The 288,358-nt window shown below is 43.9% G+C and overlaps 3 protein-coding genes across 12 annotated transcripts; 2 read left to right on the top strand and 1 right to left on the bottom strand.

The window, feature by feature from the left end:
* Window positions 1-23,839: 23,839 nt before the first annotated feature.
* On the top strand, window positions 23,840-102,015 carry RSBN1L (round spermatid basic protein 1 like). Of its 3 annotated transcripts, XM_006137518.3 has the most exons (8): window positions 23,848-24,470; window positions 46,307-46,423; window positions 70,129-70,772; window positions 81,794-81,931; window positions 85,418-85,560; window positions 86,745-86,912; window positions 100,705-100,813; window positions 100,901-102,015. In XM_006137518.3, exons 1-8 carry the CDS (start codon window positions 23,921-23,923, stop codon window positions 101,552-101,554), a joined length of 2,523 nt encoding a protein of 840 aa, XP_006137580.3. In that variant the 5' UTR covers window positions 23,848-23,920; the 3' UTR covers window positions 101,555-102,015. The 3 variants fall into 3 exon arrangements, with proteins under 3 accessions (XP_075782796.2, XP_075782793.2, XP_006137580.3); XM_075926681.2 differs by lacking the exon at window positions 81,794-81,931 and having other exon boundaries at window positions 23,840-24,470; XM_075926678.2 differs by lacking the exon at window positions 46,307-46,423 and having other exon boundaries at window positions 23,845-24,470.
* Window positions 102,016-127,553: 25,538 nt separating this feature from the next.
* On the bottom strand, window positions 127,554-135,889 carry TMEM60 (transmembrane protein 60). 4 transcript variants are annotated; one of them, XM_075926666.2, is made up of 4 exons: window positions 135,744-135,889; window positions 132,580-132,695; window positions 129,207-129,337; window positions 127,554-128,208 (listed from the first exon to the last, which is right to left on the bottom strand). In XM_075926666.2, exon 4 carries the CDS (start codon window positions 128,160-128,162, stop codon window positions 127,758-127,760), a length of 405 nt encoding a protein of 134 aa, XP_075782781.1. In that variant the 5' UTR covers window positions 128,163-128,208; window positions 129,207-129,337; window positions 132,580-132,695; window positions 135,744-135,889; the 3' UTR covers window positions 127,554-127,757. The 4 variants fall into 4 exon arrangements, with proteins under 4 accessions (XP_075782781.1, XP_075782775.1, XP_075782770.1 ...); XM_075926660.2 differs by having other exon boundaries at window positions 132,580-132,638; window positions 135,744-135,888; XM_075926655.2 differs by lacking the exon at window positions 129,207-129,337.
* Window positions 135,890-135,918: 29 nt separating this feature from the next.
* On the top strand, window positions 135,919-268,253 carry PHTF2 (putative homeodomain transcription factor 2). 5 transcript variants are annotated; one of them, XM_006117154.5, is made up of 18 exons: window positions 135,919-136,057; window positions 163,320-163,399; window positions 177,255-177,311; window positions 192,150-192,219; window positions 200,140-200,298; window positions 210,726-210,891; window positions 211,553-211,717; window positions 222,943-223,144; window positions 224,707-224,865; window positions 231,419-231,637; window positions 238,533-238,661; window positions 240,098-240,370; window positions 243,760-243,891; window positions 248,382-248,468; window positions 250,743-250,898; window positions 255,204-255,299; window positions 262,678-262,803; window positions 265,980-268,253. In XM_006117154.5, the coding sequence occupies exons 2-18, from the start codon at window positions 163,355-163,357 to the stop codon at window positions 265,998-266,000; spliced, it is 2,262 nt and encodes a 753-aa protein (XP_006117216.2). In that variant the 5' UTR covers window positions 135,919-136,057; window positions 163,320-163,354; the 3' UTR covers window positions 266,001-268,253. The 5 variants fall into 5 exon arrangements, with proteins under 5 accessions (XP_006117216.2, XP_075782734.1, XP_075782761.1 ...); XM_075926619.2 differs by lacking the exon at window positions 135,919-136,057 and adding an exon at window positions 136,112-136,595; XM_075926631.2 differs by lacking the exon at window positions 135,919-136,057 and adding an exon at window positions 136,625-136,749.
* The last annotated feature ends 20,105 nt before the right edge of the window (window positions 268,254-288,358 follow it).

Raw genomic sequence — 288,358 nt, 5'->3', positions numbered from 1 at the left:
AGAGCAGAGTTAGAGTATTGTGTGGTATTTCACTTTGCACTGTTATAATTAGGATTAGTTGCTCTGGTTGATGCTCCTACCAGTGTTTAAATATTGTCTGTTGTACTGAGTAGCCATCCCCAGGAGCAAGCTCTTCACATGGTTTTTGTTGCAAGAGGGGCACATTTAGAAAAGGTGCTCTATCTCAAGTCATTTAAGAAGAGGATGAAGGTGGTGAGAGAGACCTTGTGTCTGAAACAGCACCTCTTAGAGCAGGCTGTGAAGCCTGCTTAATAAGTAGGGATCTCTTACTCATATAGCCCTGCGGGCTCTTTGGGAGTCAACACTGTGTAGTTACTGGCTTGAGATGGAGTGCTTCTCCTTAACAAAAAAAAGAGGTCATTCTCCTTCCTTAGGTTCTCTGGCCTTCTGGGACCACTTCCTCAATCAGGACCATACCAGGACTTGAAGAGACTCCTCTGTCTTCTAAGAGGAGTGCTGACCAGGAGTGAGAGTCCTTCAGTACACATGATAAAGCTAGCCCATCTAACTGCTCACAATGAGATCAGCTGGACTCTGTATTATCAATTCTAGTATTGGCCACTGGGCACCTCTTGAGTCCAGTGACAACAGCACTGGTACCAGTCATCTCCATGCTATTGGGACAGTGTCAGATCATCTTTGTCTTTATATTCCTGATTCCCCTATGTCCAGGGGTTGTCAGATGACATGGCTTCTACATCTGTCAGCGTCAGGTTGGGTCATGTAGCTCTCTCACTTGTGAGCATTGCATTTCACACCATCTGGGGCTTAGACTTCAGAATCAAAGCCAAAGTCTTTTGTGGTATTGAGAGGTTAACCAATATGGATGCTGTCTTTGGTAGTGATGAAGTCCTTACTACAGACACTTTCATCAGGTTCAGTGGACTTTAATCTTGGTTCTGTCATTTGCTCCAGTATTGATGGCATTGAATACTCATTCGTCCTCTGCACCTATGAGTTTTTCATATTGGGTTCTGGATGAGGCTTACACTTATTTCCTTCCCTGGGTGGTTCCTTAGTTTCCACCAGATGACTTCCAGGCTCCTCAAGATCTGGTTTGAGGACTACTACTACTTTCCCCTTGACTTCAAAGCACTGTTCTCAATCTGTGGATCAGCACTGGAATGAGGACCAGCACAAACCCCTCAGGGACAGGCTCCCTTGTCTAGTACCTACTAGCCTGTGTTGTTCCCTCCTTCTTCCTTTTCAGATGATTCTGCAATATTCTTCCTTGCCAATATCTGAAATCTTTGAGTACTGTATATGGCTTCCATCTTGGGAATCCAGTCTGAGTATCTGCAGGAGATCACACAAGTTTGTATGTCATCTCCAGTCCTTAGCTTTAGGAATGGTTGCTCTCTCAATAAATGAAACCCTTGTGGGCACCTGCCAAGTCACTTTGGAATACCCCAGTTTAATTACCGCCTTTAAGTGATCTGAAAAGTGATTCTTCCTCGTGCAGAGCTCTTGGTGTTTTTATTCACAAATAAGCTCTCACCGTGGCAGCAGCAAATGACTGGATGAAAATCATCCCTATGAACAAAGTCAGAGACTAGAGTTGATGGGAAGGTAAATTTCTGACTTCATCATGGCAGATGTGCATTGCAAATCAGCAAATGTTATTCCAATAAAAATAATTGGGACTGTGTGCCCAAAATCAGAGAAGTTGCCAGATGTCTCTAGGGACAAGTTTAAGGCTTACGTTGCAGTACCAGACAGCCTTTTTCCAGGTTATAACTGGAATGCTATCTTGCTTTTACAGATGACTAGGATATAGCTATCACGGACAAATGTCACAAGCACTGAGATTTGGCTCTGCCATACAATTCCTGCATATCCTTTGTCTGGCCTCTTCAAGGACTTTTATGACACATTGTTCTTTCAGCAAGTCGAGACTACTTGTGCAGGGAGCTAGAGAGAAGGTTCCCCATGGCTGTCAGGGGAAGGGGTTCTATTGCCAGTATTTCCTAGACCCCAGAATGAAAGAAGGGAGAAGATCGATCATCGATCTCCACAACTTGTTGTCCTGGCCTTCAGGATGCTTATTTCATAGAATCATAGGACTGGAAGAGACTTCGAGAGGTCAAGTCCAGTCCCCTGGACCACCCTGACTAGGGAACATAATAGGTTAATCAGTTATCTAGTAAGCATTAGCCTTAGCAGTATGCTTATGATAACCAGTTAACTGAAGTGCTGGTTGTGGGCACAGCCCTCTTCCCACTGTGGTCTGGCTGGTGGGAGCCCAGCTGGCCATGGAGGGCTGGGCTGGAGGTGTCCCCCACTGGCTGCGGGCTGTCCAGACCCCAGTTAACCAGTTAGTTAAATGATATAACTGATTAACTTCTTAAAGGGGTATTTACATCCCAATTTCTGACAGTTAAGATATTTCTAATGTCCAACCTAAACCTCCCTTGCTTCAGTTTAAGCCCATTGCTTCTTGTCCTATCATCGGAGTTAGAGAGGAACTTTTCTTCCTCCTTGTAATGACCTTTTAGGTCCATCGTCCCCCACGCGATGCCATTTATGTACACCCGCCAAGTCTGCATTAGGCACACCCTAATGCAGTGGCAGACTGGCCCAACTTAACAGAGCCACTGGGCTCTGCACTCCTGCACCGGAGCCGGTAGGGGCGCTGCTGGCACTTACAGCCCTGCCAGAAGACACCACCAGGCCGAGGGACTCAGACAAGGAGGCTGGCAAGCTGACCCCAGCCAGGGAAAGTACTGGGCCGGGGGAAGGGAAAACGGTCATGGCTGAGAGAGGCGCGAGCATGTGCTGTTAACCCGGGTGGAGCCAGGGCTGCACCGGAGATGAAGTGACTTGCAGCGCACCGGAGGGGTTGGTGTGTCGAGTGGGGCATGGGGGAGCAGAGCCTGGCTAGAGGCAGGACAGCAGTGAGTGCAACTGGCGGGGTGGTAGTGCTGTGATGGGCCGGGGCTGTGAATGCTGAGCGGCTCAGCTCCAGCACCTGGTCTGGAGCCCAGGCTGCAGGGACTTCTGGGGCCCGATCACAGCAGACTCCAGCCCTGCAAACTGGAAGGCAGAAGGAAGGGGAGGGGAAGAATAGGGAGAAAGGGTGGGAGAGGAAAGGGCTTGTGCTGATGGGAGGCAGGGCAGGTCAGGAGAAGAAAGGGGAAGGCACCAAGGGACAGGGTGGAGGAGATACAAATGCCAGGGGAGGGAGGCAAGTGGAGACAATGAGAAAAAGGGCAGGAGGGGAGGTATCAGTGGGAGGGGGGACAGGGTGATACTGGGAGAGGAGAGGATAAGGGCATTGGGGCTAGAGTGGAGAGGTGCTGGGAGAAGGCTTGAAAGAAGGGATGGGCATGAGGAAGGCAGGGATGGAGCAAGTCGTGTGAGGGCACAGGAATGAGGAGAACGGGGGCAGAGGGTGGTGAGGGGGTGGACATCAGGGAAAAAGGGGGCAGAGGCAGTAAGGGAAGGGGGGAGGCACCAGGAGGGTGCAGGGGTAAGGAAATGTGCAGGTGCCAGGGGATTCTGGGGGTGAAACAAGGGCAGGGGAGAGACCAGCACCAGAGGAGAGAAGCAGAGCAGGTGTGTAGAGGGAGGTGTTAGGAGAGGGGATGAGGAGGGGTAGCTCACATGATCAGAGTGAGGCTACTGGAGGAGTGGGCACGGGGGGAAGAAAAGGGCTGGTGGAGGGGGGCAGGTCTCAGGAAGGCTGAAGGCAGTGAGAAAGGCAGAAGTCAGGACAGCAGAGGAGGGTGAGAGGTTAGGGGGCAGCAGGCACCAGGGGAGCTGATGGAGCAAGGGGAGGAGACATGGTGGGGATGGGGAGTGTGAGATTTAAAGGTGCCATGATTTTTTGGGGAGGGGAGGGTGCTTTTTTTGCTCAACAACATTTGGACATCCCCCCTTTTAATGCAGAATTTTGTTTAAAAATTACATAATTAACATAAAAATTATCCAACTAAATTAAGTTTCTATCATATGTACCCAATTCACATTTAATATGAAAATAGCAAATTCACATGGTAAGGTGAAAGAGTAATTGCTGAATAATTTAATACCTTTAACATGTAAAATTACCTTTATCTTAGGTTTCATATATTAAATATGATTTTCGTATTCTTTAATGTACAAATACAAAATAAGCCTTGAAAAATTGTTGGCGCCCGCCACACTCTTCTGAAAACATGAATGTGCTATTGGCCACAAAAAGGTTGGGGACCACTGTTTTAGGTTCTTGAAAGCTGTTCCATGTCCCCTCTCATTTTTCTCTTTTCCAGATTAAACAAACCCAAATACAGTAGACTTCTGATAATCTGGCACCTTTTGGACCTAAGTGGTGCTGTATTATCAGATTTGCCAGAGAATCAGGAGGTCCGGTACAGCTTAACAGCTGGCCAGGACACAATCTCCTTCCCTCTCTCCTCCCCTTTCCTCTTCCCATCAACTCCATGCTGTAACCTGATCCTCCTCCCCAGCCCCTCTCCTTTCCCCTTCACTGAAGCAAAATGCTCTTCTCTGTACTGTAACATGATCCCACTCCCTTTCTCCCTCCCCTAACCTTATGCTCCCTCTGGTTACAGCCAGCACCTGTGCTTGAGCGGCAGGCTTTTTAATCAGCTGGTCAGAAGTGCTTAGCATTTTGATGCCGGAGTATTGGGAGTGCTGAACAGTTGGATGCCGGACTATCGGAGTTTTACTGTATTTCAATCCGTCATGTTTTAATATTTTTTCTTGCACTTCTCTGGACTTTGTGATTTGTCCACATCTTTTCTGAAATGAGGAGCCCAGAACTGGACACAATACTCCAGCTGAGGTTTAATCAGAGCAGAATACAGCAGAATTATTATTTCTTATGTCTTGCTTACAACACTCTTGTTAATACATCCCAGAATGTTTGCTTTTTTTGCAACAGTGGCACATTGACTTTTATTTAGCTTGCGGTTCATAGTGACCCCTGAATCCCTTTCTACTATTATCCTTTCTAGATAGTCATTTCCCATTTTAATGCATATAACTGCTTTGAGTACTTTGCATTTGTCCTTACTGAATTTCATCCTGTTTACCTCGGACCATTTCTCCAGTTTGTCCAGTTCATTTTAAATTCTAATCCTATCCTCCAAAACACTTGATCTGTACAAACTTTGTACAGTAAGTGTATTCTCTATGCCATTGTCTAAATCATTGATGAAGATATTGAACAGAACTGGATCTAGAAATACTTGCAGAACCCCACCCTTCCAGCATGACTGAACCACTGATGATCCTCAGAGAGGTTATCCTACTAATTATGCACCCACATTATAGTATCTCCATCTAGGTTGTAATTCCCAGTGTTGTTCATGAGAAGGTCATGTGAAACTATCATATAACTCAGTAAAATCTAGATATACAACATCTACCAATTCCCACTTATCCACAAGGCTTGTTATCCTGTGAAAGAAAGCTATCAGGTTGGTTTTGACACACATTCTTTATAAATCCATGCTGACTGCTACTTATCTTCTAGATGTTTGCTATTGAATTCTTTAATTTGCTACATTTTCTGTCCTAGTATGGCAGCTAAGCTTAACTGGTTGGTAGTGCCCTGGAATGTCCTTTATTACGTGGTTAAGCAGTGTAACACACATTGCACTCATTGTGAGGTGTTCACTCACTTTTCCTTTTTGCCCGGCTCTTCCTTCCCAGGTGGCCTCCTGGGGGGGAAGTAGCAGGCTGCTCCGACACGCCCGCTTTGAGTGTGGTGGTATTCTTCAGGTCACTGCCCTCTGGCAGTGACCACTCCATAGTTTGTCCGCACCCCCCTTCTGGGGGAAAGTCCATGTTATAATTCAGGGTCCTCCTTACTCCTGGGGACCCCCAGTTCTTCCTCTCGGGGACTCCTAGCTCCCCTTGTGCCAGCCCCTTAACAGCCACTCTGGGCAGACTGCAGGATCTCTAGGCCCCTACTCCCTGGCAACAGGCATGCCTCTGCCTGCCTGGTTGCCTCCTGGACTTATGGCCTGAGGCTTCCCTGGCTCAGCCTCCCCCAGCCTACCGCAGCTGCCTCCTATGCAGCTGTGGCTGCCTCCTATGCAGCCCGACCCTTTAGGGTTGCCTCCTATGCTTGCCCCAGCCCTTCATGACTGCCTCCTATGCAGCACTGGGCCTCAGGCCATGTAGTCTGGGTTCCTCCTTCAGGGAGCCTCCTTCTTCCCTGGCTGTCAGGTCTTAACTGCTTTCTCCTCCAGAGCAGCAGGCAGGTCACACACTCTCCCCCCAGGAGCTGATCTTATAGCCCTCAGCTGGGCTCTCCTCCCTCCAGTGCCTTAGCCCCTTAAAGGGCCAGGCAGGGCAACACCATGCCACAGAGGTTTTAAGTCTAAGGAATATAGATAATATAAAGTATACTGTCCTGAATTGGAATCTTTAATTTTAGCCAATAGAACATAAGGAGAGGATAACTTATTTCATAGCAGAAAAAGCTTCTGACAGGAGCTGGTAAGGAGACATTAGGTAACTGCTGAAAGAAATAAATTACTTCCTACAACCTGAGGCAGAAATGTTATAATCTTAAAATCACCAATTCTATACATTACTGGTGCCATATAATAAAGGACCAAGATATTGACTGCATTTCATGCAGGTTGTTCCCAATAGAGGTTTTCACCTATGGCTAATATGAATTAGTACTAGAAGCAACGGCAGCTCTACAGATGGAAAGGACTACACTAGCAGTCACAGGAGAAATAAGTGGATTTTGGGGGCAAAGGGAGGGGTTAAACTCAGGTGCCAAAATGAGGAAGGCAGTCGCAGCTAGGAACTGATAGCTAATCAAATACACTAAAAACCCAAATGTTTTGTTTTTCCCAAATTAATATGGGATCTAGGTTAGGGAAATGAGCAGCTCAGATTTTTCCAAGCCACCGGGCTCTGCACGGCATGGAGTGACAGCGGCACTGGCACTATCTTCCCCCTTTTAGAGGAAAGGGACTCTGATAGATTATTAAAGTAAATTCCTTGGACCCTTGTGGACTTACTGAAGACAGAATTTTGTAGTAGATATAATTGTTAGTTTCTGGCATTATTTTCAGATTCAAGAGTTAGACATCGAGTGAATAAGCCATGTGGAATCTTAAAGAAAAAGGGAACTGAAAAAGAGATGTCTCTATTTCAAGAATTTATTTTAGTAGGTGATTTTTCAAATAAATTCTTGTAGGGAGAAAACTGTAAACTTACTAGAGGAACAAGTTGGTTTGTGTTTCCTTGCAATATCAGCAGTACTGATTCTAAGTCCCAGATCATAAAGAAACATATACATATACTGCTGAAACAGGACAGTATCCACGATCCCATATATGTAGAGAAAATATATATCGAACAGGAGGGTAATGAATGAAGCATTATTTTTGCTTTGTGCAATAGACAGAAGGAATTTTGAAAGCAGTTCAGACTGGTTCTGTTCAATATCTTCAACTATTTAGATATTGGCATAGTGAGTATGCTTATTAAGTTTGCAGATGATACCAAGCTGGGAGGAGTTGCAAGTGCTTTGGAGGATAGGGTCATAATTCAAAATGATCTAAACAAACTGGAGAAATAGTCTGAGGTAAGTAGGAAAGTTTAATAAGGACAAATGTAAAGTACTCCTCTTCGGGGAAGGAACAATCAGTTTCATGCATACAGAATGGGAAGTGACTGTCTAGGAAGGAGTACTGCAGAAAGGGATCTAGGGGTCATAATGGAACACAAGCTAAATGAGTCACCACTGTGACACTGTTGCAAAAAAAGCAAACATAATTCTGAGATGTTTTAACAGGAATGTTGTGAGCAAGACATGAGAAGTCATTTTTCCACTCTATTCTGAACTGATTAGGCCTCAGTTGGAGTATTGTGTCCAGTTCTGGGCACCAAATTTCAAGAAAGATGTGGAGAAATTGGAGCAGGTCCAGAGATGAGAAATAAAAATGATTAAAGATCTAGAAAAAATGACCTATGAGGAAAGACTGAAATAACAGTGTTTGTTTAGTTTAGTTTAGAAAATAGGAGGAGAGGGGACATAATGGTTTTCAAGTATCTAAAAGAGTTTTACAAGGAGGAGGGAGAAAAAAATGTTCTCCTTGGCCTCTGAGGATAGAACAAGAAGCAATAAGCTTAAATTGCTGCAAAGGAGACTTAGGTTAGACATTAGGAAAAACTTCCAAACTGTCAGGGTAGTTAAGCACTGGAATAAATTGCCTAGGGAGATTGTGGAATCTCTATCACTGGAGCTATTTAAGAGCGGTTAGATAGACATCTATCAGGGATGATCTAGCTGGTGCTTCGTCCTGCTATGAGGGCAGGCTACTGGACTCAATGACCTCTCAAGGTCCTAAGTTCTAGTACTCTATTATAAGTGTTACTTAGCCTCTTCATAACGAGCATATCATAAAAAGTTTTTGCCTTTTAAATAGATATACAAAAAGGCGGGAGTGCATGTAGTGCACTTCAGGCAGTGCTGGGGGTCACCACAGTCTGGGTAGTACTGAGGGCCAACTGGCCCTTCTCCATCTGCCTCGTGTCCCACCTCTTCCGGGAGTATGGCTGTTGGCTCCCCTAGATCAGTGGTTCTCAAAGTTTTTGGCCTGTGGACCACCTGGCTCAATGTAAACCTTTCTACTAAAGGCAACTCTGTTACATAATTACACCCGAGATGTTTTACAAGTGCTGCTAAGAGAGAAAGGTTAAATTTAAATTATTAAACTGATTGGCTGTGTCTACACTGGGCACTTATTCCGGAAAATCAGCCGCTTTTCCGGAATAAACTGCGAGCTGTCTACACTGGCCTTGAATTTCCGGAAAAGCAACGATGCTCTACTGTACAAAATCAGCCACTATTCCGGAAAAACTATTCTGCTCCCGCTCGGGCATAAGTCCTTATTCAGGAACAGTGTTCCGGAAAAGGGCAGTGTAGACAGCTCAGTAGTCTTTTCCGGAAAAAAGCCCTGATCGTGAAAATGACCATCGGGGCTCTTTTCCGGAAAAGCGTGTCTACATTGGCCACGGACGCTTTTCCGGAAAAAGGGTTTTCCGGAAAAGCAGCCTGCCAATGTAGACGCTCCTTTACCGGAAAAACTGAAAATGGAATAGTATTCTGTTTTAAGCATTTCGGAAATTCATGCCAGTGTAGACACAGCCATTATGTTTTAACTTTCTTATGTTATTTTATCAAGCTTCATTTAATTTATGTCCAACACAAAAGGTTCCCATATTTTCTTTATGGCAGGAGTGGGTAGACTTTTTTTGGGTCAGAGGACACTGACCCACAGAAAAATCAGTTGGGGACCACACAAGAAGCAAAAAAAACTCCCCAAAATCCTCTCTGATGTGGCCCCCAACTGAGTCACTTCATACTTCTGGCACTCCAGTCCCACGGTGTGAAGGGAAGGGACTGGGAGGACTGAGGTTCATGGCATCCCATAGGCTAGATTTACTTTTCTGGGTTCCAGAGTTAGTTGATTTTGCACACCCCCTTTAGGCTCTGGGATGCGGATAAAAATGTGGAGTTAAGTGTGCAAGACAAAGCTGCCAGCAAGTGCGATAGGGATGTAAGATCTGGGAGGGAGGTGGGGTGAAGAAGGGGGGTGAGGAGGGCAGGGTCTAGAAGGGAGCATGGCAGCAGGAGAGTTGGTGGGGTTGGAATACAAGCAGGAGTTTGGGGAGTGGGAAGGGATTGGGGGAGTAACGCAAAAAAGGTGAGAGGTGAGAATGCAGCCAAATATCTGCACATCAAATCCTTGTGGCTGGTTGATTATTGTGCTCCCATGTGTAGAAGGGGGATGAATATTGGTGTCTTTCTGGGTTATGATGGAGATTTATGGTTCCTATGGCAACACTATGGCTCTGAAATGAAGAGTACCAGAAGAACATTGCTTCATTTTTATATGTAGATGTTGAAGCAGCTATTTATCTTAAAAACCTAAGCCAGTAAGTATTCAATATCATGGAGGAGAGAGGTTTTCCTTGGTCTGGCCTGTTTCCTGGCAATTCCAATAAGGTGCTGTCAGTAACTGAGGACTCAGAACAGGCTGCAGAAGATGATTCATGGAAAAGCAATGAGCCCTAAACAGGCACAGCTCAGAGCTCTGGGGGAAATAATGAATGAGGGTCTGAGCTGCCAGCAGGAATATGCACTGGCATTAAAAGCAGCTACTCCGATGGAGATCCTGAGGGGAGCAAATGTCTCCCGTCTAATGCCACGTGAGCTGCAGATTATTGAAAAATGTGCAGATCTGCCACCTTTCCTGCAGTGTGCAAAGAGGCTGAAATTCTCATTCACATAGAATGATAAAGTGCAAAGAGGATTATGCTGTGATGGGAGAGATGGAGGCAAAGAAGTGGGAGCCAAGAAAAGTGCAGCTTCTGCAAAGGAAAATGGTATCCCCCCCCCCATCTTCCCTCTGCTCCAACCTTGCTCTCCTCAGCCCCAAGATCCCCATCCTCTCAGTACAACCCTTGCCCCTTCCAATCTTTCCCCTGCATCCTCCTGCCCCCACATCCCAGCAGGGCAGCAGCGCTGGAACTCGCAACCCCCTGGGAACAGTGCATGGGAAGGGGAAAGAGTCATTTCCCTGCCCAGCCCAGCCCTTTGCCCAGGGCTCGCCCCTCACCTGCAAGCTGAGTGAGGGCACTGAGGAATGGGCTTCCCAACCCAGTGTCCCATGGAGGCAGCAAGTGTGTGACCATCCGCCTAGCTCTGGATCTGCAGAATAACCCCAGCCCTGCCCCATCCCAGAGCAGGTGGCAGAGCCTGGTGGAGGTGTTAATCCCTTAACTCCTGGGAGCTGCATGCCCAGGCCAGGCAGAGGCAGCCCCAGGGACACAGAGCCCAGTGCAGAGTCATGCCACCCGCTCCACTTGCTGGGCCACCCCCGTCGCACACCCTCCCAGTAGGAAGCCAGAGCTAGTGCTCCAGCCTGCAGCTGCGGAGTGACCATGAGGCTCTAGCTGCAGCGCAGGCTCCCCACTAAGGGGGAAGGGGGACTGACTCGAGCTGCAGACCACCTCGAAGGCAGTGACCACATGTTGAAAAATACTGCTCTTACATTGTATATTCCTGGCTGAGTCTAGAAGACAGTTTCTAGAAAAGGCCATTCTAACATTTTCCTGTGGTTGCAAGACATCCAACAACTTGTGATCTTTTTAAAAAAAAATTCTTTGGATAGTAGAAAAAGGAACTGAATGATCTTATGAAAACCTTGATATAATTCTGGGCATTGAGTTAATACACAAGATTCAGTTCAATTCCCCAGAAGATGCCATCTCAGTATCCGTCTGTTGCTGCTGCTGCTGCTGTTTATATAATGTCAGGCAGTCTTGAGAGAGTAACTGAACTTTTAGAATTATCTCTACTTTTCATACTTTGTTCTATTGCAGCAGTGTAAAACGTAAATATTTTAATGGATTTGCTCCATAGCTGACTGGTGTAGCAGGAGAACTGGGCTCACTGTAGTACATAAGCAGAAGGTAACTGTGGATATACAAGTAGTAATCACAGATAAGAAAATATATGTAACAAATGCAAAACTCAGTATACTATACAAAAATGGGAAAATTAACAAAATGAAAATTGCAGAAGTCACTTATTTCAAATTCACAAGGAACAAGAATAAACCAAATAAAAGAGTACAACATGTAAGAGGAATTTAGGTAACTTAATTACAAGATAAGACAATATTGCAGAATTGAAGAATTCCTCATTTTAAGAGTTCACAAAAGAACATAAGTTGAGAAAAACATTTTCCCTAAAAGAAAAATTAAATACTGTAAGAACTTGGTTAAAATAAAACAAGTAAAAAATTACAGAAGCTGGGTGTAATGCACCAGAACCAAACAGGCTTCATTCCAATATTCTGAAGGAAGAATTAAAAGAAAGAAGTAAAACTCAAGTTATTTAAAACTATCTATCTTTGACCTCTCTCTTTTTGCTGGAACATTTTCACCTCCTCCATGCCTCAAGCATATACATTTTTTTAATTTGGGGAGGGAAGGACTTCAATCAATTCTCCCATATAGCTCCCTCTTCCATTTTGGCTATGAAATTATGGAGCTCTCACAGCAGTTAAATCAAATTAATGACTTCCTCCTCAACTCATTCCTCTACTCTGGATTCAACCTTCTGCCTAATGGGCACTTAAAAGCATAACTTGTACCTTTTACCTAGTGGACACTTAAAAGCATAAATTTGGCTTTATACATAACACGTGCCTGTTGTGTTGGACAAACATTCTTTTATGCTAAGAGATTAGCTTCTGCATTCTACCATGTATCGCCTCTAAATTCTGCCCTTCACTTGTTTTGTTACAGCGGGTGCAACAGTGACTCTGTTGCCCACTTCCCCTGGCTCCTCCAACTGTTTGGCTAGCACAGATCCAAAGGCGAAAACATAATGGCTACGTCTACACTGGCCCCTCTTCCGGAAGGGGCATGTAAATTTCACTAGTCGTCGTAGGGAAATCCGCGGGGGATTTAAATATCCCCCGCGGCATTTAAATAAAAATGTCCGCCGCTTTTTTCCGGCTTTTAAAAAAGCCGGAAAAGAGCGTCTAGACTGGCCCCGATCCTCCGGAAAAAGTGCCCTTTTCCGGAGGCTCTTATTCTTATTCAAAGTAAGAATAAGAGCCTCCGGAAAAGGGCACTTTTTCCGGAGGATCGGGGCCAGTCTAGACGCTCTTTTCCGGCTTTTTTAAAAGCCGGAAAAAAGCGGCGGACATTTTTATTTAAATGCCGCGGGGGATATTTAAATCCCCCGCGGATTTCCCTACGACGACTAGTGAAATTTACATGCCCCTTCCGGAAGAGGGGCCAGTGTAGACGTAGCCACTCAGTATGACATGTTCAATGAGCAAATGCAGTCTTCTCACATGGACAGGGGACAATTAAATCTATAGAGGAGAAAGATGCTGCAGGAGATGCTAATGAAGCATGATGAAAGGAGATCATGTGGGAAACACAAAGCCAAGACCCAGGAGGAGATCTTGAGGCTCGTGGAGCACCAAACAGAGTTGTGGAGTTGCAGCCTTCCACTCAACTCACAGGGATGTCTCCCGGAACATAAGGCTGTCCCACATCTGTGATTGCTGAACAGAGGGATTGTAATAATCTACTTGCTCTTGCTCCCCGCCCTGGCCCCAAAGCTCCTGCTCTGAACTCCTTTTCTGTCTCTGCTTCCTTGTGTTCCCTAAATAAAAATGCATGATTTCTGAACAATGACATCTTTATTGCTTGTGTTGCAATGGCATATGGGAGAGGCTTTACAAGGTTTATAGAACAGCACACTTAATGCGGTGGGCATCATATTAAGAGCAACATACATGATTTTCATATTGCTGTCTGGTCATTCACAAAACTGTTTTTCAAAGTCCCTCTGATTTGCAGTGCCCCTCAATGTGCTTTCCCTATTGCCCTGGCATCTGGCTGTTCATAATTAGTAGCAAGGTGATCTGCCTTGATCCCACCACGCTGGCATAAAGTTTTCCCTCTTACTTTCACAGATATTATGGAGCACCCGGCAGCTTGCCACAACAATCAGAGTGTTGCTTTTGCTGAGGTATAATGAGTCAATAAACTGCAATACATTCCCTTTAAATGTCCAAAACCACATTCTACCACTATTCTGCACTTGCTCAGCCTATAGCTGAACTGTTCCCAGCTACAGTCCAGACTGCCTTATGTAGGGCTTCATGAGTCACGGGTGTAAGGGGTAGGTTGGGTCTCCAAGGATAACTATTGGCATTTCAATGCCTCTAATGGTAATTTTCTGGTCTGGGAAGAAAGTTCCATCTTTGAGCTTTCTGAAGAGATGGGAGTTCCTAAAGATACATGTGTCATGCACCTTCCCCAACCATCCCACATTGATGTGGGTAAAACGGCCCTTGTCATCCACCAGCACTTGCAACACCATCAAGAACGGTTTATGTATTCTTTAGCTAGGTACTCAGGTGGCAAGATAGGAATATGTGTTCCATCTATCACGCCACCATAGTTAGGGAACCCTAATGAGGCAAAAACCTCCACTTGATCCTGCTCGTTTTCCAGAATCACTGTCCTTTGTAGCAGAGGAGTATGATTGCCTTGGCTACTTGAATCACAGCAGCCTCCACTGTAGATTTACCCACTCTGAATTGACTCTCAACTGACTGGTAGCTGTCCAGCATTGCAAGCTTTTCCACAGGGCTATTGCCAGTCAGTTGTCAGAGAGGGAATCATTTTGTTACTGCTGAGCTTTAGGGCAGGGGAAAGCCATTTGCATAGTTTTATGAAAGTGGCCTTATGCATGCAAAAGCTTTGCAGCCACTGTTGATCATCTTATAGCTGCATAACTATGTGGTTCTACTTGTCTCTGCTTGTTCATGGCAACAGAATCAACATTCCACTGTGTCAACAGGATCGACTGCTGCCAGCATCTGCCAATTGCTCCCTTGAAGTGTTTCATACATGTCTGTGCCTGTGGCCTCTTAACATTCTTCCTTGCACCAGTGGCTCCTGGCTAGTGTCTGGATATACTACAGCATAAGGTGCAAGGTGTTCGCAATGATTACCATAGCACTTTGCAGCTGAATGGGGTCCATGCTTGCCCTGTTATGGCATCTGCATGGATAACCAGGGAGAAAAGGGCACAAAAACATTGTTTGCCATTGCTTTCAAACAATGTGGGAGGGAGGAGATGAGTGTATTATGGGACATTGACATGTACCCAGAACCAATCGCTGCATTTTCCCCATCAGGTCTTAGGAATAAAATGCAAAGGGGTGGCAAGAACTGTGGGATAACTACCCAAAATGCATCACTGTCGAAGTTGATGGTAACCACCCTACTGGGCTCCGATTACTACATCAAACTCTTGTGCATAGAGGGGAAAAAAACTTCACCTTATTAAATTCGACAATCTCATAGTGTAGACATGGCTTTAGACTGCCAATTGCTTTACTGCTAGCTCAATCTCTCTTCCATAATATTGTTGATCACACTTCTACTCTGCTTCATATATTTCCTTGACTCTTCAACTGTGATTTCTTTCTTCCTTGCTAATATCCCTTAATGCCTTCTCAATTTCCATACTTCACTCCTCTACTGGTGTTCACCTCTCACTCCATTATTATTCCTGTCTCCCAAGAGTCAAAGTTCAATTTAATCTTTGGACCAGTTCCCAGATGTGGCTGAGACACAATTAGCGCACTTTAAAAGAGGGAATGCAAAAAATGCCTTTTACACCGTCTCCCTTGATCCTGAAGCCACTGTGCCCAAAGGCTGTTTTAACATACATAAGCTGGTAAGGGTCTGTTATACCCAGAAACTGCCAGGATATAAATGAACTTTGCCTAATCCCTGTATGCCAGTAGCTGGAGGCTATTATGCTATAGTGATGCTATGACGGGTGGGTAATAATTTTTGAAGGGGGCCACTTCACATATTTCTGAAGAGGCCCCGAGCCGCCCTGGAGGGGGCAGGGCCTCGAGCAGAAGGGGTAGAGGCTGGACACTTCCCGTGCTCCCCTACCCACAGACCCTGACTGGCCTGGGGCTGGTGGAGCACATGAAGTCTTTGCCCATCCCCTACAGAGAACTGCCAGCTGTTTTGAACAGCTGGCAGTTAACTCTAGGCACTGCGGACTGTGATGGCAGGAGGAGACTTTGTATGCTGCCCCCACCCCAGGCCAATCAGGGTCTGGGGTCAGAGGAGCACGTGAAGTCTTTTCCTCCATTTCCCCACCCTGCCAGGCGCACGTGGCAATTCCATGTGCTCCCTCTGTCCCCAGGCGAATTGGCCTGGGGGCACAGGAGTACGCAAAGTCTCTCAATCCCTGTTTCCGCCCCTGCAAAGGGCACATGGTGCTTAGAGTGAACCGTTAGCTGTTAAAAATAGCTGGTGGTCTCCTCTGGCAGGGGGAGGAGACTTCACCCATTCCCCTGTTCCCAGGTCTCAATTGTCCTGGGAGGGGGGGAGCAGCAGGGCAGCCATGGGCCAGATCAACTGCCTTGGTGGGCCAGATCCAGCCCATGGAGGCTCTCTTGCCCACCCCTGTGCTATGCTGTCTGGGTTTTTCCTATATAGGGGAGATTCTCTGTGGGCTACCTGTGCTGGGTTTAGGTATGCCAGAGTGCAGACCAGGATCTGGGGCCATAAGCACTTTTCTCCTTTCCTCCCCACTGTCCAGATTTCTCCAATTCATGTAACTTTTTTCTCTTTAGAATCATAGATATAAAAGACAGAAGGAACCATTATTGTCTGACTATGCATAACACAGCCCAAAGAACCTCACCCGGTAACTTCGGCATCAAGCTCCACTTCTAAATGATGTGCTATAGACTAGTTCACACAGAAAGATATTCAGAATAGATGTCAAGACTTCAGTTGATGGAGAATCCACTATGTCCCTACATAAGTGATCCAATCATTAATTTTCCTTATTGTTTAATAATTGATGCCTTATTTTTAGTCTGAATGTATCTAGCATCAACTTCCAACTATTGATATTCCTCATTCTGCTTCATGAAAGAGCCATTTACTACCAGAAATTTCTTCTCCAAGTCAATGCTTGTAGACTCTGATCACCTTTTGGTTAAAATACATAGAATGAGTTAAATCTCTCAATATAACCAGAAATAATAATACACAGGCTGAACCTCCCAAATCTGGGAGACTCTGGTCTGGCAACATGTATGGTCTGGAAGGAAGGCACTCCGGAGGCAAGGAGCACAAGCCAGCTGGGAGCCCCTGCAGGGACTGAGAGGAATCTCCAGCCGTGGCTGAGAACCCCAGAAGAGGTGGGGCCAGCAGTCCCCGGCCCAGGCTGGGAACCCAGGCGGCAGCTGATCTGGTGGCAGATGCGGCGAATCCTCAGCCAGGAACCCAGGTGGAAGCTGAGCCAGTGGTGGCTGGGGGGAATCCCTGGTGGGATGGGACCAGCAGGTAATTAGGTAACCATGTAACCACTGAAAAGCTCAGCAATTACACCAGGCATATCTAAAGTCCGGCCCGCGGGCCAATTGCGGCCCGTGTTCCGGTTTAATACGGCCCCCCAGGTAATTTGGCAATATCTATCTTTTATGGCCCCCAACGAATCCATATGTATTGAGATGAATACATTGTAAAATCTCAGTTAATGTCAGTTGGTCTAAATCAGTTATAAATATATTTGGACACAACATGTATACTTGGTGTTATGTTCCTGTTCATATTTTTTGAACTTAAAAGTTGACAGACAACCTTTATTACCAATAATATGTAATGTACTTTACAATGTTCCTGACATATATTTCAGCTTCTTGGATTTTTTTTTTCATCTGGCCTTCAGATATGAAAGGCAGAGTAATTTAACACCTGTTTAGATTTGTCATCCATGTGACAAAATGAAAAGTATGCCATTTGCAATAAACTTTGCATAAAATAGTTAATTTGCATTTAATTTTAATGGTTCAAAGAATGTCAGGCAAAATGGTCGGCCCTCACGCATGTTCACTTCATCAAATCTGGCCCTCTTTGAAAAAAGTTTGGACACCCCTGAATTACACGGTCCCTCGTACCGGCAGCATGAGGTGGCATTGGCTCCCCGGGGCTTATTTTCAGTTAGTACAATAATTTTTTTTAAACTTAGATGTCAATATTATAGTTGTTAAAGTTAGATTCAGAAATCTGGAGACCTCAAGCAAACGATCAACTTTCCTAATGTACATATTTGCTTATCTATTCGCTTGTTTATATGAATCCTAATTACCAAAGGTCAAATCTGAGAAAGCAACAGTTTGGATTGAACTTTAGGAAAATATGTAATGTTATGCTCTTATCTGGTTCTGGTATCTTACCTGGGCTGGTGTCCAAATAAATGGATTTTCCTTATGGCTCTGCCCCTCAATGCTTTCCTAGATTAGATAGAGGACTCCAGTCAGGTTTCTAATTTCTGCTACTAGCTGGTGCCTGCCCTGGTCTGGAAGCAGGATTTGGCTACTTCCTGACATAAAATGAGGTAAGTTCTAGCTGGGCTGCAAACCTCTTACTGCATGCCAAGCTCATGCTATTCCTTACCCTTGCAGGCAGGCTTTGGCTGCTGTTCCCAAGTCTCTGTGACCAAGTCTCTGGGGCTCTGCAGGGATCTGTTTTGGGACTGATTCTGTTCAATATCTTCAACCATTTAGATATTGACATAGAGGGTATGCTTATTAAGTTTGCAGATGATACCAAGCTGGGAGAGGCTGCAAGTGCTTTGGAGGATAGGGTCATAATTCAAAATGATCTGGACAAACTGGAGAAATAGTCTGAGGTAAACAGGATGAAATTTAAGAAGGACAAATGCAAAGTACTCCACTTAGGATTGAACAATCAATTGCACACATATAGAATGGGAAGTGATTGTCTGGAAAGGAGTACTGCTGAAAGGGATTTAGAGGTTATAGAGGACAAGTTAAACATGAGTCAACAGTGTGACACTGTTGCAAAAAAAAAAAGCAAACATGATTGTAGGATGCACTGACAGGACTGTTGTGAGCAAGACATGAAAAAGTCATTCTTCCACTCTACTCTGATTAAGCCTCAACTGAAGTCTTGTGTCCCGGTCTGGGCACCAAATTTCAAGAAAGATGTGGAGAAACTAGAGAAGTTTCAGAGAAGAGCAACAAAAATGATTAAAGGTCTAGAAAACATAACCTATGAGGGAAGACTGAAAAAATTGGGCTTAGTGATATGCAGCCTATAGTGCATCTAAGCACTGCAGAATATGAGGCCCTTTGACATCAGATAGCAAGTGGGTGATGAGTTACGAGGAGGGTGTGTGAGTGAGAGCGAGAGAGATATTTTGGTTTCTGAGATTTTTTTAAACAGCCCTAGCAGTCACTTGGGAACCCAGTTGTGAACCTTCAGAGGCCACTGTCAAGTGGCTAAGAGCAGGGAACAGTGCTGCAATATGCTGGGAATATGTAGGCTGATGTACAGGGAAGCATGTTTCAGGATTTGGGATCCTGGTGGTAGTTGGCAGTGAGTGAAACGATTATGAGAAATTTGTAAGAAGACTAAATAAACAAGGAACAAAATGATTGATTTCTGTTCCTTTAGGAGATGAAACCGTGAGAAGACAAAAATCCTGAACCATGGGTCATGCAGATCCATATTGAGTTAGTGGGAAATTAGCCATCTATGATTTATTAAAAGATTAAACTCTGACTTTCCACGAATTACAATAATGAATGGTGGATGATGATGCTGTGCAGTGCCAGTGTTGGAGTAGTTGTCACCAGCTTCATATTTTATCCCTCATGAACCAAGGGAGGATCAGCAGAGAGGTGTGACCTACTGATTGTGTCTAGTCTACAGTGCTAGGTCTTCCTGTTCCAAATTGGACCTGATAGTATGTCCATTAAGAATGTGAGTCCCAGAATGGATTTAAGGTGGTACTGCTTTAGTGTGATGCTTGTATTGCTGAACTCCCAGTTTGTTTCATGAATTGACTAAACTTCTCACTACTGTGGCATTGAAAACGCAGACATTTTGTTGTCAGATACATTCAGATTGATTTAGAAGTTGCATCTTCTGAGGAAGCTCAGGATTTCCTGGCCATCAGGATGACTATGGGCATATCTCAGGTAATTATTACTTAGCTCATACAGCTCGTAATACTTGGGATCTAGTGATAGACTGTCATAAACCAATCATTGTCTTCTATGCTTTGAGTCTGGGGATCATCTCAAGTAAAGGGACGTTTTTGATGATCCATCCTTAAAGACTAATAGACCATAAGGGTTCCAGAGAAATGAGTTAAAATCTTTTTACATTGATTCAACCACTCTATGGGGTACATTAGACATTATACCACTATTTTGTCATTTGCCATTGATGATGTGGCCCCTAGGTGCCCTTTATACTAACTTCATTCTCAACGTCTCCCCGGTTCATAGATAATCTGCAACCAATGAAAGGAGAGGGAAAATGGCTAGAACACCACTAGCAGAAGTTTCTTGCTAAAGCTGTTTGGTTGTAGCATAAAAAATTGTTTTAAACAAGGGGGTGGGCAATAATTTTTGATGGGGGACCACTCCAAGAATTTTGTAGGTGGTCAAGAGCTGCACTCTCTTCCATTATATAAATGTAGGAGGTGTGGGGTCTGGGATGAAGGTTTGGTGCAGAAGGGAGCTTGGAGTAAGGGACTGGGGTACAGGAGGGGGTGTGGAATCTGGGAAGGAGTTTGGGTGAAGGAGGGGTTATGGACTGGGGCACAGGGGTTTGGGTTTTGACCTAAGGCAGGAGGAGGTTGTGATGTGGGCTGCGGATTGGATTGTAACATCTGGAAAGGGGTATGGGTACAGGAGTAGGAGTGCAGAGTATAGGGGCTAGGGGGAAGAGAGTTGGGGGGAAGAAGGGGCTGGAGTACAAGAGGCACACTCTGACCAGGAGATGCTGACCTGGGTGGCTCCTGGCTAGCAACCCAGCAGGTTCCTCAGCCAGGATACCTGCCTTCCATGCCCCTACGGTCCACTAACAAAAGCTATCTGCAGGGGTAGGGGCCATGTGTTCACCTCTGAATGCTAAAATTCCGGGGGGAGGAGGTGGGATACTTCATGTGCTGCCCGTTCTTCAAACAGGCAGCTCCCATTGGCCAAGAACTGGCCAATGGGAGCTGTGAGATTGTGCTGTGGGCAGTGTGCAAAGCCTCAGAGTTCGGATGAACATGGCCATCACAGCTGGCTTTTCTGAGTGCCATGTGGGGGTGGTACAGACAGGAAACCTGGCTGAGGCTCCCACTTGGCTATGGGTTGGATCAGGTGGTTTGGTGGGTTGTATCCAGCCCACAAACCACATTTTATCCACTCCTGTTTTAAACTGTAGTTGTGAGGATGACTGGGAAATTAAAGCTCCTTTCCAGTATTTTAGCACCCACAAAATCTTGGGAACAGATTTGTTTCAGGTAGCAGTCTGGACTAGTAAATCCAGATTGTTACAGGTCAGCAGCTAGCATGAATTCCTTCTGCTGCAAAGTAATTGGTATTGTTGATTAATTCTCTCCGGCAGTTAGCCACAACTCAGGCTACGTCTACACTACAAGCACATTTTTGTGCAAGTAAATGTTCAGTAAATCAAAAGAACAGAATGGTTTTTGCAGTGTAGGTATTCCTCTTCCTACAAGGAATAACTCCTTTTAGCATGAGAGTTCTTCTGCAAAAAGGTGTGAGTGGACGGGCAACATGGGTTTTTTGTGCAAAAAGAGCCAATGGACAAAAAACACAGGTGCTCTGGAGGCTATTCTGTGAATAGCAATCAGAACTTTTTTTGAGAGAGCGTCCATACAGTCTGGATGCTTTCTTGCACAAAAGCGCATCGCTTTTGAGATGCACTTTTGTAGCGTGGATGCACTCTTGCACAAAAAGTTTTTGTGGAAGATCTCTTCTGCAAAAAGCTTCTTGCACAAGAAGCCTGCAGTGTAGATGTAGCCTCAGGGTTGTTATAGGGATGTTAAAGTAAGATAAAAATAGAGGGAAATTCTATAGGCACTGACAGTAAAGAAAAGGCCCATTGCAAGTCATTGCTTTGTCTTGCCATTTATAAAATAGATTATTATCCTGTGAATTGTTCTACCTTACTTATACCTATCTCTGAAAGGGATAAATAGTCTTGATCTATAATTGAGGGTGCAATATTGCCTTGTACTATGCAAGTTTGAGAAGAGAATCACCTGCCCACATATCTATACTGGCAAATTCATCACTGGAGCCAACAACATAAGCCACCAAATCAAAAGGACATTTGACTGCACCTCCAGTAATTTGATCTATGCTATCAAATGCCAGCAGTGCCTCACTGCTCTATACAGGGCTCGCCGAACCGTGGCGAGCCCAGTTCGCCAGCCACGCTGTCCGTTGATCTGCGCATGCACAAATCGTTCTGCGCATGCACAGATTGCAACCCAGAAGAGTCGGGTTCAGGCAATCTACTCACCACGGGCGAGTAGATTGTATTATTTGTGGAGCCCTGGCTATATGTATTGGACAAACTGGACAGCCTCTGCGGGAAAGAATCAATGGACACATCAGATATATGTAAAGGAAACATACAGAAACCTATTGGTGAGCATTTCAATCTTCACATCACACTTTGAAAGATCTCCAAGAAGCTGTCTTGTCACAAACCAGTTCTACAAGCCAGATCCACAGGGAAACATTTGAATTACAGTTCATCCACAAATTCAATTCACATGCTAAAGGACTCAATCCTGATGAAAGTTGGTTGGGACATTATCAGTTTAACAGCCATTGAAGGTGCAAACAGCTCTCTAAGTTGTATCCTTCCTTACATGGGAGTCTATCTATTGACTTTGATTCTTATCTGCTTCAGTTTAACTACCCAATCGTCAGATACTTACTGATGCTCTCTGTCTCCCACTCTCCTCCCTTTTTCTTCCCTCCCCACTCACCTTCCCCTCTCTTATTTATTTTGCATGTACACATACTAAACTCATAACTCCGGTCATCTGAAGAAGTGGTCTGTACCTATGAAAGCTCATGATACCATCTACATGTTTTGTTAGTCTATAAAGTGCTACCAGGCCATTTGTTGTTTTTTTTCCTGTAACAGACTAACTTGGCTACCCCCTGAAACTTCTTGTGTTTTGTTAGTAAAGGAATAAATAACAACTATTTTTCCACACTACTCATTATTTTCTAGACCTCAACCATATTCCTCCAACTTTAGTCATTTCTTTTCCAAGCTTAAAAGAATGCTCATTGTCAACTTATTTTTTAAAAACAAACTTTGGCTTCTGAGACCAGCTGCAGTCATGTCCCTTTCACTAGAATGTGGTAAAATACTTCCTTGAAGGGTGAGCTTACCTGCACCAAGGGTTTTCCCCTTGCTGAAAGGTTACAGGTACTCTACTTCAAACGTAACTGTTTGGAAGTAATGCATTTTACAGTCTAATTAACAACCCCATCTTTTGATGCTGCAATGAAGGGCCTGTAGGGTTGCCAGGTGTCTGGTATTGAACTGGATAGTCCAGTATTTGAGCTTTGTTCAGGAAACAAATTGAGAAAATATAAATATGGGCCACAGACGCTTTTCTACAAAAACTGCTTTTGCGGAAAAGCATCCATGCCAATCTAGACACTCTTTTCCGAAAATGCTTTTAACGGAAAACTTTTCCATTAAAAGCATTCTGGAAAATCATGCCAGTCTAGACGTAGCCCATGTGTACTTGGCAGTTTGTTCCCCCTCAGTTGGGAGAGACGCTCGCTGGGGCCTGTTTCCACGAGGTTTCCTCCGCTCTCTGAATAGCACTAGCGGTGCAGAGGAGTGCACGGGGATCTAGGTTACCATGTGCACGCTTAGTTAAGTGGCATAATCTGCGCCGCAAAGAGCCTCTTCCTCGCCCCCCCCCCCGCCGGCCCCCACGAGATACAAACCGCCCACGCTGCGCTCTGACTGTATCGGCAGAGGGACGCTGCTACCAGCCTCCCGTAATTCAAATAGTGGCTGGACCGAGGCAGGCCTGTGGGGCGCTGTAGGGGCTCCAGCCCTGCCGACTCGGGGAAGAGGCGCGGCGCTCCACCTCCCAGCCTCGCCGCGGTAAAACGACAAGCACGGCCCTACCACCTCCCGCGCTCCGCCCTCCCCTCAGGGTGCCGCGCGCTCCCCTCAGCCAGCACCTTCCTGCCTACTGTCTCCCGCTTCAAGTGTCCCCGCCCCCGAGCAGCTGAGCTGCCCATGACAGCAGCTCGGCCACCCCTCACCCACCAATTGCGCACTCCGCTCAGCCCGCCTCCCCTATCTCCCTTAGAGCTCACCCCTCTCCCCTGCGATTGGTTGGGCGCGTTGTCTGTCCAGCGCCTCCGCTTCCCATTGGGCGAGGCCATGGCGCCGCGACTCTGGTGCCCGCCCCTGCCGGTGCTAGCGTTTGATCCGAGCGGAGAGTAAATAGAAGCAGGAACCCAAAATGGCGGAGTCTCCTAGTCCCGTTCGCGGCGCGGCGCCGCTGGAACAGGAGTCGTTCGGCGCTAGGCCACCCCCGGACGCCAAGGCGGCCCGGGGGCCCCAGCCGGCCGCCAAGAGGCTGAAGGGAGCTGACGAGAAGGGTCCGAAGGGCCCCAAGCGCGTCAACGGCGAAGGGGGCGGTGGTGGCGGGAGTACTAGGCAGCCGCCGCCACCAGAGTCGGGCTACAGCAGCCCCGCCGCCTGGAGCTTCGCGGCGCTTCCCGCTGGCCCGCCCGGGGGCGGAGGAGGTTTCGTTTTATCCTCTCAACTGCCCCGCAAGCTGCTGCCGCCTACCGTGCTGCTGCCGGCGCCTTCCCACCCACAGCACCAGCACCGCCACCACAGGCACCGCCTCGACCCGGCCGCCGATGGGGGTGGCAGTAGCAAACCCAAGAGGCCCAAGGAGAAGCGGGACAAGGAGAAGAGGAAGCACGGGGCCCTGGCGGCCGGAGGCGGCTTAAGCGCGGCCGGGCGGGAGGAGAACGGCGAGGTGACGCTGCTGTTGCAGAAAGGTGGGTGCTCGGCGCTCCGCGGCGCAGGGAGACTGAACCCTGAACCTCTCCTCCCTCTCCCCTCCCCCCCAAGCCGCCGGGGCACCTGAGCAGCCGCCGGTTTCAATGGAGGCCTTGGAGGGGGGTAAGCAGCAGGTGATGGGAGGGGTTGGGGGGAGCGACAAAAAGGGCTGGGGGAGGGCAGGAAGGGGGTTGCCATGTGGGGCGGGGTTGGCAGGTGGGGGTGTGTCTCCCGGGCGTAGGGCTTTGGGTCTCCCTAAAGCTGATGAGCTGGGAGCAGGAAATGGTTGTAATGTGGAGTTGGGCTTTGATCGGAATGGCTGCCTTCCGTCCTCTTCAAACCTCCCCTCCCCCCGGTGAACACGGTGGCTTGTTAACCGTGTCTGTAAGGAAGTGTGCCACGTCCAGCCCCGACAACGCCTGGGGTTGGGGATACGAGGCGCGGAGTGCACATTGGCCGCGGGGACGGGCAGTTGCTGGTGTGTCGGTTTCGTAGAGAAGGCGGCAGTAACAGCTTAGTCTGGCGGATCCTGTCAAAAAAGGGGGTGTGGAATTAGCGATGGCGTCAGCTGGGAGCTGCCAGAGTCCTTAGGTTTTCATACCTATTAGGGAAATATGGGTGGTTAGTGGTTTGATATCGTTCATCAAATAAACATCTTCTTGCCATTGCTGTGGAAATAATGACTTCCAAGAAGGTATAAGTTGTAAGCACTTTCCCATAACTGAGACCCTGTTTTTTTGTCTTTTTTGTTTTTGTTTTTTGTATGGGCTGTGCCATGCAGTGGCACAGAACAACATTCATCTAAACTCTTGAAAGGTGAGCATTGAACACCCTATTTGAATGCCTCTTCCAAATCCTTTCCAGAGAATCATGGGAATAAAATTTTTAAGTACTTCAGAGGTCTCAGGTGTTTTGGCCTGACTTAAGTGGAGGAACATAACTATAGTAAGCTTGAATTTTCCTCTCCCCTAACGTTTCCATTAGAGGAATGGTAGATAATGTTTGTTTTTGATATTTTATCAAAAGAATTGCACAAACTTTAGGGTCTACAAGTCCCTGCAGGCTACATAGAATGAAAAGAACTTAGTCCTAAGCATCAGGAATTATTCTGGCTTTGGCCAATGGTCATTTTAGTTAACTTTTAACAGCTTTTGTTATAATAATTAGGTTCTTTGTGTTATCTTTAGCCATTAATATTAAGCCTTGATAATGTAAAGAATTTAAGGAGTAGTTCTGTATATTATTCACAAGCTTAAAGATAAGCATGTACATAGGTTGTTGGAGGATTGGGGTCTTAATTGCTAGAAATCTCTGGTGTTTAAATTGATGAACCAGAAACACAAGTGTTAAGTAAAATACTTGAGACTAATTATGAAGATATTTTTAAAGGTAATTCTCCATATACCTGTCTAATAGGGATGACGGTCTACCTGCCTGCTAGAAAAATGAGTACTAACTGATACCCAACAGTATGTTTGCTGCAGAGCTTTGGGGGGGAAAATCTGTTCTTTTGGAGTGTTCCCATGGATGCATGTACGTGTTTGGGACAAAATAAAACCAATGTCACCAGAGCAAAATAAAATGTCTCTGAGATACTGTGTGATAAATATGATTGTGTGTCATGAAGCTGGGTCCTCTTGAAGATAGTGGTTGGCCCTTTTTGTTAGAGGAGGTGCCACAACAACAGGCTTTTCCCTGGGAAATAACTAATATATAAACAGACAAAAGTACTTGACACATGAGCTCTAAAGCCTTGTGAACGTTTTTCCTGACATTTCAGTTGTTGCTTGAAAAAGCTATGCACCCTGTTGGATAGCAATTTTCAAAGCAAATGTGGGCCACAATGGATCAGTTTTGCCAGAGCATTATGTGTGTTGGTAGTGGCATTAACAACAAAAGACGAGAATGATTTGCAAAAATAACTTTTCTTGACAGAAGTCTGATTAGTCTTGTGTATCCCAGGTTTCATCTCATTTAAAGTACTTGCCTATACAATGAAACACACAAATACAGAAGCATCATTGTGCACTAGTACTGAAAAATTGGTTGCCTTTTCATTTTAGCATATAATAAAATCAGTTGGAATATAAATATTGTACTTACATTTTAGTGTATAGGATATAAGAGCAGTGTAAACAATAATACTTTTTATATAGCCTGTTATGAAACCAGGTAGCTATCTAGATGAGTTGGAAGACCTCTGTGTATCTTTGGTGGAGAACTGCTACTGTGTATATAATAAATGTTTGATGTGCATAATAGGCTGTGGAAATACAAACACATTGTGATCCTGTTTTTAGAGGCTAAAAATGAAGTTAGAAAAGGCAGTGACTAGTAAATGTACCCTAGGGAATAATCCTGAACTGTCAGGGAAATAGGAGATAGAAGTCTCTTCCCATTTCCAGGATTTTGAAAATAGGTCTGTGGATCTAGCTTTTCTTTCTTTTTGGTAATGGTACTGAATTCCGCTTTCATCTATTGTGTTGAAATGAAAAGTTTCAGTTGGCTGAGAAACAGATAAATAGAGTTCTGGGGCTTTGTTTTTATAAAAAAGTACTAGAAGGTTTACCCATTGTTGCTTGAGTCCTTAACTTGTAAGTTTTTGTTTTTCTTTGTTGCGCTAGAGTGGGGTTGAGGATGTGGGGTTCGTTATAGAGACTGCCCAGGGAAAGAGGACAACCCCAGCCCTCCCCTCACAGCAGTTTGAGGCCAGATGAAAAGCACCTGTCCATCTGCTGCAGCGTCAGTAGGAGGGATGCATGTCCCACGGCTGAGGAACAGGCGCACACAGACAAACTCTGAAATATATAGTAGATGTCCCTTTCTCTAGCTCTACCCCCTGTTGTCCCAGTGGGGTTATAGCTGTCCTGGTCCCTATCTCTAGGCCCTCTGATGCACCCTGTGGTAATTCTGCAATGTAATGGTCCCTCCTGCTAGACCTCCCCCTCTTCGTTTTACGAGAAACTATCAAATTCTACCCACAGCCCATTAGCCTGGCACAACCAAACTTGATCTTGCTTCCTTATGACAAAAGGAAGCTGCATATAAAATTTGATCATTTTAGCTCTGTTTAGGAGACGTTCGTGAACAAATGGATTCACAGGCAGATTCTTATTTCTAAAATATATATATAACAAAAAATAAGGTAATTTAGTGTAATATTAAAGGTCTATAGGTCTAAATACACTTTAGAAGCAAGTCTTCCAATCTTTATAATTGACGTGCATTTAGGAGCATGTGAAGAAACTCTTCATCTTGTCTCAGTTGTCAAGAAAAGTTCTTTTTGCAAATCATTCTCCTAGTCTGTTGGCAGTGGCCTTCCCATAGTCTTTATTTGTTTTGTAATGGCTACTGTTCAATGACTTGGGAGAGAAAACATGTGGCATTTTCTCCTTTCATTTAAAATTATTGTATTTGGGTCTTTGATTAGTCAGGGCTGATGATTTTTGGTCACTTACTCCATGCCCTCCTTTTGGTGAGTGAGCTCATTACTGAGGAGTGCAAAGAAATTAAATCTTGTAGACCAAGGATGTGATGCTCATTTGCAGGAGAGGGACAGATAACCATGTTTAATTGTGATCTGAGAGCCCAGGTATAAATTAAAAATAGCATACCTCTCTTCTTCCCCAGTGACACTAATGATAGTAAGCAGTTCCCACAGAGATCAAGGGACAATAGAGTATTTATGTAGTATCTAAACTCGTCTATATTGTCTTTTCTGCAGCAATTCCCAGTTCCTGCTCCTTGAGGGATTTTCTCCCTTCTCCTAACCAATTCCATCTAATAGAATGATTGGTTAATGTTGATTTGGCAATGCCATCACTATGGTGGTTTTTAGTACTGACACTTGAATTTTAGAACTTTGATTTAAACTCTGTAGGTTCTCTGCAGGCCACCCCTTCTTCCTTACCTCCAAAAAATCCTTGGGTTCAAAACAATCCACGTATGTACTCCTGGGGGAATTCTGTATCACTGCATGATACAGTATTTGTGCAGAACTTCCATTTTCTACAGTGAATTAGTGCTGCAGACCTGCTGGCTGCTACTAGGTCACAAATAGAAGAGACTGCCTGTAACTGGGCTCTAGCAGCGAGGGAGCATAGGTGTTTGGCCTGGGAGGGGCACTCTACATCTGGGTTTGGTGGGGGGAGAGGGCAGAGAAACAGTGATGGGGGTTTATTTAGCGCTCTGGGAGAATTTTTGTTACGTATTTTCTGTTATCAAAATAATTGACATTGATATGATGATGATGTTTTGATAAATAAAATATGCAGACTTTTAAAATACTGTGCAAAATGTTTTTGGCACAGAATTCCCCCAGGTTTACAGTTATGTCATGCCCCTTGTGCTGAGTAATCCCTTCCTATGTGAAAGCATAAGAATGACCATTCCCAGTTTCTTCTGAACAAAACTGAAAGCTTTCTATCCTTGTGAAGCAGTATAGCACTGATATAAAGGTAAAATGTACATGACCCAACTCTATGACTGAGCATGACCCCATCTTTAGTATGACTTTAGCAAGGCTTTTGATATGGTCTCCCACAATATTCTTGCCAGCAAGTTAAGGGAATGTGGATTGGATAAATGGACGGTAAGATGGATAGAAAGATGGCTAGAAGGCCGGGCCCAGCGGCTAGTGATCAACGGCTCGATGTCAGGATGGCGGTCGGTTTCTAGCGGAGTGCGCCACTGTTGGGTTCTAGGACCGGTTTTGTTCAATATCTTTATTAATGACCTGGATGAGGGGATGGATTGCACCCTCAGCAAGTTTGCAGATGACACTAAGCTGGGGGAGAGGTCGATACGCTTGAGGGCAAAGATAGGGTCCAGCGTGACTTAGAGAAATTGGAGGATTGGGCCACAAGAAATCTGAGGAGGTTCAACAAGGACAAGTACAGAGTCCTGCACTTGGGACGGAAGAATCCCAAGCATAGTTACAAGCTGGGGACCAACCGGTTAAATAGTAGTTCTGCAGAAAAGGACCTGGGGGTTACAGTGGATGAGAAGCTGGATATGAGTCAACAGTGTGCCCTTGTAGCCAAGAAGGCTAATGGCATATTAGGCTGCATGAAGAGGAGCATTGCCAGCAGATCCAGAGATGTCATTATTCCCCTTTATTTGGCTCTGGTGAGGCCACATCTGGAGTATTGTGTCCGGTTCTGGGCCCCTACAAAAAGGATGTGGATGCATTGGAGAGGGTCCAGCGGAGGGCAACCAAAATGATTAGGGGGCTGGAGCATATGACCTATGAGGAGAGGCTGAGGGAGTTGGGTCTGTTTAGTCTGCAGAAGCGAAGACTGAGGGGGGATTTGATAGCAGCCTTCAACTTCCTGAAGGGAGGTTCCAAAGAGGATGGAGAGAGGCTGTTCTCAGTAGTGACAGATGGCAGAACAAGGAGCAATGGTCTCAAGTTGTGATGTGAGAGGTCCAGGTTGGATATTAGGAAAAACTATTTCACTAGGAGGGTAGTGAAGCACTGGAATGGGTTTCCTAGGGAAGTAGGTGGTGTTTAAACCCTGGTGGTGTTTAAGTCTCAGCTTGACAAAGCCCTGGCCTGGTTGATTTAGTTGAGATTGGTCCTGCCTAGAGCAGGGGGCTGGACTTGGTGACCTTCTGAGGTCTCTTCCAGCTCTATGGTTCTGTGATCTTGGTTTGGAAAATTTTGTAGTAGCTAAAGAGGCACAGGGTTCTACTTCAAAATTTTATAAGAACATAGGAACGGCCATACCGTGTCAGACCAACTGTCCGTCCAGCCCAGTATCCTTTCTGCCTACAGTGGCCAATACCAGCTGCCCCAGAGGGAGGGAACACATCAGGTAATCCTCACATGATCCCTCCCCTCTCACCCACCTCAAGAGAAATAATAGTAATATACTGGAAGAAATAAACATGTCAAAATGATGCAACTGCCTTTCATTAAAAAAAAAAAAAGTGTGTAGCAGAAAAGGTTACCTTAAAAAGCGCATGTGGTTTTTTCCTGCAGTTTGTAAGATTTACAGTAGATTTCCTTCTACAGTTAAGAAAAGCAGCCTACCTTTTCATTTGAATGTTGTGTATTAGAGAAGACAACTTTCTTCTGCTTTCTATTTCCCAGTGACCCTGACTGCTATCGGTGGATTTCTTTATTTTGTAACCTAGTATATTAATTTTGTCTACTCTTCTAATAACATAATTAATTCTCAATTTATATCCCTTTACACTCTTTCAATTCCATCCTTAGGAGGTAGGTAGAGTAGTCACAAAGTGATAGTGAGTTGTGTTAAATGTCTCATAGTGATAGTTGTGTTAATCTGTTTCTGCAAAAATGAGGGGTTCTGTGGCACCTTACAGACTAATAAATGTATTTGGTTTCTACTCACAAAAACGTATGTCCACTTTGCCAGATGCATGGGATATGTAATATGTTTTGCAACTTGGATATTTCTTCATTTAAGGCAGCTGAGGGCTTTGGCATATCCTTACAATGATACTAATTATAGCTGTTAAACATTTTAAAATGCTTTACCTATTTAAGATAATGTAGGGTAAGTATATCTAAAGTATATTAATTTAGACACACAGGTCAATATTAACAAGTTTTGGTCAATAATAAACTTTGCAGGGTCTTAGAGTCTGGGCTCTAGCCTGAGCCTGAAGTCTACCTTGGAATGAAATAGCCCTGCAACTTAGGTCAGCTATGAGTGTTTCACTGCAGTGTAGGCATACTCTGAGGGAGCAGCTTCTGGCTGGAGATTTGTGTTGACTGATGAACCTAGTGTGTGTGGGGATTGGTTCTTAAATCCACATAAGAAAAATTATTTCTTTACCCTCCCACGGGCCTCTTGTTTTCCTTTCCTTCTAGAGATCTCGTAATGTTATTGAGAGGAGATCCCTGCTTGTGAGTCTTTCAGTGGTAGGTAAAGTGAAAACAAGATGGTGAGGGAAGGAAGTGGATGGGCACTGTTACCTCCTTTGAGACTGGTGCACATAAGGTAGTTGCACTTTTCTTTTTCCATCACAAACTACCTTGTGTCTACACACAGATGAACTTCCATCTGCTCACCTTGCTAACTAAATTAAAATAATTATGCCACTCCAGAATTGACTTAATTCAGTGCAAGATCCAAGTGGATACCTGGCCTGTCTGATAGAACTACTTCAATTCCGTTACTTTTTCTGCTGCTGGCCCATCCTGTAATGGCCGACTTCTGAACTGATCTTTATGATTAATTATGTGCACCCCACAGCTGCAGAATGGGGGTGCCCTGGATCCGCTATTCTGTGTCTATCCCTCCTCTCCCGACCCCTCAGGTCTGTTCTGCTGGTGTATATTCATGTTGTGTTTTGGTGACTCAGACTTATTGCAAGGCGCGCGAGGCAGTTGTAGTCTCATATGCTTCCACATAATCTTGTGAAGAGATTCTTGGACTTAATTTTACCATAGGGGAAAGAGCACATCCAGTCTCATCATTCCAGTGACCTCTGGAGTGCTGAGGTTTACCAGGTGAAGGAAATGGGTTACTTTTAGGACAAATGTCCTGTGCCACAGTAAAGCCAAGGAGCAGCAGGAGCACAACTATAAAATACATGGGATGATAAGGCCTCTTGCACTACGTGTGAGGGTTTGGATTTTTAAGGATTGTTTTACTTTTACAGGAGGGAAGAAGTGCTAATTTTTAGGTGGCCTCTTGATTCACAACATTGCAAAGCTTTGAAGTCTCTGTGGGTACGTCTAAACTACATCGCTCCATCGACGGAGCCATGTAGATTTGTTGTTTTGGCAAAGGCAAATGAAGCCGCGATTTCAATGATCGCGGCTTCATTTAAATTTACATGGCTGCCGCGCTGAGCCGACAAACAGCTAATCAGCTGTTTGTCCGCTCAGCGCGCTAGTCTGGACGCTCCCCTGCCGACATCAAAGCCCTTTGTCGGCAGCCCCAGTAAACCTCATCCCACGAGGAATAACGGGGCTGCCGACAAAGGGCTTTGATGTCGGCAGGGGGGCGTCCAGACTAGCACGCTGAGCGGACAAACAGCTGATTAGCTGTTTGTCGGCTCAGCGCGGCAGCCATGTAAATTTAAATGAAGCCGCGATCATTTAAATTGTGGCTTCATTTGCCTTTGCCTATGTGTCTAATCTACATGCCTCTGACGACAGAGGCATGTAGTCTAGATACAGCCTGTTAGAGAGAGAGAGAATTCAAGGGGTGAGCATCTCTAATAGACTGAGTTATATTTTGAGCAGTCTGAGGAAAAGGGCTAGAGATTAATTTTTAAATTAAAGTTTAGGGTACTAGCAGTCTTCTGACTTAGTTAAAAAAGATAGGACTGATGTTACCTGACAATTCTAAAAAGAGAAGTGTAATAACTTTTGATGGGCAAGATTACTGTTGAGAATTATAGCAAAGGTACCAGATCACTCTGTGTGCCCAGTTAAGCAGTTTTTGCCATTTTGTAGCAAAAAGGAATATGTTATAAGGAAAGTATTTACCTGCTGTATTCTAATGAAACCTAATTCAAAAACCCACTCTTTTGTGCTGTGTGTATATGTGGTTTTTTGGTAGTGGAAAGACTGTATTCTTTATTGTATTGATAGGCTAGATGGAGTCTTTCCTCAGCATTTCTTTAGTCATGGGACAAAAATTAATTTTTCTTCTGCTGTTCCAGCTCTCAGAATTTCTGATAGGCTTAACATTTTTAGTGGGCTTCCCCCAACAGAAATATGGAAATTGCCTGAGTTGCATTATTTCACTGTACTTGTCATTCGGATTTCCACACAGACTTGGGAAAAATTATATTTTTATCCTTTTCACATTGTGGAATTGAGAGCATGCCTCTCTTCTGTTTTTTGATATTTAATGTAACTAGGGTGTAAATTATTTAAATCATGATTTAAATCGCTAGTCAGGAACACTAGATTTAATCATGGTTTTCTACATAAGTGCATTCTTGTTGGTTGTTATAACCTTAATACCTATTCTTGACAACTCAGATAAATGTAGATGTCATTTTTAGAAGGTACACACTATACATTTTTAAACAGACTTTTTTTGAGAACTTTTCAGATTAGTTTTACAACTATATCAGAAAATGAACAATTAGTTATTTCATTTACCAAAGGTAATTGAGGCAGATATTTATGAACTCATTTGGGAGATGAACTATCTCCAGTTCAACGGGTTAATCCATTAATATTTGGAGGATTTTCTTGTCATGATGTATTAGGAGGAGAATATCACCAGATATTTAAATTAACTAAAATAACAGCATTATATATTCTGGATATAATCTTCAATATCAAACATAATATTTTAACAAAACAAGCATTTGAATTTAAACAATCAAGTTTTTAAAGTCAGGTTTGTTTTTGTTAAAATTAACTAAAATAGTTAAGTGAATTAAGAAAATAATTAAATAGTGAGGCTGGTTAATATGAGAAACTTAAAATATTGGCTTTTGCAGTAACTGTCATCTTTGTCGTCTTAACCTGGAAAACAAAAGAAGCGTTTGGGGTTTTTTTGTTTTGTTTTTTCCAGGTCCCAAACAATTTCTCAGTTTGGAATGAATTAGTCTAGAAAAAATATTCTTTCTACACCAGTAGAAGTAGCTACTGCTGCTAAAAAATGAGATTATCCCGTCAACAGTCTCGGAATCCATGTGCTTAAGTGACTTCCACCAGTTCAATGGTGTGACTTTATTTAAAAAATCATTATGGAAGCACGATTGCTGGATGCCCATGTCATAGTCAACTCCTCTTCAGCAGTTGAGGTTTGACCCTGATATGGAGTATTGAGAATGTTTGCAAGAAAATGAGCAAGAAATAGTGCTTGTCCCATTTGTCTTTTTAGTGCTTGCAATTTAACTCTGTCATTGCATATTTCTCTTTAAGTTCTCATTTCCTTCCAAATTTCAACAGCATCAGCAATAAAACAGCTATTTCCCTGCATTTTGTTCAAGGCTACAGAAATAGGCTTCAGGGTACATAGCATGTATTCAACATTTCTCTTGAGTCCAGTGTTGAGAACTTTGGCTGTGACTACCATTTATTTTTTTTACAATTTTATTCACAAACAGTCATCAGATTAAGTCAGTTCTTGATACAGTGCTCAAAACAGTCCACTACTGAGTTCCATTGCATGTCTTGTAGGAGAGTTAGCATGGTTCCTCCCACTTTTTTTCAGAAGCAGCTGCTGCAGAGTGGTTGTTACGGAACTATTTTGCAATTTCAACATTAGCTTTTATTTCTGGAACACTGAAGTCTTGGCTAGGAGGTGTATCTCATGAGAACTTCAACCGTATGTTATTAGCTTGGGACTCTCTTTGCTCTCTCTTCGACATTTCTTCTAATCTTGAATACATTCGTAGCATTGTCTGTGACCAAGCTGCGTATTAGACATTTGAATTTTTTTCAATTTTATAGTTTTTACTGCTGCTACTTGTAAGAATTCTGTGTGTGCGTTTACTGATGCATCATTTTTTGTGAGGAAGATATTTCCTTCTGTTGTCACAAAAGCACATACAACAAAATCATTGTTGACATTGCTCCACCCATCAAGACTCAGGTTAATTTGACCTTCTAGATTTTTTTTGCGCATTGTTCAGTTTCTCTTTCATATATTTTATCCAGTAGTTTTCCTGTGACATCTTCTTTGAGTGGACTGTGTCCTGGTTTTAATGATTGAACCATGTTGTTGAAGTGTGAGTTCTCAATCATATGGAAAGGAGAATTTGTTGCATAAGCAAACTGGATAACTTTTTCATCAATTACTTCTCTTTGCAATCTCCCCCTCCCCCCTGCTTTCCTGATTTGAGTTGGAGAAGGATGAAGGCATTCAATCAGTCTCTTCTATATTGATACCAGAGTTCCCATACCCATCTTTACAAGAACTGGTATTTTGACATACTGTCCGACAGAGATGATGGGATCAGCTGAGAGTGCCACTCTGTCTCCGTGAGACTCCCTAAGCCAGTGGTCTCCAACCTTTTTACACCCAAGATCACTTTTTAAATCTCAGAACAGGCAAAGATCTACTGCCCCGCCCCTTCCTTGAAGCCCTGCCTACATTACATGAGGAAATCTAATGTAAACGTACTGCGCAGATGCGCAGTTCAGAGAGGACTCGAGAGCTACTCTTAGAGCCCCTGAGATCTACCGGTAGCTCGCGATCTACTGGTTGGTTGACCATGGCCCTAAGCAATTTTCTAGACCTCAAGTTCTGCCTCACCAAGAGGCTAGGATTATGCAGTCCCCTCTACCAAATTCCTACCACAAAGATCTTTGAAGATCTGGAAACTAGGTAAAGAAACCACTCCTCAGGCCCCTATTTAATCCTCTTCTGTGGATGAGACATTTGTGCCTCTGCCACCATCTGTCGCTCATTTTTCACAAATTCCAGGATTTGGCAAAGAAGATGGCTGATATTCAAGAAGTATCTGAAGGGTAAGTTAGTCACAATGCAAGCTGTTGGTTGTTCTACACTCAGACGTTTCCCACCCCCTCAGCTGCACTAAAGAGTTAATGAGACACTGTTCTATTGTTGGTTTTCTTGGGTCTGTCTTGAAGTAGATGGTTTCTAGGTATTCATCTGGCTCTTTCAATTTGCTTTTTTATTTCTCCGGGTGGGTAGTTGAGGTTTATAAATGCTTGGTAGAGATCCTGAAGCTTCTGGTCTCTGTCAGTGGGATTAGAGCAGATGCGGTTGTATTGAAGGGCTTGGCTATAGACGATGGATCGTGTGGTGTGTTCCGGATGGGAGCTGGAAGCATGTAGGTAACTGTATGAGTCGGTGGGTTTTCTGTAGAGAGTGGTGTCTAATTTTCCATTGTTGATTTGTACTGTGGTGTCCAGGAAGTGGGTCTCTCATGTAGAATGGTCCAGGTTGAGGTTGATGGTGGGGTGTAGGTTGTTGAAATCTCTGTGGAACTGTCATTCATGTTAAAGTTCGACACTATCCGGGTAGGAATGAACAAATACTCAAACTATCTTACCCATTACCAAGATAGCTTCCCCAGTTATCACCTCTAATACCATTAGCTCACAGACATCCCACTCTCCCCACCTCTAATATAATCAATTCACAGACACTTACCTTCCTTCCCCCCCCCCCATCCCCCTCCTATTCTGAAATGTGATTTGTCCTTTTCATGTGTGTTCAGTTTTTTTAATTGTATCCTTTGGTATATATGGTTGTGACTATTTTCTTCCATTATTTGATCTGAGGAAGTGGGTCTGGCCCACGAAAGCTCATCATTTAATAAACCATCTTGTTAGTCTTTAAAGTGCTACATTGTCCTGCATTTTGCTTCAGCTACCCCAGACTAACACGGCTACATTTCTATCACAGTTCTCTGAGCCATTCTCATGGTTGGCAAAAATAAAGGATTGGGGTTAAACTCCTCCATAAGCCTGGTATCTCTTTCTAGGAACAGACTTCTTAATGGTGTGTGGAGGGTTGGGGGAACCTGGGCCCACCCATTATTCCAGGTTTTGGCCCAGGGATCCTAGGCAGTGTCAACTGATGGCGTTTTTCCTCCAGCCCCAGTACATCCTTTTCCCTGGGCCACTTCCCCAAACGCTCCCCATGTACCTTCTGCCTAGTACATGAGCAAATCTTTCCTGCTTCAGCACATATTTTTTCTGTTCTTAGCTCTTCAGCAATGTACTTCCTTTTCTCAGTCCTTCACTCTTCTCCTTCCCACTTCCTTACCTGAGGGGGAAAACCTTTTAAAGTAATGCAGTGGGCCTTAATTGGCTGCAGGTAACTGATCAGCCTGCTGCTTCAGGCAAGCTCTTAATTAGCCCTGCCTGCCTTTATTATGTGGCAGCAGTCTCTGGCAGTTCACTCAGGAAACAGAAAACATTCACTAGGCATGTTTGCCCTCCACCTTACTATTGTAGCTAGCTGTCCTGGGTCTGTCACACGATCCTTAGGCAAGTCTATGCTGGCAAGTTACAGCACCATAAATCAGCTTCCAGTGCTTTTGATGTCATTTGAGTGTTGAATAGAACAGCCCATTGAGGAAATGTCTTCAGTCCCTGGGTAAATGTGTCAAATTTGCATATGAAGACCAGTTCTGCAGTCTCTCTCTCTCTCTCTCTCTCTCTCGTGTTCAAGGTAGGAATGTTAAAGACTAGTTAACTGTCCAATAAGCATTTGCTTATCAGATAGTCTTTTGACTAGTCGATTAGTTAATATCCCCTCCACCCCTTGCTGCCTGTATGAGATTGCAGTACCCCTTCCCTCCCACTTTGCTGACACTTTGAAATGCCAAGATGGCTGCTGCACAGCCTCTGCACCATTCAAAGGAGCAGTCCTGGAGCCCAGGATCAGCTGGGGAATCCCCAGCTGACCCCAGGTTGCATGGGGCACTTCCCCAGAACCCAGAGACAGCTGGAGACTCCCCAGCTGATTCCCGGTTCTGGGGAAATGCTGCAAGGAGCCCAGGATCAGCTGGGGAGTCCCCAGCTGACCCTAAGCTCCAGGGCTGCCCCTTTGAATTACGCAGAAGTGGCATTTTAAGGGGGCAGCTCACTGCACAGCTGATCCACGAATAAGGTGTGTGGCAGCTGCCCCTTTAAAACACTGCCTTCATGCATTTCAAAGGGGAAGCTGCCCTGGAGCCTGGGTTCAGCTGGGACTCCTCAGCTGACCTCAGGCTCCCAACGGCATTTCCCCAGAACCTGGGGTCATCTGGGGAGTCTGGGGAAGTGTTATGTAGAACCTGAGGCAGCTGGGGACTCCCCAGCTTACCCCAGGATTCCTGGCAGCATGCAGTGTAGCATGGAGCCAGGGGTCAGTGGTGGACTGGGAGTCTCCTGCTTGAAATGCACAAGAGCTTGGCTTTGAAATGCACAAGAGTTCCCGCTGGGGATTCTTGTGCCTTTCAGAGTTGGCACCCATGTGCAGCCATGAGTCAGCGGGACTTCCCACCAACTGGGGTTCCGCAGTCCTCCTTTTAAATGCACAAGTGCCTGTTGACTAGTCGATAGAAATTCCATCAACTAGTCAGTTAACCGCATCTTAACATCCTTAATTCAGGGGTTGGCAACTTTTGGCCCCCCGGCCAGACATCCTACCTCCAGCGAGCTTTTGGCCTTCCTCTCTGGCCAGACACTAGGATCATCTGGTGAGTTGCTGCCAGCTTCCCCAGAATGAGAGCAGCCAGGCAGCTACCATGTGTCCTGCCCTGGCTGTGTGGTGGAGCTGGGCCATGGTGCAGCCCCGGATCAAGCCTTCTCCACCCTCCCTTGCTACTGCACTCCTCCCCCCAGTCAGACATCCAGTCTGCTCCTGCACCCTACATCCCACCCAGACCTTGCACCCTCATCCCCTCCTGCCCAGATCCTGCAATCCCATTCCTATTCCACTCACTGGCAGTCCTGTTCTGCACACTTAACCCCTGATTTTTTTCCCACCCAAGAGCCTGGGGGATGGGCACAAAATCCACTAACCCTGGAACCTCAGAAGAGTAGATCTGGCCTGAGGTCTTGAACCTCAGTCCTCCTTCCACCATGGAACTGTACCACCAGAGGAGTCAGTTGTTTCAGTTGGGGGCCACATCAGTGAGGGTTGGGAGTTTTTGGATGGGTTTTTCTATTGATCAGTGGCCCCGACCCAAATAAGGTTCCTCACCCCTGCCATAAATAAAGGCAATGTTGAAATCTTTTGTGTTGGATGTTGTAATTTACTTTATTTAAAATGAATCCTGGCCAACAAGTCCCCAGTGGGGGCTCAGCCTCCATCGGGCCACAGTGACCTGTCCCTAGCCCCATGGTCCAGCCCCCGTGGAAGGGCTGGTGGCAGCCCCCATTCTGCTGTTGCATGGGTAGGAGGGGAGGCCACAATCCAGCTGCGGTGATCCTGGCTGGGCCCCTTGTCCAGCCACTGCTGCCTGGGTGTGGCAATCCAGCCCCAGCCAAGTAAGATATCTGGCACCAGAGCATGCTCTCCCCCCCACTCTTTCCCAGCACTGTACTTCCCACACACTCCAACCCCTGCCCAGAGCCCCTCATGCACCCCAGTCCTGACTCTTGCACCCCCACATCCATAAATTGCACCCCCAACAGCAGCAGAAGTCCCATTAAATGAAGGGGGATCTAGTATACTTAGATTTTTAGAAAGCCTTTGACAGAGTCCCTCACCAAAGGCTCTTGTGTAAATTACATTGTCATGGGATAAAAGGGAAGGTCTTTGCATGGATTGAGAATTAGTTAAGACAGGAAACACAGGGTAGGAATAAATGGTAAATTTTCAGAATGGAGAGGCGTAACCAGTGGTTTTTCCCAAGGGTCAGCCCTAGGACCAATCCTATGCAACTTATTCATAAATGATCTAGAGAAAGGGGCAAGCAGTGAGGTAGTAAAGTTTGCAGGTGATACTAAACTGGTCAAGATAGTCAAGACAGAAGCAGACTGTGAAGAACTTCAAAAAGATCTCACAAAACTGAATGATTGGGCAACAAAATGGCAAATGAAGTTTATTGTGGATAAGTGAAAAGTAATGCACGTTGGAAAAAATAACCCCAACTATACATATAGTATGATGGGGGCTAATTGGCTCGACAAATCAGGAAAGAGATCTTGGAGTTATCGTGGATAGTTCTCTGAAAATGTCCACACAGTGTGCAGGGGTGGTCAAAAAGGAAAATAGAACGTTAGGAATTATTAAGAAAGGGATAGAAAATAAGACACAGAATATCTTACTACCCCTGTGTAAAAATATGGTACACCCACATCTTGAGTACTGTGTACAAATGTGGTCTCTTCACGTCAAAAAAGATATTTTGGCCTTGGAAAGGGTTCAGAAAAGGGCAACTGAAATAATTAGGGGTTTGGAACAGGTCCCATATGAAGAGAGGCTAAAGCGTATGTGACTTTTCAGTTTGGAAAATAGGAGACTGAGGGGGGATATGACAGAGGTATATAAAATCATGAGTGGTATGGAGAGGGTGAATAAAGAAAAGTTATTCTTTAGTTCCCATAATATAAGGACTAGAGGACACGAAATGAAATTAATGGGTAGCAGGTTTAAAACTAATAAGCAAAAGTTCTTCACACAGCACATAGTCAACCTGTGGAACTCCTTGCCAGAGGCGACTGTGAAGGCTAGAACTATTACAGAGTTGAAAGAGAATCTAGATAAATTCATGGAGGTTAGGTCCATAAAAGGCTATTAGCCAGGGGGTAGGAATGGTGTCCCTGGCCTGTTTGTCAGAGGCTGGAGATGGATGGCACGAGACAAATCGCTTGATCATTGTCTTCGGTCCACTCCCTCCAGGGCACTGGAGCTGGCCACTGTTGGCAGACAGGCTACTGGGCTAGGTGGACCTTTGGTCTGACCCAGTACGGCCATTCTTATGTTCTTAAGTCTGTGAGTACAATGTTTCACTTATACTATTATTATTAATGTTAATTATCAATAATAAGTTGTATATTGTCAGTCATACAAATGGGCATTTTTATATGGCTCTTTGTTGACTACTTCTGAATTTTGATGTAGTTTGGCTCTTTGGTTGGAAAAGATTGATGACCCCTCTCCTAGTTGGTTCTTGAAATTACTCTGTAATATGTAGGTCACTTTTAAATCCATGAATGAGTGTCCTGGCAAGTTACAATATTTCTCTGTTACGATTTTTAATATCTGATGTGTCCATTGATCCTTTGTCTTAGAGACGGTACAGTTTGGCCAATATACATGGCAGAGGGGCATTGCTGGCACTTCATGGCATATACCATATTAGTGGATGTGCATTTGTATGAGCCTCTGTTGTGGTGGTGGCCTATGTGGTCGGGTCCTGCAATAATGTTAGTCTGTGACCATGATGTTCCAAAATAAGGGGCATGTATAATGTAATAGAAAATAAGAAAATGACACTCAGTGGCAACTGGCAACTATTTCTCTTACTGTAGCTTTCTGTACTATATATTTGATAAGCAGTTTTAGAATCTTAACTAATTAAACAAGCCATAAGCTAAACTTTTTTCCTAGCAACATCCAATATAACAAGTAAATTCCCAATCTGTTCCCTAAATCACACTTCTACTAAAATGCACAGAGAATCTTGATGCATTGAAAGCCCAGAACTTTCAAGAAGCTGGAGCTGTCTGTTAGGCTGGACACACATGAAATCTTATCACAAACATGTTACAACATTTTTACGAGGCTGTAAATGTAGTTGTAACATGTTTGTGATAAGATTTCATTGCGACTATTTTAAATGAGAAACTAGTATTTCGTTGATTTTAAAAAAAAAAAAATTGTAATTCACTGTGGTGGTCCTTTAACACCAAGAATATCAGTTCTCAAATAGGTGTCCTGGTACTCCAAGGGGGTCTTTAGAGATTGTATGGGGGGGATGCTCAAAATGCCAACAGTAACATCAAGGAAAGACTCTGCACAATAAGAAGCAGTAATGCTCATCTTACTGTCATTTCTAAATACTCTGATGCACTTTTTCTGAAGCGTTACTAACAGTATATGTTGATTTGAAATACACCTTTATCCATCAGTTTGTCAGCTCGCAGACCATGATTAACATTGTATTTGAAAAGGGATACATGGACCAAATAGCTTGAGAACCTCTGTCCTAGAAGATTCTTATGATTAGTTTATATTTCTTTATAATTTGGAAGAATAAGAAAGAACCTTTAATATTTTTCTTTTTCGGAATGGAACCTAGTAATTTCAGCAGTACTGTAGTGCTCTGCTTTTCAAAAGGGTAAAAATACATAGTTAAAGGAGGGAACCTACTAAATATAATCTTAGATTGAATGCCACTACTATCTTTTAAAACATCATTTGATATTTATTGGCTCTTCTCACTTGGTAAGAGTTATTCATGTTTTGATTCATAAAAAACACTGCTTATGCAGAACAGTTAAAGTTGTTCTCCAAAAGTTTTAAATCAACTTAAATACAGTAAAACTCCATTGGTCTGGCACCATCAGGAACCCTGAAGTGCTCAGGGCAGCCAGACCACTGGAGCTACTCCGCCCCCAGCTTCCCCGATTCAGTTGCTGCTGAAACTGACCAGCGGCTGAATCGGGGAAGCTGGGGTGCTGCCTGGTAGGTCCTGTAGCGCTGCCCCTGGGGGCTGCGGGACCAACCCGGCAGCACCCCAGCTGACCCCGATTCAGCCACCGCTGAAATTGACCAGCGGCTTACTCTGGGAAGCTTGGGGCAGAGCAGCTCTGCCTCGGGCTTCCCGGAATCAGCCGCTGGTCAGTTTCAGAAGCAGCTGACTTGGGGACACCTGGAGCAGAGCACCTGGGGTGCTGCCGGGTTGGTCCCGCAGCGCCGAGGGGCGGCGCTACCGGACCAACCCAGCAGCACCCCAGCTGCTCTGCTCCAGCTGTCCTCAATTCAGCCGCTGCTGAAATTGACCAGCAGCTGACTCCGGGAAGCCCGAGGCAGAGCTGCTCTGCCCCAAGCTTCCCAGAGTAAGCCGCTGGTCAATTTCAGCGGTGGCTGAATCGGGGACAGCTGGGGTGCTGCCGGGTGTCTGAGACATTTGTCCAATGTACATAGCAGACAGACACTTTTGGCACATGATAGCATAAACTATATTTCTGGATGAGCAGGAATGTCATGTGCCGAAAGTGTCTGTCTGCTATGTACATTGGACAAACGTCTCAGACACTTCACCAAAGAATCAATGCCCACAAAACAGATATTAGACAGGATCACAAAGAAAAAACAGTTTCTTCTTCGAGTGGTTGCTCATGTCCATTCGAAGTAGGTGTGCGCACCGCGTGCACCGTGTCTTCCGGAGCGTTTTCCCTAGCGGTACCCATAGCGCCGGCAGGGCGCCCCCTGGAGTGGCGCCACCATGGCAGGGCATAAGTACCCCTGCCAATACTGCCCCACCTCAGTTCCTTCTTACCGCCCATGACGGTCGTTGGAGCGTCTCTATCTCTCTTAGTCAGTCAGTTAGTTAATGGTTCCCGTTCTTCTACCTTGATTGTAAATAGTTCTCTTAGTTAGATAGTTAGGTTCTTTGTTTGTCTCTTCCCCCCTCGGAGGTGAGGAATGCCTGGGCTGTAGGGCTTTAAGGCGTGTGCTGCCTGCAGGAAGTTTATGCCCAGAGGCGACCCACATGACAGTTGTCTGAAGTGCGCACACGTACTTCGAATGGACGTGAGCAACACATCTCGAAGAACAACAGTTACAGGTAAGTAACCGTTCTTTTCTTGCCATTTCAACCAGAAAGGGCATTGTCTCAACAACTTGATTACCTGCATCCTGCTTCAAAGACCTTTTAAGACCACACTTGAAGGAGAATCCTCTGAACTGACATTCATGCTTAAAGTCGACACTTTATGCCTAAGTTTAAACAAAGACATTAATTATCTTACCCATTACAAAGATAGCTCCCCAATTATCACCTCCTAATATCGTTAGCTCAGACATTTACCTTCCTCCCCCTCCATCCCCCTTCTGTTTTGAAATTTGATTTGTCCTTTTCATACGTGTTCATTTTTTTAAATTGTATCCTTTGGTATATATGGTTGTGACAATTTTTTCTTCCACTATTTGATCTGAGGAAGTGGGTCTGGCCCACGAAAGCTCATCACCTAATAAACCATCTTGTTAGTCTTTAAAGTGCTACGTAGTCCTGTATTTTGTTTCAGCTACACCAGACTAACACAGCTACATTTCTATCAATTTTCTTTACCTTGATTATTCCTGAAGGACTATAACATTATAAAAAGACTTAATATAAAGTTATATGAAAATGCTTAATACAAAGTTTCTACAATATGAAACAGACTTAAGAGACATTATAAAATGACTAATACAAATATTTACATACATAATGGCTAAACCTCTGGCTTTGAAATGCATGGTTGTGTAAGTGCATGGTCACCAGCTTCAGCACTGGTCTCTGAGGAGATGAAAAAGCCTGATCTCATGTCTGTCGCAATGAATCCAAAAAGATGTATTCCTGGGGGAATTGTGCACAGAACTGTTCTGTTGCAGAATGTTTTAAGTTCGCATTTTGTATTTGTAAAAAATAACCCAATATAAGCGTGCCAGTTTCAATTATTTTGGTAACTTAATTCAAAATTCCTGTTACCATTTATGTTTGTAACAATAGAGACAAGTGCTGGTGGTTTTTTGACAAATGGATTCCTTATTAGGCATATTCAAATAGAACTTTGTGTACATCTTCTAAATTACAATACAGACTGTATTTCTTGCACTTGTCAGAAGCAGTGCAAAGGCTTGGGAGATAGGGTTAACAGAGAAACTGAGAGGGCGGGAAGGAGCCTGGTGTGAATGTGGAGAGTTTATTTAAATATTTTTACCCTGCCTCTCTAAAATATTTGAGGTGGCTTACAACATTTTTTTAACACAGTACAAATATGTATAAACATTGCTGGATGTGGGTGGGAGAAATATGGATCAGGATTTTTTTGGGGGAGAGGGGGATTTAGGGAGTTGGGAAGCCTCCCCCTTGCAGACTCTGAACCCAAACCTCTCCCATTCTGTCAGGCATTATCTGCCCCTGTCCCTGCACCCTTTTCTCCCCCTTTGTCTCTAGGGATCTGTGTAGCCGCCATCCCAATGTGGTTTTGCACCACTAACCCTTTCAGCCCTTTGGCTCAGTGCTGCCATCCCACTAGCTCCTGAGCCTGTGCCCCAACTTGTGCACTCTCCGCACCCTCAAAGCTATTCTGAACTCCTGCATTCATGCTGCTGGCTGTTCTGGTGCTACAGCAGACTCTGGTGGGTAAAAATAATAACTGTAGCGCTATTTGAGCAGAATATATTTCCAGGAGAAGGGATGAATTCTGCACACATGTAGTGGTGCAGAGTTCTCCCAGGAGTAAAAGATTGCATTTGACTGAACATAAATGTTTGGTCCCAAAAGTTGGTCTCTGCTAAGAGTCAGTTTAGTCCTCAAGAGCATTTCCCTCAGACTCTACTATGTGCTATTTCATGTAATGAAGTGCAAAAACGTCTGGCTCAGTCTTTCAGAAGTCAGAGCCATGGCAAATGGTGATAAAACCCCAGGCTGAATTTAAGAGGGGAAATAAAAACTGGGTATTGAGAATCTTCCAGGTAAGCTCTATTAGGTTGTGGGATAGTGGTGGGCAGTCTTAATGCTTCTTCTAATGAAGAAGATTTCTTGTTGTGCTAATATAATATTTCAGAAGAAGAGGCCCAGATTGAATATTTCTCTTCCATTTCCATCCGAGAGTCTTAACATCTAAATGCTGTTTATGCTATCGTGCAACCAGGACATGTCACATAAATGATCTTTCAACTCCAAATTTGTCTGGAGGATTGGTTTCAAACTGGACAGCAGTAGTGACAAATATAAAATCACATACCTTTCAGATATCCTTTGAAGCTCCATTTGCAATGTGTAATACTCAGATTTTAGATGTTAAGAGGATGTTTGCTGTTGTGGATATGCCTGTAAGAAAATGCAAATTCCACTTTTTTCTTTAGAAGATAAGAAAAACACAAAATATTTAATGAAACTCTGAACTTCAAGAAATAAAAATTATTTGCAAATGGAATGTAAACATAACCAAAAGTACTGACTTGTAATGAATATGCATAACTATTTTAATCACTGATCCAGTACCAGATAGTATAAAAAGTTGTATACAGTTAGTGTAACAGAACCATAAAATAGAGGTTCAGTATAGTTAGACACTGTCACTATTGTATAACAGATATGAGAGCACTTGTAAATGTCATTGTCCAAATCCTGATTGAAAGAACTCTTCCTTTCCCACTCCCTCCCCAAACTGATTAGTCTTTGAGAAATATGAAACATGTGTTTCATGTGACACTGTCCCACGCTTCTGTTCCTGCTCAATCTTAAAATGTTTCCCTTTCAGATCAAATGAAAGACAAAATTAAAGAAAGAGATAGAGAGAAGCAGAAAGAAAAGAAGAAATATAAAATAATGAATGAGATCAAGAAAGAGAATGGAGAGGTCAAATTATTGCAGAAAGGTAGGTTCAAACAATATGTTAATGTCTAAAACTTCATATTTCTACTAACTGCTGAATTTTAGTAACACCTCTCTTGTCTTAATTAAAAGCCCATTTTCCAGAGGATTGCAGTGAGGCAATGTAAATGTTGCAGATTAAAAAATAAAATGCACTTTTGTCATATGCTCTATTTAACAGATAAAAGCATTTTCTCCTTGTTCTCATAGTTTGAATGCCCCGTATATCATACTAGTGTTACAAAATGTAAGGTGGCTGCATCTTTTGTACACATTTTGAAGGGATGGGTTTTAGTTTTATGTATCTGCCTGAAATGCTTTTTGATGTGGTATTTTTAATTCCTTATGATCTTCTGGTTTCTGTGTATAAATATTACAGAAATTAACACTATTAAGGTGGCAAAATCAAGAACTCAAGTTAGGAAATGCCAGAATTGAGGTGGTCTCTGCAACCTTAATTTGGCCACCTTTTTCATATGCATTATGATGTAGTTTTCTCAGTCATTGCTGTATGATTATTCATTAGCCCGTATTGAGGGGAGGACACGTCCTTTCTCATGTCACTCTGAAATAATCTAAGATTATTTGACCTTTAGGACATAGTGCTATGTGCGCACACATTATAATTTACTATATATTTTTAGAGTTTGTCCTTTTTGTTTAAGAACTCCTTCTAAAAGGTAAGAGCTAGGACCACCAAATTCGGAATATAGCTTCCTCCTAACTTAAAGCAATGTAAAAGTTTGGATGTGCCTGGAAAAGGATTGCTTCTCATGAACCAAAAACAAGAGACAATCACCAAATCAAGTACAGTCCCCAAAATTTACACAACTGAGTGAATATTGAAACAGAATGAGACTGAACCAGAAAAAATAGGATTAACTTGGATTGCTTCTCAAACTTTATAGAAAAGAGATAGAACAGAAATATTTGGAGTAGTGCACTGTTTTGGCAATGCTAAATGAATGCTTAAGGTTTGAAAACTAGAAGACAATGCTATTAGAAACCAAATTGACCCTTGTCCTTTTTGTAAGACATAGCAAATTATAAGAATTTATAGGGATGGAGGAAAAAAATACTTGATGGAATTCCCATTTTAAAATTATTAAAATTAACTTAATAAAAGTAATGCTATTTTTGAGAAATACAATCATTTAAATAAAGCATATCTTTCCTTAAAAAAATTAAGGACCTGCACAATGCCAAGTAAATCTGCTAGTAGTCTTTTATAATGTGATCCCACTTTTTTCTAAGACCCCTGTCTCAAATTGATGGACAGTGCTCAGTTAATGAGCAACTATTCAATATTTTGTTTTGTCTTCATTGTTCAGTGTGCATGGCTGTGATGGGGTGGACAAGGCCCCAATATCCCTGTGGAGGCCTTTCCGCATCCTGCCCAGCAACAGGCACAGAAAAGAGGTCCTCCAAGCAGAATAGTGTGGTAGACTCCGCTGCAGCCAAGCAGGGTGCAGCAGGCTGATATAAAAGAAGGTGGTAGGCCTGGGCTTGGCAGTTCCTTCCTTGAGCTTGACCCAGGCAGACCTAAGGGCTGACTGGGAGAACAGCAGCATTCCGGGCAGCTCCAAGTGGAAGCTGGACTTCATACCTGGTCAGAACCAGGTCCTGTAGCCGGTAAGCCAGCAGCAACCCTTGCAGAACCCTGGTCAGGGAGGACTTGACCACAAGGCCCAAAAGAAAGGGCTGGACAGAAAAGCTTCCCTGGGAAGTGGCCAGGGACGTGACAGCAAGTAACTGCTACTTACAGGGTCCGGGACCCAGAAGAGTGGGCTGGCCTGGGTCCTCCCCCATCTCCCCCCTACCTCCCCAGCACCTACAACTGGGTAAGAAGAAGCTTGGTCCCAGGCCACACATTGGACACTTCCTCTCCCGCAGACAGCCGGGTAGAGAGACTACAAAACTCGTCTGATACCGAGGGCACTCACAAGAAGAACAGAGCCCTTTATAGTGGCCCTATGCCTTATTTACTGTGGACTATTGAAACCTGCTTTGAAAGCAGAATTAATTTCTTCATGAGCTTTTCTATGGCAATCCTCATGATAGTATCTATTCCTCACACACATTAACTTATCTTCACAGAATCCCTGTGAGATGAGGAGCATTATTCATGTTTTGCTCCTGCCCCATGGTGGGATAGTCTGGAATGCCAATGCAGGCTCCACAATACTGGGGGGGGGCAAGCCTCAGGGGCTGGATCTAGGCAAGCTGAAGACCGCATTTGGGCCTTGGGTTCCCCACCCCTGCTTTAAGGTGCTATTTAACTAGTTCAGGAAGCTGAGTAATGCTCAGAGATAATTGATGCTTTGCAGGCATGAAGTTCCCAAATAGTATTGGGCACATGAGTTCCATCAATTGTCCCATCATTTTCCTCCAATCCCTTTCCTTCCCCTGTCATGAGGTAGCATTTATGAACAGAGGGGTTCTTCAAGATTCCGTAGGGACTGTCGGACCACCATGTTTGGTTTATAGACTTAGACGACACTGCATTTATAAGGGCCAATGATGCCTGGACCTTCAGAACTCAGTCCCATTTAAATTAATGGAGAAGGAACTCTTTGCGCCCCCAGAAGTAATATGGACATTAACTGGAAAAACCTCCACACCATTACTCTGGAAAACCTGATTTTTATTGCTGAAGAATATAAAAATGGCATACTGGGTCAGACCAATAGTGGCCAATGCCAAGTATCCCAGAGGGAGTGAACAGAACAGGTAATCAAGTGATCCCTCTCCTGTCCTCCATTTCCAGCCTCTTGACAAACCAAGGCTAGGGATGCCATTCCTACCAATCCTAGCTAATAGCCACTGATGGACTTAATCTCCATGAATTTATCTAGTTTTTTAAACTCTTTTTAATGTCCTGGTCGTCAACATCCTCTAGCAAGGAGTTTCACAGGCTAACTGCACTGCATGAAGAAAAGCTTCCTTTTTGTTTGTTTTAAGCCAGCTTCCTATTAATTTCATTTGGTGACCCTTAGTTCTTAGATTGTAGGAATAAGTAAATATTTTTTCCTTATTCACTTTCTTCATGCCTGTCTAAAAATCGTGACCTTTATCATATCCCCTCCTTAGTCTCCTCTTTTCTAATCTGAAAAGTTCCAGTCTTTTTAATCTCTCTTCATATGGGACCCGTTCCAAACCCCTATACATTTTTGTTGCCCTTTTCTGAACCTTTTCCAATATCAATACATCTTTTTTTGAGATGAGGCAACTCCATCTGTACACAGTATTCAAAATGTGGGTGTACCATGGGTTTATATAGAGGCAATAAGATATTTTCTGTCTTGTTCTCTATCCCTTTTTTTTTAATGATTCTTAACATTCTGTTTGGGTTTTTTTGACTGCTGCTGCACATTTAGTAGCTGTTTTCAGAAAACTATCCACATTGATGCCAAGATCTCTCGGTGGTTATAACTAAATTAGTACCCATCATTTCTTTTTTATTATTTATAGCTGGGATTATTTTTTCCTGTGTGCATTACTTTGCAGTTATCCTTATTAAAATTCATTTGCCATTTTGTTGTCCAGTCATCTAGTTTTGTGAGATCTTTTTAAAGCTCTTCTCAGTCGGCTTTGGTCTTAAGTATCTAGAGCAGTTTAGTATCATCTGCAAATTTTACCACCTCGCTGTTTATCTCTTTCTCCAGGTCATTTATAAATATGTTGAATAGGGTTGGTCTCAGTACAGACCCTTGGGGAAAGCCACTAGTTACCTTTCTCCATTCTGAAAATTGTCCATTTATTCTTACCCCTTTGTTTCCTGTCTTTTAATCAGTTATCAATCCATGAGAAGACCTTCTCTCTTATCCCATGACAACTTACTTTTCTTAAGAGCATTTGGCGAGGGACCCAGTGAAAGGCTTTCTGGAAATCTAAGTACACTATATTCATTGAATCCCCCTTGTCCACATGCTTGATGACGCCCCTCAGGGAACTCTGGTAGATTAATAAGACACGATTTCCCTTTACAGAAACCATGTTGACTTTCCCCAGCAATCTGTGTCTGACATTTCTATTCTTAACTATAGTTTCAACTAATTTCCCTGGTACTGACGTTAGACTTACCAGTCTGTAATAGCAAGGACCAGCTTTAGAGGCCTTTTTAAATATTGGTGGCACATTAGCTATCTTCCAGTCATTAAGTGCAAAAACTGATTTTAGACTAGGTTACAAACAACAGTTTTGCAATTTCACATTTGAGTTCTTTCAGAACTCTTGGATGAATGCCATCTGGTCCTAGTGACATGTTAATATTAAGTTTATCAATTTGTTCCAAAACCATCTCTAATCACACCTCGCTCCATCTAGGACAATTCCTCGGATTTGTTACCCAAAAAGAATGGCTCAGCCCCACTGGTTGTTTAGCAGGCTTCCTGCCCCGATATTCTTAAAAACATTTTGCTATTACTTTTTTTAAGTACTTGACTAGCTGTTCTTCAGACTCCTTTTTTACTTTCCTTGTTATATTTTTACACTTAATTTGACAGAGTTTATGCTCCTTTCTATTTTCTTCACTAGGATTTAACTTCCACTTTTTAAACAATGCCTTTTTATCTCACTGCTTCTTTTACTTGGTTGTTAAGCCATGGTGGCACTTGGCAAAGAAGTCATTCACAAGCTGCTTGAACTGCAGGAAGGAACAATTTTATCTCCTTAGTAGTTACTACTTAGTAGTCAAATGTGCATTTGTACATTTGAAAGGAAGGTGGTGCTGTTTACGGAAAAGGTTGAAAGCAGCAGAAAAATATTCCAACCCACTATAACTGCATATTTTGGTTTTGGACAGTATTTGAGAGCTCTGGGAAAGCCATACTTATGGATGGGAGACAGAGGCATGGAGATCTGACTTTTGAGTAGCAGACAGTAGGGGTTCCACAGAGAACATAAATACCCATAGGAATTCTGTCAGAAATGTCTACTCTGTATTGACTCACATGCCTGAAAATGTTAGCCTTGGGTTGATGGGGTGGAGTGGTGAAATGCAGATGGGAACATTGGGGAATATTGTGTGTTTGGAGTTCAACGTTCCTCATGCTATTATAAATGCTTGTGAAATATTTCACCTGTATTTCAAAGATTCTTAGTTGTAAATGCAGTGATGACTTGGGCAGTATTGTGTAAAGTTTTATTATGAAAGTATCAAATATTAATGAAACAATGAAAAAATAATCTTTGGTTAGTTAAATGTTTCCATATACAGTGTTAAGTAACCAACTGCATGTGATAGCCTTATGTCTCTTGTCGATTTGGATTCTGGGGTTGAGTACCTTGGCGCAAAATTCTCAAGTGTGCTGCAGGGCTCAAAAGATCTGGACTGCCCCATGCAAATGTTCCTTGTGCCCAGAGTCGGATCTGTGGTGATGGTCTCAGTAGCTGGGAACACTGTTGTGGGGATGAAGAGGGTAGGAGTTGCTAATCCTAATGGACAGCAATGTCGAATCTTACTATATCTATAAATTGTTTCCTGTGGGATGACAGTGATGTCCTTGCATCACTCTGGCATCCTGCAGCCCCTTCCTCTGCTTTTCCCAGTGCTGGCTACCATGCCATGCCTCCCTCCTCCCTTGTGCTTATCAGCCAGGAAGAGCACATGGGTGTGCGAAGCCTCGGAGCACTCCTTCTGTGGCTGAGAGGAGACAAGGGCTTGAGATGGCCTCAGCCAGAGGGGTTAAGGTTAGTCCATAGAATCATAGGACTGGAAGGGACCTCGGGAGGTCATCGAGTCCAGCCCCCCGCCCTCAAGGCAGGACCAAGCTCCACCTACACCATCCCTGACAGATGTCTATCTAACCTGTTCTTAAATATCTCCAGAGAGGGAGATTCCACCACCTCCCTTGGCAATTTATTCCAATATTTGACCACCCTGACAGTTAGGAATTTTTTCCTAATGTCCAATCTAAACCTCCCCTGCTGCACTTTAAGCCCATTACTCCTTGTCCTGTCCTCAGAAACCAAGAGGAACAAATTTTCTCCTTCCTCCTTGTGACATTCTTTTAGATATTTGAAAACCGCTATCATGTCCCCCCTTAATCTTCTTTTTTCCAAACTAAACAAGCCCAGTTCATGAAGCCTGGCTTCATAGGTCATGTTCTCTAAACCTTTAATCATTCTTGTCGCTCTTCTCTCTACCCTTTCCATGGCAGGGTGTGGGGCAGAGAAGGGGCCTGGATTGGCGTGGGTGGGGGGAAGAAGGGGGAGCCCAGGCTGGTGCAGTGGCAGGGGTGGGAGGGGAGAAGGGGCCTGGGCTGGTGTGGCTGCAGTCCAGCCCTTCCTGGTGGTGGTGGTGAGAGAGAATAGGTCTGGGTGAGGCCTCCGAATGACCCTCTCCTGCCTGCCTGACCGATCCCCCTCCCCCCTTCCCCGGAGACCAGGGAAAAGAAAACAAGGGTGGTGTCTCCCAGGCAGCTTTGGGAGGGGGGGAAGCTGGGGCTAGCTGCCCTGGGGATAGAGGAGAGCCTAGTGTTGGCGTGGCCTGGAAGGGGCAGGCACTGCTGCTGGCAGTTCCCTGGTGGCCAGAGGAGAGCGCTGGGCCTGCCTGTCCCTACAGATGCAGGGTTGGTGACCATAGCAACCAGGGGGCACTGCTCCCTAGTAGGGATATAAAATCCTGTTTAACCAGTTAAACTTTGGAGTGCCCCCTACCTATGGGTGGGCCCCATGGGGCTGGAGCAGCCCCCTATCTGTGGTGGTCAAGGGGCTACTGCAGCCCCCACCAATTAACCGTAATTGGTAAACCTCTCTATTAAGGGTAAGGCTTAGCTCTTAATCATTTAACGTTCACATTCCTAGTGTCAGAAGGCTGAAGGACAAGGAAAACCTTTTTTGGACCGCTGACTCTCAGAAACATCAGTTGGGGGCTGCACACAAGTGAGAAGCCAAAAAAAACCAACCATTCACTGACATGATCCCTGACTGAAAAGAAGAAAGCACTCCCCACATTGCCCTCACACACCAGAGCCTGGGGGGTGGGGGGAGAGCAGGCTAGTAGACACTTTGTGCTCCAGCCCCGCAAGAGGGTAGGAAGGGGAAGGGGGCTGGAGCACCAGTGCAGGTTCCCCAATTCTGGAGAGAGGGAGCCCCAAGTTTTTGGGACTGGATTCAGGCAAGCTGGGGCCACATCCGGCCTCTGGACCTTAGGTTCCCCACCCCTGGTGTAAAGCCTCAGTCTCTCAGCCAGCCTGACTTTTTTCTGTGACTCTGGAACGGATTCTGCAAATGTGTGCCCAGTCTTCCTTTTTCTCCCCCTCAGGTTGGCCAGCCTGTAAGTAGTATATTCAGACCTTGTCTTGGATGGTCTGACTGTTTCAGGTGCCATGGCTGGAAGGCAGGAAACTTGCTTGTTCATATCCCAAACAAACAAAAGCTGTCATGATTTAAGCATGTCTGTTCTTATCTCTCTGAGAAATTCAGAGATCTGAGTGGTCAGCATGTATGCTGGATGGACCTTGATTTCAGTTTACTGCATCTGCTTCCATTCTGTTAGTTGTGAGGTGGTTCCAGGTTTTTTCAGTTGTGTGTACAGGAGCTTTTATGTCATAGGTTTAAAGATGAGGGGCCATGGAGGCAGTGTTCTCTCCAATATTATATGTCCACCTTTAGAATCAAAATGCAGGACAATGTAGCACTTTAAAGACTAACAAGATGGTTTATTAGATGATGAGCTTTCGTGGGCCAGACCCACTTCCTCAGATCAAATAGTGGAAGAAAATAGTCTTCCACTATTGGATCTGAGGAAGTGGGTCTGGCCCACGAAAGCTCATCATCTAATAAACCATCTTGTTAGTCTTTAAAGTGCTACATTGTCCTGCATTTTGCTTCAGCTACCCCAGACTAACACGGCTACATTTCTATCACCTTTAGAATGACTTTCATTATGTGCAGCAATATGGAGACTATGTATCTTATAACAAGTCATTCCACACATGGACAATGTGGGGCAGAGGTTGGGGGTGGGAGCTTTAAATGGGTTCTCTAGGTATGGGAGGGAGCTCCATGCTGGGACAGGAGGGCTGCAGCTGGGAGTTGGAGTTGAGGGATTTGAAATAAAAAGAGGGCTGAGGGTTGGGGTAAAGAAGGGGGAAAGGATATGGAGTGGGGATTGGAGTACAGGCTTTGGATTGAGGGTGTAGGCTCTGGGGTGGAGATACAGATGAGGAGCTTGGGATGCAGGAGGTAGTTCAGGATGGCAGGGGAAGCTTAGGGTGGGATTGATGGTTTAGGTCTTGGTCTTACCTGGGCAGAAGTGCTAAGGCAAGATACTTGGTGCCTGCCTGTCTTGGGCACTGTGCTATGCCTTGGAAGTGGCCAGCAGGTCTGGCTTAGGGAGGGAGGGCATGAGGCTCTGCACTGTATTGCATGTGCTGTCCTCACCTGCAAGCATTGCTTGCCAGCTCCCAGTGCTCAGGGCAGGAGCAGTGCACGAAGCCCTCTGGCCCCCCTCTCCTCCCCCACCTAGAAGCCAAACATGCTTACCGCTTCCCTAGCAGCTCCATGCTGGGGCTGGTGGGAAGGGGCGCTTCTCGCACTTTTGGAAGAGGCATCGCTTCCTGCTTCAGTCTTGAGCCACAAGGTGGGGCTTAATAGGAATTTAATTATAATTATTTTGGGATGTGGACTGGGTAGTAATGCTCTCTATCCTTTCTTGGCTGTCGTCATTCTTGATGACATGCTGAATTAGTGATGAGAAGGTAGAAAATGGCTTATTTCCAAAAAAGTAAAAGTCAAATCAGCAAGATATGCTGTGAAGTTATTTATCAGGATGATTCCTTCCCCACCTCGAACCTCACAAATGTTGTAGGAGTGTAAGGGGCTTGCAAGATGTACTGGGTGGCATGAGCATGTAGGCAGTCTTAATGTGTAAAACAAAAAAATAGTTATCTATCTGTCTGGAAGAGGAGATATAGTGGAACTTAAGAGTTAGAGTGCAGAGAAGAAGAGATAGGGTCTGAGGGGGAAATCTCGCTCCCCTGGGGTACAGAGCCCCCAGAAGGGTCCGAGGCCGGAGGTCAAATCAGTGAGGCAGGAGAGAAATCTAGAAGGAAAAACTTTATGATGCATGCATGCAGGCTGTCACACCAAGAGTGAAAGCAGCCCTGAGATACAGGTTTAGGTATCCTATATACAGAATGCTTAGACAGTTCAGTTGTTGATTGTTATTCTTTAACATATCAAAGTCTCAGCAGAAGTACTCTGAGACTTCTGTTCACCCCAGGAGTGCTAGAAGTAAGTTTTACAGTACAAAGCCACATCAGAACTTGAGTGGAGAAGTCTACAAGGCAAACTGTGACAAAGATAAGGGTTTACATGACAAATTGTGACAGACTAGGAGTATCCATGAACTTGAGATAGACCCTTACAATGCCTTGATTAGAGCTAATTTGATTTCTCTCTGTTACAGGGGGAAAGGCCTGGAAAACTTTTTAACTCTTACAGCAGTTTTCTTTTAGAGAGTTTTTATTTCCTGCACAGTCCCCCCTTTAGACACAATTGGAGTTATTTGATTTTTCTCCCACAGATCCCACAGTGTATGATACAGGGCATTAAACTTCAGTGGAGAGCATTATTGTTTGTGCCTTTACCAGCCATGCAACATGTGCTTATACCTCAGGTGAACTAAGAAAGTGAAACAGAGTTTTCCCTTTAAATACTGTCAATAAATTGTTTAATTTTGTACAGATTCTTTCATTATTTAAATCTGTTGGAGGTGGCGAGGGGAAGGAGAGAGGGGCTGTGACTGCCACACTAGCAGGTGCCATTTTGAAACCTCCTGAGTGGGAGGTAGGGGAAGGAAGAGGCACTTAGCTCACATCTGCCAATAATAATAATGAGTCCTAAAGATAGGTACAGGGATGTAAGTGACTAGTCAACTACCCGATAAGCAAATACTGGAGTTCCCTCCAGAGCAGTGGTTACCAACCAGTAGATCAGGATCTACTGGTAGATCTTGGAGCCTCTGACAGGAGATCCTGACTGGTTTGGTCAGGAAGCTATCAAGCACTGGAACTTCAGTTGCCCTTCTATCCACTGTTATGCTACTCCTGCCCTCTGCCTTAGAGCTGCCCCCCTGGAAGCCTCCTGCTTGCTGTGCAGGATGTGGGAGGGAGAAAAGGCATGGTGCTGATGTCAGGGTGTCCCTCCTGCCCCCACTCCTGTATCCTATCTCACCACACAGAGAAGGGGATGGAGGGAGCCTGGCGTGCAAATCTGTCACTCACACACTGTGTGTCTGTCATTCTCACAAAAACATGTTGTCCTTCCCTCTCATCTCCCTACCCAACACATAATGTGGGAGGTTGTTGTTACTGATTGCACATTGTGTTATGTTTAGTGTTTGACTGGTCTGTCCATTTCATAATTTTCATTTATCTTATGCTTAAATTTAATTATTTGAGTAGTGAGTTCTAAAATGCCTAACTTGTTGTGGCTGGAGTTATTCCTATGGTAATTGCTACTCCTGGATGTAGCTGGCATGTGCCCTGCAGCCCCTTGAAATGCAGAGCAGGAGGTCTCCACATGCTATCCATGCCTATAGATGCCACTCCTGCAGCTCCCATTGGTCAGTAACGGGGAACCGTGGCCAGTAGAAACTTTGGGCTTAGTGCCTTTAAATGAAGGGCAGCACATGGTGCCATGGAGCCATTGCTGTACATGCCATCTGTTTTCAGGAGTGGTGCAGAGTAGGGCAGGAATAAGCCTACCTTAACCCCACTGGTTGACCACCCAGAAGCCATCTCAGTTAAATGGTGCCCAACCTGAAGCCTGTATCCTGAACCCTTGTCCCAGTCCTGAACCTCTTCCTACACCTAATCTCCTGCCCCAGGCATGAGTCCCCCTGCACCCAAACTCCTTCCCAGAAACCCCTCCTGGACCCCAAACCCCCACCCTAGGCTAAGCCCAGAGCCCCTCCCACATGCCAAACCTCTTGGACCGAGACCAGAGCCTGCACCCCAACCCTCTACTCCAGCTTGGTGAAAGTGAGTGAGGGTGGGAAGGATGGAGTGAGCGGGGGGGGGGGGGCCTCAAAGAAGGGTCAGGAAGGAAGTGGGCCAAGAGTATTTGGGGTTGTGGTTGATTTTACATTGAACTTAAATTGAAAAAGTGATAGTTAAAAAGGTTGGAGACCACTGCTTCAGAGGATGTGACATTCCCTAGCTGGGGTTTCTGGCTGCAACTAAGTATCAGGGATTGTTGCAGTGCAGGACTAGGACTCTCTTTCCTGATATCTGAGTCCCAAAAGATCCTAGTTGTTGAGGGAGGGGAGAGCAGTTCCCCTCCAGCATGGTTCTGCTCATCATCCTCTGACTGGGTGGATTGATTTAAATCACCAAGAGAAAAATCATTAATTTAAATAAGTTTCTCACTGATACTATATGTCTTAAACAATGGTGCAACTCTGATCACTAAAACATGTTAACTTACTACTACTACAGCATTTTACAACATCTAAGAGGGCATACTTTGTGTAATTTTTTTAGATAACTTTATTATTAATTTAGGAAATAACATGATAATTATGTACTGAGCTGAAGCAGCAGTACATTAGGAATGGTAAGCACTAAATCACACACACACAATAGCACTATGTTTTATTAAACTAAATCTTAAATGTTACATAACTTTCACATTTTGCCGTTGCAGCAATCTCTTGAGTTGCTGGCTGATGGCTGTCCTTAAACTTCGATTTTTTTTTTTAAATTTAACTCTAACGTACAAGTCCTCAGAACACTAACTGTATGGTGTCCTTAACTTCTACGACCAACTCTCATCTTCCCCCACCCCACTGTCATTTTTATTCATAGATGGAAATAGGGATGTTAAATATTGATTAATTGAATTGTCGAGTAACCTCATAAATTCATATTGGTTAGTCGACTATTCTGAAGTCCCCAGGGGCAGGGCCGGCAGCCAGTGTGCTCTGGTCCTACTCCCAGGGAGTCCCCTGACACTCTGCAGGAGCTGGTCCGTGAGGGGAGCCATTTAAAACCCAGCTCCCCTTACAGATCGGCTGCCTGTCGCCCTGCTCTGCTGCCTCTGATAAAGAGGCAGCAGCATGAGGTCGCAGCAGCCCCTGTCTAGGGAGGGTCTGAGCTCCCGGACCTGGCACGAGCCAGAAATGAACTGCGCTGTCTACCCGCCTGGCTCCAATACAGCTTAAAGGCAGAGCTGCAGCGGGGGTAGGTCCTGGACCTGGTGTGAACCAGTACTGAGCTGGGCTGCTGGCCAGCCTGCTAAGCATTAACCGATAAGCTTTTGCTTATCAGTTAATTGACTACACTATTACATTCCTACATTGAAACAAAAATGAGTTGTTTTGCCTTTTCAAATCCCAGTAGATTTTTTATTTTTTTTAGCTTTGAGAGAATATTTTCATAGTTTGGTATTCAGCTACCACTGTAAAAAATTGGCTTAGGAACTGAAGGAATTCTGTTTCAAGGTGCCTGGCTGATAATTCCCACCAGTTCAGGAGAGTGATTTTGTTCAAAACATCAGTAAATGTACTGATTAAATGGTTTCTCTCCTGCCCTGGTAGAGTGTGTGTTTGTGTGTGGGGATGTCTTACTGGGTCCGTGGCAGCAAGAGTGGCATTGTTCCAGCAGCAGCTCCTTGCAGGGGGCCATGGCAGTGTTCCCCAGAGGGTGGCTTTACCCAGAGGGGTGAGATTTGGGTCTACATGCTTGTCTGGTTGGGGATCTGCATGCCTATCCCCCCACCTGCAACTGCTCAAGGAGGGCCTTGTTTTGGTCATTGCCCCCTATCCACAACACTCTGTGGGCTGGCCTTGGCCTCCAGCTGTCCCCTACCCTGTAATTGGTCTTGGGGGGTGGAGGCAGTGTGTCAGGGGCTACTCCTGGCCTACAGCAGCTTCCTGCAGCCTGCTTGGGCTGGTCAAGCTCTGGGGGCTGGCCTGCCCCTCAATGAGTCCCCCCCCCCCCGACATTTTTCAGGCTGGTGGGAGGGATGAGGCTCATGGGGGTGCCCCCTCTTCCAACAAAGGCCCCCGCCACCGGCTCTCTGGGATGTAGGCTCTGGGATTGGGACGGGGGCTACTCACATGGTCTGGTGGCAGGCAACATGGTGGAGCCCCAGCCCTGCTAGTCCCTCTCTCCTTGTGCTGCAGCTGCCCCTAGTGGCCACTCTCAATATCACATCCCTCCCTTCTCTGCCTCCACCTGTTCCATGTTATGGAAAACAATCCCATTCTTGGCACTTCCTGTTTTCTAGGTATAACCAGTGCTTTTTTTGAAAAGAAAGAAAAAAGTGCCAGTACTCCAGGGGAAAAGTTGTTGAGCTGGAGGTGCCGGTACTGCATACTGGGCAGTACGGTCACAAAAAAGCACCGGGTATAACAAACGCTGACTGTGCCTTAGGGTCTGATAAGAGGAAGTTGCATACTGAATTTGGTGGTTTTAACTCTTACTGTTTAGGAGGAGTTCTTGAATGAACAGACAGATGTACACCCATGCTTTCTCATATATAGAAGATAGTGACCTCTGAGTGTGGTAGGGTGAAAGGATCTTCCATACGGAACTTGGTCTGTTAAGTAAAGTGCAAGATTTGCTTTCAGAGTAAAAGTGAAGAACAATGCTTGGTTAAAACTAACATCAATCCTGTGTAAAGATGTTCAGTTGTGTTTAATCAGCTAATCAAGTAGTCAATGGAAATTCCATCGACTACTCGATTAGTTGATAAGGGGGAAACAAAAGAGCCACAGTAGGGTTAGTTCCTGGCCCTGGGAGCTAACCCTGCTGGGGCTCTGCTTATTAAATGTAGTAAGAGCCTCCAAGCTCTTATTACACTTAAAAAGCAGAGGCACAGCATCTGGGGCCAGGCATGAGCTGGGACTTGGCTAACCTGGCTCACACCTGGTCTCCTCCTGTGCCCCTCCCCCGCCCCCCTCCCCCAGAGATGGTGCTGGGGAAGAGCTGGCTTTTAAGCCAGCTCTCCCCAGTACTGGCTCCAACTCCAACCCCTTGCTGCCTCTGGTTAAGTTCTCTGATAGAGGCAGCAGGGGTGGGGGAGAAGTGACCAGTCAAGTAGTGACTCGACTAACCAATGAGCCTAGGCTTATCGAGTAGTCAACTGCTTGACTAGCTGCTTACATACCTAGTCCTGTGTATATAGTTTTTTTTAAACTCTGCATTGTTCAGCTGTTTCTAATAGTAACTTCAGTGAAGAATAAGGTCAATGTAGAATGTAGGGAGCTTAACTTTTTAAAGGGATGCTATTGGTTTGAAAGATTAAAGACTAATTACCAGTTTTCTAACAGTGCAGCCTCTCAGTAGCATGCCCAGAAATTTTAATTCCTTTTAAATACAGTAACAAAACTACTACTGCACTCTAGTTGGTATACTTTGAGGGTCTGTCATCAGGGGAATATGGGCTGTTCATTGCCCTCTTTTTGTTCTCCTCCTTTCCTGTCTATGTTCCTTCCTGTTTGCTCAGCTCACATTCTCAGTCAGTGATTCCCAACCTTTTTTACACCGTGGACTGGCAAACTCATTCAAAAACTTTTGTTGGACTGGCATAGAAACATTTGCATATTCATTATGGTAATTAATCACGTGTTGTTTTACATTGCATCTGTACACACACAATACACATCAACATTTTTATCTTAAACAGTGGCTGGCCTGAATTGTTCCTTGAATTTTAAATAAAAAATACCTGAGTTTCCATGTGAAAAAATGAAAAATGCTGGGTTGATATTATCTACATCTGCTTTTTTTTCTTGGGTTGGTGGAAGCAAAGAATACCTTCTTTGAAGCCAGGCCATTTTTTTTCAATGTGGAAAGTATTTCTGGGAAAATTTGCACTGGCTCTGCTTCTGTGCAGAACTGAGTCCAGATCTGATGGCTTTTTTTGCAGCTAGGGTCCTGTGTCTGGATGGCTCTCAAATCCCCAGCTCTGGAATATGCAGCTTGTGTCCCGTCCCACAGAAAGAGCCTTTTGTGCACCCAAATGGCCAGACACTTTCCCCAGCAGGCAGCAACCTCTTAGTAGTTGTCTGTGCTGGAGGTCCTTCTGCCATAGAGCTTCTCATTGTAGCACACACAAGCAGGGAGGGAGGGTGAAATCCCCCGGCCACAGCTCTTGCCTCCCACAGAGCTTGACTCATAGGCTGGGCACTAGTGAGCGCCCTCCACGAGGCACTGGCATGGACTCCCTCGAGGACCCATGGGAAGCTGATCCCGAGTAGTGGCCAAAATGCAGCCCCTACACAATTAAGGTGATGCAAGAGTTACAATTTCATATCTTGGGAACCTGGGGCATCCTGAGCAGCTCCCGCAGCAGCCATGGAGGCAGGATGGAGGTTTGTCTTTTGCAGCTGCAGGAGACAGAGTGCTCCAGCAGGGCAGTAGAAGCAATGCAGAGGCAGTATCTCTGTACACCTTCTCCCCTTGTCCAGGGAAGGAGCACGCATGCTGCGGGCTTGAGAGAGTTATCTGGTTGCCTCCTGTCTGGGCTGTGCCCAGCAAGGCGGATGGTGAGGCTGCTGCTCTTGCCTAGCTTTGGGCTGATGCCCTTTGTGCATTGATTGACTAGAATCCTCTGCCTAGTAGAGATAGGGGATTCAGAGATTTTGTTTGTTTGTTAACATCGCACAGATGCACTGGATTCCTGGGGTACAGTGTCAGTCAGCTGGCATGATTAAGGTACTACAGAATTACAAGAGAGCTTCAAATTCAATGAGTTCAGAACTGTAGTGGCAACAACCCAATAAGCATTAAGAAGCCATGCACACAAGAGAATATTCCAAATACAAGGGGCGGTGGGGCATTTTTATACATAATTCACAATTTTCTTTTAAATCACAAAATTTGTGTTTACTCAAAGTGAATAGTGGTTTCCTCACACATTGAAGATTCCATAGAGCCCACCCATCCGCCTCCAGATCCCCCACCCTGGGAAACCTGACAGTAGCAAGTCAAATTCACAGGGAGGAGATGGTCGGGGGAAAATTTCAGCCCAGCTGCTGATGGCACGGAGATGCATGGGGGACTGTTGCAGGGAGGATGTGTATGTTCCCTGCCAGCACTCTGGTTGTTTGGACTCTGAGCAGGGACCTTCTGCTGCTAAGGGAGTCCCCCTCCCCGGCCAGGAAGCTCTCTGCATAGCAGCCCTAAACCTCTGAACAGGGCTCAGTTAGCAGCTGTGCAGGCATGCTGCTGCACTGCTTACCGGGATTTTAGATTCCATCAAGCTGTGGGCATGGCCTGGTAGCATGCAGTTCATAACCCAGCACTGGTCCACGGCTGGCAGCTCTGTCTTCACTCCTCCTGCCCTGGGGTGTGGAGGTTGTAGAAAATTGACTTTTTTGATATTTTATTTGAATCTCTTTTAAGATGGGAGAACCTCTTTCTCTTGTCCTCTTGCTGGATGTGTTGCCAACAGATACTTTCCTTGACCCCAAACCTCACATAGCAATAATAGCTTTATGCCTTCTTGCAGGGCCTGCATGTAGGGGGTGGGGGTGTGTGTGTGCGCCTCTGAAACGGAACAGGACTGTTCTTTCTTGTGATTGGTAAAGGATTGACTAATCTGGGTCTGGGGTGGAGAACAGTGTATCTTAATTAGGGATGTTTAAAAGTGTTTAATACGGTAACCATGTAGCTGCTAAAAATCTTAGTGGTTACATGCCCTGTGGGCTCTGAAGTAAAAACCTGCAGCAAAGCCTCCCTGAGAGTGGTGGGACAGCTTTTGCCCACTCTGCTCCCCAGAGGAAACTTTGTTGTGACTATGGAACTGGCTGCTGGCTCGGCTCCTGGGAGGTGGCTTCACTGTTCTGACGCAGTGAAGCTGCCTCCCGGGGAGCTGGCTGGTATAACTGATACTTATCGGTTAATGGTATCAGTTTATTGGTTAACAGTTAGTTAGAATATAACCAATGTCCCTTATTTTAATACTTATTAGCCAATGTGTTAAATATACCATTTTTTCCCCTAGTGAAGATCGTAAATTTTAACAGGACTGGCGAAAAGTTATGCAACATGTCCTTGACTTTTCAGGAGGCTTGAATATAATAATGCTCTTGCATAGAGTTGGCCTACATACACTTTTATTTCACCAGTTTAATTAAAATCTCTTTAACTAAATGTTAACAAATGAGGCCAGTTACATTGATTAGCTCAATTTGGTGATTAAGACTAGTGTGAATAAACTGATTTAAGCAGGTTCACACATGCGTATGCACTGGTTTAACTTAACTGATTTGGGAAGACCTTAGACCGTGTGTGTGAATGAAAATACATGTTTTTTTTATTTGACACCAGGAAGAGGGGTTAGGGAGGGGTAAGTGGAAGGACGTGAGGGAAGAATGAGGCACAAGCCCCCAGTGGGGCAGACCAGGGTGGCTCTTAGTGCTCCTCAGGGTAGAAGCTCTCCCACAGGGCCTCTTGGATACTGACAGCCCCCCGATGGACCTCCTGGATGGCAGCCTGCAAAAAGTGCAGCCAGGCTCGCAGCAACGTGTCCATGAGAAGCACCAGAGTGCCCAGGGGCAGCTCTGGCTCCATGTTGCAGAGTCCTGTTGTGTCCCAAGTGAGGGCAACCAGAGCATGCAGAGACAAAATGCTTTGCTGTCCCTCATCGAGGTAGGCAAGCAAGCAGGGAAAGCTGAGAACCGGCTGTCCGGGGAGGTCCCTTTAAGCACAGGCCTCAGCCTCAGGCAGCAGCCACACACAGACATTCCTGACCTGATGCCCTGCCCGACCTGGTTCCGGCCGGCCTTAAATGCAATTCAGCGTCCACTCAGTGTGGACATGCTATTTCGAAAAAAGCTATTTTGAAATAATACTGTAGTGTAGACACATCCTAACTGAAAAAACTTAACTAATAGTCCTGCAGCACCTTAGACTAACAAAAATGTAGATGGTATAATGAGTTTTTGTGGGTAGAACCCACTTCTTCAGATAAATTGGAGTTAAGGAGTCCAGGGTACAAATAAATAGCAGAGAAAGAAGTTAATGGACACAAATAAGGTACTGTACTCAAAATGGTAACTAAATATAAAACCAGTACCCTTCATGTTGCTACATTTCACATTTGGGTGTAAAAAACCTGTACCTATTGCCTTATGTCTCTGAGAGGTTCTCTCTACCTCCTCTCCCCTCCCGCCCCGGCTGCCGCAACAGGGATAGGTACAAGACTTGGTGCAAGCAGAGACTGAGCAGTCCCAGCTCATGCTGGATCCCGAACCAGTTTTTAAGCTGGCTCCCCCTAGCACCAGCTACTGCTTCCTCCCACCCTCCTTTCTGCTTCTCAGACAGAGGCAGGGGGGAGAGGGGTCAGAAAAGTGTGTAGTTGTTTAAGTGACTTGACTGCCCAATAAGCCTAGGCTTATCAGGTAGTGAAATGTTTAAGTAGTTGCTTACATTCCCCTACTTCCAACACCACCTTAATACCCCTTTTAGCAGCTTTTTTTAAAATAAATTTCCCTAGTTTTTTAAGAAACCGGTGACGGGGACGGCTTGTAATCAGGAGGGACTTATAAGGAGGAGGGCTTGTCCTTAGGGGTGCATGATGGGGGTGCTGCTTTTTTTGAGGGGAAATGAGTGGGAAAGGAGTTCAGCGTTCCCTTTTCCCACACAAAAGCAGGGGAAATAGTCCTCCCCCCGCCCACTTTAGAAATATTAAGAACATTGCAGTGGCTGCTACATACCTCAGTAGACTAGCAGAGGTGTGACCTACCTCGTTAACAAACTTGTGTTTACACCTCCCTGCATCATATGCCTGTTATACCCAAAACTGGATCGTTCTCAGCTTGATGAATAGCACTGTTCATGTGAAGCCATCGTTTTAAAAAATGTCACTTTTGGAGAAATGTCTTAACTTTTTGGCTCAAGGGCCACAAATTTGTACTACACTGTCTACACCCAACCCTTGCTGTGGTATGCCAGTTTTCAGAATGAGTATTTTTAGGGCAGTTATATACTGCACGTCTCTTACTGTGTCTTACTTGCTCCAAGTCTCTGACTGTGTCAAAGGGAGACTGTAGCATGCAACTATTTTTAGCTCAAATCAGTTATATGCACCATTGTATAAACTCAATAGGAAAGCCTAATAACTTGAGTTATTAAATTCTGAAGCTGGATTGTTTGTTTGTACCATTTATAGATGGTGCCCTCTGACTACCATTCAAAGGGGGGAAAAACTGGAGCAGTGCTGTGAGTAACAGCAGATTTTAAAATAAGATTATCTGAGGAGAATTATTATTGGGAGCACCTTCACCAGATGATTCCATATCTGCACCACTAACTCTACTTTGGACTCTTTATTGATTTAGCATTTTTCAGGCCAACTTCAGTCTGCATGTGTATTTTAAGGCACTTGAAAAAACTAGCTCTCTATGAAAAGCACTTACCAACTTTGTGGTGATGGAAGGACCACTTCATAATTTACAGGACAAGAAAGGAGAGGACTCTAGCAGCTCCATGAGCACAGACAGTTAGTTGTTTGGATGCGCAGTAGCATTTGTGGATCTTTTGTGCAGTGGCCTCACTGACAGTCAGCATTTAAAGAGGGAAGGTGGGTGAGGTAATATTTTTTTAAATGGAAGCATTTTTGTTTGTGAAAGAGATGAGCTGTTGAATAGTGATAGAAATGTAGCCGTGTTAGTCTGGGGTAGTTGAAGCAAAATGCAGGACAATGTAGCACTTTAAAGACTAACAAGATGGTTTATTAGATGACGAGCTTTCGTGGGCCAGACCCACTTCCTCAGATCAAATAGTGGAAGAAAGTAGTCTTCCACTATTTGATCTGAGGAAGTGGGTCTGGCCCACGAAAGCTCATCATCTAATAAACCATCTTGTTAGTCTTTAAAGTGCTACATTGTCCTGCATTTTGCATGAGCTGTTGAGAGATGGCTGGCCTGCACCAAAGGTTTATAATGGCATACCTGTACTATTTGGGGGGGAGGCCTTGTTTACAGAACACAGTTGAGTCATAGGCATTGCAGCAATTGCTCCTGTTTTTCATCTCCACCTATCTTCATTCTGCTGGTGATGTGCATTCTCACAATGAGCACTTGAACCAACTCAAATAGGTCAGTGTGGCAGGCTGACAGCTCGGGCTATTGGCTCTTTGCCAAAACATCACAGCTGGGTACAGGGCTCCTAGTTGTAGGTGTGGTGCAATGGGGCTCCCAGCTGAGAGCAGTGTAAGTAATAGTTCCTACACAGACACTGTCACTCTAGCTACATTGACCTAAGTGCCATGCCTCTTGTGGAGGTGGAGTTATTAGGTCAGTGTGATTAGGCACTTATATGAACAGGAACAGCATTGTAGTGTTGACACTTAGGTAGACATACGTCAACATAAAGCAGCTTAAGAGTAGTGTAGACCTGGATGTAGCTATATTGGTCTAACTGCCTGCAGCAGAGAGTATTACTTGGCTACTGCTTCTCAAGCAGGTGGATTAACTTCAGTGACAGGAGAGCGCTTCCCATCAGTGTACTGGGGTGTCTATGCTGGTGCGCTACAGTAGCAGTGCTGCAGCTATGTTGTTGTAGCATTTTAAGTGTAGACATAGCACTAAGTGAACTCTTCTTCAGATCTAGGAAAGGTACTTAAAAGTGGAATAGATGGATTAACATAAGTAGTAAATACACATAACTGCCACCCATATGGAGTATCATTAAACAATTACAATCCATACTTAGTAGGGCCCACACATTGAAAGAAGCCTTTCATGGACCCCCTTTCCTGGCCTACAAACAATAGTGTTGCCAAGCTCATATCCAGAAGCAAGCTCCCCACAGACCAAGACACATCAATGCGCAGAATCTGCCATAATCACAGGTGCAAAACCTGAAGACTTTTATCTCAGTAATTCTCTCTCCTCTCCCTCTTCTCCTCTTCCCCCCCCCCCCCCAAATCTTTCAAGATTCGTGGCTCCTACACCTAGTATTGTTATAATGCAAATTCATAAAGAGGACACTGCTGGAAGTGAGGCATTGGCAGACTCAGAAGGGGAAAGGGGTTCCCCTGTCAGGGGTACTCAATGGAGATGATGGGTAGCGTCACTCCCTGTCAGAATGGGAGGAAGGCTGATGCAAGCCCAAGACACAGCAACAGCTGTCAGTCAACACCGCCTTGTGAGACTTGGGAGGTGGATGGGATCTGCCAGCTGTGGAATGGACCAATCAGCTGTTAATGCAGGGGAGGGACCACTGAGGGAGTGGCCCAGTCAGCACCCTGAGGTATAGTGTCCGCTCTGCAAAAATCATGGACTTCTCCTGTTTGAAAAATTTACTTGGCCAGGGAGGGAGCCTCAAAAGAAAGGCAATACTGGGGAAAACCTGGACATATTGTAATCTTAACTATACATGTCTATTGCACCATTTGCTGGATGTCATTCAGAGCACTACATGCCCCCAAAAACTCTGGATGAAACTAGACAATCACAACTTTCTTGAATGGACTCTGTCATGGCTCCTTCCCCACTCTGGCATGATAAATGCAGAAGTGGGCGTCAGCAATTACCCTAAAATCTGATCTCCCCGGCTTTGGCATAAAAATCTTAAAAACCTAGATTTTGGGAATAAAACTTCTGCTGCCACAACCCAAATGTTGTTAAAGAAATCAGGGGAAAGATCATTTGGGAAATTATACCCCTAAAGTAAAAATCAGGGCACACTATTAACCAATCCCAGGTTAATAAAGAAAAGAGAACTTTTATTATTACAGCAATATTCCTGTTGCAAGCATAATGACTAGATGGAAAGGTAACCAAATATACTCATGGAGGAACTCCATGGGCTTAGAACTTAGTTACAAAGAAAAGCCAAAACATCTTTTTAAAAGTGCATGGACATCAGATCCCATACCCAAACCATAAAACAAGAAAACCTAACGGATTTATCTAAACTTTACCCTACCTACAGAAAGTAAAGAATTGTTTCTTGGAGAGAGACATGTTTGTGTCTCTCTGTAGCTGCAGAGAAACTCACAGAGACCAAGGAGGGAAAAACCCAAATTTCTTTGTCCCAGTTTAAAATTCCTACATACCTTCCTAGTGGTGTAACAGTTAACTCGAACTAAGGACTTAGTTCGAGGTAACGTTTGACTGCCGCTTGTAGCCGCGGGCAGTTAGTTCGGACTAAGGGGATTTAAAAATGGCGCCCGGACGGGAAGATGCAAAGAAAGCCCTGAATATTTAAATCCCCCATACCAGAGTGTAGGGGGTCCAGCCTAGTAGATTGTGTTCCAGCCCTGTGGAGGGTGCAGCAGCATGGGCTCCCCAATGCTGGAGGGGGGGCATGAACCTCAGGGGGCCAGATCCAGGCAAGTTGGGGGCTGCATTTGGCTCCTTAGCCTGAGGTTCCCCACCCCTGCTCTAGAACCTAGCAGCAGGGTGTCCTCCAGCCCAAATACCTGCACCAGTTTGCCATCAGAGCCTACTTGCAGGGTGTCCTCAGCTAGACACCTACAAGCCCTTCCCCTCCAGAGCCCAGCCTAGAGGTGTCTGCCCATGCATGGTCCCGGTCCCTAGTCCAGAGACCCACTTTCCTATAGAGCCCCCACTTCAGGGTTCTCGCCAGAGTCCAGGGATCTAGAGAGAAACAGCCTGATGCTGGGGGCCTGGCTTGTATGAAGTTTTCCTACACATTGTTCCTTTTCTTTGGGGTGTGCCAGTAACTGTCCAACTTGTCATTCTCCTTCCCCTGGCTGTCTTCTGTCTTTGAGATGGAGAGCTGAGTTCTTTGGGGGCCAATGGTCCCTCGGGCCAGGCAGCAGCTGTACAGTACCAATTCTGTGGGGAAGAAGGAAATTCTGTGCAGAATTCCCCCATGGTCAAATAAAAGATACTACTTCACTCACCTTATCTCTCAGACCCTGAGACCAACATGGCTACAGCAACATTGCAGTCTACATTTAAATCATTTAACCTACTGGCATAATTGCTGATGAGGTTGCACCACTGATTAAACAGAAGAGGTAAGATTGTGATTATTACAATACTTTTCAAGGTCAACCTGTTTTTGTGTGCGCGCCTTTCTTTGCTGTCTCCCACACCCATGTACATCTTATTCAATAGTATGAGTGGAGGAAAAACAACATTTAAAGTAGGGTTTTTACCTTTTTCAGAGTGCATGTGTAACCCGCACCCCTGGGTGTGGTACACTGTCCCTTTTAGTGGTATTGAGACCACTTATAGAGAGTGTGAGCCTGCTGTACAACCTTAGTTAATATCCACCTGGCTTTTAGCTCATGCAGTAGAGGCTCAAGCAATAAGCTCTAGAGATCCCAGGTTCAATTCTGCCTGTCAGCCTTATGCACATATCTAATTAAAAATATTTTAAAAGTGAAAAATCCTGTGTTTTAACAATTGGGCCATGTTTCTAATTATAAATACACTTCTGTGTAAAGTTCTTGTTTCATAATGCATAATATGAAAGTAAAATATGTCTTACAGAATTATAGCTAATGTTAAATTTTGAGGTTCTGGTGATGATGGGTGGTATGGTCAGTAACCTGTTAGAATAAATGATCAGACCTAATATGACTGTATAACATTGCTTTAATTGGTATTTGGCTTAAATAAATATCTCTAAAGTTGTTTGATACTTAATTTATAGTGTTAAGTCCCATTCAGCATGCTCTGTATGGGTAACTTTTAATTCTGTTACTTAAATTGGGGCTTTCATATAGCAGGAAATATAGGTGTTTTAGAAATCTCTTTCCTCTCTACAGGTGGGAAGGAAAAGCCAAAAACTAATGCAGAAGAATTACAAATTAAAAAGGTAAAGAAGAAAAAGAAAAAGAAACATAAAGAATGTGAGAAAAGGAAGCGTCCAAAAATGTACAGCAAATCTATTCAGACCATCTGCTCAGGATTGGTTTCTGATGTTGAGGATCAAGAAGCCAAAGGCATAATTGATGATCATTTTAAGGATTTCAGTGGGAAGAATATGGATTCTAAGAAGGACTGTGGGTCCAAGATATCAGAGAACAGCGAGTTTCCATTTCTCTCGTTAAAGGAACCACGGGTTCAGAATAAACTCAAAAGGTTGGACACGTTGGAGTTCAAACAGCTCATTCACATTGAGCACCAGCCGAATGGAGGTGCATCAGTTATCCATGCCTACAGTAATGAACTCTCTCACTTGTCTCCTGTGGAGATGGAGAGATTTGCGGAAGAGTTTGTGGGTCTGGTTTTTAGTGAAAATGAAAACTCTGCAGCTTATTATGTAATGGGTATTGTTCATGGGGCAGCTACTTATTTACCTGACTTTTTAGACTACTTTTCATTTAATTTTCCCAATTCACCAGTGAAAATGGAGATTTTGGGAAAGAAAGATATAGAGACAACGACTATGTCAAATTTCCATGCTCAGGTAAGAGGTTGCATATTTATTTTTTAAAAATATCTAATGGTTTCAAATAAACTGTAAAAGTTAATACATTTGCTATCAGCTAGGATGTACAGGCAGTCCCCGGGTTACATGGATCCAACTTACATCGGATCCCTACTTACAAACGGGATGAAGCAACCCCGCACTAGCTGCTTCCCCCAAGCAGACCAGGGAGACGCGAAGCTAGCGCCCCCCCGAGCAGACCAGGGAGACGCGGAGCGGCTTTTCTCAGCAGACACCTCAGCTTGAGAATAAAGGACTGAGGGAAGTGAGGTGTGGGAGAATAAAACTGAGCTCTGGAGAAATGTTTGGCTAGAGTTTCCCCTACAATATGTACCAGTTCCGACTTACATACAAATTCAACTTAAGAACAAACCTACAGTCCCTATCTTGTACGTAACCCGGGGACTGACTGTATAGATAAAACTGAAGATTAGGAATAGGAAAATATTTGAATAATCAACTGTTTGTTAAAATATAGAAGATAGGAAAGCTTTGTTTGCATTCAAACATTACATTGTATTGTTTGATTAGTTGAAGTGTGCATATGTTTCTGCTTCTGGAGATTTGTTGTTCTTGATTGAAAAATACCCATCATGTTTAGAGCATGAAAATGAGTTTTCTACCTGGTCTTGGCTGCATTTACATATTTGAACATGAACCACAAGGCTACAATTTGTATGTTACATAATAGTAACATTTTATATGTAAAGCCCATTTATTGTATATTAGGGTATATATTGAGGCTTCTAAATGAATCTTTTCAATTAACTGTGTTCCCTTGAAAGTTATTAAATCATGTGGCAAAAAAAAGGGGGAGGGGGGGTCAACTTCCTGAATTTCTAACAATAGCTGCTGTTTGCTAGATATGTCTTAACTTTAAGAGCTATAAAAACAGTACTTCTCAGTGGAACAAAAATCATTTCAGCTTGTGTAACTTCAGGAGACTATTTTTAGTTTAATGAGATTACCACCAGTGCAATATAATCACCTGTGTAGATGTTCATGAAAGAATTAAAGAAGTTGAATAATACTGTTTTTTACATCAGATTTGGATAAGTCATGTAACTGTTTACCAGAAAAAAACAAGTTACTACATAGTTTTAAAGAATTTTCATACACTGTTTTACAAACATCACATATAACTTTCATCTATATAAATGTAATGATAAAAATGTGTGTTCAAATGTGAATAGTGTACCACACATCTTATTTGTATGTAAAGCTTTGCAAAATAACTTTTCTAAAATGTGCGGAGTGTACCAAAAAAACTATTCATAACACCCACAATTAAGACATGTTGCTATGAAAACTCAAAGCATCCTGTTATGCTACAGAACACCTATATTCAACACTGCTACAAACATCTGTTAGTCTTACTTCCCTTCTTAAATGTCAACAGAAATACAAAGATTAAAAGTAAAGGCTTCTAGAATTATAGAATAACCACCAAAACCCGTGGTCCCCAACACGGTGCCCGCGGGCGCCATGGCGCCCGCGGGGGCACTTGCATGCGCCCGCCAGGTGCTCGGGGCTGGCCTGGCCCCGGGCACGCGGCGCTTGAGTGCCAGGCGTGCGGGGCACGCGGGGGGAGTGCCGACCCCGGGCGCGCGGCGCTTGCAGGGGGGAGGGGGAAGCGCCGGGCGCGCGGCGCTTGCGGGGGGGGCGGGGTCCCCCCCGGGCGCGTGGCTATGGGGGGCCCCGGCCCTGGGCAAGCGGCTATGGGGGGGGGCCGCCCCCGGACCCGCAAGTGTCCCCGCCCCCTGGTGCCCGGCGGGCGAACGGCCATGCCCCCTGGCGCCCGACAACCTCAAAAGGTTGGGGACCACTGACCAAAACTGTTTCACTTAAGACAACTTAAGATGGATCCAACTTTGCATGTAATTGTGATCTCTTATTCCATACTGTACTAAAATGAACTTCACTTATTTGCATCCTCTCTTATCAAGCAATCCAGATGATACTGTATGTGGCATGTCTCATTATTTACTCTCACACCAATCTGTTTTTTGCAAAGTTTAACTCAAAATAATGATTGTTTCCCAGATTCATACAAATATTGAATAGCAATAGGCAGAGAATTGGTATCCATGAAACTATATGAGAAGTAACAATGTGCAGACTCCTGTTCATTTCCTTGAGATCTTTGGAACTATTTTTAATCTGTTTAATGTATACTATGTTGATTTTTATATAATGCTAATTTTTAGTAATATCAATTCAAATGCATTCCAGAAATCTAAATATGTCAACACAGCTGTCTGCTTTTCTCCATCAGACTCCATAAACTTGTCATGTTGATTTGACTATATATATTTTCCATAAAAGCATGTGGACTGGCATTAAAGTAAGGAAATATATTTTTATTGCTTAGTCCCTTACTAGTAATTAACTATTAAGTCCATCCCAGGTAAGATGGGGCCTATAATTACCTGAATCATCTTGTTCATCCATTGGCTTTCTTTCCCCTTCTTTTTCTTTCTTTCCCTTCCCCTTACTACTGCCAGAACAGGGCCATTACAGCAGCTAGTTGTAAGCTTTAGGTGAGGAGGCAGGAAGTCCAGAGGATAGTTAGTGACACATGTACGTTTGTGGCTTATGCAGTTATGCACTGAAGTTAAAAGCTACTATTCCTGCATATTTGGTCTCCTAAGACATTTTACGCAAGTGAAACTGGAGTTCAAACAGTGGCCTGGGATTTTCTAGAAGTACTTAATTCCAGTTCAACTTTTGCATTAAATTGTGCATGCAACTTAAAGCAGTCTGTACCACTTTCCTTCTCCTTTTGTATTTTGACTTCCTGGTTTTAAAGTTAAATCTTGAAATAGAAAATCAAGGAGCTCAAAGTATAAATTCTCACTGCAACATACTGGGGTTGGGTATGATTTGTAAAGTGCAGCAACATGTGCTGTTCTGATTGTCTTGTGTAGACTCAGCTGGCATGTCCTAAAAGGTACCTAGTTTGTATTAACATAGTCTTGTTTCACACATGCTGTTAGTGTAAAGTTGTTTCTCACTTACTTTTAAAACCACCAGCAGGGTGATAGTCTGGGCACCTTACAAATCACACCCTTCTAGTGCTCTTTGCTGTCATCCTGTAGATAAGTTCACTGTAATTTAGGGCTTGAAAAATGTATCAAATGATTGCTAGAAGACTGAACCTGCTAAGGGGCCCTTGAAGAATTCCGCAGGGATTTCAACAATTTCCACCCCACCATCAATCTCAGCCTGGACAAGTCCACACAAGAGATCCACTTCTTGGACACTACAGTACAAATAAATGATGGTCACACAAACACCACCCTATACCAGAAACCTACTGATGAGTATTCTTTCTTAGATGCCTTTAGCTTTCATCCAGCAAACATCACATTATCCATTGCCTACAGCCAAGCCTTAAGATGCAACCACATCTGCTCCAATCCCTCAGAAAGAGATGCATGCCTCTAAGATCTTTCTCAAGCATTATTAAAACTGAAATACGCACTTGGGGAAGTGAAGAAACAGATGGACAGTACCAGAAGAGGACCCATAATTCATCTACTACAGGACGGGTCCAACAAGGAAAATAACAGAACACCACTGTCTGTCACCTACAGTCTCAGCTAAAACCCCTTTTGGGCATCTTTGATAATCTAACCCTATCCTGGGAAATGATCCCTCACTCCCAAAGACATTAGGAAGCAGGGCCAGTCCTTGCCTACAGACAGCCCCCCCACCCTGAAACAAGTACCATCAGCCACACATCACACCACAGAAACACTAACCCAGGAACCTATTTGTGCAACAAACCCTTGCTGCCATTTCTGTTCAATATCTAAACAAGAAACACTATCACAGGACTTAACCACATTAACCACACCATCGGGGCTCATCCACCTGCAAATCTACTAACATGATCAAATGCCAAATCAGATGCAATAGGCAATCAAATGCCAGCAATGCTTCTCTGCCATGTTTATTGGCCAAATCAGATATCAAGAATTGTAACATACACAAAAGTAGAACACTTTTAACCTCCCTGGACACTCAGTAATGAATTTAACTAGGTCAGTTCAGTCAGCATGGGTGGCGCACATTTTAAAGTAGCCATCCTTTTTGCAGAAAAACTTCAAAATCAGACTACAAAGAGAAACAGCAGAGAATCATAGAACACTAGAACTGGAAGGGACCTCCAGAGGTCATTGAGTATAATTCCCTGCCCTCATTGAAGGACCAGGCACCATAATTCATTTGCAAATTTAATACAAATTAGGACTGAATGGGGACTTAAAATGGTTACAAAGTCAATTTTTTCTCTTGGTATTCATACTTCCCCATCAAGTGCTGGCAGTGACTCATATCCCCCTGACTGAATTGACCTCGTTAACACTGGACCTGCACTTTCATAAGTAACTCCCTTTTTTTGATATGCTATTACATTCCTACTTCTGATTTCCACTCCATGTATCTCAAAAAAAAAAAATCATGTTTTTTATCCATAGAACTTTATGCCCATATAAATCTGTTATTCTTTAATGTGTCACAGGACTCCTCATTTCTGCAAATACACACTAGCACTGCTGTTCTGACTTAAACTCATTGTTAGGACAAATCACAATCACAATCATAATCCAAAATAAGCTTTTATCATCCACCCATCCCAGTTTAGAATTGGAAAACACAACTATTTAGTTTATTAAAATGCATATTATGTGTCTCACTTTAAAAATGCTTACAAATAGGCAGTATGCACATTGTCCAGAATGTACCTTGTAAGTCTGTATTGAGTACTCAGGATAATGTTTTAGTGCAAGGGTGGGGATCCTAAGACCCGGGAGGCTGCATTCAGCCTCCCGCTTTGCCTGGTTCTGGCTCCTGAGGCTTGAGTTCTCCCCCGTAGCACTGGGCAGCCTGCTTTGGCTATCCAGCTCCCCCAGCCACCCACCATGGAGTTGGAGCACACAAAATCTATGAGCATCTAGGCTCTGGTGTGGGAGGAGAATGTGGGGAGTATCTGTTTCCTCAGTTGGGGGCCGCCTTAATGAGGGTATTTTTTTTTCTTTTTTGCTTCTCACTTGTGAGTAGCCCTTTGCTGATTTTTTTTTTTTTTCCTGTGGTTCAGTGGCTCCAACCCAAAAAAGATTTCCCACCCATTTTAGTGTCTGCCTTTTATATACTAATATACTTTTACCAATAATTTGCTTTTTAAAGCCTTCGGCTGTTCTGAAGTCTTAATTAAACTAATTGGATTGTGCTAAAAACACATCTGATTGATGCTATGCTGACCATAGAAATGTATGTTAATGAAAATATTACAATTTTGATTTCATCGATCCCATCTGACTTTCTTTGACAATTTTATGCCACTTCCATGTAATAAATGCTGATGTAACCCCTTTACAGACAGGTTTGGCATAGACAGTTGTATTTTCAGTTAGTAGATACATCTGTTACTACTTCCTCTGCTGGAATCAGCCTATGTCTTTGAATTTGGATTCAGTCATGCAGCCTATATAATAGGAATATTATCTAGCTGCTTTGAATATTTTTTTTTTCTTTTTTTTTGGTGCATGCATGCTTAATATGGTCCCAATTTTCTGTTTAATTGTAATATTCACTTCAAGATCTTCACTGCCACGGTGACAGTGGTGCTATTAGCCTGTGATCTGTCCAGTCTCTCAGAAACCTACCGTTGTTTTTGTAATCGTATTACCTTTGGGTATAGTATCTTGATCAAAATCTAGCCTGCTGTTCAGTTACTGTATTTGTACTCAGTGCATATTTGAAATCTAGGGTACGGTAATTTTAAAGCAATTGGAGAGAGAGAATTCTGCTTAGGTTCTTCATTGCATTCATCTTTGTGGTATATAATGAAATTGTGAACTCTCAGAAAGTTAGGGTTTAATTCTTTTTTCAATAAACCAAATTTGAATGGAGATGGTGGAAATAATTTTTCAAAGTTGTGCTGTTTTGAGACTATTTCATTCACTTAATTTTGTTATCTGAACAAATGACAAAGATCTTGTCATACTTTTATCTGTATTTCTTGAATGGCATCTTCAGCTACTTTGATCAGGGCAAAATATTTTGCTGTTTTCAGACTATAATAAATTGAAATTAGGCAAGAATTAATTCTTCCCTTAGATCAGTGCTGGTAGCTATTAATTATCCAGTCATTTAAACTTGTTTGACAAACTATCCTGTATTAATGTTGTTAATTCTTTTTAGTTTTAAGTTTTTCTGGACTACCTTACTTATAATAATTTATAAAGAACTACACATTTTTAATCTGTCTGGAAGAGTATTTTCATATTTAAGTGGTTTCTTTTACTACAGTGAAAGTGTACAAATTCATTATTTTCTTAGGTTTTTTTTTTTTTTTTTCATTTGGCTTTTATGGCATAATTGCCGACTGATTAGTGCACTTTGGTCATTGTAAGCTAACAAATTTGTGAACGAGGTTGGTTGAAAATTTTTTTTGAAAGATGTGGAACAGGGTGTCCAGTTATCAGTTTCATTTTGATGCCATACTGTGATATAAAATGTCTCACCTATGTTCTCTTCCATTTCACTAGGCAGTGCTTTACTCCAGTGGCAAACATGATCTTAAAATCCAAATAAACTGATTTCTTTCATCTCACAATGAAGATGAATCCTGTATCTTGCTGCTTAATAACTGACATTGTTTGTTTGTGTGTATTTCTTTGAATAGCTATTGGTTTTCATTTCCTACGTCCAGTCACTTGTGTTTTTGTGCTTTTTTTTTTTTTCAACTTTTGGGGATGTTAAATTGGAAAGTAATTTATGCTGATATTCGGTAATCCTTATTCACTCATTTTCAGTATTGATCAGTGTTGATGGAAGAAGTCTTGGGGGCTGCACCCATTTCCATCAAAACTTAGTTCAGGTGTAGTCTCATCCCTCAGGTTCTAGTATTTGGCACACAGTAAAGCAACACCAATTTGACCAGACTCAAATGTAGGGGGTGACACAGGCATATAACACATCCAAAGTTACATAGGAAACCTCTTCCTTTAAATACATTTGGATTCGTTTATTTTTTGTTAAATGCCTTGCATCCATAAATGGTAACTGTTGTTGCAAACCATCTGGAATTTTAATGCATACTGCTAAATCCCCTTTGCAGGTGGTTTCACTGAGATGCAAGAGAAATTTGCTTAAAGTAAAATAGGTGTTGGTGCATCTTCATCCGAAAACAATGGATGCATATCTGCAAACTAGTATTCCATGCTTTGCTGGCTATTTGTTTTTCCTGTCTGTTTACTTATATACTCTCCACTGCTCAAGAAACATCCTGACCAGATGTTACTTTCCTGTTTTTAAATGAGGGCACACAATCAGGTTCTGTCTTGCATAATTCCAGTGGCTGTGGAGTTCACAAACCTGTTGTGCTCCTGATTATTGATCAGTCACCCTCATTCTTTAATGTGGTCCTGTGGACTTCATTGCTTTCTAGGGACAGGAGTATGATCAGGCACATCAGAACAGCAGTTGTTCAGCACAGGTGTAAAGTGATATCCTAACCAAGTGCAGGATGGGGGCACAACTGTGACAGTCTCCAGGGTTGCAGTAAGGCACACGTTCATCTATAAGGCTTGACTCTTCATTTGTCATCACTGATGTGAGGCTCCATCATCAAGGCAAAGGCACGACAGCTAAAGTATAGGACTACTATCTATAAGACCTCTGAGAGCTAGCACAGTCTACTGGTACTATGAGGAATAAGGATTTGACTGTATAACTGGTTACCTGGTAAACATCACCCTTACTGAGCTATGCTTACTAGGTGCCAGCAGGCGTAGCTTCCCACCTGCGGCAAGCGGAGGGCTGCTCCAGCCCCACTGGGGTTGGGAGCTGGCCACTCAGTGTATGGGGTGGGAGTGGGGGCTGTCTGCTATAATGGGGTGCAAGCGGTAGCCCCCTGAATCCCAAATTGGCAGAATAGACACCATCCCTGGCTATGCCCTCATGCCACAGGCCCAGAGAACCTAAACAAAGTGGGAAGATGGCAAATGTCTTACCAGCTCCAAGCTCACTGAAGACCGGGAAATGCCTAAAGGAATGGAATTTCAAAATTGGTGAAAAAAGCACCATTTTATCCTGGAGACTACACTTTGGACAACAATTTATTCGTTGTCCTTTTTCCCCAGAGCACTCACAGGAAAGAGAGAGAGTGGGGACTAGGTCAGAGAAATGAGAGCACATTAGACACAGAATAAATTACTTTTACTGCTCGCAGCATTCAATTTGTTGTAGTTCCTTTGTGTTGCAATACTGAAAATGTGTTTACATTAATGAATCCGAATTTTGCATCATTCATTCAAATATGCAGCACACAGTCACAATATCTGTGCATGCACAATAAGTGTCTAAAATCCTATCTACATTTCAAGCATTATATCTTGAAAACAAGAAGAAATGTGATTATGTACACATGAAGTATGATTAAATCCTTGCACCAGTGCACATACACAAGACACATTCAGTATTGTTCATCAAAGCATTATGCAAAAGGACATGTATTCTTTATAAAGGGCACATAAACTTGCAGTATGAATACACTGTATCTCTTGCTCTGTGTCAGAGTAGTTGCATCTTTTTGTAGAGGCATTCAGTGTGGTTGTTCTAAACATTTGCCAAGTTTGGCCACCTCTTGCTTACATCCATTTACAAGCTATCTCCCTTTTTATCACAAACATTGTCCAAAACACAGCAAGCAGCTATTGTAACAAGATGATGTTTCTTAGCGTCCAGGCTTGACATCAAGTTCCTGTATCCATCTTTCAGTTTTCCAAATGCACATTACACTTGTCATTCAGCTGTTTCTCAGGGTATAATTAAACTGTTCCTTTCTCTTATGCAAGTACCAGTAAATGGCTTCTTAAGCCAGGCAAGCAAAGGGTAAGCTCCGTCTACCAGAATGAGCGGTAGAATGGTATTGCCTCCAAAGTCCATTGATACAATTGATGCAGAATTTCCACTGGTCATAGAAGAAAGCATTCTAGATCAGGAGTTCTCAAACTTCACTGTACCATGACCCCCTTCTGCCATTCCTGACTTCTCTGAAGTGAGGAGAGGGATCCAAAGCTGAAGTCCCAAGTAGAGGGCTTGTTATCTGAGTCCTGATATATTTTGGCCTCGGGTCCCAGCTATTCCAACACCAGCCTTGGTAACTCCATTGAAATGGGATTGTGACCCAGTTTGGGATTCCTAAACTGGGATTCCTAAACATTTTTAGAGACATTCTAAACTTTCCGAAGATTCTGGTGTCCTGGAGCTTTCTAGACCACCTTACATAAATCCTGGTGAACTTTCCACGGTGATGAAACAGGCCTTGCAACATCATAGGAGGGGATTTTCTGTTCATGGACTCTAAGTCCTAATGTGAAGGGTTAAGAGTAGATATGTAGGACTCGTTGTGGCTTTAGTCAGGAACCCATGATGCAAACTAATTAATTGCCTGTGCATTTCCCACTTTAAGATTCAGTGGGTTAGAACTTTATTGATAACATTCCATTTTTCTCTTTAAACAACCCAGATAGTTGATCTACCATCACCAAACTGTCTGATTACTGACTTTTGGCAAATTCTCAGCTGGTAATGACCACACTCCTTTCTACACTGAGGGCAGCACTTACATAGATATTCTGCTGCAGCCTGTGTGTGAGTTCTGCACAGATTTCTGAGAGAGTGGCTTGTGACATCCTGAAATTCTGTTGCCACTCCTGCTCCTCCCTGATTTGGGACACTGTGCTCTCCTTTCAGACAGTACTTGTTGACCACACTTTAAAGCTCCTTCAGGAAAAGGTGTGGATGTGACTGCTTGATTTCAGTTGCCTTCTTTGGTTGCTTTATCCCAGTTTTGAAGTCTCTTCCCAACTGTAGATGTTAGCAGCTGCTTGTTTGTTACAATCCACACTGTGATTAACATAATCATAACCTGTCCTGCATATTGCATGATAATGCTTTGAAAATGGCACTTAATGTCTTTGAAAACATTGTGTGATAGGGCGAAATGAGGCATCATAGCAATTTAATTTGACAGTAAACTCCAGAATTCCTTTGCCTTCCAATAAGTGTAAGTTTTCAACAAGAAAAAAAATCCCAGAGTGTGTAAGAACGCTGTAGCAGAGCAGCATACCCTGGGATGTCTGCCCACTCAGAATGCTGGCTGCAATTTCAAAATATTATTGTACTGTGGGGCTGCAATTAAGGTGCTATTGCTCCGTAAAATCACAGAATAACAATGTAATGTTTATGCATTGCTTATGCAGTGTTTATTGCAGATCACATGACACGTACACAAAATCTATGGTATCTGCATTAAGTGTAGATGTGCCATAGGTCACTTTACTCCTGAATGAGAAAATCCACCAAGGGTTTAATGTGCTTTAACGTCTATATATTTAGCTTATTTGCCTTAACTTTCTTGACCGTCTCCATTTAGACATGGCCTTGGTGTCGCTTCTTTGCCCTTCTTCAGGTTTTTAAGATTTGTTTCATCTTTATACTTTTGAGAGGTTCACCTCCTTTATGCTGTTACACTCTCTAGCTTTCTCCTGCTTCACAAAACCATAACTTTAACATTCCATCCACTTTTTGTAAAATCAAAATTACTTTTGGTACTTGTTTGGATACACATAGTAATGAATCCTGTTATTTCAAGTTAAGACAGAATTTAACCGAATCTTGCAACTTGCCGGAAGTATCTTCTGTCTATAATCCTTTGTATTTTAAAAACCATGTTGTCATATACAGTAAGAGTTCAATTTTCAAGCTGCGTGCTATTTCAGCCAGTTGGTTATTTCAAAAGAATGGTTTGTCTTTTTATAATTGATAGTATGTAGTACAGTTAATACTATTTAATAAGCTTTGTATACAATATTAATGTTTTTAACACGTTTCAGAGAAGACAAAGACAGTATGTGCACTTGGCATTGATTTATAAACTGGTATTGAGTCCTCAGTGTAATTTATAATTGACTTTCATATTCTTTTAGGTAAAAAGAACATACTCCCATGGTACATATAGAGCTGGCCCAATGAGACAGATCAGCTTGGTTGGAGCAGTGGATGAGGAAGTGGGGGATTACTTTCCAGAGTTCCTTGATATGTTGGAAGATTCACCTTTCTTAAAAGTAAGGGGAGGAAGGGAAGGGGAGAGATACTTCCAAATGCTCTTATCAGTGGTTTTCAAGCTATGGTCCGTAGAGCCCTGGGCGGGGAGCTGACTGCCACACTGGGCCTCTGGGAAAGGTGGTGGTGGTTAGGGTTGCCAGGTGTCCGGTTTTGAACTGGACAGTTCAGTATTTTAGCTGTCTATTCAGGAAACAAATTGAGAATATAAATGTCTGGTATTTACTAAATTAGATGTAATGTAGATTGTGATGTAATGTCAAGTGTGTCTGGTATTTTTGTTGAAACCATCTGGCAACTCTAGCACTGGTGGTGGTGACAACTCTGCACTTCTAGAGGCCTTTGGGGGAAGGGGCAGACTGGAGCAGCCAGCCCTCGGTGCTGCCCAGAGCATGCTGTGTGTACCTACCCTCACACCCGCCCCGCCCCCAAGCACTTAGAGCTGCCCAGAGGATGTTGTACATTGCTTCAGCAGTGATTTAAAGGGCCTGAGGCTCCAGCTACTGCTGTAGCCCCTTTAGAACTGCTGGTCCTCAGGCAGTTGCCCCTTTCTTCCCCCTCATCTGTTGGTGGGTCTGCCCCTTGGAATCTACAGACTTTGTCTAACATTTTCAAAGGAGTCTGCATCTCCATTGGACATTTTTTAGGGGTCCACAAATTTAAAAAAGGTGAAAGCCACTGCTCTGTGAAAGAATGGAAATACTTATTGTCGCAGGTCTGGCTGAGCACCTATGCTGGCTAATCAACAGGCTCCTGTGAAGGCATACAACCATTGACTCCTCAGGGTTTTTAAGCCTCAGATGTGAATAGAATGTAGTTCAGTTGTCACCAACCAGTCAGTCGTGAGGTAGTGTTCCCAGCCCCCTTCGTATCCCTTAACCCCAAAGAGGAGCCCGTGATGGCGCTACAGCCCTCCTGCAAAAATGGAGCTAGATCCAGCTTCCTGCAGAAAGGGTGGGAAGTCCCGCTGCTACGCCCCAGATATGGCTTTTCAGGAACCTCACACAGTTCCTCCCTTTCCCACAGCAGCATGCACACTTCCTTAGAAGCCGCATCTGGCACTGAGCCTCAGGACTTCCTCCTCCCCTCCCACCCCCCGTGCCACAGGCAGGAAGGAAGGCAGCACGGGGAAGAAAGGGAAGGCAAGAAAGCGTGCGCACTGCTCTCCCCACAACAGCACGCACACTTCCTTGTTTTCCCTTCCTTCCCCGTGTTTGGCGCAGGCCAGAGGTGGGGGGTTTAAGATGGCAGCAGAGGATCCAGAGCAGCTGGATTTCTTAAAGGAGCAGTACATGCACTTCTTCCAGTGCTGCCTGCAGATCCTGCCCCAGAGATTCTCATCCCTGGAGACCCCCAGGAACCAGCTGAGCTGCCCCTGCCTCCTCCCCCTGGCCAGACCTCCCACCAGCACCCTGGCCCCTCTCCTACCAGCACTCTGCTCCTGTCCCCTGGCCAGACCCCCACCAGCACCCTGCTCGCTCCTGTATCCACTCTTTACCCAGATTCTGCACCCCCCCCAGCCCCAGTCCCTATCCCAGTCACTGGTAGCTTTGTCCTGCTGGATCCCTCATTTTTGGCCCCACCCTAGGACCTAAGGGTGCCCACAAAATCCACTAACCCTGGAACCCAAGAAGAGTTAATCTGGCCTGAGGCCTTGAATCTCAGTCCTACCTATCCTGCCCCCCCATGGGGCTGGAGTGCCCAGAGAGTGTAGTGTCTCAGTTGAGGGCCACATCAGTGAGTCTTGGTGGGAGGGGCTTGGAGGGGTTATTTTCTGCATCTCACGTGTGTGGTCCCCGACTGTTTTTTTTTTTTTTTTTTCAGTGGGTCACTGGCCCCTGACCCAAAACAGGTTCCCTGCCCCTCCTATAAATAAAGACAACGCTGAAATGTTTTGTGTTGGACATTAATATTTTATTTAAAAAATGAAGCCTGGCCAGCAGACCCCCAGTTAGGGCCAAGCCTCCATCTGACTGCAGCATCATAACACCCCTGCACACCCCAACCCTTAGCCTGTCATATACCTAAGCCCCCTGCCCTGAGCTCCCCACATCCCCCAAACTCCTGTAACACCCCCCACACACATTTCCAGTCTTGTTCCACAAAACTCCTGCACCACCCATACACTGCAAACCTGTGCCCATTCTGCACAAACTCCCTGCCTTGAGTCCCTCATATACCGCAACCCAGACTCCCGCACCCCCACATCCACAAGCCTGTGGCTTGCTCAGCACCCCCACTCTCCACCTGACCCCAACATTCTCCAGCCTGGAGCCCCCTCCATGAGCCAGCATCCCCTTCTCCAGCTCCTCCTGCACCCAAATTTCCTCCCAGAGTTTGCACCTCTCACTCCTTCCCATACCTAAATCCCTCATTCCTACTCCAGAGCTTGCACCTCCTGTCTCAACCCAGTGAGAGTGAGTAAGGGCTGTGGCCAGCAAGTGATGGAGAGGATGGGACCTCAAGGAAGGGGTGAGGTCTTGGGGAAGGGAGGGAGCAGATCTTGGCTTATCCTGATATTTAAAAAGTGATCTTGGGTATAAAAAGCTTTGAGACCACTGGTCTAGTTGCTTGCTCACCTTGGCAAATACTCGGAGTGCAGATCTCTCTAGCAGCCACTCCTGAGAAATTTGACCATGTGGTCCACAAACCAGTCCCTGGAAGCAGCGCTGGCTCCTAGGCTTCCTCAAAGCTTAAACATACCCTTTCTGTGAACTCTACCTAAAAGCTCATCTCTTCAAGGAGGCACATGCTTAATACACACAAAAGTTTGAACAAGAGTCTGAATTCTTTCTTTAACACCAAGAAATATATACATCTGTAGAAAAATATCAAACGTGTTCCTTGCATCAGTTGCCTGCCCCATCCAGAGCATTCATAGGGCAAGGGTCAGGGTTGTCTGGGGCCATTCAGAGTCCTTCTCTTTGCAGTGCATAGCCTGGGTACTGTGGGTCTCACTTAGTCTTCCCCTTGTGAATTCTTTTTTAATCTTTCAGTCCCTTAATCAGATGACTTCTGGATCAGCCTCAGTAGGGGATCACGGACCTCTCTGCCAAGTGGTTTCATTGCCATGCATTCTGTTTGCTGAGAAACCAGTTCATTTAAGTGGAAGCCAGTTCTTTAGCTAGCATTTTTATTTTCTAATAAAGGGCCATTTTGAGTTAATGACCCTCTATTGTGAATCCTGTGCCGCTACCCACTGGAATTTCAGTCTAACGCGGAGGTAGAGTGGCAACAGAGAAGAAGGTTAGCCCCTGTATTCAGAGTGGAGTTTTCCTCTTGACAAAATAGATACGGGGAGTTTGTAATCCCCTGAATTGTTCAGAAATCATAAATTGTAGATTGTTTCCTCAAATCATCACACTTGCCTATATTCACTTATTTACCAGATCTGTTAATTTAAGCTTTTTTCATTTTTCCAAATAACTATTTTTAATGTATTTGAAAATAACTAAAATAAATATGTGGATTGTTATATTTCCCATTAGTGTACATTGCCATGGGGGACGCTTTCTAGTCTAAAATTAGAAAGTCGTAAAGATAGTGATGATGGTCCCATCATGTGGGTACGTCCAGGAGAACAGATGATCCCTGTGGCTGACATGCCAAAGTCACCTTTCAAAAGGAAAAGGTATGTTGAAATTCTTAGCTTGGTGAGTTATCTGATTATTTGTTTTAACATTTCCCTTATTCCACTCATCCCAATGGCTGCATAAAATTTATGCTATATATAGATGTTTATGTAACTTTTTACCTCAAAAGAAGAAATAAAATCACTACTTAGTTTTTAAGTTCTTCAAGGAAGATAATGTATTTTTTGGAAATATTGGTATGTCACATAGCATAATGATGTACCAATCTTGATTGGAGCCTCTGGGCTTCTGTAATGAAATACTAAAATAGTAATTTTATAAACCAGACCATCTTTTCTTCACTCTCCCTAAAATATCTCTACTTGGAGATGAGAGAGCAGCATAAAACAAATAGAAATGTGTTTGGGGAAAAAAGTGAAGACTGCTATATCCATATGAATACTATAAGGGAAATTTTAAGTGTGCACACATGGTTACTCAATACAAGTATCCTGGCTTAATTCAAATTTTAACTCCCTATCTTAAGTGCCTTTGGAACTTGAAGTGCCACTGAACTTATAAAAATTACAAGTGACAAAGATTTCTGTCCCGCCTGAAAGGTGGGACTTCTAACCGTACAAAATCTCCATAACATCATACTAGGGTACTGGCTTAGGTAATGACTCAGAACGACGCCATTCTCAGAATCAAACATTAACTTATTTTAGCATATAGATTTTCCTTGTGGATTTCCTATCCAAATACTTTCCAGGAAAGATCCCTTGTTTGGTATATTTCAGATATCCAACTGATGTGATATGGTCTCTCACTATCAGCATTAAATTAGCCATTTAACCAATAAGAATGATCACAGAGGATCTTTCATCTAAGTGGTATTTTCTCCTTTTTACTTCTAACATCTCTGACAAGTAGTCTTGAAAATCTTTTCCTACCCAGTGTTGAAATGTGGAACAGAACGGTAATACACAACACTCAGATTGTTCAGTAGAAATGTAAGCAAATTAGTTTGAATGCATACATGATTACTTTCAGCATTTCATAAATGTTGCCTACATTTTTTTGTGCTGCTAATTATCCTGTAATCTGGGCGAGATAGTATTCTGATGTATGTGCAGTGCATGCTGTTGGAAGAAATGGATCGTGTTGAATGTAGAAAACTATAAACTTGAGAAGGGGAGTTCTAGATTTTTAGTTTTGTTTGTTTTGTTTTGTTTTTAAACAGAACTACCAATGAAATAAAAAACCTACAATACCTACCTCGAACTAGTGAGCCCCGTGAAATGCTATTTGAAGACAGGACACGAGCCCATGCAGATCACATAGGACAAGGTTTTGAACGACAGACCACAGCTGCTGTAGGAGTGTTAAAGGCTGTGCACTGTGGAGATTGGTATGTGTCAACTGTTTTAGTTTTGTTAGACCGTTGAAAAATACTTGTTTGAATTTCCATTTATAGCTGCTAGAAGGATCATCAGCTAATAAATAAATCCAATTACTAGTATGTTTTGGAAATAAGCCATAACTAATGAATAAACTATATATTTTCTTGATGAACTAGGTATGCTGGGTAAATTCTAAATACAACTTTGCAGGCTGGTAGAAACTAGAAAGAGCCCTTCCTTGTCTCAGTAGCAGCTTCCTAAAAACAGTTGTGTAAATTATTACACTCAAACTTGTCTGTACTTTTTTTCTTTGTGTGTGAACCAGTACTGATATGGCTTGCCTATGGCTTTTATCTGAGCTGCATATGGTTTTTATCTGAGCTGCATATAGAGTCTTTCTGGGAACCTTTGGCTCTTTCTTTTTATATAAACAAATACCATAATTCTGGTCCAAGAAATGGTGTTTTGTTTTAAGCATGGTGGAATTTGCATGGCATTTCTTTAGTGTCCTAATCAGTCTGAAACTCTCATGTGATATACAGGGGGATCAGCCGTGGTCAGCAGAAGCCATTTTTTGCTTGTTTACTGGGAAAACCAGAGTGCATTTTAGCTGGGTACTCTCATTGAGCTGGAAAATTGATAATTTGGGGAATTTTTTGTCCTCTTAACTTCTGTCCCTAAAGCTATGTCTACACTGCACGCTTATTTCGAAATAACTCATGTTACTTGGAAATAACAGAGTGCACATCTATGCAGCAAGCAAGTATAACTTCAAAATAAGCAAGTATAATTTTGAGATAACGGGCTTCTTACTCTGACTTCTGTAACCCACATTTTGAGGAGTAAGGGAAGTCAAAGGAAAAGTGTTCTTCCTTCAACTTCCTGCCTCGGGCTTATTGGTAAACAGTGCATAAAGTAGAATAAAAGTACTTAGACTTCAGCTACACAATTAATGTAGCTGAAGTTGTGTGTCTTAACTCAACTTTAGCCCACAGTGTAGGCATACCCTAGGACTGGCATGTGGTGCTGTAGGACGTTGCCTTCCGTAAGTGTTGGAACTAGGGATTCAGGGGGACGTCAAGTGGTTTCCAAAGGCTCTTAGCATCCCAACTATAAAAATTGTTCCAGCACTCCTGCTTAGTTATTGAGAACACCCACACTTTTTATAGTTTGACTGGCATAGTTACTAAGACCAGAATTCTGATACTGCATTAGAGGTTTATTTCCTCTTCGGGTGAAATAGTGAAAATTTGTGTAACTGTACATGAAACAGAACTTGGCTGTAGGATTGTAATAAAGAAATTCCCCATGGGAGAGAACTGGGCCATTCAAATGTGAATTTTTTTTTAAGCGTCAAGGCATGTAGTTAAGACTGCATGCAAATTCAGGACAGTTTTAACATTTGACTTGGAAATGTTGGCACAGTTCTATTAAATCAGTCATGGTTGTGGTGGTAGAAACTGGCATTTAATGAACTTGGATTTCTGTTTTCACTTATAGCAAACTCTTTTACATCAGGTAGAATATGGATATTTTCATATTCAAAGTTAAATGCAGAAATTTTTCATTCTTAGTTGCACAAACAGTTATTGATCACTTCATAAACTCTGAATATTGTTCTGTACATATTGCCAAAGACAAACAGATCAAGAATTACATTGATCCATTATTTATTCTATGGTCAGTCCTGGACCAGTTCCAAAAGAGCACTGTTTGCATCAGGGACCTGTGATGATTGTTAGATGAAATAGTTTCTGCACAATGAGGACTGATCATACACTGTTGAAGAGATTGGACTCTCTACTTTGTTAGTATAAATCTTAGATTTATAATCTTAGGAAGGCATGAGATTAGACCATGAAATGTCTAACCATTTTAATGGTAGATAGTTATCTGCCAGAGCTGGAAACCAATTTTTATACTGTTCGAACATTTTTAATATCAATGTTAGTTTCCTGATATATGCAGTAGCCAACTTTGAGGTGGTTGTTGATGATCAGGTGTCACAGCTGAAGTGAAACGCCTAGAAATAAGTGATTTTTATAGTATGGCATCTCGTAGGCTGTGAAGTCTTAGGAACACTTTAGAATGACAGTAATTTTTAATAAGAGTTGTTGGCCAGCTTCAATCATTCAAAAACTGCAATTGATGCAGAATTCAGCAGTTCCCTTTATATTAAGCATTGTTTCTTTCCTTGAGTACAGGCAGTCCCCGGGTTATGCGGATCCGACTTAAGTCGGATCCATACTTACGAAAGGGGCTTTTCTCGCCCCGGAGGACGCGGATGGCGGGACTGCCAAGACGCGCCGCGGTCCTGCCGCCCGTGTCCTCCGGGGCGAGAAAAGCTGCTCCGTGTCTCCCTGATCTGCTGGGGGGGGGGACCCCAGCAGACCAGGGAGACGTGGAGCAAAGCCGTGGAGGACGCGGGCAGTGGGACCGCCCAGACACGCCGCGGTCCCGCCGCCCGTGTCCTCCGGGGTGAGAAAAGCTGCTTCGCGTCTCGCTGGTCTGCTGGGGGGAGGGGACCCCCAGCAGACCAGGGAGACGCGGAGCAGCTTTTCTCACCCCGGAGGACATGGGCGGCAGGACCGCCCAGACGCGCCCCGGTCCCGCCGCCCGCGTCCTCCGGGGGCGAGAAAAGCTGCTCCGCCTCTCCCTGGTCTGCTGCGGAGGGCACCCCAGCAGACCAGGGAGACGTGGAGCAAAGCTGTGGAGGATGCAGGCGGCGGGACCGCGGCGCGTCTCGGCGGTCCCGCCGCCCGCGTCTCCCTGGTCTTCTGGGCGGGGGGGGAGCGCAGCTAGTGCGCCCCCCCCCCCCCAAGCAGACCAGGCTTTTCTCGCTGACGCCTGTGGTAGAGCAGCTGGGGCGCTGCCGGGTTGGTCCAGTAGTGCCAAGGAGCGGCGCTACTGGACCAACCCAGCAGCACCCCAGCTGCTCTGTGTCAGGCGTCCCCAAGTCAGCCGCTGCTGAAACTGACCAGTGGCTGACTACAGGAAGCCCGAGGCAGGGTTGCTCTGCCCCGGGCTTCCTGGAATCAGACGCTGATCAGTTTCAGCAGCAGCTGACTTGGGGACACCTGGGGTAGAGCAGCTGGGGTGCTGCCAGGTTGGTCCTCGCAACGCCGAGGTGCGGCACTGCGGGGACCTACCCGGCAGCGCCCCAGCTGCTCTGTCCCAGGCGTCCAGATTCAGCCACTGTTGAAACTGATCAGCGGCTGATTCCAGGAACCCCGGGGCAGAGAAACCCTGCCTCGGGCTTCCTGTAGTCAGCCGCTGGTCAGTTTCAGCAGCGGCTGAATCTGGACGCCAGTTCCAACTTACGTACAAATTCAACTTAAGAACAAACCTACAGTCCCTATCTTGTACGTAACCCGGGGACTGCCTGTATATTAAACCTGTGTTCTGAACTGTGCATTTGGTTTCTGGACTGATTTTAAAATATTGATTTTTTTTTTTTAAACCTATTAGTCCTAAAAGGCTTTGGATCTATTTATGTAAGACATTGCCTCCTTTCCCTGTAAAATAGTGACTCGGCGGGAAGATTATTGGAGATACCTGAGTTGTAGCCCTTTGGGTTGGTATATTTTTGGAATGAGTCTCCCAGATCAGGTCAATAGACTTGGGCTGGCAGCATTTGCTGGGTAGACAGTACAGTAAAACTCCAATAGTCTGGCATCCAATAGTTCGGCACTCCTGATAGTCCGGCATCAAAATGGCAAGAGCCTAGTGAGTGAGCTTTGGCAAAATATGAGTCACAAGGTAACAGCGGCAGCAGCTGAACTGAGCAAAAAGGATAAAAAAAGCTTAAAAAAACTAAAACATTACAGTATACTGTATACAGTATATACAATAAAAAGGGTTAAGAACACTTTATATACAGTATATAATGTATACAGTATATATATAACCATCTTATAGTACCTTCTGATACTCTGGCATATCTAATAATCTGGCACCACCTAGGTCCCATAGGTTCCAGATTATCGCAAGTCTACTGTACTTTGAGGTTGCAGTTCTCTCTAACTTGGGCTCTGAAGCCCTCTTCCCCTCTCTACTTCAGAGCCCAAGTTGGAACTTTAAGCATTATCTGTACAGCTATTTTTAGATAGTGTGATTCCTGCTATCCCAAATCTACCTGGGCAGTAGGCTTTCTCCTGCAGTGGGTGCAGACAGTACCCTTAGCTCCAGAGGGTAGCTCTTCCTAGAAATAAAGCACTTTGACATACCCCAGTTTTCTTCCAGCCTCCAACAAAGTGCACTGATAAATGCTATTATGTCCCTATGCAGGCTTTTGAGTGCTTTTGCTCAATACCAGACCTTAACTCTCTGGTTGTAACATCTGTAAATTACAGTGAAAAGACATTGAAGTTGGTCCGAGTCTAAAAGATTAGATTTAATGGCAAGGTTTTTTTTTTTTTTTTTTTTTTTTTTTTTTCCCAAACCAATCTTTATAAATGTGTGTCAGTAATTGGCCAGCACTGTCAAAGTTTGGTTTGAGACTATGTACAAATTTACAGATAAATTACCAGGAACCTCAAGGGAAGAGCTTAAGGTTTTCATCAAGGAAGGCCACCAAATTATTGAGACATCTTTACAGTCAGCAATAGATGTGATGGATCCATCTAGTATTACAGCCTCAACTATAATAATGAAAAGAGCTCTGCGGTTATGGAACTCTGGCATAGGCCTGGAAGCTCAACAGAGCGGAGAGGATTTTCCATATAATGCTTTCATTTTTGCTTTCAGGGAAAACTGGAGAGATTTTACACTTTTTTTTTTTTTTTAAAGTGGCACTCAAATGACTTCAGGATCATTGGGAGTATATACATCAGAAGTGTCACTTGGGGAGGGCAACAATAGTAGCAACATTACCAACTATGTTCCTAGTAGGGATGTAAAAGGTCAACTGATGTCTCGCCCTGCTTCCACAGGGGTTCCCAACTGAGGATTCCCCACCCCTGCCACCAGCTCAGCTGCTACCAGGGTTGCCGGAGGAAACTGAAAATTCCTTTCAGCTGCCCCAGTGGTTCCCTAGCTTAGGTGTTTAGTTTTTGTTTTTCTAAGCAAAAAAGCATTCTGTAATTATGGAGCAACAGTTATTTCACATTTTGATTACTTCTGTTGTAAATCAGTTGCTTCAATTCCATGTTGACTTGTATGTTGCCCAGTGATTATTCAGCAGAAGTCCATACAGGCAGTCCCCGGGTTACATGGATCCGACTTACATCAGATCCCTACTTACAAACGGGGTGAGGCAACCCCGCACTAGCTGCTTCCCCCCAGCAGACCAGGGAGACGCGAAGCTAGCGTCCCCCCCCCTCCCCCAGCAGACCAGGGAGATGTGGAGCGGCTTTTCTCAGCAGACACCTCAGCTTGAGAATAAAGGACTGAGGGAAGTGAGGTGTGGGAGAATAAAACTGAGCTCTGGAGAAATGTTTGGCTAGAGTTTCCCCTACAATATGTACCAGTTCCGACTTACATACAAATTCAACTTAAGAACAAACCTACGGTCCCTATCTTGTATGTAACCCGGGGACTGCCTGTATTTTATCTTCCTATTATTTCTAATGTTTAAACAACAAAAAATGCAGAAACATACCCTTTAGGCTACCTGTAATGAAACAAAACAGTCAACAGATCAGGAATAGTCAACTTGGATTCACCAAGGGCAAGTCATGCTTAACCAACCTGATTACCTTCTATAGTGAGATAATTGGCTCTGTGGAAATGGGGAAGTTGATGGACACGATATACCTGGACTTTAGCAAAGTTTTTGATATGGTCTCCCACTGTAATCTTGCCAGCAAGTTAAAGTAGATAAATGGATTATAAGGTAGATAAAAAGCTGGCTAGATTTTTGGGCTGCATAGGTAGTGATCAATGGCTCGATGTCTGGTTGTCAGTCAGTATCAAGAGGAGTGCCCCAAGGATCGGTTTGGGGGCCAGTTTTGTTCAGCATCTTTATTAATGACCTGGATGGGGGGATGGTTTACACCCTCAGCAAATTCACAGATATCGCTAAGGTAGGAGGAGAGGTAGATATGCTGGAAGGTAGTGATGGGGTCCAGAGTGACCTAGACAAATTTGGAGGATTGGGCCAAAAGAAATCTGAGGTTCAGCAAGGTCAAGTGCAGAGTCCTGCATGTAGGACAGAAGAATCCCAAGCCTATACTACAGGTTGGAGACCGACTGGCTAACAGCAGTTCTGTAGAAAAGGACTTGGGGATTAAAGTAGATGAGACTCTGGATATGAGTCAACAGTGTGTCCTTGTAACCAGGAAGGCTAACATCATATTGGGGTGCATTAGTAGAAGCATTGCTAGCAGAGCTAGGGAAGTGATCGTTCCCCTTTATTTGGTGCTGGTGAGACCACATATGGAGTATTGAATCCAGTTCTGGGCCCCCCGTTACAGAAAGGATGTGGACACACAGTGTCCAGCAGAGGTTAAAAAAAATGATTAGGGGGCTGGAGCACATGACTTATGAGGAGAGGCTAGGGATTTGGGCTTATCTTGTCGATAGACGAGAAGTGAGGGGGGATTTGATAGTAGCTGTGAGTTACCTGAATGGGGGTTCCAAAGAGGATGGAGAGAGGCTGTTCTCAGTGGTGACACGTGACAGAACAAGAAGCAATGGTTTCAAATTGCAGTGCAGGAAGCCTAGGTTGAATATTGGGGGGGGGGGAAACTATTTTTTAGTAGGAGGGCAGTGAAGCATTGGAATGTTGAGCTCCCAGGGCTATGCCAGATGGTTCCTAGGGAAGTAGTGGAGTCTACCCCCACTATCCATTCCTGTAAGTTTTGTAAGTCCTAACTTAACAAAACTCTGGTTGGGATGATTTAGTAGGGATTGGTTCTGCTTCTAGCAGGGAGTTGACTCAATGATCTCCTGAGGTCTTTTCCAACCCCATGATTCTATGAAAAGAAGAAACTTAAATTCCAATGTGTTAATCTTTTTACAGGCTCTCTTTAAGCTTTCTTCTAGGAAAGAAAGCAAGTATATATGCAGCTTTGTCAGAGGGGATAAAACTTACCTTTGATCAGAGTGTTTTGCCCCACAGAAGCTCATGATATATTTGTTAGTCTCTAAGGTGCCACAGGTCTACTCATTGTTTTTAAAGTTACAGACTAACACAGCTACTCCTCTGAGACTAGATATCCTAGGTAATCCTGCTGTGTTGGGATTCCAATGTCTGCACAGCAATTCTTTTCTGAAATAGAATGTTAAAAAGAATAATCCTTCGACTGTTGTCTTTGATGCCTTTCTGCTTTCTGCACAATACACCTCAAGCTATGCAGTGGGGCTTAGGCATTAGCTGTATTGACTTATTTTTAAATTATCATCATTCAACAGTTGGTAGTTTTAAGGTTGCAATGGAGTTAGCTCACTGAGTAAAATAATAAAATAATATTAATTCATGGATTAAGGCCAGAGATGGGTATTATGATTCTAACCTGCCTTCTTGTTTTACATGATACAATATGCATATAATTCAAAATTGACTTTCAGAGGAGTTTGAGAATTGAGTGTTTCTGTTTATAAGCCTTTTTTATTTAAAAAAATCAGTTTTTGTCTTACTTTAAAAAAAATCAGGAAAATTATGTTATGCCGTGTCTTTCCTAGTTTTGTGAAAGCTTTCTTAGAATTTGTAAGCTCTCGTATTTAACTAAAATGGTGAGAGTATTTGAATCTTTAATAAAGATATCCTTTCTCCCAGGTGTTCATTAGATATTGGAATTATAAACATTAATATATAAATTAAAGCCACCCAATACATTAAACTTCTATGCCTTCATTATATATCAAGAACAAAAAAGTAAAAAGTCCTTTATTTTTTTCTTTTGGAAGTAATTATAGCATGTTTAGATTTATTCCCTTGTTTGGTTTGTTTACTTAGATATATACAAATTATATTTAAAAAAGCACCAAACCAATTCTGTGGACAACCTTGCCAATCTTTTCAAAACTCATAAACAAACAGACTTGTCACATCTCCCAAATGCATTAACCCAGCAAGAACAAATAATCACATACTCAGAAATCTGCATTAAAGAATATTAATATTGCAAAGTCAAGCACTCAAGGATTGGGAAATACAGGAATTGAGGTTGCCTATGGGATATTGAAAGCTTGTAACTTGGTGGCCTTAGGTGGAATTTTCACAAGAATGGTAAAGATATCTCTACGCTGCTATAAAAACCCAGGATTAATGGGACTCAGGTTAACTGATCTGTGTTAAGGAACTCTGAATCAGGTCTGTGCACTGCAGAGTGGACTCTAGATCCCTAGATTCAAGCAAGGGTTAGAAAACTCGTAAGAGTTTAAAATACAATGTAGAAATGTATAATGTTCAAAGTAACTATATCTGAATCCCTAATGTATTCTTCCCCTGAAATGTCGCTTCTCTAGCCCGAGGACTATGGTGCTTTGTGGGAAGACTTTACTGCCCACCCTGCTGGTTACCAGGAAATAGCTCACTTTGCAAAAGACTTCATCAGTTTGCTCTCAGATGGAAATCCAGGATGCTTTGTGATGTGCTTGCAGATCAGTAAGAAGAGAACAGATTAATGCTAACATGAGATGCTGCCATTTGGAAAGGGGGAGGGGAGAGGTTAACTTCCATATAGTGCCCACTTTTAAAAAGGGAAATAAGAACAACCCAGGAAACTACAGACCAGTTAGTTTAACTTCTGTACCAGGGAAGATAATAGAGCAAGTAATTAAGGAAATCATCTGTAAACACTTGGAAGGTGGCAAGGTGATAGGGAACAGCCAGCATGGATTTGTAAAGAACAAATCATGTCAAACCAATCTGATAGCTTTCTTTGATAGGATAATGAGTCTTGTGGATAGGGGAGAAGCGGTAGATGTGGTATACCTAGACTTTAGTAAGGCGTTTGATACGGTCTTGCATGATATTCTTATCAATAAACTAGGCAAATACAACTTAGACGGGGCTACTATAAGGTGGGTGCATAACTGGCTGGATAACCGTACTCAGAGAGTCGTTATTAATGGTTCACAATCCTGCTGGAAAGGTATAACAAGTGGGGTTCCGCAGGGGTCTGTTTTGGGACAGGCTCTGTTCAATATCTTCATCAACCATTTAGATATTGGCATAGAAAGTACGCTTATTAAGTTTGCAGATGATACGAAGCTGTGAGGAGTTGCAAGTGCTTTGGAGGATAGGGTCAAAATGATCTAGGCAAATTGGAGAAATGGTCTGAGGTAAACAAGATGAAGTTTAATAAAGACAAATGCAAAGTGCTCCACGTAGAAAGGAACAATCAGTTTCACACATACAGAATGGGAAGCAACTGTCTAGGAAGGAGTACAGAAAGGGATGTAGGGATTATAGTGGACCACAAGCTGAATATGAGTCAGCAGTGTGATGCTGTTGCAAAAAAAGCAAACATGATTCTGGGATGCATTAACAGGTGTGTTGTGAGCAAGACACGAGAAGTCATTCTTCTGCTCCACTCTGCGCTGGTTAGGCCTCAGTTGCAGTATTGTGTCCAGTTCTGGGCACCGCATTTCAAAAAGGAAGTGGAGAAATTGGAGAGGGTCCAGAGAAGAGCAACAAGAATGATTAAAGGTCTAGAGAACACGACCTATGAAGGAAGGCTGAAAGAATTGGGCTTGTTTAGTTTAGAAAAGAGAAGATTGAGGGGGAAAACGATAGCAGTTTTCAGGTACCTAAAAGGGTGTCATAAGGAGGAGGGAGAAAACTTGTTCATCTTGGACTCAGAGGATAGAACAAGAAGCACTGGGCTTAAACTGCAGCAAGGGAGGTTTAGGTTGGACATTAGGAAAAAGTTCCTAACTGTCAGGGTAATCAAACACTGGAATAAGTTGCCCAGGGAGGTTGTGGAATCCCCATTTCTGGAGATATTTAAGAGTAGGTTAGATAAATGTCTATCAGGGATGGTCTAGACCAGAATTTCCCAAACTATGGACTGCAGCACGGTAGCGAGCCATGGGAAAAAAAATACCAAGCCTCAGCATGCCTGGTGGCCGCCAGCAGGGCCCGCGCCACTGAACCTGGAAGTGCTGGCGTATTACAGAGCCTGGGGCCCTGCTCCACCGATATGTGGAGCTGGGTCTCTCCCCTGGCTCTGCCGGGTGCGGGTAACCTCTCCTCCCCACCTCCCCCCTGCTCCTCACCGCCTGCTGCTGCCCATGTGCGGCGTTGCGTGTGGGTGGGGAGGTCGCCCGGGCGTGACGTCACGTCACGTCCCAGGATTTTAAAAGTCTTCGGAGGCACGTGGTGGGGCCACGCTGGCTCTGGCGGCCTTCAGCCCCACAATGTGGAATGCAGAAGGTAGGGAATGGGCTCGGGCGGAGGGGGGAGGGGAAGGCACCAAGGGACAGGGTGCAGGAGAGAGACAAATGCCAGGGGCCAAGTGCAGACAATGAGGGAAAGGGCAGGAGGGGAGGTGTCAGTGGGAGGGGGGACAGGGTGATGCTGGGAGAGGAGAGGGGAAGGGCATTGGGGGCTGGAGGAGGAGGTGCTGGGAGAAGGCTTAAAAGAAGGGGTGGGCATGAGAGAGGTGGGGATGGAGCAAGTCATGTGTGAGGGCACAGAGGGGCAGGAGGGGATGGGGAACAGAGTGCTGAGGGGGTTGGTATCAGGGAAAGAGAGGGCAAAGGGGACAGGAGCAGTGAGGGAAGGGGGAGGCACCAGGAGGGTGCAGGGCTAAGGGAAGGTGCAGGTGCCAGGGGATTCTGGGGTGAGGAGGAGGGGAGAGTTGGCCACCGGAAGCAGCACTGGACGGGGGAATCGGGGCAGGCTGGGGAGATTGGGGGGCTGGTGGAAGCAGGGTTGCCAGGGAGAAGATGGCGGGGGGAGGGGAGAAGAAGCAGCTGCCAGGAGGAGGGCTGGATGCGGGCAGCAGGGCTGGCCAAGGGAGATTGGGAGGAGAAGCGGGAAGGACCTGGCTGCCTGGGAGGGGGTTGGGGGAAGTGGGGCTGGACAGAGGCGCAGCGGGGGGAGCAGGCGGGGAGGAATGAATCGGCCTGCAGGGAGTGGGACTAACCCGGCCATATGTAGATCTTGGGATGCTGCCCCTGTTCCGCCCTCTTCTCCCCCCCCTCCTCCCCCCCGCAAAGCACAAAGCATGAGTTAGTCCGGCCCGGGAATTCTATTGTCCCCTCACACACACATCCCCTCGAGTAGCTGTGAACTGTCTGTCTGGTAGACACACTCACGCAGCCTGAGCACATTTACCAGCCAGGCAGTTTGAAACTACAAACTGATGCATCTAGTAATAATGCAACTTAATGAGAAAATACCAGACCTGTTATATGTCTGGTATTTTGTCAGTTTGTTTTTTATGTGTTTATATTTTTGGGCTGCAAAAAGCAGTATTGGAAAAAAAAGGGTTCCAACTAAAGTAAAAACTTTGGGAAACCCTGGTCTAACCAGCTTTCTGTCTGTCTTACAGTCCATTTACCCAATCCATATTCCTTAACTTGCTGGCAAGAATATTGTGGGTGACCATATCAAAAGCTTTGCTAAAGCTGGCACTGGGGGTTTTGGGAGGACCAGAAACAACTTATTTGAATATTCATCATTTGATTAATGAATATGCAAATGAACATTACTGGTCCTCCAAAAGTTCGTGAATGGATTTTACTGGTCCCCGTGTCAAAAAGTTTGGGAACCCCTGGTCTACACAGCATTTGGTCCTGCCATGAGGGCAGGGTACTGGACTCGATGACCTCTCAAGGTCCCTTACAGTCCTAGTATTCTATGATTCTATGATTTTCAGTGGAGTCATTTTATATGGAGAGGACTAAGGAAATTGTTCCAAGAAATTGTGGGATACTTCCAACTGATTCCTGGGACACCAGTCAAGTGGCACTGCATCTGTACTGCAGAGTCTGTTAGAGGAAAGTGGGTTAGGCTTGAGACTGAGCTGAAGCACTGGCTTACGTTGCAGTGTAGAGGGACATATACCAAAAAACCACCTGTCTGACTCTCGAACAGTGGTTTCCACTTTTATCATTTGCAAACCCCAAAACATTTCAAATAGAGGTGTAGGCCCCCTTTGGAAATTCAGCTAACCTAGTTTGCTTATCACTGTTCTAGTACATCAGCCCATGTTCTCTCCAGTTTTCCCAGATGCTGAACAATATAGAGAAGATTATTGAATTTTGTAAAATTCCATTGGGGATGGATTTTGAGATGCGGAATAGTTGCCTATAAATAAGAATCCGGGGTTGGCTAGGGACATGTCAGAATATTTTTCTCCATCCCTGGGGCAGCTTTAAAGTTGGGACACAAGTATTTGATGATCTTCCCTTATCATTGTACCAAAGAAAGTAATTTATCAGAGCATAAAGTGCTCTGTCTTTACCATACTCTGGCCTGAAGTCTGACTCATGAATCCAGGATACTGGTACCTGATGTATCATTGAAGATTACTTTTTGTTAAAACTCTTCACAAATTTGCATAGAAAAGGGTGATTAGATACTAAAATGGACTATATGAATCCTTTGAGCAAAGATTTCTTTAATACTAATTAGATTATTGTACATTTAAGTGTGATAGTTTCACCTCAAAGGAGTTAAGTCTGTTAGTAGAACATATTGGAACAGCGAATGCAGAGGTGGGGAACCTGAGGCCTGGGGGCCAGATGCAGCCCTCAGCTTGCCTGGATCTGGCCTCGAGGCTTAAGGCCCCCCAGCATTGGGGAGCCCACAGTAGAGTTCCAACCACCCTGCTGCCTCCCAGGGGCTAGAGTGCACAAACTCTACTAGGCACAAAATCCACCATAGGCTCTGGTGTGCAAGGGAAATGTGGGGAGTCTTTCTCATTCTCAGTTGGGGGCCACAGTGTGAGGGGTTTGTTCTAAGGATGTTAAGTAATGGTTAATTGACTAGTCAAGGAGTCAATTTCCATTGACTACTCAACTAGTCAGTAAGCACTTCCGCATTCCTTTGAAATTTCAAAGGAGGAATGCAGAATGCTGCATGCAGCCCAGGGCCTGCAGGAAGTCCCACTGATTGCGGGCTGCACACAGTGTGCCAGCTTTAGAATGTACAAGAGTTCCCAGCGGAGGCTCTTGTGCATTCAAAGCGGCAGTGCAGTGTGGAGCCTGGGATCAGCTGGGGACTCGCCAGCTGATCCTGGGCTCCCTGTGGCATTTCCTCAGAACCCAGGGTCAGCTGGGGATGCTCCCAGCTGATTTCGTGTTCTGCGGAAATGCCACGGTGGAGTCTGGGATCAGCTGTGCAGTGCTGCTGCTCTGAAATGCTGAGGCAGCGCTGCCCCTTTGAACGCTGCCTCAGCATTTCAAAGGAGCAGCGCCACAAAGCTGAGCCCCTGCAGGATCAGCTGTGCGGGGCTGCCGCTTTGAAGTACCCTGTTTTTGCCCCCGTTTGCTGCTTCTATCTGATAAGCATTTGCTTATCAGATAGTCGACTAGTCCTTAACATCCCTAGTTTGTTCCCACTTCTCTCTTGTGTGCGGTCTCCGACTGATTTTTTTCTGTGTCAACGGCTCCCCCACACAAAAGGTTCCCCACCCCTGATCGAACATCTGCCTTTCTTCATGATGAGACAGTCACTGTTGCTGACACTGGTTGTCATTAGCCTTCTGCCGCCCCTGTAGAAACTGGTTAACTCAATAACGTTCCTGAGTGTGATTATTGTGTTGTAGCTAAAGTCACTTTAATAGGCTTTTTCAAACTTTTTTTCAAACTTGAGTTGTAAAATGTAGCTTTAGATTTAGTCCTTGTAGCAAGAACAAAGCAAAGTCTCTAGCATTTAAATTCTGTCCCTGATTGTTTTTGTAGGCCTGAGCAACCTCGTATAACCAAAGATGTAATTTGTTTTCATGCTGAAGATTTCTTAGAGGTAGTTCAGCGGATGCAGTTAGATTTGCATGAGCCTCCACTCTCACAGGTAAGCATATTGTGAATTATTAATCAGAAATATTTCTCATTTTTTAGAATAGATTTTTCATCTTTATTCTCATTTTTCCTCCTCCAGTGTGTCCAGTGGGTTGATGATGCAAAACTTAACCAACTGCGAAGGGAAGGCATTCGATATGCTAGGATTCAATTATATGATAATGACATTTATTTTATTCCAAGGAATGTTGTGCACCAGTTCAAGACGGTTTCAGCTGTATGCAGTTTGGCTTGGCACGTCCGGCTCAAGCTATATCACTCAGAGGGAGAAGTTTCACAAAATGCAAGCACCTATGAAGCAGGCATATCTGCAGACCCCATGTCTTCGGTTATTGGACTTCAGACTGACAAAATAATTTGTACAATAAGCAAAAATACCTCCGAAGACACCACATTTTCAGATACTCTGCAAACTAAGTATGTAAAACAGGAATTCACACAGATAAAACATGAACTTATTGCATCTCGCAGAATTAAAGAGGAATCCATGAATGTTGATCTTCTTGAGAAAACAATGGCACCTAATGATACGGAGCGTCAGAATGTTAAAGGAAAATTGGATAATGTTGAATTGACAGCTTTTAAATATGAAGTGGACTCTAAATTTGAACCTGGCAATGACTTACAGAATAAGTTGTGCTCTGGAAGTCACATAAGTCTATATGATACAAGACAACAGGGTTCAACATATCCAAATCAGCATGGACAAAGAGAAGATGACTTTTTGTGCTAATTTTGTACATATCGTTTTAAATTCCTTTTTAAACTGAATGACGTAATAATGTAAAGATTCATAAATTCTGTGAGGCAAGCTTGTGATTTGCTCTCACAACTGTTACAGAAGATAGTTTATGTAGCTTTGTAACATTCCTCAGTGCCTGTCCATAACTGTGAAGTATCAAAGCACTTAGGGCCAGATGCACTGTAAACACTGCAGGTTTAACATAAAGAAGTCTTTAAATAATTTGAGTTGTAGGTTTTAGAGTAGAGCTGACATTTAACATATATATTTTTTGTAAGATGAGCCAGAATTCTTTTTGACAATTCCAGGCTTTTCCATAGAGCTTATTTATACCAATTTTTTTCATTTTAAATGTGTCAGCACTGTAGTGTAAATAGCTTTTTTAAAAAAATCTTTTTAGTGTGATTTATACTGAAATATGAGCCGCTTAATAAAGGTTCAGAACAAACAAATGGTTTTATTTTTTGGTCTGCAAAAAACAACTAGGTTAAGCTACCTCTTTAAACTGTTTTGTTTCTATTTGTGCTGTACTTCCTGAAAGACCCAGCTGTGACCTTGTTTCTGGAGTGAGGAGCTGCAGCAGTCAAACAGCGTGGGGTATTATGTGTTTGTAAAGAAAGATCAGTCTGAATGCCCTGTACAAGACTGCTTTCAGCTGCTTGTGTTTAAAAAAAAAAGTGTACCATGCATTCTTTAGTGCCTGCTGTCAGATGAACTAATGAGGTATAGTCTTATACACTCTCCCTTAGTTTCTGGAGTACAACTGGATATCCTGTGTGCTTCAGGAGCACCGTCAGCAGTATTCTATATCACTACTGGTGTGTTGGGAATAGGGAGTTTGCAAGCTCCTTTCTGCTCTTGTTTTCTCTCATGCACACGTCACATGATTAGCTGGAACTTAGCCTTAACACTGAACATTTTTCTAAATCTAGTTTGACTAAATTAGAGCAGAAATATTTTAAAAATATTTGTTATTTTTACATCATTTAAGACCATTTCTAATTGGGTTAAGACCTGGGAATCTTTGGCACAGATATACAAGTTTTGGATTTGAAGTGGTTTTTTTAATTGATACAAGCAGATACTCCATGCACTAGGGCAGTGGTGGCCAATCTGCGGCTTGCGAGCCGCATGCGGCTTCCAAAGAGGAAAAAGTTGCGGCTCCTAATGGAACATGGAACTGCTCGCCTCAGCTGCTCTCACGGCTGGGCCGCTCTGAGCCTCATATGTGCTCAAGGCCTGTGCCATTCCACTCGTGGTCCCCAGCGCATTAGGTCATATCCTGCACATGCAGGCCAGGTCGTACTCAGCGTCCCAGCCTGCACATGCTAGCAGGCAGCGGCAGCTCCAACTCCATCTCTGGGACCTGCGCATAAGGTTAGAGAGGTGGGGGGAGATACCTGGCTCTCGAAGGGAGGGGAGGGGGATCGAGTGGGGGTGTGTGTGCATGGCATCCTGGCAGGCACATGCTTAAAGCCGGTCGCTCAGCTCATGTGCCCAGCGCCTGTAGAAGGATGTGCAGTGGCTCTAGCTCTGGGATCTCGGCATAAGGGGTGTGGGGGGGGGGCAGCGGGGTTGAATTAGAGCTGGGGGGTGCCTGGCTCTGGGGAAGGGGGGGGTGGGGATTGGGTTACAGTGCAAGGGGGGGGCTGGCTCTGAGGGAGGGGATGGAGATTGGGTTAGAACGGGGGGGGGAAGGAGTAGGAATCCTGGTACTGCACACCAGCTTCAACTTCTCAGGAAGTACGCGGATGTCATGGGAAGCAGAGGAAGAGCACATGCTTCTTGACAAGTTGCAGCTGGCATCCAGTCCCGGGATTCCTACACACGCACACCCTGCACAGGCAGGCAGCAGGAGGAAGGAAGTCCTCGGTGGAGTGACAGACCGGGTGTTTCAGAAAGAGTGCCAGCTGTTTTTGGGAGAGGAAGGCAGGAGGGTAGGGGAAGAGCAACCCGCATGCTACCTGGGATCTCGAGCTGGGCAAATCGACCACCCCCGCCCCGAGCAGCACCATGTCCTCTGCTCCCACCAGCACAATTGGGACCACATTAGTGAGGCTTGCAGTTTTTTGGAGGGGTTGTTTTTTGCATCTCATTTGTGTGGCCCTGACTGATTTTTTTTTTTTTTCTGTGGGTCCATGACTCCTGACTCAAAGCAGGTTCCCCACCCCTCTCATAAAATATAGACAATGCTGAAACATGTTGTTTGACAATTTTTTTCCCTCAACTTTTCTCTCTCCCCTCTCTACCTTCCCCGCTATGTGATTCTTTGCAATCTGTCCACCACTATTTTGTCTTTGTCTCTAACAGGTTGGCCACCCCTGTACTAGGGTAAAGTAGGAAAAAAGTACATGCCAATCAGTCCTGAGGATAATTCCTTACCAACACCAATTTGGATATGAACAAGAATTGTTTACAAGTTAATAATGTCCAAGTTAAGTATCCACTTTTTTCCTTCAAATATTGAATTGCTTGGTAGTTGTAAGGTGCATTGGGTCAATACTTCTGAGAAGAGAATTCCAAACACTAATTACTATGTGATGGGAAAATGGTAAATTCTGTAACTTAAATACATTTTAAAAACATTGTGGGTATCTGTTGCTGTTTAGTTCTAACATATCCAAAACCTACACTCTCCTTTCAGCTACTTACATAATTTCTCAGCTTCCTATTCTACCACGTGCATACAATTTAAGGTCTCAATTCTGTCATGATTTCTAAGACTCTTCGATATCTTTTGATCAATTTAAGTGTCTTTCTCCCCTGGCCTTTTCAAAATTTGTACATCCCTACAGACACCCCCAAAACTGTGCAGTACATCAGGAAGTTACACCAGGTAGCCTCACTCCAAGGCCTTGGAGAACAGCATGATTTCACATCTGACTTGTAGGCTTCTTTGAAATATTTGTAGGATCACATTGGCCACCTTCGTTGCAATAGAACAATGTCTCCCACCTGCTCCCCCGTTCCCAGATTACTACTAATTCTACTTACTAATTCTACTTATGGCCTTTTTATTGTCATTAAATTTCCATTTCTTTACTCAACTTCAGTTTGCTTTTATACTTATCTGAAATATATCTGACACTTGTATACACTAAGTCATTAGCCATTTCATAGACCAGTAGTTTAAATAGTTATGAAATAGGTTTGTCAAAGTTAATAATTCAAATCTCAGTGTTATCTCATAATTCTGTATTGGGTCATTAAATATGACCTTAAAAAAAGCAACAGCCTGACATGAATTTCTCATGTAGTCATTAGTGATTTCTGTAGGACCCATTGCTATTTCTATTAAACCTGGTTCAGATGGTGCTGCCAAACAAGCAGCCTCAGGCTATACACCTTACCAGAAGAGGATTCAAGCTATAGTGTGCTATTAATTTTCCAAATGGTTTGTGTTAATTTGAGTCAGGAATTCTTGACTGAAATACACTCCAACGTTTTGTCCCTGTTTTGGCATTTACCAGTTAACCACCATCTATTTTCACTTTAGCAACACATCCCATTATGGTCCCCTAGTATACACCTATTGAAAAGGAATCTGAATTTGGAGCAGGCTGAAGAAAGTTACACATGGTATTTTAGGCCAAGCTACCAATAAGCTTAACAAGAAGGCTCTAGATTTACTTAAACCAAACTTGACTTTCACTGCCCTTTTTGTTAATGCTATTTAACTATATTTTTATCTCCTTTCTATGCCTATGAACCATATGTGATCAGTCAAGTATTTTCGGTTTAAGTTTTACTAAAATGAGTCCCATAAGATTAACACATTCCCTTTCACAATAAAATAACATGCTAGGCCCTGTCTAAACTAGGAGAATGTGATCTTTGAAAATGATTTAGTGAATATGATTTTAAACATGATTTTGCAACTATCGTAGACATAGTTCTTGGAGTGATGTCCCCATGGGGTGCTGGGCTCATCCCAGCACTGTAGATCAGAGATTTTTCCTGCAGTGTGTGTGTGTATGTGGGGGCGGGGGGCATGTGCTGTTGGTGCCTTTGGAGTTTGTGCACATAGCTCAGCTCCTCTCAGTTCCTTTGTACTTCCCTCTATCTCAGATCTCAATCCTTCTCCGCTTTCCTTTCATGCAAATGAGAACAGTTATTCAGTTATAATTCCTGTTTTTATCTAATGTTCTTAGGTTTAGTTGTAAAAAAAAAAAAAAAAAAAAAAAAGATTTTCCTCGTGTAAATAGTTTTCCCTCAACCGGTTGAGAAACACTGCGCTAAAACTACCTGCAATGGCACTTCACAGTAAGAAAAAGAAAAACTCCAGGTTTGATTTAAGATGGAAAAAAAAAAACACTCCATGCAACACATCGCATGGAGGAGCAAAAAAAAAAAAACCCAGACAATGTCTGGTTGACCTGGATGGCCATGGGTCTTGCATTTGATGCTTGGGTGAGGTGCATATCCCTCAAAAATGCATGCACTCAGGGCCGGCTCTAGGTTTTTTACCGCCCCAAGCTAAAAGATGTTTAGCCACCTCCCCCCTTTTTTTGATGGCCTTAATCAGACCCTTGCCGCACATTTTCTAAAGGTATTCCATAGTGTTCCAATCTCTGTAGAATTACATCTGTGAGGGCTTTCCCAGTAGTTTCATTCACTGGTATAAATTCTATAAAGCAGGGGTGTCCAAACTTTTTTCAAAGAGGGCCAGATTTGATGAAGTGAACATGCGTGAGGGCCGACCATTTTGCCTGACATTCTTTGAACCATTAAAATTAAATGCAAATTAACTATTTTATGCAAAGTTTATTGCAAACGGCATACTTTTCATTTCGTCACATGGATGACAAATCTAAACAGGTGTTAAATTACTCTGCCTTTCATATCTGAAGGCCAGATGAAAAAAAAAATCCAAGAAGCTGAAATATATGTCAGGAACATTGTAAAGTACATTACATATTATTGGTAATAAAGGTTGTCTGTCAACTTTTAAGTTAAAAAAATATGAACAAGAACATAACACCAAGTATACATGTTGTGTCCAAATATATTTATAACTGATTTAGACCAACTGACATTAACTGAGATTTTACAATGTATTCATCTCAATACATATGGATTCGTTGGGGGCCATAAAAGATAGATATTGCCAAATTACCTGGGGGGCCATATTAAACCGGAATACAGGCCACAATTGGCCCGTGGGCCGGACTTTGGACATGCCTGCTAAAAAGTGTTCACAAATTTTGCATTTTCATCAATTTTCACAAATCGTAAAACTATTGACAGTTGCTTGGTTTTGCTCAGATCTTAAGTACAATCAAGTATAATTGAGAAATATTTGGTCTTTAAGTTAAAGACTAACAATTTTATTGTGGCATAAGCTCTCCTGAGTTGCGACTCACTTGTCAGATGCAGGAAGTGAAAGAAAAGGAAACAGATAGTAGGGATACAGAGATGGAGTGTTCAAAAAGAGCTAGTTCAACCAGGGTGAAGGTGGATACAAAGAATACTCTCACTTTCTTATCCACATCCACTCTGACACAGTTACCGCTGAATCTTAGCAAACTATATCTAGAGTAGAGACATGACAAGGGGATGAGGTAACCTGTTGATTAAAGAGAAAACTACCCCAGTTGCCTACACGGATATATTTCACCTACTTTCTCAGGCAGAGGATACTTTGCAAGGCTGGGAGCAGAGGATTTCCTGTTGAGTGCACCCCTTTTCCTGATGTATTGGATTGGAATAAATTCATCTCACTTGATGACTTTACACGGGGGATGTGAATTTGACCCACTGCTGAGAGAAGATCTAATTTGTCTTAGTTCATGAGGAAAACTTCTTGAAGAAGAGGTAGCAAGCGATGGTGCAATTCTGGGCCGGGAGGAAATAGCGAGATAGATACAATGAAGAACCTGCTACAGTCAGGACATGAGCACGTGCGGTTCATTCATTTCAGGGCTTGTAGAGAGGGAAGAGATGTTGCTTCCCCCCACTTAACTGACCCACCTACCTCTAAGGAACGGTCACCCCTCGAGAAGCATCTCTGAGGTAACTGCTAAGGGTGTCTTGGACACAGAAGCCTAAGCATCACCGAGAGCCTGACTGGATTTCCTAGGGTTTCTGGTCAAGGTAACATTTGTAAGCTGTCAGAGCAGAGACCTGGGCAGGGCAGGGAGCTAAGCTGGTTTAGCCACAGAGAAGGGGCTTCCCCGGTATTGGCCGGTGTCATTCCAGTCCCCTGGCAAGGAGCACAAAGAGCCACGATAGGGCAGAGGCAGCACGGGCACAGCCTGAGTTGGGCACCTGGTGTCAGGTCAGAGCCTCTGTCCCTAGTGGCCGGAGGTTTGGAGCAGCCCGTGGGGGTTCCAGCCAGGGCTTCATGGCCCCACCCACACATCAAGGCTCCTTCTCTTCACAGCCCATCATCCCCCTCCCCCAGCCAGTGGTGGCTCCAACTCCTCATTGGCCACCCCTGCTGCAGGCAGGATGACACCAGGGCAAACAATAGGCGCTTTAGGTATAAAGGCACCTCAAGCAGGTGGTGCTGCGACACTCGGCGCTGCTGGGGGGCTGCTGCCCAGTGCCTGCTCCATGTCTCCACCCCTCACGCAGCAAGATGCCCTGTGGGTTCCTGGTGAAGCGGAGCAGGCCAGGCGGCTCCTACCAGGTGTGCCGCCAGGAGTGGACCCACCGCCTCCTCTGCAGGGGCCCCCCAGCCAGGAATGCTGCCCCTGGAAATTTGCTGCCCCAAACACACGCTTGCTTTGCTGGTGCCTAGAGCCAGCCCTGCATGCACTGTTGCCTCATAGCCTCACAGCCAGGGCATGAAAAGACAGGAAGCTCAGATTGAGACTGTTCCTTTTTAATAAGGCCCTTAAGTCCAAGCATCCGAAAAGGGGAATACTCAGCAAGAAACCCCTAGTAAACTGAAGGAACAGGCAAGTTCCTCTTTGTCTAAGTCCCACACAAAGAAGAAGGTGTCTCCAGCCTGTTCCCAGCCTCCTAGAGTCATCACGGGAAACAAACCGGGCACATCCAGCACTGGCCACCCCTGTGCTGCATTGATTGTGGAAGTAAAACAGAGACCAACACAGACAACCGCACCAACCCCAATGGCACCGAAATTGCAGGGGGTCCCAGAACCAGATAAAACTCTGGCACCGCAAGTGCCGAGCCAGGCCCTGACACAGATGAAAGCTAAGACAAAATCCACTAGACCACTGCCTCCCTCGCCAAGTCTGGAACTGGTGCGCTGTCTGCCGGCACCAATGCCTCCTTGTCAGGGAGCAAGCCCCCCCCCGTGCCTCAGTGCCCCCTGACTGTCCTCATCTAGCCCCTCTCAGGGCAAGTTACAGTCTGTATGGGTTGCTCATCATCGGCATTGTCTGTCTCAACTACCTTGTTTACCAAGCCGGCATCATGATCTGGCTACAAATCCGGGGTCTTGTCTTTGGCCCCTCTCCAGGGGAAGCCTTGGCTGGCCCTCTCCAGCCCTTGTTGGCTATCCCCCCGTCTCTCCCTCCTAGGAGCTCCGGCTTCTTCAGCATCCAGCCCTCCACTGGCTCTCCCTCAAGCAAACTGTGCTCCTCCCTTTCTAGCTGACAGCTGGGCTCTCCTAGCCACCCCGGGCTTCTCTGAATATCTGACAGCTGGGCTCTCATTATCCTAACAGCCTCAGCTGGGTTCTTCAAGCCACCCTAAGGTTCAGGGCATGAGCCCTGGGCTTAAAGGCCCAGTGCAGGGCAGGCACCCTGTCACACACCTTCCCCTTTGGCTCGCGCTTCCCTTCTTCCACCAGCCCCAGCTGGGCCTCTCCTATCCCTTCCCTGGGGGTCTGGTTTCCCCTGGAGGCCTTAACTGCCTCCGGGCTTGCCCTCGCTGCCTCTGAGCATGCGCCGCAACGTCGGCGGGTCGGCAGGCGTGCTTCCCAGAGGGTCACCCCGCCAATGTCGGTGTGGGACGCCACTGCCCCATCGCTCACCCCTCTTCCCAGGGTTCCATCCCCTTCCGCCGCCTTGCTATTGGCTAGGGACCTAAAAAAAAAGTATGCGTTGTTATGGGTTCTCCCCGGCCTGTGTCAGACCTCAATTTTATAAGGCTGTAAGGCCAAGTACCATCTCAGGATCCGAGGATTGGTTTCCTTCATCGTCTGGATCCATCGTAATGGTGCATGGTCTGTTATCAAGGTGAAGGTCCCTCCTAGCAGATAATAGCGGAGTGCCTCTATTGCCCACTTAGCTGCCAGGGCCCCCTTCTCGATCGTGGCATATTGTTGCTCCCGCGGTAGTAATTTCCTGCTTAAATACAGGATTGGGTGTTCCTCCCCTTCCTGCTCCTGCGAGAGGACGGCTCCTAGCCCTCTGTCTGACACGTCTGTCTGTACTATAAATGGTTTAGTAAAGTCAGGTTGATAGAGAACTGGTGTCTGCGTCAATCGGTGCTTTACCGCTTGGAACGCTTTCTCGCACTGCGCGGTCCACTGGACCCTTTGGGGTCGTGTATTTTGGGTCAAGTCTGTCAAGGGCGCCGCGATCGTGGCAAAATCAGGGATGAATCACCAATAGTAATCCCAGGAACTGGCGGACTTGCCTTTTTGTGGTGGGGGCTTTATAGCTTCTTAGGGCCTCTACCTTGTCCACCTGAGGTTTTATCCTTCCCCGTCCCACCACATAACCTAAATAGGATACTTCCCTTTGTCCAAAGTGGCACTTACCAGGGTTAGCCATGAGCTTGGCGTCGGCTAGGGCTCCGAGGACCGCCTTTAGATGTTGCAGATGTTCCGGCCAGGTTTCACTATAAATGACAATGTCATCAATATATGCAGCAGCATACTCCCGATGTTTGCATAATACCTTGTCCATCAGCCTCTGGAACGTCGCAGCCGCCCCGTTCAATCCAAATGGCATTGTGATGAACTGGAACAGGCCAAATGGTGTGGCAAATGTGGTCTTGTCCTCAGAGGCTGGCGTCAGTGGGACCTGCCAATACCCTTTAGTGAGGTCGAGCGTAGATCTGTAGTGTGCTTTACCCAACTGTTCCAACAGTTCATTTACTCTGGGCATAGGATACGCATCAAATCGCGAAATTGCGTTGACTTTCCGGAAGTCTATGCAGAACCGTATTGGGCCGTCGGGCTTAGGCACCAAAACGATGGGACTGCGCCACTCGCTTCTCGATTCCCTGATCACCCCCATTTGCAACATCCGTTGCAGCTCTTCCTGAACAGGCTCCCACATTTTCCTTGGGAGGGGTCGTATGTGGTCCTGGATCTTTTTACCTGGGGTTGTCGCGATATGGTGGCTCATCAAAGGGGTCTTACCCAGTTGTGTAGTTAGGACCTGTTCTTATTCCCGAAGAAGGGAGTTCATCTCTCGGTGTTGTTCCTCCATCAACTCTGCCCCGATATGCGTTGCCCCTTCTGCCTTCAAGTCGCCTCCCCAGGGTCCAAGCTCTGGTTCGGGTGGCTGTAAGGTGATAAGCATACCCTCCCGTGCGTTCCACTTCTTTAGTAAATTGACATGATAGATCTGCTTGTCTTTCCGTTTTCCTGATAATTTGATTTCGTAATCAACTAGTCCTACCTGTCGTATGACCTTGAAGGGCCCTTGCCATTTGGCCAGTAATTTTGAGTCTGGCGCCGGTAATAGCAAGAGTACCCTGTCTCCAGGTTGGAATATCCTGGACTTGCCCCCTCTGTTATAATATTGGGCTTGCTTATTTTGGGCCTGGAGGAGGTTCTCTCTAGCCAGCTCCCCTACTGTCCGGAGTCGCTGTTGCAAGTCCAAGATATACGGTACTGTACCTTCACCCTGGAGTCCTGCTCCTCCCATGTCTCCCGCAATAAGTCCAGTATCCCCCAGGGTTGTCGGCCGTAAAGTAATTCAAATAGGGAAAATCCCGTTGAGGCTCGGGGCACCTCTCGCACCGCAAACAACAGTGCCGGTAGTAATAGGTCCCAGTCCTTTGGGTCAAGCTCAACAAACCGCCGCAACATGCCTTTTAATGTCTTATTGAAGCGTTCAACAAGTCCATCGGTTTGCGGGTGGTAAACTGAGGTACGCATGGTCTTAATGTTTAAGAGGCGGCAAAGTTCCATCACATTGGTCCCTTGGTCAGTTAGTATCTCCCTCAGGATTCCCACCCGGGAGAATACTTGCACTAATTCACGTGCCAGCGTTGCCGCTGTCGTGTTCTTAAGTGGGACGGCCTCGGGGTATCGGGTGGCATAGTCAATTATGACCATTATATACTGGTGTCTTCTTCGGGACCTCTCCAGGGGTCCTACCAGATCTAAAGCCACCTGGTCAAATGGCACCTCTACCACAGGGAGAGGGACTAGGGGGCCTTTTGGCATCCCTCCCTGAGCCATCCTCTGGCACTCAGGGCAGGACTCACAGAAGTCTCTGACCTTCTTATAAATCCCTGGCCAAAAGAAAAGAACGGTTACTTACCTGTAACTGTTGTTCTTTGAGATGTGTTGCTCATGTCCATTCGAAGTAGGTGTGTGCGCCACGTGCACCACGTCTTCCGGAGCGTTTTCCCTAGCGGTACCCGTAATGCCGGCAGGGCGCCCCCTGGAGTGGCGCCGCCATGGCGGGGCATAAGTACCCCTGCCGGCGCTGCCCCACCTCAGTTCCTTCTTGACGGATACTCCGACGAAGGGGAGGCAGGGTGGGAGTCGAATGGACATGAGCAACACATCTCGAAGAACAACAGTTACAGGTAAGTAACCGTTCTTTTCTTCTTCGAGTGGCTGCTCATGTCCATTCGAAGCAGGTGACTACCAAGCTAACCCCAAGGAGGAGGGGTCGGAACAGTCATAGCACCAGAGTCATAAAGGAAGGTGAACAATAAACAGATTTATTTGAACAAATAAACAGTGACAATTCACCAACCCAGAACAAAGACAACGAGATCTGTATATTTACATATTTACATCACAGATTCGAGGACTGCAGAGCCCACCCTTGCATCCTCCCTGGCCTGTTGAGGTAGCGCATAATGCGTTGTAAACGTGTGGAGGGGAGACCAGGTGGCTGCCCTGCAGATTTCTGTGATAGGTACTTGGGCGCCGAAGGCTACCGAGAACGCCTGCGCCCTGGTGGAGTGTGCCTTTACCCTGGGCGGGGTTTTACCCGCCAGTTGGTAACACTCTGCTATACATTGCACCACCCATCTTGATAATCTTTGGGTAGAAACAGGTGAACCTTTTCCCTTTCCCCCAAATGTGAAAAACAACTGTTGGGATTTACGGAAGGGCTTGGTTCGGTCGATATAAAAAGCCAGCGCTCGCTTGGCATCCAGGGAGTGTAGAACACGCTCCTTAGGGGATGCGTGAGGTTCAGGAAAGAACACTGGTAGATAAATCTCCTGGGATAGGTGAAAAGGAGAAGCCACCTTCGGGAGGAAGGTTGGATGAGGTCGTAGCCTCACATTATCGCGAGAAAAAACAAGGTAGGGCGGCTCTATGGTCAGCGCCCTTAACTCTGATACCCTTCTAGCAGACGTAATGGCTACTATGAAAACAACCTTCAATGAAAGGTGCTTCAGCGAACAGGTAGCCAAGGGTTCGAAGGGATGGGACATAAGCCTGTGGAGAACCAGGTTGAGGTTCCATTCGGGGTATGGAGCCCTCACCGAGGGATACAATTTCTCCAGCCCCGTAAGAAACCTTTTAACCACCTGGTTAGAAAAAAAGAGAGGCTCCTGCTGTACCCACATGGAAGGCGGAGAGAGATGCCACATGGACTTTAATAGACGAAAAGGACAAGCCAGAGGAACGAAGTTGAAAGAGATAGTCGAGAATAGCTGAGATAGGAGCCGAAGATGGCTCTACTCCTCTCCGGGACGCCCAAGACGAGAAGCGCCGCCACTTGGCAGCGTACGACCATCTCGTAGAGGGTTTCCTGCTGCTAAGGAGCACCATCTGTACCTGTCGGGAACATTCCCTTTCCGGTTGGTTCAACCACGGATAAACCAGGCTGTCAGGTGGAGAGACCGGAGATCCGGGTGAACCATTATTCTTCCGTCCCAAGATTGGGTTAGTAGGTCCCGAACTGGAGGAAGTACTATGGTGGCCCGGGCCAACATGTCCACCAGAATGGGGAACCAGAACTGTCTGGGCCACCTGGGGGCTATGAGGATGATCGAGGACCTGAAAGTTCTCGCTCTGGTCAACACACTGGAGATTAGTGGGAATGGGGGAAAAGCGTAGAGAATGCCCTTTGGCCACGTGGTCGTTAGGGCGTCTCCCTTGGAAAATTTCCCCAGCCCCAGCAGGGAACAGTAGTTCCTGCATTTTGTATTGTGTGCCGAGGCAAACAGGTCCAGGTGGGGATAGCCCCACCTGTGGAAAACCTGGCGGAGTACAGAATCCTTGAGCGACCATTCGTGGGCTCCAAAGGATCTGCTCAGTGTGTCTGCAAGCAGGTTCTTGCACCCGGGGAGGTATTCCGCCTGGGGCGAGATGTTGTGCGTGACGCATAGATGCCATAACAGCAGGGCTTCCTTGCACAGAGGTGGGGAACGTGCCCCACCCTGCTTGTTGAGGTAGAAAACCGCTGCAGTGTTGTCCATACGTACCAGGATGGAGCGGTGGGAGAGCCTTGGCAGAAATGCTTCCCAGGCTTTCCTCACCAGTCGTAGTTCCCGGATGTTGATGTGCAGGGACCGTTCGGACGGGGACCAGAGGCCCTGAGTTCTGTGGCCCCCGAGGTGTGTACCCCACCCTAGGTTGGATGCATCAGTGACCAGGGTCAGCGAGGGGGGAGGGGCATTGAAGGGAACTCCGCTGCGCGCTACAGATTCCTGGGTCCACCAGTGTAGGGAGTCCAGAATGTCTGGGGGCACTGTGATTATGGAGTCCCATAGGCTCTTGGACTGGCAGAAGGCCTTCGCCAGCCAAGCCTGCAGGGGTCTCATCCTCATCCTGGCATGTCGCACCGTGTAAGTGCATGCCGCCATATGTCCCAGGAGCCTGGAGCAGACCCGGGGAGTCGTGATGGGGGACCGGGTTAACTGTGCAATCAGCCCCCCTATTGCAAGGAACCTGCTGTGGGGCAGGAACGCTCTGGCCACCTTCGCATCGAGTAGAGCTCCCACGAACCCTATGCTTTGGGAGGGGGTCAGGGATGACTTCAACATTCACCAAGAGTCCCAGCCTTAATAAGAGAGCTCTTGTGAGTGACATGTGAGCGTCTACTTGCTCGTACGAGCGACCTCTGATTAACCAATTGTCGAGGTAGGGGAACACATGTACTCCTCGATTGCGCAGAAAGGCGGCAACCACAGCCATACATTTCGTGAACACTCTTGGCGCAGTACACAACCCAAAGGGGAGTACCGTAAACTGAAAATGGTGACCGCCCACCATAAACCGAAGGAACCTTCTGTGACTGGGCCTGATAGCCACATGGAAGTAGGCGTCCTTTAAATCGAGAGTCGTGTACCAGTCGCCCAGTTGTAGTACTGGGATGACCGAGGCTAAAGTTACCATTCTGAACTTTTGTTTTACCACTGCCTTGTTTAAAAACCGGAGGTCCAAGATAGGGCGGATTACCCCCCTTTGGTTTTGGGACAACAAAATAACGGGAGTAAAACCCCTTGACCCGCAAGTGCGGGGAAACCCTTTCTATTGCCCCTTTCGAGGAGTGCCCCCACTTCCTGAAGCAGGATGTGTTCGTGAGGGGTGTCCCTTATTAGGGACAGGGTAGGGGGCTTTGAAGGCAGTGGGCCCAGGAACGGGATAGAATAGCCCGTATGTACAATGTTGAGGACCCAGGCATCTGACCTTATTTGTGCCCATGCCTGGGCAAAATGGGAAAGCCGGGCCCCAAACGGGGGGCCCGGGTGGCAGACTGGTACGGGACTCTCTAGCTCTAAGTCAAAATTGCGGCTTGCCCTGATTGGAAGGGCCGTGAGGGCCTGCCCGTTGGGGTTCTGACCTGGGGCGACGACATCGACCCCTAGACCCTTGAGGGTGTGCAGCCGCCTCGGAACCTCCACCGGAGGGCCGGTAGCAGTGCCTCCAGAAGTCCCCACGGGGGATCTGGGGCTGTGCTCTACCCTGTTGCCTAAACGGCAGTTGATGCCGCTGAATAGCTGGCATATGTATGCCCAAGGACTTCAGGGTTGACCTAGTGTCCTTTAGGGTATGGAGCCTGGAGTCTGTATGCTCCGAGAACAATGTCTTCCCTTCAAAGGGCAAGTCCTGGATAGTGTGCTGGACATCCGCGGGGATCCCCGAAACATGGAGCCACGCCCTGCGGGGCATAACGACACCTGTCGCCATGGTGCAGGCTGCCGAGTCCACGGTGTCCAAAGCCGCTTGGAGGGCAGTTCTTGTGATGATTTTACCCTCAGAGGCCATAGCCCCAAACTCCTGGCGGTCCTCCACTGAGAGTTGGTCCTTAAATTTCTCGACTGCCCGCCAGGTGTTGAAGGCGTACCTGCTCAGCATCGCCTGCTGATTAGCGATACGGAGCTGCGGAGCACCCATAGCGTATACTTTGCGGCCCAGCAAGTCCAGCTTCCTAGGTTCCCTTGCCTTCGGTGAAGGACCGGGTTGGGGAAGCTTCTCCTTTTGGGCCGCAGCTTGCACGACCAATGAACCCGGAACAGGTTGGGAAAATCATGACCCGACTGCAGGACGAAATAATGCCTCTCTACCCCTTTTTGGGTAGGAGTCAGAGTTGCTGGCGTTTGCCACAGGGCATTAGTAATTTTTGAAACTGTCTTAAGTGATAGAGCGAATCATGCAGGGGTGTCCTCAGTGAGGATGTCTACCATCGGGTCGGTATCCACAATTATGGGCTCGACCGGAACAGCCAGGTTGGAAGCCATGCGCCGCAGGAGGTCTTGATGCGCTCTGGCATCCATTGATGGCAGCTCGGGCGCCGGTTCTGCCAGTGCCTCATTGGGGGAAGACGACGACGATGACTCCTGGACCAACAGGGGAGCCGTCGCGGTCAACTGCGGTGCCGATTGGGCGGCCCGAGCTTCTGTAGGGTCTGTTGCCGGCACCGATGGCTGCGGTGCCACTGGGTCTTGTGGCGCCTGGAGAGGGGAGGTGGGCGCCCTAGACAGGGATGCAGAGGGACGAGAGCGGTGCCCTGAAGCCTCCGACGCCATAGATGGTGGCGGCTGGCCCTGCCACTGATGATAGGCCCAGGGAGTCCAGAAGGGCCTCTGTGGGTGCGGGGGCCACACCTGTTGGTTGTGGTCCCTTCGGTGCCTGGATCTAGATCTGTGCATCGAAGAAGCTCCCGAAGACCCTGAGCGTACCGACACCGCATCCGAGTCCGAAGAGTAATCGGATTCCGGCCACGGGGGAGCCAACGAGGAGTGCGGCGCAAACTTGGCCATCGACTCCGGATTGCCTGCATGCACACGGCGCGGATGGGCTGTCTGCGGTGCCGGGGGACCCAGACCCGGTGCAGCGAACTCCGAAGGCACCGACAGCTGCGGCACCGGGGTGCCTAGGCCCGGTGCCGGTTGTCCAGTAAGTAACTGCGGTACTGGGGCACCCAAGCCTGGTGCCGTTTGAGGCGGCATTTGTGGCACCAAGGTACCCAGGCTCGGTGCCGTGTATGCCATTTGCAGCACCAAAGTGCTCAGGCTCGGTGCCATATACGCTATTTGCGGCACCGAGGTGCTCAGGCTCAGTGCCGTGTGCGTCAATTGCGGTACCGGGGTAGCTAGGCCCGGTGCCGGCTGCGTTGCCAGTAACTGCAGTACCGAGGTGCTCAAGCTTGATGCTGGTTGCGATGGCTGAAACAGTGGAAGTGGTGCCGCCTGGGGCTGCGGTACCGGGGTGCCCAGGCCCGGTGCCGATTGCGCCGACTGCAGCTGTGACACCTGCAACACCGGAGTGCCCAGGCCCGGTGTCGATTGCGGGGTGTCCAGGCCTGGTGCCGGTTGCGTGGCCAAAAGGTATGGCAGCGAGGTGCTCAGGCTCGATGCCGACCGAGCCGTGTCCGACTGTCGCGGTACCGGGGTGCCCATGCCCAATACCGGAGTGGACCACTGAGTCAAAGCCGGTGCCGATGACCGCACAGAGATGGACGCTGACTCTTGAGAAGCCAGATAGCCTTGGGAGTATGGCACCGGTACGGCCAAGCGGGGCTCTGGCAACTCTGAGAGCAAAGGCCTGCCATGACTCGAGGCTCCCTGGGCATGACGACCCGGCGTCATGAAGGAGCCCGTAGAAGCAGTGGGAGCCAAACCCAGCGTGGTTGGTCCCGACACATATGCCACTGTAGCATGCCAACCCTGGTTATGCAAGGGCGAAAGTGGCGCCTTTGGGGCTTGCCCCGTGGGCGACCTCGACCCGTCCGAGTCAACCGACGACGGCGGGGAGGTGGTAAGGCTGATTAAGTCCTGTGCCACTTCAAAGGTGTCCGGCGTAGATGGACAATGAGAGGGCAAGCGGCCCGGGCTCGCTGGCTCCCCTCGGTGCCGACGGTGCACTAGAGGGGAGGCGCGCACCGGTGAGCTAGCGGTGCGGTGTCCAGCTGACGCCGGCTTCTTGGACGGGGACCTGCCCCGGGACTTCTTCACCCTCTTAGAAGGGGGAGAGTGAGACCGGTGCCGCGAGCCCGCCGATGACGCCCGGTGCCGGTGCATGGCCTCGCGCGTGGAGGCCGGTGTGCTGCGCACCGCAGGCTGGTCCGGCAGTGCCGGTTGAAGCGCCGTCTCCATAAGGAGAAGCTTCAAGCGGGAAACTCTGTCCTTTCTGGTACGAGGCTTGAAAGACTTGCAGATCTTGCAGGCTACTGCCAAATGGGCCTCACCCAGACACTTAAGGCAGCTGTCGTGTGGGTCGCCCCTGGGCATAAACTTCCCACAGTCAGCACACGTTTTAAAGCCTTGCGGCCCTGGCATTCCTCACCCCCAAGGGGGCAAGGAACAAAACAAAAAACCTAACTATCTAACTACACAACTATTTACAAAGTGAGAAACGGGAACCATTAACCTATCTAAGCCTAACAGCTATATATAGAGCGAGAGAGAGACGCTCCAACGACCAACACGGAGGTAAGAAGGAACTGAGGTGGGTCAGTGCCGGCAGGGGTACTTATGCCCCGCCATGGCGGCGCCACTCCAGGGGGCGCCCTGCCGGCGCTACGGGTACCGGTAGGGAAAACGCTCCGGAAGACGTGGTGCACGCGGTGTGCACACCTACTTCGAATGGACATGAGCAACCACTCGAAGAAGAACCTCTGCGTTATGCGTTGTAGGGTCTTCTCTCACCCCAAATGTCCGGCCCAGGGATTCGCATGTGCCAGGTCTAATACCTGCCTACGGTACCTTGCGGGGACCAACAACTGGCTAACCTCTGTCTGCCTGTCGGCCGACCGCGCAATCCGATATAATTGATCGGCTCTTACCTCGAATCGCGGTGTCGGTCGAACAGCTGTCCCTGCGCCGGGGTCCCCAGTCTCTCCTGCCCCTTGTTCCCAGGCATGGGTTAAGGAGGGATCTTCCCGTTGGTCTCTTGTGAAGTCCTCATCCCCTCCTATTTCCTCCAAAGTGAGGGTTTTCTCAGGGTCCAGTTCTTCCTGCCGTGGGATATTCCCCTTTTCCAGTCCTCCATCCCTGCTGGTGGCGGTTGCTCCTGCTCCTCCCAGTCACGCAGGATGCGTCTGAAACCCGGCCAGTCCCGGCCCAGTAGTACTGGATACACAAGCTTTGGGGCTAACGCTACCCTGCAGATCACCTCGTCTACCCCATCCGACAGACGGACCCATCCCGTGGGGTAGGCACTAACATCTCCATGGATGCATTGCATCGAGATGGTTCCCCCGGCCGCCTCCCACTTTGGGACCAGCTCTGTTCGTACCATTGTCTGGCTGCACCCAGAATCCACCAGGGCGGTCACTGGCCTTCCCTCTAGCCATACCTGCAGGGTAATCTTTGTCCTGTCCTGCGGTCTCGCCCGTAGGTCAGCAGCCATCACCTGGCCATACGCACCCTCTGTATGGGTGTCGCCCGCTCGCCGGCCTCCTGCTTGTCCCGGCCCATAACGCTTCGGGGCAGGACTCCAGTCTGGGCTCCCTTGCACATTGGTTTTGCCCGGGTCCAAACCACCTTCCGTCTGCCCTCTGGTTTCCCTTACCATCTTGGGCTGGTGGTCCTGAGTCTTTTCCCTGGCGGTTTGTTGCCTCCACCTTCTCCCCGTGCTAGCCGGGGTTCCTTGGGTCCGCTTAGGGCACAGCCTCCAGATGTGGCCTGGCTCCCCGCAGGCCCAACATGTCCATGCCTCCCCTGTTGCCTTCACACGGGTTGCTATCCCTCTGTCCCTATTCGCTGGGTGGGGCCTCCTGGCTCCTGCCCCGTAGGGGCACTCCCTTCTCAGGTGTGCCCTGTGCCCACAGGCAAAACAAGTTTTCAGTTTCAGCCCTTGCCCCCAACTCTTGGAGCCTGGTTTACTAGGGAGTCCCGGGTCCCACCTTTGTAGTGGTCGGCTCCCCCTTTTCCAGGGCCGAGCCTATAGGGCCTCCCAGGCCCTCCAATACTTATTCATTATTATTATTTTTTTCCTCCCAACTCCCCGTTCTAGTCCTGTGGCCTACTGACCACCACTTGCTCACAATAACCCCCTTTTCACCTCAGGGTGGGGTTACAGTGCCCACGTTCTCCACCATCTGTCAGGGAGCAAGCCCCCCCATGCCTCAGTGCCCCCTGACTGTCCTCATCTAGCCCCTCTCAGGGCAAGTTACAGTCTGTATGGGTTGCTCATCATCGGCATTATTTGTCTCAACTACCTTGTTTACCGAGCCAGCATCATGATCTGGCTACAAATCCGGGGTCTTGTCTTTGGCCCCTCTCCAGGGGAAGCCTTGGCTGGCCCTCTCCAGCCCTTGTTGGCTATCCCCCCGTCTCTCCCTCCTAGGAGCTCCGGCTTCTTCAGCATCCAGCCCTCCACTGACTCTTCCTCAAGCAAACTGTGCTCCTCCCTTTCTAGCTGACAGCTGGGCTCTCCTAGCCACCCGGGCTTCTCTGAATATCGGGCAGCTGGGCTCTCATTAGCTTAACAGCCTTAGCTGGGTTCTTCAAGCCCCCTAAGGCTCCGGGCATGAGCCCTGGGCTTAAAGGCCCAGTGCAGGGCCAGCGCCCTGTCACAGCCTCTCCTAGCCACCCGGGCTTCTCTGAATATCTGACAGCTGGGCTCTCATTAGCCTAACAGCCTCAGCTGGGTTCTTCAAGCCACCCTAAGGTCCAGGGCATGAGCCCTGGGCTTAAAGGCCCAGTGCAGGGCAGGCACCCTGTCACACTCCTCCATCAGCATCTTGATCATTCGCACTGTGGGAGACTTCTGATTTCCAGCACTGTTTGTGTCTCAAATAGTACTGATGGACCGGTACCGACTACAGCACTGTGATCTTGATGAATCCCACATGCAACCTTCTCAATCTCCATTGCTAGCTAGATACTCCCGCATTTACTGAAATCACTGGCCAGGCGTCAACTTCCCGGAGACTCGACCATGATGTTCCTTGAGCGATCCCTTTGGATCTGCAGGAGGCTTTACATCCTTTGGGCAGGTCCCAGGTTTCTGCTGTGATATTACGTTTTGTCCAAGAGAGAGAGTGATTTTCTAGCTGCTGCTTCAGTTAATTGATCTGCTTGCAGGGCCTTTGTCTGCCTTAAAAGGTCATGGATCCTAAACTGCCTTTTTGGTTGGGTATTTTTCATTCACACCTCACACACATTCCACAGGTTACATACGTATTCATAAGCAATATGGTTCCTAGGTAAGTAACCAGAAACCTACCATAAATTGGATTACTTGACATACTAAAAGGACCTGTGCCACATCCACACCGCAATCACGTTTTTCCGAAAGTAAATAGAAAGAACAGAGGGTTCTTCCAGTGTTGGTAATTCTTTTTCTACAAGGAAGAAGCCTTTTTCTGAAACAGCTCTTTCGGAAAAAGGCATGTGTGAACGGGGAAGAGGGTTTTTTTCCCCGGAAAGAAGAGGCCTCCAGGAAATAACACAGGTGCCCTGGTGGACATGCCGTCCAAAGTAATCAGGACTCTAATTCCTGTCTCTTGACCCCTCTTAAAGCTACAGGCACCCTGGACGAGCCTTGTGGCAGGAAGCCAGCCTGAGAGCAGCACCTCACCACACGGCTCTCCCTGCCACAGGCCTTGCCACCCATGGCAGAGCCTCAAGCCTCCTGCAACCCTCCTGGCCCTCGCAGGGAGCAGCCCCAGGGGTCCCAGGACCCATCCAGGAGGACCAAGAGGTGGGCACCCTCCTGGTCAAGAGTGGAGATCCTGTCCCTCCTCAAGCTGTGGGGTGAGGAGGAGACACTGAAGAATCTCCGCTTTAAGTGGCGTAATGCTGACATTTATGGCACGTGGCAGAGTCCCTGGCAGAGCACGGACACCCACCCTGGACTTTAAAACAGGTTTGGAGTAAGGTGAAAGAGCTCCGTCACGGATCCGTCCGGGCCAGAGAGTGCAGCTTGAACTCAGGGGCAGGACCCCACATCTGCCCCGTTACAGGAGCTCACCAAATCCTGGGGGGTGGGGAAACGTCTCCCACACTCATCATCGTGGATTCCGGCCTTGAGATCCAGTTGTTGCCCAGCCATGGAAGAGGCGGAGACCATCACCCTGTCCCTGGAGCTGGTGCCTGTCACCCAAGATATCTACCAGACCTTGTCAGACACCAGGGAGGGATGTGCAGGTGAGTGATACACACAGGATGGGGGAGGCTGGCACACAGGAGGTGGGGTGGGAGTGTCGCTTGGGATGCTCAGCCTGGACATCATGCTGCAGTCCACACAAGTGGAACCATGTGCAGTGTTATTGTGTGGCACGTGGACACAGCAGGCAGTCCTTGAGCACAGGTGGGATCTAGCTTCCAGGCTTGGGGGAGGCCACACACACGTCCTGCCAAAGGGGGGGAGGTTAGCCACAAGGGCACAGGCATGACCCCAGACACACGGAGGAGTGTCGCACACAGCACTGGGGCATGCCTGCATGTGTGAGGCACCACCTGCTCCCATGGGCAGCGTTGCAAGCTGCAGGTATGTACAAAGACACCAGGGAGGGCCAGGCTGCTCCCGGCTCCTATGCCGCCCATGAGGGAATCCCACTGTGGCTGGACACTTCCCTTGTCTGCTTGTCCGGGGGCAGGGGGTTGGGAAGCGGGCAGCACGGTCCCCTGGGCATCATGGCTTGCTATGCAGGCCACACATGGCCTTGCTCCCAGGACATCCCCCTCCTCTGCCCTGAGGGCTGTTGGGCACTGCTCACAGAGCATGGTCTCAGGGACAGTGTCTGCATGGATGACTGATCTCCTCTCCCTCTTTGTGTTCTTCAAAGCTGGGCCTGAGGGCCGAGCCACACCACCAGAGCCTGGGGGACCAAAAAGGCGTGCCGGGGTCCAGGAACACCTCATGCACCAGCATGTCACCATCCTGTATTACATGCAGCAGACCCTGGTGCAAAAGGTCTGCAAGGACTCCAAGTGGTAGAACCATGCATGGGACCAGCTCATGCAGTGGTTTGATAACGTGTCATCATGTCATGCATGATGGCACAACCGCCTGCTGCCGCTGCTCCTGGCTTCCACCCTTCCCCCTCCCCCCCTCCCCCACTATGTCCATTCCCCCTCTGCCCCCTCCCCAGGTGATGCCCATGGCTCATCCCCTTACCCCCCTGCCATCCCTGACCCCTCTCCAGCCCCCCTGTGGTCCCTGGACCCACACAACCCCAACGAGGTCCCCGCCCCCAAGGTGGCACATCTAGCTGGTCCTGACGCCACTCTGAGCCCCCCTCCTCTCCAGGTTATGAACCCACCTCCCCCTGCCCATCTCTTTGTAATGAAAGATAAATACAGAGTTCATTTTGTTGAAAACTAAACAGGTGTTTTTATTGAGAAAGGGAAGGGGCAAAGGGAGGGGACTCAGCCCTAGATCTAGTTGCCTTTAGTTTCTCTAAGACCTTGTTTTAAAATTAAAGATCACCTATCTTTGTAAGGTGATTGACTTGATATTTTGTAGAAAGACCTGAATTCTGGAACTAGGTGCCTCTATTAAGAGACAAAGTTGAAGCCAAAGACCCTATCATCTATAGGTTATAAATTATAAAGTATGCATACAGAGGAAAATCTTGGGAAGATTTAACTTCTGGAACTGCCAAAGAAGATATCTGAGATTTAAAAAGTGTTCTTGTGCCTGAACTAGAGTCTTTTTAAAGGTGAGATTGCAACAGAATGGCAGGAGATCTACTTTTCCCAATTCTGAGAATATCTTGGCACAAAGTTTGAAATTAGCAGCATTTGTGGATTCTACTGATCTGAAGATGGAATCAGCTAATTGTGGAAATGCTTCCCTATTGGATCTGCACTCTGTTCAGACATCTCCACAGAAGAGAATACTAACAGTTTCAAAACTTTTGTAAAGTTTTCCATAGATTCCATACAGATACATATTCAGAACATGCCCAGGCAGTGGAACTAACCAGTATCTCTTTAATCTTGGATCTGATAAAGGGAGCTGCTCCTGCTACTCTTTGAAGTGTAACTGCATTTGATAATAAAAATTAACACATGTGCATTTTCCAACTCCAAAATTATTTCCCACAGGCCGATAGCAATCCAGCAGTGCAGGTTTTGAGTTCATTTGGTACTCATTTCTCCACTGTCTATACAGCTGTCATTCTGATATCACTGTGTTGGAGGGCTGCGGTGAGCTTGGCACACAGCTCTAGGAATGTGGCTTTTTGCATTAAAAAATTCTGAAGCCACTGTTCATCATCCTAAACCTACAGTATGATCCTACCAATCAGAGCTCATTTTTGGGCCCAGAAGGAGCATTCCACTATCTACAGATGCTCCATGATGGCTGCTACACAGCATGCAAACTGTCCTCAATGAAACTGTCATGTCCTTTATTGTTGTGGTACTTCTTAGAATCTGCAAATACAGGAGAATCATGGCATGTATTTGCAACATTCATGAGAATGGTGCAACGCTCAGGGACTGGATGAAACTGAAAAGTTCTGCATGGGCTTGTGTAATTTTTTAAAAACAAGTTGCAAAAATTATGGAATATGAATGTCATTATGGGATGGAGACAGTTGCATGCTGGAAACCAGAACCCTTGCTCAGAGATACCTGGGCAAGTCATTACTGTCTCTCAAAACGTTGTAGAAATATTCCAAAATGCATTTCGCTGGACAGTAGTGCATGGCACACTGGGATACCTACCCAAGGTGAACCATCCTTTACATCAGCACAAATGCTCCTGGTATGCACAGTGCTGATATAAGCAGCCAGGTATACCCTAAGGCTACGTCTACACTGGCAGCTTCTTGCGCAAGAACTCTTTTGCGGAAGAGTTCTTTGCAAAAACTCTTCCAGAAGAGAGCGTCTATACTGGCATGTGCTTTCGCGCAAGAGCATCCATGCCAGTGTAGACGCTCTCTTGCACAAGAAAGCTCTGATGGCCATTTTAACCACAGTGCTTTCTTGCGCAAGAAATTCACGTTGGCTGTCTACACTGACCTCTTGCGCAAGAACAGTTGCGCAAGAGGGCTTATTCCTGAGCGAGAGCATCATAGTTCTTGTGCAAGAAGCCCTGATTTTATACAGTAGAACATCAGTTTATTTGTGCAAGAACACTCGGCCAGTGTAGACAGGCAGCAAGTTTTTGCGCAAGAGCAGCCGCTTTGGCGCAAGATCGCGCCAGTGTAGACACAGCCTAATGCTATATAAACGTCAATGGCTATATGCCACTATAACCTGACTTAACCAAAGTTTGTAGCATATAGTTGTGGCATATAAGGCTATTTCTAATCCGCACGTTGAAGAGGTAAAGGAGAGAACTCACACATCAGGTAGAGTTCGGGCAAGGGGAATTTGGCACCTTAGTGTAATGCTCTCTGCCTAAATTGAACCTGGGACCACTGCAACTTAGTGTATGAACTATTAGCTAAGGCCATAGAGCAGACTTGTTATTCTGTGAGTGGGCTTGGTGGCACTAGATAGGAGAGTACATCACACACAGAAGGTACATGGATTACATACTTCCTCAAACTGAGGAAGCATGTCCCAAGCTTCAGAGACTTTCCAGCTGAAATCCCAGACAAGTCCCCACTTCTAACACCTGCAGGCGGAACGTAAGAGCTCTGGAGCTTAGTGTCTGAGCCTCTATGGCATGAACTAAAAGCCAGCTGCCTATGATCTGTGACACATGCAAAAAGGGGCTGAAATAAGATTTTATGGAAATCTTAATTGCAGCCCTTCCTAATTTTTGAGTGCTTGACTTTGTACCTTTCTATGTTTTTAGTGTATTTTGTATTTAATTTTCTAAGTAAACAAACTGAAAAAAACAAATCCCATCATGAGGCATACTACTAAAAACTACATGGCTCAGCATCCGGGACAGAGATCTTTATGTCCACCATACAAACCTCTGCCACTAGAGAAAGTAACAGATAGCAGTAAGAAGTTCTTATTTTCTAGGTCCAGGCTATGTGTAGAATGGCCTTCAGAGCTTTCTTGTGTTGAGTGTCCATGCAGTGTGGACACTCTCTTGCGCAAAAGCACATCGCTTTTGCGATGCGCTTTGAGGTCTGGACGTGTTTTTGCGCAAGAAGTTTTTGCATAAGAACTCTTCCGCAAAAGGTTTCTTGTGCAAAAACCCTGCAGTGTAGACAAACCCTTGGTGGATCACCTCTCAGAGGATGACATTTTACCAGTAGTTATCTCAAACATTTGCTGACAAATAATGGTGAGAAATTTGGATCTTGGGTTCCATTCCAGGCAATGAGCAGCTTGATTTCTTTTACCTGTCTCCCCTAACTGATCAGGTATCTACCACACCACTGGCCTTTTGTCTCTGTTTCCTCAGTTTTATTCTTCACTCTTCAGGGTTTTTCTCCATTTCCTTGCACATTCCCAGTTCTCTCCCATTCCCTGTTTTTCTTCCCACTCGGTTGTCAGCCACATACTCCCTAAACCCATACACTAGCATTCCACATCCCCACTGGTTCCCTGGTTAATCTATCTCCCTAGGTGTCATATAATTTCAGCATCCTCATCACTCCTAACTCCTAGTTTGTCTCTCCTTCCCCCAGTTCCCTGCTAAGTTACAGACCTAGCCTCCTTAGCTAAACAGGCTGATTTTCACCACTCTAATTCCACAATTTTCTAGACTTGGGTCCCCTCTGCATGTGCATCACATAGCTTCCTCTATGCTGCTTTGGTGCCTGCAGGGAGGTCACTGTTAGCACAGAAGAGATAAGCTCCCATGCGTTATTTCCCATCCTGAGCCCTAGAGCAGCCATTAATGGGAAAGTTCACCCTTGTTGTCCTAGCTTTGTGAGGCTGGTACATGAATATTTCAGACAGCATTAAGAACTGCGAGAGGACTGAGTGGGAACTGAATCTAAGTGTTTTAGCTTAAGCCTCTACTGAACATAGGAAATCCTCCCCCCCCCGGCTTATAACTTACCCAGATTTGTGCAGATGGTCATGGAGAATGGAAAAAGGTATGGCTCTGACACAAATAATTCCCTCCCCTATTTCCAATTCCTTGCTCCAAAATCCAGGAGCGCAAGAATTTTTGAAAGAAAACCCCAGTCTCAGAAATGTCTGAACCATATTAGCCAAAATTAATTTTAAAAAAAATCATTAAGGCACCTACCCCTCAGAAAATTTCAGCCTTGAACTGTTAATACGGCATAGTTATACATTACAGAAAAACAGCATCTTCCATGAAGTGTCAGGCAATTGTAACAGGCAGAGCTATCAATCCCATTTAATTACTTTTAGCTGTAATAAATGCTCCAAAAATTGCACACACTATAGAAAACTGTATTAGAACTATTGTAATTAGCTTCCTGGAACTGATAATACAATGTGTATTGGAAAACTAAATCCTCCTCCCAGAAATTAAACAGATTGCACTTTTAAGAATGGAATGTAGTTTTGTGAGGTGGTACAGCTCTACCTTAAAAATATATGAATTCTGTTTAAAAAAAAATTAAATCATGTTAGAAACGCATGAAGTCAAATCTCTTTTATTTACATCAGAATATTTGTGAAAGTTCTAAGGAACTGAAAAATTCACTTTAATCCCAGCCTATCTTAAATCAAAATTTCAAAGTGACATTTATTATTTGAAGTTTGTGTGTGAAGTTTAAGAGTGTACCAAGATAGGATGACTTAGTTATTTGATACTGGTCATTTGAAAAAGTTTTGTTACAATTTAGTCTCTTCGTGCACGGAAGATGTTATATCCAAGCTCAATTATTCCCCCAGCGAGCAAGGCCCATAATGGGATAAAGACATACACTAGTTTCATTTCAGTAAACTGTTCCAGTTTAGCACAAAGGACAAGGCAGAAAGCTAATTTAAGCAGCATTGCGATGAGGTACCAGGCCTTTTTCTTTATGTTTTGAGAACCATTGCGAGGGTCATAACCAGACTTGCATCGTCCAGCCATTTTTACAATTAGCATAACGAGAAGGATAGTATCAAATATCCAGACTGGAATAAATATAAGAAACCAGTTCCACGGTGCTTTCTCATCCAGTTTTAACACCAACATGATCAGGAAGAGTAATGTGAAAAGCCATGTAAGCAGCACTCTCTGCGCCAGGGACATTCTCATTTAAACAGCTTTGATAGGGAGTTTCCCCCCACGTGTCAGCAGCAATCTAAGACAAGAAAAAAAAGTAAAAAATGGCATATCAATACTTCTTGCAAGCCAATTATCCAAGCCCCCATGCTCTCACATTCCCAACAAAACACATTCTGGAGAGCAAATGCCACAATTTACAGTTAAACTATAGCAGTCTTAATGCTAACTTATCCTTAACTTTGGAATTCTCTGTGTAGCCTGTCTTTGTGAATCTCTCTAGACAGTGGTCTCTTCAAAGCAGAAACCCTATTTATTTGTTTGCACAAGGCTAAACACATTATCAATACTTTTTCCAGGACTATGACATACAAAAAGGTGTTGAGTTCCTTAGTTGTGGCCAAAGCAAAAATTGTATGCAAACTTCTCTAAAATGACAAAGAGTCCAGTTTGGCACTTTAAAGACTAACAGATGTATAGGGCATAAACTTTCATGAGTTACAGCTCATTTCATCAGATGCCTTACTTATGCCCTGATAAACGTGGTTAGTTTTTAAGGTGCCACTGGATTCGTTTTTGCTGAAACAGACTACCTCTCTGAAACATCCTGAAAATGAATGCTGCTTTTGAAGAGACGTTTTTATCATCAAAGGAGTAAAATGCAGAGTAAACACAAGATAGCAAAGACACTAACTTAACTGCAAACTGCTGCTCAGACTGAATAATTTAAGGGAAGCCAATAAAGGTTAAGGACTTTTTTTGTGATAATTTAATCCAACAGGCACCCAGAACATTGCAGTTAGTGTTGTCTCTAACATCAGTTGCATTACTGTAGTGTTTGAAGGGAAGTCAAAGACCAATGCCCACTGAACTGGATATGATATGAAAGCACAAATAGGTCCCAATTACCATATAAGTTTATTTTGCTCCTTATTCATAGCTCCAGTTAATTATTTTAACTTGCCATCACAAGAGCTGGAGTACTAAGGGAGCCTTGTATATGACCACCAACAATATTACAGACCCGATTTCAAAGCAAAAAAGAAAGTGTTTTCATGAATACCGAACCCCTCGTACCGACACCTTCAGATATATATTTCAGATCCATGGTCATACAGCTTTTTCTGCTTCCTTCAAGGGCAGCGGACTGGACTTGATCTCTTGAGGTCCCTTCCATTTCTAGTATTCTGATTCTCTCTTCAAACCCTCTGTCAGGTATGGATATTAAATTTAGATTAATCAACTAATCGAATAGCGGATGCAATCTGCATCCACTATTTGATTAGTTGATAAGTAGCAAGAGCCCTGCCAGCTCTCAAAGGCAGAAGCAACGCGGGGAGTATGGAGCCAGCAGAGGACACAAGCAGTCCCGTTGGCCCCGCACTCCTTGCTTTTGCAATGTTCAAGAACTGTCATGTAAGCCCTCTGGGGCTCTTGTACATTTCAAAAGCAGGGAGCACAGGGCTAGTGGAGGACTGCTTGAGTCCCCCGCTCGCCCCCTACTCCCGCTGTGCTTTTGCTTTTGAAATCTACAAGAGCCCTGCTCTTGCTACATTTCAAAGGTGGAAGCGCCACCAGTTCCCCACTGAGACCCTGCCTCCTCCCACAGACACTGTGCTGGGAGGACCCGGCTTTTAAACCAGCTCCTGCTGCCCCCTTACTGTCTCTCTCAGATAGAGGCATCAAGGGGGAGTGGGAAAGCAAATAGTCAAGCATATGCTTATTGGATAGTTATGGCTGACTAATCGCTAACATCCCTACTTTCGGGTGGTAATTTCTTGAAGTCAAACCTATGACATTGAGTCAGAAAAAGCTATTTTCATCAATTCGAATGTAGCGAACCACTGTTTACTGAAAATATGTCTCACGTACTCTGAGTCCAAATTTCCACAAAAAGGGATAAATGACACAAGCTGTTATCAAGGGATAAAACAAGAAGACTGACTAGCTGGTGAGGGTACTATCATGGAGATATGGTCTGGAAGTGCTAGTTTCATAAATGCACATCATCCAAGGCAATTACTTTGTGGATAACAGATTCAGCCATTATTGCCACTAACACTATAAGGGGAAGGATTGGCAATAAAATATTTAAAAAGAAATTCAAGAAACTGACCACTTGTGACAGAGAGCTAGGGGGCAATCACCCTGGCTAGAATTATCAAATTGTTATCAGATAAACAATGAGTCAACTACTGAGGAATTCTACTTTTGGTGAAATGGTATAGAAAGCTTCGGGGGGGGGGGGGAAGAGGGGACATGAGCCGTCCATGGCTCTGGTGTGTGATGGTAATGTGGGGAGTGTCTTTCTCAGTCAGGGGGCCACATCAGTGAGAGTTTGGGTTTTTGGGTTTTTTGCTTCTCACTTGTGTGGGCCCCCCCCCCGCTGATTTTTCAGTGTATCTGTGGCTCATGACCCCCCAAAAAGTTCCCCACTCCTGCTTTAGAGGACACAGCTGGTGGTCATCCTTACAGTTTGGTAGCTTTTTACCATGTGACAGGTTCTTCGAGCATCCTAAAAATGTAAACAATTATAATTGATGATTGCATATTAATATGGGAAAGAGAACTCAGCAAGGGACAGGAGGATAACAGGATGGTGTGTTGTCTCCCTGGAGCGAAAATTTGACATGCAACTGTATGACTGGACAGGATTCTGAAGTATTTGGCATGTCTCCAGTGCTGATGAAACCACATTAGAACCAATGACTCAGCATCACATGGAACTACACAGATTAAAAAAAAAATCTTAGTTTTTGAAGAGCGCTGAAAAAGATAAACGACCAAGTGATAGTCTCTTAGATCTTTCTGTTCTGGTCCCATGAACAGAAGGCTGAAGGAGATAAATGGCTGTCTGCACTACCAGTGTGACACTGGATGTTTTGCAAAACAGTAGGCTGCATACCAGTGGGAGAGAAGATGCTACCAAAGAGATGGCCAGCTGCATATCACAGGCAGGAGTGGGATGGGAGCTAAAATTTGCAGCTGGAGACCAGCAGAAATCATATGGCGAGCATTAATCTAATAAAAAGGTGATAGTGGAAGAGGCAAATGTTGTATAAACACAAATTCAGCACATCCCAAAAACACTGAACAGATGTGGAAAAGCATATGAAGAGAAGAAATTGAATCATTTAACAATGTTAGAAATATGGGTAACAAACCAGAGGAATGGAAAATTCTCAGTGGATAGAAAATTATTTACTTTAATGAAACTGATGGGACAAATCACAGGTCTGGAATGTCAAAATCACTGCCTGTTTAGGAAGGATGGTGAAACCATTACCTATTTTCCTGTTATAGATCACTGTGCTAACTAAAAATCCAGGAGAGGGTAATGGGGAGATCTGTTACAGACCACCAAATCAAAACAGGAAAGTGTAAGAACAACCTAAATTACTCCTTTTATGCTTGTTTAATGTGTGGAAAAAATGTTTGTTTTGCAGATCTTTAATTTGTGAGGCATGAATTGGGGGTCTTGTGAAGCTAATAGTAATACAAACACAAGACCTACTTTGGACCACACAGATACAGATTAGTTAATCACTGGACTGGAAGTTATCTAATGACCAACGATCTTGACTTGATTATATTCAATTCAGACAATGAGAACAGACCCAATTAATTTATATACTCAGGCTACGTCTAGACTGGCATGATTTTCCGGAAATGCTTTTAACAGAAAAGTTTTCCATTAAAAGCATTTGCAGAAAATTGCATCTAGATTGGCAGGACGCTTATCCGCAAAAGCACTTTTTGCGGAAAAGCGTCCACGGCCAGTCTAAACCCGGTTTTCCGCAAAAAAGCCCTGATCGCCATTTTTGCAATCGAGGCTTTTTTGCGGAAAACAGTACTGTGCTGTTTACACTGGCTCTCTTGCGCAAATGATTTGCGCAAGAGGGCTTTTGCCCGAATGGGAGCAGCATAGTATTTCTGCAAGAACATTGACGATCTTACATGAGTTCATCAGTGTTCTTGCGGAAATTCAAGTGGCCAGTGTAGACAGCTGGCAAGTTTTTCCGCAAAATCATCTGATTTTGCAGAAAAACTTGCGAGTCTAGACACAGCCTCAGTGTTTCAAAAGGGCTCCATTTCCCCCATTGAGAAATTATGAGCAAAATTTACTGGAAAGAAAAGGACAGAAAAGTGTGAACAAAAACTGGTAGTTTCATTATGTCCTTGAGATAAGCAATCCTTAACAAGAGAGGTATGAGCCAAAACTCTTAGATATACCAAATGGATAGGTTCCCTCCATAAAAATGGTGACCTAAAAAGAAGGGATTAGCTCATCCATCTCATCCTTTTCTTCCCTTCCCCAAACCATGTTAAACTATGGAAGAGGATTTTTTTCTTTAAATGTAAATCTCTACTAGAATTCTTTAGAGGTTTCCTCACTGTATCTTGTAAATGGATACATCGTTTACCCCAGCGAGACTAATGTCAAACTTACCAGATCCCAAGCGATTTTGTAGAAGCCGCTATCTCTGCTCCACCACTGGCCCTCAGCACCTGGCAGGATGGTTCCAAAGGAACTGTGTTATAAGGGAATGCCCTCTTGTAGGGACTCTGCCACAGAAAAAGGCAGAGTAGAAAATCAAGCATGGAAGATCCTTCCATATAGGGATGATCAAAAGAATGAAGAAAAAAAAACCCCTTGTCTGCTCTTTTAGGCTTCTTGAAGTCAAAATTTTGCATGCAAGTCATGTTTTAGTGGAAATACTGATGCATGGGTAGAATCTGAACATAGAATTCGGCAGGTAAGAAAAGGTTAATATGTTGGTAATTCTTAAACTATGTAGTATATTAATGTTTTGGATTCTTAAAAACAGATTTTAAACAAACATACTGTTCTACTCACCTTTAAAAGAACAAGGTATCCTAAAACAATGTTCCACTTCAAGGAACAACCTCATTCATGTAACACTGAACGTTAACAACGATTGACCTGACCAGTTTTCTTTTACTAGTTCAGTAGTTTTCATACTTTTGTACTGGCGGCCAGGAATTATTCAGATGCTGCCCAGCTGATTAGGAGAGTGCCCACAGCTAGGTATTTTGTTTCTACTGGTAGTGAACATTTGCTCCCGCCACAGTGCACATAAACATTTATTTTGCACATGGATGGAAAAAATCTGCACATAAATGGAAAAGTTTAGCAAGAACACTGATGGTGACCCTTCATTTAGCAACACTGTGTGAACCCTCCCACCCACACACACATTTAGTATCATTATAAATGCTGGATGCAAAGCAGGTTTCCCGACCCATTTTAGAACCCCTGAAGAAATCCCTGGGCATTTTACGTTATGAATAACTTTACCCACATATCTATCTTACTATGCTAAAATGTTTTTTTCTCCTCACTTAAAAATAAACATTTATGTTTTTAGGGGAAAAAAATCTATGGTCATTCATTAGCTCCAAGTAATTATCCAGGTGGAAAGAAATGCCACCTTCTGCTGTGTTTTTGTATAGTATACAGTTGTTGTTCACTGCTCTCAGAAACAAGCTATTGTCAGTTGCCTTGTTTTTTGGGACTTTGAATAAAGGAATTTAACTGGTTTAGTCAGTGCTTTTACTCTCCCTAAACGCCATATTCCAAATTAGCTTAACTCTGAAGGTCAATAAACCCTTACTCTCTGGGCTTACGCACCCTACTTCATCAGTAAGTTATGCAACTTCAGCTATATGAATAACATATGTGTATGAATAAGTTCACATACTTAGATCTACTTACTACAGTGTTTTCACTGTGGTATGTCAACTACACACACTCTGCTGTCCACAGGAGAGAGACTGGTGTCTATACTAGACACAATAAATCAATCCCTGCTGGATCAATTGCTGCCTTAGAGATATAGACATAGCCAATGTTCCCTCTAATGACCAGGGCTCGACAAAGAGTGTAATCTACTCGCCACAGGCGAGTAGATTACGTCCCAGAAGAGCTGGCGCAGAGCAATCTGCGCATGTGCAGAATGATCTGCGCATGCGCAGAGCGCAGAACTGCGCGGCTGGTGAGCGGGGCTTGTCGCAGCTCAGCGAGCCCCGCTAATGACCAATGATCTTGACTTGATTATATGTGTGGATTTTTTCCATCTATGTGCAGAATAATTTTATGTGCACTGAGACACGTGTGAATGTACACCACTGATAGAAACACAAAACCCAGCTGTGGGCATCCTGCTAATGAGCTGGGCAGCATTTTAATTTCTCTGGAGCAGCAGCACAAGCACACAGCTTACAGGGAATACTGGACATAGCTAATAGCAGTACTCAGGGTAGGGAATACCATCTCCCTGAATGATGCTGGTTATGCTGATGGACAAATATTTCTGTTGATGAATACATGAACAGTGAGGGTTATGTCAGTGTTTTTCCCCCACGCCCCTGTGACATAGCTATGCCACTACAAGTTTCATGTGTAGGCAAACCCTAAACCTAGAAGTGTTTCCTGCAGTTAGGCTGGGCCAATTAGAAGCATCAGTGATCTGGAATTCATAGCTGAATTTTGACATCATGAAAGCCTCAGCAGGATAGCAACTCAGGTTGCTGTGATCTGTTCCCCAACCAGGGTGACTACTTGGAGCAGGCAATAGCTGTATTCCTTTCTTCTGTGTCAGCAGGGTTCTGCCCTGACGGAAGGTGCTGGTGAGTCACTGATAGAGACTTCTCAAGTGCAAGTCAGGGGTGCCAAATCCGCATCAAAAATACAGAAATTGGGCTTGGTTGGGTTGCAGCTTGTGGGTGGACTAGTTTTTCGCTTGCAGATTATTTTGGCTTGTTGCTTCTTTTTAATTTGTGGTGCGTTCACAGGAAGCAGAGCAAGAGGGAGAGAGTCCAGGGTGCACAGCAGACCCACCAGAAGGCAGACTGCACGCGGGGGGTCAGGAGGGAGGAGAGGGGATCTAGTCACCCAGAGCGCTGGGGGGGGGGGGGGGAAGGGGTGTCTTAGGCTGTGTCCAGACTCAGGGTTTTTTTCGAAAAAAGTAGCCTTTTTTCGAAAAAACTTCACCCGCGTCTAGACTACAGCCGCGTTCTTTCGAAATTAAATCGGAAGAACGCGGCTTTTCTTTCGACGGTGGTAAAACCTAATTCCACGAGGAAGAACGCCTTCTTTCGAAAGTGCTCTTGACAGCAAACAGGCTTTTTAGAAAGAGAGCATCCAGACTCACTGGGTGCTTTCTTTCGAAAAAGCGGCTTGCTTTTCCGAAATTCCGCGTGCAGTCTAGACGCGCTCTTTCGAAAGAGGCTTGCAGTCTAGACGTAGCCTTAGTGATCGGCTTGTTTTGACAGGCGAGTAGCTCGATGTTCAGCTGACTGTGAAGTGGGCCCTGAACCTGCCAACCACCGACTCGCTCAGCGCCGCCGTAGCCGGGTCAGCAGGTCCCCGTGCAGCTACCGCTGCTCCCGACCCCTCGCGCAGCCGGGCTCCTACAGCCAAGCGGCCGCACCCTGCGGCGGGGCCCCACAGCGCCCGGCTTGTGCAGGCCCGCGCCAGGCATCCACTAAGGGTTCGGCCCCCGCAACAGCAGCTGGCCCCGCCCCCCCGCTAGGGAACCCGCACCCGGGAGACGAGAAGCTGCTCATCCCGCCCCCACTCCTTGTACCTACCAGGCAGGCTCGGCCGCCCTGCGCAGCAGCCGCCTCACCCCGCGACCGAGGCCAGAGCCGTCCTGCTCCCTTCGCAGGGTCTCGGCTCATGACGTCACTGCCCCCCACACGCGCTGCGAGGAGAGGCTCAGCCAGCAACCGGGACAGGGCCACAGAGGAGGGGACCCCTCATAGGGAAGAAAGAGGGAGGCAGACACGCAGACCATCTCCGCGGCGGGCCCATTGGCTAGCCCACCTCGAGCTGCAGGGACAGACTGATCCACGCCCATTGGGCAGCAGAGAAGCCCATCAAGTCCTCGCACCTCACCTATTAGGTAGGACAGCTGCCCATCAAATTGAGCCCCACCTTCGCTCCGTTGCCATTGGGTATAAGGGATGGCTAGCTCGCCCTTTTTTCCCCTTCTCCAATTCAGGGACAGGGACGTCAATCAGGGCATAGTCTCAAATCAGCGACTCCTATTGTGCCAGAGACGTCCCTTCCCACCCCCTTTCCCATTGGCTAAGGCATCCGCCCGTCAAATGCGGCGCTCGCCCCTCGCCATGCCGTCTAAAGGGCGGGAGGTCGGTTCGATTCTGATGGAAGATGGTTGTGATGACGTAGCTCCCTAGTTCCTTTTTTGGGCTAAGGCGGAGCATCGTCTGAAGCGCGGCCCTTTATTCCATCCCTCTGTCCCGGCCGCGCGCTGTCTCCGCCTCTCTGTCCTGGCCGCGCGCTGTTGCTGCCGCCGCGGCGCTGCCTGTTATCGAGCTCGCGCTTCCTCACAGCTGTTGCCTTTCGTTACCCCCAGCACAGCTGCTGTCGTGTGCGTCGCGCTCTGCTCGCTGCCGCCCCATCGCGGCGCCGGGTAACCGGTAAGGTTCGAACCCCCAACGGCTACCGGGCTGGGGGGTAGAGGAACAACCTCCTCCCAGACGGGCGGAGAGGGGCAGAGGAGTTTGCGCGCCCCGCGTGGTGCGGGGAGCTGGACTGGCTGTGGCTCCTCCGCATATTGGGGGGAGGGATAAGGTGATTGTCTATGGGGGGAAGGGGGCTCAGGCTTTATTGGGGGGGGGAGAGGATGAGCGGGTGGGTGGGAAGAGCTGTTTCCACAAACGGGGAAGGAATGAGGAGAGAAGGGGGGCAATGAGGGGGCTGGTAACCGCGGGAGGGGGCAGCAGGCGGCATGGGGAGGCGGAGCAATCGGGACTGGCAGCAGGCGGCATGAGGAGGGGGAGCAATCGGACTGACAGCTGGGGAGGGGACAATGAGGGGCTGGAGCTGTTGTCACTGGACCTTACTAGGCTGTAATGGGTGGGAGTAGCCTTTCGGTTAATAGGGTGTAGTCTTACATTTTTCAAGGGGCAGTTCCTTATTCATGGGTGCTATGTGAAAAGCCCAAAGTTAAGGCTGTAATGAATAACCTGCGTTTTTGGGGGAGAGGGTGAACTTGGTTCAGTAGCTGGAGCAGGTGATGGGAATCACATTTACTTGTTTGTTTCAAGGCCCTGTATCATACAATCTGTATTTTTCATCTAACCTGATTTCCTTTCATATTCTTTCTTTGCATTCATTTGCCTGTTTTTTGTTTTGTTTTGTTTTAAATCTCTGCTTTCTGTATCCTCTTTGCCCCAACACTGACAGCCCCTCTGTTCCAAGCAGTCCTTCTGCTTGAATCTCCCTCAGAAATTGTTAGCCAGGCCACCTCCTTTGCCACACTAAGAGTTCTCTCTCAAACGCCTTCTGATCCCTCTTTCCTATGAGATGGGGAATGGAAATGAGCTAAATGACAAATATGCCAAATTGTGTACCTGCCTTATTTTTGTTCTCTCCTTGCTGTTTTTCCATGACCCTCCCTCCCTTAATGAATTGTGTACATTTTTAGTCTGTGTGCTCTTTAGTCTCAAATTCTCAGAAGGGCAGCTGTGTTAGTCTGTAACTTTTAAAAATGAGTGGTACGTGGCACCATAGAGACTAACAAAACTATATATATGATATCCTCGTGGGTAAACCCCACATCTTCAGATGAGATGCCTCAAGACTGTTTTCATTTGTTTTGTCAGGTGCCTAGTATACTTTTGGATGCTTGAAAAATTAATGCAGAGTTGAGATTTCTGGTTTTAGTCTAAACTCTGCCAGCATCTTGCTATGTGACCTTGAGTGAGTCACTTAACCTTTCTGGTCCTTCAATATCTATCTATACTATGACTTACCTCCAAAGAGCATTGTGAGTTTAGGTTGAATGTTTGTAAAGTGTTTTGAGGTCCTTTGATGAAAGATGGTTGAAACAAGTATGAAGTATTAGTGACATGCCAACACCTTTTTAGTATTGCACCTGAATGGTTTGGAATGTGTCCTGAGTCTTCTCCGGTTTGCTTTTTTGTTGATTCTAGAAAGAAGATGGCTATATCAATAGGAAATGTTCTACTTGAAACAATCTGTTAATCCCACTATGTGAAAAGACACCATTTTTAGTGGCATTTAATACAATTGCTAAATATAGGATATATTTTCATTATGTATTGCAGCTCATTAATGCTCTAAATCTGTTGGGGTTTTTTTGTTTTGTTTCCAGTGTATATATATGTGTCTGTTTGTGATGAGCTGTATATATTTAACTTTTCCTGCAGCTTTGGTGGGCTCCAGTGAACTGCCTTGTTTTGCTACTTACTCTACAGTTCATTGGAAAAGATTATCCTTTTTTCAACAAACTTATTTTTGTTTCTCAAGGGTGTTCAGGAACTCATGCATATGAGAGAGAAAACATTTATTTTAGTTTTTTAAAAGCGTTGGCTTATTTCTATAGCTCCTATATGGTGGTCTTAAACTCTTTTCAGAACTAAAATGGAAAACAGAGGCTACTATTCAGAAATGTTGTATTTGAAATCCTGATTCATTTTTTTTAAAAGGAATTTCCATGTAATTAGATTTTCTGTTCTATGTGTTTTTTGGTATTGACATAATTATTACTCTACTCTAAATATAAACATTACTACTGGTAAAATGTGAATTTGAGTCATCTGAGTGAGATCTTTGAATTCATAAAAGACTTATTCAGTGTGGATTTGTAGGAAAAATTAATTGTACTGTACAGATGTCTCGAAAAAGTTATTCCAGTGATGTAACGTTATGAGCTAGTTCTATTTTAGGAAAAAGCTCAGTTCTACAATAGTTGAAATTGGTTTAATAACTACACAAATGCATAGGGAAACAAGGAAATATTAATGATATTGGGCATGGATATATAGCGTAGTTGAATTAAGAGGCCTCATTGTTCATTTTGGTGGAGCAATAGTTTATTCCCACACACATAGCAGGGTGGAGTAGCTTTTGGAGACACACAATGCTGTTCCTGTACTAACTGGCAGGGGTCACTGGAAAGCAACAGTCATTCCTTCTTTCTTCATTCCTGAGAGTTAAATGTATTCTAAATAGGTTTGGAAGAATTATTTTTGTCAGTAAATGTTGGTAAACTATGATTTCACCTCCCATACAGACTAACTAAAAATATATCCATGTATAATACACATAGGTAAAATGCTACATAACATTACAGTTTGAACGGCTCTAGTTTGGCGCTCTTTCGTCTGGCAGCATCTGTGGTCTGGCATGATTATAGTTGTCCACTTATCCTGGATATGGTCAAGTTACCAGCAGTCCCATAAAGTTTGTTTATAGCCACCAGTCCAGACTCTTAGTGTTCTGTGCTGCTGCTAAGCTCTAATTTACCCCTAATTGTAAAGTACTCCAGCTGAGGCCTAACTAGTGCAGAGTAGAGCGGCAGAATGACTTACAACACACCTGTTGATACAACCTAGAATCATATTTGCTTTTTTTGCAACAGCATCACACTGACTCATATTCAACTTGTGGTCCACTATGACCCCTAGATCCCTTTCCGCCATGCTTCTTCCTAGACAGTCGCTTCCCATCTTGTATGTATGGAACTGATTGTTCCTTCCTAAGTGGAGCACTTTGCATTTCTCTTTATTAAACCTCATCCTGTTTACTTCTGACCATTTCTCTAACTTGCTAAGGTCATTTTGAATTGTGTCCCTATCCTCCAAAGAAGTTGCAACCTCACCCAGTTTGGTATCATCTGCAAACTTAATAAGCGTACTCTCTATCCCAATATCTACATCGTTGATGAAGATATTGAACAGTACGGGTCCCAAAACAGACCCTTGCGGAACTCCACTTGTTATCCCTTTCCAGCAGGATTTAGCACCGTTAACAACAACTCTCTGACTACGGTTATCCAGCCAATTATGCACCCACCTTATCGTGGCCCTATCTAAGTTATATTTGCCTAGTTTATCAATAAGAATATCCTGCGAGACCGTATCAAATGCCTTACTAAAGTCTAGGTATATGACATCCAAACATTTTTATGTTTAAAAGCGTTTAATACAGTAACCATATAGCTGCTAAAAAATCTTACACACACACACACACACACACACACTCTCTCTGTCTCTGTCTCTGTCTCTGTCTCTGGGGGCTCTACAATAAATAGTTTAATGAAGCCTCTCCAGGAGTGGGGCTGCCAGCCCTTGCCCACCTGGTTCCCAGGGAGGAGGCTTCACTGCCCTGCCATGGTGAAAACGCCTCCCCAGGAGGCTGGATTTAACAGATATCATTAAGTTGTAGGCGTAATCTTGTCTGTTAAATGGCTAGTTGATTAAACCCTAAAATCCCTAATCTGCAGAAGAGGAAGTGCTCTGTTTGTAGTCCTGTGAGTACCTAGAGCATGTCTGCTTGGTGCTCCATAACGTTCATGAGCTGCTCCGTGGCTTTGTTCTGATGTTGTTCTCCTTTCGGTCCCTCTTCTTGTCTTTCTGCTTTCAGTTGTTCTTCTGCTGCAGAATCCAGCATAACATCATGCAGAAAGTCCTCCCTGCTTTTCTGTGGTCTCATTCTGATCCTGCACAACCATTCAGCCAGCAGTAAGAAAGAGGGAGGCTGGGCTCCCAAAGTCAGATCTGTGAAGCCAAAATGCACCACTTTTACAGTGAACTGCAAACTAAAGTGCTTCTGTATCAGTCTTTTTAAAACAAGTTTGTGAATGGTGGCTATTGCTCACTAGCTGATCCTAGGTAAGCACACTTGAATCACAGGACCCCCAAAATGGTGAATAACTGCAGGGGCAGGAGAACTTCAAGTTCCAGCATTGAACTGGGCATGGAGCTCTTGGTGACAGTCAGGGATGTGGGGGGCTTGTCAATCATTATGTCCCTACATTTTCTACAGGCAGTGTTCATTGTGGAAAATGTCTCACTTTTGAGGATGACCAGTAAATCAAGGGAGGGTCTTCTCCAACACTGCAGCTTCTAACCTGACCTGTGTACTGCGATGGTGCTCCCACCCATAATGATAGAGTTGTGTGGAGATGTTACCCTGTGGCAGTGGATTGCCCAGTATCTCCATGAGACTTTTGTGAAGATCGGAGGCAGATTCCCATGAAGTGGGGGAGTCCAATACCCTATTCCTCTACTTTGCCTAGGCATGTGGTGGTATGTGCATTACACAGACACAAGGAATCCTTCCCTGCATGCTCAATAGAAAACTAAAACTGCTTTATTCAAGACTCCTGCCCTCAACTCTCTTCAACTCCGAAAACTGAAGCCATTTACTAGGGACCTATTTCTCATTTGAGTTAGCATGTACCAGCATCATGCCTTCTATTTTCTCTTCGCTACATTTTGACTGCTGTGACTAGCTAGTCTCCTTGAGGGTAGAGGAAGAGCTCCTAGCTGCAGGCATCTTGAAACACCAAGTCATCCTCTGCATCTGGTTCCCATCCACCATTTCCTCATGGCTTAGTCCACTCTCCACTGGCCCCTCAGCCACTGATGTATCCAGGTGGGTATTCACAGCAGTGGTGGGGTCACCAATGAATATCGTGTTCAGCTCTTTTTAGTACTTACAGTTCATGGGTACAGCACCAGAGTGGCAATTAGCCTCCTATGCCTTGTGATAGGCATTCCACAGCTCCTTCACTTTGATCCTGCACTGTAGTGTATCCTGATTATGGCCTTTTCCCATCATGCAGAGTGTCTGTAGGTGCCATCATTCCTATGGCTGGAGTGCAGCTGGAACTGGACTGTCTCCTCTCCCCAAATGCTAATGAGATCTAGCACCTCAGCACTGCTCCAAGTGGAGGTTCATCTTGTGCATGGAGTAGCCATGGTCACCTGGAAAAATACAGTGAGACCACGGCATACTTCTCTTCCTGTTTGCTTAGTGGATTTTCAAAATTCCAAAGGAACGTAAAGGATGAGAACAGGCATTGTGGGACCTCTTTGGAGGCCATTTGCAATGCTGTAATATAGTGTTTCCCAATTTTATTTGGCCACAGGACCCTTTTAAACTCAAAGAATTTTGCAGAACACATAATAAAAGTTTTAAATATGGAGATGAAAAAGTAGACCACAGATAAGTAAAGATGATGATAAACAAATTCTAAACAAGGTCATGAGATCAATAGTTAAGAAATTACACAACTATACTGAAGTGAAGTATTTGCAAGAGCACTGCCTGCGCACTCCCATACAAACAACTGGTTTGACAGCAGAAGCTTCGACTTTGTCCGACATAGTGCTAGTATATTCGTATTTAGTCACCCACGTGATCCACTCTCCCTGAGAGTGAGTAAGGGGATTTACAGTGGTATAGAACAGGAGATTGCACCACTGACTGTACGTGCAGCACTGAGTAGTGACATCATTGTCCCCATTCTCTGGCTGAGCTGGCATTACACAGGGACATTTATGGCAAACACAAATGAAAATTGTTTTCAATAGAATTCATAAATGCTTAAATTTTTTTAAAATAATAAAATGTTACTATAATGGAATTTTCTCATGGAACCCTTATTTTCACTTCCACAGAACCCTTGGGTTCCGGAACGCCGTTTAGGAAACATTTCTGTAATAGATCAGGGTATCCACTCTGTCAGTGTGGTGCTATAGCTCCTGTGCAGAGAGATGTACACCTCTCAGGTAGTGTTTCATAGTGTTGCAATTGTGTAGTTTGTTCACTGTGTCTTGGCAATGTATATACCTCAGGAGTTCTTGCTCAGAAAGCGACTTTACTGCACAGAAACTTGCCAGTCTCTGACATTCTCTGCTGGATGTCTTGCCATCAGCTCCAGCTCTGCATAGCTAAATTGAGCTCTTCATCTTGCACCTCTGTTAATCTCGTTTCTTGATCACCGTGAACGCTGTCACCATTCTGTCATTCAGACCTGTAACCTTGGTGCCAACTATGACTCATCCTGAACTTGAAGAACGAGAGAGACCTCTATGTCTAAAGTCCTTCCACTCCCCCCCCCCCCCCCGAATAATCTAACACATTGTCCTTCCACACAGACTGGATAAGCATTTTAGCTATCCTCTCATATCTTCATTACTGCAGCATCTTTCCTTTGTCCTTGACAAGGCAGTCTTGCCCCTGATATTCATTCAGCAAGCTGCTACTAAGAATGGGAGTTTTGGTGCTGCTGTGTCTCCAATCTGGAGAATTAAGAGAGCAGTGCTCTTGGTGGGCTGTGCACATGGGGTAGCCAGCACATGCAGTCTAGAGCGGCTACTACATGTGTGCAGCCAACCGACCCCTCCCTCCCCCTCAGTCTCTTTTCTGCTACCATGGGCTTCAATCGGAACCAGCAGCCACCTTAGATATCCTCTAGTACTTTGTTAGTCAAGCAAAATTGTTTGTTAGTTACAATTTAGTCATAGGTACAGTTATTAGATTCTTGTTAAACATTTTTTTTGTAAAGAGACTGTTTGAACTTTTTCAACCATTGTCTGTATAGCAGACATGCCTGGTTCTCCAGGTTTTAAAAGGTTTCTGACAGTCACTCACTGAGATAATGGACATTCTGAGAGGGACACTCTGAGTAAGTGCCCTCACTGTTAGCTTATCACCAGGACCAGGCTAGAGAGCTCCAACTCAAGCATCTATTAAGTCCATGTGGCCAGTGTCTGATTCAGAGTACACCACACTGCTGAGACAACCTTCTCCTGCGGTGAACTTTGAAAGAGCAGCTCCCTCAGGGTTGAGCTCTGTGGACTCTGCTTTGGCACAGTCCTTTAGGAAGCACTCCCCCCCCCCCCCCCCCAACACACACGCACAAAAAATCAGCACCAGCACTGGGCACATCTGGCACTGAGATGTCCTTCACTCCTCAGTCTTAGGCACTGACTATCTTCAAGGCCCTAGCCATAACAAAGCCCAAGTCTGCTCTGTCGGCACCGACCAAGACATCCTTAGCAGTGATGAAACTATCTATGCCACCACCTACCGCACTGTCAGTTCAGAGCAAACAACCTCTGTGCAACCTCCACTGCAGCTCCCCATAGCACTGATGTCAGCGTAGAATATCCTAGTACTGCAGATATTTACAGTGGCTGCAGGCTTGTTCATAACATCAGTGCCTGGAACACCCACTATTTGGCACCAATGGCACATCAAATACATCCCGCTTCAGCCTATCAGCTACACCAGCATGATCAGCACCTTCACTATCTAGTGATAATGAGGAAGACTCTGAGCATTTACACTCCAAGGCACTCCTCACTGAGACCCACGCAGCCTTCAGTAGCTGCCTCGACCAATGCTGATGCTGGCTGTGTACCAGGTGCAACATCCCCAAATGCCTTCCCACCCATCTCTAGCACCCAGATCCTGAGTATCTCCTCCTCCACCAGCAAGCCAGTCAAAGGCTGAAGAAGAGGAGGATCCAGAGATGATAGAAGAGGAGTTGGCTTCTGAGTCCCTATGACTGGCTCATATCCTTCTCCTTACCAGATGACATAATTGTGCCTTCCCCATAGCAGGGGATGACTTTTAAGTCATTTCAGGGCATTGCTTTGGTAGACTTATCAGACACAGCACAGGTTAACTGATTATCCTACATGCCTCCTCCACAGCCAACCTGGGCTTACTCATAGATCCGACCAAAATGATATGGCAGTTTCCAACCACGCCTTGTCCAACCTGTAAAAGGTCAGATGAAAAAATGTGGCACCTCAAGGAGCAGATTTCTTCTCGTACTCTACCCTTAACTAGTTCGTCATAGAGGCAGTAAACCACAGGAGCAGGCAATGGACAGCTCGTACCAGGTTGTGTGATAGGGACTGGAAAAGATTGGATCTTTTTGGTAGAAAGACATGTTCTTCAGCTACTCCCCAACTGAGGATTGTCACTATTTAGCTAATAGGGCCACATATACATCCAATCTTTGATTGAACAATTGCCAGATAGCAAACGAGAACAGTTCAAAGCCAACGTTAGCAAAGGGGCCCTTTATCTTGCACCTCCCTCCAACCCACTATCGGCTCAGCCGACCACAACTGCCAAATCCATTTCCATTGCCGTGTTTATGCAAAGGACTTCATGACTGCAGTTGACTGGTTTCCCCGGGGAGTCCAAGTTACCATGGAGGACTTGCCCTTTGAAGGATCCATGTTATTCGTGAAGTCCACTCCACCGGGATTCTTGATCCACCCTTAAAACCTTGGGTATCCATGTGCTTGTGACAGAGAAAGCAGATCAGGTTCTTCAATCAGAGATACAGGCCAACTTCCTTCATGCAGCCACAGAGGCATTACAATAATAGACGAAAACAATGCCAGAACACAAACAGACAACCAATTGACCACTCAGCACCATCCCAACATGCCAAAACTTTTGAAGAGTTGGTTGAGGGCAGGACCACCTTGAAATGTCCAGGGCAATATCTAGGCTTCCCCATTCAGGAACAGACTAGCATCCTTTTACCAAGCGTGGAGCCACGTCATCATGGACAGATGGGTGCCGACTAGCTACTGCATCCCCTTTTCAACTACCTCCCCTACCCACTCCCTCCACCCATTCCTCTTCAGGGACTCCTCATGAGATCACACTCATGTGAGAACTGAACCAGCTTCTGCAACTGGGACCGATAGAACACGTACCTCAACAACATAGGGGAAAAGGGCTCTACTCCCAAAATGGAAGCCTATCCTTGATTTGTGCAACCACAGCTAGTTCATTCATGCTCACCATGTCAAAATGGTAACCTTTGCCACTATAATCTCTGCTTGGAGAAGGGAGATTAGATGTCTACCCTCGACCTACAGGACATACATTTCCATATTGCTATATACTCTGCAAACAGGCATTTCCTCTGATTTGTGATTTGTTATAGATTCCAGTACAGAGTATTCCCTTTTGGGTTCTCCACTGTCCCATGAGTTTTCTCTAAGGTCCTAGTAGTGGTCGTAGCACATCTGTACAAAATGGGAAATTGTCATCTTTCCATAGCTGGATGATTGCCTGCTAACAGGACCTTTTCTTCTTGACTGGGTGAGTGATTATAATCACCAGAGCCCTCTTCGACAAGCTTAGTCTGCAGTTGACACCCACCTAGAGTTCATAGGTTCTCACCTAGACTGTACAGCTTTTGCAATATTACTCCCGCTACAGAGAGCTGCTGCCATCTCAGACTTGGTCTCCTGTGGACTGTCTGTGCTAAGGTTACAGTTAAGCTTTGCTTCACTCCTAGGCCATATGACTGCAGCCACCTTTGTAATCCCACATGCATGCTGCCACATGAAGCTGTTACAGATGTGGCTGCATACGGTATACAGGCAATACTGCCACCACATAAACATCTCTCTCTGCCTGCCAAGATAAGTCTCTTTCTTGGTGGAGGGACCCTTTCATCCAGCACCCCCATCAGTGACTATCACCACAGAGGCGTCTCTAATAGAATGGGGGATCCCATTTAGACCACCATGTCATTCAAGCACGCTGGTCTCGGAATCCAAACTACACATCAACCTACTGGAAGTCAGAGTGGTCCACAAAGCATGTCACGCTTTCTCTGATCCAAAACATGTCAGTACAGATACTCACAGATACTACTAAATGTAGAACTCACCAAGGTAGAGCTCACTCTTACTCTGTCTAAAAGCGGTCTAACTGTAGTAGTGGTGCATCCCATACAACATCAGTCTAACGGCAGCCCATTTTCCTGGCAAAGACAACATTCTGACACAACCTGAGCAGACAATTTACCCTTAATCACGAATAGGATGTTAAGGACTAGTCGACTATCCAATTTTTGGAATGAAACTCAAAAGAAATCAAATGTGAGCTACTTTTATGGTGGATTGAACTACTAGACACCCAGGAAATGGACAGAACCCTCTCACCTATTCAGCCAGACTTTTCTATTGTAGGAAGTTTTATTGCCAAAACCCAGAGAGTGTGTTCATATTGTGACATGAGAGAAGTCATGACATATGCCCAATTTTGGTGACAAACTTCCAACTCTACATGAGACTTTTGTCTTTCCCCTCCCTTTTTATTGTCTACAGTTATGCAGTGTATACTACAGTAGGTTTTATTTTTGTAAAGTTTATTGATCTCTAGCATGTTTCCCACAATGCCTGATTAGCCACTCTGGCCACCACTTCGAATTCTGCTGCTCTGCAGCCATGTAAACAGGTATGCAGATGTGCCCCTCCCATCTGCAATCCCCAGGAACTTTAAATTTCATTTCCTGGTGTCTGGCTCATTGTGTTGTGGTCCTCATGGTGTCTTCTCAGGGAAACAGGGATGGCTATGGCTCACAACATTCTCGTGCTTGGAGCACCACAGCTTTTTGATCTTATCAGTGTGTAGGGTGAAGAATTGGTGCAATCACAGCTGTGAGTGACCTGTAGGAACTGGGATACGTATGATCACATTTCTCGAGCCCCTGTGTGAGAAGGGGTATGAGTGAGACACCCTATAATGTGGAGCCAAGTTAAAGGAACTCCAATACCCACAACGTGCTATTTTTATAAAGAACTGGATGCAATCCTGGGTGGAGACCCCATGTCCATACCCAGGGACATTGTGGATACTTCCCATAGCACAGAGTCAGAAACCGATGGTTCCCGGCCTGTAGGAGGGCTTGGGATTCTTCTGTCCCAAGTGCAGGACACTTCCCTTGTCCTTGTTGAACTTCATCAGATTTCTTCTGGCCCAGTCTTCCAGTTTGTCTGGGTCACTCTGGACCATATCCCCACCTTCCTGCATATCTACCTCTCTTCTCTCTTCTCTCTTCCCCCCCCCCCCCCCCCCCCGTGTCATCTGTGAACTCATCCATCCCCCTCATCCAGGTAATTAATAAGGATGTTGAACAAAATTAGCCCCAAACTTTTGGGGTACTCCTTTTGATACCAGCTGCCAACCACACATTGATTCACTGATCACTACCTGTTGAGCCTGACGATCTAGCCAGCTTTCGATCCATCTTGCAGTCCATTTATCCAATCCATACTACTTTCACTTGCTGACAAGAATACTGTAAGAATACTGACAAGTAACCTTGTCATAGAAGGCAATCAGGTTGACTTGTTAGAATCTTTATCATGAGAAGTACAGTCACTCTGTTAATGGTTACTTGAAGTCAGGTGTGTTCACCAGCAGACAGATTCTGTCAACTTAGGAAAAAACCTTGGAGGGTAAAGGAAGATCTGATCAAGGTTTTGTGTTGCATCATTCAATGCTTTAAACAGAGGAAAATGGAGCATAGAAGAGCTATGGCGATGCAAATCAGAACAGAAACAAATGAGTGCATGCTAAAGCCCCTGGAAACCTAGAATGAGATGCTGAACTGTTTTGGACAGATGCACAATGAACAGAACCACTGATCTTCTTCCCGATGCATGCAAACTCTTTTTACAGCAGCTAGCTGTTCCTCTATGCCCACACATCCGTCTTCATGGCCAAACATTTCTTTATCCAGCAACTCTCCCTCTGTGCCCACACATTCATTTTTTACAATTAGATAACTTCCCCCCTCCCCCCAGCATATTCCACTCTGTGAAAGCAGCTATGACTTTGACAGTTAACACATTTGTGAAGCTTTCCAATAACCCTTACCACTGAGCATCCTGTTTGAAAAACCTAAATAAAGACACATGTGATGTGGGTTTCTATGAATTAATTTCCATGATAGAACCCAACCCAGTTACTCTGGCTCTTGTGGAAGCCTGTAATAAGCCTTGGAGTTCATTGAAATGTCTTGCTCAGGATGAGCAGTGGGATGAGGCATGGAAGAAAGCCCAGCACAAAGACATGTCCGCATCCCTCATTGTCAAAGTGGTTCCTCAGAGCCTCCCTGATATTGATGGCCACCCCATGGGCTCCTCTGGCAAAAGTGTCTGGCTGTTCAAACTGTGCGCCCACAGCCAAATCTTCACCCTTACTGTGTCACAGATATAAGCAACAGCATGCAGTCATCATGTTGGGGATATGATCTTCCCTAAGGCCCAGCCTGCCACAGAGACCCCTCCATCATGCTTTCAATATGCCAAAGGCACGTTCAACATAAGGACGTTAGAGTGATTATTTGGCTAATTGCATAGTCAGTAAGGAGGGCTGCTCTGCAGAGCTGCGGCAGGACTAGATCGCACGGCTCTGGACTGGTGCGGCTCTGCATTTTAAATGTAGTAGGAGCTCAGTGGCTCTTACTACATTTAAAATACAGAGTGCATCAACCTGGATTGCTCAGTCCTGCCTTGGGCTTGATCCAGCAGCTCTCATTCACTGGGGCCCAGCTCCCCACTGGGGGCCGCTGTATACAGGGGCTGCTGCTGGAGCCTCGGCCCCCTGCAGGCAGAGGCTGCTTTGTGGCAGCATCTCCTCCCCTCCCCCCGTGAAGTCAGTGCTGGGGGGAATTGGCTTCCGTCCCCCCGTCCCCCCCCGCCCTTTTCTGCTTCTCATACAGAGGCAGCAAGGAGGAAGGGGAAGTAAGTAGTCAAGTTGACTACTTGATAAGCTTAGCTTTATCTGGTGGTCGAGTATTTGCTCACCTCCCTAATTCAACAGCCATGTGGCATCAGTTTAGCCTGTTGTTGAACTACTCCTTACTGCTATCCAAGTGAGATTTCATGAGCCAGGCCCGTTTAAGGAGAAAACCACATCACCTAGGATCTCTTATGGGTAATTCCACATCCCCCACTATAATTTTGTGCTTTGGAAAGAAATTCCCAGCATGCAGCTTTCTGTACAGGCCACTGTTCCTGAAGATGCATACATCATACACCTTTCCAGACTACCCCACATTTATGTCTGAAATGTCCATGGTGACTTACAAGCACCTGAAGTATTATCATGGAGAAGTACCCCTTACAGTTGATGTGCTCTTGAGACAAGGTGGGGTGCTGCTACAATAAGACTGTGTGCCAGCGATTGCCCTGCCAGTTTGGAAAGCTTACGTCAGCAAAGCCAGCCACTTTGTCATCAATATTTCTGAGATTCGCAGTCCTACACAAAAAAATGTGATTTATTGCCATGCTGCCCTGATGGTAGACTTCACTGCAAACTGGTTTGCAACTGAATGATAGGAATTGGGAGTCGCCAGCTTCCACAAAGCCAAGGCTCTATTGAGAGGTCGGGCGTCTTTGTGCCACAGTTCAAGGGCCAGCTCTGCACATAACATCAGGAAGAAAATTCTGTAGCATCTAGTCTTCATCCTACACCTGCATGATAATGCGATCCCAAAATCGCTGCCCTCCTCTCAAAGTGATGTGCTACTGTGCACAGCTGGTCTGTGACAGCCCACTGCAGTGCCACTTTGCTGTTGTCCCTGTAACTACCATTGTCATCAGCATCCAAGTTTCCATCCTCTGCTATTGATTGCATAAGTAGTTCTGCTGCAATGCATGATGTCCTAAGCACATTGAATGCAACATGGAGAGAAGTCTGAGATCCATAATTTCTCACAGCTGATGCTGGAATTTGCAGCAAGGACTGTCATTCAAGTACAGGCAGTCCCCGGGTTACGTACAAGATAGGGACTGTAGGTTTGTTCTTAAGTTGAATCTATATGTAAGTCAGAACTGCCTCGGGCTTCCTGGAATCAGCTGCTGATCAGTTTCAACAGGCTGAATCTGGAGGCCAGTTCCATACAGATTCAACTTAAGAACCCCAGGCGTCCCCAAGTCAGATGCTGCTGAAACTGATCAGCGGCTAATTCCAGGAAGCCCGGGGCAGAGCAACTCTGCCTCGGGCTTCCTGTAGTCAGCACTGGTCAGTTTCAGCAGTGGCTGACTTGGGGATGCCTGGGGCAGAGCAGCTGGGGTGCTGCTGGGTTGCTCCAGTAGCGCTGAGAGCGGCGCTGCGGGACCAACTGGCAGCGCCCCAGCTGCTCTACCACAGGCGTCCTGAGAAAAGACTGGTCTGCTGGGGGGGGAGGAGGAGGCGGGTGCACTAGCTGCACCCCCCCCCTCCCCATCAGACCAGGGAGACGCGGGCGGCGGGACCGTGACGTGTCGCGGTCCCGCTGCCCCGGTCCTCTGCGTCTCCCTGGTCTGCTGGGGGGCCTCCCCCCCCACCCCCTCAGCAGACCAGGGAGACGTGGAGCAAAGCCACAGAGGACTGGGCGGGGGGACCGCCCAGACGCGCCGCGGTCCCGCCGCCAGGGTCCTCCGCGGCTTTGCTCCGCGTCTCGCTGGTCTGCTGGGGGGGGTCCCCCAGCAGACCAGAGAGACGCGGTCTCCCCCGGCAGACCAGGGAGACGCGGAGCAGCTTTTCTCGCCCTGGAGGACGCGGGCGGCGAGACTGCGGTGCGTCTGGGCGGTCCTGCCACCCGCGTCCTCCAGGGCGAGAAAAGCCCCGTTCGTAAGTGCGGACCAAGTCAGATCCGCGTAACCTGGGGACTGCCTGTACTGTGAAAGTAAGCTGGGAGCCCAGGCAGAGCTGGGAAACAAAGAGGTGGCTGACGGGATTTTTTTTCACATTTCCAAAATGCCTAAATGTTATGTTGCACATTCCTGTAGAGCTTAATGGCTGAAGGTGATGCCAGACACTGTGGGATGCTTACGCACATTGCTTTGCTGTTTCTATCAACAGGGGAGCTAATAATGTGGCCATGAATTGCTGAAAATGGGTGGCAGAAAATCTTGTTGGGAGTTTTCACTTTTGGCCACTTTTGCATGTTGATAGCACTTCTGTTGCCAAACCTTTTCAGTGTAGCCTAACAAGTGAATTTAAAATCGTGAGGGATACCCTGGGAAAGAGACTTGCAACATTGTGTATTGAGCTTCTTAATGCATTTGTAATCCCTTAAGAGTACAAAAATGGATTGGCCTTTGGAGCTAGTCTGAGCATAAGAACTTGGTTACCTGTGCATGTATGGTACACCCACATCTTGAATACTGCTTGCGAGATAAGGCATCTTGGCATTGGAAAAAGTTGAGGAGGGCAACAATAATGATTAAGGGTAGGAATGGCTGCCCTATGAGGAGAGCGATAAGACGATTGAGAGTTTTCAGCTTGGAAAATGGATGAGTAAGGGGACAGATGATAGTGGTCTATAAAATCATGACTGGTCTGGATAAAACAAATAAAGTATTATTTATATCTTCCTATAGCATAAGAACTAGAGGTCACCAAGTAAAATTACCTGGTAGCAGACTTACAACAAAAGAAAATACTTGTTTACACAATGCACAGTCAACTTATGGAACTTGCCAGAGGCAATGGCGAAGTCCAAGAATATAACAGAGTTCAAAAATAGCTAAATTCATGGAGGGTGGTTCATCAATGGCCATTAGCCAGGCTGGGCAGGAATAGTGGTCCTAGCCTTTGTCAAACTGGGAATGGGTGACGGGCTGGATCACTTGAGGATTCCCTGTGGGGCATCTAGCATTGGCCACTGTTGGGAAAACATGATACTGAGCTAGCTGGACTTTTTGATCTGTCCCAGAAAAATACACACACAAAAATTGGACATCTTTGTATTGTGTTCAATAGTGAATTACAAATCTTCTAAATTGAAGCCCCTCACTAGAAGGTACTGTAAAAGTTGAAGTATTAGTATCCAGACAGGGATATTTTGTGTTTTTCCTAATGTGCAGAATTTTATTCCTTCTACATATAAGAGGGGTCAGAGCAATAACTTTGGCTGGAGCTGAATAAAGTGTGTGCAGGTTTTGTGCAAGTTTCTCACGCAGTTGCTCTATGTACTGCCTCTTTGCCCTGCCCCTCTCTGCCACAGGCACTCACCAGTTGTCCAGAAACGGACCCACCATGCACACAAGATGATGGTGATGGGCAGTAGGACCAGGAGGCAGTGTCCTGGAGCTGCCTCTCAGGCTTTCTTCAGCAAAGGAGAGAGGCAAAGGCAGTGCTCTCTGTCCCTGAGAGTTAAGCAGAACTCCAGGGAAATAGGGGGTGGGAGAGCAGGCATGAAGGTGGGACAGTGCTTGCTCAGACTATACCCACAGCAGGCACAGATTCTTGTAGTAACTGGATTTCTAGTATTGGGTCACCACTGTTAATTGGATACTTGATCTTGTGTTCCTGCAGCGGTGTGGGAGGGGATAGACAGATCTGAGGGAGCAGAAGCAACAGACTGCTGCCATCAGCTGCCTGAGTTCCATCTAAGACTAAGTCTACATTGTCACTTTATTGTGCTGCAACTTTCTGGTTCAAGAGTGTGAGAGAACACCTCCCTTTCCCCACCCCGATCCCCAAGCACAGCAAGTTACAGAGCTGTAAAAAGCCAGTGCAAACTGGGCTTACAGCCCTGAGAGACACACTCCTAGCACAGTTATTGGTTTACCTAGAGTGTTGAGAGAGCTTTTTCCAGAACTCTAGCCATGGCCATACTTTCACTTTAAAACGCTGCTGTGGCTGCACTCTAATTTTAGAAGTGTAGACAAAGTCTAAGTCACAGGATGCAGTTTGTCTTTCCTGCTGGCAGCAGAGCTCTGTGCTCCAGCAGGGCTGTTTGAGCCAGCTTGCTTCCCCTTCCCTCACCCAGCTCCAGTTGTGCCCCTTGCCTGACCAGTAGGGCCTAAACCAGGGTTGGCAACCTTTTCAAACCAAAGAGCCAAACTACGTCAAAATTCAGAGCAAGTGGTCAACAAAGAGCTTTAGAAAAATGCCTATTTGGATGACTGAAAATATACTGATAATTTTAAGTTGTAATTGACACAATGATTAATAACAGCATGAATGAAGTATTGTACTCTCAGACTTTATTTAATGGGACTTCTGCTGCTGCATCTTTTCATGTATTTCTTTGAAGTTCACATCATAACTGGTCAAATTCAGCTTCATACATGCATTCAGGCTGTCTTCTGTCAATCCCTCCTGTGTTGGGGATGCAGGAATCTGAGTTGAGGTGAATGAGAGGCTTGGCAGGGGGTTTGGACATATGGCTCAGGGCACAAGGTTGGGGTGTATAGGGGGTGCAGGAGTGTTATGGCAGGGGACTGGGGATGTAGGAGTCTGGGATAGAGTGTATGAGGGGCTCAGGGCAGGGAGTTCGGGTGTATGATGGGCTCAGGGTATAATGTTGGGGTATGTGTGAGGTTTAGGAGTGTTATGATAGAGGACTGGATCGGGGGGGGGTACAGGAGTCTGGGTATGAGGGACTCAGGGCAGCAGGCTCGGGGGTATGAGTGGCTCAGGGTTGGTGTGTGGGAGGGGTGCAGGAGTGTTACGATGCTGTGGCTAGAAGGGGGCGGGGCCCCAATTGGGATCTTGTTGGCCAGGCTTAATTTTAAAATAATATTTTAACATTGTTTTTATTTATGGCAGGGGTAGGGAACCTTTTTTTGGATCGGGAGCCACTGAGTTTGGGTGCAGGAGGCAGTTGTGACCCAGGGCATGAGATTGGGGTGCAGGAGTGGATTGTGACCTTGGGCAGAGGATTATAGTGCGGGGGTTTGGATTGTGACCTAGGGCAGGAGGGGATTGTGATCTGAGGCAGGGGATTGGAGTGCAGGGTCTGGCAGGGGCTCTGGGCTATGGAGGGCTGAGGGAAGGGAAGGGAGGGGCTAGGAGCCAAAGGCAGGCTCTGGCTGGGAGACTTACCAGTAAGACTCTAGCCCAGTACATTTTTCAGGAGATTGCCCTGCCCTCTGCATAGGCTGCAGGGCCATATGCTCTATGAACAAGAGCCTGAGGGGCGGGAGGATTGGTGCTTTGCTCACTGCCTGTTCTTAAAAAGGCAGCTTCCATTAGCCAGAAACCGGCCAATGGGACTGTGCTGGAGGTGGGAGCAGCTGTGAAGCACCACTCCCCCCCCTTCCTTCCCAGTTTGCAAAAAACAAATGGCTCTGCTGCTGCAGCTTTTTTGAGCAGCGTGCAGGGGCAGGGCAAGCAGGGAGTCTGCCTGAGGGCTCCCTGCTGTGTTTGTGGGCTGGAATGTTTTTCTCAGGGCTGCTGTAGTGCCAACACAGGGTCTCTGCTCTGGGGGGAGCAAAGGAGGGGCTAGGTTGGCACTTCAAAAGAGCCATATCTGGCTCCCTAGTGAGCCATACGTTGCTGACAAATGGTTCTCAAACTTTTTGGCCCATGGCCCCCTATCACTGCTTAAGGCAAAACTTTTTATGGACCACCAGCCAATCACCCATGATCACAAAATACCTTTGTTTTTCTAAGTATTAAATTTATTTATATTAGGCTACTAGAATAAAAAGACATAAATACACAGCTAGAACATAAGAGTGATATATAACTGACTTTGAAAGGAAATAGTATTAATCAGTCATTAAACAGATTAAGCGTTTTCACTTTATGGTGATACTGTACCAAACCTTATTTTAAATAAAGTAAAATATTATTTATGTCTAAAACAAAAGGTTTCTACATTGTCTTTGATATGGGTGGGAAATCTTTTTTTGGGTCAGGGGCTACTGACCCACAGAAAAATCAATCAGGGACCACACAAGTTGGAAGTGCAAAAAAAAAAAAAAAAACCTCAAGAAAAAATCGCCAACCCTTGCTGATGTGGTCCCCAACTAAGATCTCCTCACTCCCCTTGTGCTTTAGTCCCGCTGTGGGGAACGGGAGAGAAGGGAGAACCAAGGTTCAGGGGTTCCCACAGGCCAGATTAAGACTTCTGGGGTCCCAGAGCTAGTAGATTTTTTGCATCCCCCCCAGCTATGGTGTGGGGTCACAAATGGACTCCGTGTGTGGGAGGGAGCTGCAGGGGAGCAGGACAGGGATAAGGATGCAGGGTCTGGGCAGGAGGTGGGGAGCAGGATGGGGGTGTAGAGTCTCAGTGAGAAGGGGTTTGTGTAGAGATGTGGGGTTTGGGCAGGAGGGGAATTGGGGTGGTTACCTGGCTCTGCACCCCCCACTGCTCCCATTGGTGCAATTCTGGCTGTGGGGGAAGTCTCCAGGCAAGTGGTTTCTTGGGTTGCCATTGTCCCAGCTGGAAGGAGGGGGAGTGGCAGCAGCAGTGTATGGAGCCGCTTCCTCATTTTTGCGAAGTGGGTCTGGCCTGTGAGACTTGGGGTGCCCTCCACAGTGAGAGGCTTCCAACCAGGGGTCGCAGGGCTAGAGCATCAGCATGGGCTCCCTGCTGTGTGTGTGGGTAAATCCTCAGTCCACCTGCAAGATAGTTGTGGACCACTTTTTGAGAACCACTGGCCTAAACAGTAGCAAGGCTGGAAGGAGGGTATCACCGGGGGGAACTGAAGGAGGGTTTGTGGGAATTGAAATGGGGCAGATAAAACAAATGAGGGCCTGGAAGCGAACTAAAAAAGGGGTGGGAGTGATAAGGGTTACATTGAAAAAGATTGAGATGTGATTAGAGCAGTGGTCCCCAACCTTTTCAGGTTGTCGGGTGCCAGGGGGCGGGGCTATTCGCCCGCCGGGCGCCAGGGGGCAGGGCCCCCTCCAAGCGCCGCGCGCCCGGGGCCGGCGCTCCCCCCACCCTCCCCCCGCCAGCGCCGCGCGCCCGGGGCCGGCGCTCCCCCCCGCCAAGCGCCGCGCGCCATGTGCCCGGGGCCAGGCCAGCCCTGAGCACCTGGCGGGCGCATGCAAATGCCCCCGCGGGCGCTATGGTGCCTGCGGGCACCGTGTTGGGGACCACGGGATTAGAGGAAAACTGGAGAGTCTGGGTCAGGCCTGGAGATTAGTGAGGATACCATGAAGAGATGGGAGGGGCCTAGAGGGAACAGGACTGGCATGAAGCTGTGGGGCAGATAGGCAAGAGCTAGAGCAGGCCTTGACAGAATACCCTCCGCAGGCTGGATGCAGCCTGCCAAGCCACCAGATCCAGCCCACAGATGCAGCAAGGAGCCTCAGGCAGGCTCCCTACCTGTCCCCTCCTCCCTCTCCCCAGGCTGCTTTTAAAAAAAAAAAAAAAAAAAAAAAGCAGCCATTGTGGGTCTCTGAACAGCCATGAGCCTAGGGTTGCCAGGCGTCCGATACTGACCCAGACAGTCCGGTATTTTTGCCTCTTGTCCGGTTTAAAAAAAAATCCAGAACATACTGGACACCTAAAATGTCCAGTATTTTCTGATTTTCCACCCCCCACCAGGAGGCGAAAATACCGGACACCTAGGAACCATATGACACACTCAGCAACTGGGCCCCAGCCCCTCTGCCGGCCCTCTTCCCTCTGGCCCCTCCTCCGTTTACCTGGTTCCTCAGGGGCTTGTCTTGTGGCTGAAATGGGGGGGGGGGGGAAGGCCCCCAAAAAAAGCCTCTTAAAGGGGCCCTGCTGATTTATTTTATTTTTAAATGTTTTTCCTTAACTGCTGTCAGGGTCTCTTTTTTTGCTCAACAACTTTGATCTTCTCTCTCCCCCCCCCTTTTTTTTTCGCAACAGAATTTTTTTTCCTGGTGGTGTGGTGTTTTTTGTTTTTTTGGTTTTTTTTTTTTGCGGGGGATTCAGTACTTTTGGTTAAACCATCTGGCAACCCTAAATGAGCCCAGGGAAAGGAGGAGAGACTTTCATGTGCTGCCCTGTGCCCCCAGCACAATCCCATTAGCTGGTTTCTGGCCAATGGGAGCTGCCTGTTGTTAACAGGCAGCTTGCAAAGCATCCTCTCCCTGTCTCCTCAGGCTGGTAGCTTTTTCAAAAACCACATGGCTCCTACAGCCAGTGCAGGGGCAGGGCCGGGAATCTGCTTGAGAGGGCTGCTGGTTGGGAGTCAAGTGGGTAAGTCTTCCATCCAGGGCCTGCCTCCCTCACCCCAACTCTTTATGCCCCTACCCCACAATCCAAACCCTCTGCTCCCCCTCCAGCATTCATTTCCCCTCCCAAATTGTGCACCCCAGTCCCCTTCCCCAGATCACAACCCCCTCTTGCATAAGGTCACAACCCAAATCCCTGAACCCTAGTCCCTGAACCCAGGTCACAACTGCCACCTCCATCCAAACTCCCTCCCCATTCCCTTATTGCAAGCTCCCTTCTGCACCCAACCTCCATCCCAGACTCTGCACCTCTACCATTAATATGAAAGAGCGAGGCCCTTGACCACTTTCCAATTCTTGGAGTGCCCACCCCATAACAATTATTTCCTACCCCTAAACTGGAGATAGGACTCTGGATTAGGATTATGGGGGAAGTGGAGGTGGTGAATTTCAAAATCAGGAAGAGGGTTCCTAACTTTCTCCTGGGCCCTATTTGTGCCACTGTGTCAGTCCAGGTGTTTGTTTCCTGTGTGAAAGGTTCTGCCATATTATCTAATGTATGATATTTTATCTGTGATGGAAGAGGGGGTAGCTGTGCTTCCAAATGTATGTGACTTTTCAGCTGTCACTTAAAGTAAAATGTTCACTAAAAGTCATGAACCCATGCGTAACAGATATGGAAAACATTAAGAACTTTTTTGCAATTTGTAAATTATGAAGCATAGTTGAGAATAATTTTAAATGGCTAATGTGTGAGGAGGGAGAGGAGATCCCTTGACCTCCCCCAGATCCTGCTGTTTGTCATTTATACACTTTCCCCCTCCCAGTTTGTAGTAGATAAAGGGTTCTCGGAGGCTTTGTCTACACTGTGTACCTTATAATGGTATGGCTATGCCACTGCAGCTATGCAATTATAAGGTAGGCATTATAGCAGCTCTTTGTTTCTGGGGGAGAGTTCTTCTAGCAACAAAATTACACCACCCCAAATGAGAGGCTGTTACTTTAACAGGAGAGCGCTCCTCATGATGGAGGCTCTGTCCACATCAGCGCTTCTTGTTGTTTTAAAACTTTTGTTGTTCGGGGGTGAGATTTTTTTCTTCACATTCTTGAGTGACACATTTTAATAACGAAAGTGCAGTATAGACAATATCTGAGACAGGCAAAAGAAAGATCCCCTCCCCTCTCTTATGAAAAAGGAGAATTTGGATGAAAGCAAAGGTAAAAGTAGCCTGTTTCCAAGACCGTCTTTCTGGATTCAATTCTGAGCTTGGTCTTTGAGCAGTGTTCCCTCTAATTTTTCCCATCCATGTACAGTAAAACTCCAATAGTCCGGCATCCAATGCTCCGGGATTCCTGATGGTCCGGCACCATCAGGAACCCGGAAGTGCTGGGGCAGCCGGACAGGCTTCCCCCATTCAGCTGCTGCTGAAACTGACCAGCAGCTGAATCAGGGAAGCCGGGAGCAGAGCAGCTGGGGTGCTGCCGGGTTGGTCTTGTAGCGCTGCCCCTCGGCGCTGCGGGACCTACCCGGCAGCACCCCAGCTGCTCTGCCCCAGGGGTCCCCGATTCAGCCGCTGCTGAAACAGATCAGCGGCTGATTCCAGGAAGCCCGGGGCAGAGCTGCTCCTTTGGCGCTGCGGGACCAACCTGGCAGCACTCCAGCTGCTCTGCCCCAGGCGTCCCCAAGAGCAGCTGGAGTGCTGCTGGGTTGGTGCTGTAGCGCCGCTCCTCGGCGCTGCGGGACTAACCCGGCAGCACCTCAGCTGTTCTATTGCAGGCATCCCTGATTCAGCTGCTGCTGAAACTGACCAGCAGCGGCTGAGTCAGGGACTCCTGGGGCAGAGCCTGACTATCGTAAGGGGGGACTATGAAGGGTCTGGGGTGGCATCTCCTCCCACCCCACTCCAGACCCCTCATAGCCCCCCCCCTTCTGATAGTCCGGCATATCTGATAATCTGGCACCCCCTGGGTCCTAAAGGTGCCGGATTATCGGAAGTTTACTGTACATACTGAAATTTGGTATGTGCACCAATATCAAGATAATGTGCAGACATGCATCACGTACAAACAAAAAACCTAGATACATTTTTAAAAAGTTCATCGATTTGGAAAAATATTAAAACAAGGGATTAATTAACAAGGTCATAGAATCATAGGGCAGGAAGAGACCTCAGGAGGTCATTGAGTCCATCCCTCTGCCCAAAGCAGGATCAATCCCAACTAAATAATCCTATCCAGGGCTTTGTCAAGCTGGGACTTAAAAACCTCTAGGGACGGAGATTCAGCCACCCCCTAGTTAACCCATTCCAGTGCTTCATCACTCTCCTAATGAAATAGTTTTTCCTAATATCCAACCTAGACCTCCCCCACTGCAACTTGAGACCACTACTCCTTGTTCTCCCATCTGTCACTACTGAGAACAGACTTTCTCTATCCTCTTGGGAGCCCTCCTTCAGGTATTTGAAGGCTGCTATCAACCCCCTCCCCCCCAAACTCCTCTCTTCTGTAAACTAACTAAGCCCAAATCCCTAATTTTTTTCCTTGTAAGTCATGTGCTCCAGCTCCCTAAACATTTTCGTTATCCTCTGCTGGACCCTCTCCAATACATCCACATCCTTTCTGAAGTGGGGGGGTCCCCGAATTGGATGCAGTACTTGAGATGTGGTCTGACCCATGCTGAATAAAAGGGAATAATTATTTCCATAGACCTGCTGGAAATGCTCCTTCTAATGCACTCTAATATGCCATTAAGCTGCATCGCTTAAGATGTTTAATATGAAATCAAATAAAAATAACATTGCCCTTAGGATAAAATAAAATACATGTACTCTAACAACTGAAGCTAGTAAACACACCAAGATGTGGTCTGCTGAAAACAGCTATATAAATAAAACAAAGGCATGGCTTTTAAGTGAAAGCAGAAAAATATGCACAGAGGCTCAATTTAATAACTTACTCCCATAGATGACTAAATCTTCAGGGCAGGCTGCTCTCAGAAATTAAAGCATCTGCAAAAACACTAGCATGCTAGGGACTTTTGTAGCCTACAAAATGATACCTCCTGCATGCATATAATCTGCATATAACCCACTTTAAAATGCTGAGCAAATCTCTGAGTAACCGGAAATCATGCTCTCCTCGCAAATGTTAATGCAATATTTTCTGATTCTGGAAAGGCATTCACTCAAGTTTATACAATTTCTGTGGGATTTCATCTTTTAATTTATTAATGCTTCACACATTAAAAGGAAGTAATAAAGTGACAGCAAATAAAATTGACAGAACTGAAAAAGGGGAAGTAAAGCATCAAGTGGTGGTTAGGGGTATTTTAAATGAGTGTTTGTGAAATTCCAACAGAGTCCTTGGCCTTTCCTGTTTCACATTTTAATTATTTAAGTTAAGGGCCAATTTTGGTACCAAAAATGGATATAAACTAGCCATTACCAGTAGGGGTTTAAGTTACAGATCAAAGTTTCTGATCATGAGAGGAATGAAGTTCAGGAACATTCTCCCCAGGGGAGAAGAGAAGGTCAAAAAACTTACTGGTTTTAAGACTGAGCTTTAAGTTTATGGAGGGCATTGTATGATGAGGGTTGTGTACTATGACGTGGCCCATTGTTAACTGCTATTAGCAAATGTCTCCAGTGGCAGGAAATGGAATGCCAGGTTGTGAGGGATCCATGGGTATGTCTACACTACAGGACAAAGTTGAATTAAGATATGCAACTTCAGCTACAGTAATTATATAGTTGAAGTGGAAGTAGCTTAACTTCGCTTTTGGTGCTGTCTACACAGCATGAAGTCAAAGAAAGAACAGTCTTCCTTCAAATTCCTTTACTCCTTGTGAAAGCAGTGTTACTGGCATCGACCAGAATGCCCCTCTCACTTCGAATTAGCTGTCTTAATTAGACCACTAATTCAAAGCCTTGAAGATCGATAGCAGCAGCTTCGATCTTCCTCTGCAGTGTAGACATATCCCAGGTTACTACAGAGAATTATTTCCTAGGTATCTGGCAGTGAACCTTACTGATCTGTTCAGGATTTAGCCAATTGCCATATTTGGGGTTGGGAAGGAATTTCTCCCCCGGTCAGATTGACAGAGCCCTGGGGCATAGGTCACTGGCTAGTTGGAACTAGAGTAAATGGCAGATTCTCATAACTTGTAGCTTTTTAAATCAAGATTTGAGGAATTTAGTAACTCAGCCACAGGTTGTGGGCCTATTGCAGGAGCAGCGAGATGAGCTTCTATGACCTGTGGTGTGTAAGAGGTCAGATTAGCTGATCATTATTATCCTTTCTGGCCTTAAATATGTCTCCCCACTGACATATAAGACCTTTGGCGTGACTGCAGCTGTCCCAGGTCAGTTGACTTTAGTTTTCAGCGCTCAAATTTAAGGGCTAAAAATTGCAGTATAGATATTTGGGCTCTGGCTGTTGTCCAGGTTCTGAAACCCCATGATGGAAGTAAGGATGTGTTAGTGTACATGGTTAAATGGCTAACAATGAACCTGAGTTCACTGATGAACCTTCATGGTTGCACACAAGACTCCCCTCTTCCCCCCGCTGCTGCCTCTATATCAGAGACGACAGCGCGAGGGGAGAGGAGGATGGAGCAGGTGGGAGGTGGTGCTTGCAGAGAGCCAGCTTTCTGTGTACCAGCTCCTGCAGAGTTGCCTTCCCCTTCCACATGGTTACATGTTTACAAAAAACCTTGCTTTTTTAACATCCCTAGGTGGGAGTGGGTCTCAGAGCCTGGACTCTAGGCTAAGCCCGAATGTCTATTGCAGTTTTTAGCCCTGAAACCCAAGCTGTATGAGCCTGAGCCAGTTGACCCAGGCTTAGACTTGATACCATGTTTTTTTATTTCAATGTAAATGTAAAATCATGACTGGTATGGAGAAACTGAATAAAGAAGAGTTAATTACTCCTTCCCATAACACAAATGAAGATCACCAAATGAAATTAATATGTAACAGTGCACTGTGAATTTGTGGAATTCCTTGCCAGAGGATGTTGTGAGTGCCAAAACTATAACAGGGTTCAAAAAAGAGCTAGATAAATTCATGGAGGTTAGGTCTATCAATGGCTATTAGCCAGGGTGGACGGGGATGGTGTCCCTAGTCTCTGTTTGTCAGAAGCTGGGAATGGGTGAAAGGGGAGGGATCACTGGATGCTGTTCCATTCATTCCCTTTGGGGAACCTGGAAATGGCCACTGTCAGACAGAATACTGGGGTAGATGGACCTTTAGTATGACCCAGTATGGTCAGTCTTACGTATCCTATGAGATATAGCTGGGTAGTAAAGCTTACTTTGTTTGCCAGAGCAAAATACAGGACTATGTAGCACTTTAAAGACTAACAAGATGGTTTATTAGATGATGAGCTTTCGTGGGCCAGACCCACTTCCTCAGATCAAAATCCTAGAATCAAAATTCTATCACTATTCTTTGTTTGCCAGGTATGCATTACTTCACTATGTAGATAATAGAAACTTCTGTTTCCTTATTATGGCAGTAGAGTTTTATTTAATTGGGGAAAACTTGTTATTAAAAGTGAGGCAAGATGTAATGTAAGCATATCTATTCACCACTTTTCCTTGCAGGTAGTAGTTTACATGCCTGTTGATCAATCTTTTCTAGGAAGGTGAAAGTTAAAATTTGTCTTTCTTTTAACAGCCTAAAATGACTACCGTGTGAATGCAGTAGAATAAATGGCGTCCAAAGTAACAGATGCTATAGTTTGGTACCAGAAGAAGGTAAGCTTTTCAGTTAAAATATGTGGTGGTCAAAGAAAGGAAGGGGGATTTTGGTGGTGATTAGATATGCGTTTTGTCCTTTTTGTTTTAAACTTTTTTCCCATTCTTAAAGTGTTGATTTGTTAGTATCTTGAAATGTATAACTCAAACTATTTTTCCAAAAATGATTGTTTAAACACACATTAAGAACACGTATAGTAATTAGACTATTCAAACATGTTTTGATTATTTTTGGATTGCTTGTGGGTTTTTTAGGCAAAATGTAGTTTAGGAGGAAAGTGTTCATTTCTTGGTTGTAGACTTAAGCACTGATGTATAGGGGAAAGTACCATTTATGCCAGGGCTACTCAACTTTGGAAGCCCAGGAGACCACAATGATACTCACATTACATGCTGAGGGCTGCAACTTAAGTGTGGTTCCGTATACATACAATTATATGCAAATAGCTTCTTTCACACTGACAGGCGTGAATACAAAGCACTTCCCACAATGCCCTGGCGCTCCCAGAACCTCCTCCCTTGAGGCTAGAGACGTCGACACTCTGTACCTCTCTGTTCCAGCCAGCCTATCTGCTTGTGTCTTTCAGTGCACACCCTGCCTGGGAGATGCCTCACCATTTTGGTACGTGTTCCCAGTGGAGGCCATGTTCAAAGAGATCCACCCACGGGCCGGGTGTTGAGCCCGACATAAACCCAGACCACATCCCGGGCCTCAAACAGGCTGCATGCGCATGGGCCATGTATTGAGTAGCCCTGGTTTATGCAGTACTTAAGTCACTTTCCTAACTTTTAAAAGTATTTAAATAACACTGTGATTGAAGGAAAAGAAAACTGTAAGGCTGAATGTAAAGATTTCATTCATCTTCTCACCTATCGACTATTGGTATACTTTTCAGAACATTAACACTTTTAAATTTGTTATTTATACTGATAGAAATTGACCAGATATGTTTTATAAAACATCTACTATATATCCACATTTGTGTTTCCAGGATTTGTTAATCTGTTCCATTAATGAAAGAAACCTGCTAAATGTTGCTACATGCTTTGTTTTTTAAATCTCAGCAATTTCAAACTGTGCTATTTATTAATCAGTCTGCCCCGCTTTTTTAATATACTTAATCAGTTGAACTGCTTTTCAGTTAAAAGGCAGCACAGGATTAGAACTCATTTCAGTGCTCTGATGCTACGATGTAAACCTGGAAAGTCTGTGTGGTGTGGTTTTTTTTTTTTTTTTTTAAATAAAGTAACATGTATTATATAAGCTTCTAATGAAAAGCAAGATTTTATTTTTTGATTATGGATTAATCCCTCCATTAGGATTGTAAATTAGCAGCTTTAATATTTTTGTTCACTTGGGATAACCTAATGAGACTACATCTCTCATTTTTCTGAGCAGGGTGACATCAGTTTACAGTTTCAGTAACATGATTCACTATCGCACATACAAGAGATGCAATAATTCATGTTTTAACTATATCATTGCAGTACTATGCAAATCTGAAACTTTGATAACTAAATGAGGTGCAGTTTTGATTATATTAGAACATGTTTAATTGTAAAATGTTTTCAAAGTACACTAATGAATGAAGACTACTTCAATGACCTTTATTTAGTTATCCCTGTCCCCCACTATTTAGGTTTTTGCTAGAAAATATAAAATAAAATGTTTAAATTTCGAAGTGCAGTAATCTTTTATTGTATGGGAAACTAATGGTAGAATTACTGACAAATTGAAGTTTTAGGGTACCCCTCTCCCTGGTGGTAGGTAGTGTTCCGAGATACAATTACATACTGACACTCTCTTCTCCATTAAAATATTATGTAGATTGCAAAGTAAGGACTTGAAAGTTTAGGTAATATTTGTTTCCCATCCAACATTAATTCATTTATCTTGTTGCATGCTTTATGATAACCTTATATTCGTTCCATGATCAAACCATATTTTTTATATCTACTGCACCCTGGCCATTCAGACATGGTGGATAGTGTTCAGGAACTGTTGTGAAATTAGGCTGTTTGTAGACTCTCTGCCTCATTTGCTGTAGAAATTGGAAGATATGTAAGGAACGAGGTAAGGAACTGTTGAAAGAGAGAAAATAGTCTTGTGCTTAAGACAGGTGAATTCCACAGAGGATTATTTAATTTTCAAATTAATGTGTTCTTACACCAGTTCTGAGGAAGTGATTGAATCATTGCAATTGCAACCAAGGTCAATGGAAGTTGTGTGTGCTTAGCAATTCTGGAAGTAAAATAGCTGAACACATGAGAACAGGGTTAGGAGTCAGGAGGAGGTCCTGAGATGGCCAAAGTTTGAGGTTTGCCTGGGACTATCTGTAAAATGGGGGTTATGATACTGTCTCACTGGGGAGGGAAATTCATTATTACGTGAATACTCTAGAAAAGACAACAAGAAAAGGAATAATTCTGTATTCAGCCCAAAATCTGAATAACTTGCATTATATAAAATAGGGGCTACACATTGAATACAGACAGACCCCGGGTTACGTCAATCCGACGTAAGTCGGACCCCTAATTATGAACAGGGAGGAGGTGCAGCTAGTGCAGGGTGCCTCCCCCACTGTCGCCGCCTCTGGTGGCGCGGGGGGTGCTTCCCCCCCAGCAGACAATGGAGACGCGGAGCTAGCGCCCCTCCCCCCAGCAGACCAGGGAGACGCGGAGCGGCTTTTCTCGCTGCAGAGGACGCGGGCGGCGGGACAGCCGAGATGTGCCGCGATCCCGCCACCCGCGTCCTCCGTGGTGAGAAAAGCCGCTCCGCGTCTCCCTGGTCTGCTGGGGGGGAGGAGGGCGCAGCTAGTGCGCCCCGCCCCCTCCCCCCCAGCAGACCAGGCTTTTCTCGCCGACGCCTGGGGTAGAGCAGCTGGGGGGCTGCCGGGTTGGTCTGCGCAGCGCTGAGATGCGGCGCTGCGGGGACCTACCCGGCAGCGCCCCAGCTGCTCTGTCCCAGGCGTCCCCAAGAGCAGCTGGGCTGCTGCCGGGTCGGCGCTACCAGACCAACCCAGCAGCACTCCAGCTGCTCTGCCCCAGGTGTGTCCGATTCAGCCGCTGCTGGTCAGTTTCAACAGCGGCTGAATCTAGACGCCTGGGACAGAGCAGCTAGGGTTCTGCCGGGTTGGTCCCCGCAGTGCCGCGCGTTGGCGCTGCGGGGACCAACCTGGCAGCACCCCAGCTGCTCTAACCCAGGTATCCCCAAGTCAGCTGCTGCTGAAACTGATTTAGCGGCTGATTCCAGGAAGCCCGGGGCAAAGCAGCTCTGCCTCGGGTTTCCTGTAGTCAGCCGCTGGTCAGTTTCAGCAGCGGCTGAATCGGGGACACGTGGGGTACAATATGTACCAGTTCCGACTTACGTACAAATTCAACTTAAGAACAAACCTACAATCCCTATCTTGTACATAACCCGGGGACTGCCTGTAATGAAGTTTAAAAACAACTATATAATAGATTCCTCGTTCCCTGTGTTCAATATTTTCAAGTACTTGACTTTGCAACGTAAAATCTGTTAAACTGCATTAAAGATTGTTATTTATTTTCTAGCCTTTACTTAAAAGGGAAAAAGTGAAAAAGTTCTGCAACTATAACATCTCCCTTCCCCTCTTCTCAATGCATTATTTTCAAGCTTTGTACCCTGAATCTGTCTTCAGGATGCAATTCTGCTGCTTGAAATATAGGATAAACCGCATTTGCTGGCAGTAGTAGAAAGCTTTTATCCCAGAGTGGAAGGAAATTGGCTGCTTGGGCCATATGGTTTGACTGATATGGGGAGTGGTGTCAGGGCATTTGCCTGACTATTTTTTTCTCTTCCCCAAAAGATGGAGTTGAGGAGGGAGTGCCTGCTTCATGTGATACTGTAGAAATGAGTGGGATCAGTAGGGCTGTGCCTTGAATCTTGGGTTTTAATTGGGGCACTTGTTTTTTCCTCTGACACTGAGAGGTTGGGGTAATTGTTTTCATCATATGATGGTCCCAGAAGGAGAGGTGCGGTGCTTAATTTGTGCCAGTGCTGAGCTGCAGCACCTCTAGATTCGTCACTTCATAGCCCTGGCACCTCGGGATTGCCACGTTAGTTATGAAAGTATAAAAATTGCTTGAGCCTTGGCACCTCTTTCATTACAGATTAAGCCACAGACGAGTTGGGCTTTTCTGTCTGTGTGAGGAGAAGAATTGGGGAAGCACGAACCAACTCTTTCTTTCCTACTCCTGGGAAGAGTGTTCTTGGCGTTCCTAGAGTAGCATGTGTTGTGCTGTTGGTACTTTGGTAATGGCACAGGTCCTCATTCATGGTCAGTTGTTTTGGCATTCTGCCAAAATTTTGTTATAATTGTAAGAGAAGAAAAGGAGTAATTTTAACCATTTAAAACTTGACTATACCCAGGGCTCGACAAATAATGTAATCTACTCGCCCATGGTGAGTAGGTTATACCCCGGAAGAGCTGGCACAAAGTGATCTGTGCATGCGCAGAATGATCTCAACATGTGCAGAGCGCAGAACCATGTGGCTGGCGAGCAGGGCTCGCTGCCGCTTGGCAAACCCTGACTATACCTAATGAGATTTCATGGGACAAAGACAAGGCCCTTGGTGATCCCACAGGATTTTTCTGACAGTTGTACTTCAAAGGCCTCTGTAGAGATTAAAAGTGTTAAACAGCTTTGCAAAAATGAAATATTTGTGATCTTTTAATGCAAAGAATTAGGCACCCTACATATAAGGATATGGTTTATCACTTTGAAAGTTGTTTAGTTTAATACAATGCTATTCACCTGCCTAGTGTAGGCAGTGGCCCAGAGGCCTGTCATTCGGCATCTCTCTCTGGCTCCTTTTGTGACTACTTCTTAAGCAATCTCCTACCTGCAACTTTCCTTCCAGCTTAGTGCTCACACCCTGATAGGCATCACTGACCCTTTCACAAATAATTTTAATAATTAAACAGAGATGCTGACTCTAGGCCACTAGGCCTTAAATATGTAAACTACCCTTGTTACTAGGCTTCTACCAACTGTTAAGGTTGCTAGCTTTCTAATTGCACAAAGTTTCTCCAAGGCCCTGCTTCCTGTTTACTCCTGCCTCCTGCTCACTCCATTCCCTCTTCCTGCATTGCTCACTGTCCTCTACCTTCACTCATTTACACCAGGCTGGAATGGGGGGTTGAAGAGCAGGAGGGGAGTGAGTTCTCCAGCTGGGGCTGCAGGCTCTGGGATGGGGCTGGGAATGAGGGGCTTGAGGTGTGGGAGAGGGCTCTGGGCTAGGGCAGAAGGTTGGGATACATGAGATTATGGTCTTTGGGCTCGGAGTGTAGTTGTCAGGTGAGGACAGAGGTTGTTCTGGCACCACAGAGCAGCCTTTGTCCACAGAGAGTTCAGCCCCCCTGCCTCTCCACCCTGGACAGGGGCTGCTGCTGATTTGCGCTGCTGCCTCTATCCGGTTGCAGCCAGTGTGCTTAGAGAACTGTCTTCCTCTGATACAGGGGCAGCAGCGCGGGATCGCAAGGAGCTCACTGGGAGTGGAGCCGGGAGAGCACTGTCTGTTGGACCCACTCCTGAGGGACATTGAGTAACTTTGTAATGGCTAAGAAATATAGCGGTTATACTATTAAAATAACTGCTTTCTAACATCCCTAATTTTGGTAAATGCAGTTATATTAGGCACTCAAAGAATGAAACTGAATTCTTTATTCTATTTCTAGAACAGAAGGTCCATAGCAATTAATTAATTAAATGAATTTGCTCTTTGGATTTTATTAGGTATCTTTTGGTATTCTGGTTTTAAATGTGATGTTGCATCATTCTTATTTAGAATTTCTAAACAGAAAAATATAGTATCATTAGGGTTTTTGTGAGTTTTTTCCTCATTATGGATTAACTTATTTTGTTGTGCTAGGCACTTAAAACATATATGTAATGAAAGAGCAAGTGTGTATTCTCAGGAATATAATCTTGGAGAATGGAAGTTCATCCTGGGCATAAATTATAAATGTCTCCTGCAATATTAATTGATTCTGCTGGAGTCACAAGGCTTTGTGAGTATTGGACTACATGTTGATACCATCACTACTTTAGCTTAAAAGTGAATTTCAGTGTCCTTCACAAAGCTCAAATTCAGTCTTATCAGACATATGGCTTATTTATTCTGTCTGTTCACAAGCGCAGTGCTGGGAAGAAATAATTTACAATACAAACACAGTTAGCACTAGGTATTACTTGAATCAGATTAATTATCTTTTAAATAACTAAACTGATACAAAATAAGTTATTTGATCAATGTATCATTTACCTTAAAATTACTGATTTTTTTTTTTTTTAAACCAAGTAATAGCATTCTTTGAGCTGCATAAGAGGTACCTGTAACTGTTCCCCTTCCCATGCTTTATGAAATTGACTTTTGGACACAAATATGTATAACTTGAAGATACTTGGGACAAAATACCTCATTTAACTTTCAATTTTAATGTCACAATCTGCTGGATTTGTATATCTTACATTCACTAAAATATCACTCTTGTATGTAAAGTTAGAGATATGGAGTCTGGAATGGTTTATGGCTTTAAATGTGCAAATGAAAGCCATCAGTGGTGTTTCCCTCAATGTATGGGTGATCACATGTAAACAGCTTCTTTTGTCCTTTTGAGTCTTAACAGTGATTAGGAAGACATGTGACCTCCTTAACTGGTAGGGTCTGACTAGGTAGTTTTCCATGGAAGGGAAGAATGTGAAATACAGAATTCCTGTCTGAAAAGAAGCCTATTTAAGATACAAAGTTTTCAGGCCCTTTGTCTTTGGCTAGTATGTCACTCCCAAAAGAATGGACCAGAAACCCTGGGGGAAAAGATCTTCCCTAGTTTGGAGATTTAGCTGTAATAACAGTTTTAGGGTAAGTTTGCTGTAAGCTTTAGAATGTTAGAACTAACTATGCATTTTCCGTTATTTTAATTTGTAATTCACTTTGTTCTGTCTGTTTTCACTTGCAACTACTTAAATCCTACTGTTTGTACATAATCACTTTTATTTACTGTCAAACCCAGTTTAAATAATTGTTGCCTGGGGGAGCATCAATGTGTTCACCCTCCTTTCATTGTTAAAGGGGGCTTACCTGAATGATTGATTTGGGGTTCTGATTCTATTTGGGGAATGGGTTACCTGGAAGTTGTGCCCAAAACTGCATTTTCCTCAGACCTTAAGAGTTTGTGTTGGTATTGCTCTTCTGGGGGGTGGAGGGCGAAGGACAGTGAACTCAGCTCTGTGCTTTGGCTGAGGGTGAACAAGTGGTCTGGCCCAACAGGACAGGGTGGTGAGAAGCCCCAGAGATTAAGGTGCTGAGTGTCAGTGGCTTTGTCAGTACACCAGGCAGTACCCTCCAGGGGTCATCTGTGACTGCACCCTGTTACAGCACCATTTTAATATGTCAATTAAAATGGAGTAAAGCTATGTAAAAATGTATTCACTTAACGAATTTGTCTGGGGAGTTATAAACACAACCACTTATTGTGCTCATTTCAGGTAACGTAGTTCTGTTAAAACCACAACTTCTCAAAAGAGGCCAGTCTTAGAGGTTTGTCAAATGGCCTTTAGTACTTTAATCTTGCAGTAGCAGCTAAAGATCTCACTTATAATAATGCACGGGCAGCTTAACAAACCTCATAGGGAATACTGTATCTCTGTTTAATTTTATAAAGATGCACTGGAAGAGAAGCATGCCTCTAGAGTCCAGCCTTTCTCATTATCATGGAATGAGGCAAGAACCTGCTGCCCAATTAGTTGCACATAGCAGGAAGTATAGCGCATCATACGTGTGGTATCTGGGAGCCTTAGATATTCAGCAAATAGTTGAAATATGGTGGGTTTTTTAGGGATATTTGTTACAAAACGTCTAACAATGTTGCATTTGAAAATCAAAACACTAAAAAGTGCTCATGTAAAATATTCTGAGTATATCTTGCAGACAGATTTAATATAGATAAAGTAAGAAACATCTCATTGGTAGGATTAACTGATGGGTTGCTGATTGTTAAACTAGAATAAATCTGAAGTACTAGTGAATTAGTAACAAACATAACGCTAGTGATGTTGAAAGGATCTGGTGGTTATAGTTAAGGCCATACCAGATTTATGGCCGTGAAAAATGTGTTGCAGAAATCTGGTTATTGTAGGAGAGACCAGATTTCACTGAGTTGGAGAGTGGAGTCTGGCTGGCTGGGAGCCAAGTTCTGAAGGCAGCACTACCACCAGCAGCAGGGCAGGAATGAGGATGGCGTTGTAGGGGAGGTCATTACTTCTAGGGTAGGTAGAGTCAGCTTCCCCATGTAATCTAGCCTCTGCTTCAGGGGCAAACTGCAGTCTGAAATGGTCACTAATCATAGGCAAGGGGGTGTGGACCTGTTGCCTTCTCCTGCCCTGACTGAATTCCTGCATCTCTAGGCTCTCACTGGGCATCAGCCTAGGATTTATTCAGGCCTGAGCTCCCTTGGCTCCCCTCAGCTCTCCTGCCTTTCCCCCAGCACTGCTCTGGTAAACCTGTGCTAGCAGATAGCTAGGTCCCTCTCCTTACAGAACTGGGGCAAGAGTGTGTCCTTCTTTCTTCCAGGAGTACTTCTTATAAGAGCTTAGCTGGCCCCTGATTGGCTGTTACTAGCTCATCTCTGGCTCCTGGGACAGCCCTTTCTCAGGGCTGTTTTTAATCCCTTTAATGCCTGGAGCAGGTGACCGCCCAGCTATATACACATAAATATTATTGTGTTTTAGGATCTCATATTCTATTAAGATAAGTGGAACAGTTCATTCTTTTCAGAACTATTGTTTCAGGCTCCTGCAGACTCAGGAAAACAACACTTTGTTTACAGTAGGGATGTAAAATCCCATTTACTCAGTTAACTGATTAAAACTGTTATATTTAATTGGTTAACTGCTTAACTGGGGGAGGAGGAGGGGCCTGGCTGCCATGGCCAGGCTGGAACAGCCCTGCCCATGGTGCACTGTTCCGGCCAGGTTGGGCACGCTGTGGCTGGGGACGTATCTGAGTGGGCTGGGGCACCTTTCCTCCATATGCAGTGTGCCAGGCCAGGGCTGTTGCTGATGAAGGCAGCTCTAGCCTGGCTGGAACACACGTCCCGCAAGGCTGGAGCAGTCCCCTGTCCATTGTGGGTGGAGGAGGTCTGCTCCAACTTCCACCCATTAACCGTAACCGTAAGCGTCACCTGGTAAGGGTGATGCTTACCAGTTAACCATTCATATCTCTAATTTATAATCACATATTTAAAAAGGTATCTTTATAATCATGACGGATAAAATAGTTGCTTATTATCAATATTTTTATTTTGAGTTTTCTGGTTAGTATTTTTCTTAAAGTCCCCAACAGCTGGAAACAGAATCTCTACTTTATTTTAAAAATTAGATTAAAAAAGATTTTAATCCCCATGATTTTGGGGGGAAACTTCATGTTGAACCCTATCTACTTCCAACACTAAAAGGCAAATAAACTCCCCCTGCAAAAGAGTAGTCCTGTAGCACCTTTGAGATATAAACATATATATTTTTAATTAATTAATATTAGTCTCTAAGGTGCTTTAGGTCTCCCTTAAATATTGTTTATTGTTAAAATCATTAGTTTAAAATTGTCTATTTTTTTTTTTTTTTTTGGAGGGACTGAGTTATAATTTTTGAATGCTTGTGATTGACAGTTCTAGGGTTAAACACATTTTTTTTGTTAAAAACATAAAGTGAAAGGTTAAACTTTGGAGCACAGTTCTGCAACAGCTGTTAAGAAAATGGTGGATTTCAAAGCAGTTAGTAGCCTACATAAGGCTCCATTTATACTCCATCACAACTTGTTGAAATATTTCTTGCTCTTAGCTAGCTACATAGTATAGTGGAAGCAAGTTTAAATATATCACTGACTCAGACAGTATAAACCACTGATGGCAGTTTTCAACAATGGCTGTCAGTTATGCAAGCAATAAACTTTAAAAATAAGTTGCAGAGAATACTGTTTTTCCAATCATTTCAGGAATGGCATTCCATTGAAAAAAGCATGTGGTATATTAAGGCTGGCATTTTTGCTGTGCTTGTGAATATACTGGAAAGAGTTACAAGTGGATAAGAAATCAGAGTGATTAGGTAGGGAGAGGCAGAATTATGCAGGCCTTAACATAAAAAGACAAGAAGTTTGCATTTTAATACAGTGGCAGGGGTATGAGTGTGAGGTAATGAGTAAAGAAATTGAAGTGGTATCATTTAGAATTGAGAAGACAGGTAGACCTCAGGGAGGCCAAAGAGATGAAATTACAGTAATCGAGATGAGAGATAAAGTGAATAGGAGTTTTAGCTGCAACAACTGAAAGAAAAGGATGATCTGAGAATTGCTGAAGGAAGAAATAGTGAGATTTGAACATGGTCTAGAAGTGTGAGGCACAGATGTGGGAAGAGTAAAATCTTCTTATGGGCCTGAATATGGGGGAGGGAGGAGATGGTAAGACAATTGGGAAAGCAGGGATGGTTGGTAGGGAAAAAAACAAGAGTTAAGTTTTGGGTACCATTTAAGGAACTGAGCTAGTACAAGAATAAAGGGCAGTTTAATTTACAGTAGCATTGGTAGTGGCAGGCAGCCCAGCTGAGCCATGCTGAGAACAAACCCTCCTGAAACTGGTGAGAGTGTTCTGCTGGTACTCATGCTAATGTAGCTGTTTATACTTGCATTACCTCAGAGGGATCTAACATGAAAGCAGAGGACTCGTGTCCCTAGTTTGTGGTAAAAAGACAGACTAAAGTTAAGCCTGCGCTGGCACTTTACAGCACTCTAACTTTCTGGGTCAGGGTTATGAACACCCTCCTGCTCCCAAGCACAGCAAGTTACAGTACTGTAAAGAGCCAGTGTGAACCAGGCTACTGCACTGGAATCACAATTATACAAATCCCTCCCTTACCCGCACTGACTCTGGTTTATGGACACTTAATTTGATTTGAATGAATTAAAATCAGTGCAGGTAGATTCTGTTCAGCTGAAGATACTTCGAAGCCATTGGCAATAATATGTAAAAACTCATGGATGACAGGAAAGGTGCCAAAGGTTTGGAGAAGAGCTAATGTACTGCCCATCTGTAAAAAGGGGAAAGCTGGCAATCTATAGGCCAGTCAGCCTGACTTTGATAGCTGGGAAGCTACTAGAGCAATGTATGAAACATTTGAATTTGCAACCAAATGAAGGGGTAATTGCTGGCAACCAGCATGGATTTACTAAGGACAAATCATTCAAAACCAGCTTAGTTTTCTTCAGCAGGGTAACTGATTTGGTGCATAGTAGGAATGTGGTAGCTGTAATATACCTGGTTTTTAGTAGGGATGTAATAGTGTAGTCAAATGATTAACCAATAAGCGGGTACTTATCAATTAACACTGTCGACTACATGCAACACTCCTTCTCTCCCCCTCTCCCCTTCCCCTGGCAAGTACATTTTTTAGTGGCCTGTCTGACAGGCTGACTCAGTTCTGGTTTGTGCTGGGACCAGCATTCACCCCTGCACTGGCTCATAGTGCTTGTAGTGCAGAGCTGCAGTGGGGGTTACTGCCGGGAGCCAGCATCAAGAGCCAGCACCCGGGCAGGCTGGCTCACGCTGGAATCTGGCATCAAGTTGCAAATAGCAAAAACTAGAAGGTTGCCAATATTTTGGAAGATGGCGCTAAAGCTCAGATAAATTAGAGAACTGGGCTTTAGACAGCAAAAATGAAATGAAAGAAGACAAATATAAGGTGCTATACTTAGGGAAGAGAAACTAAATGGACAATACAGACTGGGGGAAAATTGGGTTGGCAGCAGGACTGCTGAGAATGATCTGGGTGTTGTGGTGGGTTATAGCCTCAACATGAGGCAAAATATGCTACTCTTGTAAAAATGCAATCTAAAATGACATTCGCTTTAGCAGAGGCATAACATGTAAGTCATAGAAGGTGATAAAGTACTGCTCTATGGTATTTGTTAAGCCTCAGGTGAAGCGCTGTGTCCAATTTGGTCATCAGTGTATAAAAGGAATGTAGAGAAACTGGAAAGGATCCAGAGATGAGTGGCAAAGATAGTCAGAGGGGTAGAATATAAGTTGTATGAACAAAGGCTGATGGAACTGGGTATGTTTAGTTTAGAAAAAAGAAGATTAAGGGGGGAAATGATAGCAGTCTTCAGATACTTGAAAGTCTGCCTGAAAAAGATGGAGAAAAGATGTTGTCTTCTGCCACTGTGGGTAGGACAAGAGGCAGTGGGTTCAAACTACAGCATAGCAAATTTAGATTAAATCTGCAGAAAAACTGGTAAGAACAGTAGGATAGTGGAGCAGACTACCTCTGGAAGTTGCAGAACCTTTTTTACTGGAGAAAGTTTTCAAAAGGAGGCTGGATAGCTATCTGTCTTGGATGGCTTGGACACAATAGGTCTCACATCTTGGAGGAAGTTTGGACTGACTGGCTCTTGTGGTCCCTGGAAACCCTATGATTCTCAAGATTGGGGAGCAGGGGCAGCCCGTGACTATAGGCTGTTTTGGCCGCCACCTAGGGCGCCGCCTTCAGTGGCACCCAATGATGACGTCACGGGGCACCCGGGTGCCCAATGATGTCATCCCATTGACGGGCGTGCAGGCAGGGGTGCCGATTGTACGTTCCGCCTGGAGCGCCAGCTGCCACAGCCCACCTCAGGCCGCTCCTGTTGGGGAGCCTACCTCGGAAACCTGCAGACTCAGTGTCTGTGACTTCAAGATTTGGGCTCTTCACAAAAACACATACATTGTGAGCTGTTTTACCTGTCCTTTCTCCTCATGTCAAGGGAGTAACTCTACAAGTCTTCATGGACAACACTTCAGCAATTTTCTGCTTGAACAGGTGGGGAGTGTCCAATTCAGATTGTCTCTGTTTAAAAGTGATAATCTTTAGGAGTATTTTATCACCAGAACAACGCATCTCAAATCCTTGCACCTTTCTGGTGTTCAGTACAGCTTTGTCTAAGCAGATCATTCAGCAAGCAGATCATTGCCTAAGCAGATCATTCAGCGAGAATCTGTACTGGTCTTTCAGCCTGGATATAGTGTGATTTGTTTTTCAAATCGGTGGAGCAGTGCCTCACAGAGACTTGTTGGCTACTTGTCTCAACAGAAAGTGCCTGCTCTTTTGTTCTTGGGAGGTCTTAGTAAAGGCTCTTTGACCAGACACTTTCCTACTGTCTTGGAAAAAATAAATGACTGTTTGTGTACCCCTCCTGTGTTTCCCCAGATGTTCAAGCTGAACAGGATCATACTAGCATGATCCCTATAGCGTCAGCATGGCCTCACCAGGATTGGTTTAGCAGTCTGTCCTGAGTGCATGTCCCGCTCTCCTTTGCTTATATATTGGAGTTTGGCGAAGAGGAATGAGGAGGGTCTGGGGCTGTTTTGCCCTCCTTATAGGATTGGGCAGCAGCATAAAGCAACAGAGCGTGTATGCACCTGTCCCCCATCTCAGCTGGGTACTGGGTTAGCAAAAATCTCTGGCTCTGTTATAGAGAAAAGAAATTCAATACAGGAAGATTACAAGACTAGGAGAATAAATTAAACTGGTTTCTTGCATGATCATTGCTAAGAACTTTCAATTTAAGCTGTTGATGCCATGTGTATTCTTTAAAATACACTCAGTTTTTATGACATAATGGAAATGAGAAATGGGAAGGAATAGAAAAATGTAGGTTTCTTTGTAAATAAGTATCTTTTACGAAACTATGGTATAATATTTCCATTCATGTTCTACCTTAACTCTCTGAAGAAAGAGCTGTTTTTTTGCTGCATAATGTAAATTCAATTACATTTAATGAAACACATTTTTGTTCACTTTATAGATTGGGGCATATGATCAACAAATATGGGAAAAATCTGTTGAACAAAGAGAAATCAAGGTAATATTTTAATAATTTCTGTTTATAATGTAGGTTATGACTAACTTAATTTAAAATTATGTATCTATGGGGAATTATTACAATAAGAATTTTAGGAGTAAAAAGTAAAGCTCATAATGTTCTGAATTCCAGTGTATAACAAGTATTTTTTAATTTTGTTTATCATATATTATTTCCTTATTACTGAGAGAGTACTTCTAATCTGCAGTTTGTGGAAAGAAGTTTACGTCTCTTATAATATTTGACTGCAGTCTTCTTTAGCTATCATTAAACAAGATTGTGTTTTCTAGCTCCTATTTGTCACTTTTTGTAATTTTCTTTGTATGAATTCTAATGTCAGTTGTTTGAGCTGTTTTTTACTTTCAGTTAGTTACCTTATGCCTCCTTATATCCTCCTTCTTGATGCTATGATTGTTTTGTACAGTTTATTGGACTGGTAAGTACTTCAGGATGGTGGTTTTGTGTTGGTGTGCATAAGCTGCTATGCTGAACTGTGATTCTGCACGTTGGGGTGACTAACGGAATGTCACCAGTGTCTCTCATGGCCAACTGGTTATGCAAAAATAACAAATAGTCTTTTGTTATTGTAATAGATTATGATTTTATTTTATGGGATTCATTCACAATAAATTGTATTGCCTGATTACAGAAATGAAGTAGTTCTCCCAGTTTTTTTCTTACAAATTAATTATAACTCCCTTACCCCCTTCAAGTTTTGCATATGATAAATGTGCTGCTTATTGCTATGGCTGAAAGCTGTTTCTAATTTTAGCACAAATAATTCTGATAACCTACACATTGCTTAAGATTTTACCATGTTTTAGTGCTTGGAAATTAAAATGAACAGGATGAAAATGAAAAGGGAGTTTAGATATGCCTTGGGCATGTTTTATTAAGTGGAAATTAAGCTGCGTTAACACATCCAAAACTGACCTGGACTGTGAAATTATGTGACCACAACTTCATTAAAGACTTTTTTCATTCTACAAAATAATTGATTTTACTCAAATGTTCCTATTTTTAGATCTGTTTAACGAGAAGAAGGCTTGAAAATATAAATATATTTTAGAGGGCACATTACTGTACACTAATCAGATAACAATGCTCAGTTAAATTGTGCCACCATCTATGTGTTTTTAAATTATCAACGAAATGATTTAGTCTTTGAGCATAAGAATGTAATATTTTATAGCAGTGGGTCTCAGTATTTCCAGATTTCTGTACTCCATTCAGGAAGGTTATTTGCCTTGGACATCCTCAAGTTTCATCTCACTTAAAAACTACTTGCTTACAAAGTAAGACATAAAAATGTCTCAGCACACAATTTACTAAAAAATTACTTACTTATTTTTACCATATAACTATAAAATAAATCAACTGGAATACAATATTTATTTTACATTTCAGTGTGTAATATAGAGCGCAGAACCGGGCAAAAATGCACCACGGTCCAGATCTGGTTTGCCAAGTCACTGATGCAGTCTGTGGGCATAGTAGCAGCCTCAGTAAGGCTGCCTGACTGTCCTGACCCCTTATGCCACTCAGAAAAGCCAGCTGCGAGGCCCTGTTTGACTCTGAACATCTGTGATTCTGGGGTTGGGGTGGAGGGAGGAAAGGCTTGTGTGCGGTTCCTGTCTGTTCCTGCCCCCAGCACAATCTTGCAGCTCCCATTGGCTAGAAGAATAGGCAGAATGCAAAGTCTCGTCCCACCCCTCCAGGCTCACAGCTGTTCACAGATGTACTGTGCAGCTCTGAGCAGCCTGTAGGGCATGGAAGGCTTAGCTGCTAGCCAGAGTTGCCCAGGTAAGCCTCTCCTGGCCACAGCTTGCCTCTGGCACCCCAGCCTTCTCCCCCCTCCCCCCCCGTCAAAACCTCTGTCTCACCTTTCTGTACCCCTACCCCACATAACCCAAAACCTCTGCCCCCCCTTGCACCCATACCTCCTCCCAGACCCTAAACCTCAAACCCCTGCCCCAAGTCACCGCCCCCTCCTGCCCTAGGTCACAACGCAAAACCCTGTACCCCCTCCTGTGCCCCAGTCACATGCCCTAGGTGTCACAATCCCCTCCTTTGCCCAAATTCCCTCCTAGATCCCACACACCCTTCTGCACTTCAGTCCCTTACTTCAACTCCCTTCTGCATCCAACCTCCATCCCAGTCCCTACACTTCTTCCATTAATATCATGGAAGAATGCAGCTCTTGACCACTTATCAAATTCTTAGTGCTCCCCTCATCAAAAATTATTGCCTGCCCCTGATATAGAGCAATATAAATAAGTCACTGTATGAAATTTTAGTTTGTACTGACTTCTCTAGTGCTTTTCAACTAGCCTGTTATAAAACCAAGAAAATACCTTGACGGCTTGATGTACCCCCTGGAAGACCTGATACCCCAAGAGCACATGTACCCCTGTTAGAGAATCACTGCTTGATAGCACCTTTAACATGAGGGCCTCTCTTGACTTAGTAACAGATATGAGTGTGTCCATATGTTACAGAGATATGGTTCCAAAACCCCTCTTTCAACCAAGGTTCTATAGTTGTTCTAATTAAGGTAATAAAATAATAAAACTTGGATACAAATGTCTTTCAGGCTTGTCTTTCCAGGTTACAATGTACAGGATGTCGGGGTTTTGGGTCTTTTGGCTTATCAGAAGACCTGTATCTCATAAAGACATTGTCTAATACAGACTAAGATGTATTCAAATTATTATAAGAATGTTTGGAGTGGCAGGACTTCAGAAGTATCCAGTGTTATAACATCCAACACAAATTATAATCTCAAATCCAGACCCATGGAATAGCACTTTTTAATTCGTGTCATTTCAATTAAGTACCCTTGGGGTAGTATACAAATCATATAAATAAGAATTAATCTATTTCAGATGCATCAGGTTCTTTTCAAAACATGCCATATGCCTATCAGGGATATTTTTTGTTGTTGTTGTGCAGTCCTATTTTGCAATAAATAAGCAATTATACCAATCTGATTAAAACAATGCTGTTTACTGTCACATTTCTGTTCTTTGAGAGATGTCCCTGTGGGTGCTCTACAACAGGTGTCTGCATCTCAGTACCTCAGAACAGATTCTTCACGGTACTGTGTGTGGGGGGCTGTGCATGCGTGGCAGAGTAGGCACATGTGAGTTGCTCGGCACAACTGTGCATTTGCAGCCACCCTCCTCCCCAGTTTCTTCTTTCTTCTTTCTTTATTTCACACCTTGGAAGGAAGGAATCAATCAATCCTGCTTTTCTCCAAGTTATGTTCCTGCTGTTCACCCTGTTGATAATGCCAGGCTTCAAACATCGTTCGGCCTTCAGTGAGGCTATGCCCATCTCTGATGGACATTCTGAGTGTGTCAGATGCCTCACTGAGTCCCATGTTCAACAGGACTGCCAGCACTGTGCTAAACTCAAGGTGAGAACAAGCAGAGACAGGGACCTCTGCCTGAAAATGATTGCTGGAAAAGGCACAACATCCTGCCCTGGATCCTGGCATGCAAGTTCCTGATAAGGGAAGACCCGAAAAAGGGGAAGAAGTCCTCAAAGAAACACACTTCTTCATTATATCACAAGCCAGAGTCACCTAAGTGGTGCCCAATTGAAAAATCGGTACCGAGGTCTGACCGATCACCTCGTCTCAGCACTTACAATTCCCTGGGCGTTTCCGGTACCGAAAACCGGAAGATTCTCTCTAGGCATGGCATCCACAGAACACACACTGAGGCTGCAGGCCCCTCCATGCCTGCCTCTCGTGTCTCGGCACCCACTACCGCACAGAGTAACCAGACAACTGAATTCTCGGCACTGAGGATTACTGCAAGGGCACCGCAGCAGCCAGCGGCAAAGCCCATTGACACTGTTCCGTCACCACAACATCCACTGGTGCAGACTACAACTGCACCAGCTCTGATACTGCTCATGGTACTGACAGCCCCGGCACCGTCCACGCCGGCACCAGGTACCTACATCACAGAGACCTTACGTGGTTGTCTAAGTTTAACTCCCCATTTCTTGGTACTGACATGTAACCTCCATTAGTGTCACCAAAACATCTCTCATTGCCTATGCTTTTATCCAGGGATGATAACGATAAAGGCGATTTATCTTTCTCACCTCAGTTATTGCCTGGTACTGTAATGTCAGCAATGTCCCAGTTTTAGGCACCTGATTGTCTTCAGCATGCCCCCCTGGGGCCCACACTCATGGATGCCACCGCCTATGTGTTATGCTGCACAATGACAATATTGGAGCCCATGGGCTTATGACTACAAAAAGAGACAGTCAAAAGAAACACAGCCCACATCCTTTCCTCCGCCACAGTCCCTGTCACATCAGAGGAAGCAGCAGGAAACTGTGGATCCACAATCTTGTGAATCCAGCCCCAATACATCCCCACAAACTCATCCTCCTCACCTGATGAGGCAGTCATGCCACTACCTCCAACCACGGCTGGTGACTTTACACCTTTCAGAATCTCTTTAAGAAGGTTGCATCTGAACTCAATATTGCCATGGAGGAAGTGCAGGAGACACAGCAAGAACTCACTAATATGCTCCAAGCTACGCCATCATCCAAGATCTCTCTGGCTATTAACCCAGCTATTATGGAGCCTGCACTAACGGTGTGGCAGACCCCTCCCCCCCCAACTATTCTCCTGACTTCTAAGAGGATGGATAGGAAATACTACTCTCTTTTCCCCCCCCCCCCACCAAAGTGGTTGGAATTTTTTCACCCACCCATCCCAAAACACTCTAGTGGTGGATGCTGCCCATCAAAGGAACAGACAGCATCAGCCTCGCTCCATCCCAGCTGACAAAGACAGCAAAAGGATGGATTTGTTTGGCAAGAAAGTCTACACCTCATTTATGTTGCAGTTCAGAGTTGCCAATTATGCCACACTCCTCAGTAAATATGATTTTTAACAACCACTCAAAAGTCAGTATTTTTATTGAGGATATACCTGAGGCCAAGAAATAACTCAGGGCAGTTATTGTGGAAGGACATGCAGTTTTGAGAACAGTACTATAGGTTGCTCTTTACGCTGCAGATAATTTGGAATTACTGTGGCTCCCAGGTGCCCAAGTCATGGACCAGGCCCCCACTGTAGTAGGTGTTGGACAAACATAGAACAGAAAGACGATCCCTGCCCCAAGGTTCTTATAGTCTGAGTAAGATGGGACAATGGACGGATGGACTGATGGGAAAATTCCAAGGAAACAGTGAGACTTGGATAGGGGCTGCTGCTGTGACATAGCCCCTGGCTGCGAACTGGGGCTGCTGCTGCAGCAGCCTTTGTCCATGGCTAGCTGTGGAGAGGGGCTGCTGGCCCCGGAGCGAGCCAGGACCAAGCAGTCCTGACTTGTGCTGGTCTGGGACCCCTGCATTTTAATTGTAGCCTTGCGGGCAGCTCTTACTACATTTAAAATGCAAAGGCGCAGCGGTCCAGCTTGTGCTGGTCTGAAACCTACCCCTGCTGCGGCTCTGCAATTTAAATGTAGTGGAACCTGAGCTGCCTGCGTGCCTAGCTCCTATTACATTTAAACTGCAGAGCTGCAGCGGGGGTAGCTCCTGGACTGGCATGAGCTGGGACAAAGCCCTTACCTTATTGCCTAATTGTGTAGTCGATACCTCTTAACACCCTTAGATTGGAAAAGCCAGGAAGATATTTGTTTTTGTTAGAGAAGTTGCACAGAAAAAATGTCAGCAAGATTTAGAGAGCCTGAATGTGAGGATCGACAAAGGGATCAAAGTTGAAGGTGGTACACTTAAGCCCGTAGCATGGGTATCTAGGTACTGGTGTTGTCCATTGGTTTTAAAAAGGAGGTAGCAGTGAGCAATGTTCCCTCTAATTTTCCACCAATGAGTGGAATATATTTTTATGATTCACTTCCACGTAGGCCTTGGTGCACATCAGTAATAACATATACTAGTAGCTGTGGGCGCTCTGCCAATCAGCTGGGCGGCATCTCAGTTTCTCCTGGGCGGCCTCTAAAGTGCTCAACTTATAGGCGGTGAGGAGGTGGGAGAGAAGGATTGGAAATTCTGTTTTAACTATCATCTCAAGTTAATGTTGGTAGACATTGATATAGAGACTGTGCAAGCTAAAATCTTAGCCAGAAGGTCACAGATCTGAAGTACAGAAGTAAATTTATGAGTTCGGAGTATCGACTTTGCAGATAAGATTACCTGGAGATAGATATAGAGGGAGAAGAGGAGAGAACCAAGGATGAACATGTGGGACTGGATCATAAGTCTCTTTGAACTAGCAGAAAGAAACTTTCTCCCTAGTGTCCTCTAGCTTGGCTTCTTACAGCTATCCAACTTGGAAGTATTAGGTTCCTTTGGGAATACTGGGAGCAAGAAAATCAGTGTCAGCTTCTCACTTTAGGCCTAGATTGTCAACTCTACTACCACCAAGAAAAGATTGTGCCACCTCACGTGGCTGAACATGTCTAACCTGAACCCGTCAAAGGAAGATGTTCAAGAACAAGGGCAGCTAGTGCCCTCTCGTGTCTCATTTTCCCTGATGCCTGAATCATCTTCCACGATGCTGGATGATTATGGGGATACACATATTATCCCCAAAAAGGAGACAGTATAGTCTTCAATCCCAGTATAGCAGCTACTTTATCAGTCTATGTGCTTAGTACTCGGTGTTGCAATAAATCTGATCTTTGCAGTCTGTTTCTCAAAACAAGGATGTTGAGTGGGTGAATCAAGCAGAGAGCTTACTCCTGACATATTCAAATCATTCTCATGAGTAGCAAAAAAGGTTCCAGCAGGGAAATTTACCTTGTAAAGAGGAAGATATTTTCTGTTTGGTCGCCTAGGTGCCATTTGTCTCCATTTGAAATGCAAATTCACGATATTTGGAATGCCTACTTCATTTGAAGAAACTGGGCCTCTCAGTAAGCTCACTTAAAAGTTCATTTGACAGCTGTCTCAACAATCCACCTTCCTGTTCATTTCCTTGCTTCCTGGGGTTGATAAGAAGTGGGGAGCTATCCTCCTATTTATTAATCTATCAGAGCCTGGGACTTCGTGGGCAGTGCTTCTGGCACCATTGTTCGAACCACTTGCCTCCTGCTGTTTTTCTCACTTGTCTGCAAAGACAGTGTACTTCGTGGCAAGAACATCTACTTGAAGAAACTGTCATAATAACTATGCATGAAGTTCACATCAATAGATCCTATAACTTCCTCACTCTTCAAGATCTCACATCAAATTCCTAATTAACGTGGTGTTGGATTTCCACCTGATAGTGCAGCTACCAGTATTCTTTCAAAAGCCTCAAACCATTCAGATGAAGTGATAGAAATGTAGCTGTGTTAGTCTGGGGTAGCTGAAGCAAAATGCAGGACAATGTAGCACTTTAAAGACTAACCATCTTGTTAGTCTTTAAAGTGCTACATTGTCCTGCATTTTTCATTCAGATGAAGATAGACTTCTCCTTCTAGATGTGCTCAGGTTACTCTTTCTGTATGGATAGGAATAAACAATTTTGATCTTTTCCAAAACTATTTGCATCATTTACAGAAATAATACTAAGTTAGGTAGCTTTTGTGCAAAGGGTTTGAAATGGATAGAGGCTAAACTTAAACGTGTACTCCAAATTAATGAATGTAGTGAAAGAACAAAAATAGAGCCACTATGGCTAAACAAGTGAAAGAAGCAGTGAGAGGCAAAATGGCATCCTTTAAAAAATGGAAGCTAAATCCTAAGAGAGGAAATAGAAAAGAGCAAAAAACCTGGCAAATTAAGTGCACAAATACAATTAGGAAAGCCATTAAAGAAATTGAAGAATAGCTAGCCAGAAACTCAAAAGTAATAGCAAAAAAAGTTAATCAGAAGCAGAAAATCTGCTAAACAAACAATGGAGTGATTGGATGATCAAGATGTTAAGAGCCCTCGAGGATGATAGTGCTATTGCAGAGAAACTGAATTCTTTGGATCGGTCTTTAGGGTTGAGGATGTAAGGGAGAGTCCCAAATCTGAGTTATTCTTTTTAGGTGTTAAATCTGAGGAACTGTCCCAGATTTGAGGTGTCACTAGAGGAGCCTTTGGAACAAATTGATAAACTAAATAGTAATCACCAGGACCAGATGGCATTTACCCAAGAGTTCCTTCAAAACTCAAATGTAAAACTGCAGCACTATTTACTGTGGTATGTAAACTGTCATTTAAATCAGTTTTTGTACCAAATAATTGGAGGATAACTAATGTAACACCAATTTTTAAAAAGATCTCCAGATGTGATCCTGGCAATTACAGGCTGGTATGCCTAACTTCAATATGTGGTAAACTGGTTGAAAATATAGTAAAGAACAGAATTGTCAGACACACAGATAATTTGTTGGGAAGAATCAACATGGTTTTTGTGAGGGGAAATCATGCCTCACAAATGTACTAGAATTCTTTGAGGGGGTCAACAGGTATGTGAACAAGGGGATCCAGTGGATGTAGTATACTTAGATTTTCAGAAAGCCTTTGATCCCTCTCCAAAAGCTCTTAAGCAAAGTCTGCTATCGTGGAATAAGAGGGAAGGTCCTCTTACTGATTGGTAACTGGTTAAAATATGGGAAATAAAGAAAAGGAAAAAATGGTCAGCTTTTAGAAATAAGAAAGATAAATATTGGTGTCCCCAGCGTTCTGTACTGGGGCCAGACCTATTCAACATATCATAAATGATCTGGGGGGGGAAAAAGGATAAACAGTGAGATGATACAGAGCTACTCAAGATAAGGAAGACTCCAGCAGACTGTGAAGAGCTACAAAATTATCTCACAAAACTGGATAACAAAATGGCAGATGAAATTCAATATTGATAAATGCAAAATAATGAATATTGGAGAACATAATTCCAACTATACATATAAAATGATGGGGTCTAATCATTTGAGTGTTACCACTCAAAAAGGAGATCTTAAAGTCATTGTGGATAGTTCTCTGAAAACATCCATTCAATGTGCAGAGGTGGTTAAAAAAGCAAACAATGTTGGGAATAATTTAAAAAGGCATAGATAAAAAGAAAATATATTGCTTGCATATAAACCCATGGTATACCCACATCTTGAATGCTGTGTGCGGATATGGTCATCTCATCTCGAAAGAAGATATATTGGCATTGGAAAAAGTTCAGAAAAGGGCAACAAAACTTACTAAAACTTATTAGGGGTATGGAACAAGTGTCATATGAGGAGAGATGAATAAGATTGGGACTTTTCAGCCTAGAAAAGAAACATCTAAGAAGGAGGTATATGATAGAGGTCTATAAAATTATGACTGGCGTGGAGAAAGTAAATAAGGAAGTATTGTTAACTCTTTCACATAACACAAGAACTAGGGGTCATCAAAAGAAATGAATAGGCATCAGGTTTAAAAGAAAGAAATGGAAGTATTTTTTTTCACAAAATAACTATCCTTTGGAGCTCCTTGCCTGAGTAATCATGTCCTTCATGGAATATAGGGGTTAGAAAAAGAACTAGATATGTACTCCACTTATGCAGGAACAATCAGTTTCACGCATATACAATGGAAAATGACTGTCAAGGAAGGAGTACTGCAGAAATGGATCTGTGGGCCATATTGGACCACAAGCTAAATGAGCGAACAGTGTAACAATGTTGCAGAAAAAGTAATCATTCTGGGATGTGTTAACAGAAGTGTTATGAGCAAGACACAAGAATTAATTCTTCCCCTCTCCTCTGTGCTGATTAGGCTACAACTGTAGTATTGTGTCCAGTTCTGGGCACCACATTTCAGGAAACGTGGAGAAATTGGAGAAGGTCCAGGAAAGAGTAACAAAAATGATTAGAGGTCTAGAAAACATGACCTGTGAGGGAAGACTGAAAACTGGTTTTTGTTTAGTTTAGAAAGGAGAGAAGACTGAGAAGGGACATAGCAGTTTTCAAGTACCTAAAAGGGTGTTTCAAGAAGGAGGGGGAGAAAATATTCTCCTTAACCTCTGATAGGACAAGAAGCAAGGGCTTAAATTGCAGCAAGGGAGGTTTAGATTTGACGTTAGGAAAAAGTTCCTTACTGTCAGCATGATTAAACACTGTAATAAATTGCCTAAGGAGGTTGTAGAATCTCCATCATTAGAGATATTTAAGAGCAGGTTAGACAGACACCTGTCAGGAATAATCTAGAAGATAGTACTTGGTCCTGCTGTGAGGGCAGTAGACTGGACTTGATGACTTCTGGAGGTCCCTTCCGGTGCTAATGTTCTATGATTCTATGGTCATGGAGGATAGGTTCACCAATGTGCATTACCCAGAATGGGCAGGGATGGTATCCCTGGCTGCTGTTTGTCAGACACTGAGAATGAGCAACAGTGGGTTAGATCACTTGATTACCTATTCTGTTCCTTCCCTCTGGATCTTCTGGCATTGGCCCTGTTGGAAGACTTGGAAGACTAGCATAAGTGGACCTTTTGTCTGACCCGGTATGACTGTTCTTATCTTGTTAAACTAGCAATTTCTTTTGCTATAAAAAATGAAAATATAATGTTCTTTATAAAGTATAAGATGCATATTAGACTGTTTAAGATGGTTGTGCTATATTTTTAGGGACCCCATAGTATATACTTAAAATAATCATGAGGGCATAGGACAGGAAGGGATTTCCTTGGTTATCATGTCTAGTACCTGTGACTGCAAGCTACCACTATCATATAATCCTGGAAATAAATATTATCAAGCTCCACTTTAAAATCCATAGGTTTCCCCCCAGGTACCTGTTCCTCTCCCCTCCCCTACTCTCCTACTGTATGAACTGTTCCAGAACCTCACTCCTCTAGTCAGAAACCTGCTAAGTTGCAGGCTAACCTTATTCTTAGCCTGTTTATACATATTTGTTCACATGCCAACATTAGCATCTGTCTTAAATAGCTGTTCTCTGATCTTTACCCTTTGACATTTCTGGAAAGCAATCACATTTCTTGTCAGCCTTCTTTGTTCTAAACAAGCTAAGCCCTTTACATTTCCTTGTCTAAGGTAGGTTCTCCAAGTCTGTTTCCTTGATCATTTTAGTAGAACTTGTCTGTACTTGTTCAAATATGAATTATTTCTTGAACATGAGTGTCTAGAATGGTATATAAAATTAAGTCTTACTGGTACCTTGTACAATGGAATTAATGCTTCCTTTTCTCTACTGGACATATCTTGCTTCATACATGCTAGGAATATACTCCTTTTTCATAGCTAGGGTTGCCATATGGCTTCAACAAAAATATTGGGCACACTTGACATTACATCACAATCTACATTACATCTTATGTAGAAAATACTGGTCATGTATATTTTCTCATTTTATATTTTTTTCAATTTTTCCTGAACAGAAAACTCAAATACTGGACTGTCTGGTTCAAAACTAGATACCTGGCAACCCTATTCACAGCTGCATCATTTTGATGGCTTAATCATCCTCTGATCAAATAATAAATCCAGGTCTTTGTTTCCTTCTGTCATTATATTTGTTTCCATTAGCATCCTGCCTTTGCCCCAGTGGTCTGCATTATCATTATTGAGAACTGAGGAAACATAGTTATTTTGTTTGATCCATACTATATTGCTTAATTTCTATCCCACTGGCTTTCGGTTTGTGGGCTGTGGCACCCTGAGGATCCACTGACTAGGTCAAGATTTGAAATATTTTGGAGGGTCTTCAAATGAAAACAGGTTGAAAACAGCGGTTTTACTCCATAGCAGCCCTACTTTTTTTTCTTGTGCCTTTTTCTTTATAATGGATGGAAAAAAACCCTTTTACTATTTTGTTTTAGTTTATTTTGCAAGGCCTAAGTAAAGACTGCATTCAGCACATTGAACTATTATGAGGTTTAAAAAGGATTTCCTGTTGTTAGACACACCACATTCTTGTAAGATACAAAACACACCCTCCAGCCTGTATTTTAAAATACTGTTGTTTTTTATGAGAGCTGCACTTCCCTTTACATTTGGAATGGTGTTGTTTCAGATTTCAGTGATGTACAGCTCATTTCATAACTATTAAGATTCCCATTTCTCATTATAGTTTTCTTGTTCAGCATAACACATCTCAGTAATCTGATGTGCATATTAAAGGAAGCATTTTACACATCTGGTTATTTACAAGATTTATCTGATATTTTAATTTTTACATGCAGCTAGTTTTTCCATATTTGCTATTTTGTAATATATTTAACTTGCTTAGGTATGCTTTGTGGAATGTTGCTTGTTTTGTATCATTTTTGTCATTTGTGTGTCTAGCATTCTATACCTCTAATTTATCTGATCTAAATCTGTAGCGACAGCATTTCCTTGTTCAACATTACCAGCATCACGCCTGTTCGAGGATGACAAACTGAAATTACCCATTTAAATTAAATGGAGAAAATTGTGTGCATTCATGCATCTACTTTTCATAAGTTGAATTTGCCAGTTCTCATTTCATAGTAATGTGACTAAATATCACTGACATTTGTTTGCTTCTGCCATCGGTATAGTGTCACTTTGGGTCAGTTTACACTCCATCAAAAAACTCCTGGGACTGCTATAGCTGACCCAGGCAAGTTGACTCAGGCTTTACAGAACTGAAAATTGTAGTGTGGATGTTAAGGTTTGGTTTGGATCCTGAGCTTTGAGACCCCATTGGGGAAGAGGGTTTCAGATTTTGGACTGCGGCCTGAGCCCAGATGTCTGTGTTGCAATTTTTTGCCCCACAGTCTAAGTCCTGCAAAGCTGAATCGATTGATCTGGGCTCTGAAACAGTACAGTGGGTTTTTACTATAGTATTAATATCCTTTAACTGCATGTTTCTGTACATACGTTTTATGAATGAAGCTGACATTCTTGAAAAATAAATACTTAAATGTTTTACAAAGGCAATTGCAGTTTATACATCAATTTAAAAAGCATTACAGAAGGATAAAGTGCAAACATCCTCAAAAGTAATTTCACATCACTAACCTGCTGTCTCTTGAGAACATATTAACTTTAAATCTGTAAAAACGTACTCCATAGAGTTCATACCGGCATAATGAGTCCAGTGTAATTGACCTCAATGTTCAGACAGCAAATGAACCATAACACATACACAGTGCTCTAAGATTGACAGCATAACTACACCTAATCACATCTGAAGCAAGTGAACTGAACAACATTCTGTCGGATAGTTAACAAGGGGAATGTGTTTTTCAGTGATAGAACAGAAAGAGAACCTCCCTTTGCCTTTTGTGGCAGATCCTTGCTGCCTGTTATGACAGCTTACTACCTCTTTGCTGCACTGGGATTTAGTAATCCTAACAAGGTGGTTGCTGTTGCCCAACAAATAGCAGAGCACAATGTTGTTCGCCATCAGGTGTTTTAGCTGGTGCTCCTTTGAGAACTAAAATCTTTTTGGTGTATATATGGATTGCAGTTAAAGGAAAAAGGGTATAATGTTTCAAATAAAGAAAATTATAGGAAGCTACATGTATACTGTCAACTCTGGCAAGTGTATGTGTAGTATGTTGCATTATCATAATCAATTAGAATTTTTAGGCACATCTGAAAATTTCACTCTTAATAGTCAGTAATTAATGAGTTTTCATTACATTATCCTATTTCAGTAAACTTCCGATAATCCGGCACCTTTAGGACCCAGGGGGTGCCGGATTATCAGATATGCCGGACTATCAGAAGGCGGGGCTATGAGGGGTCTGAGGTAGGGTGTGGGGATGCTACCTCAGACCCCCTCATAGCCCTCCCTTCTGATAGTCCGACTCTGCCCCAGGAGTCCCCGATTCAGCCGCTGCTGGTCAGTTTCAGCAGCGGCTGAATCGGGGGCGCCTGCAGCAGAGCAGCTGGGGTGCTGCTGGGTTGGTCCGGTAGCGCCGACCCTTGGCGCAGTGAGACCAGCCTGTCAGCACCCCAGCTGCTCTTGGGGACGCCTGGGGCAGAGCAGCTGTGGTGCTGACGGGTTGGTCCCATAGCGCCGCTCCTCGGCGCTACGGGACCAACCCAGCAGCACCCCAGCTGCTCTGCCCCAGGTGTCCCCAAGTCAGCCGCTGCTGATACTGATCAGCGGCTGATTCCAGAAAGCCAGAGGCAGAGCTGCTCTGCCCCGGGCTTTCTGGAGTCAGCCCTGGTCAGTTTCAGCAGCGGCTGAATCAGGACGCCTGGGGCAGAGCAGCTGGAAGGCTGCTGGATTGGTCCCACAGCACCGAGGCACGGTGCTACTGGACCAACCCAGCAGCACCCCAGCTGCTCTGCCGCAGGTGTCCCCAAGTCAGCTGCTGCTGAAACTGACCAGCGGCTGATTCCAGGAAGCTGGGGCAGAGCAACTCTGTCTCGGGCTTCCTGGAGTCAGCCTCTGGTCAATTTCAGCAGCGGCTGAATCCGGGACAGCTGGGGTGCTGCTGGGTTGGTCCCGCAGCCCCGAGGGGCAGCGCTACTGGACCTACCCGGCAGCACTCCAGCTGTTCTGCCCCCTGCTTCCCGGATTCAGCGCTGGTCAGTTTTAGCAGCGTCTGAATCGGGGAAGCTGGGGGCAGAGCAGCTCCAATGGTCCGGCTGCCCAGAGCACTTCCGGGTTCCTGATGGTGCTGGACCATCAGGAGTGCTGGACTGTCAGATGCCGGACCATCGGAGTTTTACTGTTGTTGTAAAATGTTTTTATTCCATTTTGGCTTTAACACATTTTCATTTAATACGGGTGCATTTATTTGGAACACTTATTACTTTAGATTTCAAATAGTGAATTGGGCATTTTCTTAACTTAAAAAAAAAAGGCAATTACTGACCTCCATTCCTATTTTTAGCTAGTTTATATCTGCTGCTGTGGTGCTTATATTTTAATATTTTTTTTTGTATTTTACAGGGTCTGAGAAACAAGCCGAAGAAAACAGGACATGTGAAGCCAGATCTCATAGATGTTGATCTTGTGAGAGGTAGGGCCTCAGCTAGTAAATACTGAATTTGTTAGTAATTTGAGCTTCTGGGGACAGTTATAAAAATAATTGTTTATCCTGTTAGCCTTGCAGTAGAAAAGTGGAGTATGGCCTATAAAAATGAGAAGATATCTACAGCTAAAGAAACACCAGAAAACCATTGACTCCTTTTTGCATCTAAATTAAATCAATTTAGTTACCTTAATTTATAGGGTTAGTTGATGATGTATATTTATTATAGCTATAATCTTAAGAGGAAAAAAATGTTCTGTTTGTGACAATGACCTTTTTAAGAAACTTCAAAGGAAAGTTCAAGAAATTGTTGAGAATAGTTCAAGGAATAAACTCACCATCAATTGAGAAGGGGTTTGCAGAATCTGTACAGTTATTTCTTGCTCGTAAAACAGATGTATCTGACTATAAGAGTTATTAGCCAATAAGTAGTTTCAGACTACAAATCATTGTCCTGATTGGCTGTTGCCCTGGGAATTCCTAAGCTAAATGCACAATAGACGTGTATATCATCCTGTCACTTACCAGCTTCACTCTGCTTCCAGAATCTGTTGTTTCTTGACCATGGGAAGATTTATATTTCACCACAAGTAGTAACTTTTACTGTATTTTTAGCTTTCCTTCTTCCTTTTTACACAGACACCTTTTTTCATCTTCCTCTTCCTCCCTTTCAGCTTCCTCTTAAATGCTAAATGCTGATCAATCCTGTGAGACTTTGTGAGGAGTCAGTCAGAATCAGGAGGTGAGAGAAAAATGAAACCAGTCCCTAGGTGACACAACAGGAGCTATGAGGAGTTTTGAAAATGGAGTAGTTCTCCTCAGAAGTACCTGCGTTCCCATTTCATACTAGCTCAACTGATGGGAGTGTCTTATAGGGCTGTTCCCTTTCAACCTTTTAGAACAGTGGTCCCCAACGCGGTGCCCGTGGACGCCATGGCGCCCACTGAGGCATTTGTGCACGCCTGCCAACAACCTGGGCCGGCGCGTGGCGCACTGGAGGCGCCGGCCCCACGTGCGCGGCGTTCGGGCGGTCCCAGCCCCAGGGCACATGCGGGCGCTGCGCCAGTGCCGGCTCCAGGCATGCAGCTCGGGCAGCGGTGCTGGCCCATGGCACAAGGCGCTCGGGCGGCCCCGGCGCACATGCCAGCGCCAGGTGCAAGGGCATCCCCGCCCCTGGCGTGCCCCAGGATGCGTGGCCCCACCCCCCGGGCGCCTGGCGTGTGAGTGGCCCCACCCCCAGGCGCCCGGGAGCCTCTAAAGCAGTGGTCTCCAACCTTTTTACACTCAAGATCACTTTTTAAATGACAGACCAAGCCAAGATCTACCGCCCCGCCCCTTCCTTGAAGCCCTGCCCCTTCCTTGAAGCCCCGTCCTCTCTATTCTCCTCCTCTCCATCACTTGCTATCCCCAATCCTTATACTGCTGCTTTTTTAAAAAAAAGGGTTTTCCAACATTTGGAAGAGGTTTTTCAACATTTGGAAGTGGTGCTCAGCCAGGGTGCACCACGCTCCATGTGGGCTGGTGCAGAGAAGAAGCTGCCGGCCAGCTAGCTGTGGCGTTCAGCCCGGAGGAGGCTGAACCGCGCTCCAGCTGATCGGGCGGCTTCCCTTCTGCGCCTGCCCACGTGGAGCTTGGTGCACACTGGCTGAGCGCCATGGCCAGCTGGCCGGGAAGCTGCTTCTCTTCGCTCCTGCCCGGCTGCCCTGCGCTCAGCCCGGGAAGCTTGCTCCAGCACAGCTGGAGCTAGACACAGCCTACCTGGGCTGAGCGCAGGGCAGCCAGGCTGGAGGGAAGAGAAGCGGCTGCCCGGCCAGCTGGCCATGGCGCTCAACCGGGGTGCACCAAGCTCCACGTGGGCAGGCGAAGAGGAGAAGCCGCTGATCACCTGGAGCACGGGGCAGCCTCTTTCAGCTGAAAGCCACAGTCAGCTGGCTGGGGTGTTTCAGCCCTCCTGACCTCTCAGCTCCCACCATTCCTCGCAGCTACTCACCTGTGTTGTTGCTCAGTGAGTAGCTGCTCCTCAAATGAGTAAATCTAATGTAAATGTACTGCACAGGCATGCAGTTCAGAGAGGGCTCAAGAGCTACTCTTAGAGCCCCTGAGATCTAACGGTAGATCACGATCTACTGGTTGGTGACCACAGCTGTAAAGGTTGGGGACCACTGTTTTAGAAGGATAAGATGGGAGTACAAAGTAAAGGCGTAAGAAAAATAAACACAAATCAATTTTGAAACAGACTGGTGATTTTTGGGAACAAAGAAAAAGATGAGAAGGTGGCTACCATTTTATTATAGCATGAATATTTTCTGCTAGTTCAGTAATAACTATATCCCTGTGTAACAAACTCAAAGGTTTAAGGATCATAATTACCTCATAATCATGAAATGCCCTGCATTTATTTTAAGTGAAACATGAAATGCAATCTTTATTTGGCAATATAAAGCTAAAGGAACAGCTCTATTGGTATTTTGTTAAATATTTGGAAGTGTAATCTAAAGAGGAGTAGTTCTCAGGAATGTCTGAGTGGATAGCACTGCAGAGCTATTTATTTTTTAAATTTGTATTATTGTTGCATTTAAGAATCCTAGTCTTGGACTAAAGCCCCATTATGTTAGGAATCATGGAACTATCCATACATTATGAGCAGAATGAAAACAATTTAATATCCCAGTATTTGTGGCAGACCAAAGGCAGTAGGCTGCAGGAGTTAGGTGGAGATCTGGAATACTGGCAGTTAGGTGAGCGGGTTTCTGTGTGGGCTGCCAGGGACTGCTGCTCTGCAATTAACACAGGCTAATAGGGACCTGATGGCAGTTAGGGCCTGCTGGTCCGCTATAAAAGGCTTCCTCTCAAGTAAGGTGGGGGAAGAAGAGGAGGGACGGACTGGAGAAGAGGAAGTGCAGAATGGAGAGAAACTGCAGATTGCAAGCAGGAGAGATTTTCTCCTAGGTGTCAGAGAGAAGGTATTGGGGGAGCAGTTAGAGAAATGGCCCAGGGTGAGGCTGCTACTTTGTGAGGATGAGGACAAGAGCCCCATTAGGAGTAGCTTCCTAGGGCTCTGGGCGGAACCTGGAGTAAGTGGGTGGGACCAGGTTCCTCCCAACCCTTACCATGCCCAGGGTTTCCCTTTCAAACTAGCGATTTGCTTATGATGAAAATGGCTCATTAATCAGGGAACCCTTGCTTCTGAGCAAAACATGTGGGAGGGTCACCGCGAGCCTCTGAGGTATACCAAAAATCCTCCAAGAAGCACAGGACCTGGCGGTATGGCCAGAGCTCTGCCACATATTGTATAAAGCCCTTCATAGGTTAGTCCCTCAGTACTGAAGAATTCACCTCTGACCCTGTGCCTCTGTCCCACAGTTGAAGTCAGACAGGCACGCTTACTCTCCAACTGAGTCAGGAACAAGAGTGTCTCAGTAGAGGCTCCTTGGGTGTGGAGGTCTCTTAGAAAGAAGTCTGCCTGAGTCTGGCTTTGATGCAGTTCAGGTTCTGTTTATTTTTGGAAGGCCTATCCCTTTAGAACTGTCAACCCTCTCTTCTGTTTTCTTATATATTATTGCTTCATTTTCCTAGGAATTATGTTATTTGGGAACTAAATGCTCTCATTTGTTCGTGACTTGCTTGAATGATGGTGTATTTTGCCCTGTTCCAGGTCCATTGATTAACCTATATATACAGTCTGTTAGTGTTTTATTTTTGTTTTAGATTGGTTCTTCATTAAGTGGCATCCCTTTCGGTGCTCCATTTCAGGTGGTGCTGTATTCCAGTGCTATTTATTAGCAGTGTCTGGCTGCGGCCTGTGTACGCAGTCTTGTGGTAGCACTGATACACTCTTCTATAGTGCGCAGGCCCTGACCCCTTCAGTTTCTTCTCAAATATCGTCAGCTTGAAACAGAGACTATTGGCAGTGTCCCTATCTATAACCAATAAAATAGATTTTAGGATAGTCATTACAGTGAGTTAGCTTGGATAAAGTAGACATGGTTTAATAGTCTAGTTAAAAGGAAAAAAATAAATTTCTTTCTCTCTGTCCCCACAACCCTTCACAAAGAATAAAAACAAAAATGCCTGTATCACAGGTTTTAAAAAGTATGCATCTTGCAAGGATGCCATCCCTGTCTCAAATGGCCATTCACTCTGTATCCGCTGCTTGGAGTCACACGTCCCTCAGAAACGCGCTCATTGTAATAACCTAAAGGCAGATAGGGATCTTGGTCTAAAATTAATTCTAATGGAGAAAATTTTGATTTCCACAATGGAATCAACAAAGAGCTACCCAGAGGCCGTATCACTAGACAAAGCAAGTGCCTTGTCTTCAGAGACTTCAAGGAAGAGAGCATCATCAACTCCAAGCCAAGAACCCTTTAGAAAGAAACTGTTTCCAGCGAGACCTGTGCCTTTGGTACCGAACTCCACTAGAGTGAGCAATTTTGATAAACCACCTGCAAAAGGATTTCTGCTGCTAAAGTTAAGGAGTCAAGTAGCGGGTACTCTTCAGCCTTCTCTTCCAGCTCCATGGCAACATCTACCCCTTTAAAGGGAACAGGACCACAATCGGAGCTGCAAACTATGGCATCTCCTCTGGCACTGATGTTAATGGTACAGAGTATAGAATAATAATCTGTTCAAGACTCCACAAGCTCAGAGACCACAGAAGCAGTCGCACCGCATGCATGCTGCAGCACTGATGCTTGCAGAACAAACTGAGTCATATGGACTCAGCACTGAGCTCTCCTGTACTTGGCACTGCGAATTCACCATTATCAATGGTACCAGAGCAACCCTGTTCTCCCATTGCACCACCATTTTCAAGCAAGGAAGAAGTGAAAAAGATAATGCTCTATTTTCTGGCCACTCTTCCCCAGCAACAATCAAATATAGAAGAAACCCAGACCCAGATGACCTACAAGAAGTGATATAATGCATATTAGATATTCGCGATGTCCTGGCCTTTTACCTAGGTAGGGCTAAGACTTTTCGTAAGTCCCCCAGACTTCATATCAGCAACAGAAAGATCAAAAGCTGCAACTATATCAACTCAAGTGTCAAAGTGGATTTCAAACTTGTGCTACTCCTTATGCAACACTGAAATACCAACAGGCATAAGAGCACACTCAACAAGGACTGTAGCAACTTCTACAGCATTCCTGCAGAGCAGCTACATGGGTATCTACATGTACTTTTACCAACCACAGTAACACTTAGCTTGAGTGCAGATGCTAATTTAGTCTTTAGCAGCAGCTATACAATTGACTCAGAAACTTCTTTATGCATGAGGGCACTGCTCTACATTTACCTGAAGTGGAACACCCCCAGGACACCACTTGATGATGAAGGGAAGGTTGCTCACCTTGTGCAGTATTTGAGGTTCTTTGAGATGTTTGTCTCTATGGGTGCTTCATTACTTGCCCTCCTTCCCTCTGTTTCTGAGCAAAACTCAACTGCTCTTCAGTAGAGAAGGAACTGAGGGAGTCGAGACATGCATGTGATAGAAGAGACATTAGTGGTGCCATGAGACAGTTACTGCTCATGCATGCCCCAACTAGACACTGCTAGTAAGATCTCCATTTGGCAGCACCAGGACCACCACCACCTGAAGTGGAGCACCCATAGGATATATATCTGGAAAAACCTCCATTATTATACAAGATGAGAGAGCTTCATTTTTACTGTACAGCTCTTCATGCTTTTCAATAGATGCCTTTAAAATAGGTTTGCATTGAATTAATTATACTGGAGAACAGGAATCAGTGCCCCACAGTAGGTGCATGTGCACCCTTGTGCCTCTAATCAGAGATTTTTTTGGTAGTAGTGCTCATTGAGGTAGGATTTAAGTGATCCAAAGAGTTAACAGATAGAACAATGTAGGTTACCAAATACAATAAAACAGAAGATGCAAGCTAAGCTTACTACACTAAGAAATTGGTTACATGTAATATTTCACTCTTAAGTTGTTCTGACAAGCTTCTTTCACAGACTGGAAAGCCTCACAAACTGGACTCAGCCCATCTCCCTATTCAGTCTTAGATGTTTCTAGCAGTCATCTTGTGTGGTATAGCCAGGGAGAACTAACAATCAAGTAGTGTTATTCCTGGATCCATTTTAGAAGCTTCAAATATAGCTAGCTAGTAGATAACTGACACTCTTGAACTTTCATCCTTCTCAATCTGTTGTATGAGTGCTTTGTTTCTGTTTCTTTGTAATGCCCACAGGACTTCTTGAGAAGATCCAGGGGGAGAGGAAAAGGGGAAAGAAGGAAAGAGGACTCTACTAACCAGGATTTTACATCCCTAATCAGTTAACCAGCTAAACCTTAGGTTTAACTGATTATGTGGGATCGTGAGGGGAGGGGAGCGGCAGCAGGAGCTGGCAGCTCCAAGAGTGTGTGTGTGTGTGGGGGGGGGAAGGCTCCTGATCCCTGCAGAGCTGGAGCAGCCTTTCACCCATTGCAGGCTGCAGGTACAGGGCCACTGCAGGCGGGGAGCCGCTCCTGGGTACCAGTACTTGGTAAGCATCACCATCAATAGAGTTTCTTGATGGCTGTGATTCTGCAAAAATTGATAGCTTAGACATCATATTCAACACAAAAAGCTTCTTTTTTACTACTGGCAAGTGGATTTTTCAAGTCCTAATCCATGTTCCTTCAGATGTGCACCGAGGCATGTGCTGATCTGCATCACCTGTAGAAACACATGCTGCTGGCTGTAAGCGCTCTGCTAATCTGTTGGACGGCACCTAAATCTCAGGGAACAGTGGTCCCAATTATTTTATTGCATTCACATTTGCTTTTCAACATCTTAGCAAAATATTGTTTGCTTTCAAAATGCTGACCAAGAGACACACTGATAGTCTGCAGAATCCAGGAAAATTATATATAAATATTACATTTTAACATATGAGAAAATTGCGTTCCTATGTTGCCCGTACAGCCTATCATCATATTTTCAAATGTATGCTTGCTAATTAAGAGAGAGCACCATCCACTTGTCTTCTGGATCTAGTGGGTGGCTAATTGTAGTTAAACTATAGTAGTTCCTATAATATAAGGACTGGAGGACTCCAAATGAAATTAATGGGTTGCAGGTTTAAAACTAATAAGCGAAAGTTCTTCACACAGCTCTTAGTCAACCTGTGGAACTCCTTTGCCAGAGGAGGCTGTGAAGGCTAGAACTATAACAGTTTAAAGAGAAGCTAGATAAGTTCATGGAGCCTAGGCCTATAAAAGGCTATTAGCCAGGGGGTAGGAATGGTGTCCCTGGCCTCTGTTTGTCAGAGGCTGGAGATGGATGGCACGAGACAAATCGCTTGATCATTGTCTTCGGTCCACCTTCTCCGGGGCACTTGGTGCTGGCCACTGTCAGCAGACAGGCTAGTGGGCTGGATGGACCTTTGGTCTGACCCAGTACGGCCATTCTTATGTTCTAACTATTATGCCCTTAAAATTTATCTTTGGGCAAATCTATGTAAATCTTAAATTCCTGGTCATTTGACTATTTGTAGTGTGTTTTAGGTAACTTAATTAGGTATACTAAAGTTATGCATAGCTCAGAAAGGAGTACCTAACTTTATTCTAATATAGCTAAATAAAATATTGCAATTGAAAATAAACTTACTAACAAAAAAAAATCTTTAATGGTAGCTTTATTCTACTCATTACTGCAGTTGGTTTTGAAATTTCAAATCCTGCAGCAGGTTGCCTTCATCACAATAAATACACCCTGGGTGGTACATTTGTATGTATGTACCATGCAAAAGCTCATGATACCATCTATATCTTTTGTTAGTCTATAAAGTACTACCAGACCATTTGCAAGACAGAATTGTGATAGTATTGTACTCCAGTGGTAATCAAAACTTTATTATATAAGTGTCAAAGAATGAAATTTGTGTTCTCTTTAATTTTAGGATCTGCTTTTGCTAAAGCAAAACCTGAAAGCCCTTGGACCTCTTTGACCCGAAAAGGAATTGTTCGAGTAGTTTTCTTTCCATTCTTCTTCAGATGGTGGTTACAAGTGACATCAAAGGTCATCTTTTTCTGGCTGCTTGTTCTTTATCTTCTCCAAGGTATAATTGAGTAACAAGATAAAATAAAAACAAACATTTGTTTTTAACCATTTAGAAAATACTACAAGGTGTCCTGTGGCACCTTATAGATTAACAGATGTATTGGAGCATAAGCTTTTGTGGGCCAAAGACCCACTTCGTCAGATGCATGTCACGAAGTGGGTCTTTGCCCACAAAAGCTTACGCTCCTATACATCTGTTAGTCTATAAAGTGCCGCAGGACTCCTTGATGATTTTGCAGGTCCAGACTAACACGGCTACCCCTCTGATATTAGAAAATACTGTATCTTATCAAGTTCACTCTGGACTGACAAGATCTAGCATTTTCAAAATGCTTTAGGGTCCTAATAATGCCCCATTAACTTACACAGCTTTACTCCATATAATGACTGCTTTCTAAGGATGGCCTCCTAAGTCCTGGGAAAAGGGGCAGAGAAAGAACATAGACATCAGTGCACAGCACTATGGCAATTAGGCACTGGGGAGAAGGGGCATGAACAATCCAAGATTGGGAGGACATAATGGGGTGGATTATAGCCATTTTAGTGCCCCTTCCACTTGAACAGTGCTGTTCTTTCATCCTCTCTGAGAGGTACGAATATTAAGAGGTTTTTCTGAATGTCCAGGAAATACCATGACTGTGAGCCCATACGAAAATAACCTTTTAACCCCCTTTCAAGTAACACTTGTGATCAGCTATTTTCTCCACCATTTTTCCATGCTGCCCAAGTTTCTAGCTCCATTTCCCGCTACTACTTCCTGTTGCTCAACTTTGTATTTACTGTGTTCCTCAGTGTATTTAAAATCCATAATTGTTATTGCAACTACATTGGATCTATAATTAGGTGTGAATTTTGGGTACATTTTAAATCACTGGAGAAATGTTACTCTGGGTAGATGCAATCTGTGGATAGTTGGGTTTATTTTGTAATTATCAACATAAAATCAGATTAAAAGTATGTTAATGTAGTGTAAAACCATGAAAATATGTGTCCCCACAAACACATACAAAAAGACCTTCCTTTTTAAAAATTTTGAATAAATATATATGTACTTCTCACATCCCAAGCCAAGCTCACTAGTGATCGAGGCAGTCAGAGGGGCAAGCAGCAGGCCATGTGCACAGTCCCCTACGACAAGGACTGGAAACGCCTAGACCTTACAGGCAAGAAGACACATTATGTCACTCTCCTCGCAAAATTTACGCACCACATATTTGACCAGCTTTTCAAATTTTGAGTGCCTTCCTGACAATAAAAAACAATTAAAAGCAGACATCAATGAAGGAGCATTGATTTCCAGAACGGTTCTCCAGGCTGCTTTAGATTTAGTGGACACAGCCTCAAGATCACTACCTTCAGCAATCATCATGAGACATGCCTCATGGTTCCAGCTTTCAGGGTTTGAGGGAAATCCAAGCCGCAGTAGAGGATCTCCCATTCCAGGGCACGAAGCTATTTGCAGAATCTCTCACTCGATATGTTGAAAGATTCATGAGCCACACTAAAAACCCTAGGCATCCACATACCAGCAAATAAAAGAAAACGTAAGGTCATGTACACAGAGATAGAAGACGGCTCTGTTTAACCAACAGCCAAGACGCTATATGTGTTGCCCAAGGCAGAACAGGTGCTGACAGACCTCCAAACAAGTGACTTTGCAACAACCATCAATATCACGACAGGCATTTTGAAGACAGCACCAAGATTTCCAAGGCAGCAATCCAAACGCTATGCAGCATTTGGCAGCAGTCTAGCTGCATTTTATCCAGCATTGCGGACCATCACCACTGAAAGTGGGAGCTAGAAATCATCAAAACGGATTACTGCATCCCATTGCTTACCATGCCACATCCCTCACCCCCCCCCTTTTCAGAGACCCCTTCCACAAGAATGTGCTTGTACAAGAGGCACAACATGTCTTACAATTAGGGGCCATAGAAGAGGTTCCACCAAAACACAGGGGGATGGGATTTTATTCCCACTACTCCTTACCACCAAGAAGACAGGGTGTTGGAGACAAATTTTAGATCTTTGAAAGTTCAGTTGTTTTGTCCGCTATCAATGCTTCAGGATGGTAACCCTAGCCGCCATTATTCCTGCCTTGGAAAAGGGAACTTGGCTGTCTACCCTCGACCTTCAGGATGCATATTTTCATATCTCAGTATCCATCCCACAAATGCTTCCTACGGTTCGCGATAAGGGACCTACATTTCCAATAGAAAGTGTTGTCTTACGGGATCTCAACAGCCCTCAGGGTCTTCTCGACAGTAATGGCGGTGGTGACTGCCCACCTAAGGAAAGAGGTCATCACCATATTCCCATACCTCAACTACCTGCTAAAAGGCCCCATGGTGCGTGACACTGAGCAGGCAGTAGCAACCACCAGAACATTGTTTGATATGGGGCCTATAAATAAATCTAGCAAAGTGTGTGTTCATTCCTCTCAGATTATAGCACTCTGAGTACATTTGGAGTGCAGGAAAGCAATAGCATTACTACCAGAGCACAGGTTCTCAACTATTAGGGACCTGGTATCCCTGGCATAGACCAGCTCCTGTATAATGGCACATCATTGCCTACAACTATTGGGACATATGGCCGCAGCCACGTTTGTGGTGCCATATGCCCAGTTGCACATAGAACCACTGAAGGCCTGGCTAAGGATGGTGTACATGCTGTTCATATGCCATATAAACAAATGCTTGACCATACCAAGCAAAATAAAATCTATACTCCTGTGGTAGACACTATACCACAACATGTGAAGGGGGCATCACTTTTCAGCAACTACCTGCAACACTGACAGTCACAACAGATGCTTTGCTAACAGGCAGGGCAAACACATTGTTTAAGCCCAATGGGAAAAGGAGGTGGCTAACAACCATATTAATTTGCCCAATTTCAGGGAAGTCTGCAGTGCGTGCACCCATTTTCTACTGCTGATCCAGAACAAAACAGTACAAACACTAATGGACAATGTCACAATGATGTATTACATCAATCAACAAGGGAGAGCTCGATCTTACCAATGCTATTGGGAAGTGGTACAACTGTGAGAATGGTGCATCCCGAAAAATGTAACCCTGATCACGACTTACCTTCCATTCAAAGACAACATCCTGACAGCCTCAGCAGAAACTTCTCACAGAAGCATGTGTGAGATCAACCCAACCATACTGAACCACTGTGAACATTCTATTCCAAGAAGTGGGGATTCCCACTGGTGGACCTGTTTGCCACCCACAAAAACAAAAAATGCCTGTATTACTGCTCCAGAGTGGGCATAAGCCCCCATTTCTTGAGGGATGCATTCAACATAAAATGGGAAGCACCCCATCTATACGCCTTCCCACCTTTTCCACTCATCCAGTGCACCATTCTGAAGATCAAGCAGGACAGAGCCAAAGTCATATTCAGAACCTCGAGTTGGCCCAGACAGACTTGGTATCCTTACCTGGTGCAGATGAGTGCATGCCCACCATACTGTCTCCTTCCAGTCCGATCCCTGCTCACATACCACAGATCAGGCAGATGCACCATGCAGCTGTCCACACTCCATCTCCACATGTGGATGGTAATTAGTTGACTCCAATAGAAACAGAGTACTCTGAGGAAGTGCAGCAAATCCTTGTCAAGTGCTGCAGGCCTGCAACCAGAAAAACATAAGCAAAAATGGCTTCACAGTTTGGTGTTCAAAGCAGAACTGCACTCCCATAGATATGAGGGTTTCACATGTATTTACTTATCTGCTACACCTACATTAAACAAGATTGTCACTAAGGTCTATTAAAGGACACCTCGCTGCTATAGTGGTTCGACATCCTCTAGTGCAGGGTTATTCTGTCTTTACTCACCTGTCTGTCGAGGTTCCTCCGGCACCTACACAATATGCTCCCAACACAGAGACCCAATTCCAGTATGGGACCTTAACCTGGTGCTCAGGGCACTGATAGACAAGCCCTTTGAACCATGGGCTACCTGTTCCCTTCTACATCTATTGATGAAGGTCGTCTTCTTAGTTGCAATTACCTCTGCAAAAAGAGTGGGCGAGCTAGGAGCACTAATGACAGATCCTCCGCATACAATATTTCATAAGGACCTCGTACTCACCCTAAATATCTCCCAAAAGTATTTCTCATTCCACTGTAACGAACCCATTTTCTTGCATGCCCACCATACTGTCTCCTTCCCGAAATCCCACAAGGACCATAGAAAAAGAGCGTTACACACTCTCAACATCCACAGGGCAGTCGCTTTCTACTCACAACACATGGAACCCTTTTGCAAAACTCCATGACTCTTTGTATCATCTAGAAAGAGGTCAAAGGGTTACTCATATTCAAACAAAGACTGTCTAAATGGATCTCAGGCTGCATACACGATATTCCAAAAGGAGCCCCTATCGACCATATGGGTTCACTCCACGAGAACAATGGCAGCATCAACAGCATTCCTCTGGGGCATACCAACAGAAGAAATCTGCAAAGCTGCCACATGGGGCTCAGCATACACTTTCATGCAACACTACACCATCCAGTCATTTGCAGATGCTAATATGCATTTTGGCTGAGTGATACTTGCAGTTACTGAGTCAAATTCACCGAAGTGCCCATCACCGAGTATGAATACTGTTTCATAATCACCTCAAGGTGGAGTACCCACAGGGACACTCCTCGAAGAAGGGAAGGTTACTCACCTGGTGCAGTAACAGGAGTTCTTCGAGATGGTTGTCCCCATAGGTGCTCCATCACCCACCCTCCTCCCCTCTCTTTCAGCTACAAGTCAGAGAAGGAACCAAGGGGGCAGTTGGCTATGCACACGGGGTAGCTGTTTCAAACATTGCACGCCAACATTCCATGTGCACAGCTGACACGGGACAGCCATCTCGAAGAAGTCCAATTACTGCACCAGGTGAGTAATCTTCCCTTTTAGGTTTCATGGTTCCTGTCTTCCAGCAACTGTTTTTTCCTGGGACATGCCTGATTCACCTGGTTTTAAAAAGGTGTATAACTTGCAGGCTGTCCATTCTTATTTCAGAAGGACATTCCTAGTGTGTTCACTGCTTGGGCGAGGAGCACTCTACTGCCCAGTGCCTCCACTGCAAAAAGTTAACCTCAAGGGCAAGGAAAGCCAGGGAGCTCTAATTGAAAATGATGTTCCTTGAGAGCCACCTGACCCACTTTGGACCTGGAGTGCACTACACTGCCCATACAACCATCTCCTGGTGTGACTTTTGAGAGAGCGGCTCCCATAAAGTTGAGGCTTAAGGATTCTGACAGGGCTTAGGCACCCAAAAAGTGGTACATTTGTGGTACCATTCGCACAACTCCATATGAGACCACTACTGGCCTGGTTATGCGCGGTATACAGACTGCATGTCCACCATATAAACAAACAGCTCGCTGTACTCTCCAAAATAAAGAACTCCCTCTCTTGGTGGACCATCCACAACAATGTTTGCAATGGAGTGGCCTTCCACAGCCTTCTGTAACAATAAGCCTGGACGCTTCCCTGATAGGATGGGGAGCTCACCTAGATCACCATGTCATTCAGGTGATGGGGGGAGGCCAAGCAACACCTCAACCTCCTGGAACTTAGAGCAGTGTGTAATGCTTGCTTGCACTTCCTCCTCTTAATTAAGAACAGGACAGTGCAATTACTCATGTACAACCTCACTACTATGTTTTATATAAACCATGGAAGAGGTCTGCTTATGGGAGTGGTGCATCCCACGAAAAATCCCTGTATTTATGGCCTACCTGCTGGTCACAGAAAACATGCTGGCAGACAGCCTCAACAGGCATTTTCCGCAGAATCATGAGTGGGAATTCAACCCTTCAGTGCTGGTTTCCCTATTCAAAAGGTGGGGATTCCCCATTATGCACTTGTTCACAACCCAGTCGAACACCCAGTGTCACAACTATTGCTCCAAGGTGGGGATAAGCCACCACGCTCTAGGGGATGCGTTCAGCATAAAATGGGAAGTGCTGCTGCTTTACGCATTCCCTTTGTTTCCACTCCTCCAGTGGGTAAACCTCAGAATCAAACAGGACAAGGCCAGGGTCATCCTCATAGCCCCTAGTTGGCCCAGACAAAAAAGGTATACGTACCGGCTACATATATGCATAATTCCTCCGTGGCGTTTCCTACTGGTGTTGTTCCTGCTCACACAACAGAATGGGCAACTATGTCATCCCAACATACAGACGCTTCATCTCTAGGAGTGTCTTCTGGTTGGCTGACTCCTCACAAAACTGCATATCCTACATCTGTACAAGAGGTGTTCATGAACTGCCATAGACCAGAAAGACATACAAACACAAATGGCACCGCTTCACAGTGTGGTGCTCTGAATGCGGCTGTACTCCAATATCCACAAACCTCCCACAGATCCTTCAATTATTATTGAGTCTACAGCATTCTGGTCTATCCCTGAGCTCTGTTAGGGTACACCTGTCTGCAATTGCAGCATTCTATCCTCCCATAGATGGCTATTCCGTCTTTACGCACCTATCAATCAAATGATTTCTCAAGGGCTTACATAATGTGATTTCACCAGTGAGAAATCCAATTCCAGCATGGGACTTAAACTCTAGGGCTGAGAGCGATAGCAGGCAATCCCTTTGCCACCTGTTCACTGCTCCATCTCTCATTGAAGGTTTCCTTCCGCATGGCAATTACCTCAGCATGTATGTTGGGTGAGGTTAGGGGACCTTACGACAGATCCTGCCTTTATGATTTTACATAAAGTGGTTCTCCGCACACACCTGAAGTTTCTCCCAAAAGTACTTACATTGTTCCATTGCAACAAACCCATTTACTCACCTGTCTTCTTTTCTAAACCCCACAAGGACAGCAGGGAGGCAACCTTGCATACCTTAGACATCTGCAGGCAATTGCTTTTTACTTACAACACACACAACCCTTCCACAGATCTTCAAGACTTCATTTCAACTGCAGAGAGATCTCAGGGGCTGTGTAGTTTAAAACCAAGACTATCCAAGTGGATCTCAGGATGCATTCATAGGTGTACAGCATATTCCAACAAGATTCTAGCTCACTCAATAAGAGCAGTGGCAGTATCTACAGACTTCCTCTGGGGCATACGAACAGAGGAAATCTGCAGAGCTGCCACCTGCACTTCAGCACATACATTGACCAACCATTATGCCACCCAGACCTGTTCCGCTTCTGATACTCAGTCCAAACAATACTCTTGGTTACCGTTCAGGTCTCCCGAAGTTCCCACCACCAAGCACGACTACTGCTTTCTAATCACCTAGGGTGGAGTACCCACAGGACACTACTCAAGAAGGGAAGTTACTCACCTGGTGCTGTAACTGTAGTTCTTCGAGATGGTTGTCCCTATGGGTGCTCCACCACTTGCCCCTCTTCTCCTCTGCTTCGGAATCCTCCATGTCTGGGGCAGAGAAGGAACTTGAAGGGATGGTTGGCTGTGCAGCTCACTGTGGGCTCTGCTACCTAAAATCTCTGATTAGAAGCACAACGATGCTCAGACACCTGAGGTGAGCACCCATAGGGATAACCATCTCAAAGAACTTGGTTTACTGCACCAGGTGAGTAACCTTCCCTTCCACCCTTCAGACTGTTTAGTTCTTTTTCATCTTTCAGTTAATTTATTGTGATAATAAAAGCAGTTTAGTCAGTAGTGCTAGCGTACTTCACATCTTAATGATTTACCTTCCATTTTCAATTTTCCTTAAAGATAAAATATTTCTTTATCCTTACCCAAGAATTATAATGGAAGTAACTTCTGATTTCCATGTCAATGAGTCCGCCACATTCATGTAAGTGCAAGTAAAAGATATGTTGTTTGGATGCTAATCTTTCTGTTTAGATGGACCAAGTATTTTAGATCTTTGTGTAAACTGTTTATACAGAAATCTTTTTTCTGTATAAACATCTAGATGGATCATGCTATACATAATAGACACTTATAAAAACATTTCTTGATCTGTCCCTGCTAAGATCACATTCCATTAGGGTGATGGCTGATTTTATAGCACGTTTAAAGCCTTTCCCACTAATTGAAATTTTGAAAGAGACCACGTAGAATTCAATACCTGTGTTTAACAATCATTATGCATTAGATATCTCAATTAGATTGGACACCTAGTTTGAGAGATCAACTGCAATCCTAATTTTATAACTACTCCGTACCTGCTATCCGTATTTGTGTACATGCAGCTACTAGACTATCCTGAAAGGGGGAATATGTGGAGGGCACTCAAATAAGAAATGAAGGCTACACACTTGTAACTAAAGTTCTTTGAGATGGGCCCTGCATATTCGAACTTATTGCCCTTATCCATTTTCTGTGGAGTCCTTACAACTCATGGTTCTGCATTAGTGGTAGAAGAAATTGAGGTGGCAACCATTGCTGCTCCACCTTTTGTTAACCTTTCCTCAAGAGTGTGACTATGAATAGTCCATCTCAAAGAACCTTGGTGACAGGTACTCTTGGTTTACCTGTACAATAAGTGAAGGTTTTTTGGATGAGTTGTCCATATGTGTATTCCATGAGCACCTCTCTTTCACCTCTGCTTTAGATTCTCTTTGTGTGCTATGGGAGTTGGACTAGATAAAGAATTGGAGTGGTGGATGGTAGTTCCACTGCCCTTTATACCCTTAGTACGGAGCACAAGGATAGTCAGTGTGCGTATGGACTGAAGAGATACAACGAGCAAATAATCATTGATCTTGAGTACATGGGCCACATGTACACCTAAAATGGAATGTGGAATATGTATGGATATCTTGTCACAAAGACTTCCTTTTAAGTTGTAATTACATCAGCAAGATGATTTGGAGAAATTCAAACACATCTGATCAACCAGCCATATATTACAGTCTTTTATGCAGACAAGGTGTATCTGTGAATACATCAAAGTTCCTTCCTTACAATTGTCTCAAATTTTCACCTGAATAAGCCTATTCATTTAGTTATAGTTTTCTGAAATGTCATCCTTCCAAAGGAGAAATATATATATATATATATATATATATATATAAAAGCTTTGTTCTGACTGTTGGATTCCATGAGCTCATGTACCTCAAGAATCTTCTTGGAAGTATGAACACTTCCTATTTTGATGTTCCCACAGGTAACATATTTCTTGATGCATGAATAGGGATGTAAGAGACTAGTCGACTAGTGATGCGGCTAGTCGCTCTCCCTCCTCCCCCCTCCCCCGCGCTGCTGCTATCTGAGAGAGGCAACAAAGGTGGGGGGAGCAGGAGCTAGTGCCGGATGGAGCCAGCTTGAAAGCCAGTTCCCCGCAGCACTGTCTCTGCAGGGGCAGGGGAGGTAGAGACACAGCGGAAACGGTGCAAGTGGGGATTGAAGCATTCTCCACTTGTACCACTTCTGCTTTGAATCTACTTTTGAAATGTGCAAGAGCCCTGCGAAGGCTCTTGTACAGTTCAAAGGTTCAGGTGCCGCAGGGAATGCGGGGAGTCCTTGCTGGCCTGGTGCTCCCTGCTAGGATTCTGCTTTTCAAATGTGGCTCTTGTACATTTCAAAGGCTCAGGCGCTGCAGGGAGCATGGGGCCAGCGGGAGAGTCCCCTGCTGGCCCGGGGCTCGCTTTGGCTTTTGAAATGTATAAGAGCCCCACTGGGGCTAGCTTCCTGCAGGGCTTCCACTTTTGAACTGTAGCAAGAGCCCAACAAGGCAAAGGTACTCTTATAGACTAATTGAATAGTCGATGGAAATCCCAAAAACTATTCAATTAGTTAATCTAAATTTAACATCCCTATGCATGAATATTCTATTTAGATAGGTTTCTTCTGATCAACTGTAAAAAATAGTTGAACCAGGACACATTCCATGACACAAGCTGATATTCTAGTTCAAAGGATTCATGTGGTAGTTGAGAGAGAATCAGAAATGTTCCATAAAATACATTGAGCAATGTTGTTATAATTCTAAAACATGTATAAACATGCCACGCTGTGATATATATATACACACACACACACAGACGAAGATAAATTTGTAATAGATGTGACAATATGATTAAGTAATACTGTCCTATAGTTGGTAATTTTTAAAATCTTTTAGTAATCGTATTTTAAGATTTCTTCCAATTATCCTCTGAGATTACCAGAACTTGAAATTGTTTCCAGATGTCTGGGTCAGAAATGACACCTATATTTGTAACTTCTAATTAAGATATCAGAATGAATGTCATTCTGCTTCTAAGATTAGAATAGAATCTGCAACCTGCCATTTAGCAATGCAAGTTGCATTAGAGGATATATTTTGCTGAGTTAAGAGCCATTAGTATATGGAAAATCATCTCTAGGGATGTGAACAGTATTAATTTTGTGAAATACCTATGTTACTTGACCAAGAGAGATTTTAAAGACAATTCAGACATTGAATATTTTTTCCTTTTTTGCAGTTGCCGCAATAGTATTATTCTATACAGCAGTAAACCCACATAATATACCTCTAACTGAAGTAATTGGGCCAATATGGCTAATGTTGCTGCTTGGAACTGTGCATTGCCAGATTGTTTCAACACGAACTCTTAAACCATCACTTAGCACAGGGGGTAAAAGAAGAAGGTACGGTGTATATTAAAATGTTTTTGTTGGGTAGGATCATGAGTATGTGAAATTTTATTGTGGAATATATAATTTTTGAACCGTTTTGTCAGGTTTGGTCGATAATACCATATAATTTTATGCATTGTCCTGTAAGAAATTTGAGCACTGTTAATATTTTTACTAATTTAAAAAAGTGTCTGTTAAAAATGTTAGTCTTGTGATTTCACCTTTATATAGCTAAATATTGATAAAATGACTATTGTGTAAATATGAATTTAAACACCTATTATTCAGTACTCAATACTGATTTAAAAAAATCTTCCTGTTGAAGGCACAAATTTTAAAAAGTGGGCCCCATCCTGCCAGTGAATAGGGTTTGCTACTATGAGTAATCCTGTTAAAATTGGTGGGACTATTCACAACAGTAAATTTTTGTAGGTTTGAGACTTTAGTGTTTAGTGGAATTACATATTTGTATAGAAAAAATTATATAATGAAAACGGACAGTTCTAATGTGCTAAATATTTTAAAATATTTATTAAAGCAAAATACATTACTAAATTAAAACACTTTCAAAAGTCTCTTGTTTTGCATGTTTACAAAAATTGTTGAACACATTATAGAACTAGTGGATTACATTTATAAAGATGCCTTCCAATTTTAATCTCTTCTGATGAAGGAAATTAAGGAAAGCAGCACATTTGGAAGTACATAGGGAAGGAGATGGCTCTAGTACCACAGATAACACACAGGAGGGAACAGTGCAGAGCTTCGGTACAAGCACCCCTTACAGTATTGGCGCTGTCTTCAGAGATATCTGGCATGCTGCTTTCTTTTTATCAGGGTTTGTATTTATTTAAGGCTATGTGTGTCTTAGATATGCAGTATCCCTTTTCCTAAAAAGTAAAATTTGATCAGTCTTTCTATCATTTTTTCCCCTATTTTTCTAACATACTCTGAATTGTTTGAGTGTGTGGACATTGTTTTCTTTTTGGCAAATTCTAATGAAATAACCCATGTGAAATACAGAATTACTGGCTTAATTCTGCAGATGTGTGACAATGTTTTAGGGAGAAGTGATAGGTACGCGTTACCAAAGATAACACACGTCAGTTTCTCTATTTTTAAATCCTGTCAGAGAATACCTTATTGATGGCTGTGCCTTATTACCATTGTGGCAAAATGTTAATGGAATACTGTGGCATGATCCAATTCAAATGTCTTCATTCTATACAAGCAAGACAATTAATAAACAAAAAAGACTCACATACTGATAATTTTTGATGTCCAGCAAGGACCATAGTACAATTACGGTAATGAACTTCAGCTTGCATATTTCTCCTTTTTAAAAATCAAGGCTTTATATGACTGGAGGAAAAGTATAGTTATTGTTCCCTTCAGTACCCTTTTCCTTTGCAAAAAGTATATCAATCCAAACTATGGTTTTCAGAAAATCTTATGAAAAAACACTTAATAGCTCTCTAGAATCAAAATCCTAGTGCACTGTGTATCTGCATTAAAAATTGGGAAGCATTTAGAAACAGGACAGATGCAATGCAAGTTGGTTTAAAATTGAGAAGAGGGATACTGCAATTTCCTACATGTATGTTTTATTGTACAAGCCTCATCTTAATATTAGTACACTAACATCTGTCATATTTGTGATTATGTGCTCTTAAATTCTGATAAGGTTTATTCTGTGTTCTAAAACTAATTACTGTGAGCATCATACTGAGCTGCAGGTTTTTAGATATTTTAAAGCACTGATAATTCTATCCCATTTTACTTTTCTATAAATGTAATTTCCAGTTAAGCAGGACTGTCTCTCATTTTAGAGCTTACTTACATAATGTAATCAAATCTCAGCATTATAAGCAAAGAACTTAAAATACCACACCCCTAAAAGGCTCCCCGACAGGGCAGTTGAGGAAATTCCAAACTCAAGTCTAACCTGTGTCTCCTGTGACACATGGCATAGCACTATTACCAGGTCATAAGAAAGACTCAAGTTGTTGTCTTTGTCTACACTATGAGCTAGAGGTACATGAGTCCCTTGGTTGTGGATCCATTAGTATGAGTATAAATAGCATAGCTGAAACAAACAGGACTGTGTAGCACTTTAAAGACTAACAAGATGGTTTAATAGGTGATGAGCTTTCGTGGGCCAGACCCACTTCCTCAGATCAAATAGTGGAAGAAAATTGTCACAACCATATATACCAAAGGATACAATTAACAAAAATGAACATACTGTATATGAAATCAGATTTGATTTGTCCTTTTCATATATGTTCATTTTTGTTAATTGTATCCTTTGGTATATATGGTTGTGACAATTTTCTTCCACTATTTGAACTGAGGAAGTGGGTCTGGCCCACGAAAGCTCATCACCTATTAAACCATCTTGTTAGTCTTTAAAGTGCTGATTTTTGTTTCAGCTGCACCAGACTAACATGGCTGCATTTCTACCACTAATAGCATAGCTGTGTTTGTAAGGACAGCAGTAGCAGAGGTATGGCTGACCTCTGCTGAGTGCATGCTCAATGGTTTCAGGTGTGTTTGTACTCAGTTTAGCTTAATTCACTAAGTGGAATAAACTAAGTCATATTGAGGTCACTTAAATGCTGAATAACCATGTCCACACAATATCAGTTACAATTTGTAGGACATTTAGTACTTTATTTCTTGTGCTGGATGAAGATCATCTATTAAATTTTGACCCAGTCTTGAATAACATTTTGGGGACAGAAACTAGGGATGTAAGCGAGTAGTTGACTACCCGATAAGGTGAGGCATATTGGGTAGTCAAGTGTGCTACTTGAATACTTGCTCCCTCCCCCCCCCCCCCGCCCCGCCCTTGCAGTCTCTGCAGCAGAGGGAGCAAGGAGGGGGAAGCAGAGCTGGTGTTGGGGGGAGCCAGCTTAAAAGCAGCCCCTGTCCACGATGGCCTGGACTAGCAATGGCTAGAGGCTGTTCTGGCAGCAGCCCCTGTCTGTTGGGGGTCCCAGCTCCCCACTGGGACCTGCCATCGACAGGGGCTGCTGGACCTGATGCAAGCTGAGACTGAGTGATCCTGACTCAATCCTAGCTTGTGCCGGAGCCAGGAGCTATGTGACTCTGCAGTTTAAATGTGTGTAAACTGTGACTGCAGTTTAAATGTAGCAGGAGCTGGGCAGCCTGCATGCCCAGCTTTTACTGCCTTTAAACTGTAGATCCGCAAGAGGCGTAGCTCTTAGATTTGGTGCAAGCTCAGCCTAGGGAAGACTTCCCTTATTGACTAATTGTGTAGTCAATTAAAATTTTATCGACTACACAATTAGTGGATTACCTACCTCTTAACATCCTTAAAGGAAACCCTGTACAAACTATAATTTATTATATTTTGATATGATCTAGAAATCGCAACCAGTTTGGGGCCCTGTTGAACAAGCTCTGTATACACATAATAAATAAGTTGGTATCACAACTGTATTTCGTATATCCATTCAATAAGTCATGAAATAGCAGAGTTTATATCTTGGCATTTTTTATCTCTGTGTGCTGTCTTCAAGAGTTGGATTTTGTTTTCGTATTCCATTACTACTTATTTCACTTAATACTTTTGATGCTCTCTTCCAGAAGACATTTAATGAGCTTTGTGTCTTTATTAATGTACTATACACAGAAAAAAAGCTCCAAAGAATTGAATTTCCTGAACATTATCTAATGCTTAATTATAACAAATTGTTTGTGGTAGACTTGATCAGAATTGAGCACTTAATTGTTTGGTATTATACGAGTTTTTACTGTGCATCTGATGAGATTTACATTTCTTTTCAAACATTGTAGTATATGAAGAAGAAAAGTTACCATAAATACTGTTTTAGTTCATTAAAATGAGCTTCTTCTAGCTCCCTCTTATTAAGACTATTTTGTCACTGTTGCTACTTTATTTTATTTATCCCCTAATTGTTGGAAATTGGGATATTGTGAAGCTCATTCTCTTGCAAACAAGACCAGCTAGCACCAGATAATTGATTATTCATAGGCTTAATTATCCATTTTCCATTAACATAAATCATAGGTTTCATATGCACCTTCCTTTCCATCTCCTTAGCCTACTCTTCATCTGTTAAGTAAATTATTTGAACACTGTAGAAATGCACTAAATCAAAATGTTAATTTATCTTTTTGGGGTAGTTTGACATGTTTTTCTAAAGTCTCAACAGTGTGTTCGACTGGACTTCATCAGGCTAATCTGTATTTAGAAACATTAAAATGAATCTAAAATAAATGAAGCTAAAGGATTGGCAATATGAAAAAAGCAGAATTCCTACAAGTGTGTCTTCACGTTTTTAAAGGTGTGGACAATTTTGCCATCAGTTTTTTTTTCTTTAAACTTTTAGTAAGGTTATCTTTTAGAAGTATTCATATATTCTACTTCAGAAGCAATAATTTTCACATACCTGTTCTCCCATATTACCTAGTAGTAACCATGAATATCAGCTTTATGGTTCTGTCAGACAGTAAGTAGGCAGCAAGTTCTGTCATTCACCTGAATAATTTTAATTTTCAGTTCTTTTTCATTTGTCTGCTTTATATTAGACCACATACCCATGCAGTCCTTCTCGTATTTCCTTAAGAAAAAAAAAAGTGAAGGCAACACAAATAAAGACCCTGCTTTGTCCACCCCCAGTCCCACAAATTATTCCAGCTTTGTCTTTGTTTGTCCAGTTCGTCACAGCCGTCTCTATTCTGTCCTCTACACATCACACTATATATGGAATACCTTTCTATGAGCTTTTGTGGAAGTGATTTCCCTTTATTTAAATCCATCCTGTGAGATCAATTCATAGACAACACAACAAAATGGCTAGCTAACTCAGTTGCATAGCTGTTTAATTTATCTCATGAATAAAATTGTTCCTCAAATGTGAAGAGAGGGACATAAAAACACTGGAGTTAAAATTGGGAATTAATGAAGGAGAAATAAAGTCCAAAGGTAATTATGATTTAGGGTAATTTAGTATTTTTTACTAAAATAAAATATATCCTTCCCCTTAAAACAAAAATGTGTATCAATACCCCATTATTTTGTGTACGTATTTCTTCGCTTTTCCCCCCTCTCTTCATCGCCGGTGTCTTTTTAGATTGTACATCTGTTGGAGTAGGGACTTTGTTCATCTGTAGTGAGGACTAAAATAGGCAATCCCCAGATTATAATCTGTGCTGATTATATTGTGTGTGTGTGTGGGGGGGGGGGGGGGGGGTTAGACCATGCAGAAACAGAATAGACCTTCAAAACTCATCAAAATATTACAGCATGATTCCTCTTCTAGTGCTGGGGGGAACTTCTGGGGAATATCCCTTGAGGAAAAATCTCCTGTGGGGAAAAAACTCTTCTGCGGAATGCCTTTCTTGAAAAAACCCTGCAGAGCAAACTCTGCTTGAGCTCCTAAACTGAAGTCTTATAATTGCAAGCAGAGCCCCAAACAGACACACATGAACTAAATCTTTCTATTTCTCCATCCCAGTTAGACTCTGATAGATCCCTAGATAAAATTTACTTACTTACTACTCTAATTCATTTGGTCATAAGTCTCTATTCTGCTCAGCCCCTAAAATGCTAGGGATACTTCTGCACTGCAAAGAAGAGGAAAGGTCTTGGAGACAATGAAGGCATGAAAAATTATAAAGAAGAGCATGATATTCCCCGGTCACAGCTATATCTCTTGCTATAGCTGTGCAAGTTCCATAGATAACATTTTTTCATGGAGTTCTGAGAGGCTATTCAGGAATATAATTAGGGGCCTAGTGTTTTTGGTGATCCTGACACCTACTGTTCTTTCCAGTTCTCTGTGTAGCATTGATTACCCATAAAATTCTTGGGCAACTGAATGGAAAGATTAAATTTAGTGTTCTACTTTGCAGGTTGCACTGGCAGGTTTTCCTGCTTTTCCACCAACCATATTCTGTCTTCCTCCCCTAGGTGAAGTATGAAGTCCTTGGGCACATTGTCCAGTTCTGTCTAAGTTGCTTTGTCTTTTTCAGGAATCCTTTAATGGCAATAAATAACTACTAGATTCTTGGGTCTGTTTAAATTGTGTTGCTGGCATGTTTGGATGAGGAGCTGCCATACTGATGTAGGAGGTAGGACTAAAAGTCTGAGTATCTTGAGGCAGTTAAAACTCTTTGCGGGAGGAACATTTGAACAAAATTACTTTTAAGAGCATTTTGAGCTGTAAAAGGTGTTTGTTGCTTCAGCCATTCCTGTTCTACGTGTAGTTAGTTCTTCATCCACAGTTCTCTTTTTTAGCTTTGCCTATTGCTCCAGCCCCCAGATCGCCAAAGCAATATTATTAAAAGTTTAGCTAACTCAGGCCCTTGGATCAGCCTTTCCTATTGAGGGCAATCTTCATTGCTTTGCAGATTCTTGTCAAGTAATTTTGTTAGAAGGTAGTTAGTGTGAGAGTTACAGAGACCTGGGATTATTTTTCTCTATGGCCTGACCTGTAATTCCAGTGACATTGCCCTATTTTGGTGCAGAAAACAAAGATCTCCATCAACAGGTCGCTTGTTTAATTCCCCTTCAGTCTTCCCCCCTCAGTGCACACAAGGGTAGGAGATTGTACTAGTTATACATATCCGTTTATAAACAGCTGAAGGCTTTAATCTGATCCTTCACTTTCTTGACCCTCAGATATTTCAGAAGATCTAAAACACTTATAGAAACATTCACGTGTCTCATTCTGCTCTGTTGCATGATTTTAATCATTTGGTCAGCCTGAAAGACGGATGTTCATTTTTCAAATTATGTTCTTTTTTTTTTTTTTTCCCCCCATTTATCTTCTACCCAAGGGGTGGGGAACCTTTGGGTCAGGGGCTGCTGAACAATCAGTCAGGAGTGAGGAAGCAGGGGTTGGAGTGCCAGCGTGACTCCCCAGTGCTGGGTGGAGGGAGAATCCCTGAGCCCTGGGGACCAGATCCAGGTAAGCTGGGGACTACATCTAGCCCCTGGGCCTTACGTTCCCCACCCCTGATTTACCCTGTCTTTATCATAGCCAGTTGGCACCAGGAGAGTGCCTTGTATGTGTCCACCCAGATAACATCTTGTTTTAGGCACTTTCAGCCTCTGTCCTCGTCCATTCCATGGACACAGACAAAAATATTGTGCGTCATAGGTGTCTATCAAACTAGTAGAAGTCCCTCTTGTCCCCCTTCCAGGAACTTGTTTGTTTGGGCAACAGATAACACTGCTCTACAGCCAAAATGCTTCTGAAATAAATGTAGTCAAACTTTACTAATTCTGGGTCACTGAGAACGAAAATGATGCTTAAAATTGTTGATTGGCTCTAGTTTTCAAGATATGATATTGGGTCAGTATATACGACCCTTGACTTGCGAATGGCGGAGGATAAGAGTTATAAAGGGAAGGGATCTCAATTTAAACCAGAAATTACTAAAATACATCTTTGACTGGATCTATGAATAAATCTATGACTGGGTTTGGATAGTACTTGCTTTTTAGGCAAAACAATGAATGATGCACTCTGAAGCTAGTATTGCGTCATACATGATATGAATTGCATCATGTTATTCCTAGAAGTCATGGATGATGCAATCATAACAAAGCTTACATCACTCTGCTGAACAAATTGCCCTGTATCAGCTCTAGAAATCATACAGTGTCGTGCTCTCTTATTTGTCAGTGTTTGATTTTTACAAAGGGACACATTTCTGTTTAGCCAAAATGAGCAGAGATGCCTCGTACTTGTGTGAACAGTGCAGATAACTTCTGCTATGTTTGTGGTGAAGTGACTTTTGCATCACAAAAGCGCAGTATAACCACTATGGTTAAGAAAGCCTATCACCTTTATTTTGGCTGCAAAATTGGAGAGCAGGACAAGAGATGGGCCCCACACATTTGCTGCAACACTTATGCAACAAATCTTCGCCAGTGGTTGAACAGGAAAAGGAAACCTATGCCTTTTGCAGTGCCAATGATTTGGAGAGAGCCAACAGATCATACCAGCAATTGTTACTTCTGCATGGTCCCTCCAGTTGGGAAAGGTGTGTCAAAGAAGAAAAAGTAGACTGTGCATTATCCAAACATTCCATCAGCTATACGCCCAATACCCCACGGAGAAGGACTGCTAGTTCCTGATGCACCAGAATCATTCTTACTTGAGTCAGACGAGAACGAGGATGAAACTTCTGGTCCTGAACCATCAATGTCACAGGACCCACATTTTCTCCCATCCTCCTCCTCTGAACCACACCTCATAACACAAGGCGAACTGAATGACCTTGTCAGGGATTTGGAACTACCCAAGAGTAAGGCAGAGCTGTTGGGCTCCAGACTACAGCAGTGGAATCTCATGGCAGGTGTTGTTAGGGTTTCCATGTTCCGTGACCATCAAAAGGATCTTGTCCCATTCTTCTTCATGGACGGTGATCTTGTAGCCTGCAACATCAATGGTGTGATGGCAGCCCTCAATATCGTTCACGATCCAGATGAGTGGAGACTGTTCATTGATTCATCGAAGACTAGTCTTAAAGCTGTTTTGCTGCATAATGGCAATGTTTTGCTATCAATTCCAGTTGGTCATGCAGTCCATATGAAGGAAACCTATGACAGCATGAAACAACTTTTGAGGTGCATAAACTATGACCAACATCAGTGGCAGCTTTGTGGCGATTTGAAGGTTGTTGCACTCTTGCTTGGTCTGCAGACTGGATACACAAAGTACTGCTGTTTTCTCTGCAAATGGGATAGTCATGCAAGAGATTCCCACTACATCAAGATAGATTGGCCACTCCGACAGTCATTGGAGCCTGGGAGAAAAAGTGTTCAGCATCCACCACTTGTTGAATCAAGGAAGATTTTGTTGCCACCCTTACACATCAAGCTGGGTCTGATGAAGAACTTTGTCAAGGCCATGGACAAAACTCAAGCAGCTTTCAAGTACCTCTGTGGAAAATTTCCAAGGTTAAGTGAAGCTAAGATAAAGGAAGGTGTCTTTGTTGGTCCTCAGATTCGTGAACTTCTTCGAGATGATGCATTTGACCATGCACTGCGTGGCAAGGAAAAGATGGCATGGAAAGCCTTCCAGTTAGTGGCAATAAATTTTCTCGGAAACAACAAGGCAGACAACTACAGGTTGTTAGTGGGAAAACTTCCTCAAGGCATACAAAAGCCTTGGTTGCAACATGTCACTAAAGATACATTTTTTGCACTCTCTTCTAGATTTTTTTTCTACCGAACTGCGGAGCAGTGAGCGATGATCACGGAGAGCGATTTCACCAGGATATTGCAACAATGGAGAAACGCTATCAGGGCAAATGGAGCCCATCAATGCTTGCAGACTATTGCTGGACAGTGACAAGAGATGCTCCATTTAATGAATACAAGAGACAAGCCAAGAAGCGCTGAGTAGACACTGAATAGGACTAAACTATGTACATAATAGTTTTTTGCCTTTTGTTTCATCATACATTTTATTTATATAACCCTTTTGCTGATTTTGAAAGTGTTACATAAACAGGACAGGTGAAATATTATCATGTAAAGCAACCATAAACACATGAAAAGACCTAGGTTTACAATTTATGATTAAAACTCTACTATCTATACAATATACATAGATGTAAAATGTAAAAACTTAAATATCTTTTAAGTGTAAACAGTAGCCAATCAGTTGTTTTGATTGTCATATTTGAATTCAGCATATCAAAATACATAATAAATAGCATATTTTATCTCTGAAGCAGATGACGTCTAAAAAATTGTAGACTAGTGTAATCTCAATTAGTTCTTCAGAGAATAGATGAGGGTGGCCAATCCACTTAACAAAGAGAGCCGAAACAGTGGCAGGGGGAAAAAAATGTGAAGAGCTGCACCAGAATTGTCAAGTGCGCAAAAAAAAAAAAGAGGCTGCCCCTTTAAGAAATAAGCGTAGGCTTTTTGCCCATATCAGGCTTCTGTTGACAGCTGCCATTTTGAATTGCCACCCCCAGTAAGCACGGGGGTGGAGGCTGTTGGGGGGTGAGGGGCACAGAAGCGGCTCCATGAGCCACACTTTCGGGGGAGAAGAGCCGCATGCAGCTTGCGAGATGCGGGTTGGCCATCCCGGGATAGATTGTCTCCAGTGGCCTTTACCAAAGACTGGAACAACTATTTGATTGACTGGTATGTCACTAGCAAAGTGGCAAAGTTCATTCAACACTTATCTAGGAATTTGAACCTGAGTTCTTAGATGAATGTGTACCGTTCAGCTTAGAGCTTGGAAATAGGTGTCTGCAAATTTGGAGGAGGTGGACACACTGGGAAAGTACAACATCCCTTGATCTGGAGAAAGTAAAATTAGAATAGAGAAATAAGGGAACTCAGCTCTCCCAATTTATAAGACAAAGTTACTGCATTCATCCCATTCTCCTAGTCCCCATGTTTATAATAAGTCACACAAAATGGATTATCATCATCATCATCATCATTCTAGGTAACCTGATGATCTTGGTTTCTCATGTGTAACCATCTCCTGGCAATTGAATATACTTCCCAAAGAAAATCTTTTAACTTTATGCCTTCATTCAGTTCATCTGTCCAGAATACATTTCTGATGGCATGGAAATTGAAAGACTGTAGAATTTAGAGGGGTGCCACCTTGTCCTGTTACAAGATCTCCATTGCTTATTACATAAAGATTTTGATCTAACAGTGCCACTTGTGCCTATAAGCCATATGTACAGCACGTCAGCCTTAATGGCTTGTAGATCTGAGCCACCTGTCTCATCAGTTGGTAAATTAGCCACTGCTCTTTCACTCTCACCAGTTGGAAATGTCACCATGGATATCAAGTTATAATTTGGAAGTAACAAGTGGAAACTCCACTATACTAAGAATTTCTTGGAATTTCCGCTTGTTACTATGTCTGCTTCTTACTCTGAGATGTTGGAGTGCACGATAGGAACAGAAGAACACGTGACAGAGAAGTTCATTCTAGTTTGTAGAACTAATATTATTCTAATTCCCAGTCTCTCTCTTCCTGTCCTAAATCCTCCCTGCCTTCACTTACAGCATGTTATTTGATATAGGCTATATATATATTTGCTCTACTATTTTGTGCTTCTGAAGGGGAAGACTTAGCCAAGGAGCTTTAACACTAAGGGTACGTCTAGACTACAGGCCTCTGTCGCCAGAGGCATGTAGATTAGGCTACCAGGCATAGTAAAATGAAGCAGCGATTTAAATAATTGCCGCTTCATTTAAATTTACATGACTGCCGCGCTGAGCCGACAAACAGCTGATCAGCTGTTTGTCGGCTCAGCGCGGCAGTCATGTAAATTTAAATGAAGCGGCAATTATTTAAATCGCTGCTTCATTTTACTATGCCTGGTAGCCTAATCTACATGCCTCTGGCGACAGAGGCCTGTAGTCTAGACGTACCCTAATAGTCATTTATACTATAGGCAGGTAATATGGGAGACTGCAACAATCTGGATTGCTCATCTGGAAATGTCCTAATTAGCATAAACTTTTAGAGTGCTGATGAAGTAAAGAGAACTTTGGTCAAAAAGTTAAACTTTTGGATAGCAGCTTTAATTTTACATCATTGTATTATTCATTCATGCTCCTTGCATGGATGTGCAAGGAATATGAACATTTAGGTTAAATTAGTACAATTTAAAAATTCCTGAGAATAAAGAACTATTTGGGCATACATCTGCATTTCTGTTAACATAAGAACATACAGTTAGCTTTGTCATATTGCTGTTATAAATCCTTTTTTGGTAAAAATATAGGTTTTATTGGGTTTTGTCTCATTTCAGTAGCATAATATATAATCTTACCTTCGTGTGCTGGATGTGTAATTTGGTATTCTATATTCGTACAGTTGTAACAGATAAGCTTTAGATGGCGAAAAGTAGCACAGATATTACTGAATTTGATTCTTGATTTAGATTACTAGTTTTCATCTCAATAGTGAAGTCAAATAAATAGTTCAGGGAGAAGGGTAAGAGAACATAGACAATACCAATCATATAGTAATTTTATGTGCAAGTTTGTTTTTTGTTTTGTTTTAAATGTAGATCAAAGAAAGCAAAGAATTCAATAGATAAATCAACAGAGACTGATAATGGCTATGTCTCCCTTGATGGGAAAAAGACAGGCAAAAGCAGTGAAGATGGAGTACAGACCCATGAGCTCCACTGTGAAGTGATTAGGTCAGAAGAGGGAGGTTGGAACGCTGGTACTCTAAGAAACACTTACAACAATCATAATCATCACAAAGTAAGCCTAGTTCATTGTTTCTAGAAACAGATTTACATAACTAACAGTAATGTATTGAGTTACATGCACATTTTATTTCTGTGACAATTTGGAAAGTTCATATTTAGATCATGACCCTGCTTTTATTAAATAAAAAGTTTAAAATATAACTTTTGTTGGGATACTAAGGGCCTAAGTGCAAGATCTAGTTCTGGATTTCTCACTCTTAAATTTTTCCTTATGTTTTCTCTTTGCTTCTCTATCAATATTTTCTTCCTTCACACGTGTGAAAAATGTTAGAGCAGTATTTTAATAAAAAAAAGTAAAATAAAATTTTCAGTTTACAAAATGTACTACAAACAACTGAATTTTGACTTGAAACTTTTTGTAGTTATGTCTGGAGTCATTCTTCCTTTGGACATGACATACCATATTGTACAACTTAGGTTATCCCAAAGGCAAAATATTATTTTTGAGAAAATATTTTATTACATCTAAATTGTTGTAATTCATGTGAGTTTTACTTCATAAATATTTTGCCATAGACGCAGAACTGGTCACCTAGGATTGGGCAGCTGCATATCTTCGGTTCAACTCCTGTCACCAGAACTTCATTTAACTGACTTTTAGAGTCTCTGCTTTTTTCAACTTGACTCATCATCATGTGTCCTTGTATTTCTTATTTGTTTTGTCCTTCATGAGAAGACTTTGTTTCTACCTCACCTGCCTCTGTTAGATTTTTTCCTCTGATGTGGGCCAATCTCTCTGCTACTATTAGACAAATTTCACATTAATGGTGACTTTGAAAATTCAAACAGCCCCCTATATCATCAAAAGATTTCTCTGCCAATCCTTCTTGTTTATAGTTTCTCTTTTCCCTTCTCCTGTGCATAAGTACTGAGATCTGCAAGTGATTTGTTTCCTTCGTTATGGAAGGAAAAAGACTTTCTGGAAGGCAGAACACAGAGGTGATTGGAGAGAAGAAAGGTAGGCTTCAGAGAGCAGGGCATAATGAGGAGGAAGCATGTGTTGTTCAACAGAGAGCTTGGCTGGCTAGATGTGATAGCTCTCAGTTGTCCTATTTCATCTTACTTCATTCTCCCCAAAACAATTCTTGCATTATTCATTCTTGGTACATAAAGATTTGGAAGTGTATCATTTAAGGAAAGTAATGGAAAGAAAATGAAGAGCAGCTTTTTATTCTATCTCTTAGAAGGGGTGTTTGTTTGGGTGGGGAGGGAAGATCTTTTAAAATTTAGAATAAATTACAAAAAAAAGTTTTGTCCAGGTAAAATAATTTCTAATGAAATATAAACATGTGTGGCATTTCCCATTAGGCCTGCTAACATTAGCAAAAAAGAAAAAATATGTTATCTTTGGTAGTATATCTCTTCCTGTGCCTTTTTCTTGTAGTCTAAAAGAGGGAAAACTGTTTCCTGTGGTCTACTCAGCAAAAAGGGATTATTAAATATTTAATTAAAATTATTCATGAAATAAACTTAATTGCAGTACTTAAGATGAATTAAAAGACCATTATGAAACAACACTGTGATTTACTAATAGCAAATTGTTAATTGGTCTAGGATACACAAAGGACAGTAACAAATATATCTGATGAAGTTTCAAGTGAGGAGGGAGCTGAATCTGGATATCTCTTACGCCGTAATGTAGAACGTGCTTCTAGTGACTGTGCTCTTCGAAACAGAAAGTCGCACCATTATAAGAAACACTACGCTGTGGAGGTATGTTCTTTTCCTACAAGTCCTTTTCGTAACTGAAATTTGCCAGTGTTTCATTGATCTTCTGAATGCATTATGGATCACTGGAATTTAGTGATCTTCTGTTAACAGGCAGTTGTCATTAATAATTCATTCTGCTCATTAAAATAATCTTGTGAAATAATTAACCCTCTTTTTCTCAGCCATGTTAGTCTGTAACTGCAAAAACAATTAGGAGTCCCGTGGCACCTTAAAGACTAACAGATTTATTTGGGCATAAACGTCCATGCATAAAAACTACTTTGTCAGATGTCTTTCTTTGATGATTGTGATTAGGTGTCCAGTTTATACAAAAGTCAGTTTAAAATTTACCATATTTTTCACTTATTGGGAGAAAAGGTCCCACAATCCATATCTATGCTATTCTAAAAGGGGAGGAATCCGTCATGCGGTCTGTCACAGAGAATATTTGAGAAGACTTGAGAAGTTTTTAGGTGAAGGCAGGCCCCCAGTCCCACCCTCACCACGGGGAAGGAAACCAGCATGCTGAGCCTGCACATGCCTCAGCACCCCCCGGAGGGAAGAGGTCACGCAGCCCCAAGCCCTCTCTTCCCCCCCCCCCCCCCAGGCCCCTGAGAACAGCAGGAAGGGAAGAGATCGCATGGCCCGAGCCTCCCTACACCTACTCCCCCTGAGCCTCCCCAAACCCAGGAGCAGCGGGGAGGGAGGAGGCCACATGGGTCCAGCCTCCCTGGCCCTGGAGCAGTAGGAAGGGAAGCAGCCACATGGTCTGAGCTGGCCCAAGCCTCCCTGCCCCTGGGAACAGCGGGGAGGGAAGAGGCCATGTGTACATCTACCATTGCAACGGGATGGGAAATGCTAGTATGGATAATTGGTCTGTTGCTATGCTCTAATACCCCATAATATACCTCTTATATCAAAGTTTTTCTGCTTCCTGTTTTGCCTTCTAAAAGCAGCCCCATTATGTAGCAAATACCTTTGGAGATGCAGTCATCAGAGGTCAGCTCTACACTAAAAGGGAAGGTTGAATCAAGATTAATTATGTAGCCAGAGTCGATGTACCTTGATTTAAGTTTCCCCACTGTCCCTACAGTGGGAGGCCAACAGGAGCAAATGCTCCCAAGAGAAAGAGTACCAGTCGCTAATGGGTGCACCCTCTGAGTTCGCTTTAGCAAGTCTTAACTAGACCCATTAAATCGAACTCCAGAAGATCCATCATGGCAGCATCTATCTTCCACATAGTGTAGAGATGGCATAAAAAAATAGTGGTTTCCTCTTATGTTTGAAAAAAACCCTTTTTTGATGGAGATTTGGCAGATTGTTTCCCAGTCATTTGTTTTCGCTTTTAGTCATTATTGGGTTGATGCGAGTGCTTTCCACATGCCATAGTTCAGGCTGCACCTTGTCATAGCTCCTTCCCCACTCTGGCATGATAAATGCAGAAGTGGGGGCCAGCAAGTGTACCCCAAAGCCTTATCTACCAGGCTTTGGTATAAAACTTCCCCCAAGATCTTAAAAACCCTAGATCTTGGGAATAAAACTTCCGCTGCCACCACCCAAATGTTGCTAAAGAAACGAGGGGAAAGATCATTTGGGAAATCTTCCCCCTAAAACAAAAATCAGGGCACACCATTAACCACTGCCAGGTTAATAAAAGAAAAGAAAGAACTTTTATTATTACAACAATATTCTGGTTGCAAGTATAATGACTAGAGAGGAAGGTAACAAAATATACTCATGGAGAAACTCCATGGGCCTAGAACTTAGTTACAAAGAAAAGCCAAAACATCTTTTAGGCAGTGCCAGATCTCAGATCCCATACCCAATCCATAACACAATAAAACCTAATGAAACTACCTAAACTTTACCCTACTTACAGAAAATGAAGAATGGTGTCTTGGAGAGAGAGAGAGACATGCTTGTCCCTCTCTGTAGCTGCAGAGAACTCTCTCAGAGAGACAAAAGGACAAAGAAAAGAAAAAAAACCCAAATTCCTTTGTCCCAGTTTGAAAAGTCCCACCTACTTTCCTATTGGTCACTCCACCTGGCTAGGTGTAGTTAACCCCTTAATCCCCAGGCTGCTGGCTAACCCTCATAATCATGACAACCTTCTTTTACCATAATCTCCAATAAATCTGTTGGCCCATTTGAGGGTGACTTTGAGCGTACAAGAGAATTTGATTCTACATCTAAGCTCCATTGTGAGAGGATCCACCAATGTGGATGATCTCCTAAATATGGGTATGTGGGTATGTAACATTCTCCTTCAACAAATGTCTCTGTGGGTGCTCCACTCAGGTCAAAATGCATCCCAGCGCCTTTCATCAGAGATTTATCAGCAGTACCCATACCTCCCAGGCTGTACATGCACTTTGCCTGTATAACTAGCACGTGCACGGGCTGGGAGCCTCAATTCCTTCTCTACTGTCCCAGGCCAGAGACGGAGTACAGCTGTCATGCTGTTCACCTCAGCAACATAGTTACTTAGTTTATACATAGTTACATAACAGTATTTTTCTTCTTCCTTTAAAAAACAAACAAAAAAACCACTCATTTGTTTCAACATGCCAGGCTCTCCCGGTTTCAAGAGGTGTTCCTCTTCTAAAGAGGCCATCTCTGTATCTCATGGTCACTCTCAGTGCATTAGGTATTTGAGGGAGACTCTCCTGTCCCCCCCAAAATGTGCTCACTATATCAAAAATTAAAAACATGGACTCGAACAGGAAGCTGCATCTGAAGCTCTCACTGCTCTAGCGACGAGGAGTCCCGTGGCACCTTATAGACTAACTGAAGTGTAGGAGCATAAGCTTTCGAGGGCAAAGACCCACTTCGACAGATGCATCTGACGAAGTGGGTCTTTGCCCACGAAAGCTTATGCTCCTACACTTCAGTTAGTCTATAAGGTGCCACAGGACTCCTCGTCGCTTTTGCAGATTCAGACCAACACGGCTATCCCTCTGATACTTCACTGCTCTAGGACTCCCTCAGACTTGCATCCGATCCTCTGCAGACTCTTAACAAAAACTCTCAACGTTTAGGAAAAAATCTGCAGAGCAAAGAAACACAGACTTTCAGTTTCATCCGTGTCAGCCACTTTTAACTGCGCAGGCACCTCAGGTACCATCAGTTGGCAACTGCTTCTCAAGGTGCTGAGGCAAAGGGCTTTCAGCTGGCCGCTTCTCAGTATGCACCTATGGTCCCCTCAGTGACCCCAGTGCCAGCCTCAGGCTCACAGCAGCCTATTCAAATACCAAAGCAGCACTTGCCTTTGATCCTGACATTCCATTTCAGCCTTGGATGTTTCCTCAACAATGCAGCAACAAACAGCTGTGACTCATAGGGCACCAACACTCTCCTCAGCTTTCACTGTTGCCAGCTCACTTCAGCACAACACTGTAGTCCCACTCTGCTCCAGAACATATACTGTAGTTTGGCTCTGCTCAGCACCAGTTCCACAGTGCAGCTGATCTCATGCTCTTCCCATCTCTAGGATCTCCTCTCCAGAGCTACAAGCACAATATAGTCAGTCCCCCACGACTGACTATAAGATGACTTGGAGAACAAAGACCTTTCTCCACCCTATAGGTATAGGGACCCATGCAGGCAAAGTACACCTGCCACACAATACCTTTGGAATATCCACCCCTGGATGGCACCACCTATGCCATTCCCTGGCTACCTGCCATACTGGAGTAACAGAGAACACTACAGAGTGCGACACACTAACCATTCTGGTACATGGAGGCAAGTCCACAACCCTCCTCCACCAACCCTTCAAGTGGAGGTAGACTCTAGTACTGAATCTATACTGGACATACAAACAAATCGCAGAGGATGATTTACCTATGGTCACTGGGGCACCCCCTTCACCTCAACAAGCTGAATTGCCCATCATATCTACATCTACAGATGGACTCTTCCAATTTCAGGATCTCTTTAAGAGGGCGGTGGACAAACTCAGTATTGCTTAGGAAGAAGTCTAGGATAACCAACATGAGCTACGGACATATTGCAAGTACACTACTACGTCCAAAATAGTACACCTCATTAATGTAGCCACCCTACAGCCTGCACAAACTATATCACAGAGCCTTGCCTTCCTCACACCCACAAGCAAGTGCATGGACCAGAAGTACTTCGTGTCCTCTAAGAATACTGAATTCCTCTACACACACCCTTCTCCCTACTCATTAGGAAACAGCTAATGAAAAGAACAAGCAACAGCAACAGTTCAAGACCTTTTCATCTGATAAAGATAATTTTAAAAATGGAAGCATTTGGACGTAAAATATATTCTTCCTCCACCTTGTAATTCTAGGTGGCCAGTTATGCGGCTGAGTTAGCAAAATACCACAGAAACTCCTCCAAAATACAAACTTTTATTGATGACATGCCTCAGAGAAGAAACCTCAATTGAAGGCCCTGGTTTCTGAAGGTCAGTTAATATCCCACACAGTGCTCCAAGCTGCACTAGATGAATCTGGCATCTGTGTCCACATCATAGCCATAGCGGTCATCTTGTGTCATGTGTCCTGGCTTGCATCTTCCTCCTTCCCAACGGAAAACCACACTGCAAATAGAGGATCTTCAATTTAATGGGCATAAACTCTTTGCTGCCAACACCAATGAGGTCCTGTACTCCATGAAGGACTCTTGAGCAACCCTGAGATCCTTGGGCATATAAACACCTATGTGAAAGAAGAAAAATATAGGTATCAACCAAACCAATGACAGTGATACCTCTATTACTCGTACCAAGCGCAGCAAAGACAATATGATACTCATTACCAACAATGCTAGAGACCCAGAGCCCAAAGACATTGCCCTCCAGCTCTTGGGGTGACCCAACCTGCAGCCTCCAGTAAGCAAATTTGAGGCATTGTTCGAGAGCAATGAGGCCACAGTGCTTACAGTGACTAACCAATCCTTCATCTTCTGTTTATGACCATTCTTCCACAAGCTATCACTTCAGACTGTTGGGTCCTGGAGATCTTTCAATCTGGATACACCATTTTCATTCACATTCCTTCCCCCAAACCACCACTTCTTCCTGACCTTCTTCAGGGACCCTTCTCACATGTTATTACTCTGTTCAGAGGTGCAATGCCTTATCCACCTAAGAGCTGTAGAGCCAGTGCCTATTCAGCACAGGGAGGAAGGGTTTTATTCATGTTATTTCTTGACAGAAAAGAAAAATGGGGGATGGCGACCCATTTTAGACCTCCATATTGAACAAATATCAATAAAAACAAAAATTCAGGATGGTCACTCTTTCCACAGTAATCCCAGCACTGGCTCAAGGAGATTGTTTTTCAGCTGTTGACCTCCAAGATGCATATTTTCATGTTACTGTCTGCCCAGCACATAGGCAGTTCCTCAGATTTACATTTGAATGACCATTATCAATACACTCTATTTCCCTTTGGTATCTCCACAGTGCCATGAGTGTTTTCAAAGCTACTGGCAGTGGTAACCTGATAATCTTCCCATAAGCTGGCTGATTGTCTGCTGAAGTCTCCAACCCATTCTCATGCTCTTCATGCAACATCAATGACAATACAGTATTTCCAAAAGTTGGGCATACAAAGAAACAGAGACAAGTCAGTGTTAACACCTACCCCACAAATCCACTTTAGGCACCTTTCTCGACTCCACTGCTGGTCGAGCCTCACTGCCACAGGAAAGATTCAGAGCAATCTTCAATCTCAGACACTCCATTCACATCCGCCCATAGGACACAGGTAGTGACTGCTTCCAGCTACTGGGGCACATGGCAGCCTCTACCTTTGGTGTCACCAATGCCCGCCTGCACATGAGAGGCCTTTAAATCTGGCCATCTTCAGTATACAAACCAAAATGGTGCATACTTCTAAAGTACCTCACAATGCCTTCTACAAAGACACACTACTGTGGTGGACCATCCCACTACACATATGCAAAGGGGTTCCCGTCCCCCCTCGCCCCTCTCTCCCATCACCATCACAACTAATGCATCCTGTCACAGAATATGGAGCACACATAGGACAAATCACTATGCAGGGACTATGGTCCACTTCCAAAACCACTTTCCACATCAACCTCCTTGAGCTCAGAGTTATACGCTACACCAGCCTCCACTGAGTCATAAACATATAAGAATGGGATTTTAAGTAGCACCTGAATTAATTCCAGTGAAAAAAGAACTGATTTGGCTTTTCAGCTTTTCTTTTTTCTGTTAAAATAGTGTGGTGTTAATTCTACACTGTGTTAATTCTATGTACATGACCCACACCTCAAATTATTTTTCACATCTAGAACACTTATGTGGAAGAGGTTGTACTGGAATATTTGCACTGCAGTGTGTAATAATTATTTGTAGTCTACAATGAAACAGTGACATTTGAACAAATTAATTTTAGTTCTTCTTAATGATTCTTATACTGTTTATTCTTATTTCCAGTGAAACTGGACAATAATCTTGGTTTAAAAATGAGTGTGTGTTTAATTTGGTAATTGGCATTTGAAATAGGGTGGACTATGCAAACTGGATTAATGCCAGTGTATATCTTAATTGCAGGATCCCCCTAAATCAGGGACTAGTTGCAGTTCTCGGTGTTCAAGTTCCAGACAGGATTCTGAGAGCACAAGGCCAGAATCGGAAACTGAAGATGTGCTGTGGGAAGACCTGTTGCACTGTGCAGAGTGCCGCTCTTCCTGCACCAGTGAGACAGATGTTGAAAACCCTCAAGTTAATCCATGTGTGAAAAAAGAATACAGAGATGACCCATTTCATCAGGTTGGTGTCCTTTAAGATTTTTGTTATCTAATGGAGTACTTGCTATCTGTAGTCCTAACAGCTTTATAAAGTGTTCAGGAATTAGAAGAGGGGGAGAGACACTTACATTATATGAAAAAAACCAGAAATTAAATGATGGATTAGTTGCAAAGATCTGATTTAAATCCTATAAACTATGGAAAATAGTATAATGGAAGATGTAGTCCAGCTAGGGAGCCTAGCCCATACGGGAAATATGGAGATCGTGAAGCACCAAAACTACAACTCTCGTAAGGTACCGCAGTATGCTGCAGTTCTAGTGAGCATAATTCAGTGCTCAACTAAGAGGGAAATCAATCATTTACATTCAGAATGTCAAAACACTTCCTAATTACATTTTTTGGAGCATTTTGTTCTAAAAAATTTCAGTATTTAAACTTTTTCATTGTGACTCAGGACAAAAACATATGTTGAAGTATCAGAATTTCTTTGGGATGGAATTCCAGTTTTTAATAATCTGTGCTGGGATTGTTTCTAAAGAAGGGAAGGGTTTCAGATGTTTGGCTTCAATATAATTGCCAAACATCTTTTTTTTTCTACTGTAGAAAAACCAATCCCTTGTGACATATCTTCTGGTTTATGTACTCAGTATTGTGTGTGTGTGTGCCTTTCATTTGTGTGAATCTTCTTCCATTGGTTATGTGTAAGATAGAAATATAACTATAAAAAATGTAAATACTGCTATACTATTCCTAAGCAATAATCATTCACTCATTTTTGAAAGTTGTGAACATTCACATGTCATTTAATCCTTCCTTGAACTATAGTAGAACACCAATAATATCTGTTTTAACACTTAATTTTGTGCCATGCTGTTTAGGAAAATCCTTCCAAGTGTCAAATAAGTGTACTACAGGCCTTAGAGTGCATATGATACCTTTAATCAAATTGCATACTTTTGTAATTTGATTAACTTCTTCTTTGAGTGGTCCCCATGGGTGCTTCACTCTGAGTGCTGGTGTGTCCTAGCGCTGGCGACCGGCGACTTTTTCTAGCAGTTTCTGCCACGCCACGCAGGTGCCATAGCGCCCTCTAGTGCTGTTGGAATTCTTGGGCGCGTGCATGGTGTGGCTCCTCAGTTCCTTCTCTACCGTCCTCAGCAGTAGACGGAGCCAACTGTTCTCCTTATTCCTGTTGAAAAAATAGTTCCTCATAATCCAAGTTTTTTAGCCCTCTTCTCTTCCCCTGTCAAGTTTAAGGGGGGAAAAAAGTCCTTGTTGCACTTTGCCGCTTTTCCCCAACCCCCTCATGCCCAGTTCCCTGGGTTTTAGGAGGTGAGAGTCATGTCGGGATGCCATGCCTGCTTCGGACGGGCACTCCAAATGTATTAAGTGCCTAGGGGAGGCGAACCAAACTCAAAAGTGCCCCTACTGTTCGAAATTAACAGCAAGGGCACGCCAAGACCAAGCTAACAGACTCAAGACGTTGTACGAGAAGTTCCTTCGCCCATCCTCGGAGGACTCTCCTACGCCTTCAAGATCAGCTCAGTTGAGTAAAGGTATGGCAAAAAATCCTCCTTCTACCCACTCTGGCCCCGCAACTCTTCAAAAACTGGTCTACCCCCAAGCCCATTGCTACCCTCGGCGCCGGCGGCAGCACGGGTTAGCACTGAGGCCAGGCCTGGAACTTTGGGGGCAGCATTGCCTAAGTCATGGGCACCGCACAAGAGAGCTCACTTTGAGCCAAGACAGAGATTGGCGGCACTGACTAGTATGGCACTGGAGGCACCCTTGGTGCTGACTGCACGGACAAGTTGCCACAAAGATCGGGCGAAGCACCATGTGAAACCGGCTCCTGGCCTGGTGCTGAAGAAGGCCCACACTGACATGCCACCGCCGAGTAGTTCGGCACCTGAACAACCCCCGGCACCGTCGTCACCACCATTACTTGCACCGGCCCCAGCACCACCTACACCATACCGTACGGCACTGACCGGGAGGCATGAATGACACTGATCCCCAGTCCAAAGCCGCATGTCATCGGCACCACCTTCCCTGGGCTCCTCCATTTATTCAGTGAGGTCCCGCCGCTCTTCGGTCGTCTCTCGCTCCCCCAGTGATATCGGCACCAAATCACGGAGCAAATTTTCTTCGTGGCACTCTAGCCTGGAGCATAGACCTCCCTCCTGGCAGCCTGCTGTGGTTCAATACGCATACTCTCCTCCTCCACATCCATGGTATGCCAAGCAATACACCTACCCACCACCGCCATACACCACCCCATGGCAACCCTGGGAGCGGCGTTTGAAACGGGGCCACCATCGGGCGCCTTCTACCATTTCTAGGTCACCTCCTGCCTCGCCTGCCACCACGATCTCTTCCACCGAGCCGAACTCTCCAGCCCCCTCGGAAGCACATGACTCCCTCTCTCTGAAGGAGAGATTAGGTCACCACTTGATATCTCGTCTTCATCTCCAGACGAAGTGGTCACACCAGAAGCTGCACCATCTGGTGATGACATTAAGAAATTTCAAGATCTTTTGAAAAGGGTGGCTATAGTTCAACAAAGAGATCTCCAGAGAGTGCAGGAGAAACAATATTTCCTTCTCCGCACATTACAGCCTACAGCTACCTCCAGATTCGCTCTCCCAATGGATGAAGCTATCATGGACCTGGCCGATGACATCTGGCAAACTCCCGCATCCATCACCCCAACGAATAAAAGAGTATATCACAAATACTTCATTGCTCCTAAAAACATGGACTTCCTCTTTACTCACCCACTTCCGAATTCCTTAGTGGTGGATTTGGTACTACACAAGGGCAAACAACCCAATCTCAGGACCACTCCACAAGATAAGGACCATTAAAAGGTGGACATTATGGGGCGTAAAGTTTATTCATCGCCCACGCTACTTTTGAGAGTTGCGAATTACATAGCCATGCTCGCAGACTTTGACCACGCTAATTATTCAAAGCTACAGGATCTGCTCCAACACCTCCCAGAGCATAAGAGGCCGACCTTGTTAACATCATGCAAGAGGGTCACAACGTCTCTCGTACAGCCCTACAGTCCGCCATGGATGTAGCGGACACCGTAGCTCGCATGACTGCCTCCGCGATTGTCCTTTGCAGAACATCCTGGCTACAGGCATCTGGGGTACCCAGGGATCTGCAGCAAAAAGTTGAGGACCTACCTTTCTATCAAACCAACCTTTTTGCTGCAAAGACAGATGAAGTGCTGCATTCCATGAAGGACTCTCGCACAACTCTAAGGACACTGGGAATGTACACTCCCCCCTTCAAGAGAATTAGGTATAAGCCATACCAATGCCACAGAGATACCTTCAGGCATCAGCCCAGAAATGACTTCCGCCCAAGACAAAGACCGCAGCAGCATAGACCCCAATGGCAACACCAACAACACCTCACTACCCTTCCTCCGGCAAGCAAGCAGCAGGTTTGAAGGTCAGGTCGAGAGCCGCAAAGCCAATTGACCATTATCGCCAACTGACACCCCTCAGTTCCACCAACTCCTCGGGGCCTTTTTCCACCAATGGTCTCTCATCACTTTGGACAAATGGGTTCTGGAACTGATTCAATACGGTCATTCTATCCCATTTACCTCCATCCCTCCTACCCACTCTCCTACCCTGTCCCTTTTCAAGGACTCCTCTCACGAGGCCGTTTTGCAATAGGAGGTTGCATGTCGTCTTCAACTCGGCACAGTGGAACAAGTACCACTGCAATTCCAGGGCTGGGGTTTCTATTCAACCTACTTCCTACCCAGAGGAAGACGGGAGGGTGACGACCCATCTTAAACCTCAGGCGCCTCAACAAATACATGGCATACCACCATTTCAAGATGGTTACTCTAGCAACAGTCATTCCCGCTCTTGATCAAGGAGATTACAAAGAACAACAGGAAATGTCATCTGTATTGCTCCAGAGGAGCCCTGGGAAAACATTCCCTCAGAGACGTCTTTTCTATCACATGGGATGCCCCTCTCCTCTACGCATTTCCTCCCTTCCCGCTTCTACATAGAGTCCTCAACAAGATAAGGACAGACCAAGCGCGGGTCATACTAGTGGCCCCCGCATGGCCCAGACAGACATGGTACCCTTACCTTCTCAAGATGATGATGACAGACCCGTATCCCTTCCGTCTCCATCACGACCTCCTGTCGCAGAATCATGGCAGGACTCTCCATCCAGTCCTTGTCAAGCTTCACCTCCACACCTGGCTCCTTCATAGCTCCAGGATGCGGAGATTACCTGCTCGGAACAGGTGAAGGACATACTGAAAAACAATAGAAGACATTCTATCAGAAGAGCTTACTTATACAAATGGAAGCGATTCTCTCACTGGTATAGTTGGCTGTATGCAACTCCTCCACAGTCTGCCTCTTTACCTACCTTACTGGACTACCTGTTATCCTTCAAGCAGTCAGGCCTTGCACTCAGCAGTGTCAAGGTCCACGCTGCCACTATAGCGGCTTTTCATCATTCTACGGATGGCGTGTCATTCCTCGCTAACCCATTGACCAAACGCTTCTTTAAAGGCCTACAGAACACCTTCCTGCCGGTCCGTCCACCGGTCCCCATCTGGGATTTGAATCACGTTCTAAAAAGCTTGACAAAGCCTCTATTTGAACTGCTGGCTACCTGTTCTTGGTCTCACTTATCCATGAAGGTGTCCTTCCTCATCACAATTACCTACAGCAAGAGGGTGAGCAAACTGGCGGCCTTGATGGCCGACCCACCATATACTGTATTTACAAAGGACAGAGTAATACTCTGACCCCACCCAAAATTTCTCCCCAAATTACCTTCACCTTTCCACATGAATGAACATATACACTTACCTGCCTTCTTTCCGAACCCTCATGCTGACCTAATCCAGGCAGCATGGCACACTTTAGACGTCCAACGTGCACTGGCGTTTTATGTTAACCCCACGAAACCATGGTGAGCCTCACCTAGGCTTTTCATCTCCTACGCCGAAAGATCTAGGGGACAAGTGGTCTCATCTCAGAGAACCTTGAAATGGATTACTTTCTCCGTTCGAATTTGTTATACCTTATACAACAAACACTTACCTGAGAGCATCACGGCTCACTCCACCAGAGCTGTGGCTTCCACAACTGCCTTCCTTCAGAATTTTCCACTCCAAGACATTTGTGACGCTGCCACCTGGTCATCCGACCACACCTTTGTGCAGCATTATGCACTCTCTTCTTCTATAGCATCATCCATGGCGGTGGGACACGCAGTGTTGTCCACAGTGACTACCACATGGCTCCGTGAGCTGACAACTGCTCTGTAGTCACCCAGAGTGGAGCACCCACAGGGAACACTTGAAGGAAAAGAAAGAGTTACTCACCTTGGTGCAATAACGGTGCTGCTTCGAGATGGGTCCTTGTGGGTGCTCCACTACCCTCCCTCCTTCCCCTGCTTTGGAGCCTTGTACTCTAGCGTGTAGAGAAGGAATGGAGGAGCCGCGCACACACGCGCCCAAGAATTCCAATGGCACTAGAGGGTGCTATAGTGCCTGCGTGGTGCGGCAGAAACTGCTAGAAAAAGTCTCCGGTCGCCGGTGTGAGGACGCACCAGCACCCAGAGTGGAGTACCCATAGGGACCCATCTCAAAGAAGCACCGTTAGTGCACCAAGGTGAGTAACTCTTTCTTTTCCCATTTAACCATGAGAAAATGAGAATGTTTTTACTTAAACATTGCTCTTGTTATACATACTACATTAATCAGATATCTGTTGCACATTATTTCTTAGTAATAATGTGTATTATTTGTTATTGGATTGTTTCCTTTAACTAGTTCTTGATACCTTGAATCATACAAGGGAGAAAATTGAATTTTGGCATTTAACTTGCTTCTGATTCTGCAGAGCTTTATTGTATTATATTTTTAGATTGATTTTTTGTTTTAAGGTCAGTTATCTATTAATAGATAAGAGTAAGACAGTTGTAGCATTCATGAATCACTGATGGAACACGATCATCAGAATGATTATGCTTTATTACTGCAATGCAGACTTTAGAAACTAATCTTTGAATTAGACACCGTTCAAACAGGGCTTTTTAGAGACCTTCTTAGTTTACATATGGGCTGTAAATTAAAATTACATACATACACATGAATATTTGGAAAATATGGGCATTAAAAGTGTTTTTAAAATTAATCAGTTTCTAAAATATATACTCTGTTTTTGTACCTATTAATATTATAATTTTGGTGCATGTATGATTTGTGTATACTTTCTAGAGTTATTTTTTTAAAAAAATCAGCAGTTATGTTGTTAGAAATTTTAAAAAACCATGAAAATATGGCTTCTGAAAAGAATAGCTTTCTAATATAAACTGAATATATTAATTTACATATTTGTGCTAAACATAGGGATTTCATTTTAGCTTTCAGTTTTACTGTTTACTATCTTCTGTTCTGTTTATAGTTGCACTTCACTTATTTTATTCTTGATAAGAAATTTAAGCAAACTTACAGTAGAATGGTATTAGACCAGATATGCTGCCTTTGATTTTCTGCAGATGTTTAATTGTACATTTAAAAAAAAAAAATGCTCTTGAGTGTTTTTATGCCTTGAAAGGAAAATCCTTTATATTGTTTTAAAATTCCACTCTACTTTGTCCCTGCAACTAACCAAATGTAACGATTGTTTTAGTAATTTAGTTTCACAAATCCATTAAAATGGGGTCACAACCCACTTTGGGGTCTTGACCCACAGGTTGATAACTGGCACACATGAAAGCTCTTCACAACTATATTCAAGATATGGTCTGCTGTAATTTCTTTTGTCAGCCAAAAGTATTGACAGTGAAGTAAATCTTGTTGGTGAACCATACAATACTTATTATTTACAAATGAATATCTTTGCTTTCTATAGAGTCATTTGCCGTGGCTCCATAGTTCCAATCCAGGACTAGAAAAAGTAAGCGCTATTGTATGGGAGGGTAATGATTGCAAGAAGGCTGATATGTCAGTGCTTGAAATCAGCGGCATGATAATGAACAGAGTGAGTATTCTTTTATTTTTACTTCGTGCAAACTATAATTAGCACTCAGTATTTATCCAAAGTTGGTCAGATTTTCTCTGACAACCTTCAGCAAATATCGTTAGCAGTCTTCCTTGATAAGATCTTATTTTGATTCTCATTTTGTTACCAACAGTGGTTAAAAGAGTTACTGAATCTCAGATCTTAAAACTGCATTTTAAATTTGAATGACTATAGATCCATAGAGTGAGCTAAATTGTTACTTTTATTGGATTTATTTTCAGGCTATAGAACATTTTATGAACATCACCATTGGTTCCCAACTCTTGGGAACAAACAGTATCACTTCTGGATTTTATATATAAGATATAGTCATACATATAAGTATCTGAAAACTATAGTTCAGGTTAGAAAAAATGTGCATACTTCAAGAAATAAATATTTAAGGAAATGGATGCTATGTCTGCACCAAAATGTTTCCAAATAAAATTATCTTACTGATATGACCCCATTTCCAAAGGTAAGTCAATTATTTTTGTCAAGGTCCAGATTTCTTCATGAGGGTATAGTCAAGGCTCAGATTCCAAGGAAAAAAAAAAAAGATAATAAATAAATAAAAAGTTGTGGAATTCGTTCAGAAGCATGCGGTAGTCCACATTTGGCCTGTTGACTACCCGTCCCATATGCTGTACCAGTAGAACTGATATGGATGCTAGCAGAGAAAAAAAATAGACTTCAGTAGCAAATCCAGATAAACAAAAGCTTAGCTAAAGAGAACCATCATTAGTTTTAGAAATAATGAGAGTTTTATCCTCTGTGGATGAACAGTTAGAGGACAGTACAGTTACAGGTTAGTTTAGTCACATTTGCCTTAGCCATAGAGATAGCATAGTCATCAATTATTCATTTATTTTGTAGTAAAACCCAAAGATCCAGACAGGATTGGGATTCCATGGTGCTAGGTATTCTACAAATATTTAGAAGATGATGTCCCTGCAACGAATGTAAAACCTAAAAAGACAAAGATGCAGGGAAGGAGAACAAGATACATTTAAGCAAAGGAATGAGGATAATTGGCACATATATTATTTAAGTGTTGTCTAATTTTTTTTATAAAATTACCCAGCTACCCCATGGCCTGTCCTTACAAAAATAACAATTTATAGGCTTAATTTATTTACTTAGTTAGTACACACTGAAAATAAAGTATTTTCACCTGCTTCTATAGCTACCTATCCATCCTCAACTTCAGTTTCATAGTCATTTTATATATTCAAAGAGATATATAGTTTCTGTAACAGTAAATTTTTGAAAGTGTTTATAAAATAAATATTTTACATCTTGTATGGCTTTTTTTTTTTTTAAAACCATCATTGTTAAACTGAAATAATAACTAAGTTATTGACATTAACAGGCACGAGGTTAATTCTGGATAATTTTATATCTTCCATTTTTAGGTGAACAGCTACACACCAGGAATAGGATACCAGATTTTTGGAAATGTAATCTCTTTAATCCTGGGTTTCACACCATTTATATTTCGACTTTCCCAAACTAAAGATTTGGAACAGCTAGCTACACATTCTGCCTCTGAACTTTGTGTTATTGCATTTGGGTCAAATGGAGACATACTAGTTCTTTCTATGGTTATAATAAGTTTTGTAGTCCGTGTGTCCCTTGTATGGATTTTCTTTTTTTTGCTATGTGTAGCAGAGAGAACATATAAACAGGTAAATATAATATCAAGCCTCTCATTGTTGTGTTCCTTCATGGAAGGAAAAGTATGGAATGAACCTCTCTAGTCTTGCACCCTCAGGGCCCGGCCTGGTGCTGAACTAGTGAATTTGTCCAAGTTGTCATTGTTGCCTAGCAGCATTACCAACACTTCCACTGTTTACTGGGCTCTTAAAAGACATTTAGGGGCAAATTCTAGCTAAATAACTGCCCAGAATACTGAGAGCCAAGACTAGTGGCTGTAAACAAACTTTATGGGGCTATGGGAAACCTGGCCACACCCATGATAAGTGGATATCTGGCTAACCAACATCATGCTGGACCATGGATGTTACCAGAGCAAAAAGTGCTAGACTGAAGAGGGTTCAACCTATATTATGCTTAATGAGTTTTGTTGGTTCTCAATAATTTAAACTGTTTCTTCTTGGTGCTAAGATCCACAGATCCATTGCATTGGACACTTCAGTTTGCTTATTTTGGTGGCAGAACCAGACCTGATAGTCACTGGCAGAAGGGAAACACCTATGCCTTTGAAATTTCCTCTAGTTTTTATCAGTCTCCCTTACAACCAATGTCTCAGTAAGACATCCCTGCTATAGAGTTTTGTCCTAGGGAATCTTTCACTTTTTATTTCAAATTCATGATTAATACGTTAGCTCAATAATTTGCCCAACAAATTCTTAACCATGCTGAATTTCTCTCAACTCTCCTATACTCTATATAGGAAATGACCCAGGCAGGATTGGAATATCCTATGTCCATTGACAAGCAGTTCTTCCTACCTTATTTCCACAACGGGAGTGATTCCAGATGGACAGCAATCCAGATGGAAAATAGTGGCTAATCTTTAGAACCCACATCATCAGCCCACTCCTGACTTTAGAATTCAGATGTCTTCTCCTCTTCTGCCTCCCCTCGGGCAGTGTATGGAGGACACTGACTATAGTACAGACACTTCCAACATCAGATAGTGCAGGCCCAGCTTCCTCTCCCTGCTGTCACCACAACAACAGGCCTCCCAGGGGATCCCTAATGATATACCATGTTGGGACTATCAGGGGAAATGTAGAACCATTGTCCTTTATAGCTTCCATGCAGTAGATATGATTAGAGCCTCTGGAGTGTCGTTTCTTGATACTCCGGTACCTTATCTGAGAGATCCAGAAACGATCTGTCCCACGGGGACAAGACAATTAGCTCTGCTCCTTTGAAGACAGATTGCCAGCCACTTGGAAATTTTTTTGGAAGTGTCTGAATTTGTTTTCTCTACGAAGGAGCATCAATGGGGCCAGATTTCCAAATGGAATGTAAATAATTGATATCAGCTCTGGTTCCCCTGTTCAGCTTCATAGACAATGAGTAGGCAGAAAAAGACCAAACCACAGACTTGTGAGGAGGGAGGGGGAGGGAGAGATGGAGGAAGAGAGAGAGGGAGAGGGCATGAGTGTGAGATTTTTCGTTAAGGAATGAAGGCCCTCTATCCATATTAGAGTTAAGGGATTAAATAATAAAATTATATATTTTAAAAAGATTGATTATCTTTCAGGCAGAATACTAAATTCTGCAATGAAAGCTCATGAGCCTATATATTTGTTAGCCTCTAAGGTGCCACAGGACTACTCGTTGTTTTATAATTAGAAGGTTTTTGGCTGACGTATACAAGCTATAACTACTTTTCACTCCTATGCTTCCTAGGAAGATGCTCTAATAGAGGGGTAGATATTTCCTACCACACCTAAGGGTGCATCTACACAGTGGTGCTAGCTCGAAATAAGCTATGCAATTTGAGCTATGCAAATTGCGTAATTTTTATTTCAAGCTTATTTTAGATAGTGTCAAACATTTTGCAACGGACCACTATTCCAACAAATCCCTTAATTCTTGTGGAATGAGGTTTACCAGGATGTCTGAATAGCAAGCCTATTATTTTGATTGTATTTAAAGGGCATGCTGTTAAGACGTGGAAAAAGCTATTTCGGGATACAACATTATGCTGAAATCGTGCCCGCTGTCTGGACGTACCCAAAGGCTGTGTCCAGACTCAGGGGTTTTTTCGAAAAAAGTAGCCTTTTTTCGAAAAAAACCTCACATGCGTCTAGACTGCAGCCGCGTTCTTTCGAAATTAAATCGAAAGAACGCGGCTTTTCTTTCGATGGCGGTAAACCTCATTTCATGAGGAAGAACGCCTTCTTTCGAAAGTTCCTCTTTTGAAAGAAGGCGTTCTTCAATATAAATAGGGCTTCTTCGAAAGAGAGCATCCAGACTTGCTGGATGCTTTCTTTCGAAAAAGTAAGCCGCTTTTTCGAAAGTTCAACGTGCAGTCTAGACGCTCTCTTTCGAAAGAGGCTTGCAGTCTAGACATAGCCAAAGAGACTAGCTATTGGTCACCTACTCCTTACCAGGTTGTTTTGCACAGTTATCACAGTGATGGCTGGGTTGCCATTCTTAAAGATCTTATCTGTCCATGTGGATCCCAGTACACAGGAATAGACATCTTTTAATTAGAATGGCAAATGGATTTTGCATGCTATTATGCTTATTACCTCCACTAAATACCCCCTCTGGCATAAAGAGTGGAGCTGGATCCAAACTACAACTTAGTTCCCTCTTACACTGGTGACAGTGAGATCAACCATAGTTGTTTCCTTAACTACTGTAGTCTCTGAGTAGATATATAGTTAGTATAGTTACTATACTTTTTCTTTATTTTTCACATTCCTATTGTTCAAGTATATAGATCTTTCTCTGTGTGCATGAGAGAGAGAGGAAGTTAGGTTATTTTTATTTAGCTACCCCAGCATTAGATCTAGCAGGCCTGTGGCTGATTGAAAATCTCCAGGGTTTAAAAGCCGTCTGTCGTGTAACACAGCTATTCCATTAAATGATGGACACAATAAGAGCTGTTTTTTTCCTCTGGGAAAAGTCTATAAGTCCACAAAGTATGTGAATTTTGTAAGTCTTTTTCAGAATGCATCCCAAAAGCTAGAGAGCTGTGTTTTAAAATTCTTCCTAAAGGGAAAATCAACAAGATGTGCATTGTTCTTTGTAGTCTTCTCAAGGGAAGAAGCCCCTGCTTCTTTGGAATCTCTCTAAGCACGTGTTTCAAAATGACTCATTATGATATTACCAAAATGTTTGGGGTTCTATTAGTTTTGTTTTTTGTGTGTATGGTCAAAACTATGCTGTAAATGTGATATGAATTTGTAAATACTTTTGATTGACCAAAACTGCATTTTTCTGCAAATAAACTTTTGCCTAGCTCTACTTATTATGGAGATGTGTAAAATACAAATTTTCAGTTAAACACAGTTACATTTTTCTATTTTGTAGCATTAATGGACTCATAATTTATTCACATTACAGTAAATTTGTTTGTCTCTCTTAGAGGCTTCTTTTTGCCAAACTCTTTGGTCATTTAACATCTGCTAGAAGGGCAAGAAAATCAGAGATTCCTCACTTCCGGTTGAAGAAAGTGCAAAATATAAAAATGTGGCTCTCTCTCCGGTCCTACCTAAAGGTAAAATGCCAATATTTTTTCCTGTCACTCTTACACTGTTAATATAAATTCATGTCCCATTATTGGAAAGCTGATGATATTGTTGCTCTGAGATCTGCTGTTCTCTGCATTGCTAATATAAAAAAAAATATTTTCATTTCTTTCGTCATCCATGACATTTGAGTTTGCACCTCTTTTAAAAGCTGCCAACTGTCTTAATTTGTTTTTCCTCTTAGACTTCTTCCCATGAGATCTTACCTACCAGTTCCCTTAGTTTGCTCAAGTCAGCCTTCTTGAAATCCATTGTCTTTATTTTGCTATTTTCCCACCTACCATTCCTTAAAGTCATGAATACTATTATTTCTATCCATAAATTCGATCGTACTCCAGTAGCAGATTTTATTGTAGTGATGCTTCCTTCATATTGATAAGATTCTGGTACAGGTTGGACCCCTAAACTAGGACTCTCTCGTCCAGCAATACGGTAGCGGGACTGGGGAAACAGCAGCCCAGTATGCTGGGGATGCAGCAGCTCGGCAGCCTGGTAGGGAGTACCTGGGGCCGGCAGCGCAAAAGGTTGGGGGGCTGGTAGCATGGGACCTTTCCATGTCAAGATAAACTCCCTCGTTCAGGACTGGTAGTGCTACCAGACAACATTGGCCTCCTGTGGTTCAGCAAATTCTCTGGTTTGGCACCAGTCAGATACCGAGGGAGCCAGACCAGAGGGGTCCAACCTGTAGTGATTTTCCAGAGTGTTGTGAAATCAGATGTCTTCCATCTTTAGCTGCAGCTTTAGTTTCCAGCAAAACTCTAGGGATTGCCTGAGCCCTAGAGTCTCATGGAAAAGACCAAACTGCCTCCAGTCTTTGCAGGAAGTCAACTGTAGTCTGATTGTTTGGAGAAGAGATTAGTCCCAGTAGAAAATGTCAAGTAGCAAATATTCTGTTTCGTCTTGTTAATGAAATAAACTTTATTTTCTAAGATACTTAAAAAGGTAGAATTCATAGACCTGTCAACTTTGCTATATCCTTGACTGCTAATTTTATTGGACAGATACTGTTGTTAAAAATTCATTTTTTTTCCCTGAAAGGGAAGGAGGTCTTCCACTTTTTTTGGTGATCCTGAAACAGTCTTTTTCTCTTTGTTTCCACCAACCTTCCATTTGAGAGAGGTCAGTCCAGGACTAAATTCTGAACCCTTTCAACATCACTTTCTTAAAGAGGAGTGGTCAACATAAAAATTTGTAAACACATTTTTTTACCCATCTGATTAATATTTTTAAAGTATTTAGTATTTTGTGAAAGTTTTGAACTACAGTTCACTTGATAATTCTTATTCTATTTATTTCTCTCATGAGACAATAAAAATCAGAAAAATCAGTTTCACTTTATGTGATCGCTTACTCAGCACAGCGATATTTGTGTTTAAACACTGCAATAAAAAAGGAAAGCCTTACTTACTAGGACCACCTGTCTATTATATTAAGCACTCCTTTCATCATATGTCAGGCTACGTTTTAGTTACATATATTTTTAGTAAAAGTAATGGACAAATCACGGGCAGTAAAAAAATTAAAAATCTCAGTCCATACCCTGTCCCATGACACATACTGTATATGATGGAGGGAGGTGATCCAGTGCCCCATAGATGCTGGGGGGCACAGGTGGCAGCATGCGTCTTGGAAGCCCAGCTGGTTCTGGATGGAATGTTTATGTTGGTGGCTCTTGCAGGCTCCCTACCCAGCTCCTCAGAAGCGATTACATGTCCCTCCCTCAGCTCCTACTTCCATGCACTGCCTCTGTCCCAAGTGCTGCTTCCAGAACTCCCATTGGCTAGGAACCATGGCCTATGAGAGCTTCAGGTGCAGTGCCTGTGGGTGGAGACAACCTATAGAGCTAGGAGCTGAGGGAGGGACGTTTTGCCACTTCCAGGGAGCTCACAAGGTAAGCAGCACTGATAGCCCTCGCTCTCTCCTGCACCCCACTTCCCCGTCCCCTTCCACACCCAAGCTGCTGCTGCTGTGGGAGGAGGTAAGGTGGCCCAAGGTTATTCCAGACCTGGCCCAGGGGCTGACTTAGCTGCTCTGGTGACTCCATAACCAGCTGCTGCAGATGTTACAGTCCTGGAACGTTCAAGAATCTGTGACTTCCCTGCCAAACTCAAAGCCTTAATTATGTGTCATGATCAGAGGTTTGGTAAATTAGTGGAAATTCATTATCATCCTGGACAATTATACTTTGTTCTCACCCTGTAACTATTATAGCATAATTCACAAATTCTCCTCACCTCATCGTATTCTCTCTCAGCATACTCCTAAGAATAGGAGAGCCTCACTATGTGTCTGGAAGATTAACTAGTTTGGATGCTGGAAGACCATAGCTGAGTGGCCCTCACAGAGTGTGCTTTTCTGGAAGCTCTTCCTCATCTCTGTCAAGGGAGCTCCATTTCAAGCAACTCTGTTGATCAAAACTCTGGTAGTATGGAATAATAAGAGGCAATCTTTGAAATGTTATTGGGCCAAAATCATATAGGAATACTTTAAAGGTCAAAATAAAATTCAGTTCAGTCTGGAAGCCAAGAGCCACTGGTGTAATCAGATGTGATGTTATCAGACACTCTAACTTTAGCTTTGAATGGTCACAAGTTATTTCCTAAGCAGAGTACCTTCCAGTCATTTAAAGAAGTTATTTAAAAGAAAAAAAAATAACATTATTTTTCGTAGAGCTGTAGACTATTTATAAAACCACATTCAGCCTATCGGGAGCCAGAATTTTGTTTTACTATATATGCAATTCATTTGTCTCCAGTATTCGTTGATGTAACAGGTTAAACTGTACACTACATTGTAGTCCAAAAACAATTTGTCAGTTATCCTCCCATGCATTTTTGTAGATGAATGTATTGCTTTCTGAAACCACTGCCAGAAGCCATGAAGAAGATACACACACACACACACACACACATACACACACACACGTTTTGTTGTAAAGATTTCCGTTTTGTTAAAGTACTTCATTTTTTTTATTTGAACAATTCTGTTGCAGAACCTCTGAGTCAATTCTACCATGTGCAAACTGGGGTTATATAATCTGGGAGTTATGAAGCAAAGCAAGTTACTACCTTGGTGCAGCTTGTATGTTCTGGTGTGATTCAAGACTTTTAGATTTTTTTTTTAATGTAATTCGTGTGTGGAATTTTGTTTTCCCTTATTTTGTTTTTTCCATGGCTGTTATGCATGCACCAGTATACCCTGCTTTGTGCTAGGGCAAGCTGTGCTTGGTGTTCACTTAGAGCATTATCCAGAAAAAGATTGGAGTTATTGGATTCAGGAGAAATTATACGTCTTGTTTGTTCAGGTTCTTAGAATGTCCCAAATAAGTAAATATAATGCCTCACAATCAAAAACTCATCTTTTCATCCTCATGCAACAGAGAATTAAAATTTTCAGAAGGGTAAACGAAGATGGGAAGTTAAAATGAATGTATGTTGATAATGTGTCCTCTTCCCCCCCCGCCTTAAGAATTGAGAATCCTCTGCTGGATAGAAAAATGTATTACAAGCTTTTTGCACTGATGCATGTAGGAGGCATCTTGGTTACCGTGGTCTGTATCCCAGCTCTCCTGTCAACAACCCAAGTTTAGTTCATTGCTGTGGTCTTAGACAGAATATATTTTCCATTTATAGGACAGTTAGGGAAGACAATTGCCATAGAAACAACTTTTGATCACTGAGGAACTGAACCAAAACAGTTTTATAGTCTGTTTACAATTTCCCTGAGCCACCTACTTCCACTTTTATCTTCATTGGTGATGCAGTCTCAGGGAATATTGATGTGTAATTACACTGTAAAATTAAAATAAAACATTTTGTTTTTAAAGTTCTAGATTATGCTACTGTCAGCCACAATCAGCCTTTGCTGGGGGTGTGAACTAGAGATGTTAAATATCAGTTAATTGAAATGTCGAGTAACCTTATGAATTCTTATCGGTCAGTTGACTATTCTGTAGTCCCTGGGCGCGGGGCCAGCAGCAGCGCAGGGTTCCAGGCGGCAGTTAGTCCGTGAAAGTAGCCAGTTAAATTGCGAACCAGCTGCTTGTTGCCCTGTGCTGTTGCCTCTGATAAAGACACAGCAGTGTGGGGTAGCAGCAGCCTCCATCTGCGGGGGAACGGGGTCTAAGCTCCTGGACCTGGCATGAACTGAAACTGAGCTGGGCTGGCTGCCTGCCCACCTGACTCCCAATACACTTGAAATGAAGAGTCACAGCAGGGGTAGGTCCCGTGCCCGGCGTGAGCCAGAGCTGAGCTGGGCTGTTGGCCAGCCTGCTAAAAAAATTTACTGATTGGAGGAAGGAGAGGGAAATGCATATAGTCTGTAGCATAAACCTATAAGCTTTTGTGTGTCAGTTTATACAGTTAGTCGACTACATTACTACATCCCTAGTGTGAACCTGACTAGATCTACCAAGTTTTCTTGATCAATGACTTTCACTCAATATTTCCTTTATTTTCAGCGTCGAGGTCCTCAACGGTCAGTCGATGTAATCGTTTCATCTGCCTTCTTATTGACAATCTCAGTTGTATTTACCTGCTGTGCTCAGGTGAGGATACCTCATTTATGTAGACACAGCCAAGACTTTTGAATATTTTTAAAATGTTTCACTTTATAAGTAAGTCTTCCAGAGTGGTAGATATACAGTGAAACAAACATACATGGTTAGTGTCTTTTCACAAGATTATAGTTTCTATAATCTATTATTCAGTTTATCCATTTTAGAAATTTAACTTTTTAACCACCAATGTATAGCTAAAGTGTATTCTACCTAGAGTATAAATTAAAAGTAAATTAACTTATGACATTATTTTCACATATTACAGTTCTTTTCATTCATGTTCCTCATGAATATTGGAGCTTAGTGATTTTCAGGACACCACTTATTAAAAACCTGCTTTGCAGGCACTTGTGTAATGACATTAATTTAGGGATGTTAAATATTGATTAATTGAATAGTCGATTAACTTCATGAATTCTTCTCAGTTACTCTATAGTCCCTGGGGGTGGGGCTGTCAGCCAGTGCAATCCAGCCCCACTCCCGCATAGACTGACTGCCAAGCTCCCCTCATAGACTGGCTGCTGGCTGCCTGTCGCCCCACACTGTTGCCTCTGATACAGCAGTGGCAGCATGGGGTGACAGCAGCCTCTGTCCGGGGTTGTGTTTCTGATCTCACAGACTCGGTGTGAGCCGGAACTAGGCCAGGCTGCCTCCCCACATGGCTCCTAATACACTTTAAATGCAGAGCCACAGAGGTGTAGATCCTGGACCTACTTCAAATCACGACTGAGCCGTGCTGCTGGCCAGCCTGCTAAAAATTTACTGGGGGGGAGGGAATGCGTGTAGTCTATAGCATTAACCTATGAGCTTTTGCTTATTGGCTAATCAACTATACCATTACATGCCTAGATTAATCCGGAGGGGGTAATTGGTGATTTTAGAAGTATCATATGGTAACTGGGCTCTCACCTATTAGTGGCCAAAACTAATAATATCTACATTATTTGCATTCCAAGTGTTTGTATACTATCTCTTATTCATTTTCTTCTGTTCTCATACATTTCCATCCTGGTTTCTGTAAAAAATAGGAAATGCCATGTTGGTCCCAGGACATTAGACACACAAGATGTGGTAATATTTTTAATAAGTCTGGCTTGTGTTGGTGAGAGCTTAAAAAGAAGGAAAAATTTCATTGTTTAGTATTAGCCTGCCCTCTAGTGGAATATAATTTCACTGCCTTTTCCTGGTATATAGTGTAACTAAGGCTACAATTTTGGTGTAGAAACTTACAGAAAATTTCATGGCAGAGGTGCAAGGAAAAAACGATAAATTATGGAAAGGTCATTTGTGGTAGTCTGTCTGGCTTTCTTGGAGGCCTTGCTATTCTTTGCCTGCTCCTTAACTTATTCTCCCTGCTGGTGTACCTGAGGCTGCCGGGTTGATGCACTGTCCCTTTTCCTGGATTCATATGGTCCATAGCACCTAGAGCAGAGGTGGGCAAATTCCACCCCATGGGTCAGATCCGGTCCTCAGAGTTAGTCTTGGTGGCCCCCCACCTCCATAGCAGCCCTGGCCCTTCAGGGACTAGTCCTGCAGGCTTCCATTTTTGTATTGCTCATCCCTGACCTAGCGAGAGGTACTACTGTGGTTTTGGCCACTAATAGGTGAGAGCCCAGTTACCAGCACATGGGATGACATATAGTGGGACCTGGCAGCTGAACAGTTGGATCAGGCCAATGCACATTCTCCTTGCAGGCTAGTTTTTAAAAGGGGTGTGTGGGAAAGAGGACAGGGATTCTGTGGGCTCTCCACCCCTCTTGTCTCTGGCACCTGTGGAGTTGGATTCCCATAGGACAGGCTTGTCCAGCTTTTATTTAGGTGCATGATTATCAAGAATGCTATAAGCGCCATGCCAAAATATTAGCGTTAATCATAAATATTTTAATATAATTATAATTTTAAGTTTAGCAACCGTATTTTGATTACACTTTCTATTTAATCCAATTTAAGTATATTGCTGTTTTGAAGCCATTGCAATAACTTTGAGTTCAAACCTCTTTCTTCTGGGTTGCTGTTTGTTTTGTTTTGTTTTTCCCTTCACTTATATGCAAAAGAGAACAAAGCTTCCTAACTTCCTCTTAAGCCTTTATATGAAAACCTGTCTTTGCTAATAGAATGTTGATTCTGAAATATAAAAAGTCAAGTAAAAGTAAAAAACAGGGCCACACTTTTTACAAGAAAATAAATCTTTGAACTTACTGTAGCTTTAACTTACTTTGAAGTTCAATAACGCTTAATTTTGCTTTTTTTCTTTACTTTCAGTTGCTTCATGTGCATGAGATCTTCCTTGATTGTCACTACAATTGGGAACTAGTGATTTGGTGCATTTCATTAACTCTCTTTCTCCTAAGATTTGTTACACTTGGATCTGAAACAAGTAAAAAATACAGCAATACCTCAATATTACTTACTGAGCAGGTGAGAATGTACATAGATGTACACATTTCACTTTCCACATGTCTTCATTCTGAGAGTCCATTGGCCATAGACTTTAAACAGCACCAAATTCAATGAAATCCTGGTATTAGACACATTTAACATGATGCTCAATTCCCACATTTTTATCTACTACCAAATCTAGACTAATGTTCAGTAAAAAGTGCTCTAAGCTTTACATAGCCACCTCACAAATCTTTTAGTAAGATCTGCAAAAGCTACTGTAAAAACTGCTGTTGCCTTTGCACGAGGGTCAGCAACCTTTGGCACACGGCCTGTCAGGATAATCCATTGGCAGAGCATGAGACAGTTTGTTTATGTTGAGTGTCTGCAAGCATGGTCCCCCTCAGGTCTTGCTGGCTGCCACTTCCTGCAACTCCCACTGCTCAGGCACAGCGATGTGCCTGCAGATACTCAGGCCAGGTCTGCACTGGTGGAGAAAATCAATGAAAAATACCCCATTCCAGCTACATGAATTGTATAGCTTGAGTCTACGTATCTCGCACTGATTTTTCTCTGGTGGCCCCACAGTGGAAGGTCGACTGGAGAAACTCTATGGCCGACTTCCCTTACTCTTTGTAGCTGAAAGCAATTCTGGGGTTAATAGGGGCACCCTCAGCATTTGACTTAGTGAGTCCTTACCAGACCCACTAAATTGAATGCCAGAAGATTAACCTTCAGAGTGTCGGTCTTCCTAGAAGTGTTGATATGCCCTCAGTGTAAGCAAACCATCTTGCAGCCTGCTAGTAGATTACCCTGGAAGGCCATGTGCCAAAAGCTGCCAACCCCTGCCCTAGTAGAATGGCCTCCCATAAGAAAAAGATATTTTTAAATGTGGTACCACGTGGGTGAAGTAATATATTTTATTTTTGATCAACTTCTGTTGGTGGGATAAGTAAGTTTTCAGTCTTAAATATGGGAAATGTACTCAGTGTCAGAGTTAAATACAAGGTAGAACAGATTGTTTATCATGTATAGTGAACACATTTCAAGGAACTATTCAAGGTGAAGTCATAGGGAAAGGGGAAAAATGCTGAGGATAGGATTTAAGTGGGTTATATATCAGATTTATGTCTCATTACAACAATCTGCCTGTAAAGTTCATTATTTTTAATATCTAGCAAAGTTATGAATTTAAGCTCCCATGCTCATTTTGCGGAGGTTTCCTTCGAGCATCAGGGCAGAGAGGTCAGCTATGGAGTGACTGCTGTGTGGAAAATGTTCACCCATGGGTGATAGTGTTTTTGTCTTCTGTCATTTTTCTGTGTGACTTAATTTGAGAATACAGTGATTAGTTTCATACACACAGTTTTTATTGGGGCATTTAGTGAACTGGATGAAGTACACCATATATTATGATACACATGTATAGAACCTAAGGATCTTGAAAGGTGTATTGTGGGGTGGAGGTATTGATCATCATAAATGTAAAAAGAAATTAACTGGTTTTGCATCTGTTGCTCTGGGAGGGTCTGATGCTGCTTTGAGTTGTTTGCCCTCATCTGTGGGGAGCCTGCAGAGGTTGGGGGTTGTTTGAAGGTCAAAAGAGGAAGTTCAGGAAAGATTTCTTTCAGAATGTGGATTGTAATTGTTTGTTTCTCTGTTTGGGTTCTAGTGCGGTATGGTAAGTGACAACTAAAGGTGTGTGGTTGAAGGGGATTTTATCTCTGTATTGAAGCAGGTTATCTTGGGATATTTGGATGGTCTGTTCCATGATTCGATCCACCTAACTGTACTGTAGACCAGTCCTCAGAAAGCAGAACATTCAAATTTATCCTTATATTGATGATTGGCTAACTCAAGATACCTCTTCTCAGCAAATTTCAGTTAGCATTTGGAAGACTGTTTATCTCTTTACCAATTTGGGACTTGCAATAAACAAGGGAAATCTGACTCCCATAAAGACAAAATAAAATTCATAGATGGCCTTCTGGATTCTATTTCATAGCAACCCAGATTTGAAATGACAATTTGAATCATTACCCAATTGTAAAGCAACCCTTGTACAAGAAGATCATGACTTAGTTTTAAGGCACAATACTTTATGTATATTCATCACTCTTCATAGTTTTCAAGACTGGCTGAAATCAGTTTACCCTTCAAAACAACTTCATTGAGAGTTGCTGTAAGGGTTAAGGAGCACATATAAGTCATCAGAGTCCAGGCCTGTGGTCAGAAGTTTTGAACCTCTTCAGTACTAGGGATGTTAACTATCATTTATTTGTGGAAATGTATAACCACTGGAAATTATAGCAGTTACACATTTACACGCAGGGAGGGGCAGGCAGGATCCAAAGCTTAGGGGAGCCATCTTTTCAGCCAGCTCCACGTGAACACTGGCTTCTGCCTGACCCTTCCCCCATCACTGCCTCTGATAAAGATGCAGCAGGGCAGGGGGCTCCATGGGAGCCCATACATATGAGGAGCCAGCTTGAGAACTGCTTCCTGCATGTACTGGCTCTTGCCTGCCCCTCTGAACCCTCGCACTGCTGCCTGTCTGTCAGAGGCAGCTGTGGGGAGAGGGGGGGAGGGGAAAGGGCAGTTGGTTCTGTGAAAGCCAGCTATGTCATCTCCCACCTGTCCTGTCCCCCTGTGCTGCTGGGGGAAGGTGGCTTTTGATGTCACCATGTAGTCAGTTACACGATTAACTGATGATCTTCATTTACATGGGTAAATCTTCTAGTTCTCTCATAATTCACAAATTCAAAATCAAAAAGTATTTTCACACATTGTCTAGTACCTGGTTGTATAAAATGTCCCTCTGGGTATGTCTACACTACCCCGCTAGTTCGAACTAGCGGGGGGTAATGTAGGCATACCGCACTTGCAAACGAAGCCCGGGATTTGAATTTCCCGGGCTTAATTTGCATAAGCGGGGCGCCGCCATTTTTAAAACCCCGCTGGTTCGAACCCCGTGCAGCGCGGCTACACGGGGCACGAACTAGGTAGTTCGAACTAGGCTTCCTAGTTCGAACTACCGTTACTCCTCATTTCACGAGGAAATTCAAATCCCGGGCTTCGTTTGCAAGTGCGGTATGCCTACATTACCCTCCTAGTTCGAACTAGGAGGGTAGTGTAGACATACCCTCTGAGAGTTCCACAGTCTGTCATTGAAAAGCTTGGGAATCGGCTCTTCTTAATTTTAGTGAACTAGCCATGACGTTGGTTATTGCCAAAGGATCTTTGTACTCCTACAGAGTCCTTTGCTTATTCTTTTCTGAATACAATTTAGAATGCTAAATATAGTAAGCTCACTTTATTTCTGTTTTAGAGATGGTTTTGGTTTAGAAACTATTCCCACTTTAAGAATAGGGAATATTGTTTGAATCAGTCTTACATCTAAAGCCAGAACGCACTTTTAAGTGGGCTGGCTATAAGTAAGAAGTTTGACATCATTGTAACTGATAAGTTCTCTTTTTTTTTTTTTTTTTTTTTTTTTTTTTTGCTTTATTTTTGTGTTCTGAACAAATGGCAGATTTTTCAGAAGTAAAATCAATAACATTGAAAAGGAATGCATTTTTCTTTGTATAAATGCTAGTAGCCAATAGGGTCATTCCTCATGTTTGACCCTCATCTTACACTAACGCCAGTTTAGATTCTTTGGGTTCTTTTTTTTTTTTTCTCTGCTACTTGGCATCTGTGAATTTTTCTGTCTGGAATCTCTTTAAATTGCTCATTTTATTCTATGTTGAAGGTGGGGTTTTTTTAAGTATAAAAAGCTACCAAGTATAATTTTTTTCTTTTCATTTGCTTTTATTACTTAATTATTAAGTGATGTTTGCTATGTTTTGTCTTTTTGTTCCAGAATTTCTGGAAGGCCTGGGACAGGAAGTTAAATTATAACTTTTAGCTATACTGTCAGGACAATGATGTCACCAGAAAGGTCTTACAAGATCACTGAACTTGTCAGTGTTCTGTTTTTCTCCTTTAATAAGGAGTTTGATTCATTGCAATATTTGATAATCACCTGGAGACTTTTGTCAGAGTATTAAAACTCTAGAGCCTGGTAGTGTCCTTTAAGCAACTTTTATTGTTGTTTCTTTCCAATCAAAATTGTGTATATGTCAAATTACAGTCCATTATTATCTTAATAAGAGTGTCACAATTTTTTGTTTCAACATTATAAAATATTCTTTGGTGTACAGTGTCCTTAAAAAAACTCTGTGGATTTCCACAGTAAAGTTATGTGTTTATCATATTATTACTGACATCTTATCTTGCTAATGGTTTTTAAATGGATTCTTGCTAACCCAGTTGAGGTATTATATCAATATTTTATTTGAATAGATAAATCTATATTTGAAAATGGAGAAGAAGCCTAATAAGAAGGAGGAACTGACACTAGTAAACAATGTTTTAAAACTTGCAACTAAACTCCTGAAGGTAAGGATGAAAATGGAGTACTGCAATATTATACAAGATCAAGGAAATCGTCTTAAGTCAACTTCCTGGTATTTTTGTAAGATGCAATGCATATGTTTCCTCTTTAAACCCACTTTTCCTAATAGTCTGTGTTGTCATCATGATGCTCTCTCTCATGTGTTTCCATCTGTTTTTCTTCTATCATCACTGTGGATTGCAAAAAGAAAATTATTAAAATCATTGCTAAGCTTCACTTTGTAACCAACAGCACATAGAGAGTACAGTGAGGGGAGCCTTTGGAACAGGCAGTACATTGCATCAAAGAAAGAGGAGTCTGCTGGCTTGCTTTGGTTTTTTTTAATCTCTGCTCTTTATAGGGTGATAAGCTGTCAATTACTGTAACATTAAACTCCTCTGTAAAGTTAATTCCCCTATATACTGTCACAGTTGCTAGTTGCTGTTTAAAATTAAAATCAACTTGTATGACAAGATTCTTGAGTATGTAAGCATAAGTGAGAGAAAAGTGATAAAGTTTTGTAGTCATGTTCATTTCTGTGCTCGTTGTGGAGTATTTCATTCAGTCAAATTTAAATGATCTCGTTATAAATGAGACTTTGATAAATGAGACTATGCATGTGTCAGCCGATGGTCAGGGCAGTGTGTGTTTTTATCAATATGGGTTTCAGTCAAGGGCACTCCTCTGCAGCCTCTAGGTCAACAATTGGCGTATCTCTGTTTACAGCCATCCAGGGTCACAGCAGCCAGCATATCCGGGCCTCCTGTCAAGGCTTCAAAGACTATGCTGATTTTACTGCTCTCTCTATGCCCTGTATGCTCCAGGCACCTAAGAGAGGGGCAAGCAAGATGGATTTTGCAAGCGGGGAGGGGCGGTTCCTGTCTGGCTACAGCATGTGCATAAAGTTACTCATATTTTTACAAGTGAACTCATGATATAGGTGTAAAATAGATGTGACTAAACCATCCTGTGGAGTGTTTTACTAAGTTTCCTTTTGTCAAATGAGCAATGGATTATGATTGAATGGTTGGAGGTGTTCATATGTCTGATTGTGCTTTTGGAAGTCATTCACCAGAATCTTCTGTAGAAGCCCTTGTATTCGAATGCACCTCAGTCATAAATCTCATAGATTTGTTCTCTGTGATTATGGAGACAGCTACTGGAGTAACGCTTCCCACTTGTTTCTGGAGGAAGGGTTATGCATTTTTTTTCTATTCTGGTGAGATCTTAGAAATGCTGGTATAGCAGACTGTTTTTGACATCTCACTAGTGATTTGAGCCTCTACAGCTGTAACTGTACAACACAACCTGGCAGTATTTGAATGCATATATCAAATCTAGATCCATATGCTATTCAGTTTCAAGAAACTGTTTGGTGGGGTGCTAGTCACTACAACGAAGAACACCACTGAACTAAACATATTACAGTAGGTGTGATTAAGGAATTTCTACCTGTTTGTGAGGAAAAAAATGATTTTACCTGTATTTTCTATTTTAAACTAAGTAATCTCTATCATACCAATAAAATCCTTCAAGTCTAAAAAAGGGTTTTTTAAGACTACTCACTCTGGAGAAGGAAAAAACCAAAACCGCTCTTCTAGGTCTGGCTTGGAAAGAGGCTACTGATTTCTCTTTCACTTAGAATCATAGAATCATAGAATAATAGGACTGGAAGGGACCTCGAGAGGTCATCGAGTCCAGCCCCCCGCCCTCAAGGCAGGACCAAGCTCCGTCTACACCATCCCTGACAGATGTCTATCTAACCTGTTCTTAAATATCTCCAGAGAGGGAGATTCCACCACCTTCCTTGGCAATTTATTCCAATATTTGACCACCCTGACAGTTAGGAATTTTTTCCTAATGTCCAATCTAAACCTCCCCTGCTGCACTTCAAGCCCATTACTCCTTGTCCTGTCCTCAGAAACCAAGAGGAACAAATTTTCTCCTTCCTCCTTGTGACACCCTTTTAGATATTTGAAAACCGCTATCATGTCCCCCCTTAATCTTCTTTTTTCCAAACTAAACAAGCCCAGTTCATGAAGCCTGGCTTCATAGGTCATGTTCTCTAAACCTTTAATCATTCTTGTCCGTCTTCTCTGTACCCTTTCCAATTTCTCCACATCTTTCTTTCTCTAGCCTTCTCTAGAGGTAAAGGCTATTTCAGTATCTTCAATGTAAGAGCCAGAAGAAGAAGATCATCAGATTACAGTGAGGCCATGTTAGCCTAGGCCAACCATAACTGCCTAGGAAGAGAATGAGGTGGTTCAGAAGCTTAGCTGAGATTGACCAATGGCAAATGAGTCTTGCAGATAATTAGGTCAGGTTTTCATCAACATCACATCATGCCATATAATTCTTCTTTGTGTGATTGCTTGTGTGCATTCCAATATATGTGTGCGCACACTGCATGCATGATCGTCGACAAATTTTCCCTAGCAGTACCCATTGGGTTGGCTGTGGAGCCCCCTGTGGTGATGCCTTCTGGTGTTATATTATACCCCTGATGCTCCAACTCCCACTTCAGTTCTTTCTTGCCACAGCATTTCGACAGGGGGGAGACAGGAGGGTGTAGAAAAGGTAAGTAATCGTTCTTTTGTCTTCGAGTGATTGCTTGTGTGCATTTCAATATGTGACTCACCAGCAGTTTGTACAAAGGAGGGGTCAGACCTCAACTTGTTGCCGAGTGCCGGATAGCTCTGGGTAATGGCATAATGATTCATGAAGATATGCAAAGAGGACCATCGCCCTGCAAATGGCCTGAAGTGGAACTTGTGCCAGAAAGGCCTCTTAGCCCTGGAGGAATGGGCCATGTTAGATGGAGCTGGCATCTTAGCCAAAGCATAGATGCACGTAGTGATCCAGGATGACAAGCGCTGCAACATATAATTGGGGATCCCTTCAGACCTAAGGTGCCATGATGAGGCCGAAGGACAGCACTGCATACTGACAATGACAGTTTGCCACCCCAAAATGAAGGAAATGATGGTTGGCGAGAATGATAAAGATGTGAAAATATGTGTCCTGAGATCGAGGGCAGTCAGCCCAGATCTTGTGAGGTGATTATTAAAAGCCAATCTGGAAAAAACAAGGATACAAATTGTATCCTGTTGTGCACTGGGTTAATTGTTCATATCCTGATGGCAAACTAAAACACAGATGTCTGTAGTATACTTTTTATCATCTGAGCAGGTGGATTTTTGTCACAGTTTGGATATCTTCTGTGCATACTATATTTCCTTGTCCAGAAATCCATATTCAGGATGGAAACCTTGGGTGTTCCTTATCCAAAAGATAATCTCTCAGGACATTGTGTCAAGTGGATCTTTCTGTATGTGCTCATTCACCTGGTTAGCTACTGGATAGAATACTTTCGTTATGAACAGGAACTCAGTATGTGGACATTCCTTTTATCTTATCCGCTACTAAGGGTTTTTTTTTTCCCCAGCTGGTAAAGGTGGCTGCTGCACCAAGAAAGAGAAATGTCCATATTTTTCACTTCTTGGGTGCTCTTCTGACCAAATATTTTTTTCAAACCTGCCCAGATTTACCTCTATATTTACCTCTTCATTCTCCAAACTAATGAGAATCATCAGCTGGAAGAGGTGCTCGTTTTTCTTAGTTCAGGATCTGATATACCTGGAGGATCTGATTCTTGATTCATCAATCTGATATAGTCTCTTAAATCCAACACATGCTCCAGGCATTCATTTCAAGTCCACAGCTCTAAACAGGTACATAAGGTGGGTGAGATAACGATACCTTTCATTGAGCCAAGTTCTGTTGGTGAGAGAGACAAGCTGTTGAACTTACACAGAGCTCTTCTTAAGGTCTAAACCGATACAGTCAGGGTAATCCACTGGCAGGCCATGAGACATTTTGCTGACATTGACCATCTGCAGACATGGCCCCTCTTTGGCTGCCAATGGTTGCGGTTCACTGTTTCTAGCCAATGGGAGCTGTGGTGAAGGATATGAAGAAAACAAGAGATGGAGAATCTAACACTTCCCTTGATAGTTTGTTCCAGTGGTTGTTAACCCCCTCTATTAAAAAATCTCCATCGAACAAACCTGCTCAATATTCCACCCAGAATTATTCCACCCAGAATGTCCCTCATGTGTGGAGAATGGACACATTTTCATTCAGCTTCTTCTCTGAATTACATCTTCATTGCTTTAATTTCCCTGCTCTTCCTCTTGAGTAGTCAGGAAAATCCAGAGTGAAGATAATTTTGTCTTTCTCGTGGCACTCCAAGATACTTTGGTTTTGTTTCTTTCAAATGAGTCTTGGTGCTATGGCTTCCCCACCTCTCTCAGATTCTTAAGCGTCAGGGACCAATAATTCATCAGAACCAATGTGGTACATTTAACAACTTTGAGGTTGTCTGGATGATACTCCAGTCTTTTCCCCTCAAGCAATAGAGATTTTCTTTCCTTCCAGAAAGAAATCAACTACTCTGGGCTTACCAGTATAGTTGGGCATCATCTTCCATTCTCATCAGGCCTCCACTGGATTTTCACTAGTAATTCTTCTAAAGGGAGAAAGACCTTTACTAGTGGCTCATCATTTGACTACTGTACAGCACTAGCATTTGACTGGCAGTTCATTTTTATGTCTCACATTTCCTCAAGGCAATCAAATCTCGTAGATCTAGAAGTTAAATGGAGTTTTAATTTGGCAATTTTTGCTTTCATTGAAGGTTTCCTGTGACCCACTTGGAAAAGCTTCACTGCATCCAAATCAGGAAGTTCATTTTTAATTCCTTTAATCATAAATCATTTCACTTGAACAAAATAGTTCTCCTAACATGGTCATGCGCTCAAGTTCTCCTTCAATCAAAAGAGCCTGTTCCAAAAGTCTGATACTTTTGGCCCTTTATGTAGTAAGCATAATTATCGAAAGCTACAATCTTTAGATGTGCCAACATGACTTCCAAATAATTCTGCAATACTAAGTTTTAAAAAATGCATCCTTCGTAAATCTGTGTTTACTCTACTTGGCAAATTTTGTCAGGGCCAAGTATAGAATCTCATGAAGACATCTTAAAATCCACAAACTGGACCTCCATTCATTCACCAAGCATTACAAAGCTGTTATGGAAGCCTCTTTAGGGACCTTATTTGGGTGCAGAGTATTTCTGGTTGAACTTTGGATTTAGATTCTACCATTTAACAAAGTTCAGAATATTGGTTATTAAATGGTTGCCAATTATTTTGAGGTTTTTTTCCAGACTTCTCTCTCTGATTTTACAGTTTGCTGTTTCCCCAGTAGTTGTAGCTGACTTGTGGGGAGGCCACTCTGAGAACAGACTAATTTAGTCTCATTTGATAATTGGTTTTCTTACACAGTGGCCCTCTGCCAGAGCGGAATATCCTTCCCACTTTGTGTTTTTCCTAGGTTCCTTGCCTGAGTTTTCTAGCATTGGAGGCATGCTTCAGGTGTTTGGGTGGCTCTGAAAGACCAGGATCTAATACCTGGAGAAATAAATTTGCATATTTCTTCCTCCAGAAGCAAGTGGGTAGATCTTCTAGAGTATAGGTTCCCAAACTGGCGCGCATGCCCCCCTCTCCCGTGGGGGTATGAAGAAATTCTAGGGGGGGGGGGTGAGGTGACCCAACCTCTCCTCCTGTCCCTCCCGGTCAATACCTCCCCCAAGAAAAAGCCTGATCCATCTGGTGGTAAAATTTCAGAAAATACCATATGAAATGTCTGGCATTTTCTGTTTTTCTTGATTTGGGCATCCGCTGAAACATGCATAGCTCAGGCTGGCTGGGGCCAGGGGAGGATGGAGCATCCCAGACAGACTTCAAAATGGCTGTCTTAAAAGAGCAATGCCTGCTCTGCTCTTAAAAGGGCAACTTTTTTTTCTCAAGTGTTTTGCTGCTATTTTTTTGGAGTGGGAGGGAGGGCATGAGGGTTTCTCAAAAATCAAAAAGGGGGCATGATGCCGAAAAGTTTGGGAACCACTGTTCTAGAGTAACTGAAAAGGACTTCTCAGAGAATATTACTTAACAGGTGAATATCAATTAACAGGTAAAAGACCATGTGGTCTGATCTCTTAGATATTTCCCTCAGATACAATCATATATGAACCTTTAATCTGACTTTGTTTAGGTATTATTATTATGTAGTTCAGCAAGTTTGTGGGAAAAAATGTGATCAGAAACAAATATGAGCATGCAAAAAAGAAATCACTTTATTTTTATGAGCTTTTGAACTATAAAGATTGCTACTATCTTCCCCCCTTCCCCCAATTTATGCACAGTGGGAACCAGTAATTTTTTCTTTCTCCCACACTTTTCATCTCTAGATTTGCAACCCGTCTGGGCTTTTACTCTTTACTCCCATTCCAATGTATATGTATAGCACCTACCAGAATAGGGCTACAGTCTTACCTGAGCCTCTAGGAACGACTGTAATACAAGTAATAAATAACAAATGAGCCATAAGAATTATGAAGATGTCGCCATTTGTAGCCTGATTTTATAATTGTCAATGGCTATTTAGAGCAATTATAAACAACTGTTTGTTACAGAAGGTTATGAGTCAAAGACAAAAACATAATAAAATGATTTAAAATATTTTAATAGCTTTGACACTATGCAAAGTGTCAGATAACACCATTTCACATAAAATCTCTGCTCAATAATGAACAAAGTAATCACTTTAATATTATGAATATTTGCTATACATTTTGCTATATAATTTTCAGTGATTCTCGAATTTGGTTTTTCCAGACCAAGAAAATAAGTGTTTTCGCCTAGAGTGATTCCCTTTGCATAAAAGAGCTACATATTATGTATTATTGCTTAGGCTCAGAATAGTTGAACTCATGCTTATAAAGGCTTGTAGGTTTCTTTTTGCTTTGTAGCAGAAGTGAGGAGGCATTAGAAAGAACATGCTTTTTAAAAAATCCTCTTTGAGATTATTTTACAGTACAGCAGCCAGTCTTCAAATGTCTGAGCTCTGTTACTTTCCCTTTTATTCTGCTCAGCCCTTAAATTCTTGCCCTTCTCACTGCATAACAGCCTTTTTCTTTTGGAAGTCTAATCTTCAGTTTTCCCAGTATTTGTTGGATCCAGAGCTGGAACTTCAAGATCCTTCTCAAGCACATACACTGTGTCAACATCAGAATGGTAAATTAAATCAGTTGGTTGGCTATTCCAGTGCAGTAATAAGGATTGTAAGCAATTTTTCCCTGAAAATATTTTGTCTTTATTTGTCAATACTGTATCTAGCCCTTTTACAACCTCAAAGGCATTCAAAATTGTGTATCACAAATCTTGTTAATGTGATCATGGGGGTATTGGTTCTATATTTCCCGATATGAAAAATTGCTTTTGGGAAATAGCTGCATTTTAATTATGTAAATATATTTTTTGGTAGGAATTGGACAGCCCCTTCAGGTTATATGGGCTTACAATGAACCCACTGCTTTATAATATCACCCAAGTTGTCATCCTGTCTGCCGTTTCTGGTGTTATCAGTGACTTGCTTGGATTTAATCTAAAGGTAATCACTTCCAGTACCATGTATTGACACAGAATGTACAAAGTGTCATAATTGTATATGTATAGTCACCTCAACTAAAATACATAGTAAAGTTCTGAATATTGTTTGTTTAAAAAAAAAAATCAAATGTAGCATACCAGAAATAGGATATCTTCATTTTATCCGCTAGAAAACTTTTCAAATTTTTCTTTCAACTTTGGGCCTTTGTTTAGCAGATATAATTCTGTACAGGCTTAGTTAGTTTATTTAATCTTAAATATACGAAATTATCTCTGACTCTTGGCCATTGATTTGTTACTGCTAGCTTGTTTGCAGTTCTTGGAATGCTACAGAAAATGTGATTTTTGTCCCATAATATGCACGATGTCACAACATGATGTAAGATCATTTTATCGTACTACAGGTTGGACCTCCCTTGTCCAGCACTGTTGGGACCTGACTGGTCCCATACAAGAGAATTTGCCAGACCAGGGAAGCCTGATGGGGACTATTAAATACAATATGATGAGGACTAATTTAGCTAAAACTACTCGAGAGATCTTAGAATCATCGTGGATAGTTCTCTGAAAATATCCACTCAATGTGCCTCAGCAGTCAAAAAAGCAAACAATGTTATGAATCATTTAAAAAGGGATAGCGAATATCTTATTGCCTCTATATAAAATACCCAGATCTTGAATACTGCATACAGATGTGGTCACCTGATCTCAAAAAAGCTATATTAGTATTGGAAAAGGTTCAGAAAAAGGCAACAAAAATGATTAGGGGTTTGGAGCAGGTCCCATGTGAAGAGAAATTAAAAAGACTGTGATTTTTCAACTTAGAAATGAGGAGACTATGGGAGGGGGGATATGATAGAGGTCTATAAAATCATAACTGGTATGGAACATGAATAAAGAAGTAGGGGTCACCAAATGAAATAAATAGGAAGCAGGTTTAAAACAAACAAAAGGAAGTTTTGCTTCATGCAGTGCACATTCAACTCGCGGAACTCCTTGCCAGAGGATGTTATGATGACGAGCACTTTAACAGGGTTCAAAAAATAACTAGATAAATTCATGGGAGTTAGGTCCATCAATGGCTAGTAGCCAGGATGGCTAAGAATGGTGTCCATAGCTTGTGTTTGTCAGAGGGTGGACACTGATGACAGGAGAGGGATCACATGATGATTGCCTGTTCTGTTTACTCCCCCTCTGGGGAAGTGAGCATTGTCCACTATAAGAAAGGATACTATGCTAGGTGGACCTTTGGTCTGGCCCAGAATTGCCATTCTTACGATCTTATGTCTGCCACTAAGCCCATGCTGCCGGCAGGCTGCCCCAACAGGCACCCTGCCTCCCTCCTCCCCCCTCAACTGTCTGTGTTGCTTGGCCAGCTGCTGACATGTCCCTGAGTGGCACAGGCACTGGCTCCTGCTGCGGAGCTATGGCCCAGCCTCATACTCTCACTCCAGGGGGCTGCTGTGGGGGCTCTGGCCCTGTGTTTCTGAAGGCTGCCAGAAGATTCTGGCCATGCACTGCCTCTGGCTCTGGCTCCAGCCCAGTGTTCACAGGGGCTTCTGTGGGGCTTTGGCCCCATGCTGACATGGACTGGCCAGGGACTCTGGTCCCAGCCTCGTGCTGCTGTGGTGTGCTGTGGTCACTGGTTCCAGCCCTATGCTCCAGGGCTCTGGCCTTGCGCTCCTGGGAATTGTCAGTAGACTCCACGTGGGGATACTGCGGGACTTCCGCCCTGGCCCTGCACTGCCTGCAGCTGACCCTGTTTTCCCCAGTCCCAGCTGTTCTTCTTGCCCTTAAGCTGCTGGGCTCACTGGTCCAAGGGCGACCAGAGAGTGCCAGTTTTTAGAGATACACCTTATATATGTTATATCATCCCATGATAATTTAAGAAATGAAGTACATGAGCTGTTATAGTTTCCAGATTCAGGAGATAGGAGAATATTAGTTAAAAAAGCTTTCAGTAATACCTGTTGAACCTCTCTAGTTTGGCAACAACTGTGGTCTGGCACTGGTCAGGTCCTGAGGGTGCCAGACTAGAGAGGTTCAACCTGTATCAGGTTGCCATTTACAAAATTGTGTTTTCACAAGTAAAGGAATGCCACAATGAGTATTTGCACTTTAGCCCAGGGGTGGGCAATAATTTTCAGTGGGGGCCACTCCAAGATTCTGGTAAGTGGTCAAGGGCTGCACTTCCTTGGAGGGGGCACAGGGTCTGGGATTGCAGATGGGAGCTTGGGATAGAGGACTGGGAGGGAATTTGGATGAAGGAGGGGGTTATGATCTGGGGCAAGAGCTTGGGGTGCAGGGTCCAGGAAGGGTATTACTTCAGGAGAGGAGTCTGGCCTGGGGGAGGAATGTAGGAAGAAGAGGTACAGGGTCTGGGAGGGAGTTGTGACCCGAAAGAAGGCGGGGGACAGAGAGTGCAGAGTTTGGGTGGTGACCTTGGTTAGGGGCTTGAGGTGCAGAGTCATGAAGGGGTATGGGTGCAGGAGAGGATTCTGGCCTGGGGGAAGGGTGTAGGATCTGGTAGGGAGTTGCAATCTGGAGGTGGGAAGAGGGGGTACAGAGGGTTTTTGGTGGTGATCTGAGGCAGGAGGAGGTGGTGGCCTGGGGCAGGAAGTTGGGGGGGGGGGTAACGGGATGGGGTGCCAGAGTCAGGCTCTGGCTGAAAGATGCTTACCTAGGTGGCTCCCAGCTAGGAGCCCTGCAGGAACCTGGGACAGGCTTCATACCTGTGTGCTGGGCTTTCTGCTCCTTGTGGCCCTGCTCCAGCACGGGGAAGGGGGAGTGAGGGAGGAGGCTTTGCAGGATGCTCCTGCCACCAACAAAATTTCTCAGCTCCTATAGGCTGGCAACTGGCCAATGGAAGCTTAGGGGTTTTGCTAGGGGGGCGGGGATGGCATACAAAGTCTCCCGTCCCTCCCCAGTGTGCAGACATTTAGCAGCCCACTGTTTAAAGCAGCTTGAGCTGCTCTATAGTACGGGTGCTAGTAAGGTGGCCATGGACTGGATCCTGTGGCTTGGTGGTCGAGATCTGGACCACTAGCCGCTTCTTGCCCATCTCTGCTTTAGACACAACAGTATGTTTTTTAAAGTAAACAAAGGGATGTAGTGTAACTTTGATGTTTAACTGAAAATTCATGCAAAACTTAATGTTCATTGCTTTCACTTTTTCAGCTCTGGAAGATCAAATCATGACAATACACAAACAGAAGATATAGCACAGGATTCTGATAAAATGCATTGATTTGCTAAACTTCCTCCGAGCAATCACTGAATCTGTGCTTCAGAAGCTCTGGCCTCTTCAAGGATGTAGTTTAGAAAATTGAAGTGTTTACATTTGATTGTCTTGTGCAATCTTTATATTTATTTTATCATCTCACTGTTTTTTATGTTTTAGCTGACATTTGTATTTTATTTTCAAGTATTGGTATGCTCAGTTATTGAAAGGTTTAGAAAACTGATATCCAGCTACTTGAGATCCTGGTAACTGGTTGCACTAAATTACTGTATTGCGAAAACTAACACCAGTGCTAAGCTGTTATATTTCATATTCCATTGATAAAACATATTGGTAGATTTTATAGTATAAATGAGATACTTACAAATAACTTAAAGTACTGACAATACAGTATGACAGGTATTGGAAATATTTTATGTTAACACTAGAACCAAGCTGGTTTCTTACTATTTTTCTCTTGTCATGAGTTCAGGATCTAAACTGATGAAGCTGCAGTTTAAATACCCTTGGATATTAATAAGGTATTACAAAGCAGGTCAACAAGTGCTCTTTGATAACACTTTTATTAGAGCAATAATTGTAAATGGTTAATATACTGTAAGATATTTTGATAAAATTAACTATTGTATTTATTTGAAACACTGGGCTATTTGCACAGATCTGACTGTGCATGCTCAATATGTGCACTTTTTATTGTTACTTTTAATTAGGACCTTTATATATAGTTAAGGGAATATATTATGGTGGACTATGGAACAATATATTATTTTTGCAAGCTAAGTATTTAGACTTCACTTATCAGTGAAAAAGTTAATAGAAGATGGTAACTTATATATACTCAAAAACAGAACAAATATTCTTCCATAGTACCCTATAGTATATGCCATTTATACCACACTTAACTTTAAGAACAATTGTTTAAAGAAAAGTTTGTATGTAATGTAAGTCTCATTTTTTTGACTGGACATACCTACACCTCTTGCAACTATAAAAGTTTGCAAAATCTGTCAGCTAAAGCTAGTTTGCCATGATATTGTAGTTAAAAAATGCTGCTAATGTTAGTATCAAGAAGCTCCTCTTCAGGGCTTTTATTTTAGTTGCCAAGTGTCCATTCTAAGCCCTGATGCTACTTAGGGAGTGTGATTTTGAAGACAGAATTATTCTGGGGTTAACAGTTTAGATTAGTTTAATTGTGACTCATTAATTTCTTAGAATATTAGGGAGTTTTTGAATATGGCAAACCTAGGAATTCATCCCTTCAGAGTTCATTATTTGTGCTTAAACATAGCATCCCACATACAAAACTATTAGGAGGGCCAATATCATGTTTGAGTATCCTTAAGCATTTTACTTTTAGGGGAACACATTTATGATCAGAATTCCAAAAATCATCTGCTTCGGATTGGAAAAGAGTAGAAAATGTATTAGGCTATGTAACACATATGTATACATATGTTTAAAAAATCTGTCATATGTGACACCATACTTACTAATCCTCAGTCATTAAACAGTTGAGGATAATGTGTCTTAAACTTGTGTGGTATAAAAATTTTTATATGTAAAGCAACACAAACAAGCATTTTGTATTTTATTTGCCTATGTACTAGTGTTTAATAATGACCAAAGTGCATTCTGGTTTTGAAAGGAATGTATTACTGGAGCTTTAAGAACATGTTGTACTTAGTTTTTCATGTGATAAATTTGGCTATGTCTGATTTGTTTCTTCTTCCTCTATGTTGTCTGATGTTGGGATTGTTTTTAGGAATTAAGTATATTTTATAAAGTTTTTTTTCCAAAATATGGTACAGACCTACACAGAACTTCATTTTGCACAGAATATATTTTAAGGGGGGTGGGGGAAAAACAGCAAGAACTGTGTAGGGGTAAAAGATGAGGCGGTTTTCACGGCCTGTCACTATAAAATTTATTCCAGAATGGAAATATTTTTGAGAAACTTGAGTTGAATATACTGCTTTTAGTTTAAAAAAAAAAAAACGGTTTGGGTTGAAGATGTAAACTAGTTTCTGACTACATATACCTACCTCAGCAACTAGCAGTATGCTGGATTGTTACACGAACAGTGGGAGCATGGGAAGAATACAATGAGAGTTTGTAAAAGGAAGCAAAGGGTACTTCACTGTAAATCCAGACACATGTAAATTGCTGTCATTAGGTATATCAATAATTCAAGAAAATAAAATGAGAGAAATGGTCTACATCCCTTAATATGGAAAAGCTAGTACAAATATAGAGGTAATTAGAAATATGGCAGATCTTGTGTGTTAACTGTTGTTTTTTGCCATGTTTTGTAACTGAAAGTATAATGAGGCTTGGAATAAAGCATTCTGTGGCTGATGGTATAAAACTGTCCAATGATCTGTGTCTCTTGTAACTGTTTGTTTGCGGCCCATGGGGTGGTTTGAGCAGGGCTCACTCACAGGTGGGGTCCTTTGAATATGACCTCCACTGGGAAAACGCTCCACAACGAGAGCACTGAAAGATGCAAGTGCACAGTCTGGCTGGAACAGACAGTTACAGAGTGTTGGTGTTTCTAGCAACATAGTTTTTGTTCATACATAGTGGCTTATTTTACCAACAAAGAACTTCATGATTGAAAATGTAGATTCCAGGCATAGGAATCTTACCTCTTATTTGATTCATTTCACTAATGAGCGGCATAAGGCAGCACTGAGCACCCACAACCTTAATTTTTCTTTGAGTTATTTGCCAATGTGGATTCTACTTTATGTGCACTTACGTGTGTGAGATGAGATTCATTGGGTCAGCAGTGTCCATTGGGACTGCACCTTCCTCTTACCCAAGGACATAAGACACAGAGCAGGGTCAGCTTCTAGTCTTTCTTCTGACCTCCCATGACTGCAGGACAGAATTCAGGCAGCCTATGCCTCTTCCCCCACAATCCAATTTCTAGAATTAAAGGTTTTTTGCTTTATTAACTACTCTCTCCGCTGGCTTAAAACCAAAACCCAATCTTAGAGCTTGGTCAAATTTTGGAATTTCCATTCCACTGGAAATTCAGATATTTCAAAATTTCCTTTTATCCCAAATCAGAATGAAAAATTTCCCACAAAGCTAAATCCCCAAAATTTTCATTTTGGAAATATTGAAAGGCCCTTTTCAAAACATTTTATATCGATATGGTTGAAATATTATATTTTGACTTTTCATGTTGATTTTTATTACACGCAATATAATGTAATAGATGTGTAACGTATGTGTCAAAATGATATATAGTCAAAACAATCTAGTTCAAACTTGTTAAAAAGAAGCACTTTGATTTTTTTCATTAAAAATGAATTAGATCAGTAATTTCCTGTGAAATATTTCAAGTTAATCAAATCAACATTTTCTGATAAGAAAATTGTGCTCTTGGAAAATGTTGAGCCAGTTACATGAAAAACAATTTTAATATCAACACAGATGTTTACAAAATGAAAATACTCAGGCTTTAAATCTTTTTTCTTTTTTGTGAAACCTCCATATACCTTCATGACAAGTACTCTCTGTGCCTTTTGATCAGGAATAAGGACAGATTCTGGATTGCTGTTCTATTGGCTGCTTATTTTCTAAAGTGTATGCAGAAGGCAAGAAATGTGCAATAGAAGTATTATTAGTGAGCTTTATAAGGACTATTCTGTATAAGCACTATTCTTCATACTTTCGCAGTGCCCTACAGAGCTGTAACTACCCCATGGGTTTTTCCTCCACTAAACTAATCCCAGTTGTTAGCAACTCAGACTTGAAGGGCAAAAAGTTCTTCTTGATCCAGACTCTCTCTCTGTCTCAGAGGAGTAGGAGCAGGAACATCGCTCTGAGCAGATGAAGCACATTCCCTCCAGAGTGGTCATAGTTCTATCGTGTATCATGCTCCCCAGCTGAATGCCATTTATCAGCCTAAATTGGGTTTCACTGATGTCCCATGCGCCACACATGGCATCGTGCATTATTGGTACAAAATTTCTCATTAATACTTGGATTATCATGTGTCAAGGAGTCCCAGTGATAAACTAGAACTCTGTTGTGCTAGGTATTGTAGACATACAGAACAAAAGTTGGTTCCTGAAACAAAGCACTTAGATTCTAACTATAAGAAAAGACAACAGATGGAAACACGCAGTGATGGGAAAGTACAAGGAAACAGTACAACAGTATTGATCAGAATAATAGGCCATGGTCTCAGCACACCAGCAGCCTAATTAAGGTTTTTGTAGGCATCACAGCAAGGGAGATTTTGAAAGAAGATAATGAATTTGTTGTGGGGAGCTTCTCGCAAGCATGAGGGCTAGTGGGGGAGAAAGCTAAATTTCAAAATAAGCACTTTGTGCATGTGAGCAATGGAGTCTGACATCAGGGGCCAAATAGAAACATAAGTGAACTTTCCTTTACTGAGTAAGAGATAAGGGAGGGTAAGAGTAAATCTAGAAGGGCCTTGAAAATGAATATATGTCATGTTTGAAGCTATAAAGAGGGAGCAAGTGAAGTGATGCAAACAAGGGTGACATGTTCAAAGTGAAAGGCTAGGAAAATGATCTTTGCAGCAGTATTTTGCATGGATATTATCAGTGTGGCAAAATTACATTTATCTAGACCAAAGTGAAGGATATTGCAGTAATTGAGATGTGAGGTGAGAGCCTGGATGAGAGTGATCTGAGTGGATGAATAGGAAATGCTCTATCTTAAGAGATGTGAAAAATCTGAAAGACTTTAGATGTAGACTAGGTGTGAGGCTGTAGATGGGGATCTGAATCAAAGATGGCACCTTTCTTATGGACTTGAGTGAGAGGTAGAAGCGGTGGTGTCCACAGGGATTGAGAGAGGAGATAAATAGGAAGAGCTGGGAAGAGAGGGAAGGAAGGTTAGAAGCTCTGTTTTAACTATGTTGAGCTTAAATTCATGGGAAGACATTCACAGGATATCATCAGGGAGACAAGCTGAGAAGGTAGTTTGTACAGAAGGAGATAGGAGACGCTACTCTCACAAGTTTCCCTGTGCAGTATAAAATTCTAGCTCAAATGTGATCACTTAAGGATCAATCTTGCAGATGATTTTCTGCTGATGGTGATTCTGCAGGATCAATGTCTGCCTCTGATCAAAAAAATCAAGAAATATTAAATACTTCATTTCAGAGAATGTTTGAGACCATGACTACAAGATTAATACAAGCCATTCCATTAACATTGAAGGCCCTGAGTAAAACAGAGTAGGCACACTTCATTATCTTAATAGCGCTAGTGTAGGCCAGATAGTTTTGGTATTCTCATCTTCTGTTTCTAAAAGGCCAGATTTTTATCTCAGGCTATGTCTACACTACACTGCTCTTCTGGAAAAAGCCATGCAAATTGCAAACAGCAATTTATGTGGCTTCTTCCACTTCTTTTTTCGGAAGGCTTTTCTGACATTTGGTCCATCTACACTACTTTTTTGGAACATCCCTTCTTCATAAAATGAGGTTTACAGGGATGCTGAAAAAGCACGTCTGCTCTTCCAAAGAATTGTGGAGGAGCAGACACTTTCCCTGGATGCAGTAGAGGTTTTCTGGGAGACCTCCAGTATCCCAGAAAAACTCAGTGTTGACATAGCCTCAATAACATCAGGGAAAATTCAGAGCATAATTATGGAAGTTAATAGAAAAGATAAAATAAAAATATTTGAATTGTTTGATACTTTTTTGGAATAGTCTGACAAATTGTCATTTTAAACCTTTGGATCCAGATTCGTGAAGGCATTTAGATGTCTAACTCCTAGGAGCCTAAATACCTTTACATATCTGCCCCTTTGTGTCATATGTAACCTTATTTATATTGGATTAACATAATTATAAGTGAGATTACCATGTGATCCTATTTCATTAAAAAACAATTCATTGAAATGCTTCCCAAACCCCCACAACCCTAGAAATGGGTATTTTGACTTGCCTGTCTCTATCTGCAAAAAATGTAAATGATTTTAACCAGTCTTTCATTTGAGTTGATCATTTGTCAAGTTTCAGCCAGATGCAGTTTGTAATTGCTGAAAATTGGTTTTAAATTGGAAAACCCATGATCTCTGCTATAGCTGTAGTGTTAGCAATGCTAAATCTCACACTATCAATATCTGGGGATCCTTCAGGGAAAGCAATCACATACTGGATTTTCTCTTACATTCCAAGCTTTGGACAAGTTTGAAACTGCTGCAGAGCACTTTTCAGAACAGATCCCTTCCCTTCATTGACTAATAAAAATACTATCAAATTTTGATTAAAGACTCTTCTTCCATTATAAACTATCAATTTGTTAGCATGATAAAGGAGATTAATACAAGTAGGCTGCGTCTAGACTGGCAAGATTTTCCGCAAAAGCAGTAGCTTTTGCGGAAAAACTTGCCAGCTTTCTACACTGGCCGCTTGAATTTCCGCAAGAACACTGGCTTCCTACTGTCTGAAATCAGTGCTTCTTGCGGAAATACTATGCTGCTCTCCTTTGGGCAAAAGTCCTTTTGCGCAAAGCTTTTGCACAAAAGGGCCAGTATAGACAGCTCAGATTTGTTTTGCGCAAAAAAGCCCCGATCGCAAAAATGGTGATCGGGGCTTTTTTGCGCAAAAGCGCGTCTAGATTGGCACAGACACTTTTCCGCAAAAAGTGCTTTTGCGGAAAAAGCATCCGTGCCAATCTAGACACTCTTTTCTGCAAATACTTTTAACGGAAAACTTTTCCGTTAAAAGCATTTGCGGAAAATCATGCTAGTGTAGACGTAGCTGTAGAGCTTTTTTTTTTTTTTTTTTTTTTTTACAGAAATGATTTAGTTTTTTTTTTTTTTTTTTTTTTAAATGAAGTGCATGCTTACTCATAGGATCTGCTCATAAACAAGGACTGGTCTGTTCCCTTGGTGAAGCTTATTTGACCTACATTTTTTTATTTAGAAGGGATAAATGTAATCCCCTGTGCTGCCCTTTTTGTTTGTTCAGTCTTTAGAAATTATTTACAAGCATCTCCGAAGTGAGCTTAATCTTTCTGGTAATGAAAGTTAGTTTTATCAAGGATTAGCTGCTTCCCAACCACATAAAAATCCAAAACGAAGCCACTGGAGGTATAGTAGCAATTAAATGAATATCTTGGGTTTTTTTATTATGTAAGAACTGAATGGAGTGCAAGCTGCTTCACTATTTGACAAATGCAATTAATTTGACTAAATCTAAATGGTTGCTTGTCATTCACACACACAATATAAATCACAAGTTAAATATCAACATTTAAAACATTTAGATCCAGATATTTTAAAAGGTCTGCATTTATTTTTTGATTAAGTCAAAAGATCTCTGCAACAGTGCTAGTCAGAGCAGAAGTTGGGTGTCTAGGAGATGAGAGTGCTAGCATTTTAAATGATAGAAACTCTGCCTTTCTCTTTTTTTGAACTAGCCTGAAGAGTTGTCAGGTGACTTGTGTGTGTGTGTGTCCTGTCAGTGTGTTGGCCACCTCCATGCAGATAGCTGGCTTAGCAAATCTGGGTAGCATTACTCACTGTTATGTGCTGAAGGCTGGAGTGTTGTTCCATTAGTAATGCTGTTCAGGTTGCCTAGTGTTTCTGTCCTTGGGGCAGGGAAGGCAGCCTGCTCATTTGACAGACTTTGATGTTACTCATAAAGGCCACAGGCAAGGTTCAGTGACAAAGGCAATTAGCCACGTTTATTGCCATCAAGACACAAGCCAAGTGCCCTGGCTCCATGCTTACAGGTATATGAGCACATGACCTCCCTGTGACAAGGAGTGTCTCAGCAGCAGGAAATTCTTCTCTCCCTTTGCTGAACAAAGTATTAAGGCTAAGTACCCTGATATGCATAGGCTAAACCAGACAACTAAAATGCACAACTTACATACCACCTTCATATTTCATGACATCGACTTGTTCCTGGTAATTTGAACAAAACATCTGTATCCATTATTTGGGATACAGCGATACTAGCAGAAATACATTTGTGCAGCTATCTGGTGCCTAGTACAGGAGCAACAGCTTTGCCAACTTCACCTACTGAACAGTGAACATGTAAACAGCTACTTTAATACATGCCCTATCTTCGGTTCAGGACTCTAAACCAGTCCCAGTGCTCCAGGCTCTTTCTTTCTCTGCTACGTAAGTCACCTGGGGCCATTGCACATAGCCACAAGCATGATCGTGTAACCAGTTAGAACCACAGTAATCTTAACTGGTCACAAGAAAAAATGTTTTGGATTTTCAGCACAGTTCTTCTGCCATCATGAAGGTTTTTGCATTCACATCTTGTACTTTGCCTATGGTTTTTTTTTTAATGCACTCAAGGCCGCTAAGGTTAAGTGCCTCTGCAATAGCTCCCTGAGGATACATCTACGCAGCAGGGCTAAAGTCAAATTAAGCTGCACAACTACAGCTACATCAATTGTGTATCTTAAGTCGAAATAGCTTAACTCGGCATTAGGCTCTGACTACACATCAGGAAATCGAAGGAAGAGCACACTCCCTTCAAGTTCCCGTACTGCTCATGAAATGAGGGGAACTATGAATTGGATAATACTGCTCTGTAGATGTATTCTGAGTAGCTTTTTAGGATTACTCCCTTCCACCTAGGTTTATATGATTTTATTCTGCTGATTCCATAATCCTGAAACAGGGATTACAACATCTTAGTTCCATTGTGGAAACTTACTTTTCAGTACAGTTGCTACATTCTTCAGCTTCTGAAACTTGCTGCTTAACATCCTGGAAATGTAATGGGGTAGAAATGGTACTAAGTACTTGAAGCTAGTAGGCATATAAGATCTTTGCCTTTGCTCATCCATGAGACAGTGTAGCTGTCTGGACTATCAGTGACTGATTGAAACACCTGTAGTTGAGCAAACCTGCTTTTGAGTCTCAGTGTTCAGCATTAAGCTGGCAGCAGCCTGACATCAAGAAAAAAAATATGAAGCGCTGTTGTCATGGGGAACAAGGTAGTTGCTACTGCACCCAGGAGATTGGCCAGCGAATCAGTCTACTACTTCTTGACAGAGCTTTTTGGTGTGGAGAACACAACAGTGAAAGATGGGTTCATTGCAATAAAGCAAGTCCAACTGGCCTATGTGATCAAGAGCACAATATTATTTGGAGCCACAGTTCTATAATTAGAAATCAAACTCTCCTATGATTATGTAAGCTGTGGCAGACTGATGTAAACATTGAGATGAGGTCACAAGAAAAGCGTAGTGAACTAGGAAGAAAAAGACAGCAAAGCTAATGATTTACTTTGCAGAAACATTGATATCACCAAGAGCCTGTGAAGAAAGAATTGGAGTGAAATTCTGGCTTCACTAAGCTTCGTGGCAAAACTCCCATGGGCCTCAGTGGGTCCAGGTTTACACCCCTGGAGTTACAATCTAACACACACAGGGTACGTCTAGACTACAGGCTTCTGTCGACAGAAGTTTTGTCGACAGATACTGTCGATAAAACTTCTGTCGACAAAGAGCGTCTAGACTATATTGAGTTCTGTCGACAAAGCAAGCTGCTTTGTCGACATGGTAGTGTGGACGCAAAGGACAGTTTACATGCAATAACACCTTCTGTCGACAGAAACTCTGTCGACAGAAGGTGTTATGCCTGGTAAAATGAGGTTTACCAGCGTCGACAAAACTGCTGAGTTCTGTCGACGTTATGTCGACAGAACTCAGTGGTAGTGTGGACGCAGGTATAGTTTTGTTGACAAAAGTCCACTTTTGTCGACAAAACCCTGTAGTCTAGACGCACCCCCAGAGAGATCCTGCCTTTTCCAAAACAAAGCAGTCACATTCAGTATGGTTATAATGTGACTATCTAGTTATGCTTGGAATAACCCAGTTTATTGGTGAGGTCATGTCAACTTCTATTGTCCTAAGGCAACTGTAATTGAACATTTCTAATTTTGAAAACTAAGTCCTATAACTTCATTTGTAGCATATCCCTCCAAAACTAATGTAACACACAGAACTAATCACTTTGAATTGCACTGTTTATGTTATTTTAAAGACCTATGGTGCAGCAGAACTATAAAGTAAACCAGGAGATATGCAGACCATAAATCAATAAAGTCAATCTGACAATCTCCTGATATACTCCTTATCTGATTCAATTATTACTTGAGCAATCACTTCCAGACTCTTAGGATGTGAGTATGAGTAAGACTGAAAGAGATGTTTATTCAGCGCATTGCTGATGGCTGTTTTGCTAGAAGCTGGGAATGGGTGACAAGAGATGGATCACTTGATGATTGCCTGTTCTAGTCATTCCCTTTGGGGCACCCTGCATTGGCCACTGTCAGAAGACAGAATACTTGCCTTGATTGACCTTTGGTCTGACCCAGTCTGTTCATTTTTACGTTCTGCAGATCATACTCAGAGCAGGCTGGTATGGTGTTAGATCTTTGTGGAAACCCCATTCCTTCCTTAAATCTAGTCTCAAACCTATTTAAATTTTAGTTGTCTTAAGAAACAAAATAAAAAAGAAATTAAGCTAAAAGAGACTGAGATGTTATTGATTTTTTTTTCAAATTTTTGACACTTTACTTGTAACTATATTTTACATTTATATGGGATCTTTCAGAGTGAAGGGACTTTAGCAGGGTCACTTCATAGCACCTTATACTACCACTTACAAGACTGAAGAAAATATACTATTTGCAAGTGACATTGCAGGGTTGAGACAGAGTTTTGTTTAGTCAGCTGGAAATTCAGCGAGTTAGCAACGATTCTGGGGGCAATCAGTTCTGATTCCCTGCACTCAAAATACAAAAATATACACTGGTTCATAAAACTATCACAACATGAGCAAACAAGGTGGAGAAGTGGCAGCCAGATTTTGTTCTGCACGTGTGTACATTTGCCTTATTTTGTTTATTTGGGTCAGTCAGTTTATGCTTAAAATGCTAGTCTATACCAAAGAGCGGTATGCGCTGCTGACCTGTTATTTAGCAGTTGAATTGTAAAGCAGTAGCTCCCAAAGACTTCTTTCAGTATCAGCACCATTGTGTTAGGTGCTGTACAGGCACATAGACACAGTCCTCTACCATAAGTATTTACAACCTAATTTAAGATAGGGTGCAATGAAGGCAGCAAGCAACTGGAAGAATGGCAGCGAAAGATAACAATAAGAAGACTATGTAGCTCTATAGCAGTGATCACCAACCAGTAGATCGGGATCTACTGGTAGATCTTGGAGCCTCTGACAGGTGATTTTGACTGCTGTGCATCTCCTACCCTTTGCCTTGGAGCTGTTCCCCTTTCCCACCTTGTATTCTATCTCCACAGAATGGGGCTGGGGGGGCACAACAGGACTTGAGATGGAATTTGCTGGCTGCTTTTGAGAGTGATGCAGGGCCAGGGCAGGGGTTGAACCTGCCTTAGCCCCATTGCACACAAGAGCCACCCATGGTAAGCAGTGTCCAGCTCGAGCCTGAATCCCTGTCCTAGTCATATACCCAAGTCCCTGTCCTAGCCCTGAGCCCCCCTAGACCCAACCTCCCTTACAGAGCCTGAACCCCCTCTCCTACAGCCCAACTCCTGCCACAGGCTCAACTCAGAGCCCTTCTCACACTCTAAAGCCCTTAGCCCAAAACCAAAGACTGCGCCCCAACCCTCTGCCCCTGCCTGATGAAAGGGAGGAAGGATGGAATGAGCAGGGGTGGGGCCTTGGAGAAGGGGCACGAAGAAGGTGGGGCAAAGGTATTTGGGGTTGAGGTAGATCCTGGATTGCACTTACATTTGGAAAGTGATCTCATACTTTAAAAGGTTGGAGACCACTGCTCTATGGTTTAGCTAGACACTCAATTTCATGGCTCCAAATCATTTAAAAAACTTTTATAACAATGTCAACAAGTCACCATAAGCTAGGCACCTGCAGCGGGCAAATTAGTGTAAGCATCACAAGAGCACGATGCTCCAAAGGCAGAATCTTTCTAGATTCATACACTTAGCTGAAAAGCAGAAAAATGGACATTTGAGGTCGGTAATATTGGGGTAAGAAGGAGGGTGTGATGGGGTGACAATCAAAAAACAAGACATTAAGGAGGAAAAAACCTGAAAGTTATGGGATTAGGGTAAGAGAGAAGTTTAAAGATGGCATCTGGGTTATGGGGTCTGTGCAAAGGAAATGGTGTGCTGGTCAAAAATGATGGAAAATGTGGCAAAAGATGGGATGACATGATCAAGAGTGCAGACTGGCTATCTCACAGGAGGTGAGATGTTAGAGACAAACCAAAACGTGGGATTGCATAGAAGGAAACAGGTCAGCAGCAGAGAGGTAGATGAGTGAGCCATTCCCATAGAAACAGTGGCTGAAGCAGCAGGAACAGATGAAGTCCTCTAATGAGAAGGTGTGGAAAGAAAATAGAAGGCCAATGATTGGGTGCTATGGAAAATTTTGAAAGGAGAAGGCTGACTACTCAAAGAGCCCACCTAACAGGTAAAAGGAGAATCTGTAGATGACAGCTACAGAACTCAAAGAAAAACAAAATGTTGAATAAGAGAATATGACCACTGTGCTAAAAGCAAGAGAGAGATTGAGGAGGATGTGGCTGGAATAGGGGTTCTGAAGTTTAGCCACAAATGGTTATTGAGTTAGTGTTGTGTCAGTGGAGCGGATAGAGCAGAAGCCAGTCAGGCTGGTATTTTAGGAGAGAAACTTCAAGCAATAGCTGTGAGCAGCACACTCCTCATTTAGAAGAAGGGAGAGGAGTTGATAGGTGGAGAGGTGGGTATGGTTTTCTGAGAAGTGAAAAGATGACAGGAGAGTGAGAGATTAAAGACGCAAGTATGAACGAGGACAAGAGAAGTCATGAGTCAGAAAGGGAGGAGGCATTGGGATTTGGGGCAGAGAGGGGAATTAGAGAAAGCGAAGGAGAAGAAAAGGAAGGTGCTGGGATTGAGGACAGTCTCTTATTTTGATGTGGTAGGGGAGGAACAGTTTTTATAATTCTGGTTAATATCTGAAGCATATGGCTTGATTTTTTTTTCTGGTGGTACATTTCAGTGTGCTCATGCAGTGCACTATAACAGTGGTCCCCAACACAGTGCCCGCGGGCACCATGGCGCCCGCCGGGGCATTTGTGCATGCCTGCCGATAACCTGGGACGGCTCTACCCCCGGGGCGCTGCGCACTGGAGGGCCGGCCCCAGGCGCGCGACACGCACCGGCGCCTGGTGTGCGGCGCTCAGGCGGCCCCAGCCCCGGGGCACATGCGGGCGCACGGTGCTGGTGCTGGCCCCAGGCACATGGCTCGGGCGCCGGCCCTGGGCCAACAGCATAAGGCGCTTGGGTGGCCCCGATCCCAGCCCTGGGCACATGCCGGTGCCAGGTGCAAGGGCATCCCCGCCCCTGGCATGCCCCAGGAAGTGCAGCCCCGCCCCCGGGTGCCCGGCACATGAGTGGCCCCACCCCCGGGCGCCCGGCGCGTGAGTGGCCCACCCCCGGGCACCCGGCATGAGTGGCCCCGCCCCCAGGTGCCCGGGAGCCTCTAAAGGTTGGGGACCACTGCACTATAACATGGTAAATTACTTGATCATACAAATTCAGTGACTTGTGTTTGTGCATTCAACAGACCAAACAAATTATAAGAGATCTTATCATTCTAAACTGGAAAACATGACAATCATTTCACATTGTCTAGACTCTGCATCGTTGTCATTTTTACCTATTTTTGAAATTATGACATTCATTTCCTTTAACTTATTTTCTGCCAAGCCCATCTGCAAGTTAGGTTTAGACAAGATAGCTTTTCATATTCATGATGTTAGTCACTGTGAACACATTCTGAGCAAATACTTTTGATGTGCCCATCAATTTCAGTCATACTAAATTAATTTCTTTCCGGCAGTTAGATGAAAGCTGTTTTTGACTTATCTACTGCAGATATTGTGAATCAAATCGAAAAATCCAAAAGAAGATATTTTATAATACTAATTAAGCTCCTTATTCATCCTCAAAGGCCATATTACTGAGCAGATAGGATAAAGAAAAGTCAGTAAATTTTTTAGCAGAAGTTATTAAAGAATTGTATTACAACAATAATAAACACACATTCTAAGGCAAATTCTTTATTACATACTCATTTGGGATTTTGGGGAAATACTTTTTTTTAAGGTTTCAGTTTTCATAAGATTTTAAATTATTTTTGACATGTTTGATAATATTGTATATATTAGTGATTTGCCTGTCTGTAAGCAAAGGAATGTGTCTAGATAATGTAGAAACCTCCAAACACAAGGAAAAGGCTGACAGACAAACTTCAGATAAAATCACCAAATTCCCTGTGCTTCAATAACTACAGGGAATAGTCTGCGTCATCTAAAAGCGGTAATTGAGAACCACTTACTTTTGCCCTGGGCTGAGACTAAAAATGTTGCCTCCATTCCACTTCTTCTAAAGATAAGAAGAAAAATTATTTTAAGATGCCCAGGAGCATTGACACCAGATTTAGTAAACACAGAACAAAAAGAAGAAAGTCCCCGTTCCAAAGAAAGTACAGTCTGGCTACGTCTAGACTTGCATGATTTTCCGCAAATGCTTTTAACTGAAAAGTTTTTCTGTTAAAAGCATTTGTGGAAAAGAGTGTCTAAATTGGCATGGACGCTTTTCCGCAAAAATACTTTTTGTGGAAAAGCGTCCGTGCCAATCTAGATGTGGTTTTGTGCAAGAAAGCCCCGATCGCCATTTTCACCATCGGGGCTTTTTTATGCAAAAAAATACCGTGTTGTTTACACTGGCCCTCTTGCGCAAAAGCATTTGTGCAAGAGGGCTTTTGCCCGAACGGGAGCAGCACAGTATTTCCGCGAGAACACTGACAATCTTACATGAGATCATCAGTGTTCTTGCGGAAATTCAAGCAGCCAGTGTAGACAGCTGGCAAGTTTTTCCACAAAAGCAGCTGCTTTTTGCGGAAAAACTTGCCAGTCTAGACGCAGCCTCTAAGTATAAGGCAAGAGACCAGAGATGGTTACTCTCAGATGTTTAATTCAAGGCAGCAATGACAATTTTGGTCAGCATGATAGGATATAGTCTTAGCACATCAACATTTTAACTACTGTCAATATTTGTAGGTGTTTCAGCCAGAGATTTGAGGAGGGATCTGAAGGTGGACAATGAAATAATTTTGAAGATCCTTTTGGGAAGCAGCTACCAAGCAGGAGGGGCAGCATGGGAGAAAACACAAAGGTGCTTGTTTGAAACTGTAACAAATGGGATGTGGAAGCTGACATAATGAGGCAATCAGTGATGGGAGTAAGAGAAAAAAGGCAGGGATGGGAATAAACCATGAAGAGGCCTTGAAAGTAAAGAAAAGCATCTTATATTTGATAAAATAGAGAAGGGGGAAGCCAGTGAAAGGAGACAGAGGGGTGGCAAGAGCAAAGCTACATTGGTAGCAGCAGTCTGAATGCATTAAAACGGGGCATGATTACATTTTCTATGAAAGAGAGAAGACTGTGGTAGTAATTCAGACATGAGTTGGGAGCTTAGATGAGAATTTTAGGTGTGTGGATGGTTGTATTTGTCTCTTTCAGTGATCTCACAGCTACTGTGGAATGACATGAAACCAAGAAGCCTGCCTATGGTGATGCCCTTTTAAAAACTACTTGGTGCAACTATTTTCCCTTCATATCAACTATAATTGCTTTTTGTCCTTTTGCATGTATATAAATGCTATATGAAGTCGCGTAGGTCTGTGTGTTTTTAAAATCTGCACTTATCTTCCAGCTCCATGCTCCAGCAGAGTTCTAGGACTGCCATCCTTTTGCAGCAGCTTAAGGACCTGACCCTAAAAACATTGTTTTGTCAGTAGCAATGTCATGAATAGTTCTTCTAGCCAGGGTACTCAGGACACATTTCTGCACTATGTGGGTTTTTTGAGGTTTTTATTTGCAATTCATGTTCATGATTATTTCAGTCTAGGACATTCTCTGTGGTTATATTGTGATGGCAATACGATTTCTCCCCTCTGGTCCTAATGTCCCAGTTCTGGTGGGGTGCAATATTCTGCTGTTCCTGAAGGTGGAGATTGAAAGCTGCATTTGGAGGAATGTACAAGTTGAGCTTCCTATATCCAAGCGCTGCAGCTTATTTACAGAAACCAGCAACTGATCCCTTGCAAGCTAGACTCTACTTTTTCCTGAGAGAGTTGGAGGCCTTAATTTCCTGAAGACAGTAACTCAGTCATTAACAAGCAGCACTTCTTTCACTTGCAGCGACCTTGCAAACCTTTTCCAAAAGCCTCCAGTGAAACAGCAGAAACACAAACAGTACTAGTAACATACCAACATAAACCACTATAACAAAATGACCTGAAACATACACACTTAGGCTATGGCTACACTTGTGGCTTCTTACGCGAGAAAAATGCAAATGAGACTAAGTGTGGAATATTGCCGAGCCTCATTTGCATACCTAATGAGCCGCCATTTTTGCAGAAGAGGCTCTTGCACCAGAAGGAGCTGTCTACACTGCCCCAATTTGCGCAAGAAAAACCCTCTTGCGCATTGGCATTATTCCTGAAAATAATCGGCGTAGCGGCATTGCACAAGAGAGGTTTTCTTGTGCAAGAAGCAGCAGTGTAGACGGCTCCTTCTGGCACAAGAGCCTCTTCTGCAAAATGGCAGCTCATTAGGTATGCAAATGAGGCTCAGCGATATTCCATGCTTAGCCTCATTTGCATATTTCTCATGCAAGACGCCGTGAGTGTAGACATAGCCCTGGAGTTTAATAAGTACATTTAAATTCATCTCCAAAAATATATGTCTTTGGTGTGGCTGGCAAGAAGAAGGAAAAAATAAATCAAATGCTATTAATTTTGCTTAGCGCTTCTCCTTTGAGACAACACAATCTGGACCCTATTTACTTTAATTTTATTTCCAAATGAGTATCATTTGTGTTTTTCCCCTTCCTATTTTGTGAAATGGGGGATATCACCTTTTCTTCTCTGATGGGTGAGAATCAGTCTTTGCTTTCTTCTTTTTGCCAATTTGTTCTTAGGCTGATTGTGTATAGGCAACATTTGTTTCTCTTTTAGACGCTCTTGTAACTAAAAGATTTTACAGCTTAGATACATATAAATCTTCTTCTAAATTGTTTATTAAAAGCTGCTGGCTGAGCCATCAGCTCTGTAGCTCTCACTGCTGGCAAAAGAGTTCATGCAGCACTAGTATGGGACAATATTCTTTGCATCCTGGGAGTGCCGTTTACTTCAGACTTCTTAACAGCGATCCATTTCTTTGTCTTCTTCAAACACTGTGAGACTTCACTTTGCCTTCAAAGCTTACTTGCAGCTTCAAACCTTCACATGTAAGGGTTCTAGGACTTGGGCTCTCAATTCTGAGGCTCAATGAGTCTCCTCCAAATATAGTGAATTTATACTGTCGATTAAAACAGCAATTGGCAGAAGCGGGTATAAATGTGTTCCATACTGTTCCTTATCTTGTGATCATGAATAACCCGGCTTGTTTGATTTCATTCATCTTTACAAAGTCCCTAACACCTTCCTATCCCATTGGCGTCATTGTGTCCACAGAGTTCCAACCTAGGTCAGCTAGTCAGGGGCTTTATAAGCCATCTTTTGTTAAACACTGAAATCTTCTCCATCTCTTTGTTAGCCTTTATATAGTTTTCAGAGAGACTGAATTTCAAACTTTTTTAAAACAAAATAGTCCAAAGTTTAAGTCCCAGCTCTCTCACCACATTGCAGTTCCACTCTGCAGCATTGCCAACCCCCAAGACTAAAACTTAGGTGTCCCCCAAAATTGACTGATTCTTTTTAAAAATGTAGTTTTGGCCTGTGTTTTGCTTTTGGACCTCAGTTGCCCCACCTTTGGGGTGCGTCTGGGGGATGAGAGAAAGTGTGTTACCCATGCTTAGAGGCCTGCAAATATCAGTTTTATATCCACAGGTATCCACATCTGTGCAGATGGATATGGATACCCACGGCTCATTTTTGCAGATATAAATGTGGCTACAAATTCTTTTATCCCTTCAAGGCTCTACCAGTGCTTCTAAATGTACCAATGTGATTTTGGCCCCTGCTAAAAGAGTTACGCCCATCCCTCTGTACATCAATAGTTCCCCATTAACTCTGCCCCCGTCAGGTCTGTCCTCAGCCATCTATTACTTCTCCCATTGCATCCATCAATGCTGCTTCTCTCCAGCCCCATCTTTGTTTCTCCTGCTGGTTCTGGATTTCTACAGACACACACAAGTGCGGCTGGGTAGGTGAGCATGTGTGCGTCTTGCTGACTGATTCGCTGGCCACATCCCATGCTGCAGGAAGAGAGAGGGAAAGTGGAGGAACAGAGGACCCATGTTTGCCCCATGGCTCACAAAAGGGGAGAGGAGCCATTCTGAGTTGCTGGACTCTTTCTACTGCCTCCTCTCCACTTCCTTCCTATAAGAATGGTGTCTCTTCCGGGGCAAGGAGAATAGAGCTCGACTTACCTTTTTCAGCAGCCATGATTGGCTGATTTTCTCCAGGAGATGGGGGAAATGGGGAAACAGCCAATCAGCTGGGGCTTTCCCCTGGGCAGATTAGAAATTCTCAAGAGGACTCATGCTGCTTTGTCACTGGGAGATTGGCACCAGCTGAACGTGAGTGATTCACGGAGCAATCATGACAGTTGGCAACACTGAAGCCGTTAGATCCTATGATTAAAATTTCTATTATGTCCCACAATTAAAAGCGTTCAGAACTCAAGGTGAGAGCAGACAGATCTTTGCATTTGAAGTAACTTATTAACCTTCTGTAATGTAGGTCATACTAGTTTCTGAATAAAATATTGCTCATGTTCTTAATAGCTGCCTCTCTTACTATTATCAGCTAAACAGTCAAATGCTTTGTTCTTCTGTGGACAGCATATAGAAGTGGATCCAAATTCTGTGCTTAGTACTCGGGATTAAGGTATATACCTTCACCTTTAAATGGCAATGCTCAAAAAAAAAAAGTCACTAAGACAGCATGTAGAGATCTTGAATAGGAAAATTAGCTTTGGTTTTTATTGAATTGCAAAGCCTCGTTTATGTTATAGCATATACAGTCCATCCCCAGGGGTAGCAATTGATGTAAAGCCCAGGCAGGTCTCTTACCCTAGAGTGACTCTTTGTGTGTCATGTTACTTGGTATCAGTAACAATTTGTGAGACAGAAGCTGGAAATATTAGTGCTCAAATCAGTCTAAAAGATGAATTGCACTTGATTATGAGGCAAGTGGAGCATATACTGTACAGTCCACCGAGGTGTGGTATATGGGGATAAGCAGATCAATCTCTTCTGCCCTTTCTTTTAATCTCTCTGTAACATGCAGCATGTCATGCCCTATTATAATTATTATACCATTCTGAGAATAGGTTTATTGCCAATGTTCCCCCTAATTTTTCTTTGTACAGAGCAGACTACAAATGTCACTGACCACTTCATTCTGACCTTGGGCAATCGTACCTGTGTGCATGGAGTGGGGAGGGGAATGTGTGTGCAGAGCATGGTTGTTACACCGACCCTTCCCCCCCGACAAGATGCATGTATGTGTGCGGAGCAGTGAGGGATTGCACGGAGGATGAAAGGTTTGGGGGCAGTGAGGTTTGTGTGTGTGTGTGTGTGTGGATGGAGTGAGTGCTGTGAAGGGGGTATATGTGTGAGGGGGTGCTAAGGAGCATGTAGGGGCATAAGTGGGGGGTTGACTATGGGATGGGCATATGGAGGGGCTGATGTGAGGTACACAACGCGTGTGTGCATTGACTAGGCGTTGTGGGAGGGTGTTGGTGAAGGCTATATAGCAAGTGCAGGGGTTGAGGTGTGTGGGTCTTGTTCCTCACCAGAATCACACACTAGTCCCTCTAAAAGTTATCTCTGATACCTATGAGCAGAGGAGCCTGGCAGGACTGTGGGCTGGGGGTGGGGGTCAGATGACACCACTGTCATGCTGCTGCAGGGGTCCTGGCTGCAGCATCTACCTGCATGGCCACTCAACAGCAGCGATCTCCACATCCTTGGAAACCAGGTGTTGGCGGGGGGCGGGGTGGCTGGTGCTTTGGCCCCCATCAAGCTGCAGCTCTGCAGCTCCCACTGGACCAGCTAGCATTGCAGAGTCCAGCCAAGCTCCACGCATGAGCTCCTGCACATGGGCCAATGCAGAGCCACTAACGCCTCAGGCTGAGCGCAGCATAGGAAGCGTTTCCACCACTGCAGCAAGCAGGATGGGGTGAGCAGAGCAGGTTCTTAAGTGGCCTGGCTGCACAGAGGAGCCTTGAACTGCATAGTTTCTGACCGGCATAGTATACACACGATGGCAATGCAGCCCTTTACAGGGAACACTGCCTGTCATCTATGCCTGTGACACTAATGTCGTTTATCAAGCCACCGGAGAGAAAGTTGTCGGTGGCGTAGCTACACAGGGATCGTACTTGCTTGTCAGTAGACAGTTAAAGAATTCTGCATTGTGGTCATGAAAGGTTTTAGATTTAGTTACTTGTGTTCCCCACTGAATGGAGAAAGTCTTTGTGACAAAGTCTATTAACCCAGGACAGATGTGCTCATATATTGGTATTCGTGGTAGACAACCAATACAATTTCCATCTGACAGCATTTCGTGCTTGAGTCTGCTCAGATAGAAGTAACCTGCCATTCAAGAGCTCGTAATCCCCGGACTGTGACTATTCTAGTTGTGTGCATGTATCTTTCATGTAAATGAAGTTAGAACTATGACATGTAAATCTATTTAGTAACCCCCATATTCATAATTGTTACCTGTGGGGAGAAACAGTTGTGGTTATCCCGCTTTTATTGATAAAGGGAGTGAACTAATGAGCTTGTGCTGTGTAAAACTTGTAGACAGAGTAAGTTGGATTTATTTTGGGCTTAGGGGCTGTGCTCCCAGGTGCTGTCAAATCCCTGTAACTGTGCCCTCCCAGAGTTAAGCTGTTATCTGTGTCTGTGTTGCTTTGCAGGGGGGTGGTTACCTGAACTCTCTGCCTTTGCAGAGGAAACCAGTGCTTCTGGCTCAGCAGGACAACGTGGTGGGGCACCTCAGAGGTATGATCAGGCCATCAGCTAACAGTCTCAAGGGGATCTTTGTGATCCGGCCTGTCAGATATGTTATGCAACTATAATATTTTGAGCATGCACTGTATTTTCCAATACAACATGCAAATATTTAGCACCATCACAAACTATATGACTTATGTGTGCTCCTAAAGTTAGGAGAGTCACATTCTTCTTCAAATAATGTTCCTATGGATTGTCACTTGCTTTTATGTTCCTATGGGTACCCATGGACCTTTGATTAGAAAATTTCAGCAGCAGCATGTGTTCAGTTCATGCGGATGCCTCAGCTATTTCTGTGCCCCTTACCAACAGGGGTGTGACAGACAAAACATCCTCAGGTCCATAAGGTGCCTGCTTGTTTAGCTAGTTTACTGTCGTTTCTCTGTGTACTTATTCTTTAGTTTACCCAGTCCTAACAGACTAATTTAACTGTTTTTAATTGTTAATAGTTTAGTTTTATTGTGTGTGTGTGTTTTGGGTGGCATTGCCTCCATCTTATTCCCTTTCCAGGGGGCCTTTCTTTCCCCAAAGGAGGTTTTTTTTCCCTTGGGATATGCACAAATATTCAGGATTTACATGTTGCTTTACTTAACGGGATTCCACCAGTTAGTGCGGGCCATTCTCAGTTAATCCTCTGGGGAACCCATAGGGATATTACTTAGAGAAGGAGAGGTCACTATGGGTACGTCTAGACTACAGGGTTTTGTCGATGGAAGTTTTGTCGACAGATACTGTCGACAAAACTTCTGTCGACATAGAGCGTCTCGACACATTCAGTTTTGTCGACAAAGCAAGCTGCTTTGTCAACAAAACCCTGTAGTCTAGACGCAACCCTACAGGCAATAACACCTTCTGTCGACAGAACTCTGTCGACAGAAGGTGTTATGCCTCATAAAATGAGGTTTACCAGCGTCGACAAAACTGCTGAGTTCTGTCGACGTTATGTTGACAGAACTCAGCAGTAGTGTAGATGCAGGTATAGTTTTGTCGACAAAAGTCCACTTTTGTCGACAAAACTCAGTAGTCTAGACACACCCTTAGACTACTTCTACATAGCGGAGATATTTTGGGATACATTTGGTATCCCGAAATAGCTATTCCGCATCTTAAGAGCAAGCCCATTATACTGAAATATAATGGGCTTGCTATTCTGACATTCCTGTAAACCTCATTGCAAGAGGGATAAAGGGCATTTCGGAATAGTGCTTTATTTTGAAATAACATCGAAATAAGCTACGCATAGCGCAAATTGCATAGCTTATTTT

The sequence above is a fragment of the Pelodiscus sinensis genome, chromosome 1, assembly GCF_052426305.1.
Source record: "Pelodiscus sinensis isolate ZL-2025 chromosome 1, ASM5242630v1, whole genome shotgun sequence".
Taxonomy (NCBI): domain Eukaryota; kingdom Metazoa; phylum Chordata; order Testudines; family Trionychidae; genus Pelodiscus; species Pelodiscus sinensis.
The sequence above is the reverse complement of the archived record's forward strand: the minus strand, read 5'-3'. Positions and strand labels throughout refer to the sequence as shown.

Excerpts from the sequence above, each read along its gene's own strand:
- TMEM60 (XM_075926666.2), bottom strand. The coding sequence starts at position 128,162 with ATGAGAATGTCCCTGGCGCAGAGAGTGCTGCTTACATGGCTTTTCACA.
- PHTF2 (XM_006117154.5), top strand. The coding sequence starts at position 163,355 with ATGGCGTCCAAAGTAACAGATGCTATAGTTTGGTACCAGAAGAAG. Across the intron at positions 177,312-192,149 it reads TTGAACAAAGAGAAATCAAG|GGTCTGAGAAACAAGCCGAA; the intron begins GTAATATTTTAA and ends TGTATTTTACAG. Across the intron at positions 192,220-200,139 it reads AGATGTTGATCTTGTGAGAG|GATCTGCTTTTGCTAAAGCA; the intron begins GTAGGGCCTCAG and ends CTTTAATTTTAG.
- RSBN1L (XM_006137518.3), top strand. The coding sequence starts at position 23,921 with ATGGCGGAGTCTCCTAGTCCCGTTCGCGGCGCGGCGCCGCTGGAACAG. Across the intron at positions 24,471-46,306 it reads GACGCTGCTGTTGCAGAAAG|ATCAAATGAAAGACAAAATT; the intron begins GTGGGTGCTCGG and ends TTTCCCTTTCAG. Across the intron at positions 46,424-70,128 it reads GGTCAAATTATTGCAGAAAG|GTGGGAAGGAAAAGCCAAAA; the intron begins GTAGGTTCAAAC and ends TCCTCTCTACAG.